Source organism: Microcaecilia unicolor, chromosome 2 (assembly GCF_901765095.1).
Source record: "Microcaecilia unicolor chromosome 2, aMicUni1.1, whole genome shotgun sequence".
Taxonomy (NCBI): domain Eukaryota; kingdom Metazoa; phylum Chordata; class Amphibia; order Gymnophiona; family Siphonopidae; genus Microcaecilia; species Microcaecilia unicolor.
Genome location: NC_044032.1, coordinates 614,680,331 through 614,924,123, shown reverse-complemented (window position 1 = coordinate 614,924,123; position 243,793 = coordinate 614,680,331). Strand labels below are relative to the sequence as shown.

The 243,793-nt window shown below is 44.2% G+C and overlaps 1 protein-coding gene across 3 annotated transcripts; it reads right to left on the bottom strand.

The window, feature by feature from the left end:
- Nucleotides 1-293: 293 nt before the first annotated feature.
- GATB (glutamyl-tRNA amidotransferase subunit B) lies at nt 294-225,276 on the bottom strand. Of its 3 annotated transcripts, none has more exons than XM_030191645.1 (14): nt 225,233-225,276; nt 219,814-219,968; nt 187,971-188,121; nt 160,361-160,474; nt 147,946-148,144; nt 138,647-138,769; nt 125,861-125,974; nt 120,385-120,469; nt 107,513-107,557; nt 96,686-96,875; nt 38,914-39,047; nt 35,511-35,589; nt 19,597-19,731; nt 294-1,883 (listed from the first exon to the last, which is right to left on the bottom strand). In XM_030191645.1, the coding sequence occupies exons 2-14, from the start codon at nt 219,954-219,956 to the stop codon at nt 1,758-1,760; spliced, it is 1,638 nt and encodes a 545-aa protein (XP_030047505.1). In that variant the 5' UTR covers nt 219,957-219,968; nt 225,233-225,276; the 3' UTR covers nt 294-1,757. The 3 variants fall into 3 exon arrangements, with proteins under 3 accessions (XP_030047505.1, XP_030047504.1, XP_030047503.1); XM_030191644.1 differs by lacking the exon at nt 225,233-225,276 and adding an exon at nt 224,642-224,681; XM_030191643.1 differs by lacking the exon at nt 225,233-225,276 and adding an exon at nt 224,427-224,478.
- Nucleotides 225,277-243,793: the final 18,517 nt, after the last annotated feature.

Sequence of the window (243,793 nt, the reverse complement as noted above, 5' to 3'; positions counted from 1 at the left end):
AACGAAGCCAGCGGGAGGGGGGAGAAAAGGAGGGACCTGGCGCCACCAGGTTTGCACTTGCTCAAGAAGAGCCCTCAACCCCAGGCACTCAACAAAACCTAAAAATTAGACTTGGAGGCCTAGCCAGAGCTGCTGCTGTGTGTGACCACCACCTGCTGAGTTGGAGAACATACTGAGGAGTTTCCGGCAGCACATGACCACATATAGGGAGGCAAAGTTTGCTCTCTATCTCCACCTGCTGGTAGATGGACACAACCCACCAGTCTATGGATTGATCAGCATGATGATATGGAAACACGTGTTAGTGCTGGATCTTCCAAAATAGCAAATAAAAGGTTGAATGAAGGCGATGAACTCTAAAAATCAAATTTTTGACATTTTGAGAGGTTATCAACTCCTGAAGGGTACACGTCCCCCTTCAAGCTTTCCTCATAAGCCCAGGCCTTAATGAGAAATTAGCCCACACTAATGTGCGACTCGAAGCAGGTGTAAAATTACATCGAGAGGGTGGATATTCAAAGCAATTTAATCAGGCAAGAGAGGCTGGCCATTCTGTGGGTAGTCTAGCACTGGAGTCAGCACTCGACCATCTAAGGGCTTCTTTTATCACGCCGTGCGGCAATGCCGACGGAGCCCATTCAAAGTGAACGGGCTTTGTCGGCATTACCACACCGAATGCCGCTAGAGTGGCTTGATAAAAGAGTCCCTAAGTTAACTGGACCTTTTAAAACTTAGTCCTACCTTTATCTGGTTTCATTTAGGCGGTTAAATGCCCAATATCACACTTAACTAGATAACAGGTAGCTGACTTATTTAATGTCAGTGCCCAGTCATATTGAATATCTGGGCATGTTGCGGTGGCAGCCAAACAAAAATGCTGAATATTTAGCATAGGGTAATTTTTTTGAAGTATATGTGTCTTGCTGTTACAGAATATGGAATACAAGTATACTTTCAAATTTCATTCAAACCACGCCCTGAACACGCCCTCTTTAAGTCTCCACTAAAGGAGCCCAACGCTTTACTGCATACTTACACTCACAGGTTCTAGTTCATTATTACATATATACACTGGACCTCAGCGGCGACTGGTTTCACATGGGAAACTTAACCTCGTGGCTCGTTCTGCTCTTCACTGGTCCTTGTTATTCACCCATTAAACCACATCGTATTTATATAATGTGTTTATACTTGAATTTGAACTTATCTGAACGCAGCTTTCTTCTATCAGGACCTTAGCCAACATGGACCATGTTTAACCAGAGGTGTGTCAGGGCCTACCTAAGAGTGAGAACACTATGATTAACTGTAAGGACCAGGTTCTGACACAGCTCTGGTGGAGAGCACAAAATAGTTGCCCTGTATATTTACCCGGAAAGCTCAAGCCATGCTGACTAAATTCATAATAATGTAACATCTTACAACGTCAATTCAAATTTGAAGGCTGACAAGAGAAAAGCTTGGACGGGCAGAGATGACTTCATCTCAATCATCTGCTTAATACGCCATGACCTCACTCTGCTCAGTAATTCTTTATTTACCCCCTGCCCCGGAGCACAGATGGAATTTATAAAGCTTTATGAATTTACCCAGAAGACCACAATTAAACCAGCTTCATTTTCCCATTGTGGGCCAGCTTTAAGTTTGTTCAGTGAAAACACCAGAAGTGAAAAGAGAAAGCGAGATGCAGTCTCAGGTTTCACGGCTCTTATGCTCCATCTCTCAATCCACAATGTCGACCAGGTTTCTTGGCGGTGTCAGAAAAGCTTCTCTTCTAATATTGTCTTGATCATCACCGGATCTGCACGCCCCTTTGTTTCCATTTTGACCAGTCCGATAAGTTTATTTAGGATTTTTTTGTTTCCTTTCTTTATTCCTTCAACCTAAAAAGTCAAGATAAAAAAAAACAAAACAACAGCATACCTTATGAGACCACAAAAAACTTCTAGAATCAACGGATTGATGATGACCAAGTATATTTAAGAAGAATTTCAGCTTGATTGAAAAATTCCTCTTGCTCCCTCCTATCATACCATACAGTCGAGTCTTATATTCTGCATATTTTACAAGAGTCTACGCAGAATACAAAAGAGTAAGCCTCAACAACAGAGGGAAATTACAAAGTAAAATTATTCACCATTAAAAACATACAAAGCTTCAATTAGAAAAAAGATATGCTTTAAGGAATTTCTGAAATGTTAGATAAGAAGGCAGATCCCTCAGTTGCCTAGGGAAGCTATTCCTACTACTACTTATCATTTCTATAGCGCTACTAGATGTACACAAAAGAGACAGTCCCTGCTCAACAAAGCTTACAATCTAATTAGGACAGACAAACAGGACAAACAAGAGATAAGGGAATTACTAAGGTGGGAATGATAAAACATGGGTATTGAACAAATAAGTAAGGGTTAGGATTAAAAACAGCATCAAAATGGTGGTCTTTTAGCCTAGATTTGAAGATGGCTAGAGATGCAGCTTGATGTACTGGCTCAGGAAGTCTATTCCAGGCCATATGGTACAGCAAGATAAAAGAAACGGAGTCTGAAGTTAGTGGTGGAGGAGAAGGGTGCAGATAAGAGAGATTTACCCAGTGAACGGAGTTCCCAGGGAGGAGTGTAGGGAGAGATAACAGCGGAGAGGTACTGAAGAGCTGCAGAGTGAATGCACTTTAAGTCAATAAGAGGAGTTTGAACTGTATGCGGGAACACATAGGGAGCCAATGAAGTGACTTGATGAGAGGGCTAATACCCTGTTTCCCCGAAAGTAAGACATCCCCCAAAAATAAGACCTAGTAGAGGTTTTCCTGAATTGGTAGATATAAGGCCTCCCCTGAAAGTAAGACCTAGCAAATTTTTGTTTGAAAGCAGGGCCGCGGAGAGCGGTCAAGGCCGCCCCCCCCCCCACCCAAGGTCGCCGGGCCCCCCCTCCACCCACCCTCTGTCGCTCCTGGAACTAACCTTAAATGCCTCCTTTCACCTTTGCAGCAAGCAGCAGCAGGTCAGACCTCTCCTTCCTTTCGTGCCCCGCCCTCGCGGACGTTACGTCAGGCGAGGGCGGGACACAGAAGGAGTGGCCTGCCCTACTGCTGCTTGCTGCAAAGGTGAAAGGCGGCGTTTAAGGTTAGTTCCGGGAGCGATGGAGGGCGGGCGGGCCAACCCCGATCCAACCCCGATGTTTACCCGAAAAATAAGACAGCACCTGAAAATAAAACTTAGCGCATTTTGGGGGGCAAAAATTAATATAAGACAGTGTCTTATTTTCGGGGAAACACGGTATGAGCATAGTGACACTGGCGGAATGTAAGTCGTGCAGTAGAGGTTTGAACAGATTGAAGAGGAGAGAGATGGCTAAGTGGGAGACCTGTGAGAAGTAAGTTGCAATAGTCTAAGCGAGAAGTGATATGAGTGTGGATAAGGGTTCTGGTAGTATGCTCAGAAGCCTGACACCATAAAAAGAAATGGACAACTCAACCTGCTTCTTATATTTAACTCCTTTCAAAGAGGGGGAAGTTTAGTTTCATCTTGTGACTTGTTCATGTAAATAACAAATTACTGGGAAACCTGAAAATCTTAATGAGCCCATTGGAATTAGACCCATAGAATGACTTGAAAACAAAACAACCCAGTTTAAAAATTACTCATGATTGACTGGAAGCCAGTGCAATGAGGCCAATAATGGTGAAGCTCAAATATAAGTCTGGTAGCTGTATTTTACAAAAGCTGCAGCTTAGAAGACACAGTATAATATAAAGAATTGAAGTAATCAAGCTGTGGAAGACGTATGGATTGTGTAGAATTTTAAAGCTTTCTTTACTCAAAGATGATCTAATAGCTCTAAGTTGGCGTAACTTAAAGAAACTTTTTTGTAAGATAACTAATTTGTGGCTCAAGGGACAAGTCAAAATCTAGTATAACGCCCAAAACTTTTGATTTATAAAGTGTGCTCCAACTGATAAGCTGTTCAGGGGGGGTTCTAGATTTTACTCCAGTGCTTTTTTTGTCTAGCTAAAAAGATGCCAGGACTCGCATGCAAAATCATCCTTACAGGGTGGGGTGACCACTGATGAACCTGCTCCTAAAACAGCCACACCCTGCAACCTGCCTTACAGCATTGAGCACAACAATGCTCAATTAGAACATGCCTCTTGGGAAAAGAGAACAATCCAGAGTGCTACAAATCTCTACACAGAACCTACATGCTCATAAAAGCCTCACCTTGGTCACATACGCAAAGTAAGGATAGAGCCCGGGGCGGCCCTACCATTAGGCCATCTGAAGTGGGGGCCTCAGGCAGTACTCATCTGAGGCGGCATTACCTCCTGGCCTTACTTCCCCAACCCCTTTCCACCAATTTACCTTTTCTTTCTCGTTTTTCCAAAGGCAGCAGCAGCAGATGCCCAGAGGCTGCCCTGCCGCCAGTACCAGACCCTTCTGTCTACTGCGGCCCACCTCTGAGGAAACAGGAAATTATGTCAGAGAGGCAGGTTGTAGTAGAGAGAAGGAGCGAAGACCGGCAGCAGGGCTGCCTCTGGGAATCACTGTCACCGCCTTTGGAAAAACAAGAAAGAAAAGGTAAATTGGTGGAAGGGGGCTAGGGAAGCAAGGGGGAAGATGGCAGACCGTGGCGGGGGTGACAGCGGCTCATTCCTCGCCTCAGGTGCCAGATTGTCGTGGGCCGCCCCTGGATAAAACCTTACCAAATACAGAATAAATGCCCACATGGTAGAAATAGAAATGTGCATACAAATCTGAACTGGGAATCCCAAGAATCTGGACTCTGCCTGCAGTATAACAAAGGAGACAGAGAAACAAATACATTTCCTCCTGTACTGTGAAAACTACTAAGAGATCAGATTCCCAAAGTTGCTGTATTTATTTTATTTTTATTACATTTGTACCCCGCGCTTTTTCCCACTCATGGCAGGCTCAATGCGGCAGGCAATGGAGGGTTCAAATCACTAAACCAGAAGTAAATTCTTTTTAGTAACTACTGCTTGGACAGCTCAGCCTCTATAACCCATGTCTCCCACCTTTTGCAGGGGCTAAGATGATATGTGCATGCATCTTCACATTCTCCCATGGACCTGTGGGGATAGATTGAAACAGTGGGGTTGATATTCAGAGCAATTAACCAGCCAGAAATGGCTCCTGGATGGTTAAATCACTTGTGCGGAGCTATCCACCGATATTCAGCAGCACTTAATATCACCAGACTGCTAAACTCAAACCTGGATATTTTGTGAGTGGTCTGGGGGGGGGGGGGGGGGGGGGGGGGGGGGAGGGGCGGAGTCGACACTTATGCGGTTAAATGCCAAGATTCAGCACTTAACCGCCTTAGTTAAGTGGCCATACCGAACCACAGAAAAGTCAGTCCTATCTTTATGCAGTGTCACTTAGGGGCCCTTTTACTATGCTGCGGTAAAAGGGGCCCTGCACTAGCGGTGGCTGTTTTTGCTGGGCACTGAGTCCCTTTTTACCACAGCAGGTAAAAAGGCCAAAAAAATAAATGGCCATGTGGTAAGACTGCACTTATCGCGTGGCCATGTGGAGGGAGCACTCATTGAGGTGGCGGTAAGGGCTCAACTGCTGTGGTAAAAAATAAGGACCTATTTTCGCTAGCACTGGAAATGGCGCACGCTGGGGGTGGAACTACAGCCAATGCCCGGGAGGGGGTGGGGCGGCGGTAGTTACAGCTCATCGCTGCTTAGTAAAAAAAAGCCCCTTAGGCGATTAAGTACTTAACCGCATAAGAGATAGTGGGCCATACATAACAGGATATTTGGTGCTGGTGCCCGGATATCACCTGGCATTGAAATTCTGGGAATAATGCCGGTAATGGCTAAAAAAATGTTCTTGCTGCTTGCTGAATATCTACCTCAGTGCTTCTCCCATAAGGGATACTTCGCGTTTGGAGTGTGCGAAGCCTGGGCTCTTTCATTAACGCTTGGGGACTATGGAAAAGGGGCTGGTCAGTATCACTTAGTGCTCCCTGGAAGTCTTACAGTCTAAAATACAAGGAGTCCTACCGAAACTGGGCATGAGAGAGAAAATGTACTTCAGAATATTTGTAAATGGCTTTTTTTCTTCTCTATAAAATCCTTTTTAAAAAGCTTTTCAAGTACAAAGCCATGCAGAGTTTCAGCTGAATGCTTTTTTATTTAAACACTACCTTGTCTTTTAATGTACATAAAAGAAAGCAGTATAGAAATGTTCTTCTTTATTGGAGGAGTGGCCTAATGGTTAGGGTGGTGGACTTTGGTCCTGTGGAACTGAGTTTGATTCCCACTTCAGGCACAGGCAGCTCCTTGTGACTCTGGGCAAGTCACTTAACCCTCCATTGCCCCATGTAAGCCGCATTGAGCCTGCCATGAGTGGGAAAGCGCGGGGTACAAATGTAATAATAAAAAAAAATAAAATTATCAAGCTTATATCCCACACTATCCACTAAATCTAAGCGGGTTACAAAGGAAAACATACGTAAGTCATAAAACGCAGAAAATAAAATATCACATATAAATTACAAACTTATTGCATTCCCTGAACAAAGTTCAACCCAAAGGAGTTTCCATCAAAAACACATTAACAGTAGAACATAAGAAAAGTTATGCTGGGTCAGACCAAGGTCCATCAAGCCCAGCATTGTGTTTCCAACAGTGCCCAGTCAGGGTCACAAGTATGACGCACATCCCTAAAAGTAGATCTATTTTTCATAGCTCATTTCCAAAGATGAACTAAGGCTCTCCCAAATCTACCTAATTAATAATTTTATATGGACTTTTCCTCCAGGAACTCGTCCAAACTTCTTTTCAATCCCACTATATTGGTTGCCTCGACCATATCTTCTACCAACAGAGACCGCACCTTAATTAGCATGATAAGATATGAATAAAAATACAATCAAACTATATCATCCTTTTCCTTCTACCAAACACTCTTCCCTCAGCCCTTTCTTCCACAACCTCTGTATACCCTCCCTCAGTTCCAAGTCTCACAGCCCCAGCTGTTTTCCAGCATGTTTCCCCCTCCCTGCTCTTACGGTCCTAGCCTTCCCCTGTGTAAGATCTGCATCATCTTATTTATTTTATTTATTTATAGCATTTATACCCCGCTCTTTCCCACTCGGTAGCAGGTTCAGTGCGGCTTACAATGTATGGGTACCAAGAATCACAGAGATAACACAATGTATGGGTACAAAGTATCTTCAAGTGTGATCTACAGTTCCCCTTTCTCACTCCTACTGTAACCCCAATCAAGGATGAATCTTTACTGCTGTAATCAGCCTTCTTTCCAGTGTCTTTTTAATAAGCATGCTGGCAGCTGTGTTCTGTGAACCATATGTTGCTGAGTACACAGGGATTGCAGACTGGAACTGCACAATGCCTACTTGCACTGCAGGCAATCTTGTAGGACACTGATCTGCAGTATGGGTTTCATGGGGTACAGCACTGGAGGTGCAGCTGTCAGTGTGTGGCAATGGGCTTTTCTTCTGCTGTGCTTGAGAGGAAAGGATTTCCATTCATTACTGTCTATTAAGCTGTCTGAGTTTCTGGAAGGTTGTAGTATTACAGAGTATTTAGACTTGGTGATATTTTAAGGAACTGATAAAAGAATTTCTGGCATGAAGAATTTTGTCAGCTATAGAACACATACTTGCTCAAACATGGGCAGTCTGACAAGACCCAAAGCTGAGTCTTCTTTCAATTAGTGCTCTTACACTATGGTCCTTATTTTACAAGCATCTCTGTAGATCACCATAGTCAGATTTCAAAGGGGCATAGTTCGAGCATGGATATGGCATGTTTGGGGGGGGGGGGGGGAGGAGGGAGTTGAAAATCTAGAGGTATGTTCCTCATTTTATTACATGTGTTGGGCAAACATTTTGGATGTTGGCCTTTACATCTGGCCTGAGGCATGCACAAGTGCCAGCTTGAAGGGGCAAGTGTAAAAGCTAACACTTATCCGGACAACAGCATATATCTTCCCTAGCCTTATTACTCTGACAGCAACCTCCCCCCTCCGGAATAAGAAGTCCCCTTGTGACAGCAAACAATCCTCACCCCCTGTTCTCATCCTATTCTCTTACCAGGGTTCCCTGGTGATCTTTTTTTACATTTTTTTTTTAAATTATCCTTCCTGTCTCATCAGCTCGTAACCCTGGGGTCATCTTCGACTCCTCCCTCTCCTTCTCTGCACATATTCAACAGACTGCTAAAACCTGTCATTTCTTTCTCTATAATATCAGCAAAATTCGCCCTTTCCTTTCTGAGCACACTACCAGAACCCTCATCCACGCTCCCACGCTCTTATCACCTCTCGCTTAGACTATTGCAACTTGCTTCTCACAGGTCTCCCACTTAGCCATCTCTCTCCTCTTCAATCTGTTCAAAATTCTGCTGCACGACTAATATTCCGCCAGTGTCGTTATGCTCATATTAGCCCTCTCCTCAAGTCACTTCACTGGCTTCCTATCCGTTTCCGCATACAGTTCAAACTCCTCTTATTGACCTTTAAGTGCATTCACTCTGCAGCTCCTCAGTACCTCTCCACTCTCATCTCTCCCTACATTCCTCCCCGGGAACTCCGTTCACTGGGTAAATCTCTCTTACCTGTACCCTTCTCCTCCAGACTCTGTTCCTTTTATCTTGCTGCACCATATGCCTGGAATAGACTTCCTGAGCTGGTACGTCAAGCTCCATCTCTGACCGTCTTCAAATCTAAGCTAAAAGCCCACCTTTTTGATGCTACTTTTAACTCCTAACCCTTGTTCACCTGTTCAGAACCCTTATTTTATCATCCTCACTTTAACATTCCCTTATCTCTTGCACCGGGAGCCAAGGGAAACTCCAAGACTTTCCCTCTGCTTGCCCATCACCCACAGTCTGGGAGGTACTCTGAGAAGAATGGGCTGGAACGATCTGGAGAGCAACTGTAGGTGCGTCTACCTCCTAAGTCACCATCTTGGATCAAGATCATCGCTCCCTGGTGATCTAGTGAGAGCAGGAGCGATCCCAGGTCACTCCTGCTCCGTTCAGACCCAGGTTCAAAATAGCATCCAAGACCCCTAAAAGAAGTCTCTTGCTGCTACCACTAGGGGTCAGTCTGCCAAATAAGGGCATTTTTGCTCTTATTTGGCAACTTAACCCCTAGTAGAAGCGGCATAAGACTACTGCCATGGTGTCATTTTGAATCCGGGCCTGAACAGAGCGGGAGCAATTGGGGATCACAATACCAACAGGGAATCCTAGTAACACTGTAAATGACTGGCAATTTACAGTCCAGTCATTACCGCACAGTCCATCCAGTCTGTCCAAGAAGGTGGCCAGAGCTAGACCTGTCACTCTGTGCGGGCCACAGCCACCCATGCTAAACTACTGGTTGGCAAGTCTCCACTAAGCCTACCACATTTAGGCAACCAAATATGACAGAGTCTTGGTTATATCAATAAACAGTAAATACCCCTTCACAATACATGTAAGTGTTGGCAATATTAAAATCATCGTAGAACAGAAAGAATATATATAGGAGGACGAAGCCTCAACAGACTCCAAACAACTTGCATTGATATACTAGTAATGGAGTTCTCGCTGTCATCATGGCTAAATCCCCCCCCCCCCAATTTCCTTTTAATGCACACTCTCTCAGTGCAATACAAAATGGGAAGACACACATTAGAGAGGGGAGTGACCAGCAGAAGAAAAGAGGTTTTAATGCCCCTGTATAAGTCATTGGTGAGGCCCCACTTGGAGTATTGTGTTCAGTTCTGGAGGCCGTATCTTGCTAAGGATGTAAAAAGAATTGAAGTGGTGCAAAGAAAAGCTACGAGAATGGTACGGGATTTGCATTACAAGACGTATGAGGAGAGTCTTGCTGACCTGAACATGTATACCCTGGAGAAAAGGAGAAACAGGGGTGTTATGATACAGACGTTCAAATATCTGAAAGGTATTAATCCGCAAACGAACCTTTTCCGTAGATAGGAAGGCAGTAGAACTAGAAGGCACAATACGAGATTGAAGGGGGGCAGACTCAAGAAAAATGTCAGGAAGTATTTTTTCACGGAGAGAGTGGTGGATGCTTGAAATGCTCTCCCGCGGGAGGTGGTGGAGAGGAAAACGGTAATGGAATTCAAACATGTGTGGGATAAACATAAAGGAATCCTGTTCCAAGGGAATGGATCCTCAGAAGCTTAGCTGAGATTAGGTGGCAGAGCCGGTGGTGGGAGGTGGGGCTGGTGGTTGGGAGGCGAGGATATTGCTGGGCAGACTTATACGGTCTGTCCTAGAGCCGGTGGGGAGGCAGGGATAGTGCTGGGCAGACTTATACGATCTGTGCCCTGAAAATGACAGATTCAAATCAAGGTAAGGTATACACAAAAAGTAGCACATATGAGTTTATCTTGTTGGGCAGACTGGATGGACCGTGCAGGTCTTTTTCTGCCGTCATCTACTATGTATGTTAACTTAAGTGCCAAACACCATCTGCAGCTGGCCCATGGCCGACAATGGTCAAAGTTTCAAAATACTGCTTCAGGGTCCGTGGAACACATGCTGAGAAAAGAAAAACCAGGAATCAGAGCACTTTTAAGTTATCATCTAAAACTTTAATGTACATTTTTTTTATATTTTACCCACACACCTGAACTCCAGACACGTTGCTGTTCTCTTCAAGGCTTCCCACAATCAAAAAATGGCACACACACATAAATAAAGTGACATCAGACGCTGAGACTATAGCTCAGCCTATCACATTACCCACTTTCCTCTGTCCAAGTCCAATAAGATTTCACTCTCAATAAAAGTGACACCATTCAATTTTAGAATTTAAGCCATTCGGTTCCATTCGGAGCTATAGTCTCAGCATCTGACATCACTTTATTTATATGTATGGGAGCCATTTTTTCGATTGTGGGAAGCCTTGAAGAGAACAGCCACGTGTCTGGAGTTCAGGTGTGTGGGTAAAATATAAAAAAAATGTACATTAAAGTTTTAGTTGATAACTTAAAAGTGCTCTCCTGTTTTTTCTTTTCTCAGCATGAGTTCCACAGGCCCTGAAGCAGCATTTTGAAACTTTGACCATTGTCGGCCATGGGCCAGCTGCAGATGGTGTTTTGGCACTTTTAAGTTAAGTGTGTGTCTTCCCATTTTGTATTGCATTGAGAGAGTGTGCATTAAAAGGAAGGAGTTTTTTTTTAGCCGATGATGACAATGAGAACTCTATTACAGCTATAGCAGTGCAAGTTGTTTGGAGTCTGTTGAGGCTTTTTCCTCCTATATATATTCTTTTTGTTCTATAGTGATTTTAATATTACCTACGTTTCTATGTACTGTGAAGGTATTTATTGTTGTTATAATTTACTTCCCCTTTGAAAATCCCAAATTAAGTTCTGTAGTAGAGTCTTGGTTACATCAACCCCAATTATTGCTGACAGTATTCAACTTGCCAGTCAAGATGTCTTCCCCTCTTCCCTGAGCTGCCCAGCACCCTCATTCCTAGCACGTGACAATAACGTGATCTACAACACTGGAGTTGCCGAAGCTTCACTTGGCTTTTGCCATTTGTGGGACACAGTCCATAGAGGTCTGTCCAGCATAGGCCTTAGTTCCCTCAATGCTGGAGTTGTCAAATCTTCACTAGTCACTAATGGGATCGAAGGGTAGGGATGGGGTGCTGGAGTTTTCATGTTGGACAGTGGGTTGGAGGGGAGACCCATGCTGCTGCCATGGGAGGGGAGGAAACGGCGAGAAGAAGAAGTAAGGAACTCTTTTCCCCATGAACAGCTTTTTAAAATCATTGCTCCCTCTAGACATGCCAGTAAATGCACATGCAGTCCTGTATGTCTTTACAAGTATTTTACAAAAGGTCTCAGCATTTAGCAGAGTAAAATACGGGGGGGGGGGGGGGGGGGGGGGGAAGGTTTGAGACCTGAATGTCTCAATTCCCTCTCCATATTCTATCTAAAGTGGGCCTTCAATGTGTTCCTGAGCTTAGACTTTTTCCCCAGTTTTATCACAGATGGAAAGTGGAATATATAATCAAATTATTAAAGCAGCAGTAAATAGATTTGTCCTCAACTGCCTCACTGCACTGCTGGTTCAAGACATGTACATCTTTTTCCTGCTCATCATCAATAGAAAATTGTGTATCTGTGGCTGCTCACGAAGCAGAAAAGCTAGAATTGCTGCCCCAAATTGAAACCGAAATGGAAAAAAGGGTTTTTTTTTTCAAAAGGGAGGCCGATCCTTGAAACTGGCCAGATTGAATCTTTTGATACAAGCAAACCAATGTCATTGCAAGATTATAATAGTGCCATTATCCAGCCAGACCTCGCAAAATGATCACACCTGTCCTGGAGGAGTTCCGGTTAGTTATCTATCTAGATAAATAAGAAAAAAGCTGCTAGGTATAAATGGTATTTAAAATTAAACTCTAGGCACCTTGTGACAACTGTGCTGCATATTGTATGGCTCTGAATGTGATTTCATGTTAATGAAGAAAGCCAAGTTACCTACTGCTATTAGTTGACCCCAGAACTCTACATTGTTCAGTGGTTATTACCTCTGTATTTTTGGAGCTAGTGTCATGGTGAGAACATTTTCTCCCTTCCTCAGTATCTAGATAATTCCCTAGTCAGCCATATCATTGTAAAATGTTCTTCATAAGCTTCTCCCCGAGAAGGCTCAGGAGGGGACTGGATGTTAACAGAGAGCAAAGAGCTAAAAAGCAGCTACAAAAAAAAAAAAAAAAGAAATTTCTTTTGTTAATGCTGAAGGATGCAGAGTATGAATATACTTGTGATGTACATTTAAGGTTCAATTTGAGAGCCTGCTATAAAATAAAATAAAAATTGTAAAAAATATATATTTTTTAAATTAAGTTGAAAACTTTCCTTTTATCTACTGAATCTCTCTTCTACAGGCCAAACAGCAGCTGCCTGGGTATAAATTTGGCAAATCTGGCATACCGGCAGACATGGTGATTTTGGAAACAGGCCCATCCCAACAACCAGACAGGACCAGAGAGTTGCCTAGGGAAGCATTTCTGAGGGGGAGGGGGAAGAGGTGAAAGTGCCAAAGAGCAGTTTCAGTCAAAGCAAAAAGTACAGACAACCACACAAATTCAAAAGAAATAACAGGCTATCTGCCCGATATTTGAAACCATTTAACTGGCCAGGATAGGCTCCCGGCTGGTTAAATGACAGATCGCTGGTTATCTACCATTGAATATTGCTGGTTAGCGCTGTTAGGGTTCTGGGTGTCCGTCTCAATAGTGAACCCTTGGGCTGTCGTTGGCTCCGAACCCAGGAGGTAGGAGAACTCCAAGGATGGCAGGCAGAGTCACCTCCAGACCGGATCAGATACTAGACATCTGGCAGAAGAACCACAGAAATGAAGGCTGGAAATCAGGAGACTGGAACTTTGGAACAGAGGTGCGGAATTGAACTCAGGAACCGAGGTGCGAACTGGAACTCGGGAACAGGGCTGCGGACTGGAACTCACGAACAGCGCTGTAGACTGGAACTCAGGAACAGCGCTGTAGACTGGAACTCAGGAACAGAGCAGAGAACTGGAACTCAGGAACAGAGCAGTGAACTGGAACTCAGGAACGTAACTGGAGCCAAGCAACTCACAGCAGAAGAGCAAACTTCATGAGTGTCCCATGGTTCCTTATAAAGGCCCTCGCTGACGATATCACGGTCTATGGTGCCTGGGAATGAGGATTGGACCACACTGAAAGTGCCAGCAGGGCACCAGGAAGAGGCTAGACTGCTGAAACACCAGAGTGAGGCTTGAATAGTCCCTGGAATGAGGCTAGAATGTTGGGGCATCAGAACACAGGGGAACTGGCAGAAGACATCAGTGTAGGGAGGAGGAAGTCCGGACGCAGGGGCACAGCCACGACCATGACAAGTGCTTAGCAAATAGCCAGTTATACTGTGTGATATAATTGGCTATACGCTAATATTCAGCGCATCGGTGGCTGTTTGGTGACTAAATTAGGCTACTGGAATAGCAGGTATATTCTTGGCCGGTTTAAATTTAACCAGCTAGTGCTGAATATCAGCTTAGCTGGTTATATTTAAACTAGCCAAAAACAAACTGGATTTTCAATGCCCGTCACTGGAAATAGCCCGGCATTGAATATCTGGGTTTAGCGCCGACCGCGGGGGAACCCGTCTAACTCCCAGGGTCTGAATATCAGGCCCTACATATGTTTACTAGCAGGGAGTGTGAACAGTTTTTAAACTGCCTATTTACCCAGACTATTCTGAGAGATGCAATATTAGCGTGATCATAATTACTGGGGGACCCAAGGGACTTGAAAGTTAACTGCAGCCTCGCAGAGGCCCTGTTAGGAAATAGTACATTATTTTTGGTTAGGTAGTTTCTTTCTGTTAATGCTGTTTATCCTTTCATGTGGAAGACATTTATCATTTCAGAACAAAATTAAAAGCGGTTAATAGTGTTTAGAAACCACTGGCTCAGTAGCAATGCTGCATGTGACCACGTGGAGGGTCCCTGGATTTAACTTCCAGGTAAGGTCTTTCTTTCTCTAGGTTGGCTGGAGATACTGAGGAGGCAGCGTTCACAGCCCTTGGGGTTGGAGGGAGTACCATCAGTGCACGAACACAGTTAAAGAAGGAAAGGGGGAAATGGGACTTGATATACCGCCTTTCTGAGGTTTTTGCAACTACATTCAAAGCGGTTTACATATATTCAGGTACTTATTTTGTACCAGGGGCAATGGAGGGTTAACTGACTTGCCCAGAGTCACAAGGAGCTGCAGTGGGAATCGAACTCAGTTCCCCAGGATCAAAGTCCACTGCACTAACCACTAGGCTACTCCTCCTCCAGAGCAATTCTATAATTGGGTGCCAGTGATTATTTATTTATTAGGATTTTTTTTTACTGCCTTTTTGAAGGAATTCACTCAAGGTGGTGTACAGTAAGGATATATCAAACATGAGCAACAGACAATTACAGCAGTAAAAATATTCAAATAACAATCCATGCATGGCAAACACTAATTATGACAATCTGTTCTCGATATGGTCTTGCTATACTGGGTGCACTGTTTGAAACCACTGGAAATTTTCTGGGACGTGTCAAGGAACATAGAACCATTTGAGTTTGCTGCAGCTATCATGGAGAAAAATGAAAAAAAAAAAGTGATATCCCAGCTGGAACACTTAGGCCTAAGGGAGCCGACAAGTTGCATAAAAATAAAAGTGTTTAAAAAATGCTAAGGAATATAAGAAAGGGCATGAAGAAGGGAATACTGGTCCTCTGCAGCATTTATAAAGGACAAACAAGAGCAAAACTGCAAGCAAATCATGCACAAGCTGTGTGTATTATGTGTGTGTGGCACCCTCTTTGCGAATGTATACGCTGAAAAAGGGAGCACTTATGCACATCAGTGCCTAAGCGTTGTTCCACAAGGGCGAACGTAGGTGCTTTGGCTCACAAATGCAAGATGGGCGTAGATAAGGGTGGAACATGGGCAGGGCTCCAAATCACATGTAGAACATAGATTTTTTTATTTATTTATGGTTCATTTATATCCCACATTTTCCCACACATGCAGGCACAATGTGGCTTACAGAAAATTAGGAGGAATTACAAATTATGAAGATACAGATAAAGCGAAAAAAAGGTTAAACAAGGGGAGCATTGACTAACAGTGGAAAACTAAGCAGGATGGGGAACGTAAAGGAGAATATTAATCAGCAGGGGAACAAGGAGAGTAGGTTGCAACAAAGAGGTAAGTCTTCAGTAATTTCTTGAAGAGGGTGTGGTCCATTTGCATTTTGAGGTGCCTTGGCGGAGCATTCCGGATTTTTGGGCAGCAATAGCGGAAAGAAGAGGAAAAAATCAACTTGTATTTGATGCCCTTGCAGTTAGGAAAGTGGAGCTGAAGATATGACCGTGCAGCAGGCACAGAATTCCTGAGTGGAAGATCAATCAAGTTGAGCATGTAGTCCGGGGCAAGCCCATAGATAATTTTATGGGTTAAAGCACAGATTTTAAAGGCGATACGTTCCTGTACAGGTAGCCAATGAAGGTTGTAGCGCAGAGGCTGAGCATGTGCGAATCGATTCTTACCCAAAATCAGTCTCGCGGCTGTGTTCTGGACTGTCTGGAACTTTTTTAGGAGAGAGACTTTGCAGCCCGCATAAATCCCACTGCAGTAATCAAGATGGGACAGGACTAGGGTACGAAACAGCTCTCTGGGAAGGAAATGTCTTATGCGCCGGAGCCTCCACATAGCATTAAACATTCTTTTGCAGACTAGTTGCACGTGATTGTCTAGCTGTAGGTGCACATCCAGATTCACTCCTAAAAGACGCAAACTGTTGGAAATTGGTAGAACATAGCCTTGAACTGGAAGAGTAGTTTCAGTGAGTGGGCTATGGGGGGACGAGAGTATGATACATTGGGTTTTGTCCTTGTTGAGTTTAAACCGAAACACCTGAGCCCAGTGTTCAATTGTGGAGAAGCTAGCTTCAAAGAGATCAGCTATTTCGGATACGGTGGTATGAAAGGGGATGTAGATAGTTATGTCGTCGGCGTAGATGAACGGATTGAGGCCTAGGTTTGCTAGAGCTGTGGCTAACGGTACCAGCATGATGTTAAATAATGTTGGAGAAAGGGGCGAACCCTGGGGTACCCCTCAAGAGGCAGTCCATGGAGCAGAGATGGTTGAATTCACATTGACCCGATAGGATCTGGAGGTTAAGAAGCCCTTGAACCAGCGTAGAACCGACCCACCTACGCCGAAAGAGTCTAGAAGATGAAGTAGTATGTCATGGTCCACAATATCGAAGGCGCTTGACATGTCAAGCAAAAGTACTTTCCGACCAATGGATAGCTCTTGTTTGAAGTTTGATAAGCAGGTGACTAGTAATGCCTCAGTGCTATAATGGGTACGGAAACCTGACTGCGAATGGTGAAGGATGTTAAAGGTAGATAACACTGCAAGAGGTGAACACCTTTGCCACATTTGGGTGCCCGCGCTTAGATCACGTCTATGGCTTGTGTAACTGCAGTCGCCTAAATGTAAGGTACACCAATACTGGGTTACTTAAGTTAGTATTCTATAATGGACTCTGGGTGCCCAGATCTTATTATAGAAAAGGCTCTCACAGCAGAGAATCAGGGCGCCCACGATAAGGCACTCGGTTGTAGAACTGCTACTTTACTGGTTGGATCTGAAGTCCGGGACTACAGTTTTGTGTCCTGGTGTGCTAATGCTGTTGGCTATGGAACTACTGGCAGCTTCTTCCATCTTCCCTTGCTTGTGCACAGTCGTCCTTCTAACACCTGCCCCTGAAGCAATTCCCTCCAGAGCAGGACAGCAGTGTTTCTCACCTCTGACTAACTTCTCTGTCACATTTAATCTGAAATTTGAACCATGTAGTGTCCACCAGTACTGTTTCTCTCAAACGTTGGATGGAAGTCCAGAGGAGGCAGCAGCTGCAAGTAAAATGCCCCGCTCTTCTTCTGTCAACAGGAAGGGGGCAACATCATGCTGAGGTGGAAGGGGAATTGTACCAATGAGAAGGAAAGGGACAGAAATGATGCGTGCTGGGATAGAGCTACGCTGGGATGATGGCTTAGTTAAGAGATGGGAGGCAGATAATTGTTCTAGGGCAGTAGGAGATGATTATTGTGCTGGGATCCAGGGGCTCACATACTTAAGATTTGCTCGTAGTCTCTGGGTTTAGCCCTATTAGAACCTACAGTTGTCGAATTCTGGAGAAGTACTGGTGCATAACTTGCTACTGAGGACTGGAACTGCAGTGACTGCATTAAATGAATCAGGAAGAGGTGTAAAACAGAAAAAGGCTATGGAGCTTTGGTCCTTGAGTGCCACGTCAGTTGGGTTTTCAAGATATCCACAATGAATATGCTGTGGCCTCAGGGACATGGCCCAAAGAGGTTTGATCAAAGGGGAATGTCCCTCTGGAGCCCTGGAGTTATACCATGGAGTAGTAACAAGATTTGTTCATTGTCTCTGATTTAACTTTGGGAAATGGGCAAATGCAAGATTAAATCAAAAGTCATATTGAATATGCAAACAATGCATTTCCATGCACTGCCTCCACTATATCCAAATGTATCTTATGCATATTCAAGGTAGATATCCTGAAAATACTACTGGTTTGTGGCACTCAAGGACTGGAGTTGCCCAATTCCTAAAAAGAGGAAAAACTGCAGAACAGTTGTGAATATAGGCTTATGGCACCAGATTCTCAGCCCCGGTTCTGATGCAGCTGGAAGCTCAAAGGAAGCGGAGAAAACTGAGGGGCAAGAACAAAAAATCCTAAATTTTTCTGAGAAAAATATTTTTGATGGGTTCCTCCTTAAATGGTACCTCACTGGAAAATTGAAAATGTTCAATTAAAAAAAGAAAAAGAAAAAGAATGCACTGCCACTTGAGTTCAGTCCTTCCCCTAAAACCTTCAGCCCAACTCATATTTCTCTCAGAAAGACATCGGCACTTGATGACTCAACATAAATACAAATGACATATTATGACCTTCAAACATAATTTGAAAAAGTTAGGTGAAAAAGAAAAAGATCCTTAGTCTGGCTTTTTACGAGCTGTACAAATTCATGAGTTATTTTTCTGCAACGCTACCTAAGGTTACATTCATATTGACTCAAATAGGTGAAGGCAATATGAATTTTCACAATGTGCTTTTAATAATTAACCTTTTCTTTCACTCTGAGTTCCATCTCTAAAAAAGGTAACCCAAAATGTATCGATATATAATCAGGCTGCCTCCACCAAGGAATCATTTCTGTGTTCAAGATTAATACAAGTCATGACCTTTACTAAACTTCACCAAACACACATGTAACACAGAATCCACTGTCCCTCCTACTGGAGTAGTACAAATCCTTAATTGCTACTTTGAAAAGTACAATGATCATGGGATCAAGAGAGAAGCCTGCAAGGTTTCCCTGGTATGGGATGCAACCTTTGAAAACTGATGGTTAGATATTCCAAAGCCCTTATCTGGGTAGCAGCCTCGGCCCCCCTGAAAAATATTACAGGATAGCACTGGTTAGTTAACAAGATAGAGGACTGGATATTGCTGCTGTCAGGATAGTGCCAGTGATCACCGTAGAAACCAGATATTCAGAGCCGACCACTGACTGGACATCAGGATTTAATCCAGCTGCAGCGGCCGGCTTTTAAAAACATGCTCACCGTCCCAGCTGAATACCGACATGTGAATTTCATGGATTAGCTAGAGTCCAAACAAAAAAAACAGCACCACGGGCCTTTAAAAATGGAACACAGTTCTTTAATGAATGAGCCTTGACAAAAAGACCCGACACGGGCCGTGTTTCGGTGACTAGCACCTGCGTCAGGGGTCACAGTGATGACGTGGAAAACTTGGGGAATAACTCAAATATATTCCTCTACAATATATTATTCCTTACCCCACGTCTCATGTAGTAAAAGCTACAAAGCACCAAGGCACTTTCACTTTCTGTATCAAAATGGATTAGCTAGAGACCATCACATAAATAAAATCCATGATCCCATTGCACCAGCTTGCTCTGGGGGTTTGCATGCCATTTACCTGTTCTTGATGCTCTTCTATCACATTCTGACAGATTTGTTCCAGATGTTTTCTGTCCTGAATCAATCCAAGATTCTTTTCCTCTAATATTTGGGTTGGTGTCTTCCCTTCACCTTTCCAAAGTTCCTGGAAGACCTGGATTCCAAAACAAAACAAAGCGCTATTAAAGATCACAATTTACTTAGAAGTGGAAGGAGTGGCCTAGCAGTTAGAGCTAGTGGAATGAGAACCAGAGGAATCAGGATTCAAATCCCGATGCTCCTTGTGAGTTTGGGAAAATCGCTTATCCTTCCATTGCCCCAGGTACAAATTTAGACTGTAGGTACTGTAGAGACAGGGGAATACTGCATCTGTATGTAAATTGCCTTAAACTATGACTGAAACATACGAGCTAGGGTAATTCTTTAATCCCGATGTACATGCACAACTACAAAAGTTTTTGGACCGCTTTTGCAATGCTTGGGTCTTGTGCTTATGTGCTGAGATGGAAGCATCGTATTCTCCTTGGCTATCAACTGTCCTAGAATGGGGCATTTGGATCTTGTAACAAATCAATCTGATCAAGCTTTAACAGAAGATAGATTTATACTGTTTCCATATAATCCATTCCTAACTAAGCAAGTTTTTCCAAAAAATCCTCCAGTATTCAAATACTGTTTTGGAAGAATATCTATTCACCTAGGATGGTTACTGAAGTAGCAGTGAATACTGGGCAGGAAAATCTCCTGGCTATTCAGTCTTTTATGATGAGAATTGACCCTTAAACGGCAAAGATGCAGTATTGGAAAACGTCCTATCCATGAACTACGATTGTAATTCTAAAACAGAAGAAATGAAAAGCTAGCATTTTTAACCTTTTCTCTAGTTACATGTTTCCACTGCAAGAGGACAATTTCTGGCCTTTAAAATTCACTGCTGGGTTGACTTAGTCGCCCCTGAAAGATCTGCATTCAATTCCCGAATTAGGTCCTGCATCTTAGGCCAGCCAGGGATCTTGTGGAGGCAACACTCAAAGTAAGGAATGGTGTTCTCAGACCTAAAACCCATGGTCTGGTGGGTGTTTTAAGTTAGAATATTTTTAGGTGATTGGAATAAATTGGTTCAATTATTATTTCTGAGTTTAAGGGCTCTTCTTGGTGTGGGGACCCTGAAGGAGAAATAGCAAAATGTGCCACTCTGGGATGAGGCAATGTGTACAAGCCCTAAAAGCAAAGTATCATCATTGTTACCACTGGTTTAATATAGAGACTATTGTCAGGTTTAACATAGAGAGAGTTTACAAAGCGTTATATAGTTTCAAACAAAAGGGGATTTTATGATCAACTAGTGGAACCAAGCTCATTTCGTCAACAATGAAACGGGCCCTAGGAAGGCTCACGTGTGTTTTTTTTTCTCTCTCCCCCTGCCCTCCCCTCCATGTCCACCAATTCTTCCCTCCCCTCCCATGCCCTCCATGTCCAGCGATACTCCTCTTCCCTGCCCTCCCGTGTCCCGCGATTCTCTCCTCTCCTCTCATCCTATCCATGTCCATCAATTCTCCTCTGCCCTGCCCTCCCCTCGATGTCCCGCGATTCTCTCCTCCCCTCCATGTCCAGCGATTTGTACCTGAACCTTCTCATGCTGGCTGGCTTCTGTTCCGCTTGTTAACATCCTGACATCAGCTTGCCTCCAGCGTTCCCTTCCCTCTCACTGTTCCGCCCTCCTCTGACGTCATTACGTTGTTACGCGAGGGCGGGACAGTGAGAGGGAAGGAAACGCTGGAGACTGGCTGACATCAGGAGATGTTACGAACCCAGACAGCCAGCCACAGAATGTTGGAGGTACAAATTATTATATAGGATCTGGAGAGTTTCTCACATGGTAAAGTTCTGAGGTTCCTACCCACTGCTCCCCCTAAACTGAGCAGGAGTCCTCCAACTATGGTCCTGTCAGTGCGGGGTGCTCTTCAACATCACATTTTCAATAGTGAGGTATAGGCAAGCTCTGCAGAGACCCTGTCTGCCCCTAGTGATAGAGAACACAATATTGAAGCAAACAACCCCCTCCCCCCCCCGCAATGGCAGCAATGCAGTTGGATGACTCCTGCTAAGTTTAGAGAGGACTGTGCTCCTTTCCCCTAAATACTATAAAATACTCCTTGGTGTTTTTTGTTTTCTCATAAGGATGACATTATTGTATGCTGAATGGGGCTCTCAGCCATCTCCATATCTAGATACTCTGGTCTGTGGCGCCTGACCAAGTCTTCCTACTATTGCTGCAAAGGTTGGCCTAAGTCAGTCAGGAAAGGATATGTAAAAAGAGCAGAGGGGAAGGGAAGGCCTGTAGATGTCAATAAACGCTCATGGCATTGCAGGTCAAAATAGGCCAATAGCAACTGAACTGGAAGCCCAACGATGCAGGGTAACACTGCCAGGCAAAAACCTAACAAACAAAAACAAAACCCTCCCTGCTGCAAGCACTCTACCATCACCCAGAACCTCTGGTCACGCACTCTGAAATCTGTAATACTGCCTTATTGCCAAGAGTCAGAGTCCAGTTCCTCTTGCTCTGGCTGCCCTTTTCTGATAATGCATAAACTAGGGGGGTGGGGGGGTGGGGGTTGGAATTGTATTTAATATAAAAAGGTACCTATTTTATTACAGCAACATAGTTGTAGTCATGTGACTAAAATATGCACCTAGAACTATCTCCCGTCATGCACAAATTTATACTTGCTCCACAGATGTATATGTGTGCATGTACTCTATGCAAGTAAACGCGTGTTTTATAAAATATGAATGTACATTGCAACTCTGCCCATGTTCGGTCCAAATTATCACCCTGGGAATGCAATGCAACTCTGCATGTGGAAAATACTTTATAAAACTACCCCCATGTAGTCCATATTGAGGGGCATTTTCGATATGACGTCTAAATCTGACTTTGGACATTTTGCGGAAAACATCCAAAAATCAAGTAGTGAAAAATGACCATTTTCAAACCAGAAAAATGTTTATCTTTTTTCTTTGAAAATGACTATTTCCTAGATGTTGTTGTGCTTAGTACATCTATCTTTTTGGACCATCCCCCCCCCCCCCCCAAAAAAAAAGGTACAAGTGAAAAATGCACAAAATCAAGCCATTGGGACGTAGGAGGAGCCAGCTTTCCTAGTGAACTGGCCACATAGGCATCCCAGTAGAGCAGTGGGGTACCCTAGAGGGTACTGCAGTGGACTTCATGTAAAAGGTCCTAGGTACACATCTCACCATTACACTGTATGGTAAGCCCTTCAAAACCCACCAAAAACATACTCTACCCAACTATACACCACTACAATAGCCCTTATGGAAGTATGTGTCACCTATATGTGGGTACAGTAGGTTTTGTGTGTGTATGTGGGGGGGGGGGGGGGGGGGGGTTGTGGGACTGACACTTTCCACCACAAGTATAATAGAGTGGATTATGAGCATGGGTCCCCTTTTCTACAATGCACTGTATCGACCACTAGGGTATTCCAGGAACCTACCTGCTGCTCTAATAGGACTGTCCATTAACATCTGAAGCTGTCACAGAGGCTGGTATCTTTGCAGGGTGGGGGTGGGGGGTGGTCAGTGACCACTGAAGAAGTAAGGGGGTGTCATTCCTTTATTCCTGCAGTGGTCATCTGGTCACTTAGGGCACTTTTGTGACTTATTTGTTAAATATCCAGTGTACCTGAATGTAACTCACCTTGAGCTACTACTGAAAAAGGTGTGAGCAAAATCTAAAATCAAACTGGTCTAGACCAAAACGCCCAACTTATAGCCCTGGATGTTTTCATTTTGTTCCATTATGGCAGAAAAACATCCAAATGTTAGGAACATCCAGATGCATGCCCTGACATGCCCCCTTGTGATTTGAACAGACTTCTGATGGACTTCATAGAAATACGTCTAAAAATTGGTTTTGAAAATACCAATTTGGACGATTTTGTGAGAAAAATGTCCAAATGCAGATTTATGCCACTTTTAGGATATTTTCTGCATTGAAAATTAGCCCCGTTGTCTTCGATACCACACAGACTAGTAACAGAAGTGTGATGTAGTTAATAATCGTAGGAAAATGTGTATCATGTTCAGTGGGATGGGAGTACAAAAGTATTACCACTCTGACAAGCTGGATGTGGGACTCTAGTTGTTGGTCAGAACCGATTACCCTGTAGCCATCAGCCCTGATATTAAAAAGCAGTCTACTATCCTTCTGAGGTGAATGTCACTTTGATGTGTTTTATGGTGCATGTCTAGGTTTTAGCATTCAAGTATGACCTGCAAGGCTAATGCATTGATTGTAATGAATACATTCTAGATTTATGGGGACAAATTGCAAACCTGGATGCTTAGAGGGGACTCATACACCAACAGTTTACACTAAATAACCCAAATCAAAAAAAAAATATATATATAATTTCTCTATAAGACTCAAACCAGCCAGGGCCTCATTTTGGCACATGGCACTGTTTGCTGGGTGGAAGATGGGGAAGACTAGCCATTTTCTTTGAAAGAGGAGACAAATACCCTGCTTTCTAAGAGGAAAAGAATGTCTCTTCTCTGCTATATTAAGGATGGGATATTGTTAACAACAAGGAAGTGGAGGAGTGGCCTAGTGGTTAGGGTGGTGGACTTTGGTCCTGGGGAACTGAGGAACTGAGTTCGACTCCCGGCACAGGCAGCTCCTTGTGACTCTGGGCAAGTCACTTAACCCATTGAGCCTGCCATGAGTGGGAAAGCGCGGGGTACAAATGTAACAAAAATAAAATAGATACTATTGGAGATTCTACATGAAATGTTGCTACTATTGGAGATTCTACATGGAATGTTGCTATTCCACTAGCAACATTCCATGTAGAAGGCTGCGCAGGCTTCTGTTTCTGTGAGTCTGACGTCCTGCACGTACATGCAGGACGTCAGACTCACAGAAGCAAAAGCCTGCGCGGCCACATTGGTGATCTGCAAGGGCCGACTTCTACATGGAATGTTGCTAGTGGAATAGCAACATTCCATGTAGAATCTCCAATACTAGTAACAGTGGAGGAGTGGCCTAGTGGTTAGGGTGGTGGACTGAGAAACTGAGTTCGATTCCCGGCACAGGCAGCTCCTTGTGACCCTGGGCAAGTCTCTTAACCCTCCATTGCCTGCCGCATTGTGCCTGCCATGAGTGGGAAAAAGTGTGGGGTACAAATGTAACAAAAATAAATAAAAAAATTCCAGGCGTAGGGTGCAATAAAGTGAAAAGAAGGAAGTCAAGTTGGGGGAGGCCTACTAGTATTACTTCTCATTTCTATAGCGCTACTAGATGTACGCAGCACTGTACACTGAATATATAAGTTTAAAGTCCCTGCTCGACAGAGCTTACAATCTAATCAGGACAGACAAACAGGACAAATAAGGGGTAAGGGAATTACTTAAGGTGGGAATGATAAAACAGACACTAAACAAGTGACTAGGAGTTAGGAGTTATAAGCAGCCTCAAAAATGTGGGCTTTTTTGTCTAGATTTGAAGATGGCCAGAGCTGGAGCTTGACATACTGATTTAGGAAGTCTATTCCAGGCGTATGGTGCAACAACATAAAAGGAACAGAGTCTTGGAGTTCGCAGTGGAGAAGGGTACAGAGAAGAGAGATTTACCCAATGAACGGAGTTCCCGGGGAGGAGAAGGGCACAGATAACAGCTGTGTTCGAATTTTAGGAATCCCTGGTCAAACTATATTTTTCAGTGAATTTTTAAGCGAACAGAAGATAACACAATCTCTACATGGTATAAAGTTAAATACTGATCCTCTCAGGGGTTGAAACTGAAGAAATCAAATGCAATATTAGATTTTTAGATATCACATTTGCTTTTCATATCAAATTTTTGTAGGACCATGATTACATCAAAGAAACACATTTACCTTTGCAATCTTAATGAAGGTCCAAAATAATGACCACATCATCCCCTACTCACTATGGAGGCAATTCTACAAGTGGGCATTTTCATTTAGGCACCCCAAGTTTGCATGGTGGGTGCCTAGGTTCTGTTATATCGGTGCACCTAACATTTAGATGCTTACAGTTTCACCACCCCTAGAGCTGCTATAGGTGGGAGCCCTGCCTATGCTCCTCCCCTGTGCAAGCCCCCTTACAATACGCACTATGGTCCCGCTGCTCAGAAGCAAACACAGGCTCTAGAGGCCATTAGCATAATACACAGATGCCCCTAATGCTGGAAATACTGTGCTTGCCCCACACTACTGCATATAGCCTGCAAATGCGATTTAAATGAGATCATTTCCTATTCCTTGTAATGTTCAGAGCACAGTGCCCTGAAGAAGGGTGCCTATACCGCAGAAAACCTAACGCCAATTCGGAGCTGGCATTAGGGTTTCTGAAGAGAGGATGCAAATTCCTTATTTGACCATCGTACCGGGAAGGAGTGGTGATGGTGGCGGCTGTAGCAGTGGTGGGGAGGTGGTATCAAGGGAAAGAAGTGCCAACCTGAGAGGTAACATCCCATCTCCTGAAAGTGAAACTCAGAAGCTCGGCAGCCTTCTGCCTGTTAATTGGTTGCAGCTAATGTGAGTGACGTGAACCAGAAAGAAGCTGCTCAGGCCTCTCCTTGCCACACCGATATGGCACACTTCAGAAACTTCTGTTCCCCCCCCCCCCCCCCCCCCCCGCTGGACTGGGCATGAGCACAAGAGCTCTGCTTACATGCAGCTCTCGTGCACACGCCCCTGCCGCTTTGCTTCCTCATGCTCAAAGCTAAAAGCATGCATATCATTTGCATACTATTAGCGTTGAGCATGAGGAACTTATTTTTGGGTGCTGTTGTGGTGGTAAACTCCAGCACTGTTCTGTACAGTGCCAGAGTTTTGAGCATCGGGGCATAAGCTGGGAAAATGTGGGATACAAGTGAACCAAATAAATAAATGTAAGTTACACAGGTATTTACTCACCTTGAGCTACTACTGAAAAAGGTGTGCGCAAAAAATCCAAATAAATAAAAGTACCTGGCAAGATCCCCAAACATTACATTTTATGCAGTGGATTTTCCCCAAATCCATCTTAATAATGGCTTATGGCCTTTTCTATTAGGAAGCCATCCAAATCTTTTTTAAACCCCGCTAACTGCTTTTACCATATTCTCTGGCAACAAATTCCAGAGTTTAATTACACGTTGAGTGAAGAAGTACTTTCTCCGATTCGTTTTAAATTTACTACATTGTAGCTTCATCGCATGCCCCCTAGTCCTAGTATTTTTGGAAAGCGTGAACAGACGCTTCACATCTATGCGTTCAACTCCACTCAATCTGCAGCCCCCCATTACCTCTCTACCCTCCTCTCCCCATATGTTCCAACCCGTAACCTCCGCTCTCAGGACAAATCACTCCTATCTGTACCCTTCTCCACCACCGCTAACTCCAGACTCCGCCCCTTCTGCCTCGCCTCACCTTATGCCTGGAACAGACTTCCTGAGCCCATACGACGTGCGCCCTCCCTGTCCATTTTCAAGTCCTTACTCAAGGCCCATCTCTTCTCTCTTGCTTTTGGCGCATAACCACCTTCCCCATTCCTGATACATACACTGACTACATAGCTTATTACCTTTAGATTGTAAGCTCTCTTGAGCAGGGACTGTCCTTCCCCTTGTCTAAACTTGTACAGCGCTGCGTAACCCTGGCAGCGCTATAGAAATGCTAAGTAGTAGTAGTAGTAGTAAATTTAAAACGAATCGGAGAAAATTTTTCTTCACTCAACGAGTAATTAAACTCTGGAATTCGTTGCCAGAGAATGTCGTAAAGGCGGTTAGCTTAGCGGAGTTTAAAAAAGGTTTGGCTGGCTTCCTAAAGGAAAAGTCCATAGACCGTTATTAAATGGACTTGGGGAAAATCCACTATTTCTCGGATAAGCAGTATAAAATGTTTTGTACATTTTTGGGATGTTGTCGGGTATTTGTGACCTGGATTGGCCACTGTTGGAAACAGGATGCTGGGCTCGATGGACCTTTGGTCTTTTCCAGTATGGCAATATTTATGTACTTATTCTCTTCATCATGCATACTTTTTCCGGGGGCGGGGTGGGGGAATTTTTATAAGTATCATACATGTGCGAAAATGCCTTTATAAAATTACCTCAAACATTTTGTCCTTATTAGTGTTAAAAAAAAAAAAAAAAAAAACCCAGTAATGAATCAACTGGAAGGGTGTCAAAACTTTTGTACCTGCCATATTAAACTTTGGTATTATTTTCAATCTGTTAAATCAGCAAAAAAAAAAAAAAAAAACAGTAAACATGCATTAAAATTTGTAGAAAGTTGTTGTATTTAACTTTATAATTAGGGAATTCATTGAAAAATACAATCTGACCAGGTGTGCTCAAACTTTTACACAACTAGAAATGTGACTTAGCAGATGAAATTTCTAAGGAGGGGTGCAGGGAGAGATAAGACACAAGAGCTGCAGAATGAAAGCATGTTTAAGTGAGTAAGAGAATTCTGAACTTATATGTGAATGGAAAAGGAAGCCAATGAAGTGGCTTGAGAAAAGGGGGCTACGTGAATGTAGTGACACTGGTGCAACTGAACAGGTCGAAGTAAAGAGAGATGGAAGATAGTGAGAAACAGGCTGCAGTCATGGATGAGGTGGATAAGTGTTTTGGTGGAGAATTCAGAAAGAATGACTTTATGTGATGTTATAGAGAAAGAAATGACAAGTTTTAGCAGTCTATTAGCTACAGGTAGAGAAAGAGAGTAAGGAGTTAAAGATAACTCCCAAGAATACAGGCTGAGGGAACTGGTAGGATGACAGCATTATCCACAGAAATGGAGAAAGTTGGAGGTGGGTTTAGGGAAAAAGATACGAAGCTCAAATTTCTAGCATGTTAAATTTCAGACATCTAGGCTGCAGTGTCAGACAAGCAGGCTGAGATTCTGGACTAGACTCCTAGTGAAATTTCTGCAACTGAGGAAATGGACTGTTGCCATCAAAAGCTTATACCTCATTAAATTTGTTGGTGTATACGGTGCCACCATTCTCCCCATCAGTTCTGGGTTATATACTGAATGATGCACAACAGAGGATAGCGATAGGTGAAGTTTATTCCTAAGAAAGCTGGTTATCAGTGGAGTACCTCAGGATTAGGCCTGAGTCCTGTTTATTTTTATACACAGTCAGCAAAAAAGCACAAGGAGCCTTCAAGAATAGGGGGACGTCAAAACAGTACTTTATTTAAACAGACTCGACACGGTCTGCGTCAGGGGTCTAAACAGAAAACGTTCTTGGTTTAAGTACCCCCAAACACACATAAAAAATTGAAACAACTGTTTAAATTATTCATTTTTCATGTATGTTTTTGGATACTTAAACCAAATGTTTTCTGTTTAGACCCCCGACGCAGGCAGTTTTGCCAAAACACAGACCGTGTCGGGTCTGTTTAAATAAAGTACTGTTTTGAAGCCCCCCCCTCCCCAATTTTTGAAGGCTCCTTGTGCTTTTTTGCTAACTTGTTTCTGTGGTTGTGCTTCGGATCTATTTTATAACTATTATTTAAGTCTATTAAAATGTTTTTATTGTGTATTGTGTTGACCTTGTAGTGTAGCATACTGCTGTAATTGTCCATTGCTTATGTTTGACCTATTCTTGCTGTACACTGCCTTGAGTGAATTCCTTCAAAAAGGCGGTAAATACATCCTAATAAATAAAATAAATATTGCAAATAAAAGTGTGGCACCTAACATTTAATGAAAAAAAAAGTTATCATGTACGGTGGATGTAGAAACACAATTAGCAGTATATAATGGGGCGTGGGGGGAGGGGGGAGTTGAGTTACTGATGTACCATACAGGAGGGAGATGACATCAATAATCTCAAAGTAATAGAACAATGTAATAAGGCAGTGGTGAGAGGTGGAAGAAAGCTAGGTCATGCAGGGAGAGATATTAGCAATTGAAAAAGTAAGGTGATAATGGCTCTGTACAGGTCACTGATAAGATCTCAATTGGAAAAATTGGACTATTTATGGAAGTCACATTTCCAAAGGATGTAGAAAATGGTAAAATTGTAAAAGTTCAGAATCATCAGCCCTATGAAGCAAGATATATGTACACCCTAGAAAAGAGAGCAGAGAGAAAAAGAATATGACAAACTTTCAATCACCTCAAAGGTATAAATAACGCACAATAAACTTATCCAGCGGAAGGAAGGAAGGTAGTACTAGAAGAAGGCCATGATGTGAGATTCAAAAGGAATAGACTCAGAGGTAATGCAAGGGAAATATTTCTTCACAGGAAAGGTGATGGATGAATGGAATAGCCTTTTACATAGAGGTTGTGGAGGCCAAATCATTAACCAAAATCAAAACAAATTAGGGAATAAGCACAGGGAATCTGAAGTGGCAAAGATATACCGGAAAAGACAGAATAGGTAAGCTCTGTTCTGTTGTATCAGTTAAGACTAGCTGGACCTTGAAGTCCTTATCTGCCATCACATATTTCTGTAAACATATGGCTAAATGCACAACGTATGAGCAGACTTGATGGAAAGGAAGAAGGAATGAGAAGCAGGGATTTCATTCAGAAGTTGGGATTCACTGTACGACAAAATCCAGAACATCTGGCAAGAAGATGGGATCAAAGACAATGAAATGCAGGTTAAACACCTTTGTGTCATTTCATTGTCTTTGGTTCCATCTTCTTGCCAGATGTTCTGGTACAATCCTAAACAAAGGCACAGAGGAGATAACGTACATGTTCTGCACAGAGTGGCGGGTACTACAATTCTAGCCACTTTGCTGGGCAGACTGGCTGGACTATGCTGGTCTTTTTCTGCCATCTGTTACTCCGTAAATGTCTTCTACAATCTACTATCTGTATTTCATAAAGTAGTTTGAATGCTACTTGAGACACCCTGTTCTTAGACCCACATCACTTAAAATAAGCTTCAAAGTTGGTTCCAAGATGGCGCTCTGACCGGACGCACCTGAGTTTGCTGCTGAGGTCCTCTGTAGTTTTTTTTTGCTGTTTTCGCTGTTTCTGTGTCCTCCTCAATGGGGAAACGGAGGGGGAAAGTTAGGGAGCATTCCTCGGCTCCTGGGATGCCCTCGGCGCTGCGGCAGACGACTCTGCAATTTCCAAAGCAGCAACCGGGACCTCGGGGAACTTCGACCCCCTCTGCCGCTCTCGACGCATCGGCGTCGATTGAGAGCGCTAACGGGGCTTCCCTGAGCCCTGTAGAGCGCATTGCTCCGCCTCAACCCGGAAGGGAATTGCCGATAGCCCAAGCAGGGAGGGAGAATGAAGGCGTTCAACCTAACCTGCTCGAGGGAAGGACTGCGGCGATAGAAAATGGTCTCCAACCGAAAGAAACACTTTTTCAATCAGCTTCACAGGTACTTCCTTTGGAAATTGTTTCTAAATTATCTGAAGTTGGTGCTCAAATTCAATCCCCTCCTGGAATTTTTGGCGTGACTAGACCAGCAATTGTGACATTAGAGTCACTATGGGATATGGTACATAATATTCAAATCTCCATGCAACCTACATTAAAAGAAAACACTGACAATATAAGAACCATTTCTGAAGCTGCGTTACTCCAAGCACAGGTATCTGCGCAGCAGGCCTTGAAATTGGAAAATTTGAATACTAAATTACAAGAAATGGGAACTTTAGAGACTGCTTTGGTTAAGGACAATGTTTTTCTCCATAAACGAACAGAATATCTGGAGAATCAGATTCGGAGACTTAATCTTAGGTTAATCCTGATTTCACCTGTTGAAATGATTAAGAAATATATGGAGGCATATTTTCAAAGCACTTAGCCTTCCAAAGTTCCATAGAAACCTATGGAACTTTGGAAGGCTAAGTGCTTTGAAAATATGCCTCATGGTGGACATTCTTGGAATGGACAAGGATTCATTGCCCCCCATAACACGGGCCTATTACATCTGGAACCCACAGGGGGGCGATGGAAACCTCCCAATGGGGGGGGATGGAATGAACTTAACTTCATTCCTCGAGAGTTCACTGGAGATTATTACCCAGAGGACTACTATGCTTGTTACTTTTGTCTTGGAACTCGACCGCAATGCAATACTAAGACTTTCCTTAAGACACTTAGAAAACCTGTTTATGGGTTCAAAGGTTCGCGTTTTTCCTGACCTCTCAAGGCCCACTCAAGCTAGGCGCAAGGCCTTTTTGGAACAGCGTCCTAGAGCGTTGGCATTGGGAATAAACTTTGTACTACGATTTCCTTGTATATGTAACTTAACGCTTGAAGGCAAACAGTTTCAATTTGCTGACCCTAAACAGTTAAAAGAATTTCTTGATGCTAGAGTAGATATGAATGTGGTGTGCCCTCCATAAAATGCAGGCTGGGATCAGTAACCCTGAGGTAGCAACTGGTGGGGATTAATTGTTTTTTGTTACTTACACTTATATTTCTTGATTCTTGGAACCAATGTTTCTTTATTTGTGGACGAACAGGCTTTAAATGTAATTCCTTGTTTTATTTTTTTCCTGTTGTTAATGCCTATTCATAATTTGTAGTGAAATAATGATTTATACCAATAAATAAAATAATAAAAAAATAAGCTTCAAAGTTAATATCCATATGAGTTGCACTCTGTTGTATATAGTACCTCGTGTACATGGTACAATATGGATGTTGACAGCCATATGTTCTGTCACTCTCTGCCGGTTTTGGATTTACTGAACTGAATATCTGCTGTTATGTTTTTTTTTTTCTACCAAACCTATAATGTGTTTACCAGGGCACTGAAGCTATTACTTATGTCCATGTCAATTTCTGCATGATTTTGCTCCCCAGTTCTGACACTCTGCCGCCTCAGTGCACCTATAAGCATATCATCAATCAGAGACTCAACAACTAAAAAATGTTCTCGTTACTGAAGGACCAAAACCAACTGAATGGTATTCATATGTCCCCTACCCTGACGGTAAGACTCATCTGAAAAAATGTATTTTTATATTTCTCTCGCAAAGGAAACAGATGTATCTGGATGGATTTCTCAGTTCTGGTTTATAATTGTTTCAATAGGCACTATTTGATCTTGTTATGGGTAGTTTATACAGCCAGATACTATCTGTTGTCATTCTTTCTCATGTTCTTTTTTTTTTTTTTTTTACTGCAGCCATCACAGCTCCCTCAGCAGTGTGCTGGCTGGTGACAGCAACTAAATGCAAAATCTTTTAAAAGCATCATTCTGATAAAAAAAAAAAAATTGATAACTGAAAAATTAAAAGCTCACAAATTTATATTTTATTTCCGTGATTAGAGCAAACACGTGCCACAGACTGGCTATCCTCATTTTATGTTCTCATTTGATTGGTCTCTGCACCTTAACTAATAGCAATTTCTCCATGCTTATTCTCTCCCTGTCCTGTTTCTGCCTAGAACCTGGTACAAAGGGTTATGGAATACTAGTAAAAATGCCCCGTTTCTGATGCAAATGAAACGGGGGCTCGCAAGGTTTTCTTCTGTGTGCATGTGGGAGTGTGTGTGTCCCTGCCCTCTCTCCCTTTCCCTGTGCTGTCTGTCCCCTCCCCCCCTCAGAGTCAAGTCCTTCAGTGTTAAGTTTCCTGCTGTGCTGTGTTTGTGTTACAGAGATAGTGAGGGCTTCTGCCCTCTCTCACCTTCCCCCTCTGAGTCCTTCACTGTACAGAGAGAGCGATTTGATTCCGTGCCTTGCTGTGTTTTCCTTCACTGTTACAGAGAGAGCGAGGGCGGGGCAGACACTCATGGGGAAACCGGATATCTCTCCCCCTTCACACTTCCGGCTGGAGGCTTCATTTAGAACGTTGATGGTGCCTTTTATATATAGAGATAAGGAATGAGGACTAGAGAAGCAGTGCTCTTCTGTGTTAACCAAGAACAGAAGTGCTTTCTTTCAATAGGTATTTTATAAGTAAATAAGTATTGCCATACTGGGACAGACTAAAGGCTCATCAAGACCAGCATCCTGTTTCCAGCAGTGGCCAATCCAGGTTACAAGTACCTGGGCAAGATCCCAAAACAGTACAATACATTTTATGCTGCTTATCCTAGAAATAAGCAGTGGATGTTCCCCCAAGTCCAATTTAATAATGGCTTATGGAAGCTAGCCAAATCTTTTTTAAACCCCGTTAAGTTAACTCCTTTTACCACATTCTCTGGCAATGAATTCCAGAATTTAATTACATGTTGAGTAAAGAAATATTTTCTCTGATTCATTTTAAATTTACTACTTTGTAGTTTCATTGCGTGCCCCCTAGTCCTAGCATTTTTGGAAAGAGAAAACAAGCGAGTCACATCTACCCGTTCCACTCCACTCATTATTTTATAGACCTCTATCATTTCTCCCCTCAGCTGTCTTTTCTCCAAGCTGAAGAGCCCTAGCCAATTTAGCCTTTCCTCATAGCGAAGTCATCCCATCCCCTTTATCATTTTCATCGCCCTTCTCTGTACTGTTTCTAATTCCACTATTATCTTGAGAATTGCACACAATATTCGAGATGCGGTCGCACCATGGAGCGATACAAAGGCATTATAATATCCTCATTTTTGTTTTTCATTCCTTTCCTAATAATACCTAACATTCTATTTGCTTTCTTAGCCACCACCGAACAATGAGCAGAGGGTTTCAAAGTATCATCAACAATGACGCCTAGATCCCTTTCCTGGTCTGTGATTCCTAATGTGGAACCATACATTACTAGTTACACACATGGGTCATACAAATGTACTAGGTGCAGAATGGATGGATCCTTGCAGAGTCTTCTAGAAAGATGTAAAAAAAAAGTTTTCAGTGCTCATGAGCAGAATTTTCTGCACTGCCACAGACTCAGTTCTACATAGTAGTTTTGACTGGAAGAAGAATAACTGATGGGGAGGGAGGGTTTGTGCAACTGTATCATGAATTGCCCTGGCAAGGGGAGTACTCGTACCCTATAGGGATGGAGTACCTAGAGAGGTTAAGGCCAGGCAAACCCAGCTGACCAGTGGGTGCCTCAATATATGGCAGGACCTAGGAGGTAGTGTTGTGGAGCCAGGAATTGGTTGGTGACCAAGAACTAGTGGTATATAAAACCAGGCATTGGTTAGGAACATGGAAACAGCAGTGTAGAGGGCCTCCCCTGTCAAGTTTTTGACACCAGTTTCAATGAGATGGATTGCTTACTGGTAAGGAACACAAGAAGCTTGTTCTTCTGGGCCTGTACCACTCTTGTGTGAAACCCTTGCATACATGCCACTGTGAGTCATCATGGCCTTGTTCCAGACACAGCATAGGGTAGGATGAGAAATGAAGGACATCTATTTGCACCATGGACAAAACCTGAATAATGGCTCTCTCAGATATAAGGAGAACAGGTGAAACAAAACTAAAGAAACTTTTTCTCTAAAAACAGACAGGCCGATTCAAATTGATCTAGCTGTCAGCTGACTGGTTAAATCACTTGGTTGGGGCTAGCTGCTAATTTTTCTTCACTCAACGTGTAATTAAACTCTGGAATTCATTGCCAGAGAATGCAAAAGCAGTTAGCTTAGCGGGGTTTAAAAAAGGTTTATATGGCTTCCTAAAGAAAAAGTCCATAGACCATTATTAAAATGGACTTGGGGAAAATCCACTTCTTATTTCAAGAACAAGTAGCATAAAATGCACTCCTTTGGGATCTTGCCAGGTATTTGTGACTTGGATTAGGATGCTGGGTTTGATGGACTTTGGTCTGTCCCAGTATGGCAGTACTTATGTACTGTGATTTTTATCTGCAAGGTTAGTAGTGTTGGTACATTACTGTGTTGTAAATATGTGGAGATATACATGGAAACACATGTTTGCAGACCACCAATCACTCAACTTGATCCTGGAACCAAGTTTTAGCGAATAGATGGAATATGCACAGCAGGTCATAAAGACAGTTCTCACCTGTTTAGCTGCAGGAGAAGAAATGATTGCTCTCTCCAGAAGGTCGAGAAGTTCAGCAAGGGCAGAAGGACTGATTGGACTGTAGGAAAAGAGATATTGTTTTCAAATGCATAAGGAAAAAAAATGTAATAATTCTGAGACAGAGTAGCTAATTTCAGTTTTGTTCAAAAGTAAAAGAAAACGTTTACTAAAATGATGACAGGTCAATTGCAGTCTGTCAATTTCACACCACACTATAATTTGTTGTCACTAGTGGTAAAGCTCATGAATAAGGTTTTCTGTTCTTATCACCATGTAAAATATTGCTTCCTTATTTCTCATTTCCCTGTCTTTATTACAAACATCAGACACAACCAGAATGGGACTGCCATCAGGGCACACTGACCTGTTTGAGAGTCAAATGCAGTCTGAGTCTCTGAATGATTTGAGATAGAGAGACCTCAGTGTCATTTTAGTTTGCCTCATGGGGAGACACCACATAATAGCATGGAAGTTACTTGGGCTGCAGAAAACATCAAACTCAAAATAGAGCTGATATCTGCTGACTGATTGGCCTTCGAAGTGAAGCCAATGCCATCTTGTACACTTGCTTCAGGAAGATATGCTTTGGCCCAAACTGTACAGCAGAACTCCTATGAGATCAGATGGGTCTAAAAAAACTGACTATAAACCCTGGTGACATGAGCTTCAGTGGCAGTGACATAGCTACAGGTGGGCACAGGCCCACCCATTCTTGGCTCACCCAGCGGCAGCACCCCACATCAACATCTCTCCTCCTCTGCGGCGTCCTGGCATCTGCCCGCCCGTCGCTAAACCCCAACCCTCCCTGGTGTACCGTACAGGTGTCCCCGGCACCTACAGTGATTCATTATTGCTGCCTGCACCGACCATGTAGGTTTCCGTTGGCCGGGTCCAGCCCTCGCTTTCATCATTTCCTGTCTGGTGGGACCCGACCGATAGAAGTCTGCGGAGCCGGCACAGGCAGCAATAACTGAATCACTGCAGTTGCCGGGGATTCCTGTAAGATGCGCCAGGGACACTTGTAAGGTACACCAGGGAGGGATGGGGTTCAGCGACCGGGGGGGGGGGGGGGGCTATGAAGTACTGTGCCGTGGAAGGGCCCATCTAAGATAGCTCTGGGCCGATCTAAAATACTAAGTCTGGCTATGCCACTATTTAGTGGTGATCCATACTGATCCTTGGTACTTTTCTGAGACATGTCCTTAATCAGCTCATTACTGAGATATGGAAGTACATTTTATTTAAGAAATTCATGGGGGTTGATATTCAATGCAATTTAACCGGGCAGGAGAGGCTCCTGCCTGGTTCAACTGCTTGTGCAGGCTATCTGCTGACATGCAGAAGCACTTAGCTGGACAGTGCCACTGAATATCAGCACTAACTGCCAAACTCATAGTGGGTGATTCTGAGGCATATTTTCAAAGCACTTAGCCTTCCAAAGTTCCATAGAAACCTATGGAACTTTGGAAGGCTAAGTGCTTTGAAAATATGCCTCTCTGTGGGCGGTTCAGGGGCAGAGTCAGCACTTATATACAGTGTGCTGCGGCGGCAAAGAAAGCAAATAGAATGTTAGGTATTAGGAAAGAAATGGAAAATAAAAACGAGGATGTTATAATGCCTTTGTATCACTCTATGGGGCGACCGCACCTCAAATATTGTGTGCAATTCTGGTCACCGTATCTCAGAAAAGATATAGTGAAATTAGAAAAAGCATAGAGAAGGGCGACAAAAATGATAAAGGGAATGGGACGACTTCCCTATGAGGGAAGGCTAAAGTGGCTAGGGTTCTTCAGCTTGGAGAAAAGACAGCTGAAGGGAGATATGATAGAGGTCTATAAAATAATGAGTGGAATGGAACAAGTAGATGTGAATCGCTTGTTTATTCTTTCCAAAAATACTAGGACTAGGGGGCACGCAATGAAACTGTAAAGTAGTAAATTTAAAACCAATCGGAAAAAATATTTCTTCACTCAACGTGTAATTAAACTCTGGAATTCGTTGCCAGAGAATGTAGTAAAAGCAGTTAGCTTAGCGGGTTTTTTTTTTTTAAAGGTATGGATAGCTTCCTAAAAGAAAAGTTCTTAAGCCATTATTAAAATGGACCTGGGGAAAATCCACTGCTTATTTCTAGGATAAGCAGCATAAAATGTACTGTACTGTTTTGGGATCTTGCCAGGTATTTACAACCTGGATTGGCCACTGTTGGAAACAGGATGCTGGACTTGATGGACCTTTGGTCTGTCCCAGTATGGCAATAATTATGTACTTACACTATGACTGGTCATACTGTTGTCCAGCTACAAAACTGAAATACATATGGGCCCTTTTACTAAAGTGTGGGATTCCAGCACATGAAAGCTGCAAATATAATGTGGCACCAAATGGAGGCATAACCTGCATTTTTATATACAGGTCCCGTATTAAATTGCCCATTACTGTGTGTTACCTGGATACAGTTAACACAAGAGCACTTAGAACCCCCTATTTAGGAGGTAAAAAGTACCCGAAGACTTTAATCCAATACAGACAGTTTGAAAATTTGGACCATAAAGCTGACTTCATCAACTGGCAAGCAGGGCATGGCCAAGACTACAGGTATGAGGTTCTCATGTTTCAGCCAGTTGTTAACCTTCTGCCAACTCCTGCCCTCAGATGCCAGATGTGTCATCGCAACAGATTCAAGAATATTTCAACATGTGACTCTCTATATTACAGTGCGGCTGTTACATCAATGTCATATTTAATTAACAGATAAATTACAATGATGAATCTCTAAAAATACATTTACATTGGCCTCTCTTTTTATAGATTCCTATTCTGAAGCACGGGACATTTTCCCTGATTTTATACTACTTTTACACCGACTTTGTTAGTGCTTGAGCACCCCCCCCCCTCAATATTGAGAAAATTCATTGTATGTGTCCAGGGAAGGGTTATTTCCACTGGGCTTAGCACCCCCAATAATTTTTAAAAGTTGGCTACTATGGACTGAACTAGCCCTGGTGCATAGCCCCTGGCTGAAGGTCATCTTTGCAAACACAGGGCTAGGTTAGTTGGAGGGGTATACACAACAGATACAAAACAAAAACAAAAAAATCCCCAAGGAGTTGCAAAATGAGGGCTCATAGCACCGGATTCAGGATCTGGTATCGATTGAGCTAGAAACTCAAAGAAAATGAGAAAATTACTGTCTGCTTTTCCCTACCCCCCCCCCCCCCCCCCACACCATCAAAAAAAGATAACTGCCCTTGAGAAGCAAGTTGGTTAGTGGCATCTGATTCCCATTTCTCATGCTTGTTATCTAACAAACTCTATTGAACCTGTCCTGAATACTTGCCATGCAATCTTTTTCATTATTGGAAAATAACAATGTACGGTGTACCTCTGATGAACTGTGAGGTTCTCTTGTTTTAAATGACCCAGCAGATCATTTATAACCCAACCAATCACTTTTCTGGGGTCCGCCTGGGTCACCTTCACCACATTCTGAAAAAAGTCCTTCAATCCATCCTCATTCTGATTGAGGAAAAAAAAAGAGAGAGAGAGAGAGAGAGAGAGGAAAAGAAAAATAGAGTCACTGGCAGCGTACTAAGATGAAATGCTTTAGTTACATTAGGATTTGTCCATTTATCAAAAGTCCTGGTGCGGCTGCTGCAAACACCCTTAAGTGAATTCCACATCCACCAATTCTGAAAGCCTTGGAAGGCTTCCAGGGACTCATGTGAGATACTGAAAAGAACAACTCTTTACCATGGACACTATAAGAAGATAACATCAAATGTAACAACCTCTGGTTTACTAGTACTTTTACAAGCATCCCGGAACCCCCTTAAAAAAAAAAAAAATCAATCTTTGCATCACTAATGGGAGCTATTATACTGCAATAACACTACTTCAGAGCAGCACAAGTGGCAGAGACTTCTGGAAAGAAGATTTTAGCCAGTCCTGGATTTCTGACAACCCTATCCTGATGCAGTATGGGTGTCTTTTACTAAGGCGCGCTCACGTTTTTTAGCGTGCGCTAAAATTGTGGGTGCGCTAAACGTTATGAGATGCCATTGCATTCCTAGGGGCATCTCTAACGTTTAGCGCGCCCACAATTTTAGCGTGCGCTAAAAACGTGCGTGCGCCTTAGCAAAAGACACCCAATGAGACTTGCAGCGCTGATTTTAATAAACACAATCAGGGACTACAAATGTACTAATATATTGATATTCATAAGGACTATAGCACTAGAATTTTGAATTCAAAAATCTGCCGACTCTAAAAGGGCAATTCTACAACCTAAGGCGCCCTGATTACGACTATGTTGCGCCATAATTCCTGTATTCTATATATGGTGCCCAAAATTGGGCACCGATCCAACATGTGTGTGCAACTAAATTGGCTAATGAACCAATTAATGTCAGTAATTGGGTACTAATTGGGACCAATTTGAATTTGTGTGCACATCTTGCTACACGGTTATTCTATAAAAATGTGCACCCAAGTTCCATAGCGTGCAACCCAAAATGAGGCATGGCCATAGGAGGTGCATGGGCGTGTCAGGGGCATTCCTGAAATGTGCTTTCAGTGTTATAGAAAACTGGGGATATGTGTCCAAATTGGGTGCTGGGAATTATACCTGGTTTCAACAGGTGTAAGTCCTGGCACCCAAATTTGGTCGCTGAAATCGGCATGCGATGCTATTCTATAACAATCACTCATCTTTGAGCATCCATTACAGAATAGCATCGAGAGGCAATTTTTGAGCGCGAATTACTGAATCTAGCCCTGAGCCCACCTTGCTCACTGTATCACAGTGTGAACATACCCGCACAAGAGCTAGCAGGGAGCTGAAGTGCTATTCTGCAAATACCCACTTCAAAATGCATATTTGCAAGAAGGTCATTATACAGGGCGGGACTTCCACTTACACAGATAACTTCCAGAATACTGCAAGTTATGCGCGTCCCTGATGCATTCAGGTGCCTGCACTTACGTCAGCTCAAGGGTTGGTGCAACTGCGAACACCTAAATGTTAGGTGCGCCGATACCAGGCTATGATGGTATTCTATAACAAAACCAAGGTGCCTAGGTTCTGTTATAAAACAGGCACCTACCACGCAATCTTGGGGTGCCAAAATGGAGGCACCCGTTATAGAATTGCCTCCTTAGGGCCTCAGTGTAAGAAATCTTAAATCGCAAAGTGCCTTACGAGGAGGAAGGAGAATGAAGTTTTCCTCAGGTCACTTCACTGGCTTCCGATCAGGCACCGCATACAGTTCAAGCTTCTCCTTCTAACCTACAAATGCACTCGATCTGCAGCCCCTCCTTACCTCTCTACCCTCATCTCCCCCTACGTTCCCACCCGTAACCTCCGCTCACAGGACAAATCCCTCCTCTCAGCTCCCTTCTCCACCACCGCCAACTTCAGGCTCCGCCCTTTCTGCCTCGCCTCACCCTATGCTTGGAATAAACTTCCTGAGCCCATTCGCCAAGCCCCCTCCCTGCCCATCTTCAAATCTTTGCTCAAAGCCCACCTCTTCAACGTCGCATTCGGCACCTAACCTTTATACCTTTCAGGAAATCTAGACTGCCCCAATTTGACTGCCCCTACTTGACTGACTGTACATTTGTCCTTTAGATTGTAAGCTCCTTCAGCAGGGACTGTCCTTCTCTGTTAAACTGTACAGCGCTGCGTAACCCTAGTAGCGCTTTAGAAATGTTAAGTAGTAGTAGTGAAGTTAAGTGCCCAACACCAGTTTCAAAACCAAGAGTGGCCAAAAAGTCCCTCCTGGAACTGGGTAATTTGGCAGCTGTGCAAGAACTGAAATTAAATTCCTTTCATTAGTTTCTACATTTCCATCCCTTATTTAAAAGGTATAAAGCTGTTACACTGGATTACAGCCTTTTCGTGTAATCTAGGCTTGGTTTTCCACTGAACATCAAAGAGTTTGCAAAGCTGTTAAAGGAAATCTTAGCACTAAAAGGCAGGGAAATGCTAATTAAAGATCTATGCATTGGCAGGGCAATTCTACAGTTACTGCACCTTGCGTGAATAAGTGCTGAGACAAGTATTTATTCATTTATTTATTTAAAAACGTTTGCTACACCCCACCCATCTGCAAATTTAAGCGGCTTATAAAGCCACATACATAATAAAATAAGACAAACTTACAAAAATAAATAAAAGCATATTATAAACTAAGGGGCCCTTTTACAAAGGAGTGCTGAAAAATGTCTTGCGGTAGTGTAGGCGCGGGTTTTGTGCGCGCACCAATCAATTTTTCAGCACGCCTGTAAAAAAGGCCGTTTTAAAACTTTTTGCTGAAAATGGATGTGCGGCAAAAATCAAAATTGCCATGCGTCCATTTTGGGTCTGCGACCTTACCGCCAGACATTGACCCTGTGGTAAAGTCTCACTCGATAACTGGGTGGTAATGACCTAAGTGCAACAAACGCCACTTGATTTGTGTCCAAAAATAAAAATGATTTTTCAGACGCACTGTTGGAATGTATTGTATTTTACATGCATTGACTGTCACCTATTATTTCTCTGTGATTACTCTGTGATCTCTGATGTGAATTACTTAGAGAGGTCACACACCTATGCAACTTCCTGTGGGGGTTAGACACAGCACATGGAGCTCTAATGGTCTCTCCTAACCTGAGAGGATGTATGGTGTGAGCATCCATTACCATCTAAGCACATGGAAGGAGCTGATAATACAAATGTATAGTATTATGTATATATAAGCCTGTCTGATTATAATCTAACTACAAACTGTGAGTAAACAGATGTTTTGTTACTTCAACTTTAAAGTGACTCAGCAGTGAATTATTCTGGGGTGTATGTGAGAGAGATGAAGAAAGAAATTAACATTTCTAAAGCTGAAGCTGTGTGTACTAAAATCTGCTAATTATTTACTACAAATAATCCAACAAAAGGGTTATGGGCCCAGGGTCCAGGAATTGAAAAAGAAGAGAAATATTACCAGGCAGTAAAAAAGCCACATTTTTCTCTTAAGTTTTAAAAGAAAGATTCAGTCTGTCTCTCTCTCCCCCCACACAGAAGGCAAGGCTAAGAAAATGGCTGAGGGAGGAAATTCACCATTTTTCTACTCTCTCAAGGTGCCTAAATTAACTGAATTTAATTATCAGCAATGGGAATTAAGATTCATATGTCTCCTTCGAGCAAAGAAACTAAATATATGCTTAGACCAAAACAGAACAGCTGAAAATATGGCTGAATGGGACAATGCAAACTATTATGTGAAGTGCATGTTTTTGGAAGCTCTCTCAGAGAAACAAGCCATATTAGTGGAGGGAAAAGATACACCAAAGGACATTTTATATAAACTGAGAACTATGTATGCAACTACATATGCAAAGCAGCAACCAATTTGGTTAGCAGAATTGAATGAAACCAAATTAAGGGATAAAAGTAAATGTAATGATCACATTATGCATCTTATGTCCTCATTTCAAAAGTTAGAACTTTCTGGAATTCCCATGTGTGATGCATTGAAAAGAGCATTTCTTTTTACCTCACTATCAAAGAAGTTTGATGTTTTTAGGTCTGTAAATGAAGCCATTGAAGGGCAATCTTTTGAACAGGCAACATCAAAACTAAGGCAGGAATGCATAATAAATGATTCTGAGGAGATGTGTTCTCAAAGCAAGTCAGAGAGAAATGAAACAAATTTCTTGGCAAAGAACAGAGGAAGGCGGAGCTATGTGAAAACTCCACCCAAGGGCAAGCTGATTTGCTATTCATGTGGAAAGGAGGGACATGTATCTAAATGGTGTAAGGAAACACAAAACACTCCCTCTAGCTCACCTAAGCCAATGGAACTAAAGAATTTTCCAACCAGGAAATGTATGAAAGACAATGATAAACATAAGGGCTTTCTAATAGCAGAAAAATCTTTGACTATGGTAAATAATAATTCAAATGAAAGTACTTGGATTTTGGATTCGGGGAGCACATGCCATTTAACCAATTGTAAGGATTTCTTTCAGGAAATGAGTCCAGAAGAAGGTGTTCTTAATACTGCAAACGCAGGGACTACTAAGATCCAAGCAAAAGGCATTGGATTCTTAAAATGCAAAGTGTCTAATGAAGTTAAAGAAATTCCTGTAAGTGATGTCTTGTATATTCCCCAAGCAGTTTGCAATATGCTTAGTGTATCTACATTAGATAAGAAGGGATTTGCGATTCATTTTGAAAACAGTAAGTGCACAATCTCTAAAAATGATGAAGTGTATGCTGAAGCTTTTATGCATAATGATGTTTATAAACTGAGCATTTCAGGTGAAGCCTCACATATGGCGCAAGTAAGGAAGAATGATGGTAAATGTAGTCCGGAAATCTGGCACCGCCGCCTGGGACATCGTGATTTTAAGGTGATCCAGGATCTTTACAGTAAGCAACTAGCCACCGGCATTCAGATAAGTGCAGATGCTGGTAAAATGGAGAAATGCATAGACTGTGTTACTCAAAAAGGTGTGAGACCCTCATTTCCTGCATACACAGGAAATAGGAGTAATAAAGTGCTGGACTTAATACACAGTGACTTATGTGGACCGTTTAATATCCCATCATTGGGAAATAACAGATTTGTGCTAATATTCTTGGATGATTTCTCTAGATACTGTGTGGCCTATTTGCTGAAAGAAAAAAGTCAAGTCACAGACATGCTGAAGAAATACGTAGCCATGGTGAGCAATAAATTTGAAAGAAAACCAAAGGTTCTTCAGACCGACAATGGTGGTGAGTTCACTTCACAAAGCATGCGCACATTTCTACAACAAGAAGGCATTCAGCATATCACAACAGTAGCTTATACACCAGAGCAAAATTCTGTTGCAGAGAGAAAATTTAGGTCACTTGTGGAAATGACCAGATGTATGCTGTCAGATAGCAATCTCCCTAAAAGACTATGGGGGGAAGCCATTCTCACAGCAGTGTACCTACAAAACAGAATGCCAACTAAAGGCGCTGAGCGCACACCACATGAGACATGGCATGGTAGGAAGCCTAACCTGTCACACATAAGAACATTTGGAAGTACAGCATATGCTCATGTACCAAAGCAAAGAAGGCATAAGCTGGATTCCACAACAGAAAGGGGCATTTTAGTTGGCTATGCTCCAGGACACAAAGGATATAGAATTTTGAATCTGAAAACTGGCATTGTTGGCATAAGACATGTTACATATTTTGATGAAAACAAAAGGGTTGATAAAGGCTGGATTATCCCAGATGAGCCTTATCATCCAGAATATGAAGCTAGAAGCATAATAGACATGCCAGTGTATATAAATGCCATACCAAGGCAGATGTCTGAAAGCAACTCATCTGTATCTAACGAGGAACAGGCAGAGGACGCAGACACAGAAAGGATCATCGCAGGAGACAGTACAGTTGGAGAAGGGGAATCAATTGGAGAAGGACTCTCAGATTTAGAGGATGCGGAAAGGTCAGACCAACCTGTTGTCAGACGCTCATCCAGGGAAAACAAAGGTGTTCCACCCCCAAGACTGTCTTACCTAACAAAGTCAGCAGAAGCTCAAGAGCCCTTAACATGGGATGAGATTGAGAAAATGCCAGCAGAAGAAGCTGCTGAATGGCGTAAAGCTGCACAAGAAGAAATTGATGCATTGGATAAAAATAATACTTGGATTCTTACAAAATTACCTCCTGGCAAGAAAGCTATAGGATGCAAATGGGTATTCAAGTTAAAAAGGAATGCACAAGGAAAAGTGGAAAGGTATAAAGCCAGATTAGTGGCAAAGGGATATCTTCAAAAATATGGAGAAGATTTGATGAAGTGTTTGCACCTGTAGTGAAACACACGACAATTAGAACACTTCTGAGCATTGCAGTCTCAAAAGGCATGCAAGTCAACCACATTGATGTGAAAACAGCATTTCTTCATGGAGATATAACTGAAGACTTGTACATGGAACAGCCAACAGGTTTCATAAATACAAAACAAAGACAGCTATTGTGTAAATTAAACAAAGGTCTTTATGGATTAAAGCAAAGTGCAAAATGTTGGAATGACAAATTGCATGAAATATTGACAAATTTAGGATTTAAGCAAGGTGAAGCAGATAAATGTTTGTACACTAGGTGCAGAAATGGACAATATGCATACATTTTAGCTTTTGTTGATGATCTGCTCATTGCAAGCAAAAGTGAGCAAGAGTACAAGGACATTGTAAAATATTTAAACCTCAATGTTGAGATAAAAGAACTTGGTAATGTGTCATACTATCTTGGTATAGAAATTGAGAAACAAAATGATGGTTCTTATCTTCTAAGCCAGAAGCAGAAAATAAATGAGCTTATTGAAAGTTTAGGTATGCAAGATGCCCAAGTTGTAAGCACTCCCATGATCACTGATTTTCTGAAGGATGAAACAGTAAGAGAACCTTTACCAGATAACATCCAATATAGATCAGCCATAGGTAAGCTTTTATATCTAACTACCACATACAGGGCTGATATAGCAAATGCAGTAGGAATTTTGAGCAGAAGGGTCAGCTCACCTACCAAATCAGATTGGACTGCAGTTAAAAGGATGGTAAGGTATTTAAAGGGTACCATTGATTGTAAATTAAAGATTTCAGCCAATAGTAATCCAAAACTAATATGTTACTGTGATTCAGATTGGGCAGGGGATCATTCTGATTATAAATCCACAAGTGGATATGTGTTTATGTATGGAAATGTACAAATTTCATGGGCCAGTCATAAACAAAGTATTGTGAGTCTGTCTTCTACAGAAGCTGAATATGTGGCCGTATCGGAAGCGTGCAGAGAACTGATGTGGATTGAAAAACTTTTGCTGGATTTTGGAATAGCTGAAAAGAGACCAATCCAGATAATGGAAGATAATCAGAGCTGCATCAGGCTGTCACAGAATGACAAGGTTCAGTCACGCACCAAGCACATCGCAACGAAATACCACAATGTTCGAGAGTTGGTGAAAGAAGGGGTCATCAGTCTACAATATTGTCACACCAGTGAGATGACAGCTGACATCATGACCAAACCGTTACCCAGAGAACATTTTGTGAATCTGCGTATAAAGCTTGGACTTTGTATGAATAAATAATTGCATGACAGTTATGCATGAGAAGGGGTTTGTTGGAATGTATTGTATTTTACATGCATTGACTGTCACCTATTATTTCTCTGTGATTACTCTGTGACCTCTGATGTGAATTACTTAGAGAGGTCACACACCTATGCAACTTCCTGTGGGGGTTAGACACAGCACATGGAGCTCTAATGGTCTCTCCTAACCTGAGAGGATGTATGGTGTGAGCATCCATTACCATCTAAGCACATGGAAGGAGCTGATAATACAAATGTATAGTATTATGTATATATAAGCCTGTCTGATTATAATCTAACTACAAACTGTGAGTAAACAGATGTTTTGTTACTTCAACTTTAAAGTGACTCAGCAGTGAATTATTCTGGGGTGTATGTGAGAGAGATGAAGAAAGAAATTAACATTTCTAAAGCTGAAGCTGTGTGTACTAAAATCTGCTAATTATTTACTACAAATAATCCAACACGCACGCCAAAAGTGAAATTACTGCAAGAGCCATGCGGTAACTCCATTTTGCCGTGCATTGGGCGCATGTAGCGCCCATACATGGCTTAGTAAAAGAGCCCCTAAAATACATAAATACAGAACTAAAAAAAAATCAAGAAACTATTTGAAGTAACAAAGCTTTTAACTGTTTCTAAAAGGATGGTGGACATTGATGGAGGGGTGAGGCAGAAATGTTCGATGGAGGGATGAAGGGGAGACGCTGGATGGAAAGGAATGAGAGAGAGATGGAAGATCCTGCAAAGGGGAGAGAGAGGGGGGAGATGCTGAATAGAAGGGGGAAGAGAACACGATGGAAAGGAATGAGAAAGAAGGGAGATGCTGCGGGGAGGGGGAGACGCTGGATAGAAGGGGGAAGGGGATGGAAAGAAACAGGATGGGCAGTGGGGAGAGGAGAATTGCTGGACATGGATGGATGAAGGAGGCAGGGGAGAGAGGAAATTTGCTGGATATGGATGGATGGAGGAGACGGCAGGGGAGAATGGAGAGTTGCTGGACATGGATGAATGGAGGGGAGGGCAGGGGAGAGAAATCGCTGGACATGGAGAGGAGGGCAGGGGAAAGAGGAGAACTGCTGGACGTGGATGGATGGATGGATGGAGGAGGCAGGGGAGAGAGAATTTGCTGGATATGGATGGATGGCGGGGAGGGCAGGGGAGAATGGACAGTTGCTGGACATGGATGGATGGATGGAGGGGAGGGCAGGGGAGAGAATAGAAATCACTGGACATGAAGAGGAGGGCAGGGGAGAGAGGAGAATTGCTGGACATGGATGGATGGAGGGGGCAGAGGAGAATGGAGAGTTGCTAGACATGGATGGATGGAGGGGAGAGAGGAGAGTTGCTGGACATGGATGGATGGAGGGGAGGGAAGACAGGAAGGAGATGCACATGGATGAAGGGGAGGGAAGAGAGGAGAAATGCTGGACACAGATGGAGTGGAGGGCAGGGAAGAGAGAAGAAATGTTGGATAAGGATGGAGGGAAGGAAAGACAAAGGAAGGAGATGCATATGGATGGAGAGGGAGATGAGAAATGCTGGACATGGATGGAGGGGAGGGAAGACAGGAAGTAGATGCACATGGATGGAGGGGAGGGGAGTGAGGAGAAATGCTGACTATGGATGGAGGGGAAACTGCTGAATTTAAGGGCTGGATCGGAACACTTTGAGGGCAGATGCTGAAACTGGAGGAAGGATAGGGACAGGGCTACAGATGGTAGACAGGATGCATAAGGACACAGGAGGATGGTGGACAAGGTGAGTGAAAAAATATCAAACGGAAAGAAGACACTGCATAAAACAGAAGACACTGGGACCAAAGTGAATAGAAAAACTAAATGCTCAGACAACAAAAGTAGAAAAAAGTATTTTATTCAGAATTTATTAATTGGAATATGTCAGCTTTTGGAAATGTGCATATGTGATATTTTGCATGTAAGTTTCAGTTTTTCTGGTATTGCTGCATGCTGAGTCTGACTTCTTGAGGTAACTTTCCAGTTCAGTATTTTGCTTTCATATTTTTTTTTTATTTCTAGTTCCTTGTGTCATATCTGTTGTGTCATGTGTTTTCCATGTGTGATCAAGGTGCAGCATACTGCTAGTGTGTAGTATTTGCAGCCCTTTTTGTTTTGTTTTTTTTCACGAGGTAGTATATTGGTGTTTTAGAGCCTGGTGTAATTACAGTGCTGCCTTTCCACGCTTAAGGTTGTAGCTCGTCCTGTCCTTGGAATTAGTGCTGTCATGGTTTGGTAAGGTTATGAGTGTGTTTTTGCACAAGTTTGTGTATAACGTTTTGCAGTGGAGAGATTGTGTGTTGGCCTTACTGAGGTGGCATCAAAACATCAGAAAGGGTGTAGAGCTTAAATCATGACACACTACCTCTTGAAGGATCTACATATAGAGCTTATGCATTTCTAAGGTCTACACTGCAATGGTATGGAAAAGGGGGTGGGGAAATACTACTGGAGAGGAAGAGGGAGTGCTGGGCAAGGAGGAAGGAAGGAAGGGAGAAAGAGCTGGCTTGATATCTCATACATATTTTTTATTATTTATTTATTTTTGTTACATTTGTACCCCACGCTTTCCCACTCATGGCAGGCTCAATGTGGCTTACATGGGGCAATGGAGGGTTAAGTGACTTGCCCAGAGTCACAAGGAGCTGCCTGTGCCTGAAGTGGGAATCGAACTCAGTTCCTCAGCTCCCCAGGACCAAAGTCCACCACCCTAACCACTAGGCCACTCCTTCACTCCAATACAAATGAATATGCTAATATGCCCTACCCCATCCTTTGCCCCCCCCCCCAATGAAACAGTCAAACTACGCCCATGCAGCTGATACACGAGTCAAATTGATAATGTGCATTAAATCTGACATAAAATAACTAATGAGGAATTTTATGATAATGCAGAGAAGGGTGGTTAGAAGGGGGTGGGGAAGGGGTAGGGAGTGCTCACTGAAGTTAATGTTGGTTATCATAATGCATGCTAACTGTAAAACTGGCACATAATACAAAACAGATAATTATACCATAAAAGGTGTAAGTAACTCCATCTGCAATATTTTAACACTCATTAGTGGTTTGTCTTGTGTGTTGTCACAGTTGATTTACACAGATGTCAATGACTTGTGTTAAATGCAAAATCTTACTGTGCCATGGTAAATAGGCGCTCCTCAGATAACAGCTACTGATTAGGGAGAGGCTAAAGGTGTGGGTAATTGTAGTTTGGTGAATGAATTTTCCTAATTAGGACGTTGCCTAGGCAGCCTGAGCAGCTTTGTATGTGCACACTGCACAGACCAAGGGATACTGAGGGATATTGTCACTCAACTCCCTAAAATACTGTAAACCACAGGCTATGCCTCTTTCCACAGTCTTTATCCAAGACATTACTACAGAACTCTGAGCTTAGCTTGGGACTGAACCACTGTAACCAGAGAAAGTGAACTACTACTTATGACAAAACCCATTCTGATCTTCTATAAAGCTGAACTGAAGCTCTGAAAAAAAAAAAAAAAATATATATATATATATATATTTTTTTTTTTGCAGAAGTCCCCATAAAGGACTGTTTACTACAAGCTTGGGTATTCTCTTTTTAACCATTCAATGTCCTGTGAACTCATCATCCCACGACTTAGTATAAAAAATAAATGGTTGAACTTCAAAGAGAGAAAAAAAAAAATCAACCTTCCTGATTTAAACTCTGCAGTTCGTACTGCTTTAAAACACTAATCATGGCTTTTAAAGTTGTTCCTAGATACTCAGCACTGGGCTATACCAGGACACTATGGCCCTTCAGCTCCTTTGTAACACTTGAAAGTTTGACTATCTCACTTCCCCTTTACCTCTGTCTACTTTGGCTTCCCTTTCACTATCGAGTTCCTGTTAAGTTCTTTGTCTTACCTATAAATCCTATCATGTAGGTGTCTCATTCTATCTTTCCTATCTGGCTCTCCCTTTTACCCCTACGAGGTCATTCAGAGCCCTAGAGTCTTATTGTCTTGCTCTGCCTGGACCTAGTTTAGCTCGCCATGAATCTTATGTATTTGTTGCTTTTTTTTTTTTTTTTGTAAGTTGGTTAGGGCTCTTCAGCATGGAAAAGAGATGGATGAGGGAAGGAAGATATGATTGAGGTCTACAAAATTCTGAAAGGTGTAGAATGAGTAGAAGTAAATCAATTTCTTACTCATTCCAAAAGTACAAAGACTAGGAGACACCCAAGGAAGGTACATGGAAATACTTTAAAACAAATAGGAGGAAATATTTTGTCACTCAACGAATAGTTAAGCTCTGGAACTCTTTGCTGGAGGATGTGGTAACAGCAGTTCAGTGTATCTGGGTTTACAAAAGGTTTGGAAAAGTTCCTGGAGGAAAAGTCCATAGTCTGCTATTGAGACAGTCATGGGGAAGAAACTGCTTGCCCTAGGATTGATAACATGGAATATTGCTACTAATTGGGTTTCTGCCAATTACTTGTGACATGGATAGGCAACTGTCGGAAAGAGGATATTGGGCTAGATGGACCATTGGTCTGAAGGGCTGGGTTTCAGTGGCAACTCTACTGGTTGGGAAGTGGGGCACACATTTTATGGTCTAATCCTTGAAAATGGCAAGGACAGATCAGAATCAAATATGCGTATTTTATACCACATTCATATCGTATGCTACGAGTGCTGGTGCTGTGTTATCTCATGGAGGAGGGGAAGACATCATAAAGTAGAACTTAGCAAGTAAAATGTTAATACTACTATCCTTGGTTCAACAATGAGTTGATAATGAATGTGACTGTTGGGCAGACTGGATGGACCACGCAGGTCTTTATCTGCCATCATTTACTATGTTACTATATCATGTTAAGAAATCTGCTGCCAAAAGAGGAAAAGTTGGAGACATCAGCGATAGATCCCTTGGGATTACTCATAAGAATATATTACCAGCGCATACTATTATTTTTGTCATGGTACATGACAGTTTCTCCCATTAGTGTTAATATTTCATGATGACTACAGCAGAACATGATGGAGAAAGAGAACTGGAGGACGTTGCTCGGCTCCATTAATTTGGGAGTGACAGGCTGTATAAAGAACACACAAGTCAGATGAACTCTCTTCCTCTTTCACCTATCTGCTTCTATCTGTTACTACGCTTTCCCGGTCAAGAAGTGTTACACAGGACAGAATGGGACCTCCATAACTTTAGACTGAACCAGTAGAAGGGATTTAGTTGGCATCTATATATCTATACACAAACACACATCTATATCTATCTATATCACAGCAGGAGGGAGCTACCAGCTGTCAGGCATTACATTCAGGAGTGTTTGGCTGGAGTGAAGGGTATGCATAGCTGTGACAGAGTGGCTGAACACTGAGCTGGAGCAGCCACAGAGTAAAGGGGCTCTGCCAGCCTCAGAATAAATGTGACTACTGAACTGGGGGGGGGGGGGGGGGGGGTCAAGTGAGCATGATTGCTGGAGCCAGGGAAAGGAAGGGAGGTGGCGTGGAGAGAATGAGAGCGAGTACTGGGGATGGTGTCCAGAGCGAGACAGGAATGAGCCCTGGCCGCTCCTGCCTTGGTGACACAGTGCAAGACTATGATTAGGGTGCAGATGGCATCAAAAATGATGGCATCTGCAGTCTAATCATAGTCTTTCACTACCGCTAGGGGGTAAGTGGTGTCATTTTTGAAAATGGAGCTACCAGGGCAGGAGCATCTGGGGATCACTTCTACTATCACTGGACACCAGAGATGTCCCAGTAGGTGCCAGGTAGGTGAAAAGATCACGAATGGACCCAGATGGATCTGAAAAGTTTGCTTAAATGGATCAGGGTACACGGGACAAGAAGGGGATTTGAGATTTTGCTAGAAGCAATCAGGGATGGGTTCTATTTTTGTTTAAACATTCAGACACTGGGTAAGCTATGATGGAAGTGGGGGTGGCTCCCAGGAAATTGGTACTGGTGATGGGAGTGTGTTTGCATTTTTTTAGGCAAGCAGCTTCAGAAAATAACAGCTCAAATTGGAGTCAATATGACGCATAGTTGATGTGGCCAGGAATACACAATTTTCCTGACCTGTTGCAATTCAAAACAAATGATTGTGAGATTGACACTAACCTGTGAATCCCACAGTAATTTTTCTGTAATAAACATAGCATGCAAATGCATTATTTTTATTTTATTTTTGTTACATTTGTACCCCGCACTTTCCCACTCATGGCAGGCTCAATGCGGCTTACATGGGGCAATGGAGGGTTAAGTGACTTGTCCAGAGTCACAAGGAGCTGCCTGTGCCTGAAGTGGGAATCGAACTCAGTTCCTCAGGACCAAAGCCCACCACCCTAACCACTAGGCCACTCCTCCACTGTTGCTAGTATTTGAGATTCTACATGGAATGTTGCTATTCCACTAGCAACATTCCATGTAGAAGTCGGCCCTTGCAGATCACCAATGTGGCCACGCAGGCCTCTGCTTCTGTGAGTCTGACGTCCTGCACATACGTGCAGGACGTCAGACTCACAGAAACAGAAGCCTGCGCAGCCTTTCACATGGAATGTTGCTAGTGGAATAGCAACATTCCATGTAGAATCTCCAATAGTAGCAACATTCCATGTAGAATCTCCAATAGTATCTATTTTATTTTTGTTACATTTGTACCCTGTGCTTTCCCACTCATGGCAGGCTCAATGCGGCTTACATGGGGCAATGGAGGGTTAAGTGACTTGCCCAGAGTCACAAGGAGCTAGGTGCCTGTGCCTGTACAACATAAAGCCTTGTAAATCACTTTGGTGCTTAAACTGCAAAAGGCAGTAGACATATTTCTACGTCTTAGTATATGTATTTCTAAGTTTGTGCATGAAGCAATGGAGGGTGAAGTGACTTGCTCAAGATCACAAAGAACATAGTATTAATTGGAAATCTGGGGATCATTTTCAGAAACATTCGTATGTCTTCTCTGTGCCTGTCTCTTCCACCACTAATGCCAGGTTCCATTCTTTCCACATTGCTGCACTGTACGCTTGGAATACAAGTCAGCATAAATGCCCACGTTTTAAAGGCTGTTTTTAAATCTTAGAGGTCTGATTACTAGCATGTGGTGTTACTGCACAGCTGGGACACTTATTCAGATCCATTTTAGACCGCTTATAGAAGTAGGAATTGAGACGTGCAGGTCAGTGTGTCTCAAGTTTCACCAGTATTTTAGAACAGAATCTGCTGATGTACTGCCTGTTCTAAAATACAGGAAAAATGGATGTTTATGCACTGGGTGGGTACAACATAAACATCTGATTTAGAAAAATTAATGTATATAATATTGACAGGTTCAAAGCCAGCACATAACCGATTACATTGTACAATGGCAACATAATCGGTTATGTGTAGATTGTAAAATGAGGACCCACTATGTGTTAACTCATGTAATAAATAACTGCTTGTCATGGCAGAGGTGGGAAGGAATGGGAGAATGGGCAAGTCATGTGCTTGGACAGCACCTGCAATTAGCACATGGTAACTTACCGTGTGCTATTATCACAGTATATGGTGTGAATGAACCAATACCTCCTGAAAAGGAGGTGTACAGTGCATCCACACTATCAGCATTGTATTTAGCATGGCCAGAAACTTTCACTTGACCTCCCCAACTCCTGAAATCCCATCTCCTAAACTCTCCTCAGCTCTAATTGGGAGCAAAAGTGATCCTCAGTTACTCCTGCCCCACTGGATGCCTGGGCACAAAGTGATGCCCCCAACCCTGAGCTGTAATCTCAAGATACTACCTAGAGAATGACACAGGGACAAAGTTTGTCCCTGTCCCCGTGGGTTGTCTCCATCCCCACCCTGTTCCCGCAGGTTCTGTCTCCGTCCCCATCCCGTCCCTGCAGGTTCTGTCCCCATCTGCAGAAGCCTCGAACACTTATGATATTATATTTAAATCTTTTTATTAATGAATAAAAAGGAATATGCTGTGAAATTGTTGTTTATAAATCACAAATAGAAAACAATAATAAAAACAAGCAACTTGTCTTCTTAGAAGATGTGCTGGTAGCAGGAATGTACAGGATCCCTCATGCAAATTTTGCTAGTTGTGGCCAGCATGTTAGCTTGTTTCTTAAAAAATCAAAATATCGTCATCTGCATCACTCAAACATAAATAACAGTCCAGTTCATTAACAGGCTTCAAAGTAGAAAAAGACACATGGACAAAGTTTGTCTCTGTCCCCATCCCCGCGGGACCTGTCCCTGTCCACATCCCATCCCCGCAGGTTCTGTCCTTGACCCATCCCCGAAGGCTCTGTCACCGTGTCATTCTCTAGTACTACCACTAGTGGTCAAGCTGCCAAACAAGGACATCCAGCACCAGACTAGAAGTTAGCCACCTATCCCCCCCTTCAGTCCATCCAGAACTCTGCCGCACGTCTTATCTTCCGCCTTGACCGATATACTCATATCACCCCTCTCCTCAAGTCACTTCACTGGCTTCCGATCAGATACCACATACAGTTCAAGCTTCTCCTACTAACCTACAAATGCACTTGATCTGCAGCCCCTCCTTACCTCTCTACCCTCATCTCCCCTTACATCCCTACCTGTAACCTCCGCTCTCAAGACAAATCCCTCCTTTCAGTACCCTTCTCCACCACCGCCAACTCTAGGCTCCGCCCTTTCTGCCTCGCCTCACCCCATGCTTGGAACAAACTCCCTGAGCCCATACGCCAGGCCCCCTCCCTACCCATCTTCAAATCATTGCTCAAAGCCCACCTCTTCAATGTCGCTTTCGGCACCTAATCACAACACCTCTACTCAGGAAATCTAGACTACCCCAACTTGACATTTCGTCCTTTAGATTGTAAGCTCTTCTGAGCAGGGACCGTCCTTAGTTTTTAATTTGTACAGCGCTGTGTAACCCTAGTAGCGCTCTAGAAATGTTTAGTAGTAGTAGTAGGAGTGAACCACAGGAACAAAAGAGAAAACACCTCCGCAGCATGAAAATCAGCCAACGCAGTCGAAGGAGACACCATAGCAGAAATAAGTCTCTATATGTGAATAAGTCTCTATATGTGAACAGAGTTCTTTTGTTTTCCTCTGTACAACATAAAGCCTTGTAAATCACTTTGGTGCTTAAACTGCAAAAGGCAGTAGATAACAAATAACAATAAAACTTATATATAATAAACACAGACTTCTGTGGAAGAAGGTGAGATTTGAACCCTAGTTTGCAGCCTGCTGCTCTAAGAACAAAAACTGGGTACTGAGGAAATACAAGCTCTGAGGATATCTATGAAAAGCCCAGACAAAGAGGCTCATAATTAGTTTTTATACCTCAGCAGCTCTATCTGGATGGATGATCCAATATATAATGTTCTTATCTCTTCTTTTGAGTCAGCCTTGTGATAAAACTTGTCAGTGTCGGAAGTCTAGCCCAGTGAAGCTTCTCAGGGTCACAATTTCAATCCGCAGCGCAAAGTGGACATGAAAATCTAAGACTTCTTTTGACAGAGCTGATAAATCAGGGATAGGGAAGGTTGTGAGTTTTTGTGCATGTGAATGTGCACATATGTTTAAAGAGTAGATTAGTAATCACTACACACAGTTCACCAGACTTTCTGGTCTTGGAAGTACTGTAAATAGAAATTCTAGTTTTTCAAGGATTTAGTAATATGGATGGATCGTACAGGTCTTCATCTGCTGTCATTTACTATGTTACTATATTACTATGTTAATGTTGTCATCTGTTTGGCTCTACCAGGCATACGAAGTGCTTTACAGACATGCATAATAATCTGTATTTCTTGAAGTAGCAGCTTGCAGCTAACTATTTGTTGTCCCTTCCCCCCCCCCCCCCAAAAAAAAAACAAAGCTAAGGTGTGGTTGTTCACATACAGTAGCAACAAAACATGAAGATGCTGGCAGATGAGACCAAAATAGCCCATCTAGTGGCTGATCTCATAGACCTACCAACCAGAAACACGTTAGAACATCACGAACATACCTAAATCTTCACTACCCTAGCTGCAAGGGACTCAAGTACAAATCAGTTTACGGATCCAGCTTCTCCTATATAAGCACGCAACTATGGAACGCATTACCGAAAGCCATAAAGACAATGCAGGATCACCTCAATTTCCGGAAATCACTAAAGACCGATCTGTTCGAAAAGGCATACACTACTGATCCAACTTAAGTAACTGAACTCAGCAACACAACGAAGCCATAACCTGCAATGAACAATTATATATCACTCTTCTTCTCTTGATTCTCTAATGTTCTGTAACAACATCACTCTGTATTTGTTTCATCACCGGAGGTGGCTAATACCTCACGGTACTATGTAAGCCACATTGAGCCTGCAAAGAGGTGGGAAAATGTGGGGTACAAATGCAACAAATCCTATATAATAATTCTCACCTCCAACGTTCTATCTTGCTGCCTGTGTCCGTGGCTTTCTTCGCAGTTGGTCTGCTAGGCTCCATAGATCAGGCTGATGTCACGTAGAACGCCAGAGCCGGAGGAGGAGGGGTGAAAAGGGCAGGGCATAGGGGCGGAGGCGGAGCTTGAAAGAAACAGAAGCGTTGAGGGGCGGAGTAGCCGACAGCGTCCCGACCAATGGCAGGGAAAGAAAGGTCAGAGTCCTCCTTGTGCGTCAGCGGAGGGGGCACAGTCATGGAGAGCGTGCTGCTGTGCTGAGCCGGTGCGCGGGTGCGCTTGCGCGATCCTGCTGGGGACCTCAGGAGTCGGAACGGCACACCTCAAGAGTCGGAAAGCAGGTGACGGCTGCGGCTGCCCCTCCGGACCCCATGGGAGGGTGTGTGCGCAGCCGCAACGACTCCTCGGGAGGGAGCTTGAAACTCGGAGGGAGGAACCCTGAAAGTCAGGGGGAGGGAGGGGGGCCCCTGCCACACACTCTCATTCTCACACACACACACTCTCTCTCACACAGACACACTCGCACCCAGTCTGACTCTCTCTGTCACACACACACACTCGCACATTCACTCTCTCTCTCACACAGTCACTCTCTCAAACATACACACTCCAAGGAAAACCTTGCTAGCGCCCGTTTCATTTGTGTCAGAAACGGGTCTTTTTTTTTTTTTTTTAAAACTAGTAAATAAATAAATAAATAACTGTTGCTCTGCACTGGCTATTCCTATGTCTTGTTACAAGTGCAAAAAGTAATTTCCTTGTTGTTTGGAGCTGAAGCGCTCAATGCTCAGTTTCCAGCTTCTTGCCATTTAGGGATTCTCCATGTTTATTTCACACCTTTTAGAATTTCATCACAGTTTTTGTCTTGTCTCCTCCACTGGGAAGGCAGTCCTGTCATTCATCACCGTTTCTGTGAAATAACATTTCTTGACATTGCTCCTGTGCCTACCTCTCTGCAGCTTTATATCATATTCCAAGGTTCAAAGTTCAATTAATTTGACATACCACAAATTATTAAGAAAAATCTAAGCGGTTTACAATCTATAAAATATATTGGGGAAGGGAAAACATAACACAAAAAAACACAAAGATAATGGGGAAAGGAAAGTTTACAAATTAAAGCAATGGGTCGCAAGTAGCTGGAGTAGGCTGGTAAAAATATCTTTGCACAATTGTTATTAGCGGCTCTTCAGAGTGGCATGAGCATAGAGCGGAATTCCAGGAGTGTCATTTTCGAACTATACACCGCGCGTATTTTTCTCAGAGACAAGCTTATCGTGCGGGGGGTCTCGGATACACAATGTTGTAGAAAGTGTGGGAGGTTAGAGGTGACATTTTTTCATGGTATTTGGCATTGCAGAAAGATCTCACTGTTTTGGTCGGCGATTGGAAGGTACCTGGATAGGGTGCTAGGGCGAAAGATTATATTAACTTTTGAAAGAGCCATATTTACTGCACCGAGATTGTGGCTAGGAGCTACAAGGGGGGAAAAATTGTTCCTTGGGAAAGCTTGTATACTAGGGAAGAAATGCATCCTCCTTTATTGGACTTGGGACTGTCCACACTCCTTCTGGCACTGGAGGAATAGGCTTCATGAGTTGCTGACTTGGGAGTCCAGAGGGGCGGGTCTGTTGCCGGGAAGGCAGCGGAGGTTCCTTGAAGTGTGGGAGGCTTATATAAGTACTATTTCACCGTGGGCGAGGGGTCAAATTTTGAATAGGCTTTCATGGGATAAATGAGACATATGTAGGAAGTATTCAGCAGTGCTTAGGGAATGGGGGAGGGGGTAGACTAGGGTGGGGAAGGAGGGATAATAAGGGAGTTGGGGTGGGTAGGTTGGGGAGGGTAAAAGGGGAGAAAATTTGAATGCAATATACATTAAATGTGTTCAATGGACATGTTATGCCAGTAAATTCTTTCTAAGGTACAACTTTATGGAAATGTATGGCAGGTTGGTACTAATAAAGGGGGGGGGGGGGGGGGGGAAATTGTTGAAAGTTATATACAGTAACTTAAATCGGATTATAGAGAGGATAAGAGTAGGGGGATAAAAATGTTAAAAGACTGATGACGGCTTGGTTCATTCTGGAATTGCTGTTTGCCTATATTGTTGGATATGAATTATTGTGAATTGTCATCAATAAAAAATGTTGAAACATAAAGCAATGGGTAATAAGGAAAAGGAAAATAAAACCAGGAAGCTTGGGACTGTCTCAGCCAAACATCAATGATTAGAGGCCTTCTGGTGGGAAAGCTAGTGAGAAGTAGTACTTTTTCAGCTTGGCTTTGATGCAGGAATTACCACTATTGTTAGCAGAATCTGTGGTACTTCAGGAGTCAAACACCACACACCAGAATGAGAGAGAAATCTTCTTTATTTGCCAGCAAACAAAGTAGGACATCAGCGCTAGCTCTCTCCTTCTCTTCAGCTCTCTGTGTCTTGTGTCTCCTGTCTTGGTTCCTTCTCTTCTAACGTAAGCTGCTTCTGTTCTCCTTTATATAGGGTCCTAAACCCCTCTAGCCCCCCTTTCTCACCAGATGGTAAGGAATAGATTGATTACCCTGTCTTGAACTAATTATCTCTACACATTTACTCAAAAATATCAGTTACATAGGTTTGATATTTCCTAAACTGACCTATGACCTCTCAAACTAGACGATGTGGCACCTATCTCCTGCATTTTATTATTATTAAATTCTCAGATTCCCAGTTAACTTAAAATACTAACCGGACTCTGGCATTCATTAAGGGGCCAATCTTGCTTAATGGCACACAGACATGGTTTATTATTACTTTCAGGAGACCAGTCCTACACTTAGCTATAATCCATCAAGGAGAAGACTTGACTTTTCCTGACCTCTTTCACCTAGCTAGGACTGTGGATAATTCAAACCAGATGATGACCTCTTAAACTGCAGACAAATCTCACTTGAAAAGTCAAGACAAAGATATAGACACTGAATTGATATTTTACATAGAGAAATAGAACAGCATTCAGCCTAATCTTTTAAAACAGCTTGCTTGCTGATCCCCTCGAGATTGTCCACTATGCCTTACTTAGAATGGCATCCAGATGTGGTAAATAATACCTATGAACCAGCCTTAACAATCCATCACTCAAAAAGGGACAAAGAAAGTTTCATTTCTCACTGACCTTTCTAACCTCTAGTCTAGCAAAAGCTAGACATTTGAGTAATTAAACCCAGATGGCATTCTATCACTTGCAGGACTGAACCAAACTTAAACAGAATTAACAAATTAATATGATTTCTCTGCCCAGGCTGCCTCAGTTTTAAAATTATTAAGAGAGACTTCCAATCGCTAATTCCATAGCGTCCTTTCCCTTTAAAAAGGTTTGTTTCTTTGCATCAATATCTTATGAAGTACATAAGTCTTTTATCATATTTCCCCTGTCTTTTTTTTCCTCTGGGATATATATATGATGGAGTGAAGTTCTCAACGTGGACTACCATAAAGATGTGTTATTTTACTGTTAATATCAGTTATTAGTAACTAGGTCTCATTGCATAAAATGGGATCTGTGCTAAAACAGCACAAATTAATGGTAAAATAATATGTCATAATGGTAGCCCATGCTGATAACTATGCCCTTAGATTCACAAGTCTCACCTCATCATAATCACCTCAACAGATAATCACCTGGGTAAACTTTTTTAGTTTATCCTTTGGCAAATAGGGAGGGCTGGGAGAATGTTTATAAAATATCACCTAAGATTTTAACATGTTTTAAATTCTTTTTTCACTTTTTATTGTATCCATTTTTAGTTAACACCAGCTGCACTGTTTAACAATCTGATTATTCAGTATCCCTATCCCTACAGGACATGATGCTGAATATATGGACAGAAGAACAACGTTCCAAGAGGATCAGACGAAAATGAAGTCCAAGCTTCTAAAAATACTTTATTCTCCAACAGTACAAAATCTTGACCCACCAGAGACGTGAACAAACCTGATCCTACATGGCCGTGTTTCGGCGTTAAAGCCTTCTTCAGGGGTCACAAAACTATCAAAGCTAACATGACAAACTTATGATGATCAGATCCAGAGTGTGTCAAAAAACGTTATGTGAGATTTTGCTACACTGGCGACGCAGCTATACAAATTCCAGCGTTATGTGTCTGCCTGGGTTGTATAGGTGGTAACCTGCACATCAGATGTGAAAGCTTGTTAATTGTAGTTTACCACCTACACAACCTGATAAAAAGCATGGCATCAGGGTTTGTGTAGTTGCATCTCCTGTGAGTCTAGCATCTCTCCCCTTCTCTTACTTACTCTCTCCCCCCTTCCCCCCCCAACTCCTCTATGTCCAGCACTCCCCCAAAGGTCCACCATCTTCCTCCTTTCTCCCTGGTTCCTTTGACCATAATCTGGCACCCCTCCTGTCCCCCTCCCCTGTAGGTTCAGCATCTCCCCCTCCTTCCAGCTCCCCTCTATGGGTGCAGCACATATTCCTCCCCCCCATCCTAAGTCCAGGACCTTTCCCTCTTCTTCCCTCAACCCCCATGGGTCTAGTACCACTTCCTTTTCTTCCCTCAACCTCCCCTCCGAGTCCAACACTACTCCATCTCCTTCCTTCAACCCCCCCCCCCCCCCCCATCCAGCACCACTTTCTCTTCTCCCTCCCCTCTCCGGTAAATCAAACCCACTTTGTTTACCAACACCTGCAGCGTTAACACCCTGCCTAGGCTGGCACTGGATCCTTCTCTCTTTATTCAATAGAGTTAATGTAGAGTATCTTCATCTGGTTCTGTTCCAAGGTCATAGTATCCAAGGTCATCCACACATTAACTCAGTAGGTCCATACAATACTTTCCTGTGATTTATTTTGAGAGCCATGGTACCCTTCAGCTGAGTTGTACATAGCACAGCACTCCAGTTGTTGGGATCAAGGTGCTGTTCTTAGTAATTCCCTTTTCAAGTACCATGTCCTAGCCTTGTTCCTCCAGCATATGGACACCAATCCCTATAGCAGATTCAATACTAAGTTTCTTTCCTTGCAAAGTGCAGACTTCTCAGAACTATCTGTGGCTCAGGGGGGCAAAGCTCCAATCACTCACCCAGCAGGTTGCCAACAGAATCTCCCCCCCTCCCTTATATTTGTATATTCTGATGGTTAAATTTTGCCATCTAGAAGCTGGCTACTTCCCAAAGTTAGCTGGTTAAACCTTTTGAAAACTGATCCTTTGGAGAATATTATATTTTTTAAAATTTAAATTATTAGTATAGATATGTGAGTGCTTCCAATATATTCTTAAACAACCTTACAGTGTGAAAAGTGTAATTATTTTGAATAAATAAATTAAAGATGCAGACACTGCAGAAAAAGATATCCGGTGATCTTTCTTTCTAGTAAGACTTTATGGAAACACACTTTCTTTTCACTATGCTGTTATAAAATATGTGACACAGAATTTACAGCTTCAAGGATTTGAAGGCCTACAATTTCTATTCTTACTTGCCAGAAAGTATCCAAATGTTAAACTGGATTTATCATTCAAATGGCAACAGAAAAAGGAAGCATGAATAACTTTAAGAGCTAACTGGCAGAGTGGTTTTGACTTTTGCTAAATATACCTCTGCATACAAACAGCTTGAAAATGTATTTTACAGTGCAATTTGGTGAGTTATAGAGTCATACATTAAACAGAAAAAGAAAAAATAAAGTGCTTTAAATAACATAAATGCAATGTTTGTGAAACAGCTAAAATTCAGAAAGCACTTTCTTCCCCCTATAATTTGATTAAATTTAGAAGGAAAATAATCTTGCAGAAAAAAAAATGATTAAAGATATTTTTAAAAGGTTTGAAAAGCTACAGATGAATATTGCTGCTACATATAGGTAAAAGCTATCCTAGTGATGATACCTCCTCGGATGTGATGCCCAGGGCAGCTGCCTTATTTGCCACCTCCCGGTCCCCACACTTGCCAGAGGTTCAAATGGATGTTTCATGAATGAGAACAACTGTGCTCTATCCGACCACAGATTTTCTTTGCTAGAGTCTTTTCTAAAATTTGGATATGAGGGCATGAAGCAATATTAAGCATCCTCGACTGCATTGTGGTATGCTGCTATGGTGCTCAGATGAACTTTCATGGAAGAAGTGCCAAGATCAGAAGACAGATGAAAAATTCCTGCAGCAGAGACCTCAGGGCACCGCTGAAAGAGAGAATCTTTTCCATCTGAAACCTTTGGACTTTCTTATGGAAACTTTTTATATGTGATTAAATATTGTAACAAGGGGGCGCTCATGCACCCACTTGAATTTGGAAATCTGCCACTATTGGGTTCATTTTCGAAAGAGAAAGACGCCCATCTTTCGACGTAAATCGGAAGATGGGCATCCTTCTCACAGGGTCGTCCAAATCGGTATAATCGAAAGCCAATTATGGATGTCCCCAACTGCTTTCCGTCGCAGGGATGGCCAAAGTTCAAGGGGGCGTATCGGAGGCGGGACTTGGGTGTGCCTAACACTAGGATGTCCTCGCTCCATAATGGGAAAAAAAAAAAGGACGTCCCTGACGAGCATTCGGACGACTTTACCTGGTCGTGTTTTTCTCACGACCAAGGCACAAAAAGGTGCCCGAAATGAGCAGATGACCAAAAGAGGGAATCAGGGATGACCTCTCGTTGCTCCCCCAGTGGTCTCTAACCTCCCACCCTCAAAAAATATTTTTTGCCAGCCTCAGATGTCATACTCAGGCCCATCACAGCAGTATTCAGGTCCCTGGAGTATTTCTAGTGGGTGCAGTGTACTTCAGGCAGGCGGACCCAGGCCCATACCCCCACCCCCCACCTGTTACGTTTGTGGAACAGCGAGCCCTCCACAACCCACCAGAAACCCACTGTACCCACATCTAGGTGCCCCCTTCACCCGTAAGGGCTATGGTAGTGGTGTACAGTTGTGGGTAGTGGGTTTGGGGGAGCTTAGCACACAAGGTAAGGGATATATGTTCCTGGGAGCAATTTCTGAAGTCTACTGCAGTGCCCCCTAGGGTTCCCGGTTGTTGTCCTGATATGTCAGGGGGACCAGTGCACTACAAATGCTGGCTCCTCCCATGACCAAATGGCTTGCATTTGGTCATTTCTGAGATGGACATCCTTGGTTTCCATTATCGCCGAAAATCAGAAACGACCAAGTCTAGGGACGACCATCTCTAAGGACAACCAAAATTTCAAGATTTGGACGTCCCTGACCGTATTATTGAAACTAAAGATGGACATACATCTTGTTTCGATAATACGGTTTTCCTTGCCCCTGCATCAGGACATTTTGTGAGGACTTCCTCATCAAAACTTGGACGCCCCTTTCGATTATGCCCCTCCACGCCACCCACTGGTTGTGGAAATGCAAACTACCCCAGCTCCTGAGAACACCCTCCCTTGGCTTAGGACTTTTCAATTATAAAGGACAGGGAGTTAAGATGCTCCAAAAGGCTTCCTCCCCCTCCTCCTCCAATATTCAAAAGCATGTAACTGGCCAGGATCGGCACCTGGTCGGTTAAATGCCTCATAACCGGCTATCCAGCGATATTCAGCCCCACTTCAGAGACTATATTTGATCGTGTAAAAACGTGGGATATCTTTTGGTCAGGTTGAACAAAACCGGCTAAGTCTGAATATTGACTTAGCCGGTTATGTTCAAACCAGCCAAAAATAAACCGGATATTCAATGAAGGTCACTGGAATTGGCATTGAATATCTGGGTTTAGCGCCGACTAACTCCCGTGGTCTGAATATTGGCCCCTTTAACTTTAATTGCTTCCAAATTTAAAACAACAAAATATGCTTTAATATAGTTTTCCCTAAATAAAGGATACAAGCTTAATCCACATACTTGCAATTCCCCAATTTTTCCAACTACTCTAATGGTTCACAGGGATAACCTCCTCTTCAACTTTTCTTGCAGCTTCTCTCTCTCTTTTACCAAACTCTTTTCAGAGGGTGTTGCTCTACCCAGTTCTACTCACTAATCCAAGCTAGGATTTACTCTTCATAACATAAGCACCAAAGCAGCAGTGGCGTAGCAAGGGCGGGGGCGGTCCACCCCGGGTGCACGCCGCTGGAGGGGGGTGTCGGCTCCGCTGGTTCCCTGCTCCCTCTGCCCCGGAACAGGTTACTTCCTGTTCCGGGGCAGAGGGAGCAGGGAACCAGCAGAACCAACACCCCCCCCAGCGGCGTGCACACGGCAGGCAAGAATGCACTCGGGGGGGGGGGGGGGGGGGGCTTGGGTGATGCACCGAGGGGGGGGGGGTGCGAAGCGGCGAACTGCCCCGGGTGGCAGCAGCCCTCACTACGCCACTGCAAAGTAGTCAGCATATAGCTTTTCCCTCTCCTACTGTGTTCTACTCCCATCTGGGATCCCTTCTGGGCTTCCTTTAGACATTCCCTATATTACCCACCGTGGCTAGAGTCATCTAAATCTTACCAAACCATTTTACAACCCAGGGGAAATCCTAGTCATTACCCCGCTTCTGAGTTTGTCTTCTTGCACAGAACACAAGCCTTTTCCTGGTCAGCACTGGCAGTAAACCACCTTCTCTACTTTCTCTGGGTAGCAGCACTTAGAGCACAAAGATTCCCTTAATTCATTCTCTTTTAGCCCCTGAAGAATTCCTACTCTGTTTTTGGGTGCTAAGCCTGGAAGCCCTGCCCCCCCCCTCCTGTGAAGTCCTTAGTTACTTACAGTGGAAGCAGTTGTCTCTTGTACTGGCCATTACTGCCCCCATCTGCAAGCTAAGAAACACATAGCTTCAATAGCTAAGCCTTACAGCTAGCACCTCTGCTCTCTCCCTATTAGCTTTCCATATAGGGCTTTTCCCCTTTCCTCCAGCCTAAGAAGGGAGCGCCTCAGTGCTCTTCCTGATAGTTTTATCCTATGGGGTTTCTCTCCTTTCTTGTCTAGCTCTCTGCCAGAACAACAACTGTTTTAACTTCCTCCAAACAACAGCCTCCAAAAGTGAACATAATATTCTGAGGCCCCACTTGGAGTACTGTGTTCAGTTTTGGAGGTCGTATCTGGCTAAAGATGTAAAAAGACTGGAAGCAGTGCAAAGAAAAGCTACGAAAATTGTATGGGATTTGCGCTGCAAACCGTACGAGGAGAGACTTGCCGACCTGAACACGTATATCTTGGAGGAAAGGAGAAACAGGGGTGACATGATACAGACGTTCAAATATTTGAAAGGTATTAATCCACATACGAACCTTTTCTGGAGACGGGAAGGTGGTTGAACTAGAGGACATGAATTGAGGTTGCAGGGGGGGCAGACTCAGGAGTAATGTCAGAAAGTATTTTTTCACGGAAAAGGGTGGTGGATACGTGGAATGCCCTCCCGCGGGAGGTGGTGGAGATGAAAGCGGTAAAGGAATTCAAACATGCGTGGGATAAACACAAAGGAATCCTGTTTAGAAGGAATGGATCTATGGAATCTTAGCGGACATTGTGTGGCGACGCCGGTATTTGGAGAATAAAACCGGTGCAGGGCGGACTTCTACGGTCTGTGCCCTGAGAAAGGCAGGGACAAATCAAACTCGGATATACATATAAAGTATTACATACCATGTAAAATGAGTTTATCTTGTTGGGCAGACTGGATGGACCGTTCAGGTCTTTATCTGCCGTCATTTACTATGTTACTCTGGCAGGCTGCACTGCTGCTGATTACTCCCAGCTGTGCCAGGTGCTGATTGACACATCTGTCTAAGAGCTCCTTTTTCTAAGCTGTGATAGAAAGTTGGCCTGAGCATGCACGTAGACTTGGGCAAGCAAGGCAGGCAGTGCAGCATCAAAAATCACTGCAGGAAGGACTCTGCTGGTGGGGCTTCAGAATCCCTGCCAGCCGGGGTATGTGGGGTTGCAGAGGGGGTTGAGAGCTGCAGGAAGACGGGACAAAATGTGCCCCCCCCCCCCCACTTTGGGCTCAGGCCCTCCCAAAATCGAGGTCTGGCTACACCTCTGGTTTTGACTATTGGAAAGTACAACATTGCATACAATTAAACTCCCCTTTATATTAGCCAAACTAACCAAAGTGATGCACAGCTGTACTGAATTTTCTTTTAATGAAACACAGATGTTCTTTATATTGGAAAAAAAAAAGACCATCAGGAATTATTTACTGCAGCTCACCTATTGCTGCTAAAGCACTCCAACCATGCTTTATTATAAAGCTTACACTGGCCCACAATATAAACTTAGTGTCCCATCAACTGGTGTTTACAGTGTTCACATAATACATGCCCACAATACAAAAGTTCATTCATGGAGCTGTGGGAGATCAAGTGGTTACAAAATAGCCATAGTCCAACCAGGTGCCCCATTTCTACATCTGCTTCAGGGCCTTTACATGCTCACTGCCACCAATGCAATCAGCTGCTAATTCAAAGAAATATGTATAAACTAGTACAAAAGGCCCGTTTCTGACACAAATGAAACGGGCGCTAGCAAGGTTTTCCTCGGAGTGTGTATGTTTGAGTGTATGTGAGAGTGACTGTGTGAGAGAGAGAGAGAGTGAATGTGTGAGTGTGTGTGAGAGAGTGTGAGTCTGGGTGCGAATGTGTCTGTGAGAGAGAGAGTGTGTGTGTGTGTGAGAATGAGAGTGTGAGCAAGTGCGTATGTGAGAGACAGTGTGAGAGAGAGAGAGTGTGTTTCACACAGATACAGTGTGTGTGACAGTGGCGTAGCCAGACAACCAATTTTGGGTGGGCCTGAGCACAAAGTGGGTGGGCACAAAATTTTCTCTCTCCCCTAGCACTTCCCCAACTCAAAATATAAATACTTTAGCTGATGAGGATCCCCAATGTCTGTCAGCTGGGGTCCTCCACTAGAGATGGCCAGAACTCCACTCCGCCAAGCCCAGCAGGCAGCAACAATTCCTCGAGCCACTGATGCCAGCACCCCATACATGCTTAGTTGTCAGTGGCTCCAGGATGCTGCCCCCATCTGCCAAGCTCGGTGGAAGGCAGCTCTGGCCAGCTTCGGAAGAGATCCCCAGCTGGTAGAGCTTGGGGATCCCCACTAGCTACAGCAAGGGTCAGGGCTGCTGTTAACCATGCTGGTGACCAGGGCAGAAAATAAAGAAGCCCCTCCCCAATTCCCTCTCCTCTCTAATCTCTTCATCTGCCGTTACAGTCACACTGACAGACCCTCACAAATTACAGAACAAGGGATCACAAATTAGAAATAAAAATATGTAGACAAAATTGAACTGGGAACCTCAGCATGCACTGCAACACTGGAGAAAAAAAAAAAGCGCATTTCCTTTTCTACTTAATACAATAAAAAGACATCCACTATGCACATTTCCCAAAGCTAACATATTCCATTTAAAACATCTCTCTATATAAAAGGCAACACCAACGTTCTATGAAGCCTCCAGCCGGAAGTGTGAAGGGGGCGAGATATCCGGTTTCCCTATGAGTGTCTGCCCCGCCCTCTCTGTAACACAGTCAGTGAAGGAAAACAGCAGAGCACGAAATCAAATCGCTGGCTCTGTAACAGTGAAGGACTCAGAGGGGGGAGGGGAGAGAGGCCAGAGGGCAGGGACACACACACTCCCACATGCACACAGAAGAAAACATTGCTAGCCCCCGTTTCATTTGCATCAGAAACGGGGCTTTTTTACTAGTTCAAAATAAAGTGATTTTTCTACCTTTATTGTCTGGACATTTTATTTTTCCATCATGTTGGTTCCAATTTCTCTTTCCCGCTTTCCTGTCTTCTGCTAATTCTTCAAGTGGCTGTCCATTTGTCTTTTTTTCTCCTGTCATTTCATTTCCTCACTGCAACCTGCCTCTAAAATATTGATCTTTCCTTTCTTTCTTTCTTTTCTGCTTCTGTATACTCAAATTTCATCCTCTTTCTAAATCTTTTCCTTCAGATATCTATCACATTTCCATTTCCTTTCACCCACTAGCTCTCCCATTCCCCATCTCTCTCCTTCCCAGCCTATCATTCCTTTCCATCTTCAATCTATGCACCATTACCATATTTCTACCTCTGTAATCACTGTTCTCTCATTTATTTCCTTGCCATCTCCACTCCCTGGGCCTCTCCCCCATGCTTTCCACCATTCCCAGTGTCTCCCTCCCCCCACCATTCCAGCCCAGCATCTGTTCCCTCTTTCTCATAGCCTGATATCTCCCTATCCCTTTTACCACCAGCATTTTCCTGTCCCATCTCTCTCCCCTCTCCTCCTCCATTGTTCAGCATTTTGCCCTTTCTCTTCCCTACCATCCATTGTCCATCTTCTCTCCCTGGATCCATCTTCCCTCTTTCTCCCCTCCCCAGCTTGTGCATCTCTCCTTTCCTCTCCTCCACCTTCATGTCCAACTTTTCTCCCTCTCCCTGCCTTGAGCCCCTGGTCTAACATCTCACAACCCCCCCCCCCCCCCCGCCACACAGCATCTCTTCATATTTCCTTCCCCTCAGCTCAATGCTATGTTCAACATTTCCCCTCTCTTCTCTCCCTCCTTTTCTTCCACTTCCATGTCCAACACTTTTTTTTTCTCTCTGGTCCTTTACCACTCCTATGTAGCCTTTCCCTCCCTCTCCCCATCCCATCCCACCCCTATCCAACAATTCACCCTCTCTTTCCCCTTGCAGCATCTCTCCATCCCTCCCCCCACATTGAACAATTATTCCTCAATCCCATCTAGCACTACCCTGTCTCACTTCCTACCTTCATCCCAAGTGCTCCTGTCTCTCCTTCTCTCCTTGATCCCTCAAGAAAACCTGCCAGCATGCTGTAGGTTTATTTCTCTCCCTCCCTCCTCCCACCCGCTGACATGCTGCACATTTTTCCCCTTCCCCCCCCCCCAGCCAACCACTGCAGTTTTTGCTCTCTCCCACCTCCCAGCCACCCGTGACCCGCCAGCGCGCTGCAGGCCTTCTTTCCCCTCACTCCCCTTCCACCGCTATCCATCGGCGATCTAACTCTGCAGCAGTGCAGCGGAGCTGAGCCGCTACGTGCCTCCTTCCTTCCGGCTGGCTTCACATTCTCCGACCCGTCCGAACTCTCTGAAGAGGAGGCGGGGCCAGCGCCGTGGCGGAAGAAGCATATTTTGTAGCAGCGTGCAGCTAACACACAGCTGCCCGACGACGCGGATGACAGGAGGGAGCAGGGAGGAAACAAAACCTGCGTGCCGGCGGGTGGCTGGGAGGAGGGAAAGCGGAAGTGACAGTAAGCAGCAGCAAGGGAAACGTCGCGGTTTGGGCTTGAGGTGCACCGTTGCTGGGTGGGCCTGAGCGCAAAGTGGGTGGGCCCAGGCCCATCCAGGCCCACCCGTGGCTACGCCCCTGGTGTGTGTGACACAGACTCTCTGTGAGACTGAGTGTATGAGACCAAGAGAGTGTGTGACTGACTGTGTGACACATAGAGAGTGAATGTGATACAGTGTGAGACATAGTGTGTGAGAGACAGTGTGTGAGAATGAGAGAAAGACATTGACTGTGAGAGAGAGTGTGTGTGAGAGAGAGTGTGTGTGTGACAGAGATACCCCCCCTCTCTGGTGTCAGGCCCCCCCTCTCTCTGTTGTCAGGCCCCCCCTCTCTCTCTGGTGTCTGAGCGTTAATGTGCAGGACGCTGAGCTCTGGCTGTGCTTCAAGGAACTGACCAATCCTATTTAATAGAATGCACCTCCAACATTCTGAAGCCGAGAAACCTCATGTGGTTGGTCACTTCTGCTTGTGACGAACCCGGAAGTACGTGATGTCAATTCAGGAGATGGATACAGAGAGCAGGAATGCCTCAGCCATGCAGTCAGCTTCAGAATGTTGGAGGTGCGTTTTATTATATAGGATTTGACCCCTTAGAAAAGTCCAAATAGCAGGTGGAAGCTGTTGGCCTCTCCACCTCTCACTTTCCCCCCTCAAAAAATATACCGAATGGGCTTTCTCCTAACATTAGCATCAGCTCTGTAAACAACAACAACAACAAACTATTAACAGCACATAAAAATCTTTGCTAAAAGCAATTTTTTATCTTTAGACAATCATGGCAGTTAAAGAAGATTGTATTTTCTGTCTTATAGCAACCTCATTCTAATATCTGAGCTAATGCTGGCAACCTGTTCTAATCTTAAAAGCAGCAGATTTGGAATTATGTTCCAAATCTGCTGCTTTTAAGATTAGAACAGGTTGAAGCAATGCAGAATTATGTTCGGCATTGCTTCAAGGACATCACAGCAACCAGCGGGAGCAGTGAGAAAATCTACAGGACTCACACTGGAGGAGGGGAGATATGACAATAGCAGTAGTAACACTGTGATTGCCAGCTGACATGGACAGCTTGGTCCACACAACTTGCCAAGTTGTTCCTTCTACTGTGTCAGTGCAGAGTGAATCTGTGTTATCTTCATCTGCTATCTTCTGTCTCTGTTCCAAATATGACTGAATTCTATCACCATTTTGGTTAGTATCACATCTGCATGTACGTAATTCTATCCCATTATTTTTACCTCACAGCTTATTTCTAACTTCATGCCATTACCCTGTGACTGTGTGTGGCTTCTTCTAAGGAAAACACACTTTCAAAAAAAAATTACTTATTTAAATATATTACAAAGAAGCTCTTTGAAAAGACATAATAGCAATGCACTTACATAATCAATTAACATGAGAAGTAATATCTAAGGAAACTACAAAAATTAACAATGAAGTTACATTGTAACTAGCTCACATAGGAGAAGATCAAAATCAGGGCCGTGCCTAGGGTCTCTGGTGCCCCCTGCAGACTATCAGTTGGCGCCCCCCCCCCCCAGCATAAAATACCATAAGTAAATAAATATAAACTTTTAACGTTGAGCACCTGATTATCAAAGTGGACATATTCCAAACACTATAATGAAAATAAAATGATCTTTTTTCTACCTTTGTTGTCTGGTGACTTTGAGCCTGCAAATAGGTGGGAAAATGTGGGATACAAATGTAACAAAGAAATTAAATAAATAAATAAATAATAGACCCCCTTGTTTAACAGTAAAGTACCTGTAAAAGCCTGTTTAAAAAGGCTGAAAAAAAAAGATCAAAAGACTGCTTAAATGAGAGAATCAATTATATATAAATCAATTCCAAAAATGCTAAAACCTGCAAAAAATGATCTTTTTTAAAACATAAAAATTGAGAAATGAATGTTGGAATCGATGTAGCACTACATGTTCTGTAAGTGCTTCCTTTCAGTGCTTCTCTTTATGCTTTTATTCAGTCAGCAGTGAAAAGCATTTTTTAAAATGCTTATCATCGCTGCATGCATGGAAACAAATACATAGAAAATACAAATCTCTCTATATAAAAGGCACCACCAACGTTCTATGAAGCCTCCAGCCGGAAGTGTGAAGGGGGAGAGATATCCGGTTTCCCCATGAGTGTCTGCTCCGCCCTCGCTCTCTCTGTAACACAAACAGTGAAGGAAAACACAGCAAAGCACAAAATCAAATCGCTCTCTCTGTAACAGTGAAGGACTCAGAGGGGAAAGGGGAGAGAGGGCAGAGGGCAGGGACAGAGATATCCGGTTTCCCCATGAGTGTCTGCCCCGCCCTCGCTCTCTCTGTAACACAAACAGTGAAGGAAAACACAGCAAAGCAGGAAATCAAATCGCTCTCTCTGTAACAGTGAAGGACTCAGAGGGGGGAGGGGAGAGAGGGCAGGGACACACACACTCCCACATGCACACAGAAGAAAACCTTGCTAGCCCCCGTTTCATTTGCATCAGAAACGGGGCTTTTTTACTAGTATGCAATAAGACAAACCAAAAGGACCTACTACAAAACCAAACTAGGACCGGATTACAAAGATATGAAGAAACTCTTTCAACTCATAAACAAGTTACTAGACACCACCCCTATCACCACAACCAACACAGATATCCCACCCGCAGACAAACTTGTCAATTACTTTAACGACAAGATAATAAAATTGCGCAGCACTCTCCCTCATCACAACACAGACATCGAAAACTTCAACGATCTGGACCTAACCCCTGATGGATACCCAGCCGACCGCATTTAGACAACATTCGATACCCTCAACACCGAGTCAGTTACACAAGCGACTCGTAGGTTCGTCAACACCCACTGCAAACTGGATACCTGTCCCAGTCATCTACTTAAATCTGCACCTGATCACCTGTGGTGTAATGGTTTCAGAAATGGTCTCAGCGGAGAAACTTGATCTGTACATGAGTGCTATGCCTCCTCCTCTTTTTTCTTTTCTGGCCCAGTGTGAGATTTTATAGCCAGGGGGGCATAGATCGAGCATGATGGGGTCTTTTGGGTCACGGACCCAGGTTTCTGTGATGAATAAAAGGTCAAGATTGTCTGACTTAATCCAGTCTGTAAGAATTTCAGTTTTATTAACTGCTGATCTTGCATTGATGTATCCCACGCAGATGGTTAGGTATGGCTCATCAATCAGGGTTGATGGGTGGATATTGGTGAGTTGTCTTGTTATAGATGTTTTAGGTGAGATTGTTTCTGTTTTAAGCGATGGTTGTCTGCGTGGAGATTGGTTTCTTTGGTTGTTGTCGGTACCTGAGGATGTGGTTAGCTTGGTTGTTCTTTTGTGGTGATGGAGAACTGGTATAACATTGAATTCCGATGGGGGGGGGGGGGGGGGGGGGCGGTGAATGTTGCGTGGATGATCGTGAATGAGTGGATGATAAGTATTTTTAGGAAGAACATGTTGGTGAGATGTACTGGTTGTTTGGAGGATGTGTGAGTTAGAGGGAGACTGGAGGGCAGTAGATTAAGTGGTGGAGTTATATAATTGGGAAACAGAACTAGAAACCGTGTCAAGATGTAGTACAGTATGTAGCATCAAATATACACATTTGTCAGAATTAGGATTTAGAGCTAGGGACCGTGTCAAGATATAAACATTGAGCAGCAAATATAAAGTAAATGAACATTCAGCAGTGCAGTATAGTATCAAAATATACACATTATAGCATATACAGTATATAGAAACATTTAGCAGTGCAATACAGCATCAGAATATACATATACAAATATACTGCAATATAGTGCAATATAGCATCAAGATATGCCTTAGTGTCTTAAGCAGTGTGGGCACACTTAGGGGACCATGGCGGGTACTCAGATACACTGAATGACTACATACAATTCTAGGACTGGGGTGGAGGCACAATTATAGGCAGCGAGGTCCAACGAGGTCTACTGTTAAGTAGGAGCTTAACAGTTCTAAAGTAAGTGCAGGCTTACAGTGAGAGTGGGAGCTCAGCAGTTCTAATGGGAATACAGGCTCACAGTGAGAGTGAGAGTTCAGCAGTTCTGATAGAAGTAGAGCCTCAGAAGCAAGCTGCCTATTGTGGGAGGTGCTTTCTGGTAATCACCAACCGTCTGCCTGGTTTGAAATTATGTTGTGAAAGATGATGGCTGAGGAAAGCCTTCCCCAAGAGCAGGCTACAATAAAGGTTGGAGCTCAGCAGCTCTAATAAGAGTGTAGACTGCTATAAAAGTAGGAGCTTAACAGTTCTAAAGTAAGTACAGGCTTACAGTGAGAGTGGGAGCTCAGCAGTTCTGATAGAAGCAGAGCCTCAGAAGCAAGCTGCCTTATCCTCTTCTCTCAACATAATAAGTATAAACCCACAACAATAAATACCCCCGGACACACCCCCCCCTCACCTCAGACAGCTTGAAAATACTCGGCGTCACACTCGACCGCAACCTTACTCTCGAGAGACAAGTAAACTCTGTAATAAAGAAAATGTTCTATTCAATGTGGAAACTCAAACGAGTAAAACATTTCTTCCCAAGGGAAACTTTTTGAAACATAATACAATCAATGGTCCTAAGTCATGCAGACTATTGCAACGGTATCTACGCGGCATGCAGAGAACAACTCACGAAAAAACTCCAGACCGCCCAAAACACAGCAGCCAGACTAATACATAGTAAAACCCAATTCGAAAGTGCCAAACCCCTCTGAGAAAAGCTGCACTGGCTCCCAATCAAAGAACGGATCATCTTCAAAATCTGCACTTTGGTCCACAAAATTATATATGGCGTAGTTCCAGGATACATAATAGATTTTATAGATCTACCATTAAGAAACAGTATCGGATCATCACAATCCTACCTAAACCTACATTACCCAAACTGCAAAGGATTTAAATACAAAACAACTTACGCATCCGGCTTCTCCTACATAAGCACACAACTATGGAATGGACTCCCTAAAGCTGTGAAAACAATCCATGACCACCTGAACTTCAGAAAATCACTAAAAACCAACCTCTTCAAAAATAATTATCATCATAACAATTGAGAATTCAGATCATGCTACAGCTGGTCTTTGTTCCCCAGATTCTATATATGGTACTCAAAGATGCGTGTACACTTCAATTGCTTAACGAGCCAATTAACGCCAGTACTTGTGCGCAACCCAAAAGGGGGCATGGCCATGGGAGGGGCAAGGGTGAGTCAGAGGCGTTCTCCCAAGACATGTGCAGTGTTATTGAATCCTACTACTACTACTTATCATTTCTATAGTGCTACTAGACATACGCAGTGCTGTACACTTGAACATGAAGAGACAGTCTCTGCTCTTCAAAAAGGCCTACCCCAATGATCCAACATACAGTGGTGGAAATAAGTATTTGATCCCTTGCTGATTTTGTAAGTTTGCCCACTGACAAAGACATGAGCAGCCCATAATTGAAGGGTAGGTTATTGGTAACAGTGAGAGATAGCACATCACAAATTAAATCCGGAAAATCACATTGTGGAAAGTATATGAATTTATTTGCATTCTGCAGAGGGAAATAAGTATTTAATCCCTCTGGCAAACAAGACCTAATACTTGGTGGCAAAACCCTTGTTGGCAAGCACAGCGGTCAGACGTCTTCTGTAGTTGATGATGAGGTTTGCACACGTCAGGAGGAATTTTGGTCCACTCCTCTTTGCAGATCATCTCTAAATCATTAAGAGTTCTGGGCTGTCGCTTGGCAACTCGCAGCTTCAGCTCCCTCCATAAGTTTTCAATGGGATTAAGGTCTGGTGACTGGCTAGGCCACTCCATGACCCTAATGTGCTTCTTCCTGAGCCACTCCTTTGTTGCCTTGGCTGTATGTTTTGGGTCATTGTCGTGCTGGAAGACCCAGCCACGACCCATTTTTAAGGCCCTGGCAGAGGGAAGGAGGTTGTCACTCAGAATTGTACGGTACATGGCCCCATCCATTCTCCCATTGATGCGGTGAAGTAGTCCTGTGCCCTTAGCAGAGAAACACCCCCAAAACATAACATTTCCACCTCCATGCTTGACAGTGGGGACGGTGTTCTTTGGGTCATAGGCAGCATTTCTCTTCCTCCAAACACGGCGAGTTGAGTTCATGCCAAAGAGCTCAATTTTTGTCTCATCTGACCACAGCACCTTCTCCCAATCACTCTCGGCATCATCCAGGTGTTCACTGGCAAACTTCAGACGGGCCGTCACATGTGCCTTCCGGAGCAGGGGGACCTTGCGGGCACTGCAGGATTGCAATCCGTTATGTCGTAATGTGTTACCAATGGTTTTCGTGGTGACAGTGGTCCCAGCTGCCTTGAGATCATTGACAAGTTCCCCCCTTGTAGTTGTAGGCTGATTTCTAACCTTCCTCATGATCAAGGATACCCCACGAGGTGAGATTTTGCGTGGAGCCCCAGATCTTTGTCGATTGACAGTCATTTTGTACTTCTTCCATTTTCTTACTATGGCACCAACAGTTGTCTCCTTCTCGCCCAGCGTCTTACTGATGGTTTTGTAGCCCATTCCAGCCTTGTGCAGGTGTATGATCTTGTCCCTGACATCCTTAGACAGCTCCTTGCTCTTGGCCATTTTGTAGAGGTTAGAGTCTGACTGATTCACTGAGTCTGTGGACAGGTGTCTTTCATACAGGTGACCATTGCCGACAGCTGTCTGTCATGCAGGTAACGAGTTGATTTGGAGCATCTACCTGGTCTGTAGGGGCCAGATCTCTTACTGGTTGGTGGGGGATCAAATACTTATTTCCCTCTGCAGAATGCAAATAAATTCATATACTTTCCACAATGTGATTTTCCGGATTTAATTTGTGATGTGCTATCTCTCACTGTTACCAATAACCTACCCTTCAATTATGGGCTGCTCATGTCTTTGTCAGTGGGCAAACTTACAAAATCAGCAAGGGATCAAATACTTATTTCCACCACTGTAACCCCTTCACCCAGCAACACAGCATGACCAATGATCGTACCGGACAATATACAATCTTCATTACCTTCGACCCTCTACAACTACCTCATTCAATCACTATATAACCATGTATTTGTTATCAACCGACCTGGCGAACGCCTTAACGGTACTATATAAGCCACATTAAGCCTGCAAATAGGTGGGAAAATGTGGGGTACAAATGTAACAAATAATAATAATAGATTAGCCCTCAATTTTCAGTGTTGGGGCATGTCCAGCACCAGAACTAAATATTGGGGGCTAAATTTGATGGAGATGACTGCCAAAGCCTATGCGAGTCCTGGTCAATATTGTAAGACAGTTATGTGGGCCCTGGTGGAATATCGGCCGGGATCTGCATGACTATTTTTTTAAACTTGAAAGCCTCCTCAATCCCCTTCCTCCTACCCCCAAGCCCATGAGAATCAAAGCCCCTCCCCACCTCCCTTCCAACCTGAGGTCTAGGTTGCCCCCCTGGGCCTACCTATATCCATGGAGGTCCTAGTGGGGACATTGGGGGCAGAAGCGAAGCTGTCCCGCTCCTGCCCTTGTGGCTGCCCTTGGAAAATGGCTGCTGTAACCTCTCAAAGGAGCACTACACAAGTAGGCTTTGAGTTGTTCTCAATTCACCCGCTTAGCTATGCAGGTCCTGTCACTGAATATTGCTGGCTGCTCTCCAACGCCACCCCCTGTCCCACCCCTGATTTGCCCACTTTTTTTGTATCACCACTTGCTGTTAAGTGATTTAATCAGGCAGGGGAGGCTCCAGCCTGCTTAAATCGCTTTAATTATCAGCCGGCTTGTTCTTTTCTGGATAGTACCACAGCAAAAGGCTAATTTCACTCACTATCGGGCTCATTTTCGAAAGAGAAGGACGTCCATCTTTTGACATAAAACGGAAGATGGACGTCCTTCTCAGACACGTCCAAATCGGTATAATCGAAACTCGATTTTAGATGTCTCCAACTGCAGTCCGTTGCAAGGACGTCCAAATTTCAAGGGTGTGTGTCAGAGGGGTAGCGAAGGCGGGACTTGGCGGGCCTAACACTTGGAGGTCTTTGACACATAATCGAAAAAAACAAGGACGTCCCTGACGAACACTTGGCCGTTTTCACCTGGATGTGTTTTTATTACGAATAAGGTACAAAAAGGTGCCCGAAATGACCAGATGACCACCAGAGGGAATCGGGGATGACCTCCCGTTACTCCCCCAGTGGTCACTAACCCCCTCCCACCCTCAAAAAACATCTTTAAAAATATTTCGTGCCAGCCTCTATGCCAGCCTCAGATGTCATACTCAGGTCCATGACAGCGCATGAAGGTCCCTGGAGCAGTTTTAGTGGGTACTGCAGTGCACTTCAGACACGCGGACCCAGGCCCATACCCCCCCTACCTGTTACATTTGTGGAAGAAACAACGAGCTCTCCAAAACCCACCAGAAACCCACTGTACCCATATATAGGTGCCCCCCTTCACCCGTAAGGGTTATGGTAATGGTGTACAGTTGTGGGTAGTGGATTTTGGGGGGGCTCAGCACACAAGGTAAGGGAGCTATGTTCCTGGGAGCAATTTATGAAGTCCACTGCAGTGCCCCCTAGGGTTCCCGGTTGGTGTCCTGGCATGTCAGGGGGATCAGTGCACTACAAATGCTGGCTCCTCCCACGTCCAAATGGCTTGCATTTGGATGTTTTTTGACATGGACGTCTTTAGTTTCGAAAATCGCCGAAAGTCAGAAACGTCCAGATCCAAGGTCGTCCAAATCTAGGTACGTCCAAATTTAAGGATTTGGACGTCTCTGATGACATTTTCGAAACAAAAGATGGACGTCCATCTTTTTTTCAAAAATATGGGTTTCCCTGCCCCTGGATTTCGACGTTTTGCAAAGACGTCCAAATCGCAACTTGGACGTTTCTTTTGAAAATGCCCCTCTATACGGACTACCACAGTATGTCTTCCATCAGGAAAGAAGGAAGGGTAAAGGGGATGGGATTTGATATATTGCCTTTCTGTGGTTGGAACAAAGTGATTTACATATTATATACATCACGTACTTATTTTGTACCTGGGGCAATGGAGTGTTAAGTGACTTGCCCAGAGTCACAAGGAGTTGCAGTAGGAGTCAAACCCGATTCCACTAGTTTTCAGGCCACTACAGTAACTATTAGGCTACTCCTCCACAGACTTTATTGGGCCTACAGGCCAGACTCTGGGATCTACCCACTGTTGCTTTCCTGGAATCCTTGGTAATCAATCAATAGAAATAAAACAAAATAAAACATGGCAAAGAAAATAAGATGATACCTTTTTTATTGGACATAACTTAATACATTTCTTGATTAGCTTTCGAAGGTTGCCCTTCTTCGTCAGATCGGAAATAAGCAAATGTTGGTAGATGACAGTATATATAAGTGAAACATCAAAGCATTTCAGTGACAGTCTAACAGGATGGAGGTGGATAGGTGAGAGACAGGAAGAGTCGGGTGGATGAGGGACAGGGAGATATGCATGGAGAAAGGAGGGTGACAAAGCAGTACAATTTTATGCCCATTTCTGGCGCAAATGAAACGGGCGCTAGCTAGCAAGGTTTTCCTCCCGAACACCCCCCCCCCCGCTCACCCCTTCAGCGTTGTGAAGGCACTGACCGCCATTGTTGCGGACCTCGTCAACGCACGCCAACGCCACCTTCAATGTGCTGAGTCATTGGTTGTGAAGCTACTGACGCCATAGCTCCGCCCTCGACGTCATCACGTTTGACGTGAGGGCGGGGCCCCAACACAGTGATTTCGGTGGCTTCACCACCACAAACCCTTCGAACCGGAAGGAAGTGCCCGGAGGAACTGACAGTGACGTCAGTGTCCTCAGAACGTTGAAGGTGAGTTTTATTATATAGGATAATGGGCTAGAAAACCCAGATCTTTGTTAAGTTCTGTCTGGTGGGTGTCAAAATATTTAATCATTCTGGAATCCTTGATAAGCAGGAATGATACATACTGCTTAAAATGAAAAGGATTTAAGCCTGTTGTTGCATGATGGCTTTCTAACTGGAAAACAAAACTGAACAGTGCTGTTGCAAACAAAATAATAGATAAGACCATGAGAAACGAAAAAGGTATGTATGTGTCACTATCTTCAACTCTGCTATTACTGTTATAGCTTAGCAGTTACTACATAGACCTCTTAGACTGCCAGTGAAGGATAAGACTACTACTACAATTCCACAAAAGCACTCCACCACTCTCAAAGAGGATAAAGAAATTAAATTAACGCTTCTCTCACCGGGATATTAGCAGAAATAAAATGCAGAGCAGAACAATCAAAATTCCATTAGTGCCTCCTAACACAGCTTGTTTAGAAGCAATACATTTATTAAAGAATGAAAAATAAGGACTACTTAGAGGAAGAAGAAAGCAAAATATCAGAAAAGTAAACAGCCCATCAGTCTCCAGAGGAAAAAAAAATTGAGGCTGGAACAGTTTCTAATAAGTAAATATCGATGCCTCTTCAAGTGCTCATTAAAATATATTAACTCAAGAGGGACAAATGAACTTGGTGCTCAGTTTAGCTGAAGTCAGTATATTTATTAGGGTTACAATTTTTAAATGCTTTCACTGGAGTCAATCTGGTGGCTCAGTGAGAGTACTGTACGCTGCTATGCAGAGGAACCTGAGTTTGATACCTGGTTCTCTAGGTCAGCCAGGGCTGGGGATGCTGTGCTCACAACCCCCTGAAAGGAAGAGGGTCATGGATATTGTGCAATGGTGACACCTAGTGGCCAGATTCAGGATCCATGACTCCAGGGCTCTGGAAGGTCCCATAATGCAGTGGTTCTCAAACCTGTTCTGGGGGCATCACCAGTCAGTTGGGTTTTCAGGATATCCCTAATAAATATGCATGAAACAGAATTGCATATAGAGATATCCTGAAAACCTGATTGGCTGGTAGTCACCCAGATCAGGTTTGAGAACCTGCTGCCCATCTCGTCTTCCGCCAGGGTCGCTTTACTCATACTACCCTCTCCTCAAGTCGCTTCACTGGCTCCCTATCCGTTTTTGCATCCTGTTCAAACTTCTTCTACTAACCTATAAATGTACTCACTCTGCTGCTCCCCAGTATCTCTCCACACTCGTCCTTCCCTACACCCCTTCCCGTGCACTCCGCTCCATGGATAAATCCTTCTTATCTGTTCCCTTCTCCACTACTGCCAACTCCAGACTTTGCGCCTTCTGTCTCGCTGCACCCTACGCCTGGAATAAACTTCCTGAGCCCCTACGTCTTTGCCCCATCCTTGGCCACCTTTAAATCTAGACTGAAAGCCCACCTCTTTAACATTGCTTTTGACTCGTAACCACTTGTAACCACTTGCCTCCACCTACCCTCCTCTCCTCCTTCCTGTACACATTAATTGATTTGATTACTTTATTTTTTGTCTATTAGATTGTAAGCTCTTTGAGCAGGGACTGTCTTTCTTCTATGTTTGTGCAGCGCTGCGTATGCCTTGTAGCGCTATAGAAATGCTAAATAGTAGTAGTAGTAGAACCAATGCCATACTGTATGGCCCCTATTGAAACAAAGACAAAACTATAGTTAGGAGAGGATACAAAATAACAGAAAAAAATCCTAGAAAAGTTGTAAAGGAATATTCTTGGCACTAGATCCCAGCGCTGGTTCTTATGTGAGTTGGAAGAAGGCAACTCCTAGGCCAAAAAAATATATAAACAACACTTTCCACTGAAAGTACGTTCTTTACAAGAAGAAGTTGTAGTGAATGACTGGTTTTCTGTTCAAGGTTCCTGCGGGTTGAATACCTCAGGAAACAAAGGAGAAACAGAGAGGAGGTAGTGAGGCTGAGAGCATTTGTAATGACAAGAAATACAACAATTAAATGCTGTTTGAGGAGTCAAGAGGAAGATGTAACTGTAAAGAAAGAAATCAAGACCCCAATTCCCCATTCCCTTGAGCTGAAGTACTAGCATGGAGACCTGGAGGTGGAGGTGGAATTGGCAGCTTGAATTACTGTAATTCTTGTATCAAGGACCGAAACCTTCCCATATAAAAAAAAAGATTACAATACAACACATTTCCATAAAATTGCTCTTTGGAACCAGGAAATATGATTAAGTTACTTCCCTTCTGATGGAAGAACACTAACTCATTACCACGCTCTCATTACCTCTCGCCTGGACTACTGCAACTGACTCCTCACCGGCCTCCCACTTAGCCATCTATCCCCCCTTCAATCTGTTCAGAACGCTGCTGCACGACTCATATTCCGCCAGAAGCGATATACTCATATCACCCCTCTCCTCAGGTCACTTCACTGGCTTCCGATCAGATACCGCATTCAATTCAAGCTTCTCCTTCTTACCTACAAATGCACTCAGTCTGCTGCCCCTCACTATCTTTCTACCCTCATCTCCCCTTACGTTCCCGCCCGTAACCTCCGTTCACAGGATAAATCCCTCCTCTCAGTACCCTTCTCCACCACCGCCAACTCCAGGCTCCGCTCATTCTGCCTCGCCTCACCCTATGCTTGGAACAACCTTCCTGAGCCCTTACGCCAAGCCCTCTCCCTGCCCGTCTTCAAGTCTTTGCTTAAAGCCCACCTCTTCAATGCTGCGTTCGGCACCTAACCCTTACCGTTCAGTGAATCCAGACTGCCCCAATTTGACTGCCCCTATCGAACCGACCGTTCACTTGTCTATTAGATTGTAAGCTCTTTGAGCAGGGACTGTCTCTCTTTGTTAAATTGTACAGCGCTGCGTAACTCTAGTAGCGCTCTAGAAATGTTAAGTAGTAGTAGTAGTAACTCTCAATCTCTTTTCGGATTCCCTTTAAAAACCTTTCCATTGTTCAATGTAATTATACCCTATACACCCACTTTTACATTACATTTTACCTTTACATTCGCCTAGATTGCATGAGATGTTCCTGTTTTATTCTGCTAGCTGCTTCCCTCTGGATTGGTTTGCCTATAGACATATGCATGGAGACTTCTTCTTAAGAAGTTCAAATTGACATTGAAAATCTACTATTTTGGTAAGCCTATCCTGCAGACTATGAATTGCTACTTCTTATTGCTGACTGGCAGCTTGGCTCTGTTTGCGGCGGCAATGTCATGTTTTATATTTGTGTGCAATAAGAGAGATGGACTCAGTAGAAGGCAGACGCCTACAGCAGACATGGAGTAAATTTTGGGATACGCTGCAACCCGCCGCGAGAAGTCACATTATTAACGCCTAGTGTAACATGTTCATGGACACATTTAAATTAATGGTATATCAGGAAGGACACTTTGGGGGGCTGGGGGGGGGGGGGGGTGGGAGGGGGACAAGGGTGGGGGAAACTGTACGTTTAGAGGAAGACAGGAGTTTGTTTGGTATGGGTGTGAAATTTGCATTGCTAATGCATGTCTCTGTGTTGATTCCTTGTTAATAAAGAGTTAATAGAGAATTTTTGGGGAGGGGGTGGGGGGATTGGGGTTTAAAAGGAAAATTTACTGATCACTGCAGGAAGGCTGGATGACTTGTCTTGTACTGTGTTTTACATTCTTGAAGATTGATGCTAGTTTGTATTGACTTCTTTGTAATAAAAAAAGATTTAAACATATTTGTAATACTACAATATACTCTTAGGGCCCTGTTTACTAAGCTGCACTGTAGGCACGTAAACGTTTTAGCATGCGCTGATAGACACACCCATTATATTCCTATGGGTGTCTCTAGTATTAGCATGCGCTAAAAAGCTTGCTTGCCTACAGCGCAGCTTAGTAAACAGGACCCTTAGTGAGGAGTGACGTGTATCATCCGATATGTGTAATAAAATAAAACTTCACTGAAATCTAGAGCTACAGAGACACCACAGTCTTAATGTGCAATCTTCTTATTTGCATTGGCTTATATTCAGTCGGAAGGAAAAAGCCTCGGAACCTTTCAGCAATATGTTTGTTGCCTATGCTAATATTTTATCGTCGGCTAAAAAAAACCTTCTGAACCGGGATTATTTTATATTCCACTCAGCAACATTTCTCATCTATAATGGATTGAAAGAAATTTTTGTAATCAACTTAACTTTTGGTGTTCAAACTTTTTAACTTGGTCCTCCCGATGATGGCCAGCATTTCGTGGTAACAAATAGCATGGTCTCAGGAATAAATATCAGAGTACAGCAACACTTTTGTGTTCACAGGAATGGAATTACTACTACTATTTAGCATTTCTATAGCGCTACAAGGCATATGCAGCGCTGCACAAACATAGAAGAAAGACAGTCCCTGCTCAAAGAGCTTACAATCTAATAGACAAAAAATAAATAAAGTAAGCAAATCAAATCAATTAATGTGAACAGGAAGGAAGAGAGGAGGGTAGGTGGAGGCGAGTGGTTACAAGTGGTTACGAGTCAAAAGCAATGTTAAAGAGGTGGGCTTTCAGTCTAGATTTAAAGGTGGCCAAGGATGGGGCAAGACGTAGGGGCTCAGGAAGTTTATTCCAGGCATAGGGTGCAGCGAGACAGAAGGCGCGAAGTCTGGAGTTGGCAGTAGTGGAGAAGGGAACAGATAAGAAGGATTTATCCATGGAGCGGAGTGCACGGGAAGGGGTGTAGGGAAGGACGAGTGTGGAGAGATACTGGGGAGCAGCAGAGTGAGTACATTTATAGGTTAGTAGAAGAAGTTTGAACAGGATGCGAAAACGGATAGGGAGCCAGTGAAGGGTCTTGAGGAGAGGGGTAGTATGAGTAAAGCGACCCTGGCGGAAGATGAGACGGGCAGCAGAGTTTTGAACCGACTGGAGAGGGGAGAGGTGACTAAGTGGGAGGCCAGCAAAAAGCAGATTGCAGTAGTCTAAACGAGAGGTGACAAGGGTGTGGATGAGGGTTTTGGTAGAGTGCTCGGAAAGAAAGGGGCGGATTTTATGGATGTTGTAAAGAAAGAAACGACAGGTCTTGGCAATCTGCTGGATATGAGCAGAGAAGGAGAGAGAAGAGTCAAAGATGACCCCAAGGTTTCGAGCTGAGGAGACAGGGAGAATGAGAGAGCCATCAACAGAAATAGAAAACGGGGGGAGCGGGGAGGTGGGTTTGGGGGGGAAAATGAGAAGCTCGGTTTTGGTCATATTTAATTTCAGGTGGCGTTGAGACATCCAGACAGCAATGTCAGACAAGCACGCTGAAACTTTGGTTTGGATGCAAGGTGAGATATCAGGGGTAGAAAGGTAGATTTGGGAGTCATCAGCATAGAGATGGTAGGAAAAGCCATGGGATGAGATTAATGAACCAAGGGAAGAAGTGTAGATAGAAAAGAGGAGGGGACCAAGAACAGAACCCTGAGGTACGCCGACAGGCAGAGGGATAGAAGTAGAAGAGGATCCACCAGAGTGAACACTAAAGGTGCGGAGGGAGAGGTAGGAAGAGAACCAGGAAAGGACAGAGCCCTGGAATCCAAGTGAGGACAGGGTATCGAGAAGTATGCTGTGATCGACAGTGTCAAAAGCAGCGGAAAGATCAAGAAGAATGAGGATGGAATATTGACCTCTGGATTTAGCCAGTAATAGGTCATTGGAGACTTTAGTAAGCGCAGTTTCGGTTGAGTGGAGAGGGCGAAAACCAGATTGTAGTGGGTCAAGAATAGCATGTGAGGAGAGAAAATCAAGGCAGCGGCGGTGAACAGCACGCTCAAGTAATTTGGAGAGAAAAGGAAGGAGGGAGATGGGTCGGTAATTAGAGGGACAAGTAGGGTCGAGTGAAGGTTTCTTAAGGAGAGGTGTGACCACAGCATGTTTAAAGGCAGCAGGGACAGTCACAGTGGAAAGTGAGAGGTTGAGAATGTGACAGATAAAAGGAATAAGAGCAGGAGAGATGGCATTAAGAAGGTGGGTGGGAATGGGATCAGAGGAACAGGTGGTACATTTTGAGGAAGAAAGGAGAAGTGTAGTTTCCTCAATAGTAACTTCAGGAAAGGAGGAAAGGGAATGAGGGGAAGGAGAGAGAGAGGGGAACGGACTAGTGGAGGGAGAGGTGGTGAGGTAGAGAAAGCAAGGTTTATCTTTTCAACCTTGTTGTGAAAGAATTCAGCAAGGGTCTGAGGAGATAATGAAGGGGGAGTTGGGGGAGGGGGCACCTTGAGGAGAGAGTTCAATGTGGTGAAGAGAAGTCGAGGATTAGAGCCAAGACAGTTGGTCAGTTGGATATAATAATCCTGTTTGGCACGTGAAAGAGCAGATTGGAAGGAGGTCAGCATGAACTTAAAAGTGTAAGAAATCAGCAAGGGCCCGAGATTTCCGCCAGAGGCGTTCGGCGGAGCGGGTACAGGAATGTAGGTAGCGGATATTAGAAGTCAGCCAAGGTTGGGGTTTTGTACGCCTTACAGGGCGGGTCATCAAAGGTGCAAGAGTGTCTAAGGCAGAGGATACAGTATTATTGTAAGAAGAAACAGCCTCGTTGACAGATGTGGATGGTGCCACAGTAGAGAGGAGGTTTGAAACATGGGAGGATAGAGATGAAGGGTCAATATCGTGAAGATTCCTAGATAAATTAGATAAGATAGGACGGGACTGGGAGGGAGGAGATTTAAGTGTAAAAGTTATAAGATGGTGATCAGAGGAGGGAAGATCAGAGGCAAGGAAACTAGAGGGTGAACAGTTGGAGGAGAAGATGAGATCAAGACAGTGACCATTTTGATGAGTGGGGGAGGTGGAGCATAGTTGGAGATTAAAGGAGGACGTTAAAGCGAGTAACTTGGAAATATAAGAGTTGGAAGGATCCACACAAGAAAGCACAAATGTGTTGCTGTGGTCCAATAGGTATCCCTGAGGCAGCTGTATTTGCTACTGCTTAATGGGACATCCCAGCTGTGCTGTCAACTAGATGTAAGGAAATCCTGGATTCTCTACTGGGAGAACTGTTCCAGCAATGGTAATGGAACTCACGCAGGAGGGGGCCATACTGGAGCTCAAAACCCCTAAAGTTGCTGGATCAGTGACCACTAGGAAGCAAAGGATAGTGGTAGGTGATGACTACATCCTAAGGGATATAAAGTCATCCATCCGCTGACCAGACATAAGTTCCAAGAGGTGTGCTGTCTGCCTGGTACCAAGATTCAAGATGTTATGGATAGTTTGCTGAGAGTCTCCGCACGAATCAAGAAATGACTTTCTGACTCGGGAAGAATGGGTGAAGCAGAGAGATGTTCAGGTGCTGTTTTTGTTGATCCTCCCTGTTAAGGGTAAAGGCCAGAATGGAGAGCCCTGTATCCTGGAGATGAATATATTGCTGCCTGGATGGTGTCACCGAGAGAATTCTGCTTCCTGGACATAGGTTGATTTTCCAAGGGCTGATGAGAAGAGATGGTGTCTACCTGGATAAGAGATGAAGGGACTTCTGCAGCAGATTGGCTAACCTCCAGATGAGGGATTTAAACTAGGATCATTGGAGATGGCTGAAACAAGCTACCAGGTAAGAAAAAGTCCTCAGCTAAATAAAACATTATGAGGGTAATTCTATAAGAGGGCATCTAGGATAAGAGGTTAAGCAGGCGCCTTACTTCAAGCCTATTGCGTAAAGAAAAGTAGGCAGCTAGCCCAAGTGGCAGAAAATGCACTTACATTTAAGGCACAATCACTTAAGCCAGTCCTATAACTAGTCTAAATGCCCATCACTAGATATTAGACAGACCATGTGTAAATTACAAAATACTAATTTGAAAAGAGGGAATTGTTCATCTGGGTGCAATAGACTGACCCTCTTCACAGGCAGAAGTGAACAGAGATTTCATGGGTGCAACAGACTGACCCTCTTCACAGACAGAAGTGGACAGAGATTTCATTCAGCTAGCGTTGGTCAATGTGTTTTTGTTTTTTAAATAGTGGCCATTGCCAGCTGAGTTCACAGACGGGCCGATGATCAGACGCAAACGTGGACACTAAAGGCTGTTAGCGTCATACTAGCACCTGTGTTTGCTACCACCCCATGATCAGAACCCCCGAGTACGTGAAACAATGTGCTCGCGGGCTCTGAATGGAACTAGCATGCAAATGCATGCAAAACAGGGCTCTTAGCACAAGTAGCATGCAAATACTACAGACTTGAAAGCAATCAACGAAACAACTATCTTTCGAAAATCTCTGAAAACATTCTTCTTCAATAAGGCCTACAATGAGAGCCTACTACCTCACTAAGTCACCTCACCAACCCACTCAATTATGAACGCCCACCTTCTATAACTACCCCAATCACTCTCTTCCTTCGTCTCTCTTCCCTTCCTTGATCGCTACACATTACTAACTGTATCTGATATCCTGAAATAACAATGTTAACAAATCTATGTAAGCCACATTGAGCCTCCAAATAGGTGGGGGAATGTGGGATACAAATGCAAATAAATAATGCTAAATGTATTCCTCCCCAATGATCAGTGAGCAGTGCGCCAAAAATTGGTGTGCTGGCCGCAGCAAAACCTAGGCCTGCTTGGAGCTGGCGTTAGGGTTTGCAGACCATTAGGAAAGAATGGTGAGCCCTGTCCAGCATGCATTTGCGTGCTAGCAGGCCCTCCCATTCCCCTCAATGCAGCAGCCCTCCCCTCCCCCCCCCCCCCCAGCGACAGATTCACCCCCCCCTACCATGGAGCCCTGGTGGCCCAATGGGCCATAAGTCAATCCCCCCCCCCCACCAACCTGGTGGTCTAGCAGCCCTTCTCCACCCCCCTACCTTCGTTGGAAGAGGGAGGTAGCCTTCCTCCTCTTCCATCGGCGCAGCCTCGAAAATGGTGGTGCCCAGCCCAGTGCATCCTGGGATATGCTGGGCAGGGCTTCACACCATATAAGGGCAATGGACCTTGTAAGCAGGAGTTATCCACGTAGGAGCTGTTCCCTGGATATACTGCCTTTCTGTGGTTTTTGCAACTACATTGAAAGCGGTATACATAGTACATACAAGTACTTATTTGTACCTGGGGCAATGGAGGGTTAAGTGACTTGTCTAGAGTCACAAGGAGCTGCAGTGGGAATTGAACCCAGTTCCCCAGGCTCAAATTCCACTGTACTAACCACTAGGCTACACCTCTACTCCAAGGGGAAGTACTATGGATAGGTGATTTCAATATGCTGAATGTTGCTGGGGTCCCTATCTAGAAATAGGGAGATCATGGATTCTCTACAGGGAGAACTGTTCCAGCAACTGGTAATGGAATCCACATGCATTTGGGGGTAGTGGAAGGAGGCAGGCAGACTGAACCTGGTGCTTACATATAGAAAGAGTATTTTTGACGTTATAGTGGTGACCATCTGGCATCCAGTAATCATCAGATGAAGTAACATAACATAGTAGATGATGGCAGAAAAAGAACTGCACGGTCCATCCAGTCTGCCCAACAAGACAAACTCATATGTGCTACTTTTTGTGTATACCTAGTGATTCAATATTAGGCTATGCATTCAAAAGTGAGGGTCTTAGACTTCAAGAAAACGTGTTTTGTCAAGATGGGGGAACACCTCAAAGAAATGTTAGCTGAATGGGAACTTCTGTAAAAAGTAGAAAATCAGTGAACACTTAACTGGCCAAGTGCTGACTCCACCTCCGGAACGTCCCCAAACTAGCCAGTTTTTAGTTATGTGCTAACAGGGCATTTTCAGCAGCACTAACCGCAGGGCCGTGCCTAGGGTCTCTGGCGCCCCCCTGCAGACTATCAGTTGGCGGCGGCGGCAGCAGCGGCGCCCCTCCCCCCCCCCCCCCCCCCGTGAAAATGATCGCTCACCACTTGCCACACTGACAGGAATTGTCAGCAATATTCTTAGAAACAAATTGCTATACATTGCAAAATAAGATAGCAGATGTAAATTCTCAAAGTGGACATATTCCAAACACTAAAATGAAAATAAAATGATTTTTTTCTACCTTTGTTGTCTGGTGACTTTCTTTTTCTGATCATGCTGGCCCAGTATCTGATTCTGCTGCTATCTGTCCTCTTAACTCCATTTCCAGGGCTTCCTTTCCATTTATTTCTTTCCTTTCCTCCTTTCTTCTTCATTTCTGGTCCTCAGCTTCTGCCTATTTTCTTCATCCATGTGCAGTTTTTCTCCTCTCTTCCTTTTCCCTCATTTCATCTCCTTCATCTTTCTTCCCTCCCCTCTATGTCCAGCAATTTCTCCTCTCTCCCTGAGCCCTGCTCTCCCATCCATGCTCCTCTGTCCCCTGCCCCCTCCATTAATCCCTATCCAGCAATTCCCCTCTCTCCCTGAGCCCTGCCCTCCCATCCATGCTCCTGTCCCCTCCATTCATCCCTATTCAGCAATTCCCCTCTCTCCCTGAGCCCTGCCCTCCCATCCATGCTCCTCTGTCCCCTCCATTCATCCCTAATTCCCTATCCAGCAATTCCCCTCTCTCCCTGAGCCCTGCCCCTCCCATCCATGCTCCTCTGTCACCCTCCATTAATCCCTATCCAGCAATTTCCCTCTCTCCCTTCTATGACCCCCCCTCGCATCCATGCTCCTCTCTCCCCTGTCCTCCCGCTCCCATGTCCCAGTTTGCCTGGCCCGCCCTCTTCTCCCCTCCCCCTTCGCATCCATGCTCGTCTCTCCCCTGCCCTCCTGCTCCCATGTCCCAGTTGGCCTGGCCCGCCCTCTTCTCCCCCCCCTTCGCATCCATGCTCCTCTCTCCCCTGCCCTCCCATTGTTCAACTGCCCGCCCTCTTCGCTCCCCCCAACATCCCTTTTCTTTTTTTTCTTTTTAAATTTACCTCCGTGGCGGTCCAGCAGCGCAGCGTCAGTGAAGGAGGCGGCGCTCCCGACGTCTCTAGCCTTCACTTCGCTGTGTTCCGCCTTCTTCTGACGTCAAGGAAATGACGTCAGAAGAAGGTGGAACACAGCGATGGGAAGGCTAGAGACGTCGGGAGCGCCGCCTCCTTTACTGACGCTGCGCTGCTGGACCGCCACAGAGGTAAATTTAAAAAGAAAAAAAAGAAAAGGGATGTTGGGGGGAGAGAAGAGGGTGGGCAGTTGAACAATGGGAGCGGGAGGGTGAACGAGGTGAGCATGGTGCGGTGGCGCCCCCCTGCCATGCTTACCCCACTTACCGTGTTGGCACGGCCCTGACTAACCGGTTAAGTGCCACTGAAAATGAGTGGTTAGCCCCAAACAGGCAATTTAACTGGCCAGGAGCCGTTTCTCAACTGCCCACCCCCTAAACACCAGGTCCAAGAATGAGCCAGTAGCTGACATGTAAACGTGCTTCAGAGCAAGTGTAAATGCCAAAGGGGAAATATTCATGTAGTCTCATATTTTCTTGTACACCCAAATCATACCAAGAACACACTCCCTTTAAACCTATGTGTCCCATGGCTTAAGATGTGTAAACAATGGCATTGCAAAATCAGCATTTACACATGGGCAAATGCCACTATTTAAATATGATGCCACAGAACCCTGCTAAAATGATCTTCTCAATAGCAACATAGTAAGTAATAGCTGATAAAAAGACAAATTGGTCCATGCCGCCTGCCCATTCATCCAGTTTGGGTAGTGAAGTACATAAATTTCCAGATGCAACCCAACACCAGCTCACTTCCAGGTGGTCATTCATCTAGCATGGCCTTCCATATCTGTCCCAAGTGTGCCCATAATCTGTTAAAAATGTTGGTCTTCACCACCCACACGGGTAGGCCGTTCAGCTTTGATTTTTAGAAGATCAATTCTTAATCCAACACACAGAATCCCTTCTACATCTTATTAGTAAGTCCTGCAATAATCTCCATAGCCACCAAAGGATCTGGCCTCCCTAGGCTCATTGAAATAACATATCTGCTGGTCACCAACAGGTTGGTTGAGTAATTCAGTGGGGTATTACTAATCCAAAACCATATAATAAGGCCTTTTATTCCTTAGGGGGGTCAATATTCAGAAGGGTTTAACCGGGTGGGAGAGGTTCCTGCCTAGTTAAACCCCGCTGAGCTGGCCATCTGTTGATATTCAGCAGCACTTATCCAGGCAGTGCCACTGAATATTGACTCCAAGCAGCCAAAGTGTAATCAGCCAGTTGAGAGGCAGTTCAGGGGAGGAGTAGGGGCAGTCCTGGAAGTTATGCAGGCCAAGGGTGATATTCAGTGCCATTGCCCGCATACCTAACCGGACAAGTAGGGCTGCATAAATATTTATTTAAAAGATTTCTAGTCTGCACATCTACCATTCTGAGTGGAGGAGTGGCCTAGTGGTTAGGGTGGTGGACTTTGGTCCTGGGGAACTGAGGAAGTGAGTTCGATTCCCGGCACAGGCAGCTCCTTGTGACTCTGGGCAAGTCACTTAACCCTCCATTGCTCCATGTAAGCCACTTTGAGCCTGCCATGAGTGGGAAAGTGCGGGGTACAAATGTAACAAAAATAAATAAATACACTTATAACCATAATTCCACATGCCATAAAATCACAAACATAAAACATAACTAAAAATAGGTAGAAATCTTAAATGCTCATTGAAATAGAAGTTTTCTATGCTTTTTTAAAGTCATTCAAGCTTGTTAAAGCTCAAATCTCTTTAGGTAGAGAGTTCCATAGTCTTGGTCCTGCAATATATAAAAAACTGAGTTTTTGTGTTTCTCAAGATAAACTTTCTAAAAGGTGGAACACCAAGCACACTGGACAAAGCCAATCTCAAAGACCGAGATGGTTGATATAGATGTAAAACTAGCTGCAATCACAGGAGAGATTTTGTTAGATATCATTTTAAATACTAATAGCAATATTTTATATTCCACCCTGTATTCATATCGGAAGCTAGTGCAAATAAGTAAGTACAGGGGTAATGTGTCAGAGTCTAACTTTACCAGCAACGGTTAATGTTTATAAAAATTCTCACTGCCACCAGCTGAATATTGACCCCTAGATTTTATAAACTGTAAATTTAGGGGTTTATTTTTCAGCAAATTATCGGCTCTTTGTTGGTGTAAAATATTGGTTGCACCAAAGGTACTATTGCTGGGACTTTTTCTGAAGAAATCAGGTATGTACATTTGTGTCACTTAGGAATTGTCAGAGCGAAAAAGCACAAGAACTGAGTGGAAGATACAAGTGAAGTCAGATGAGCAGTGGTGTGCTGGTAAATTTTTAACAACAGGCTCTCTCCCTGGTCCACCTCGGCGCCCCCCCTTCCACCACTGCACCCCTCCCCCCCAAAAAAAAAAAATTTGCAGAGCTGGCTATACCCGGGGGAGGGGGGGGGGGGGGGCGGCTAACACATTACTCTCTCCAGGAAAAAAAAATTAAATGATCCCAGGTTCCAATCTAATTCATGTTTAATATGGGGTAAAATGCCATAAATAAGTAAATAAACATAAACTTTTAACGTTCAGCACCTGATTCTCAAAGTGGACATATTCCAAACACTATAATGAAAATAAAATTATTTTTTTTCTACCTTTGTTGTCTGGTGAATTTGTTTCTCTGATCATGCAGGTCCAGTATCTTATTCTGCTGCTCTCTATCTGTTCCCTTGACTCCGTTTCCAGGGTTTCCTTTCCATTTATTTCTTTTCTTTCCTCCTTTCTTCTTCATTTCTGGTCCTCCGCATACTTGACTGTACAGTGGATCCAGCTTCTGCCTATTTTCTCCATCCATGTGCAGTTTCTCTCCTCACTTCCTTTTCCCTCATCTAATCTCCTTCCTCTATCTTCCCTCCATGTCCAGCATTTCTTCTCTCTCCCTTCCCTCCCCTCCATCCATGTCCAGAATTTCTCTTGCTCTCCCCGCCATCCATGTCCTGAAACTCTCCTCTCTACCCTGCCCCTCTCTATCCATCCATACCCAGCAATTCTCTTCTCTCCCCTGCCCCCTCTGCCCATCCATGCCCAGCAATTCTCTCCTCTGCCCATCCATGCCCAGCAATTCTCTCCCCTGCTTCCCTCTGCCATCCATGCCCAGCAATTCTCTCCCCTGCCCCCCTCTGCCAATCCAAGCACAGCAATTCTCTCCTCTGCCCATCCATGCCCAGCAATTCTCTCCCCTGCCCCCCTCTGCCCATCCATGCCCAGCTCTCTCCCCTGCCCCCCTCTGCCCATCCATGCCCAGCAGTTCTCTCCCCTGCCTCCCTCTGCCCATCCATGCCCAGCAATTCTCTCCCCTGCCATCCATGCCCAGCAATTCTCTCCTCTGCCCATCCATGCCCAGCAGTTCTCTCCCCTGCCCCCTCTGCCCATCCATGCCCAGCAATTCTCTCCTCTGCCCATCCATGCCCAGCAGTTCTCTCCCCTGCCCCCCTCTGCCCATCCATGCCCAGCAATTCTCTCCCCTGCCTCTTTCTGCCCATCCATGCCCAGCAATTATCTCCCCTGCCCCCTCTGCCCAGCAATTCTCTCCCCTGCCCATCCATGCCCAGCAATTCTCTCCCCTGCCTCCCTCTGCCCATCCATGCCCAGCAGTTCTCTCCCCTGCCTCCCTCTGCCCATCCATGCCCAGCAATTCTCTCCCCTGCCCCCTTCTGCCCATCCATGCCCAGCAATTCTCTCCTCTGCCCATCCATGCCCAGCAGTTCTCTATCCTGCCTCCCTCTGCCCATTCATGCCCAGCAATTCTCTCCCCTGCCCCCCTCTGCCCATCCATGCCCAGCAGTTCTCTCCCCTGCCCCCCTCTGCCCATCCATGCCCAGCAATTCTCTCACCCTGCTCCCCTCTGCCCATCCATGCCCAGCAATTCTCTCCCCTGCCCCCCTCTGCTCATCCATGCCCAGCAATTCTCTCCCCTGCCTCCCTCTGCCCATCCATGCCCAGCAATTCTCTCCTCTGCCCATCCATGCCCAGCAATTCTCTCCCCTGCCTCCCTCTGCCCATCCATGCCCAGCAATTCTCTCCCCTGCCTCCCTCTGCCCATCCATGCCCAGCAGTTCTCTCCCCTGTCCATCCACTCTCCTCTGCCCATCCATGCCCAGCAGTTCTCTCCCCTGCCCCCCTCTGCTCATCCATGCCCAGCAATTCTCTCCCCTGCCTCCCTCTGCCCATCCATGCCCAGCAGTTCTCTCCCCTGCCTCCTTCTGCCCATCCATGCCCAGCAATTCTCTCCCCTGCCCCCCTCTGCCCACCCATGCCCAGCAATTCTCTCCTCTGCCCATCCATGCCCAGCAGTTCTCTCCCCTGCCCCCCTCTGCCCATCCATGCCCAGCAGTTCTCCTCCCTCCCCTGCCCTCCCGCTCCCATCCATGTGTAGCGATGTCCTTCGCCCCCCCATCCTCCCCTGCCGCTCCCATCCGTTAGTTTCAAATACCTGCCTCGAAGCGCCGCCTTATTTAAAGCCCTGCTGCCCGTCTCCAGCTGCCTTCCCTGATTGCTTCTCAGGAGTTGGATTCTTCGCGCCCTTAGTCCGACTCCCGCCATGGGAAAAGGAAATGACGTCAGAAGGCGGGACTAAGGGCGCGAACCAACTCCTGAGAAGCAATCAAGGAAGGCAGCTGGAGACGGGCAGCAGGGCTTTAAATAAGGCGGCGCTTCGAGGCAGGTAATTGAAACGGACGGATGGGAGCGGCAGGGGAGGATGGGGGGGCGAAGGACATCGCTACACATGGATGGAAGCGGGAGGGGAGGTAAGCATGGCGCCCTCCTGCCATGCTTACCTCGTGCAGTGGAGCCGGCTCGCCCCCTACAACAACCGGCTCGCAAGAGCTGTCAAAATTTAACAAGCGGCTCTTGTGAGCCGGCTCCAGCACACCACTGGTTGAGGGTATAAGAGGTGCTTTTCTGGGGAATGGTACTTTTCTGGTGTTTATCAGTTAAAACATATAGGGCCCTGTTTACTAAGGCACGCTAGTGTTTTTAGCACGTGCTAATGCTTGAAACACCCATATATTTGTATGGGTGTCTCTAGCGTTAGACTGCTAAAAACGCTAGGGCACCTATAGCTCAGCTTAGTAAACAGAGCCCAGAATTACTAGGCTTGCTTTCCCGAAGCAGGCTGTGAAAACTGTAAGGCTGTTTATTGCTATTCTGCATGCTGTTTTAGATTTTTCAGTCTGTATTTTATATTTATCTTTTCATTACTTTTTATTCTTTTTTTTTTTAGGGCTGCATGTTGATTAAAATTTGTAATTGCAATTAATTGCACAATTAAAGATATGTTATTTTTTCCCCACTGCAGCTTTTTGTGACTCTGAGCAAGTCACTTAACCCTCCATTGCCCAGAGTGACAACTGACTTGCTTAGAATCACAAGGAGCTGCAATAGGACAAATAAATAAATAAATATATAAATAACATACTTTTGCACAATTATTGTAATTCAAATTTTAATCAAAATGTAGCCCTAAAAATTAGGAAGCCCTACTTGTAAGACATGATAAGTGATACAAAAAAACTCTAAGTAACTGCGTTGTGCTGCATTCAGTTGTTTTCCCTTGCCCTAAATATTTTTGTCTACCTCATGACGTACCAGAAGAGTGAAGCTGTGTTCAGGCAGAATTCTGTACTGTTCCACCAGCCGCTTCCTGGTGACTCTGGGGAGCTCTGGTAGCCTCTCCTGGATTAAATCAATGTTCACCACTTGCTGAGGATTCATATTGGCTGGTAAGGACTTAGCATCAAAGAGAATCAAAGGTGGAAGATTTGGCTCTGGCATGAACCTGCCAAGAATGAAAATACTTCACATTACGTATACGTTTTTCTTATAATGCTTTTGTTTTGTTTTTTTTAATTTTTTTATCTTCTCCCCTTAAATCTGACACAATATGATAATCTTTGCTTTCAAGTTGGAAAAAGGCTTTAAAACAAGCCTGGTGCCACTGCAGCAAATTTATGCTTTCAGCCATTGTACATGTCCAGACACTGACAGGTTCAATTTATTTCGGTTGAACAGTTTATTGCTGAGCTGCACCCACTTGTACTGTGCTTCTGTCCTTTCAATGATCCCCCCACGTTCTGCACGGCCGTTACTTTCTGCCTCTGATTATCTGACCATTGTCCTCTAAATGCCAAGCGGAGTCTATGTTAATGACAGAAAACTGTCAGTAAAAGTGTCATTTATAAATTTGGCTCTGTTTACAACCCTGCTGTGCAAAGAGACAGATGTTCTGGTAGCCAAGTTTGGAGAATCTTGTGTATTAGAGAAAACCGTTCAATAAGAAACTTTACACAGATGCCCAATGTATGAAAATTTAAACAAGATGCAAATGTGAAAGTGTATAGAGTTAAGGCCTAATTGCCTATTTAATAAGCACATTACTCTTTCCCACAAAGGCTTAGGTCTGACAGCAACCTCAAACTAGCCAGCGTGAGAGGTGTTGCAAAGTGATGTCCTTAGCCTAGCGGAGACGGTAAAAAAACTCACTATGCCCTTCCACTGACCTCCCCTGAGAACAGCAATATGGGCTTTTCAAAACACAGTGAGCCCATACTATTGTTCTCAGGAGAAATCAATGTACACACATGAAAGCACACATCCAGGAGGGGTTAATTTTATGCACAGATCGACCACCGCAAATGTGTGCTTTCATTTTCTTTGGACATGTGCATATAAGAGGCAGTGCTTACTGCTGAACCTTGGAATGCATTCATCTGGAAGACTTTCCCCCATTACTATCCTATCCAAGTGGATTGGAGGAGTAGCCTAGTGTTTAGAGCACCAGTCTTAACATCAAATCCCACTGCTGCCCCTTGTGATCTTGGGCAAGTCTCTTAACCTTCCATTGCCTCAAGTACAAAATTAGACTGTGAACCCTCCAGGGACAGAGAAATGCCCAGTGTACCTGAATGTAATTCACCTTGAGCTACTAATGCAGATTACTGCAATGGAATTTATGCGGGATGCAAAACTCCAAACCACCCAAAACACAGCAGCCAGACTGGTATTTGGTAAAACACGATTCTAAAGTGCAAATCTCCTCTGAGAAAAGCTGCATTGGCTCCCAATCAAAGAACGGATCATCTTCAAAATCTGCACTTTGGTCCACAAAATTATCTACCTCATAGACCTACCAACCAGAAACAGAATTGGATCATCACGATCATACCTAAATCTACATTACCCGAATTGCAAAGGTCTTAAATACAAAACCACTTACGCATCCTGCTTCTTCTACATAAGCGCACAACTATGGAATGGACTCCCAAAATCTGCGAAAACAATCCACAACCATCTAAACTTCAGGCAATCACTAAAAACCAACCTCTTCAAAAAAGCTTACCCCACTGGCCCACCGTAACTCCCCACACCCAGCAACACCACATAACCAAAGATCGTGCTGGACAACATACAGTCGTCATTCCCTCCGACCATCATGGTGCCTGATACACACCGATCTCATTCGACCACAATATAACCTGTAATTGTTATCAACCGAAATGGCGAACGCCTTCTCGGTACTATGTAAGCCACATTGAGCCTGCAAATAGGTGGGAAAATGTGGGGTACAAACGTAATAAATAAATAAATAATGAAAACGGTGTGAGCTAAATCCAAATAAATAAGTTAGCTCACATAAAATTTGTATGTCATTAACTATCTGCATGGTGCAGTTTTAATTTGTAGTAGAAGCTCTTCTATTTGACTTTCTGCATTGGCCTCAGCATCGGTAGCTCACATTCACTACAACTTCAAAACTGAAATATGCAAGGTCAGATATACTTACATGGTTACATAAAGATCAATGATTTTCTCTCTTGGTTTGTCCCTCAGTGGTCTCTAACATGTTACCTCCCTTTTCAGAGCAGGCAGCAGAATGCCTTTTTGGGTTTTTTTTTTGGGGGGGGGGGGGGGAGACAAGAAAACCAGCTCCCCCGTCCCCCACCCTAAGCCCTCTAATTGCTGATGTTGTATGGGCCCCAGAGAGCATTCTCAGGTGGCCCAAGGCAAGCACACAGTGCCGCAGCAGCCATTTTATGTATCTCCCCGGGCTTGATGTGCTACCTTTTCAGCATGACCACTAGACATATAGCACTACATAATTCAAACTCATAACCCCAATTCTGCAGCTAAAAGAATGAGCCAGGAAACCAGCTACCATCCATTTTTTATTTGATGTATTCTAACCAGTCCTACTGTCTTGGCCATTTTCATTTTTGTCAGTTCCATATGAACCCTCCCTTTTGTAAATGGAGTGCTGTCTATTGGTCAACCATATATACATCTCCTATCAGAGATCCTTCTTCAATCCCTTCCTTGGTAAATGCCAATCAAAAACAGTTGTTCACCTTGTCAGCATTTTCTCATTACAGCGTTTTGTTTCACCTCTCATTCTCATGGGTGGCCCTAGGAGAGTAGTGCCCCCCCCTCATTTTGGAGTTATGCCCCCATCAGGAGAACTGGAGACACTGTCAACATTCACACTGCCTAGTGTCCACCCAAGTTAACCTCAACTCTCACCAAAAATAAAAATAAGTCCTGGCTATGTGTAATTAAACGCTGGAATTCGTTGCCAGAGAATGTGGTAAAGGCGGTTAGCTTAGCGGAGTTTAAACTGAGTTAGTTTTTTTTTAATCTAACCTTTACTTTTGAATGAACCCTCTCCATACCTGTCTTAATAGCGAACTACACCATCCGGTGATCACTGGATGCCAGATGATCATCCATTATAACATAGCATAAAGTCCAGTATGGCCCAATCCCTCATGCATTCCATTACCAACTACCGGAACAGTTTTCCTTGTAGAGAATCCAGGATCTCCCTATGTCTAACCCCCCCCCCCCCCCCCCAAAGGGATACCCTAATCAACATCTATGCCATCACCATATATATCTTTGCCAATTATCTGCGGAGCTTCGGCAGGTTTCTGTTTTCTGTAAATATTGAACAGAAGTAACTGTTGAGCAATTCCATTTTTCCTTCATGTCTATCTATAGCTGGGAGAAATCTATTTTTCAAAACTGATGACCCGATGATCAGTTCCCTGTACTGTTCCAAAACAGCGCTGGAACAGTGCGGGGAATTAACTTTCCCATGATCAATGCTAATAATATGCAAATTTAGGAGCGTTATTAGCATTGATCATTGTGAGAAAGAACGAGAGGATTGTGCCTGGGCATGCGCTAAGACACAGTCCTCCAACACTTGTTTGATAGGTCCTGTCTGTCAAAAATAAAAAGCCCAGATTCGTCAAACCTCAAGCCCCCAAACACAGGGGGGCTGGAGGTCCAGTGGACTTCCAGACCCCTCACCCTCAGCATGTAATCCCCCCACCCAAACACAAGGCTTGGCAGTCCACCAGACCCCCCCTCCGAACACAAAGCACCCCCCAAAAAGCCCTGGTGGTCTAGCGGTGGAGTCCAGCCTCCCTCTTTCCCCTCCTCCTTGAACCCAACCACCTCCCCTAACCTACTACTACTACTACTTAACATTTCTAAAGCGCTACTAGGGTTACGCAGTGCTGCACAATTTAACATGGAAGGACAGTCCCTGCTTGAAGAGCTTACAATCTAAAGAGACAAATGTACAGTTAATCAGATAGGTCAGACAGATTGGGGCAACCTATATGTTCGAAAGGTTAGGTAACCTCAGAATAGAGGAGGAGGAAGGGATCAGCGATCCCCTTATATGGAAGTTAAACCCCCACTTATTGCATACCAGGATGCAAAGGGCAGGGCGCCACCATTTTGAGGTGGCACTCAGAGGGAGGGAACACTATTCCCTTCCTCCTCTAATCTGAGGTATGAGGGGAGGGGGACCCTACCACTAGACCACCAGGGTATTTTAGGCTTTTTTGGGGGGCACTTTGTGTTTGGCAGGGGAGGGGGGTTACAAGCTGGGGGTGAGGGGTCCAGGGATTCACTGGACCCCCCAGGACTGAGAGTGGCAGCCCAGGCTGCCTGGCATGGACGGGAGTGGGGAGAGGAGGAAGAGAGTCTTAATCCTAATGCTAGCTCCAAGCTGGTGTAGGGTTAAGGCAATATTCTGCCCATACGACCAGAGCACAGTGCCAGACCCCTCTGATCATCCCGCGCAGGCAAACTTGGGCGCTAGTCTGGTGCTAATGGCCTCTAGTGCCCGCGTTTGCTTTTGATCATCGAGCTATGAGAGCTGGAGACAGAGGGCGCAAGCTTTAAGTCTCCAATTTGACTGAATTGAATAATATGAGATCGGGGTTCGGGCTTTCCTGGTTGGAGTCGGTGGTTGCTCCTGTTGGCCGCGGTGAACTTCCAGCTGGCTGAAGGCTCCGCTTTGGTTTCCCTGCCCAGCGCCTCCTGCCCCACGGAGCTGACTGAGAGCGAAGTCGCCGCAGAAGTGGGAACAGACGCAACTTGGGGGCTTGACCTTCTTAGCGCTCGCCCACCTCGTCCGGAATCTGGCTGCTATTGCAGTGGGCGTGTTTTGCCTGCACTCTCCGCTCCTGTGGAGTCTTTTCTGCACCAAGGACTGAATCTGAGCGTGCCTGGGCTCCTGTTTAGCCTGTGCTGCAGCAAGTATACTGTGGCATCCTCGTGGCTGTGTTGCTACCGCATCTGGACTGTTCCTGCTCCTCTCCCCTGCTCCCAAAATGGCCTTGCTTGCATCCTTTCTTGCTTATCTTTTTCTCTCCTTGTTTTCTTTCTCTTTTTCCCTCTCTCCTTCAGAAAGTACTCCTGTCCCCATTCCCATCCCCCGCACCTCCTGCAGACTGCCAAACCGTCCTCTCAGACCACATACCAAAGAACGCCAACTACTTCGCATCTGCCAATCGCAGTCCTCACCGCCAGCCTCTTGCCCTGTCTTGGTGGGCTACGTAAATGCCAGATCCGTAATCAAAAAAGCCTCAAATTTTAACGATTAGATCATGCAAGAAAGCCTTGACTTGGTCTTTATCACGGAAACCTGGGTCCGCCTCCAAACAGACCCTGTCTTGCTTGACTTATGTCCCTCAGGTTACAAGCTTGTCCACTGGCTGCGTCCAGGTAGGAGAGGTGGAGGTATTGCTCTCGTCTATCATTCCACCTTCGTCGTAGAGCCCATTGCTGACTCCATTAAGCCACAACTTGAAATCGCCTCAGTGAGAATATCTAATAAAACCTTATTTGGTCATCTAACTTGTGTCCTATTTTACGGACCTCCCGGCAACTGGTGTGATGTGCAACCTATCTTTACTGATTTCATCTCTACAACGTGTTTGTCCTGCCCCAATGTACTAATCCTGGGAGACATTAATCTGCACCTTGAAGATTCCTCCTCTGCACACATGCGAGACTGTTTGGCCTGTTTGGCCTTCCTCTGCTCTTGGGACTTCACCTACTGGAATACTCAGGCTACCCACTCCAGAGGTCACACTTTAGACCTCTTCTCTTTTAAGTCGGCTACCCACTACAATCTGTGCATAGCCAAAGCTTTGTGGACAGCTGTCCCTTGGTCTGATCACTTCAAGCTCATCTACTCAATTCTGTGGCAGCTAAAAGGGCCACTTAGCCTGCATTCCCCAACATCGTATACAACGAGAGGGTATGTTGACCCTGCGGCATTCTGGCAGTCTATATATGAGTCGGACTGGCCCGGCCGATCCTGGCAGCTTTTTGCACAACTGGGATAACCATTGTAGAACCACCCTAGATGCCATTGCGCCGCTCAAGGAGTGTTGCATAAAGAGGAAAGTAGCTGCCCCGTGGTTCAATGATCACCTCAGAACGCTCAAAGCAAACACTAGAAGGCTTGAAAGAGCCTGGCGAAAGTACCAGGACACTCAGCATTTATCTATGTGGAGGCAGTCTCACAGAATGTACAAGCACGCACTCAGGCAGGCGAAAAAGAATTACTTCAAGAAAAAAATTTGCCCGGATTTCAAAGAAGCCAAGAAACTCTTCTTCTTTGTAAACAAGCTAATGGATACTGCGGTACTTACCTCTACGGGAGGTGGTACCCTGCCTGCTGCCGATTTAGCAAAATTTTTCCAGGACAAACTCAAGAAGCTGCAGAGTGCCCTTGTGCAAAACAATTCCAACATTGGTGACTTTATTGCAGGCTTGGACCGGGGGCCTGATGAGCAACCAGCGGACCGTTTACTCTCCAGCTTTTCCACCCTCTCAGTTGATACTGTCAAGAGGGAGCTTCGCCGATTTGTTCGGAAGTACTGCAGGCTGGATGTATGCCCCAACTATCTGCTTCAAAGTGCCCCTGCCTGTTTCCTTGAAGACCTGACCCTGTACCTAAACCATATGCTCGGTGAAGGCAAGTTCCCAGCAAGCCACGGTAACATCTTGCTGACCCCGGTGCCTAAAGACACTAAGAAACTCAGTAGTGATTTGTCCAACTACCGGCCAATTGCCTCCATTCCCCTTTTCGTAAAACTTATGGAGAGCCGGGTGAATAAGCAACTCAATGCTCACCTGGACAAATTTAATGTTCTGCATGCCTCACAATAGGGATTTCGACCGCTCCACAGTACTGAGACCGTGCTTGTCACTCTCCTATCTAACTTCAAGCAAGAGATAGTTGAGGGGAAGAGCATTTTACTCTTGCAGTTCGACATGCCCAGCGCCTTTGATATGGTTCACCATGATATACTTCTGCGGCTCCTCGATTACTTCGGTGCAAGCAGAAATGTATTAGCCTGGCTTAGAGGTTTTCTAACATCCAGATCCTACCAAGTACAAGCCAACTCCACTCGGTCATCTCACTGGAAAGCTGACTGCGGAGTGCCGCAAGGCTCCCCGCTATCACCTACCCTGTTCAATGTGATGTTGATCCCCCCTGGCAATGGCTCTCTCCAAATTGGGGCTAAACCCATTTATCTACGCAGATGACATCACTATCTACATCCCGTTTGAGAAGAACCTGAATGAAATTACCAGTCGGATTCATCACGGCTTTAACACCATGCTTGACTGGGCCAATTCTTTTCGATTCAAGCTCAATGCCGAGAAAACGCACTGCTTGGTCCTCTCCTCTCCTTATTGCAAACTCTGGCCTCCTGCGCTAATTACTCCTGAGCTCACCCTACCTATCTCGTTATCCCTAAAAATCCTGGGTGTCTTGGTTGATCGAACCCTGACGTTGGAGCAGCATGTGAACTCTACAGTCCAGCAAATGTTCTACTCTCTCTGGAGGCTTAAGCGTATCAAGCCTTACTTCCCTCGAGGTGTTTTCCGCAATCTGGTCCAGTCTCTGGTGATTAGCCGTCTTGACTACTGCAATGGTATCTACGGAGGTTGTGCAGGTATGCTCCTAAAAAAATTGCAAACGGCCCAGAATACAGATGCCCGGCTCGTCTATGGGAAATCCAGATTTGAAAGCTTGAGACCATTGCGTGAGCGGCTGCACTGGCTTCCTGTGAAGGACCGCATCGTGTTCAAGACCTGTGCATTGGTGCACAAAATTATCTATGGAGATGCCCCTTCCTACATGGTCCCTCTTGTTAACCTACCGCCCTGAAACTCCCGAAGATCGGCCCGCTCGTACCTCACTCTCCATTACCCTGCTTCCCGTAGCCTCAAATATAAGGCCATCTATGGCTCCTCTTTTCCTTATCTCAGAACTCAACTGTGGAACGGGCTTGCCTCGGGAGATCAAAATCACTTCAGATCACCTGACCTTTAAGAAACGTCTCAAGACCTTCCTTTTTGGCAGCGCGTTTACCACGAGTCCTGCAGGAGATGCAGCCTTTTAGCCCACAGCTCACTCTGTGATACCCAATCACCCACCCTCTCTTCCATTCCCTCATCAGACTTCTCTTTCCCCCTCCTGTGACCCTGTCCACTGTACTTTGTGCTATTGTGTTATGGTTTGTTTATTAACTATTGTACGCCACATTGAGCCTGCCCATGGGCGGGAATATTGTGGGATATAAATGTTGTAAATAAATAATTATCAGTATTTAATTGAACAAAGAGCAGTTATATAACAACAAGAAAAATTAGAGAGACAGATACTTAACTGAAGGGAATAGGCTATGGATTAGGCAGAGTATATAGGAAAAGCCACCCTGGGGTTCGTGGAGTGTTTTTTTTTTTTTTTAAGAGTCCAGGGCCTGTAAACCACATCTGTACTGGAAGCAATCCCGAATCCCTTATTTATTAAAAATCAGTAGAGAAAACAGAGAAGCCAGAGACTTTATAGAGTTCAGTATCTAAAATAGTTTTATCAACAGATTAAAGGACAGGAGAGCAAAGACAAAATTAGAGCCCTGATTGCTTGTTGAAAAAGCAAGGTAGAAGTAGCAGAATATCTTAAAGCAAAACTAAAAGTTAGATGCAGAAATATATGAAACAAGTCAGATAATGCTTAGCTTTTGCGGAAGCTGATTTCACTCTGAAATGAAGCAAAAAAATTGTTCACTAATCTCAAAAGTGTAAATGGAAAGACCTCAGAGTCACCAGAGCATGTATGACAGATGTTAAACTGTAACCAACTCATTATCTAACAATGATCATCAGTCTCCATGAAACAGTGAAAGTGTCCAACATAAAATTGTGAATCTCAACAGTCATTGTTTCATTGAGACCAATTATGGTTGTTGGAGAAGGAGCTGGTTACAGCTAAACAGTTGACATACATACTCCGGTGGCTCTGAGATCTTCACATTTATACTTTTCAGACTAGTGAGCACCTTGTTTCAATTCATTTCAGAGTGTTTTTTCTCTTATAGTTATTATTTCACTCTGTGGAGGTCCATATTCTTCTATGGAAACTATTATCTGAACAGAGACATACAACATGTATGTGAAAACAGTGCCAAGGTAGACTTCTCCTGTGTTCCTTGATAACACTTCTGGTCATGTATGTAAGATGACGAATCCTAATCTGGATTTAAGATGGGGTTTGGAACATTAACAGCACTGACATTCCTTATAAATAAGGTTTTACTGGAATTTGATAAAGGCTCAGAGGTGTTATTAGTATTTCTGGATTTAAGTTCAAGTTTTCACACATTTCCCTGCCTCCCTGTCTTTTTTTTTTCTGAGATCCTCTGTATTTTTGTAGCACTTACCTACCTCTGTCAAAATTAAAAAGCATAAACACATTAACTTAAGCCTCCTTTGAAAACCATATTGGCTCTTTTCCCTCTCATTTTTAATTTAACATTTGCTGTTTAAGGTCACTGGTCTAAGTCAGAATGGTTGTTACAACCTGCCAGTGACTCTGTAAGGTACTGCCTTATCTTAAGGTTGATACAGGGCTCTGATTTCATACCTTTTGTGTTACACTGCACTGTCTGGTGGTAAGTGAAGTTCAGGAAACAACCTACTTTCTGTGTTTGTAAAATGTGGTACAGCATTGCCACCTCCGTCTTGGTTTCCATAAAAATTTGTCTGATAAGGGAAACAGGATGGGATTTGATCAAAGTGATTTACATATTATCTACAGGTACTTATTTTGTACCTGGGGCAATGAAGGGTTAAGTGACTTGCTCAGAGTCACAAGGAGCTGTAGTGGGAATCAAACCCAGTTCCTCTGGTTCTCAGGCCACTGCACTAACCATTAGGCTACTCCTCCGCTTATCCCTATGGGTAAAACATTATAAGCTTATCCTTGGGAATAAGCAGCATGGAATCCTGCTACATTTTGGTACACTGCCAGGTACACTGGCTTCCGATCAGGTACCGCATACAGTTCAAGCTTCTCCTACTGACTGACCTACAAATGCACTCGATCTGCAGCCCCTCATTACCTCTCTTCCCTCATCTCCCCTTACGTTCCTACACGAAACCTCCACTCACAGGACAAATCCCTACTCTCATCATCCTTCTCCACCACTGCCAACTCCAGGCTCCGCCCTTTCTGCCTCGCCTCATCCTATGCTTGGAATAAACTCCCTGAGCCCATACGCCAAGCCCCCTCCCTGCCCATCTTCAAATCCTTGCTCAAAGCCCACCTCTTCAATGTCGCCTTCAGCACCTAACCTTTATACCTCTACTCAGGAAATCTAGACTGCCCAGCTTGACATTTCGTCCTTTAGATTGTAAGCTCCTTTGAGCAGGGACTGTCCTTCTTTGTTAAACTGTACAGCGCTGCGTAACCCTAGTAGCGCTTTAGAAATGCTAAGTAGTAGTAGTAGTACCTGTGACCAGAATTGGCCACTGTTAAAAACAGGATGCTCGGCTTGATGGAACGTTGGTCTGATCTAGTATGGCAATACTTAATGTACTCTCTAGAAGCAAGTGCAAAAATCTCTATTTCTGTTTCTGCAGATGGGATGCGTCAAACACCACCTAGCAGATTAAAAGTTTCCACCAGCGAATGTGTATGTGTACCCAAGTGATACTGACATGCAGTGAAGCATTTTAACTTATGATCATATGATATTACATCAATCACCTTATTCAATTTCATCTTATCTATTTATAAGTATGCAAAGATTTACATACCTGTAATCCTGCTTTCCTTCTTTATCTCTCATCGGGGTGGTACACCTAAACATATAAACATATTTTATCACACACCTCCCTCATTTTCACCATTTCCTCAATTCTGCTACTGCAGTTATCAGGTGGTACATTGCTCCTACTTCTGAGACTGATGGCCCCACACTTTTAGAGTGAAAGAAATGGCACCGTTTTCAAGGCAAACAATACACATTTTGATGTGAATATGTTTTATGACTGAGGGGTCCTTTTATAAAGGCGCGCTAGCATTTTTAGCATGTACTCAATGCTAGAGACGCCCATATGTTCCTATGGACAACTGTAGCGTTTAGCACACGCTAAAAATGCTAGCGCGTCTTTGTAAAAGACCCCCTGAAAATAAACTACCTGGTCCATCTGACAAACCACTTTAAACCTTGTGGCAAGATGGACTACAAAGAAAACCTAGCACACATACAATCAATTGGCTCCAGTCACTTTTAAGTATGGAAAGCTGCACTCCTACAAAATCTATAGCTATGTTTTTCTAAATTGGTTTCTTTAATGGATACAAGATTAAGACCAAGATGCCATTAAAAAAGCAATTTTATTTCAGTGTTTTCTACCTACAGAATACATTTTTCTTCCTTGAGTTTTGCTGAGTACCTTCACGTTGTGACCCCATTGTATAAATCTATACTGAATGTCAACAAGGTAATAGTACAACTGAAGTAAGGAGTGACCTGGATTGGCCACTGTTGGAAGCAGGATACTGGGCTAGATGGACCATTGGTCTGACCTAGTATGGTTATTCTTGTGTTCTTATGAATACCTACTGGCTGCATATCATCCAAGATAGACAAGTGCCTGCCTGTTGCTTTGCACATTAGGGTTAGATACAGTTATGCCTTTCATATTCCGTTAATTCCTGTCAATAGTTCTAAGCGTATTAGAAACAAGAAGATTAATACAAGATAAAAAAAAACATACTAACAGCAAACCTACTGCTGTCTTAGTAGAAGATATTTTCAGAACAGGACAGTTTTTATAGCTTTTTAAAAAATAGCATAGATAGATAGATAAGAATCTTATCTCACTAGGTAGAATAGACTAAGCACCAGCAGCTCGATAAGAAAATAAAGAGGAAAACACTTTCACAGGTGAAATAACTCGAGGATTTGGAAAGTATAAAATCATAGACTTGCGTGTTAGGTGATATCGGTTGACTGCTGGCCTACAGATAAGTTGAAGCATATACTTCGGCACTGTGCCATAAAGGATTTAAATATCAGACAGTAAGGAGAACTCTGGCTTTTAAGGGGAGCCACTGCAGTAAAAAAAAAAAAAAAAAAAGGGGGGGGGGGGGGGGGGGGGGGTGGGGGGGGACTATCCTATAATATTTTTTAAGAGACAAGATTAAATAAACTGCTACATTCTATATGAACTGCAGTCCTTTCCACAGATATTTAGAAATGCCCAGATAAATGATATTACAATAATCTAGTTTGCTCAGGATCAGGGACTGAACCACTAATCTAAACTTATGTTTCTGAATATATTTACAGATGGCGGGTGCAATAATACAGACACTGCAGATGAAAATACCCCCCCCCCCACCGATGCAGATAAAGGCCATGGTGAACGTGTTCATTGACCCACTGCAGCAGGAGATAAACAGAAGAAGTTAATGAAAAAGGTAAAAAGGACTAACTACAATTAAGAGGACTCCTACAGATAAAGAGGAGATAATATACAGCTACCTTTATGCAACAAATCCTATATTTAAATCAAGAGGACATACCAAGAAAATCCACGAAAACTGGAGGAGAGAGCAATATTGGCACAGAAAAAGCTGCAAAAAGCCACCAATGCGCAAAAGATAAACAGATGAGCATAAGAACACCTGGAAAATTGCCTTAAAGGAATATAATGTTCAAATTAATGCACGAAAAAAGAAGCAGGTGTTCTCCGAGGACAGCAGGCCAAATATTCTCACAGCTAGGCGGCGTCATCTAATGGAACTCAGTGCAGACGTTGACAAGCGAGACTGAGAACTTTCAAGTAGCATCCCACCGCGCATGCGCTGGTGCATTCTCGCCTAACGTGCAAGTAAGACGTATGAAGAGAGACTTGCTGACCTGAACATGTATACTCTGGAGGAAAGGAGGAACAAGGGTGATATGATACAGACGTTCAAATATTTGAAAGGTATTAATCCGCAAACGAATCTTTTCCGGAGATGGGAAGGCGGTAGAACGAGAGGACATGAAATGAGATTGAAGGGGGGCAGACTCAGGAAAGATGTCAGGAAGTATTTCTTCACAGAGAGGGTGGTGAACGCTTGGAATGCCCTCCCGCGGGAGGTGGTGGAGATGAAAACGGTAACGGAATTCAAACATGCGTGGGATAGGCATAAAGGAATCCTGTGCAGAAGGAATGGATCCACAGAAGCTTAGCTGAAATTGGGTGGCGGGGGAAAGAGGGGTTGGTGGTTGAGAGGCTAGGATAGGGGAGGGCAGACTTATACGGGGTCTGTGCCAGAGCCGGTGATGGGAGGCGGGACTGGTGGTTGGGAGGCGGGAAATACTGCTGGACAGACTTATACGGTCTGTGCCCTGAAAAAGACAGGTACGAATCAAGGTAAGGTATACACGTATGAGTTTATCGTGGGCAGACTAGATGGACCGTGCAGGTCTTTTTCTGCCGTCATCTACTATGTCCCTCATTCCTATGAGATAGCTAAAGAATACAAATCCAAGGGGAAGTGTGTGTGTGTGTGTGGGGGGGGGGGGGGGGGGGGGGGGAGATATGTGAGATTACTTGACTTGCTGTCCTCGGAGAACATCTGCTACAGGTGAGTAACTTTGCTTTCTCTGAGGACAAGCAGGCCTTCGCATTCTCAAAGCTGGGAATCCCCTACCTATCTGGCTCACCAAAAATAACAATGCTAGGAGAATAGGGACTTGAAATGTCAAGGCCTGAAAGTCAATTAACCTGAAAATATTACATACTAGCTGTGAAGGTGCAACCTGGAACTAAACAAACCTGGACCTAGAGGGATGGAGTTGGATACTAGACACAAAACAAATGCTTCAGGACTGCCTACCCGAACCGGCTATCATATCGGGTATCCTGCTCAAGGCAGTAATGAGATGTGAATGTGTGGACAGATGACCACGGTGAAGCTTTGCTAATCTCCCCTATGGAGGCTGATTTCAAGCCGACATAGCTATGGCTCTGACATTATGAGCCTTGACATGACCCTCTAGAGTCAGCCCAGCCTGAGCACAAGTAAAGGAGATTCAATCTTCTAGCAAATTAGAAACTGTGCATTTGCCGATGGCTACCCCCATCTGGTTTGGGTCTTGCCTCATCCTTGCCCATCTTTAAATCTAGATTGAAAGCCCACCTCTTTAATATTGCTTTTGACTTGTAACCACTCGCCTCCACCTACCCTCCTCTCTTTCCTCTACACATTAATTGATTTGCTTGCTTTATTTTTTGTCTATTAGATTGTAAGCTCTTTGAGCAGGGACTGTCTTTCTTCTATGTTTGTACAGCGCTGCGTACGCTTTGTAGCACTATAGAAATGCTAAATAGTAGTAGTAGTAAATAGTCTGCTCCAGATAGAAGACTAAGGCTTGCTTGCAATCTAAGGTATGCAGTACACTATCGTCAGGTTAGACATGTGGTTTTGGAAAAATTGTTGGCAGGATGACTCACTAGTTAAGATGGAACTCTGATACTACCTTAGGAAGGAACCTAAAGTGTGTGTGGAGAACTACTCTATTGTGATGAAACTTAGTGTAAGGTAAATTAGCTACTAGGACCTAGAAGCTCACCAACTGTGAGTCGAAGTGACTGCTGTCAAAAACACAACTTTCCAGGTCAAATACTTCAGATGACAGGAATCAAGTGGTTCAAAAGAAGTTTTCATCAGCTGGGTGAGGACAACGTTGAGATCCCATGACACAGTTGGAGGTCTGACAGGGGGCTTTGTTAGTAACAAACCTCTCATGAAGTGAACAACTAGAGGCTGGACAGAGATGAGCTTATGTTCTATATACAGTGATATAAGAACTCATAGCACTGAGATGAACCCTTACAGAGTTGGTCCCAAAAAACAACAAGGCAGATGATCTGCAGGCTCCAATGTGGAAACAGAAAGAGTAGATCAGTGGTAAATATACATAAAAACTTGTATTGTAGATCCAAGATGGCTGCGCCCTGCTAGGACGCCCTAGACCTCACTCCTACGATGCCTAAACGTCGAGGGAAAATTGCGGGCAGAGCTTCCCCGCATTCATCTCCGTTACCTGGTCCTTTGGATCGATTCATGAGGCCACGGGAACTTATACAAGAAGGCGGAATGCCTCCGATTGGGAACGCCGGCGAACGGGAGATATTGGCTTCCCCCGGACTGGAAACAACTTTAAGCCCCGCTGCACGCACTCCTCCTCCTCAACCGCTTGGCGCCAGTTCCTTCCTCTTTGACCCGACGGGGTCTCCCCTCGGAAGGAGTAGGGGACCCGGAAGAACCTCGGGGAGAAGCGTCTTCACCATCGGGGGAAGGAATGGAGGGAAGTTTGCCCATATTAACACCACTTATTGAGGAGAGAGAAACTGAGGGTCGAAGTGCAGCAGATATACAGTCTTCAGTAAGGTTTGAACTTCCTAAAGAGTTAGTGGCCAAGCCAAAGAATGTGACTTTAGACACTCTGTGGGATTTAATGTCCAACCTGGGACAATGTTTTCTTAAGCAAACTGAAGAGTTTTTACCAAGAGTAAAGACTATTGAAAGTGACCTGAAAAAAAAAGAGGAAGAGTTTAAAGTTTTAAATGAAAAAATGGAAAAAATTGACCAAAGGGTTATGAAGATGGAAACGTTACAAATTTTGATGGTAAAAGATGTAACTAATCTCAGGCGGAAAACAGAGGCTTTTGACAATTATACTAAAAATCATAACCTGAGATTCGTTAACTTTCCTAGGATTCCAAATGTTCTTCCTCTTGATATGTTGAAACGTTATTTCCGTGAAAATTTGAATGTTCAGGAAAAGGACTTTCCACCCTTTTCCCAAGTTTATTATGTCCCAGAAAGGAACTTGAATCAAGAGACTGAAAAACCTATTGATGTTTCTCTTTTGCTTGAGACTTCTGACTCTGAATTGGTCACAGCCGCTACTTTGGTAGCGACTGTCGCCCTACTACCTGATAAGAATTGGATCTTCCGCCTTTTTTTCCGTAATAAAGAGAATCCTTTTTTGGGTCTCAAAATATTGTTATTTCCTGATGTCTCCAAGGAGACACGTCGACGGAGGAAACAATTCTTACTCCTTAAGCCAGAAATTCTGCACTTGGGGGGTGTCTTCTTTTTAAGGTACCCCTGCAAGTGCATAGTAAGGCCAGGGGGGAAGAAATATGTATTTACTGAACCTGAACATTTGTCAGCATTAGTAGCCTCAGTTAAAATGGAGAAGCTTTAAAGAATAATGTATAATTTCTTAGCAGAGAAGGATTTACCCAGTAACTTTTTTCCTATATTATAATTCTCCCCTTAGATTACCTGAAATCTTGGATCTCCCATTATGGACTTGAGTGTCTTATAAATTTGAAAGTGTATAGATTTATATGCTTGTTTTTGAGAGTATTTTCCTTTTATAACAGTTCCTAGTTATATGACACTTTCCTAAGCAAGATGTTTCTTGTAAATATTGTTTAAATGAATAAATAAAAAATAAAAAAAAAACTTGTATTGTAGAGTTGCAAGTGAATACAATGACCGACACAGGCAGTGTTTCACCCAAAGAGGTTGTGTCAGGGGCTATATTGTGATCTTCACTGTCAAAAAACTAAATGGTTTGTACTATTCTCCACCATAAAAGACTCACCTAATAGTCAAATGAATACAGCACCAGTGTAAATAAAAAGCCATCACAATCTTAGCTCCAAAGGCAAAAGCATTCTCCAGAGCATGGCAGCGTGCACATATACACCACAGTATTGGCCAGAGAGGTGTCGAAAGTATTCAAGCAGTTTTATTGTAGGACAGGTGAGGGGAACTAAGGCCTTATCCTCACACCAGATGACAAGTCCTTCACCCAATATAGGAGAAAGGCATCCGACACTAGTCTGCTGTGTGAACTGAGCCTGGAACAGAACTGGGCCTGTTGTTGAGATGAGTGGCAAAAAAGATCCACCGAGGGGGTGCCCCACTCTCGGAAGACCTTGGTGGCTACGCCCATGTTGAAAGACTACTTGTATGGTTACAAAACGCTGCTCAGCCTCTCTGCCAGGCAGTTGTCCTTTCCTGGTAGGTATGTGGCTCGGAGGACCATTCTGCGAAAGAGGACCCACTGCCACATTCCCACTGCTTCCTGACACAAGGGGTAGGATCCGGTACTCCCCCCCCCCCCCCACTTGTTTACATAAAACATAGCAACCTGGTGGTCTGTTTGAACGAGTAGGATTTGATTCTGTAGCTGACCTCTAAAAGCCTTTAGAGCATTCCAAATGGCCCTCAGCTCGAGGAGGTTGATATGGAGATTGGTTTCCTGAGCAGAGCAGGTTCCCTGGGTGTGAAGCATATTTACATGAACTTCTCATCCCTGGTTGGATGCATCCATTGTGAGCACCTTCTGAGGATGCTGAATTCGGAATGGTAGTCATAAGTACGTAAGTACTGCCATACTGGGACAGACTGAAGGTCCATCAAGCCCAGCATCCTGTTTCCAACAGTAGCCAATCAAGATTACAAACACCTGGCAAGATCCCAGAACAATACAATACATTTTATGCTGCTTATCCTAGAAATAAGCAGTGGATTTTCCCCTAGTCAATTTAATAATGGTCTATGGACTTTCTTTTATGAAGCTAGCCAAACCATTTTTAATCCCTGCTAAGATAACTGCTTTTACTACATTCTCTGGCAACGAATTCCAGAGTTTAATTACACATTGAGTGAAGAAATATTTTCTCCAGTTCGTTTTAATTTTACTACTTTGTAGCTTCATTGCGTGCCCCCTAGTCCTAGTATTTTTGGAAAGAGTAAACAAGTGATTCACATCTACCCATTCCACTCCACTCATTATTTTATAGACCTCTATCATATCTCCCCCTCAGCCGTCTTTTCTCCAAGCTGAAGAGCCCTAGCCACTTCAGTCTTTCCTCATAGGGAAGTCATCCTATCCCTTTTATCATTTTTGTCGCCCTTGTCTGTACCTTTTCCAAATCATTATATCTTTTTTGAGATGCAGTGACCAGAATTGCACACAATATTAAAGGTTAAACATTACATGATGGGGCAAGGCTGGTGAAAGTCTGACCTGGATGAGACATAGAATTTTGAAAATTTATGGATGACCTTGGGTAAGCTCCGGCATCCTACTTCCTTATTATATAGGTTTTTGAGGGGGAAGACTTACCAGTGTCAATGGGAGGCTGATCATGGAGGAGAGTTGAGCAGAGTGAATGGAAATGGGTATTTTGGGAGGTGTATAAAGATTCTATTTGTGTTCTGATTAAGAAAAACACGTATAAGGTGGTTTTCATCTTATATGCCTGTCAAATTGAAAGCTATGTTTCCACATATAACCCTTGATGTACATTGGTGATGTCTAGAAGCTAAAGGTACCTTTTATCATATTTTGTGGGAATGCGGGAAGATTCAGCCATACTGGGTCTCAGTGGTACAGTGTTTGGTGAATGGTTGGGGCAAGAGGTTTCTTTTGCATCCTAAATCCTGTTTGTTGGGCCTCGGCAACAAGAATGGATTGAGGTGCCAAGTCTGGTTGAAGCACTTGGCAGTGGCTAAGTGTGAGATAGCGGCTCACTGGAAGCAGACCCATGGACCCACTTTGAATCACTGGATGGTGTGCGTGTCACAGCTGAGAAATCATCTCCATAACCGTTATGACCCGGAAAAAGAGAAATGGACTCATCCCACCACTATTTTGGAATTAGCTAAGTATGGGGGTTAGGGGAGTGGTTGTGAAAGGGGGGCACTGAAGAACCAAAGTGTGTCCCTCGAGATTCTGGAGTTTGACTGGACATTGGATGAGGGGGTTGTCAGGGAGTTGGGATGCGGGTTGGTGGGGAGGGGGTTACCTATACCGTACATATTAAATCTTATGAACTCCAGAAGGAAGCTCCCTTTGGCACAATGCAACTACTATGGTAAGCATTAACAAGTAAATCTGAGTGACTGAAATCACACACCATATACCCTGGCTTAGGAACAAGTTTCATTATTGTTAAGGTATGCGCAAAACAAACCAATTTGGAAACAATGCTCCCCCTAGAGTGACCTGCATGGAAGGATCATGGTTGAAATAAGCATGAGGTAGTTGGGTTTTTTTCTTTTACAACATCTTCACTAACCTTGATTGGCTATGAAGCTTATTTCAAAATTTATTAACAAGATACAGCATGGGGCTTGTGTATTTGGCCTAAATATTGGTGCTATGAGAAGAAAAGTTGAAGGCCAGCAAGTGAACATGGAGGAGACCATAAGAATAGCAAAGTATGAACATGTCCAGGATAGATATGGCCAGCAGTAGTAAAAAAAAGGATTGAGAAGTCAGGTAAAAGACTAGGGGAGTGGGGGCATACTCAGTGTTGGTTTGCATATGGGAATTTACATGCACACCTACTTAAAATGGACTAATCTCAAATGGAAAGATAGGATGGGCCATTTTGGTTTTTATCAAATGTCATTTCCTATGTGGTTAGGTTTAACATTTATTTCATTCACACAGAGGGGCATTTTCAAAAGGATGTCCAAATCAGAACTAGGACATCCTACTCATAATGTCCCCCCAAAAATCCTCCATCTCATAGCTATTTTTGAACAGGAAATATGATGGGGTTTCTTGTTTGAAAAATATGTGAAAACGTCCAAAATAAAATCATTTTTACAAAGTGCGACATCCAAATTATATATGCCAAAGATTCAGGGACAAGGACATCTTTCTGGCAGCATTTTTACAGAAATGGCCACACAGACATCCTTATGTATCAGAGGGGCAACCTAGTGGTCAGTGCCGTGGAGTGTAAACCATGGCTACAATGTTCATACCCCACTACAACTCTTACTTTAAATGCTGAGCCCTCTAGACACAGAAAAATACCTACTGTACATCACCTCAATAGCTTTCAGGCTTGCAGGTGTCAAATATTTAGGTACAGCTGTCTGTTTTTGGAGGGCTCATAATTTAAAGTGGGAATTGAACCTGGGTCTCTGGTTTATAGTCCACTGCAGTGACCAGTAGGCTACTTCTCAGACCTGCTTCCTGCTTTATTCAAAAGTCTATAATACTGTCATAGTGCCCGGTATTCCTTTCTGGTTTCACTTTCATGGGATAGGGAGAGGGCCACTGAGGCATTAAGGAAGAGTCCCCCCCCCCCTCCCCCAGAACCATCTCAAGCTATTCTTGATCCACTTCAATCTGGCTTTTGCCCTCTACATTCAGCAGATACAGCCCTTGTTAAAGTCTCCAATGACTTGTTCCTGGCCAGATCCAAAGGTCTCTATTCTACCCTCATCCTTCTACATCTATCTGCTGCTTTTGATACTGTTGATCACCACCTACTCCTTGATACACTGTCCTCACTTGGATTTCAAGGCTCTGTTCTTGGTTTTCTTCTTATCTCTCCCATCACACTTTTAGTGTATACTCTGTTGGAACCTCCTTCACTTATATCCCACTGTCAGTTGGTGCACCTCAGACCTCTGTCCTGGGACCTCTTCTTTTCTCCATCTATACTTCTTCCCTTGGTGCTCTGATCTCCTCCCAAGGTTTTCAATATCAACTTTATGCTGATGACTCCCAGATCTACCTCTCCACAGCAAAAAGTTCAGCAGGAATCCAGGCCCAAATCTCAGCCTGCCTGTCTGACATTGCTGCCTGGATGTCTCACCACCATCTGAAACTAAACATGGCCAAGACTGAGCTTCTTATCTTTCCCCCTAAACCCACCTCTCCTCTTCCCCCATTCTCTACTTCTGTGGATAACACTCTCGTCCTCCCTATCTCAACAGCTAGTAACCTTGGGATAATCTTTGAATCCTCTCTCACTGCACATATCCAACAGACAGCTCAAACCTGTGGTTTCTTTCTCTATAACATCACCACAATTCATCCCTTCCTTTCTGAACACACTACCAAAATCCTTATCCACACTCTATCATCTCTCACTTAAACTACTGCAACTTGCTTCTCTCACAGGTCTCCCACTAAGCCATCTCTCTCCCCTTCAATGTGTTCAAACTTCTGCTGCATGACTTATATTCCTCCAGTGTTGCTATGCTCATATTAGCCCTCTCCTCAAGTCACTTCACTGGTTCCCTATCCATTTCCGCATACAATTCAAACTCCTGTTACTGACTTACAAGTGCCTTCACTCTGCAGCTCCTCAGTACTCTCCACTCTTATATCTCCCTACACTCTTCCCCAGAAATTCCATTCATCAGGTAAATTTCTCTTATCTGTACCCTTCTCCTCCACTGCCAACTCCAGACTCCGTTCCTTTTATCTGGCTGCACCATACGCCTGGAATACAGTACCTGAGTCAGTACGTCAAGCTCCAGCTCTGGCTGTCTTCACATCTAGGCTAAAAGCCCATCTTTTTGAAGCTGCTTTTAACTCCTAATTTCTATTCATTTGTTCAGTACTTGTACAAGCAAAGCTACTGTAGCACTATGTGCAGTCATCCATGTGACTATATGGACCTACATGACATATATGGTCCTTCATAATATATGGTCCTTCATACATGGAACAATCCAGCATTAAGAACCTGATTATAATGTGCAAATTCAGACATTTCCTCTAAGACATTGTGAAGACATCCAGTTTAACAGAAGAAGAACAACTCTTGTTTACTGGACAGAAGCTGCTGATAAGGTCACGATGTTCCAGGACAATCAAGCTCTTATCAACACTGACACAGGTTATCAGACTGGACTTCAATACAGCAAGCTGTTATCAGAATTGACATCAATGCAGGACACCTGGAGCTACTTGTTTATGTTTTTCAAGGATAGAACATACGTCAGTTAACAGAGATAAAGCTCCCAATCTCTCTATATAAAACACACCTCCAACATTCTAATGAAGCCTCAAGTTTCCCAACATTCTAAATGTGTCATGGTGTAGATCGCTTCTTCTCCAAGAGTGTCTGCCCCGCCCTCGCGTCACAACGTGACCCCTTGGGATCTCCTGCTTCTTTTCCAAAACACCTTGACAGAGGGGGGGGCCCTGCCGCACACTCTCATTCTTTCTCACACACACGCTCTCACACAGATAGCTTCAAACTATATCATACACACCCACACTCGCACATTCACTCCGTCTCTCTCTCTCTCACACAGTCACTCTCACACACACTCTGACAAACATACACACTCCGCTGAAAACCTTGCTAGCGCCCGTTTCATTGGTCTCAGAAACGGGCCTTTTTTACTAGTTTCTCCATAAAAGGCAGCTCTTGCCACGGTTAGCTGCCTCCTGCCAATATCATATCCGAGGGGCATGACTCTGCGTTGGACTAGACTGACATCTGAAGGACTACATCAGGTTGTATGTGTGCCATGCATCCACGCATAGTGCTCCTGGGGTTAGAGAGACTCTGTATAGGGTCTAGTTAGGGATTTAAATACCTTTACTCCAAGCTATCTTTATAATAGGATTGTCTTTATTCCTGTTTATTCTATGTCATTTGCTGCTACTGTAAATAAATAAGATCCTATTTTTGTAATATTTGGTGTGGAGTTAATTTCTTATTATTTTGGCACAGTGGGCTTGGATCTAAGGATAAGGGGTGATACATTCACTTCTGACACTTCTCAACCAGTGCTAATCTGGTTGGGACCCAATTCTGTTATAACTTACACTAAGTATCAGGTACCCCAAAACAGAGTGTATCTGTTTTGCGCCTAAATACCCATGTCTGTTTTATCATTCCCAACTTAAGTAATTCCTTTTTCCCTTATTTGTCCTGTATGTCTTGATTAGATTTTAAGCTCTGTTGAGCAGGGACTGTCTCATATGTTTAGTGTACAGCGCTGTTCACGTTTAGTAGAACTATAGAAATAATAAGTAAAGTAGTAGTACTCTCTCCAGTGGTCAGCTGCTCAATCAGAGCACCTTTTTGTACCCTGGAAATGACTGAAACAGGTCTAAATAAAAACATCCCTTTTAGACTTGGATGTTTCTTCCTATTCGATTATTGCTGTTGGATGTCTTAATTTTGGGCTCTCCTTAGTCCTACCCAAAGCAGGCCCAGAACATGCCCCCTTGCTATTTGGACAAACTGCAGTATAGGATGTCCAAATTCTGTTGTTCCAAAATTGCAATTTGGATGTTTTGGATAGATGGATTTTTTTGTTGTTGTTGTTGCCATTTGAGACGCCCATGTGCTTTGAAAATGAGTCCCACCGTATCTCAAATGTTAAGAACCAAGCCTCTAGCTAACATTAATCCACTGTCACACGTGATCCCATTTTCTCCTTCCCAGGTGCCAACATGAACAGTGTTCTACCAAGGTAGGGAATATTATAACAGTAGTGGAGTGCTTCAAGCATGCGGATATATTTGGTGTTCACAAGCCCTGCCACAAATGAAAAAAAAAATTTGATCTATGAGGTCAAATGCGACAAGCTGGGGTAAGTAACCCATGCTAGCCAATTGCCCCTCTTGAACCTGCTTGCTTAAATTATTTCCACACTAGGAAACCTGTGCCCAACAGGAATTAATTTATGGGTGCCTGACAAAAAAATAAATAACATGACAGTTCTCTTTGATATAAAGAGCAATTGCATGACAATATAATGAAGTCTTTGCCTCTTGCTTGTTGTACACTGCAACCACAAAGATAATCATGCAATATAATCTTACCCAAGTTTGAAATCAAAGGCTCTTGTTTCATTCAGGACTATTCCTCCATTTTCAAGGATTTCAGTCTGTCTTTTAATTTCATAATCTAGCAGAAACAAAACAGACATTAAATCTCGGTTAAACTGGAGCTCTGCCTTTTAGAGCAAGGTTTTGTTTTTCTGTTGGAGAATCAATGCTTTTCTCTGTTGGACAGAAATTGTAAGGCACATGTTTGCTAACTCTGAATGAAATCAGTAGATAATCTCTATTAGGAACCAGTGAAACTAGCTAATACGCCAAGTAACTGTTTTACACTTGAAATAGATGAAATTCATAAGGCCCCAAACGTAGGTGTTTCCTGGACCTGTTTTTGAGAAACTCAAGCCAGTCAAAGTTTCAGGATATTACTGTGAATATCCTGAAAACCCTGCTGACTGGGAGGCTCCCTCCCAGGACAGGTTTGGGTGGTACCATACTAAGCAAGATTGAGCCAAAGAAAGCCTGTGCTTCCACTAAGAAGTGAATCACAACAGAGGACTGGCCTAGCGCCCAGCGGTTAGAGATGAGCTGAAAACCAGGAAAACTAAGGTTCAATTTCTGTTTTTCCCACTGATGTTCCTTATAGCTTTGGGCAAGTCAATTTATTCCCCACTGCCCAGATACTAATTTACAATGTAAGACCTATTTAGGGCAGGGGCACTCCTGCATTTCTAAAGCTATGCTCATTTTGAGCATAGTTTTAGAAAGGCAAGTTATTTTAAAGATAATTTAGAGGGTCTGAAAAAGCCCAAATACAGTCATCTCTGTTCTTCCCTGTGATTTTTTTCTTTTATACATGGTGCCAAATGTTAGGCGCTACTTTCACGCCAAATGTTCAGTGTGGAAAAGCATTCTAATGGATGCAGGGCACCAAAAAGGGACAAACAGCAGAACAGCATAAAAACACACTTTCGCACCCATTTATAGAATAGTGTCTAAGTGTTTTCACGTGGATCTGCAAAGGGGCGTGGCTATGGGAGGTTACAGGCAGGTTGGGTTGTTCTCTTACAATGCGCACACTGTTGTAGAATACTGCTGATCCGCATTCAACTTGCGTGCCAGGATTTACATCTGGTTTCAGTTGGTGTAACTTCTTGCACCCAAAGTTGAGTGCGGATGCCGGTGCTATGCGCTATTTTATAAAGGGTGCTAATCCTAGAACACCCACTACAGAATACCGTTCAGCACCAAATTTTGAGTGCCATTTACTGAATCCAGCCTTAAGTCCCTTATCCTCCATCTTTTTGACACTGCTGACATTTTGGGGCTAAATTTCGAAACACAGAAACCCGTCCAAAAAATGGCATTAACAGGTAGATCTAGTTATTTCTTGCAGAAAAGCTTCTGAAATGCATAATCAAACACAAATGTCCAAGTCCGCTAGTCACCGAAAAGAAAAAGTTCCCAGAGGGGGCGTTTCATGGGCATGACATGAGCGGTGTTACCTGATGAACATTTTTTGCCAATAACAGATTGTGAAGGACCTGCGCTCTGGTTGTTCAGGAACGCCTCCCTCCCCCACAGATGTCCAGGGATTTTTCCAGGAAGATTAATTTTCAAAATAATCAAAAAGTATGCTGTCAGGAGAAAAAAACCTATAATACATAGATGGTTCACTCCAAAAAACGAAGAATTACTTAGCTTCATCCAGCGAAAGAACCTAAAGCGCTTTCACAGAGCCAATCCTCGTTGTAATATATCTTCCTATCTATGTAGAGATGTGTCAATCAAAAATGGCTTCTCCCATTTTCACATCCAAAAGATTTCTTTCATATTCGAAGATTTTCTTCACCAAACATGGCTCTAATAGCACTCTCTCTCGACAGTCAAAGAATTCCTTTCTGTTTCGCTACTTCATCAGGAGAAGATATGCACAAACACTCATCTTCCTTATTGCAAGCCATAAGGAAAGCCATAATCAAAGAAAATGCTTTTTAGTCTCATGCATTACACCAATGGTCTCTAATGTTTCTCATACCTCATATTAACACTATTTGCTTTTGTCTCACCTAGAATGTAAACCGCACTGAACCCTGGAAAGGGGATATTAGCAGGATACAAGAATTGAAATGAATGGAATCAAGATGTGGTAACAGTACCTTTTTAAAAGTCTTGTAAAACTCTCCTTAGGCCATCTGGTCCAGGAGCTTTCCCAAGCTTTAATTGTATTGTTGATTCTATAATTTCTTTTTCAGTTACTGATTTTTGTAAATGTAGAATTGTTCAGTACCGGTATTTTATCATTCCCACTTTAGTAATTCCCTTATCTCTTATTTGTCCTGTTTGTCTGTCCTAATTGGATTGCAAGCTCTGTCAAGTAGGGACTGTCTCTTCATGTTCAAGTGTACAGCGCTGCGTACACCTTGTAGCGCTATAGAAATGATAAGCAGTAGTAGAAATATAGAATTTGATCTTCTGTCCATTTGGGGTATGGAGACTTGACAAGAACATTTTAGTTCTTGATGCATTTTCAGATTTATATAATTCTGAATAAAAGTCATGAAATGCCTGTACAATATCATGGGTTTTAGTGTGGGAAAAATTGTTTGTTTAATTAGGGGGCAAACACTTTAAAAAGCAAGCAGCTTTAAATACAGTATTCAAACCCTTACTTGCCACTGGCTCATAGAAAAATCAATACTTTCCCTGTTAATCCTAGAAAGTGCCACAAATAATTAACACAAAAGTAATGTGAAACAGTGAAAAACAAGCATTCCATAAAAATGATGTTCCAGTATTTGATTATTATATAATCCAATATGATATCATGTTGGATGGCTGTTGGATTGTGATACTACAACATCTAAAGTTAGAACAGAATTTTTATAAAAACTGAGGATGAGTTAAGGATTTGAACATTGTGGGGTTCTTTTACTAAGTTGTATTAAGCAGCAAGCATGGGTAGAAGTAAGCATGGACCCCAGCAGTGCACTACAAAAACCTGTGTTACCTGCCTTATGTGAGTAGGAGCAGGAACCAGGAATGACAGGGGCAGGTCAGAGGAGTGGCAGGCTGTGACAGCACAGTCGGTACCTTGTGCTAGATATCACAACTGCCAATAGTGTGGCTGCACTTAGGGCCAGATGCACTAAACCTTAACGACCCTCTAACAACCCTTTAACGAAGGAAATTCCTAACCGTTGCATGCATTAAAGGCCTTTTTCCAACGAAGCAAGCAGCTAACGAAAACGGAATACAAAAGAGTAACTACCATTGTAATGTGGGCGATTCGGGATGCACTAACAATACCGATGATCACACCGAATCATTTACCGCGACATATTAAACGTATGGTCAGAGCAGTCGTATAGGCCTGAGTTGTCATCTCCCCGCTGCCCCCTGCACCATAAAAATCAAAGCTGGCATGTTTAAACAGAAAAGTGGGATAAAAAAAATAAAAACACCACAAATACTGGCTCCCCGCTTTCCCCTGCATAAAATATAAAAGCTTTACAAACATCAAAAAGGATCGGGAGGGGGCAAAGGCGCTCATCAGAAGCGTCCTGTATGGATGGCCTTGCCCCCCCCCCCCCGAGATCGCCGCTGTTCCCCGCTTCCGCCCTTTACTAAATTAAAAACTGAAAATAAAAATCTAAACTTTTGCAGCGCCGGGCCCCCTTCCCTTCCTGTCTCAATCTTCTTCTTTTCCCAACACTGCTCCGCCTCCCGCCATCCTCCGCCCCTTGCCTCGCCCGCCCTGAGTTCGTCGCCGCCGTTCCCCCCTCCAACGGACCCCCCCCCCTCTGCTTTACCTGCCGTGCAGCGCCTCTCACCTGTGTGTGAAGGCGTTGCACGGGATGAAACAACGGATCGTCGATCGCTTCTGCCTCCACCGACGTCTATCTCCTTCTTCCTGTGCCCGGCCTCCTCTGACGTAAGTTTCTAAGGAAGCGGGGAACAGCGGCGATCTCGGGGGGGGGGGGGGCAAGGCCGTCCATACAGGATGCTTCTGATGAGCGCCTTTGCCCCCTCCCGATCCTTTTTGATGTTTGTAAAGCTTTTATATTTTATGCAGGGGAAAGCGGGGAGCCAGTATTTGTGGTGTTTTTATTTTTTATCCCACTTTTCTGTTTAAACATGCCAGCTTTGATTTTTATGGTGCAGGGGGCAGCGGGGAGATGACAACTCAGGCCTATACGACTGCTCTGACCATACGTTTAATATGTCGCGGTAGATGATTCGGTGTGATCATCGGTATTGTTAGTGCATCCCGAATCGCCCACATTACAATGGTAGTTACTCTTTGTATTCCGTTTTCGTTAGCTGCTTGCTTCGTTGGAAAAAGGCCGAATTTTCAGTTTTTAATTTAGTAAAGGGTGGAAGCAGGGAACAGCGGCGATCTCGGGGGGGGGGGGGGGGGGGGGCAAGGCCGTCCATACAGGACGCTTCTGACGAGCGCCTTTGCCCCCTCCCGATCCTTTTTTGAGGTATGTTTAGTTTTGTAGTGATGCAGGGGGGGAGCGGGGAGCCACGACTTCGTGGTTTTTTTTTCTTGTTGTTCTGACGTTTGTGGCATGCGCAGAGCAGCCAGCATAACACTTGGCTGCTCTGCGCATGATTTAGGGGCCGATTACCAACGGGGATTACGAATCTTTGATACATTGTACTTTTCAATACCTCACCGAACATGTGCGACTTGTTTTTTTGGTGCATGCTTCATTTTTTTCAAATTCGTTAGGGAGTTTAACGTTTTTGAATTTTTTACGTTTGGTTGATGCATCTAGCCCTTAGTGACATCTGAAGAGGAAGCAAAATGACTGCTAGGTGTCATGGTGGTCATTGTTGATCCTAGCATAGTTCCAGGCAGAGGTCAGCAGAGGGACTCCGCCACCAGAAGAGTACTACACAACTGCCATGGAGACCTCCCAGGTAGATCCTGAGAGGGGGTTTGGAGGGTTGTGGGAGGGTCAAGCTGAGGAAGGGTGAATTCTCAGAGGGTGGGATATAGGAGGGGGTTGTGACTGTTGGATCAGAGGAGGGGAGTTGCTTGGAGAGGGGATTGGAAGAGGTGATATTGGGTGATCAGAAGGAGGAATGATGTTGGGGGGCGGAGGATCAACTGCTGTGGGGGTAATGTCAGAAAGGGAATCAGATGGGCTACAGGGAGGGAGGAGGGGAGAATGGACCTGCGGCAAGTGCAAAAAAAAACTCACCACACTTTAGTACATGACCAGCCGCTTGCTTTTAAAGCGTTTTCCCCTTTTTTAGGGTCCATCATTGAAAGAAAATATACATTTTCATGTAAATGATATGCTTTATGGTTAGTGCAATGGAAGCACTTTCTTTGGTTTTGGCTTTAATTTATGGTTTCCCTTTTATATTTGAAAAAATATTTTTTGTTATTTTGTACATGAGGGAAGGGCATCAGAATTTAGAAAGAATCTAGAGTGAAGGAATGGCAGTAAAATGAGGTACCTGTTGAGAAAGTATTTTAAAGAAGTGAAAAATAAATCTTTACCTATGGCTTTTGCCAGGAATCGAGCACTGTTGATGTTCTTTACTTCGGCTCGCACTCCGTAAGGCTCACCAGGGCGATGGACAGATATGTTGGCATCAACCCTCAGCTGTCCCTCTGTAAGCAAAAAAGGTGTCATCAGTGAGGGCTTCCTCTTTCTTTTTACAATCTTCATAAAAGTCTTATGTGCTAACAAAATTCTGAATCAAACTTTTTTTTAAAATATTTAAGATCTAAGTTGCAATAGTGATGTTCCACTTCCAAGACCAATTTCCATCTACCAGGAGAATGCAAATTAGCTTTGACAAAAACAGGTGAGGTACAATACTAACCATGTTTATCTATGTGCTCCATAATTTTATTCTTTATAATAAACCGCTTAGCATGGTTCCCTGAATGAGCGGTATATCAAATATTGATTAAACCTGGAAACTTGGATAATAGTTTCTACTATTTTGCCTGACACTGACGTCAGGCTTTCCAGTCTGTAATTTCCCAGATCTCCCCTGGAACCCTTTTTAAACATCAGCAATACATTGGCTACCCTCCAATCTTCAGGTACTATGGACAATTTTAACAACCAATTACAGATCAGTAACAGCAGATCAGCAATTTCATTTTTGAGTTCTTTCTGGTTTCTCTCAGCTTTTCAGCAAGCATGCTGTGCTTTCAGAAGTTCGGAAGGAAAAAGTTTTGTGTGAGAGGATCCACAAACCCCCTACCAACACCCCTCCCTTTTTTCCCTACAGACAACTATATGAGAACGTGCCCTGCAGAGCTGGTTTCTCTCAGCAAGCATGCTGTGCTTTCAGCAATTTGAAAGGAAAAAAAAAGTTTTGTGTGAGAGAATCCACAAACCCCTACCATCATCCACTCCCTGCGGAACGACTCTGCCGCCCCGATGAGCAACATATGCCCCATGCACTGGCGGAGCGAGCTTAGCCCCCATGTGGCCAATGCGGCATCTTCCTGCTCTGGAAGTCAGAGGAGCGCTGAGGCGGACCGAGGCAGCAGTGCAGCATACCTGCTCAGTGGAGAGTCACCACTGTCAGTGGAGTCAGGAGAGGATAGTGGAGGGGAAGACAGACAAGAGAGGGGAAGCTAGCTAACAGGGAAAAAAGAGAGTGACAGGAGGGAATGCAGGATGGCAGGTGGGAGAGAGATTAGAGGTGATGGTGGTGGCGGAGGGCGAGACAGAGAAGATGCTATAACAGTCCAGCTTGTTCTAGTTTCCTAGTAATAAGTATATTGGTGCTCTAAAGCCCAGTGTAATGTTTCTTTTATAGCACTGTCTTTTCATAGGTGTTAGGGCTGTTATGGTGTGATAAGTTTCCTATATAGGTTTCTGAGTGTCTTTTTGCACGCTTATGTTATTTTGCAAAGTGTCTGGACTATTCTGAAAGTAGGCTATGGGGCAAGGGCCACCAACAGCCTTTGTCACCCAAAATTAAAAAAACTCAAGACTAATGGTCTCCGAATCCTGTAGGGTCACCACATGAACAACAACCTGTCTGCTTTAAACAAAGTGTCTAGCAGTAGAAGCAGCATGTGCTTTGCTGAGGTGATAATCACAGTTTGAAGATGCTTTATATGGTATGTTGTAAGGGGTATAGGTCCAATGTTGGGGAATATTATATTATGACACAAAAATGGAGGTGCTGGGTTTATATTGCGATTCTCTCTAAATCCTAGAGAGAATCCAGACTTCACTTCCACAAAGAAGAATCTGTTGGACGATGGGGGGGGGGGGGGGTATCAGTTATAATTGTGTTTTACCTGGTAGATAACACTGGCTGGGGAGGGAGGGGAGGAGGATTTCTTTATGTATAGAAGGTCATGGTGTCTTATATTGCTAATTTAAAAGTGGAGGGAAAGAGGGGTATGATGTGCAGAAATGTCATTTTGGCTTGCCTCCCCCCCCCCCCTCCAATTTTTCTGTCTAAGAGATACCGCTGCTGTTCACACACATATAAATCACTCTCAGACCCCTCTTCCAATTAAAATGCTTATGTATTCCCAAGAGTTTGTATTAAACTTCACTGCTAAACATGTTCAGGAAAGCATTTCATCTTAGGCAATTTTCTGAGTCAAGTGGATGTGGTATATCTGAGGGAAGAGAAAACTGCATTCTGATTGAGCCATTTGAGTGAAAAGGAAATGAACTCTGTCCCTTTCTTCTCCAACAACAGTAAAACCTCTTTGGTGCGTCTACCCAATAACTAAAAAGTAGATGCTAAAGAAAAGAATTATGAGCCACCTACAGCACCATCATTCCTTCGGAACAAAATGGGAAAATAAATTTCTGCAGCAAGGCTTTCTAGCTGCTAATGTCCTCTACAGAAATCAATTGGTGCAGGGACTCTCTCGCTCTGCTCTGTGCCATACTCCGAATATTTATTTGACATCTTATGGAGTCAATCACAAGAGCAGCTGAAGATCACATATAAAAGGACCAAAATGCTAGCATTAAGCTACACAATGTATTATACCAATAAATTCATACGGGAACTATTTCATTCAATTAAAACAAAAACAAATAAGACATTCCTATACAGTAAAGAAAAAACACCACATGCAAGGACTAGCAGAAAATGTTTTTTTGGGGGGAGGGGGAGGAATGTAGATTAAAGATGTCTTCACAACACTTTTTGCTATTTGACAATGTAGATCTCTGTTAATTTCTTTAAATTTGCATCTCACCTCTCTTTGAAATTTATGTGCGTCTTACTTTACCCAGATGTTTGTAGTTGTGCAGCTTTTACCTGTACCTCATACAAAGCACAACTTTCAAAGAGAGTAGGTCAAATTTAAGTTTAACCAATTTGGATAGATTCAAATCAGTCAGATGATGTTAACAGGAATGATGTACACTTTATTTTGAAACTAGTAAAACATGCCCGTTTCTGGAGGAAATGAAACGGGCGCTAGCAAGGTTTTCCTCCTGAACCCCCCCCTCCCTACCCACCCCTTCGGCGTTTTGAACCCACTCACCGCCATTGCTCCGCACCTCGTCAACGCACGCCACCTTCATCCACTGATGCCATTGCTCCGCCCTCGCTCTTTGACGCCATTGCTCCGCTCTCGACGTCATCACGATTGACGCGAGGGCGGGGCCCAGACACAGTGATTTCGGTGGCTTCACCACCACGAACCCTTTGAACCCTAAGGAAGTGCCCGCAGGAACTGACAGTGACGTCAGTGTCCTCAGAACGTTGAGGGTGAGTTTTATTATATAGGATCAGGTTGTAAAAATGTTTCAAAGATGAAAATATACTTTTGTAACTGAAACAATGTGCAAAAATGGCTAAACTGCACAAACACTAATAAGTTATCGTTTACTAAAACAATAAATGTGTGTGTGAATTTAAAATGATAACTGTTTCTCAATTTAGCAGAAACAACAAGCAACTTGGAACTACATCTGAATTCTCAGACAATTTCAGGAATAGTTATCATATAAATATTAGTTCTGTTACAGATCTACTTTCTTCCTTTTCTTTCTAATCTGTTTTAAGAACTGATTCTTTTCTGATATTTTATTTTCAGATGATTATGACAGATGGCTACGGAAACCCTTAAAACTTCCAGGTAAGCATAATGGTATGTGCTCTGTCTTTATAACTCTGGCCCTGATGCACAAAGCTTACCGTGGTAGCAATGTTGGCTTTCGACCGGATGTAGCCGGAGCACCATCAGTTTGACAATCTATGATGCACAGTATTAGAGCATTTAAAGCCCTCACAAAGAAGAGGAGACATGAGTTGTATATTGCGTCAGGCTGAACAGAAGTGGATATTTTTCTTTACTTCGACGGAACCCGATGGACTTAACGTCAAGGTAGAGTGGTCAGCATTTTTTTGAGAGAGGCTGTCTTTATAAAGTAAAGAGATTGTTATGGGACCATGGGGTTTTCCTTGTGATTCAGGATGAGCAGCAGTGGAGTAGTGACATCGGAGGCCAGCACCACTTTGGACTGGTTGTTTTGAATTGGAAAAGGAGGAGCTTGATCTATTTATAGAAGGATGGAGGCGCCTCTGTGTCCAGTTACATGGTTGTTTTTCGAGTACAGCAGAGAAACAGGATTGGCATTTGAGATGGAGCATTTAACCTCTGATGCAGTGGAAGCGAAACGGGGACTCCTTGTTGGGTTAAGGCCGGTGATTTCTTGGACAGCGTAAACACAATAACGACTGGATTGAAGCTAAGTGGTTTATGGCTGGAATCACCGGGAGTCTATAAATGCAGGATTGATTGGATATTGAACTATTATAAACTGCATGAATTGTACTGATTGAGATTCTGTGCTCTAAGGAATATATGTACAGGTCTGTCACTGTGAAAGAAATTTGTAGGAAAAATGGTTTATAAGATATGCCTGGAAACACTGAGTAATTGTGGAGTTTTTTTTTAGCCAGATGATGGTGCGCCCGGCCCACACTTTATAGTCTGATTTTGGGCTGGCTGGGTGGTGTTACTGAGGCTTTTTTTCTCCACCACTAAGTGTATGGTAGTGTTAAGCCAGTGGTGATAGCTGTGATGTTTATGGTCAATATACGCAGAAGGTGTGAAGCTGGGTTTTGAGTTTCGAGATTTTTTTCAAAGCTTGAGTGAAGTATTTGTCATAAGACGAGTTAAAATTTAATGCCAAGAAGTGTAGAGTGATGCACTTGGGGTGCAGAAACCCGAAAGAGAGATACCGAATAGGAGGAGAAAGATTAGTAAGCTCGACTCAGGAGAGAGACCTTGGGGTGTTGGTGTCTGAGGATCTAAAGGTGAAGAAACAATGCGCCAAGGCAACGGCAGTGGCCAGAAGGATGCTAGGCTGCATAGAGAGGGGCATAACCAGCAGAAAAAGGGACGTGTTGATGCCCCTCTACAAGTCGTTGGTGAGGCCCCACTTGGAGTAGTGTTCAGTTTTGGAGGTTGTATCTTGCTAAAGATGTAAAGACTGGAAGCGATGCAAAGAAAAGCTACAAAAATGGTATGGGATTTGCGTTGCAAACCATACGAGGAGAGACTTGCTGACCTGAACATGTCTATGTTAGAGGAAAGGAGAAACAGGGGTGACATGATACAGACGTTCAAATATTTGAAAGGTATTAATCCGCAAGTGAACCTTTTTCGGAGACGGGACAGCGGTAGAACTAGAGGACATGAATTGAGGTTGAAGGGGGGCAGACTCAGGACTAATGTCAGAAAGTATTTTTTCACAGAGAGGGTGGTGGATATGTGGAATGCCCTCTCGTGGGAGGTGGTGGAGATGAAAACGGTAATGGAATTCAAACAAGCGTGGGATAAACACAAAGGAATCCTGCTTAGAAAGAATGGTTCCACGGAATCTTAGCGGAGATTGGGTGGTGACGCTGGTAATTGGGGAAACAAATGGGAGCTAGGCAGACTTCTACGGTCTATGCCCTGATTGTGATTGAATTGATAGGGATGGGCTGGAGTGTAAATTTTAAGGGGGCTTCAACGTTAGCTTCAGAACTTAGTACAAGAACAGTGCTAGGTAGACTTCTATGGTCTGTGCCCTGAGAAAGGCAAGGACAAATCAAACTCGGGTATACATATAAAGTATCACATAACATGTAAATGAGTTTATCTTGTTAGGCAGACTGGATGGACCATACACGTCTTTATCTGCCATCATTTACTATGTTGGGGCTGTAACCGCCACTCCATGCTCCCAATCTTCATTGTCTCCATCATTTTCCTCTGAAACTGAGAACCGTAACTCTGCTATTATATAACAGAACTTCTTATATCATTTTTTTTTTATTTGCTGTATTTTTCAATGAACCATAGGGCAATCCATTTTCATTATTTGAAGCTTGTTGTTTCTTTTGAAAACTGCTTCCTTAAACTGGTCATTAACCTCCTCCCCTCTCCCTGAGCTTTCCAGCATTGATTTTAATGTTATGCTGAAAATGTACCATTGTAAGAATAAGTTACCTTTCTATTGTATTCTGTCATTCCGTGGAAAATGTTGTTATAAAGACTGATTTGTACTCCACCTTGAACTTGAAGGTTAAGCGGACTATAAATGCCCACATTAAATTAAATTTAAAAAATGAAATACCAGTTTCCTGAGTGTTGTTAAGTCTGGTTAATCACTTATAGACACTGCTTTCTCATAGAGCTCCTCCATTAAAGAGAGCAAAACCAATTAATGTTAAAGTGCACAGATAAGGCACCAATCACTCTTATTTGTCTGCCTTCATCTGTTTATAATGAGTGTTACTTTTTCTAACCCAAGTTAGAGAAGGGCACAAAATCAATGTGTCTGATTTCTTTTAAATTATATGGATAATAATGGGCTGTTTAACTCACTAACCCCCCCCCCCCCTTTTTTTTTACAAAGCCACGCTAGCGGCTGTCTCAAGGCAATGCCAACACAGGCCATCCACTTTGAATGGGCTTTGTTGGCATTACTACACCGGCAGCCACTAGCACAGCTTTGTAAAAGGGTGTGTGTGTGTAAATTAAACAGCTAAAGTTGAATATATAATCAATATAATTTTATCAATATTCTATCAATTAAATCAAAGTGAAAATAATAATAATAATAATCTTACAAAGGAGGAAAAACAACTTCAACAATCCAGTCAATGGTATCTGTCATATGTCACCAAAATCTTTGAGACTCAATTTTTATCATTGATCTTCAAAAAAAACTCCTTCATATTTTAAATGATACATGTGCAGAGAAAATCTTAAAATGTCAAAAATGCAAAATACAAAATATTATCAGCTTAACCAAAAAACAAGAACTTAAGCTTTAAGGATAAAGTCTTGATGGGGATCTCCATTTCATTAAATCAAGCTTAATCAGGGGAAGAGAGGGGTCCTTTTACTAAGGTGCACTAGCAGATTTAGCAAATGCTAAGATGTCCATTATATTCCTATGGGCATCTTTGTGTTTAGCACACACTAATCATTAGTGCACGTTAAATCCTCTAGCGAGCTTTAGTAAAAGGGGCCTAAGTGCAATGCTTCAAATTCAACAAACAAGCAGACTCAAATCTGTAAAATAAACAAAAAAAAAAATCAAATCAGTGCTTAATAATGTTATCAATAACCATAAAAACATTAATAACTTACTATTCAAGTCTTGATGCTCGTATCAAAAAAATGGCACCATATGGCATCAAGACACCCAGGCTCTACCTGCAACAGAACTCCACTTATTTCACTAAGGATACCGATGACGTTAACATGCATAAGGAAGTTCGATTGGAGGCTCTATCGGGTGTAAAAAAAAGTTCAAAAAATTCAAAAAAGGTTTGTCCATTCAATTTGAGAATTAACCCTTTCGGTTCCATGGTTTATAAAACATGAACCCATTGCTGCTCACATTGTTTTAAAATTTTATTGTGATCATGACCACGCGGATTTAGAGAGATATGATCTAAAGCAAAACACTTAAAAGTATCAAATGTGTGATCTTTAGCTATACAGTGCGATACCAGTGGAGCATCAACTTTCTTTCTCTTGACACAGGAACCATGTTCTATAATTCTCTGATGAAGGCTTCGGGTGGTCTTCCCTAAGTACCATTTGTTACATAAACACTGTAGTATATATACAATGTAATTTGATTGACAAGTAGTGATCTGTTTCAATTTAAAAGTTTTCCCATGCAATGGGTTCGTAAACTGGGAGAGCTCTAGTGTCAACGAGCATGTGGTGCAATGATCACAACGCAAATGTCCCAATCCATTGAAATTCCCATTCCTAATTTCAGGTAATCTTTTAAATTCTTAGCCCTAGAAAAAGCTATCCTCAAATGATAGTCTGAAAAATACAGGTGTGAGTGCATGACTACCCAATTTCTTCTGATAATTTTTTGTCACCATATCCCCTCCCGTCAAAAATGTTAAAACTAAGGTATTCATTTTATCTGAAGTGTCATCATTCTGGGTTTCATTCATCAATAAAAGATCCCGATTATTGTATTTGGCATGTCTGTAAGTTGATTTCACTACATTCACAGGATAGCCTCTCTGACATAAATGTCCTGCAAACTGTTTGGCATGATGTTTAAAATCTGGCACAGATTCTTCTGAAACGCAAAAATTGTGAAAAAGGCAAGCTATTTTTAAGTTTAACAGGATGGCAACTGTGATATTCCAAAGACATATTTCTATCAGTCGTTTTCTTAAATATTTTAGTATCAAATGTCTTTTCAGAAAGGATCACTTCAATACCCAGAAAATAACACTTGATTTAGATGACAAGCTAGTAAATTTTAAGTTCATATAACAAATGTTCAATCAAGCAGTAAATTGAAGCAATTTCTCATCATTTACAGTCCTTATCATGAAAATGTCATCAATAAATCGCTTCCAAACAGTGATTTTACTATGGAAAGGTGAGCTCGCTATCCATTTCTCTTCAAATTTTGCCACAAACAAGTTCACTATGGATGGCGCATATGCTGCACCCAATGCAAAACCCTGTTTCTGTAGGTATAGCTTATCTTGAAACATAAAATAATTCTCATTGAGCACTAATTGCATTACCCATGTCAAAAATTCCGTAGAGATTCTGAAAGTTCTGACTCTTGCTTCTAGTGAAGTGACTTGAGGAGAGGGCTAATATGAGCATAACGACACTGGCGGAATATTAGTCGTGCAGCAGAATTTTGAATAGATTGAAGAGGAGAGAGATGGCTAAGCGGGAGACCTGTGAGAAGCAAGTTGCAATAGTCTAAGCGAGAGATGATAAGAGTGTGGATGAGGGTTCTGGTAGTGGGCTCAGAAAGGAAAGGGCGAATTTTGGTGATATTATAGAAAAAGAAACGACAGGTTTTAGAAGTCTGCTGAATATGTGCAGAGAAGGAGAGGGAGGAGTCGAAGATGACCCCAAGGTTATGAGCTGATGAGACAGGAAGGATGAGAGTGTTATCCACAGACATAGAGAATGGGGGAAGAGGAGAGGTTGGTGTAGGGGGAAAGATAAGAAGTTCAGTCTTGGTCATGTTTAGTTTCAGATGGCGCTAAGACATCCAGGCAGCAATGTCAAACAGGCAGGCTGATACTTTGGCCTGGATTTCGGCTGAGATTTCTGGTGTGGAGAGGTAGATTTGGGAGTCACCAGCGTAAAGATGATACTGAAAACCATGGGATGAGATCAGAGTACCAAGGGAAGAAGTATAGATGGAGAAAAGAAGAAGTCCCAGGACAGATCCCTGAGGTACACCAACTGACAGTGGGATAGAAGTAGAGGAGGATCCACTAGAGTATACACTAAAAGTACGTTGGGAGAGATAAGAGATAAGAAGACTACTGCAAGACACTAGGTGAAAACCCTGGGAGCTTATACGAAGCCAAAAGGCAACACATGGTACCGGAAGTGATGTATCAACAGCCAAAATTGAAGATACTTCCTGTGACCTGGACGTATCAGGATGTGAGTGTAAGCATCCTTTAAGTTCAGAAAGCATAGCCAATTATTTTCCTGCATCATGGGAAGAAGGGTGCCCAGGGAAACCATCCTGAACTCTTTGCTGAGGTTCTGTGAACAGTTATATGTCCTGATCTTCCCAGGTACTACTTAGATAGTAAACAAATGTTTAGATAGTTTTATAATTGATCTATATTTCAGTTACCTGTTATTGTTTTCTGATTACACATTTTCTGTTCACTGTTCAAGTTGTGACAATAAACCTGTTTAGTTTGTTGACTCTGCTGTCTGGACTGATAAAAAGTCCTGGTGGTTTGTGTGTTGGATCTGTGAGTGCTTTCTGAGGACTGTGGGACCACTGGGAGTGTGGCCTCCAGTAACCTAGAAATCACTGGGGATAATTTGAGAGGAGACTCACTCAGAGCCAGTAGAGACCCAGTCGGTGGGAGGAGAGTGCTAGTATAGAGCACAAGCGACAGGTGCAGGCAGACCTGGGGATAGAACCTCTAAGTGGCCACGGAGTAACCCTAGGTGGGTGGCTAGGCGTTTCGTGACAGCCACCTTTCTTGCAAAAAATTCCATCTCTTCCCAATTGGCAGGTCATCTAGGATGTTTACCTTTACTGGGGCTATGCTCTGCTGGAGCCAGTCAAAAGCTTGCCCCCAGCTTTAACTGGGGAACTGGATAGGCCTTGGGTGCATGCTGTTGACAAGAATGAGCATACTAGGACTGAGCCTACTGAGGCTGGTGAGAAGGAGTGTATCTATGTCTCAGAGAGTAGTATGGACCCCACATTGAGTTGCCCAAAAACCTCCTAGATGAAGAGGAAGGTGCACAAGATGTCCAGCGGGAGAGTGGAGGAGTACCCTAGTGGTTAGTACAGTGGCCTTTGATCCTGGTGAACTGGGGTTGATTCCCATTATGTCTCCTTAAGACTCTGAGCAAGCCACTTAACCCTCCATTGCCTCAGGTACAAAAATAAGTACCTGTATATAATATGTAAACTGCTTTGACTGTAACCAGAAAAAGGCGGTACATCAAGTCCTGTCCTCTAGAGTATCAATGGTGTCATTGTGTCTCTCAATGAGGTCAGTCACCTCCTCCACCATGCTTCTAAAAAGATTATCTCCCCGGCACGTGGCATCCACCAACCTCTCTGCTGGACTGCTATGTCCAAGTCAGAGACATGCAGCCATGAGAGTCTGCACATCATTATACTCTGAGCAGAGATCCTGGACGCCACATCGAAGGTGTCTTAGTTGCCTCTGGCCAAGAACCTTCTACACACCTTCAGCTGCTTGACCAACTGATGAAGAGATTTGGCCTGCTCCTGTGGAGAGAATCCACCAAATCAAACATGCTGTGCACCAAGTTCTGCAAGTATAGGCTTGTGGAGAGTGGTAAGATTGAATACGAGAGATGAGCATAGAGGCCTGATATATCTTCTGCTTAAAAGAATCCATGGTTCTAGTTTCTCTGCCAGGGGGCGCTAAAGCATAGCCCCTAGAATTCCTGGCTTTTTTCAGCATGGATTTCACCATCAAGGAATGATGAGGCAACTGAGGCTTGCCAAACTCTGGGGAACGCTGGATCCGATACATGGTGTCTATCTTCTTGGGCAAGACAGGGACCAACAGAAGGGACTTCCAGTTCTTCACTTAAACATCTTTCAGGATCCAGTGAAAAGGGACAATCACAGCCTCTCTAGGAGAAGATTCATAGTCCAGGACCTCGAACATCTCAGTCCTGGGCTTGTCTTCCGTCTCCAAATGAATGGGAATAGCAGCCATCATTTCCCTAACAAAACCTGGGAAAGAAAAGCACTCAGGTAGACAATTCCTCCTTTCCTGTGGAGAGGAGGGGTCATATGAGATACCAAAGGACTTCTTTGTCCGAGAAGTACCATGAATCCTCATCACACTCCTATGAGTGCTTCTCGTTGGTGTCAGCGAAGAACTTCTCATAAGAGGGCCGAGATCGCGCCTGCCTCGATACAGAGAAACTATGTCCTCGAGAGGGGCGTCGAGGTTAAGGCTCCACTCTCGACTCCAGTGAAGCTTCCTGCACTGACATTGAGGGGGTGCTCTCAGGGGAGGCTGTCAGCTCCAGTGGAAGGGATATGTTCAGGCCCCAAACACTGAAGACACCAAAAATGAGTGTCTTTGCCAAAGATGGTCTTATTGCACCAGCTACAGTGCTTAAAGCTAATGGGAACCTTCAAGAAAACAGCCATGGCCAAATCAAACAGCTCGATGGTGACTAAAAATGGGCAAGAACAAAAAAAAAAGAAAAAGAACTGAGGGACAAATGCTGGACCAGAGCTCAGGCCTAAGAGGGCATACTGAGTGCGCCAAAAATAAAGGAAACTTAAAAGTGGGGAAAATCAAACTAAAACAGTATAAAAAGGGAAAGAAACTTTTCCTAAAAAAAGAAAATGAAAAAAAAAAAACCCAGGGTAAAACCCCCCGAAGGGAAGGCACAAAATAAAAAAAAAAATAAAGCTCATGCACCAGATGCTGTGAGGAGCGCGGGACAATTGTGTTCTCTCCTCACTGCGAATGAGGAGAGACCAATGGTCCCGCGCTCTCACAGTGGGCGGGAAGGCACTCGTGCATGCGTGGTGGGGATGCTGCTCATGTTCTTAAAGCTATACTTGTTAAAGCTCTGCACTGGGTGATGTGGATGACGTCACCCACATGTGAGAATATGACCTGCTTGTCCTTGGAGAAAAATACACATCCATTAAAATGGACTTCAAAATAAGCAATACCTATCCTTTGAGTTGATGGTTTTGGACCTACACTTATAAGAAAACAAACCTTGGTAACGAAGGAAGATAATGGATCATAGAAGATGAAGTACAGCATGCTTTATTGATCACAGAAGATGAAGTATCGAGTTACAGTAGGATTTAAACCTGTGTCCCTTGGTTTACAGTCCACTGCACTAACCACTAGGCTACTCCTTTGACCTACCTTAAATAAAAGTGTGCTGTACTTTTATTCTTCTGTGATTCATTATCTTCATTCATTTATTCATTCAATTACATTATTACTTGCCATCTGATGTCATTTTATTTTCAAGTATTAAAATTTATACTCCATCCAATCTAGAAAGTCTAAACGGATCAGAAAATAATATCCATAAAATCATATTCAAATAAAACCTATACTGTCAAACACAATTAGCCCGTCTAGAATCAAATCAGAGAGTTAGAAGCTTCAACATATGAATTTGGCAAGATATAAACAGAAATAAAACACAAGTCACTTCTTTATTAAAAAAGTTGAAAGAGACTTCAGTATGTGGCAGATGAGACAGCACCTTCGTGACTGTACATATAGTACCTACAGCTTATGTGAAAAGTGCTGTAGCCTCCCATACCTGACATGTTGGCTTGACTTGTTCCAAGGACCTGAAGAATCAATTGAAGCTCTTGCACCGCTGCAGCTGCCTCTTCCCCACAGCACATATCGGGCTCCATGACAAGTTCCATAAGACCAATGCCTATCAAGTGAGAAATATGTTAGTCCCTACAGCATTTCTACATCTTTCTGACTTATTGAGGCAAAAGAAACTATTTGTACCTTACAGAATGAAAATATTAATGAATGTCTGCCAAATTTCAATTTCCTTAAAAAGCAGGTACAACTTACTGACAGTCATCACCCAGTGGCTGTTGTCTCTGGCCCTAAGGGGCTTAGAAGACAAAAAGCCTTGTTATAGCATACAAGACAGAAATGAATCCATTGGTTCTATAAAAAAACAAAATGACAGGTATATAGCCCTGGCCTGACAATTAAATAGACTCCTATGATACCAAGTGCAGTGCAGAAGAAACTGGAGTGCTTCTGCAAACAGTGGACTTCTACTGAAAACTATGCCTAACCTCTTCCCCCAATCTGGGTCTTGTTCACAGGCTTCCTTCCCAGATGATCTTAGTAACAGCAAATCTCTGAGGCACATAGAGCAAACGTTGGCCACAATAATTTCAGTAACTTGTAAGGGTTTTCCATTGCTGGATTTGCACCAGGTTGCCTCCACAAACACTTACTTCTTCCAGGGTCTCTCCCCATTTTGCTCTCGGCATACATACTCTTATCTAAAGAAGCAGATTTTCTCTGGGGTGAAGGGATTTCCCCTTCAAGGCCTTGGCATAGAGTCCCTCAAAACAAAGAGCTTGAGACAGATATAGGATGCTCCAACTCTCTCTACTGAATGTAAGTGCTAAACAATTCATTTCTTTTCTATTCCGGTTTTCCTATCCCGCTAATTTCACTCAAAGAATCAAAGCGGGTTACAACATGTAATCATTTCACAATATCCTTCACACTTCCAAATATTTCTTGAATAAAGTTTTTAAAGACTTCCCAAACTGATAGTAGTCTGAAATACCCCTGAGTTTAATAGGAATTGAGCTTCACAATTCGACTGCGGAATAGCTAAAGGAATTATAAAAATAAAAAAATAAACATTTATATTGAATTTTGTTCACTGAAGGAAGAGCTAGATTTAAAGAATGACTATATGGATGGCTGCAGGGGGGGGCAGGGAAGAGGGAGGTGGGGAGGGGGTCCTGAGACCAGATGGGTGGCTGCAGGGGGGCAGGGGAGACAGGAGGGACGCTGCAGGGGGGGGCAGGGGAGGGAGGTAGGTCGCTGGACATGGGTGGCTGCAGGGGGGGCAGGGGAGAGAGGAGGGACGCTGCACATGCGTTGCTGCATGGGGAGAGGAGGGTTGATGGACATGGGTGGCTGCAGGGGGGGCAGACGAGAGGAGGGTCGCTGGACATAGGAGGCTGCAGGGGGAGCAGGGGAGCGAGGAGGGATGCTGCACATGCGTGGCTGCAGGGGGAGAGGAGGTTCGCTGAACATGGGTGGGGGCAGGGGGAGAGGAGGGTCGCTGCACATGGGTGGCTGCAGGGGGGCAGGGGAGAGGGAGGGGGGTCACTCACTCACTCTCTGTCTCTGACACACTCTCTCTGACACACTCTCTATCACACTCTCTCTGTCACACACACAGTCTCTATCTCTTTGTCTCTCTCACACAGTCTCACAGACACACACAGACACTCTGTCTCTCACACACACAAACACACACACTCTCTGTCTCTCTTTCTCTCTCTCTCATTCTCTCTCTGACACATACACTCCATCTCTCAAACACACTCTTTCTGAAATGTACACTCCGAGGAAAACCTTGCTAGCGCCTGTTTTATTTCTGACAGAAACGGGCCTTTTTTACTAGTCACAATATAAATTTTTTTGCCCTCTCAGTCCAGGTGACCAGCTATAAAATGACCTTCCACTTGGATAATTTATTTATTTGAAGTTATGTCCACTATTTTGCCACCCGTTACTTAGACATAGAATTTATACAGATAGAGCTGTGGTGGTCAACCTGTGACCTGTGGGATGATTGCAGCCCACGATCAAATTTTATGAGGCTCCCCCGAGACAATGGGAAGTATATATAGAATATATCATTAACTGGAGGGGTGGTTGGGCTACCCAGCACTGCGTCCCTCCTGGACTGATGCCTCTGCTGCTGGTTTCCCTGTTTGACTATGCTTCAAGCCTCACTCTGATGCTCCAGTATTCTAGCCTCATTCTGGTGCTTCTGTTGCCTCTTTTGGTGTGTTACAAGCCTCATTCTGGGGCACCAGAGATCATGACATCATTAGTGAGGGCCCTTATAAGGAAGCATGGGACCCTTATGCTTTGCCTTTGCAACACAGGTCTCCTAGTGGTGTCTAGAGTGTGTGTTGCACTCCAGCCCTGCCTCAGTTATTCCTGACTTGTCTCCAGTCTTGCCTCAGCCTGTTCCTGCCTGTCTCCAGCCCTCCCTTTGTTTGTTCCTGGACTCCAACCTTGCCTCAGCTTATTCTTGCCTTGTGTCCAGTTCCGCTCCTGCCCTGCTTCTTGTCTTCCAGTTCCAGCCCTGACTCCGAGCTTCAATCTCGCCTTCTAGCTCCACTCCTGCCTTCCAATTCGAGCCCTTCCTTCCAGCTCCAGCCCAGCCTTCAAGCTCCAGCCCTACCTTCCAGCTCCAGTCCTGTCTTCCAGTTCCAGCCCTGCCTTCAAGTTCCAGCGTTGTTTTCAGTTTGTGTTAGTCTAGACTCTGATTGCCTACTGTGCCTTGCCTGGGTGCCTTGTCTGCCACCAGTCAGGGCCCGGCTAACCTTTGGGTTGACTGGGTAGCACCAACTCGCTTGCAGCTCAAGGGGCTCACCTTTCCTGAACGGTGACAATTTATTTATCATAGAAGATCTGTGGAGCTTTGTGCATTACTGGTTCCAACATTATGTAATGATGCAGCCTGCTAGAGGTAGTACTGACATTCATGTGACCCTCTGTGTATAAAGGTTGTCCTCCCTGAGACAGAGGTAGAATTTTTCCGTTTTCCATATAATTTTTTCTCCACCTTATTCCTGCCATATTTAAAACACACAAATTTTAACTGTTCAATGACAGAATTTATGCATGCCAAATAGGGGTGGGAGAGAGTGGAATCTGTTATAAAAGCACTTTGCAGTTGACACCTGCTGTTTGTTCCTTGTATTGAACATCACCCGCTGTGCTGCTGTGCTGCTGCGGCTAGGAAAGCGAATAGAATGTTGGGTGTTATTAAGAAGGGTATGGAGTCCAGGTGTGCGGATGTTATAATGCCGTTGTATCGCTCCATGGTGCGACCGCACCTGGAGTATTGTGTTCAGTACTGGTCTCCGTATCTCAAAAAAGATATAGTAGAATTGGAAAAAGTACAGCGAAGGGCGACGAAAATGATAGTGGGGATGGGACGACTTTCCTATGAAGAGAGGCTGAGAAGGCTAGGGCTTTTCAGCTTGGAGAAGAGACGGCTGAGGGGAGATATGATAGAAGTGTATAAAATAATGAGTGGAATGGATCGGGTGGATGTGAAGCGACTGTTCACGCTATCCAAAAATACTAGGACTAGAGGGCATGAGTTGAAGCTACAGTGTGGTAAATTTAAAACGAATCGGAGAAAATTTTTCTTCACCCAACGTGTAATTAGACTCTGGAATTCATTGCCGGAGAACGTGGTACGGGCGGTTAGCTTGACGGAGTTTAAAAAGGGGTTAGATAGATTCCTAAAGGACAAGTCCATAGACCGCTATTAAATGGACTGGAAAAATTCCTCATTTTTAGGTATAACTTGTCTGGAATGTTTTTACGTTTGGGGAGCGTGCCAGGTGCCCTTGACCTGGATTGGCCACTGTCGGTGACAGGATGCTGGGCTAGATGGACCTTTGGTCTTTCCCAGTATGGCACTACTTATGTACTTATGTACTTATGCACTATTTTTTTTTTTTTTTAGCTATTCTTTCATATGCCCCTGCCTCTTGGAAAAAGGTAGTCCCAGCCTTTTGATAAGTTTAGCATTTAGTTGCTCAGACTTGTTGCTGGACCTACCAGAACCCTAGCTGGTCTGGTGTGGGTCTCCCTTGAGTGATTGGATGTTGATATTGAGTTCCTCTAACTGATGTATTCATTGTATGCTGAATGTGGTGGCATGGAGCCTGAAGGCCCACCTCTCCTCCTTCTGAATCCCCCCGCCCTGATGGCCTGGGCAGTGGCCCACCTTATCCACTCCTTCTGATGGCCCTTCTGCTGCTGCTATACCACACCCACATATTTGGTGAATGTAATGATATTTCCATTATTCTGAGAGGCCTTCCAGTCTCATTCTCACAGATCAGAGAAAGTCACAAATTTTACATCTGGTTCTGAAATAATTTTAAACTAGCTTCTTTGCTGAACAGTTAGCTATTGGAGTTTAAATACCTTTTCAAAATAAGCACAATTATCATTTTCACTTGATTGTGCATGCAGATGGTACATTAACAGACAGGAATTCTGTTGAATAGTAGTTAAATTGTGTTAATTTGATTTTTTTTTTCAGCCCAGAATTTCATTGGTGATGTACATACAGCTGAGTAGCATGTGCAAGCAAAGCTAAAGGTTCTGGATCATTTGGAAACAAAATGGCACTTGAAAATGTGCCCTTTTAGGTTGGGATGCGCTTCTGGTCAAATCGGTTTGTAAGGGTCTTTGCAGGATCCTCACTAGCCCTGTATGCTCCTGCATTCAGGACCATACCAAATCAGAGTAGAGAAGAAATGTATATTGTCTGGTTACAACATCCCCCTTCCAGGGACGGCTATAATGGTACTGTTCGCTTTTCTAAAGTTAACAGACCCCTACTGAGTGTGTGGTGTGATATGGTGCTGTGTGGTGTTGAACTCCTTAGTTGAACCTGTGTGTATATGTTTAAGGCTCTGCCCTTGAGCCTTCTTTATGTTCTGTGTGAAGACTCCCTTGATTTTTTTTTTTAAGTTTGTGTCCCATTTGAAGTAAATATGTAATAGTAAATAAGTAGTAGAAAATGATAAGTAGTTTTTAACCGATTCGCTAAGGGAAGGGCTGTTTCTGTAGAGTTAGTGCATCTGGCTGTCAGTTCTCTCTGGTGCAAAATACTGTTCAAACATTAACCACTGAATCTAAATCCACCTCTGCTTTTACTACTTCTTTAGTTAAGGGCATGACAACTGCCGAGCTAAAGTTGGAGAATTTGAAAAATATACTGCGTAGAAGAAATTTACATTTGATAAACTTTCCTAAGGTCCATGGGTTATCGGCTGAGGAGATGTTTAAGCGGTATATCTTAGAAGTTTTGAAAAGTACCTTCGCAATCATTACCACCAATTTCTACGATCTTCTATTTGCCTGCTTTTTAAGAAAAAAAGAAACCGGGGAGGGGCTTGGAGATAATCCACTACTTATTTCTAGGATAAGCACCATAAAATGTATTCTACTGTTTTGGGACCTTGGCCACTGTTGGAAACAGGATGCTGGGCTTGATGGACCTTCGGTCTGTCCCAGTATGGCAATACTCATGTACTTATGAGATTCTCTCCCTGATATTTATTTAATTTGTTTATTTGTTACATTTGTATCCCACATTTTCCCACCTATTTGCAGGCTCAATGTGGCTTACATAGTGCCGGAGATGCGATTGCACACTCCGGTGTAAACAAATACAAAGTGATGTAGAGATATCTCATGATATCTTGGATTTAACAGCTTTTATTGAATCTTCTAAAGAAGGGACAGCAATATCTTCTACCCTTTTGGCAACATTGACTTTGAACTATGAAGAGACTGGTTACTTAGATTGTATTTCAAGTATTGTTTGTCTACTTTTCGTACTTTGAAAGTCCAAATTTCTCCTGATCTTGCTAAAGCTACACAGAAACAAAGGTGACAGTTTATTTTGATGTGTCATAAGTACATAAGTACATAAGTAGTGCCATACTGGGAAAGACCAAAGGTCCATCTAGCCCAGCATCCTGTCACCGACAGTGGCCAATCCAGGTCAAGGGCACCTGGCACGCTCCCCAAACGTAAAAACATTCCAGACAAGTTATACCTAAAAATGTGGAATTTTTCCAAGTCCATTTAATAGCGGTCTATGGACTTGTCCTTTAGGAATCTATCTAACCCCTTTTTAAACTCCGTCAAGCTAACCGCCCGTACCACGTTCTCCGGCAACGAATTCCAGAGTCTAATTACACGTTGGGTGAAGAAAAATTTTCTCCGATTCGTTTTAAATTTACCACACTGTAGCTTCAACTCATGCCCTCTAGTCCTAGTATTTTTGGATAGCGTGAACAGTCGCTTCACATCCACCCGATCCATTCCACTCATTATTTTATACACTTCTATCATATCTCCCCTCAGCCGTCTCTTCTCCAAGCTAAAAAGCCCTAGCCTTCTCAGCCTCTCTTCATAGGAAAGTCGTCCCATCCCCACTATCATTTTCGTCGCCCTTCGCTGTACCTTTTCCAATTCTACTATATCTTTTTTGAGATACGGAGACCAGTACTGAACACAATACTCCAGGTGCGGTCGCACCATGGAGCGATACAACGGCATTATAACATCCGCACACCTGGACTCCATACCCTTCCTAATAACACCCAACATTCTATTCGCTTTCCTAGCCGCAGCAGCACACTGAGCAGAAGGTTTCAGCGTATCATCGACGACGACACCCAGATCCCTTTCTTGATCCGTAACTCCTAACGCGGAACCTTGCAAGACGTAGCTATAATTCGGGTTCCTCTTACCCACATGCATCACTTTGCACTTGTCAACATTGAACTTCATCTGCCACTTGCACGCCCAATCTCCCAGTCTCGCAAGGTCCTCCTGTAATCGTTCACATTCCTCCTGCGACTTGACGACCCTGAATAATTTTGTGTCATCGGCGAATTTAATTACCTCACTAGTTATTCCCATCTCTAGGTCATTTATAAATACATTAAAAAGCAACGGACCCAGCACAGACCCCTGCGGGACCCCACTAACTACCCTCCTCCACTGAGAATACTGGCCACGCAATCCTACTCTCTGCTTCCTATCTTTCAACCAGTTCTTAATCCATAATAATACCCTACCTCCGATTCCATGACTCTGCAATTTCTTCAGGAGTCTTTCGTGCGGCACTTTGTCAAACGCCTTCTGAAAATCCAGATATACAATATCAACCGGCTCCCCATTGTCCACATGTTTGCTTACCCCCTCAAAAAATGCATTAGATTGGTGAGGCAAGACTTCCCTTCACTAAATCCGTGCTGACTTTGTCTCATCAGTCCATGTTTTTGTATATGCTCTGCAATTTTATTCTTAATAATAGCCTCCACCATCTTGCCCGGCACCGACGTCAGACTCACCGGTCTATAATTTCCCGGATCTCCTCTGGAACCCTTCTTAAAAATCGGAGTAACATTGGCTACCCTCCAGTCTTCCGGTACTACACTCGATTTTAGGGACAGATTGCATATTTCTAACAGTAGCTCCGCAAGTTCATTTTTTAGTTCTATTAATACTCTGGGATGAATACCATCAGGTCCCGGTGATTTACTACTCTTCAGCTTGCTGAACTGACCCATTACATCCTCCAAGGTTACAGAGAATTCGTTTAGTTTCTCCGACTCCCCCGCTTCAAATATTCTTTCCGGCACCGGTGTCCCCCCCAAATCCTCCTCGGTGAAGACCGAAGCAAAGAATTCATTTAATTTCTCCGCTACGGCTTTGTCCTCCCTGATCGCCCCTTTAACACCATTTTCGTCCAGCGGCCCAACCGACTCTTTGGCCGGTTTCCTGCTTTTAATGTATCTAAAAAAATTTTTACTATGTATTTTTGCTTCCAACGCTAATTTCTTCTCAAAGTCCTTTTTTGCCCTCCTTATCTCCGCTTTGCATTTGGCTTGGCATTCCTTATGATCTATCCTGTTACTTTCAGTTGGTTCTCTTCTCCACTTTCTGAAGGATTGTTTTTTGGCTCTAATGACTTCCTTTATCTTACTGTTTAGCCACGCCGGCTGACGTTTAGTCTTTTTTCCCTTTTTTCTAATACGTGGAATATATTTGTCCTGAACCTCCAGGATGGTGTTTTTAAACAGCATCCACGCCTGACGCCCTGGGAGGGCTGTTTTTCTTGAAGTTTCCTTGCAAATGTATTGTAAAATATCAATCTCGGACATATCTTTTTTGACCCATCTCAACTGACTTTATTCTTAAGTGATAAAATTGTGGCTACTGGTCAAGCTCCATTGGCCAGGACAGAGAAACCTCAAGCGTGATTAGACTGCTCTCTTGTAAGGAACATAGAATCTTTCTTCTAAGGAATATTCTTCTTGTGATTTCTGTTTCGATTATCTCTTGCCTCCCACCCTTTTTTGTGGACTAGCATGGCTATCAAGTTTGATTGTATTTCTTTATTAATATTATTTTCTTGATATTTTGGTTTATTATCCTAATGATGGCTGATTTTCTGTACAATTGTTTTACTTTATTTTGAAAATTGAATAAAAATAAAGTAAAAAAAAAAATCATCCTAACATAGCTGTGCCTTGGAGTGGAGGAGTAGCCTAGTGGTTAGTGCAGTGGACTTTGATCCTGGGGAACTGAGTTTGATTCCCACTGCAGCTCCTTGTGACTCTGGGCAAGTCACGTAACTCTCCATTGTCCGTGGTACAAAATAAGTACCTGAATATATGTAAACCACTTTGAATGTAGTTGCAAAAACCTCAGAAAGGCGGTATATCAAGTCCCATTTCCCTTCCCTTCCTTGGCACCACAGCTGTGGATTTGGATCACCAAATGTTCAACTCTGACTCCTACTGATATTAGGCTTTACATTTTTTGTTCTGGATCTAAAGTACTTATTACTTACCAGTACTTTAGATCCAGGACAAAGATATGTGTGTGTATGTATGTATGTATATATATATATATATAAATATACCATATGTTTTTTTTATTTTGAAGCTGGAGTTGGTACATTTGACTCCACAGTATGAAGACACTGTAAACATACACATGTACTATATACGTGTACTGACAGATTTTATAACATAAGAACATAAGAGTAGCCATACTGGGTCAGACCAATGGTCCATCTAGCTCAGTATCCTGATCCCAACAGTGGCCAAACCAGGTTACAAGTACCTGACAGAAACCCAAATTGTGGCAACATTCTATGATACAAATTTGAGGGCAAGTAGTTGCTTCTCTGTGTCTGTCTCAATAGCAGACTATGGACTTTTCCTCCAGTGAGGAGAATATATGGAAGAAATGACACACATTCTTGCTCACCAGCCCTGTTCAAGTCGATAAGTGTCTGGTTCCTGTTGTCATCGTGGAGGCTCTTTCCACTGTCCTGCTCCAGCTGGATCTGCTTGATCCTCACAGTTTGGGTTTTTAGCTGATCATGCTTTTTGTCCACTTGTAGCTGGTACGTCAGAATCCCATTAACAGCAATGGGAAGTCTTTGCTGAGTTATCTGGTAACCAGCCTGAAGAGAAAATACAGTTTTACATCCAGACGGCTGAGTTACAGTAATATACTCTTTCATGGCTTCCACCTGGTACATATTAAAATCTTTCAACTAATTTAAAATGTTGCTGTTAAACTTCTGAAGGGTGCTAAAAAAAGAAAAAGAAACCATGTAACTCCCTGTCTTATGGGCCCTTTTACTAAGGCACGTAGGCGCTACGCATGTACAACGAGTGTCAAATTACAACTAACGCCCGGCTACCGTGCGCCCTGGGCGGTAATTCTAATTTCTACGTGTCCCCAAAAAGCGCGGCAGAAAATAATTTCTCATTTACTACCGCATGGCGCTAACCAGGCGGTAATCAGCAGTGAGACCTTACTGCTAAGTCAATGGGTGGCGGTAAGGTCTCAGGCCTAAAATGGACATGCACTGATTTTTATTTTGCTGCACATCCATTTTTGGCTAAAAAAAAAAAAAAAGGCTTTTTTTGCAGGTGTGCTGAAAAATGGACCTGCACGTGTCTAATACACGTGTCTACACCAGCGCAAACCATTTTTCAGCGCACCTTAGTAAAAGGGCCCCTGAAAGATTAACATTGGCTCCCAATATCTGCAAGAATTCCATTCAAGGTCCCTTACTAACACACCAGATACACTATTCAGCTATCCTACTGTTCCTATAAAGTCAAGTAACCCCTCACTTGCCTTCCAGAATGCTGTGCTCAGCCCAGCAAAACCTTTGTATACTTCTCTCTATTCATCACATTTGATTAGACTATATTCATGACTCCATTTTTAGTGTTAATTATTATTTATTTTGTGCTTGAGATACTGTCTTTCAGGACAAAAATGAAAGCAGTTTACAATCTCAATAAAACAATAGGTCATAAAGGTGAAAAAGAACTGCAATATAATGATAGGACAGATCAAAGAAGATGAAAAAAAATACTGGAAGTGATGCCTCCAGTTGGCCACCCCAATCATATTATGGGATTCCAGAAAATGGTAAGAAAAAGAGAAGGGCTTTCAGGGATTATTTATTTATTTAAAAATTGATAATCCGCCTACAACTAGGCGGAGTACAAGAAAAAAAAAAAAACATACATAATCCTAAAATCACAAACAAAAGCCACTGATCATGCCCAGTCCACCACAGAGGTCTGAACCCCAAATAGCCAGGAATGGCGTTCCAGATCTGTGGACCAGCAATCGAAAAAGAAGCTGCTCGCGTCACAGCACACCTTGTCGTGCTTAATTTATCATTTGCAAGTAACATAGATGCTTCTGAGTTCAAAGCCCTCTGCGGGCGATATACAATGATGGTCTGCTTAAAATACCACAGAACATTTACTACAGCACATGCCCAAAATTGGAGCTAAAGCTCTGCTCTGAGTCCTACAGGTAAAGAATTCCGGAGGGAGGGTGCAGAAAAAAAAAGAATATTGAGTGTCTAGTAGATTCAAGACGAGAACAATGGATGGAGAGAACAGAAAGTTGGTTACTAGCAGAAGAACGCAAGGTGCGAGCAGGTTGGTACAGAATAATGAGAGATGAAAGGTAGGGTGGCATCCCAGAAATGTGTCAGTGTCTTGTGTTGGATCCGAAAAGGAATCGGAAGCCAATGGTGTTGCTTGAGGGGTGACATGGTCAAAATGGGAGTGAGAAGGCGATAAGTGTTCTGAACTGACTGGAGTTTCTTTAGGAGTGAGGACAGGAGGCCAGAATAAATAATACTACAATAATACAGTTTTGAAGACACGAGGGCATAATGGAGTGTGGGATAAAACTTATCTTCGAGAATGTAGGAGGTATTCATTCCCCCATCAAGCGCTCCAAGATTTTGCGGCATCTTAAACGCATTGGAGTAGACATAGTGATGCTACAAGAAACGCACTTGTCAGATGTTGAACACACTAAATTGGCTAGGTGGTGGGTTGCAGACTGTGTTGCAGCTGCGGCCTTGGGGCACAAAGGTGGGGTGGCAATACTTTTTAGAAAAGGGATAACAGTCCAGGTGCACAAAACGATACAAGACCCGGAAGGGAGGTTTGTTTTCTGCATTGTTACTCTGAATCGACAAAAACTAATTTTGGGTAGCATTTATGCTCCTAATATAATAGATTTAAAATTCTATAAGAAACTGCTTAAGCAGCTCATGCAGCTAGAAACACTGCCCATGATACTAGGAGGAGATTTTAATATGGCCTGGGATCCTATATTAGATAGATCACATCCCCCAACTGATCTACGACGGATAAGCACTAGGGGCTTGCCTGATTTCTGCACAACGCTTGAGCTAATCGATGTCTGGAGGACATTGCATTCACTAGATAAGGAATATACACATCAATCTAGAGCACATGGCACCTCGGCTAGAATTGATTACTTGCTTGCTTCCTGCACACTACTAACAGACATTACAGAGGCACATATAGATCCCTGCGTTATATCGGATCATTCGGTGACACGAATGGGCTGGAGTGGGGGAAAGGAGGAAGAGAAATTAAAAAGCTGGACGTTTCCAGCATACTTGTTAAGAGACGTACGATTTGGGGAATACTTACAAGCTAAATGGACCGAGTATAAACATTTCAATGAGGGGTCGGTTGCGAGTACCACTAATTTCTGGGAAGCCGCGAAAGCAGTTTTAAGAGGTGAAATAATAAGTTATGTAACCCAATATAAACGCGCAAGAGATAGAGAAATTGTGCGGCTTGAAAAGCGACTGGGTAAATTGAATAGACAATACGGTTCAACCCCATGCACTAGGATCAGACAAGAGGTGATGGAGCTACAAACAACTTTGAACTCACTGTTACATGATAGAGAATTGAAATCTCAAGCCTATTATCGGTTCCAATTATATCAACATGGGAATAAAGGGGGCAAATACCTAGCTAGACTTATTGCATCAAAATATGCTTCTAGGACTGTAACAGCCATTAAAACCAAGAAGGGGAATTGTCTCCACTCTAACCAAGCGATTAGATTAGCGTTCCAAACATATTATCAGAGTCTCTATAAAGCATCAGAACAAGAGGGACTTTCAGGAGAGGTATACTTGGATGGGGTTCAGACCCCGAAATTACAACTTAATGATTGTAATCAATTGAATGCCAAAATTAGTGTAGACGAGGTGGCCTGGGTAATAGCTCAGAGTAAATCAGGTAAAGCCCCTGGTCCGGACGGATATAAAGCAGAATTTTATAAGTTAATGGGAGATTCGGTGGTCTCTACTTTGGTCAAGGTGTTTAATGAATGGATGGAAAGTGGCAAGATGCCTGAACATTTAAATTTGGCCCGGATAGTGGTATTTCCTAAACCCAAAAGAGATGACAAGCTAGTAACTTCTTATAGACCCATCTCTTTAATTAACCAAGAAGCCAAATTATTTGCCAAAATTCTAGCAAATAGATTGGGCAGGGTATTACCCCATCTTATCCACACAGCCCAGGTAGGATTCGTGCAAGGAAGATCAATCACCAAAAATTTGAGGGGAATTATAGCATCGCTGGAGGGATTGGGCCACTCCCATGACCAGGCTTTAATGATAAGCTTCGACGCTGAAAAAGCGTTTGATAGAGTGGAGTGGCCCTTTCTGTACTCGGTGCTAGAGAATTATGGATTTCAGGGTAACTTTGTACAAGCAATTAGAGCATTGTATTACCTACCTAGAGCACAGGTTCTGGTAAATGGTAATGTATCGGGTGAAATTCAAATTGGTAGGGGTACTAGGCAAGGGTGTCCACTGTCACCTCTCTTATTTGCGCTTCAATTAGACCCTTTAATTAGAGACATATATGGCTGCAAAGCGATTCCTGGGGTACAACTTAGAAATCAAGAATTTAAACTTGCTGCATTCGCAGACGACTTACTAGTGATAATTACAAAACCAAAAGAGACTTTACAGAATCTTTTAGAGATATTTCGGGAATACGGAGATTATTCGGGCTTTAAACTAAACATAGACAAATCTGAAGCTCTTGCGATAAACCTAGACATCCAAACTCTCTGGCCGGATGGATTTCCTCTGAAACGAGCGACAAATTATTTTACATATCTGGGGATTTTGCTGCCGTCCAGACCGAGGGAGATCCATACTTTAAATGTTACAAGACTACTGGAACAGACAGCTCAGCAGTTAGAATCATGGGGCACCTTAACGCTGTCCTTAGCGGGGAGGATCGGCCTCATCAAAATGGTGATTTTGCCGAGATGGCTTTATACATTACAGATTCTGCCCATAGTGTTACTGCAGAAGGATATAAAATGTTTGTATCGCTTGGTGTCCAGATTTTTATGGGCCAAAAAACGAGCTAGGATGCAGTTGAAATATATGTTGGGTGGATGGAGACAAGGGGGATTGGGTATACCCAATATTAAATATTATAATATGGCATGTCTCTTGCGGCAGGTGCGAGACTGGCTATTCCACTCCCAGGAACACACACCTTTAGAGATGGAAGAAGCGTTGTATAATCCATATCATGGTATAACACTAGCTCACTTACAGAAGAGAGAGATTCCACATAGACTCCGACATAATGTACTGCTTAACTCCATCAGAGCAGCGTGGAGGTTCTTAGGGACATTAATGGGTGGAGATCCATGAGTGACTGACCACATAAACATAAGAGGAAACCCTGCTATTGTGCCTGGGTTGGAGAACAAAACATTTGATAGATGGGCACAGATAGGAGTGAATCGCTTAGCAGATGTATTGGGAGAGAATGGGGAGATAATACCATTGCCGCAGCTGTTGGCTCAAGGGGAGCAGGGATGGGGTGACACGTACGCGCATTGCCAACTTAAACATTATATACAAACTTTAGATAAAGACGCATTGCACTGCAAATTGGGGAATAAAATTAAAAACTTCTTTGACGAGATTTCCGAAAATGCTCCATCCATATCTCATATACATCAGAAACTGTGAGGGCTAGCTCCGGGGAAGGAGCTGACCCAGATTAGAAAGAAATGGGAAAAGGATGTGGGCCATAATTTGGAATCTTGGGACATTATTGCGCAGATAAAAGATATACCAAGAATAATAGGGGGAGCAGCTTACAGGGAATGCGCGTACAGGATTCTCCATAGAGCTTATTTTACCCAAATCCAGTTATATAAATCTGGGGGCATTGAGACAGCTCTTTGTTTGAAATGAAATATATCTGATAACTCTTTGTATCACGCGATGTGGGGTTGCGTAGTAATACAAAGGTATTGGAGACAAATAGTTACTTACCTGACATGTGTGATGTGTACTAGAATAAACATGAATGCACTGCAATTGGTATTAGATCTGAAAGAACCACCACTAAGACTAAATGCTGACAAAACATTACTGTATCGTAAATTATGTCTGGTGGCGAAGAAATGTATTATGCAATATTGGACTGTAGCCACTCCGCCTTCTTACTGGCATTGGCGTAACCAGGTACATCAGTTGCTGGTGTGGGAGGCGAAAGAGGTGAAAGGATACTGCAAAAGGAAAGTGCGATTCCTTAAAATATGGGGATGCTACTTAGACAAAATGACACAGAAAGGTCGAAGCCTTCTTGTTAATAACTTGTAATGGTACAATGTTTCTTCATGACACTGTATGGAATTAGACATGAGTTAAATAAATAAGTGTGGGGGGGGGGATGAGGGGAGGGAAAGGAAAAAACTTGGAGACAGTTAGGGAAAGCTTTGTAATACAGCAAAGTTATGTTAATGGATGTTATTGAACTGTGAAACAGTGTATTGAAGTATTTTATCCTTTGTACTGTTTTCAATAAAAACGTTGAAATATAAAAACTTATCTTCGAAATATGGAAAGGCAGAACAGATGGTACGAAGAGAAAAGAAGCAGGATGTGGTAACAGAGGAGCCCTGGGAGCTACAAGAAAGACTTGTATTGAGAATGACACCAAGGTATTTCATGGATTCTACTAGATGCAAAAGGATAACCCGGAAGGGTAGGAGAAACAGAAGGATATGAGGGATGACCTGTGATCCAGAGAGCCATGGATTTAGAAAGGTGATTGGTGCTAACCAACTGATCAATCAAATTCAAACAGGACTGTACAGACAAAAGGTCAGCTTAATAAGGGTCAAGAGTGGAAACCAGAAGAACACTGTCTGCATAGATGTAACAGTGAATATTGGATTACTAAATGAGAGTAGCCTGCTGGCTAAGAAAAGTGATAATACTGAGTGTTGAAGGAGACCACAAGGAAGTGGGAGAGGAGCTGATTATGAAGGCGTCATAACCATACAGGTGCGTTTGGATAGAAAAGAAGTGAACCAACAATGTACAGTTCCAGAGATACCCAGAGATGAGAGCCGTGAAAGAAAAAGCAGTGACTGACATGATCAAAGGCTGCAGAAAGGTCGAGAGAAATCAACAAAACAGCATCCCCATGGTCAAAAGCAGAATAGATATCATTAAGGAGAGAAGCAACTATTGTTTCAGTAGAGTGGTCTGGATGGAAGCCCGATTGGGTGAGGTGCAGGAAATTAGATGATTCGCAGTATGTTGAAGAAGTTGTGAGAAGACTACCCAATCATCAGTTTGGCCATGAAGGGGATGTTAGAGATAGGCCTGTAATTGCAGAAGCGTCAAGGGAAGTAGCTTCATCAGAATGGAACAATCTACCCTCCTATCTACACATGGAAGCATCCTTCCCCAAATTCAAAACAGGACTGAAAACTTATTTGTTTGAGAAATCTACTCACTAATATTTTGCCCATGAGTTTGGAAAAAAGACAGGTGATGCCTGAGAGACATACAGCATATAGCCCTCCTTTCCCTCACAAGTACACTGTAGTTCCCTAATACTACATTCCTCTTTCTTATTCTTTATATTACCTGTCCCCACATATTTACTATGGGATAGATATTCAAAGCAATTTAAATAGTCAGGATAGGCTCCTGGCTGTTTCATTACTTGTATGGGGCTATCTGGAGATATTAAGTGGCACTTAACCAATTAGTGCTGCAGAATGTGTAATTAAACTCCTGAAAACGTTGCCAGAGAATGTGGTAAAGCAGTGAGCTTAGAAGGATTTAAAAAAGGTTTGGATAGCTTCCTAAAAGAAAAGTCCATAAGCCATTATATTAAGATGGACTTGGGGAAAATCCACTGCTTATTTCTAGGATAAGTAGCATAACATGTTTTGTACTCTTTTGGGATCTTGCCAGGTATTTGTGACCTGGATTGGCCACTGTTGGAAACAGGATGCTGGGCTTGATGGACCTTTGGTCTGTCCCAGAACGACGACAACACTTATATCCCTGGTAACTGGCTAGGTTAGGGGCAGGCTGAGAGCAAAGTGTGGGTGAAGCATCAACTTAACCGGCCAGGAGCGATATTCAATCCATTAACTGGCTAAGGGGCTCATTTTCAAAGCACTTAGACTTACAAAGTTCCATAGGTTCCTATGTAACTTTTGTAAATCTAAGTGCTTTGAAAATATGCCTCCACGTAACTTCATAAGGTTAGGACAGCAAACAGCTGTCCTAACTTTTTGCAGTGAGTTAACCAGGAACTGGTCTGAGTATCGGGGCATTGAATATTCGGGGTTAGATCAGTCTGCAGCTGAATATCACCCCCTATATATTTATTATTGTAAATTGCCTCAATGGATTTAGCAATTGGTTGTATATCAAGACAGAAATACACTTGGGAAACTTAGATATGATAAAAGTTTATAAAATCAGGAATGGGATGGGTCAGTGAACTCAAGAATGGTTGTTTAGTCTTTCAAATAACATTAAAACAAGAGGATACTCCTTGAAACTAATAACTAGCAGATTGAAAACAAATTGTAGAGAGCATATTTTTCAGAGCGTTTAATTAAGCTGTGGAATCTGTTGCCAGTCCATGAAATATGATTTTCCTAAGTAGACTTAGGAAATGAAGGATCTACTTTTTGGGATCTGCTCAGTACAGTACTTGTGATACGGACTGGTCTCTTAAGCAGACTGGCTGCTGGGCTCAGTGGGCCTCGGTCTGTCTAAGTATGGCTTCTCTTATGTTCTTATTGTATCTACTCGTTTTTATTTCCAACATGCATGTCTAATTTTCAATAAATCACTCTCTACAGTGGAACTAAACAAGACAAGATACTGTGATCTGCAGTAAACCTGCTACAATTCATTTATCTATTTTCCTGTTTTCACTAGGAAGATGTCTTTTTAAAGAGGATTTAAAAGAATGTGACAGTCCTTCAGTGTAAGCCCCTTTTCCCAGAAGCCACAAAGTGAAGACAACCCCACGGAGGAATCGGTTCCCATAAGCTCATTAGCCAAGCATTCGTATCTCAGTGCAAATGACTCTAAGCAAAATAACATTTTCAGAAAACACAGACATGACCTTCTATGCTCCCTGCCCAAGATACTGCTCAGTATAACACCCAGAATCTAATAGTGCAGTAAATCAAACACGCATGGTGTCAGAGGGGCTTTCAATAAATGTCAGCCTTTCTGCCTGAGTACACTGTTCAAGACAACATGCTCTCTGATAGCAGAGCTCTCTTATCTCCATCCATCTGTCCCTCTCCACTGAGACAAACAAGGCTATTAGCTTCCCACCATCTCTTATGCTTCCTATGCCCTGGATATGAGGCAACAAGGATTTCTTTGAGTAGAAAATCCTTTATTTCTGGCACAGGATACTTTCCAAAATACAGTGAAGATTATTTTAAAAAAGCTGAAGAATGTTAAGTTTGCCTTTTCTAGAGAAGGAGATCAACAGCTTCCTACAATCACATCCTGCCTCAGTAGGAGACTGGTGCCTGCATACTCAGCTAGCCATGGCTTCCCTCCTCCTCCTCCTCTGCTATAACCTTGCCATCATAAACAATAGTTCCCTTCACAAAACAACACACGTGCAACTTGCCACCAGTTCATAGGAGTCACTGTTGTAGGACTGGTATTCTCTCCACTGTCACCTCAATGAAAACCAGGGGTGGAATCTGGCAGTATGATCCTTCATTTGCAAGTACCCAGGGATTTGTTTTTTTATTCCCACACCAATTACTATGGTTCAGTCACTGTAGCAACAGACCTTAAACTGGGGCCACGCACTAGGGCTCCTTCTGGAAATCTGCACTTACAGGCCCTGAATCTACACCATAGCACAAAAACCATGGTTCCCGCCCCAAAAGTACTATGAAAGTTGCCTCCATGACCCACAGAGCTGAAGATCTCAGCCAGGAATCAAACCTAGGTCCCCTCAAATGCGGAGCACAATATTCCCACTTTCTCACCAGAACAGCCTGCCCACTAGTAGCAGCAGCCATCTTAGGAAGTCTCAAACATGACTAATGCACGCTTTTTACCTTGGTAGCTCAGCAGATTGTGTGAGGTCTTAGGTGTCATCAAAATCAGTCTGTACCAACTGGATCCAATGAGTGTGATATAATTTGTGACTCTTGCTAAGGTGATCTTACTCAAGCCTGAAGGGAAGCAGCTCAGCAAATTGATAATGACTGAACAGTAAAAGTTATAATCAACACAAGATAATAAATACCCTATATGCCAGTGGTTCTCAAACCTGGTCCTGGAGGCACTCCTGTCAGTCAGGTTTTCAAGATATCTACAATGAATATTGTAAAGAGTATGTAGGAAAGGCCCCAAAGGATCCCTGGGATAGGCCAGAATACCCCCTTTATAGGCAGGCATTCCCCAGGAAAAAACTAGAAATAAAGAACTACAACTCCCAACATGCCCCAAGGGAGACCGGGGATAAGAGAAACTATCTGCATTCCCAGGAGTCTCCAGAGGAGGGCCGCAGGGGAAGGAATAAGGCTGATTCTCCAACCTGGGGGAAGAGGTGGTGGAACAGGTGGGTGGAGAAAGAAGAGCCACCAAAGAGCTTTAATGAAAGAAAGGGTGAGCAGCTGGGAGAAGGGCGGGGCGAGGAGAATATGGATTGGGCTCCTGAGGAGAGAGAGGCGGAGAGTGAGCCTTAGCCTATGGAGTTGGCTGAACCGGAGAAGACCCTGGAAGAGCCGATGGACTTTTCAGCTCTGGCTCAGTGAAAGCCAAGGAAGTAGCGGGGCCAAGCCGGGTCAAGCGGGAGGAGGTCAGGTAGGAGTATGACTGACCAAGAGGGTGGGACCCTAGGCTTTGAGCCCGCGCAAAGCCATTACGGTGTGTTTTGAAAGCCTGGCTAAACTGGGCTGTGTTTTGAAAGCTTGGCTAAAACTGAACTGTGTTTTTGAAAGCCTGGCTAAATTGAGCTGTGTTTTGAAAGCTTGGCTAAAACTGAACTGTGTTTTTGAAAGCCTGGCTAAATTGAGCTGTGTTTTGAAAGCTTGGCTAAAACTGAACTGTGTTTTTTGGAAAGCCTGGCTCAATTGAGCTGTGTTTTGGAAAGCTTGGCTAGAACTGAACTGTGTTTTTTGGAAAGCCTGGCTCAATTGAGCTGTGTTTTGTAAAGCTTGGCTAAAAGTGAACTGTGTTTTTGGAAAACCCCACTACACTGAACAGGGTATTTTTTTTTTCTTTTTTTTTTTTTTATTATTTGCTGCTACTCTTCCCCAGGAGGGAGGGAGAGGAAGCAGCTGTGGAAGCCTGGACTGGGAAACTAACCGGATTGAGAAAGGTGAATGTTAACTGTGCTTTGTTTTGTGTTTTGGTGCCACAACTGAGGGAAGGAGGGAAGCCCCTCCTAGGCAATAAAAAGCTTCATTGTTCTGAGGGAAAAAGGAGCAGTACTGGAAGGTGTTCTTCAGGCTGGGGAGAGCTGCAACCGCTGAGAAAAGAGGATCCACTTTACAATATTTATGAGAGAGATTTGCAGGCAGTGGAGGCAATGCATGCAAATCTCTCTCATGAATATTCATTGTGGATATCCTGAAAACCTGACTGGCTGGGATGCCTCCAGGACCATGTTTGGGAATAACTGTTGTATGCAATTACTCCCTGATTCTATATAGGTCGCCTAAAATTGGGTGCAGAGCCCAGATGCACACATAATTGATCGACTGGGTGCTAACAAACAATTATTGATGTTAATTGGACTTAACTGGCACTAATTTGGATTTATATGCACATCTGCCTTTACACTATTCTATAGCGCTGGGTGCCCAAAGTGTCTCGCGTGCAACCCAAAAGGGGTCATGGCCATGAGAGGGGTATAGGCGGGTCAGGGGAGTTCCATTCAGGTGCAGTGTTATAGAATACCAGGGTTTCAGCTGGCATAAGTTTTCATGTCCAAAGCTGGTTTATCAAAGAACCACTAGGATACTTCTCCACTCCACAAAATGACAAGCTTTGTGTGAATTTGAGGTTTAAAAGCAAGGTGTGGATGAGCCCTCTATTCTGATCAGCAACCTAAGGGCCAGATTCAGTATATGGCACTCAAATTTAGGCACTGGGAAAAATCCATGCTAAGCTCTATTCTATAACGGGCACTCCCTGATGAGCGCCTTTTATGGACTAACGCTTAGAGCGCATTCCCACGCCCAGCTTTGGACGTGAGAACTTATGCCAGCTGAAACCCTGGTATTCTATAACACTGCGCCTGAATGGAACTCCCCTGACCCGCCTATACCCCTCTCATGGCCATGACCCCTTTTGGGTTGCACGCGAGACACTTTGGGCACCCAGCGTTATAGAATAGTGTATAGGCAGATGTGCATATAAATCCAAATTAGTGCCAGTTAAGTCCAATTAACATCAATAATTGTTTGTTAGCACCCAGTCGATCAATTGTGTGTGCATCTGGGCTCTCCACCCAATTTTAGGCGACCTATATAGGATCAGGGAGCAATTGCATACAACAGTTATTCCCAAACATGGTCCTGGAGGCATCCCAGCCAGTCAGGTTTTCAGGATATCCACAATGAATATTCATGAGAGAGATTTGCATGCACTACCTCCACATCTCTCTCATAAATATTCATTGTAGATATCTTGAAAACCTGACTGACAGGAGTGCCTCCAGGACCAGGTTTGAGAACCACTGGCATATAGGGTATTTATTATCTTGTGTTGATTATAACTTTTACTGTTTAGTCATTATCAGTTTACTGATTAAGGAAGGCCCTGATAGCTTCAATTCAGCTATGGTAAATGTAAGGTCCTGCCTGAACTTGCAAGCAGAGCTGCGCTCTCATTTCAGCCCAGGACATCTCTTCATCAGGCTTCACTGGACCTTCCAAGTAAGGCAATAGACAGCAAACAAAAACCAAACCAGCACCTGTCCAGTACTAGGTTACCCAAGCTTGCAGGCTCACTCACCGGAAGATCTGCGTAGAAATAGTGCTTCCTGTCAAACAAGGACTTCCTGTTTATGGTGCAGTTCAGAGCCAGGCCTGTCATTACAGCCGCTTCCACACAGCGCCGGTTCAGGACCTGAAAGAAAAGGAGGTACGATTTGCCTAAGACATGCCATCCGCAATCAGTATTTCTGCTATTCAGAAGCCCTAGTTCTTTCAGGGTAAATTAACATTTATGTGTGCCGCTAGCCAGGATTTGCCATCAGATTATCAAGAGCAACATGCAGAAGATGATGAACCTTACTTTAAAAAGCTATAATAATATAATGAGGCTACGCACATGTGTGCACACGTAAAATGCCCTCAGGATTGTGTTGTCTATTTAATATGCTGATAATTTCACATTTCAGTGTTCATGCCAGAGGGTTCTACAGGATACAGTCATTTTAACCAACATGCACCACTGACCTCCTATACCTACAAGAGTAAAAGAATGAAACACAAAACAGGAAAATTCCAGCAGCCCTATAAAAACTGAGAGGAGGATTAGAGCAGCAGTGAAGCCAGGGTTCAAATCCTGCTTCTCCTGCTCCCTGTGACCCTTGGCACGTCATGCTCTGTTGCTAAGGTACAAAGAGGATCTCATTTTCTAACATGTGTTAATGTGATTTAACCCAAACCCTACTGTTGTCAATGGGACCTTCTCACAAATTTAGGGGGTAATGGGCCTTTATAAAGCTACCCCTGGTGATACAAACATAAAACTATTCACAGTGGCAAGAAGGTGTTTTCTGGGGTACAGTGCAGGCAGAGTCACAAAGTACGCACATACTTTATACGTTATATTTATGACTATTTCCAAGCAGGAATAGATGTTCACAACTTGGGGCTGGTGTTTGGGAAGCGGGGCTAGTGCTGGGCAAGACTTCTACGGTCTGTGCCCTGAAAATGGCAGATACAAATCAAGGTAAGTAATACACAAAAAGTAGCACATATGAGTTTACCTTGTTAGGCAGACTGGATGGACCATGCAGGCCTTTTTCTGCCGTCATCTACTATGTTACTATAAGTATTGCCATACTGGGACAGACCGAAGGTCCATCAAGCCCAGTACCCTGCTTCCAAGTCACAAGTACCTGGCAAGATCCCAAAACAGTACAATATATTTTATGCTGCTTGTCCTAGAAATAAGCAGTGGATTTTCCCAAGTCCATTTTAATAATGGCCTATGGACTTGTCTTTCAGGAAGCTATCCAAACCTTTTTTAAACCCCGCTAAGCTAACTGCTTTTACCACATTCTCTGGCAACAAATTCCAGAGTTTAATTACACAATGAGTGAAGAAATTATTTTCTCAGATTCATTTTAAATTTACTACTTTGTAGCTTCATTGCATGCTCCCTAGTCCTACTATTTTTGGAAACAGTAAACAAGCGAGTCACGTCTACCCATTCCACTCCACTCAGTATTTTATAGACCTCTATCATATCTCCCCTCAGCCATCTTTTTTCCAAGCTTTAGAGCCCAAGCTGTTTCAGACTTTCCTCATAGGGAAGTCGTTCATCCCATCCTCTTTATCATTTTCGTCGCAGTTTCCTATCCCTTTTCTAATGTCACTATATCGTTTTTGAGATGCGGCAGTATTCAAGGTGCGGTTGCAAAATGGAGTAATACGGTAAAATTATGTCTTACCTGATAATTTTCTTTCCTTTAACGCAGCAGATGAATCCAGGAACTAGTGGGTTAAGTCCGCCTACCAGCAGGTGGAGATAGAGATAAACAAACTAAAGGCAGTGATGTCAGACGGCCAGCTCCTTCCTCAGTTAGGCCCTCATGATCAAAAGCAAACACCGGCGCTAGAGGCTGTTAGCGCCATACTAGCACCAGTGTTTGCTACCGCCTCATGATTAGAGCCCTTGAGCACGTGAAACGAGCTCGAGGGCTCTTTGCACAAGTAGCATGCTAATGCATGCCAAACAGCGCTCAGCGCATTCATCGCCAATGATCAGTGGCCAGCGTGCCAAAATTTGGGTTGCTGGCCGCGGCAAACCCTACGCCAGCTCCAAGCTGGCGTTAGGGTTTGCAGATCATTGGGGAGGAATGGTGAGCCCTGTCCAGCATGCAGTTGCATGCTGGCAGGCCCCCGTTCCCCCCCAAAGCAAACCTGCCAACAGGGGGCTGGAGGATCCCACCCCCCCACAGGTTCAGGGAGGGTTGGAGATCCGGTGGGTCTCCAGCCCCCCCAAACCCCCAGAAAATGGTCCCTGGTGGTCTAGTGGCCAAGCCCCCTCCCACTCTCCCACCCCCACCCCCCCCCCCCCCAGTGTTGTCTGACCAATCCCTGGTGGTCCAGCGTAAAAAAGATAACCCCCTCCCGGCCCCCCTACCTTAGTTGGAGAAGGGAGAAAGCCTGCCTCCCTCCTCTTCCTTGGGTTGACGCTGCTGCAAAATGGCAGAGCCCAGCCCCTCCCAGTGCATTCTGGGAAGCGCTGGGCAGGTCTACAGGCCACATAAGGGAGCGATTTGAGAGGGGTCCACGATCCCTGGGCTACTTGATGAAGACAATGGGCTCCCCAGCCCGCAAGGCTGGCATCTGTCATGACTACCACCCAATTAGGAGATGTCAGAGAAACACCCTTCTGCAAACTGGCTGACCAGAGCCACCACGCAAGACTGTCCCTGGCCCGGCTCGACCAAGGAAGGCGTCGTTGATAATCCAGCGACGTCGGCGACCACCTGCTCAAAAGGAAATTCTGAAGAGGCCGCATGTGAGCCCTTGCCCATGGAATGACCTCCAAGGTCGCCGTCATGGAATCGAGGAGCTGAACATAGTCCCACACTCGGGGAGCGCGACGACTCAATAAGGTCCGTACCTGAGAAAGCAATTTGATCCTTCGCCCCTCGGGTAGAAACACCTTCCCCCGCTTCGTATCAAATTGCACTCCAAGATACTCCAGACTCTGAGTAGGAACCAGATGACTCTTGTCCATATTGACCACCCAACCTAAGGATTGCAACACCGCAATCACTCGTTCGGTGACCACTCCTCTGCTGTCGTCACCTGAATCAGCCAGACATTGAGATATGGATGCACTCGAATCCCCTCCTTCCACAGAAACGTCGCCACCACCACCATGACCTTGGAAAAAGTGCGTGGGGCAGTGGCCATTCCGAAAGGAAGGGCCTGAAACTGGAAGTGCTGACCCAGCACTGCAAATCTGAGAAATCTCTGATGGGGCTGCCAAATGGGAATGTGCAAGTAAGCTTCCCTCAAATCGAGAGCCGTCAAAAACTCGCCTGGTTGAACAGCAGCAATAACTGCCCTTAATGTCTCCATGCGGAAGTGACGAACCCGCAAAAACTGGTTTACTTTTCTGAGATTGAGAATAGGCCGAAAATCCCCTCCCTTCTTTGGAACAACAAACATACTTTGAAATGTCTATATGTAAATGCTAGGAGTCTAAGAAATAAGATGGGAGAGTTGGAATATATTGCAGTTAATGAAAAATTGGATATAATAGGCATTACTGAGACCTGGTGGAAGGAGGATAACTAGTGGGACACTGTCATACCGGGGTACAAAGTATATCGTAGTGATAGGGTGGACCGGACTGGTGGAGGGGTAGCATTGTATACTAATGAGAGCCTTGACTCAGATAGATTACAAATTCAGCAGGACACAAATCACACCCTTGAATCATTGTGGGTTGAAATTCCATGTATAAAAGGAAAAAGGATGGTGATAGGAGTGTACTACCCTCCGCCTCACCAGGATGAGCAGGTAGACGCAGAAATGATAAAAGAAATCAGAGACGCAAACAAAATGGGCAATGTGAGAATAATGGGTGACTTCAATTATCCAAATATAGACTAGGTAAATGTAACATTGGGACACGCTAAAGAGGTGCAATTCCTTGATGAAATCAAGAACAGCTTTATGGAGCAGCTGGTGCAGGAGCCGACGAGAAAAGGAAAAATTCTAGACTTGGTCCTTAGTGGAGCGCATGATCTGGTGAGGGACGTTATGGTACTGGGGCCGCTTGATAACAGTGATCATAATATGATCAGTTTTGATATCAACCTTGAAGTAACTATACACAGGAAGTCAAATACGTTAGCATTTAACTTTAAAAAAGGAGACTATGATAAAATGAGAAGAACGGTGGAAAAAAAACTTAGGGGGACAACTGAGAGGGTAAAAACTGTACAACAGGCATGGACACTGTTCAAAAATACCATCGTGGAGGCCCAGGCCAAACATATTGCACAAATTAGAAAAGAAAGACGGAATTCCAAAAGACAGCCGGCCTGGTTGAAAAGTGAGGTGAAGGAAGCTATTAGGGCTAAAAGAAATGCCTTCAGAAAATGGAAGAAGGAACCGTCTGAAAATAACAAGAAGCAGCATAAGGAGTGTCAAAGCAAATGCAAGGCGCAGATAAAGAAGGCCAAGAGGGATTATGAAAAAAAGATAGTATTAGAGGCAAAAAAGCATAGTAAATTTTTTTTTCGGTATATTAAAAGCAGGAAGCCGGCAAAAGAATCGGTTGGACCGCTGGATGACCGAAGGGTAAAAGGGGCGATCAAGGAAGCCAAGAGACGGAGAAAATGTTTCTTCACCCAACGCGCAATTAAACTCTGGAATTCGTTGCCGGAGAACGTGGTGAAGGCGGTTAGCTTGGCAGAGTTTAAAAAAGGGTTAGACGGTTTCCTAAAGGACAAGTCCATAAACTGTTACTAAACGGACTTGGGAAAAATCCACAATTCCGGGAATAACATGTATAGAATGTTTGTACGTTTGGGAAGCTTGCCAGGTGCCCTTGGCCTGGATTGGCCGCTGTCATGGACAGGATGCTGGGCTCGATGGACCCTTGGTCTTTTCCCAGTGTGGCATTACTTATGTACCGACCTGTGCACTTTTCGAAAGGAGGAACAGGCACGATATCCTTAGCAGGTCTCGCAAACACTGCAGAACCGCTGTCCTCTTGGCCCGCGATACACAGCGGGACTCCAGAAAAAAGTCTGTGACAGAAGAATTCTAGCTGGTAACCTTCTTGCACCACATCGAGGACCCACTGATCCGAAGTAATTCTGGCCCAGTCTGGAAGAAACAGAGAAAGCCGACCACCGATCTGCTCTCCTCCCGAGTGGACCTGCGCCCCATCACTGGGAGGCCCGAGAAGGCGCCCCCTGAAGAGAGGTGGGGTCCAGCCGGACGCTTCTCGTTCTGAAAGGAAGAACGCTGCCCAAAACGAGGACGCCGAAAGGCTGTGTTGGACCGCCGTAGGCGATACCGGTGCGTCTCTCTGAAACGTGACCTCGAGGCTCCTTTCTAGCTCTTCCCCAAAAAGCAATTTCCCTCGGAAAGGTAATTTAATGAGTCATTGCTTAGAGGCCATATCTGCAGCCCAATGATGGAGCAACAGAAGACGCTGAGAGGAAACGGTCAAGGCCATGAGTTTGGCTGAAGCACGGACCAAATCATACAAGGAATCCGCCAAGTACACCAGCCCAATATCCATCAGCGACATCTGAGGAGTTCACGGCATATCAGACTCCGAAATCAAATCCATGACAGAATGTGACAAGCTCTAGCCGCATAAGAACTACAAACAGAAGCTTGAAGTGTCAAAGCGGCCACCTCAAAGGCACGTTTTAGAGGCCTCTAGCCATCTGTCTTGCATATCCTTAAGTGCCACACCACCTTCCACTGGAAGAGTAGTCTTCTTAGTGACCGCCGTCACCAGGGAATTCACCCTAGGTAGAGCAAACTGCTCTAAACTGTCTGCTGAAACCGGATACAGCCTGGCCAAAGCCCTGGCTACTTTCAGTCCCCCATACGGATCCGCCCACTGGGCCAAAATCAACTCTTCAATAGCTTCATGTACCGGAAAGGCCTTAGAAAGTCGTCTGGTACTAGCCATCTTGGGGGTGACCGCCTGAGAAGCCACAACCTCAGGGTCCTCTATATTCAGGGCTTCCAGCGCCTGAGAGATAAAGGAGGACAACTCCTCCTTATGGAAAATCCTCATGGCGGAAGAGTCCTACAGTTGGCAGTGAGGACACTGTCCTCCACGTCATCTACCCGTCTGCTCCGAGAGAGCCACCACGGAGGAAGCTGCAGGCGACCGTATGCAGGACCCCTCCTCAGACCGTTAAGAAAGCCTAGGCTTTTTAAGGGAGGAGAAATCCTCTGGGGGAAACCCCCAAATCTCTTGGTTACCCCCAGACCCCCTGAGAGAATCAAAGGCTGAAGCTGTCACAGCCACGTTGGGGGGGGGGGGGGGGGACAAGGCCCTTTTCAACAAAAACGCCTGGAGTAGCAAAATAAACTCTGGCGAAAACCCCCTCCCCCACAACGGAGGAGGTCGCAGCCATGGCACCTGCACCACCACCCACAGTGCCTGAGGCCCCCCCGACTCCCCTACCAGCGGAGAAGCTTTGCCCAAAACCACTACCGGAGCCGGCTCCGCGACCGATCGCAAACTGGCACGAGAATCGCCAGGCTCCCGGGGGGGGGGGGGGGGGAGCATGCTCTCGGGGGGCCACCGCTCCAAGTCCCGCAAAATCAGCACACCTCGCGCTGCAAAGGCCTGCCGCCGAACGCCGTTTCCCGCATCTGGAACAGCGTTTTACCGCCTCCGCTGTCATCGTCCGCCCCCCGAACAGGAACCCAGCCGGACTTACCCCGGACTGGGAAAGCGCGGGAACGGACAGCTGAGCCGAGGGAAAAAACTCTCCGACTCCACTTCGAGGCAGGCTCAGACAAGCAGGCAACAGAAAACAGGACTCGGACAGCAGTAACACAAACCTGCTCTCAGCAAAAACACACCTCCCTATGGTTCTGTTACTCTTTTAAACAAAATTCTATGGTTCTCTTTTTTTTTTTTAGTAAGGAGGCAGAAACAAACAGGGAAGGAAAGGAACAGCAAAAGCCTGTTCTGAGGGAATTTGAGGTGCAGCAGGGACCCAGCAACTCGTATGCTGCCAAAGGGGACACCACCAGTCCACCACCCCCGGCTCAAACTGGCGACCGGCCCAGGAGCACCCTCAGAGGTCTTGGGCCCAGGAGCTGAAGAAAAAGCCGTCCACCACCTGCTGAGATAGAGACATACTAGCTGAAGAAGGAGCTGGCCATCTGACATCACTGCCTTTAGTTTATCTCTATCTCCACCTGCTGGTAGGCGGACTTAACCCACTAGTTCCTGGATTCATCTGCTGCAAGTGACAAGGAAAAAGGTATTATAACATCCTCGTTTTTATTTTCCATTCATTTCCTAATAACACCTTACATTTTATTTGCTTTCTTTGCTGCTGCAGCACACTGAGCAGAGGGTTTCAAAGTATCGTCCACTTTACCCCTAATATTTTATAAAGGCATACAAAATAGGCTACAAAAAAGGCACCTGCTCTAATACTATAACAGAGAACCTAGGATAAGGGATTAAGCAGGCTCCTATTTTAAGCCTCTTCTATTTACAAGAATACATACCTACTTTTCCTTTGCAGAATACAAGCATAAGTGGCAGAAAACATGCTTACATTTAAGGTGTGACCACTATACCAGCCCTATAGCTGGGGAAATGCCTGCACTTAGATGTATGCCAGAATGCTCATAAATTAGAATGTTCTATAATTTACTTGCGTACTTGTGTGCACTGTCCACACTTCGCTCATCTATACACACCACCAAATCATGGTGCATACTTTTCTAGTAGTTGGTATTCGGTACAAAGCCACTTATGCATGTAAATGACTAGAATACCACCATTATTAACGTGCCTTCCTGTCACCTAAAACTAGGCGACACCTCATAGAATTTAGCACATAACTCACATTAACACATGTTAATAAATGAGGCCCTCAGACTGTAAGCCCTCTTGGGCAGCGAAATATCTACTGTCCTTGATATAAAACACCCTTTGAGCTTGGATTTCGAAAGGCAAGGAATTAAATCCAAAACCTGAATCTTTCTTTCTGTATTTTACACAATCATAATTATGATGCAGGACCTGCAGTGCTGAGAGTAGAACTAAAATGGCGCAACTAGGGAGTCACTGGCAGTTTAAAATTCATGGTTTTCTTAATTAAAAATGAGATAAATCAAAGGCAATGCAGAAAATCTCTGCTGACCAAGTATAGGGGACATGGGGGTGGGGGAAGGAGAAGACAGGAGAAGAGAAGGGAAAGGAAAATGCTGAATACCTGGAAGTGGGAGAAGGGCAGGGGAAACGCTGGGCACTGGTAGGGATAGAGAAGTAGATATACTGGACAAACTGGGCATGGGCGAAGGGAAGAGCGAAGGCATTTGTAAGATGCTGGAAAGCAAAGGCAGAGAGAGAGAGAGAGAGATGAGGGAATGGGAGGGCTGGGGAGAGATGGAAAACAATAGGTACAAGCATTAAAAAAAAAAAAAAGGTGAAAGTAGGCCTTACCTGCTAATTTTCTTTCCTCTACTCCCTCCAGACCGGTCAAGACGCTTGGGTTAGGCACGCCTACCAGCAGAGGGAGACTGAGAACACTTAACTTTAAACACATACAACTAACCTGTGCAGAACCCCAACCAGCCAGTATTTTCTCAGTCTCAGCAGAGGGTAGACGTGCAGCCTGACTGGTCTGGTAGGCCCTTGAGGGTTCTACTTTCTTTCTGGGCGGTACGGTACTTAGAACTCTCGGTGCTTCAGGGGTGTGGATCCGGTGGAGCCCCTGATTCCCCTTGGGGTGTTATACCCGGGTGGCTGGGTCCCTCCACCTCTGGTGCTCTCCTTTGTGTGGGCCGCCTTGTGCCTCGGCTTCTGGTCTTGGTCGGGAGCCTTGAGTGCCTTTTCAGTTTACAGCAACTGGTTTAAAAAAAGAAAAGGGCTCGGTGCCGGCGTCTTTTTGTCTTGGGCGGTCTGGGAGAGCACACTTGCTGGTGTTAGTTTGTTTGAGTGGGCAGTTTTTGGGCTGTGTTCTCTGTCAGTTCCTATGTCCAAGCTGCTCCGTTGCCGTTCCTGCATGCGTCGCGGTATCAAGGCATAGGGTGGCCAGTGCCGCTATTGTGGGGAGCCTAAATCTTCTTTACCCATGCCTCCGGTCTTAACCGCTGAGCCTCCCGCGGTGTCGGCTGTTGGGGGCGAGATGGGTAAAGTTCAAGTTAAAGTTGAAATGAAAAAGAGGTGCCCAAAGCTGAGTGTATTTCCATGGTTTACGTTTTTAAGTCCAAACTATTCTTTCCACACCAGCTACCTGACAAACTTTATTACGCCAAAAATGTTTTAGAGAGGAGTATAGAATCTTTTCATTTTTGCACAATGCAGACTTTAGCAATAAGAAATAATTGTCTAACCTGATCCAAATGTGCTGGTGGTACTCCTAAGAGAATAGAAGCTGGAACCAATGGAATTGCTATCTGAACTACATTTATGATGTATGTAATAACCCCATCACATTTATTTTATTTATTTTTGATTGGCTCACACCTTTTCCAGTAGTAGCTCAAGTTACATTTAGGTACACTGGGTATTTCCCTGTCCCTGGAGGGCTCACAATCTGAAGGCCCTGTTTACTAAGCTGCGTTATAGGCGCGTTAATGTTTTTAACACACATTAACCGTGTACGCGCCTACATCCCTATAGGTGCCTACATGGTTAGCGCGCGCACTTAGGGGGTCTTTTACTACAGCGCACTCATGTTTTTGGTGCACGCTAAAATTGGGCGCAAGCTAAATTTTAGAGACGCCCATAGGAATGCATTGGCGTCTCTAATGTTTAGAACGTGCCTAATTTTAGTGCGCCTTAGTAAAAGACCCACTAATTGTAGGTGCGTTAAAAAAGCTTAACATGCTTTAGTAAACAGGGCCCTAAATTTGTACCTGAGGCAATGGAGGGTTTTGGCCCCCTTTTATCAAGCCACACTAGCGGCTGCCATGCGGCAATGGGCTTTGTCAATGTGTGTTGACAAAATCCACACACACTAATATATGCACAGTTTATTTTCGCCTAGACACAACTGCTTGTTTTAAGAGCTGCATCAAGGGCAGTGCAAGCAGTGCGCCTACATAGGATGCAGTTGTGAAAGAGCACCAGCAGCTGCTAGTGCAGCTTGATAGAAGGGGACTAATTGACTTGCCCAAGATCACAAGGAAAAGCAGTAGAATTTGAACTGGCCACATCTGGATGTCAAGACCAGTGCTCTAATCACTAGGCTACTCCATTTTTTTCATTAATTTTGCAGTAGATGCCATACATTCAGCCATGGGCACATGGTTCTACCACGTGGCTTTCTGTGTCAGCCCCTTAGGAGGAAAGCCAATAATCAATGGAGTCTATAGCACTGCAGTAGGAATTGGGCACATTAGATAGGTCTTGAAGTCCTTATTTGCTGTCTTATACATTATCCCCAGGATTCTATATAGCACGACTTAAGTGGAACGTGTATTCTGGATTTGCACGTGTAATTTAATTAGTTAACAAGCCAATCAGCGCCGATAATCGTCACTAATTGACATTAATTAGAATTTATGTGCAAAACTATCTAAGCATATTCTATAACATGATGCACATAAATTCTAAGTTGCAGAGTAAAAAAGGGGGTGTGACCATGTGTGTGGAATGGGTGGGTCATGGGCATTTCTAAAATCTATGTGTACCAGGTCCACGCGTAATTTAAACACTGGCATTTATTAGGCGCAACTATTCATGACTAAATTTAGTCACATGAATGGGCACTTGGCGTATTCTATAAACTGTGCAGCAATTTAGGCTTATTCTATAAAGTACGCCGGGCCTATATATATATATAAGTGGAGGAGTGGCCTAGTGGTTAGGGTGGTGGACTTTGGTCCTGGGGAACTGAGGAACTGAGTTCAATTCCCGGCCCAGGCAGCTCCTTGTGACTCTGGGCAAGTCACTTAACCCTCCATTGCCCCATGTAAGCCGCATTGAGCCTGCCATGAGTGGGATAGCGCGGGGTACAAATGTAACAAAAAAAAAATACACACACACAGTGCACTCCATTTAAGTGCACGTCAGATAAGCGCATGCTCTGTTTAACTGCATGCCATACTTCGGACCTGGTTTTGGTGCCATCAATTTCTATAGGGACAAACTTCGGTTTAGTGCACCACTGATAAGTGTAAGATTTGCTTATATGCATGGTTTAAGACCGCTCCTCCGCAGGGGAAGACTCCGCATAAGCGCATGCACTGAATATGGAAGCCGACTGGCGCGTGACAACCAACGAGATTTCAAATTTACCGCCCCTTTAGCTGCCATAGGCAGAATAAGCAAAAGAATGTTGTTAGAGTGTACACTGGGGTCATCGTCGTCGCGGCGGAACTGTAAGACTTTAACACTGGCTGAACGAATAGAAGTTCTGAAAAAATTAGAAAACAAAGTCAAGCATCTAATGCTAAAGAATATGGTGTCAATCCCAGTCAAATTTCACGTGTCTTGAAGCAGAAAAGACCAGCTTCTGGAAGACTGGCAAAACAATACAAATCCACAATGGAAACAAAAACAGGTGGGAAAAGCTGAGGAGGTAGAAGATGCTCTTCTTTGGTGGTTTTCTCGAATCAGGAGCAGACAGTTTCCTGTCAGTGGTCCACTGCTTATGGAGAAAGCTATCCAGCTAGCTGAAAGTCTTGGACTAACTGAATTCAAAGCCACTGTTGCATGGTTGGAAAGATGGAAGGAGAGGAACAACATAAAATTCAAGAAACAGCAATGTAAGAAACAAGACGCTGATGACTTTGGTGCTGAAAATTGGGTTGTTTCAGTTCTTCCTACCATCTTGAACGAGTTTGCACCTCGTGACATTTTCAATGCTGACGAAAACGGTCTCTACTCGCGAGCGATTCCTGATGGAACAGTTGCATTCAAACACTCCAAAACTACTGGAGGTAAAACATTGAAGGACCGACTGACGATCCTCCTTTGCTACAATATGGATGGGAGTGAGAAGTTGGGATCCCTCGTCGTTGAAAAGAGCAAACAGCCCCGTTGCTTCAAGAAAGTTAAACGACTTCCTGTGTCATACAAGGCTAACGCAAATTCATGGATGACTGGGGAAATTTGGAAGCAGTAGCTAAAGAAGTTAACTAGAATGTGGGCACAAAGGTGTCAGATTTTGTTGCTTTGTGATAATTGTGCTGTACACAGGGATGATGTCAGGCTGTCTAACGTCAAGGTGGTCTTCCGGCCACCAAACACTACCTCTCTGATCCAACCTATGGATCAGGGCATAATAGCCAATTTCAAACAACATTATCGGGCTCTTGTGCTACGTCGTCTGATGAGCGTTATGGATGACCAGACTGGCAAGGATAAACATGCTGTTGAACTGGCTCGTAATCTATCACTGCTGGATTCCCTACATATGCAGAAAAAGGCCTGGAATCATGTTACATAGGCAACCATTGTGAACTGCTGCAAGTGGGCAAGCTTTAAGGATGTGGCAAGGGATGAAACAGATGCAGCTGTTGCAAACGTGTCAGATGAACAGGTTATTGACATCCAAGCCGGTGTTACTGAAGAGGAGTTTCATTGCTATGTAGCTGTTGATTATGATCTACAAACAGCTGACGACAGCACTGATGTGGAGATATGCGCCTACACGCAGGCAACAACGGCTGATGATGAAACAGAGGATGAAATGAGCAGTGAGGCACATGCTGACGAAATTCAACAACCTCCACCTGTCACTTTTGCAAGAGCGCTGGAGAGTCTCAACACCGTGTGGGCCTATCTGGAGGCCACTGGATGTCAGTGCTATGACAGTTTGTACCGTCTGGCAGACGTAGTCTATGGAACTCCAGACCCATTAGTGTACAGAGGACTATAACTGATTACTTCAAGTAAGCCTAATGTCCGTTAATGGAGACTGTATACTGTACATATAATAATAAACAGTACTGTACATATGTTTATCAGATGCCAAGCTTCTTTGGGTCACAACGGTTAAGTGCATGCTCCAGTTAACTGCATGCATTTCTTTAGTCCCAGACCCTTGCACTTAAGCGGATTGCACTGTATACATATACATACACACACATACATATCTATATCATATATAGGTCTTGTTTTCAGGGTAACCTTATTCTTAGATTACAAGCATGCAATACATCTGATGAATGTTCACTGCAGACATTTTGAAAACTAGAAAAGCTTGTGGCCTTTGCTTTAGCCAATGTGAAATCTTGCACAAAAAAGAAAGTTGGAAAGTAAACGCGTAGTGTTCCACTTACATACAGGCAGCTTTAGAATTCTGTCCCTGGCACCTGCAGGCACTTCCAGGCATTTCAAGGGCACTGCTGCTGCTTTCTTCAAGGTTGTGCAAGGTCTGGCTTTAGCAGATAACCTCTACTGCTACGCAGCCAACTTCACATTTATGAAGGTTAATTAAAAATCAGCGAGCCTGGATTTGCTCACAAATGCTAACTGCTTTCAGCTATGCTAGAAGTATTTCATACATTTATGTTGAGAAAATCCACATAAACTGAATATATGCACAGTTATTTTCTCCTAGACACAACTGCATGTTTTAAGGGCTGCATCAAGGGCAGTGCAAGCAGTGCGCCTACACAGGACGCAGTTGTGAAAGAGCACAAACCTATTCCACTGCCCTTGGTATAGCACTGTGCTCATACCTGTGACCTGCACTCTTGCTCCAACTCCTATCCTACTCCACCCAGTGTCCTCTCATTGGTGCAGGGTAGCCGTGTCCTTGCTCCTTCTGGCACTTATATAAAGGGTAAATAGTGAGCCAGAACTGCACCACTGTCCTTTATTGGCTCTCCACTTTCTGACCACAACTGGCTGCACTACACAGTTGTTGTACATCTCAAACATGGGATCTAATGGCAGTGAGGCAGGGTCCTGGCTTGTAGAGAATGACACGGGGATGGGGACACGCAGTAACAGCGGGGATGGGGACAAAACCAACAGGGACAAACTTTGTTCCCACATCATTTTCTACTTTGAAGCCTGTTATTTGTTTGAGTAATGCAGACAATGATATTGTGATTTTTTGGAAAAACAAGCAAAACATGTTGGGTTCAACTAGCAAAATTTGCATGGGGGGGGGGGGGGGATCCTGTACATCCTGCTACCAGCACATCTTCTAAGAAGACATCTTCTATTGCAGGAAGGACTGTGGAAGACAGGAGAACTAGAATGAATCCTAAGATTGTTGATGACTTCTTATTCATCCACAGATTATTTATTTATTGCATTTGTATCCCACATTTTCCCACCTATTTGCAGGCTCAATGTGGCTTACAAAGGTCTGTTATGGCATTGCCATCACATGGTCAATAATACATTTAGTGTTACAGAGAAATTAAGAAGATAAGAGGGTCTGGTCAAGCAGTTGTAGAGTAAGACATTCACAGTAAGGTGTTTCGGTGATGTGTTATGGTTAATTATGGGAGCTCGTGGTAGGCTTTATTAAAGAGATAAATTTTCAGAGCTTTGCGGAAGCTATTTAGTTCGTTTATTGTTTTTAAGTGGGTTGGTAGTGCATTCCACATATGCATACTCATGTAGGAGAAGCTGGTTGCGTGTGTTATTTTGTATTTTAATCCTTTACAGCTGGGGAAGTGTAGATTGAGAAAGGTGCAGGAAGATCGTTTAGCATTTCTGGGTGGCAGGTCCACAAGGTCTAGCATGTAGGTCGGGGCATCCCCGTAGATGATTTTATGAACAATCGTGCAGATCTTGAACATGGTGCGTTCTTTGAGTGGGAGCCAGTGTAATTTCTTTCTTAGGGGTATTGCACTTTCATATTTTATTTTACCAAATATGAGTCTGGCTGCGGTGTTCTGAGCAGTTTGAAGTTTCTTGATGGTCTGTTCTTTACATCCAGTGTAGAGTGCATTGCAATAGTCCAGGTGACTTATTACCATAGACTGTACCAGGCTACGAAAGATGGCTCTTGGGAAGAAAGGTTTTACTCTTTTGAGTTTCCACATGGAGTGAAACATTTTCTTTGTTGTATTCTTCACATGATTATCAAGTGTGAAATTTTGGTCGATGGTGACTCCCAGAATTTTCAAATTGTTTGAGACGGGGAGGTTATAGTTTGGGGTGGTTATGGCGGTGTATTTATTCGTGTTGTGTTGTGTTGTGAGGTGAGTATAAGACATTGTGTTTTTTCTGCATTTAGTTTTAGCTGAAATGCATCCGCCCAGGAGTACATGATTTGGAAGCTTTGGTTGATTTCACTGGTGATTTCGTTTAGATCCTGTTTGAACGGGATGTAGATCGTGACATCATCTGCATATATATATAGTTAAGATTTTGATTGTCTAGTAGCTTGGCTAGTGGTATCAACATTAGGTTAAAGAGGGTTGGTGAGAGGGGGGATCCTTGAGGAACTCCGCATTTTGGTAACCATGGGGCTGATCTCGCCGCGTTAGTTGTTACTTGGTATGATCTTGTTGTCAGGAATCCTTTACACCAGTTAAGAACGTTACCTCCAATTCCGAAGTACTCCAGAATAAGTAGCAGTATTCCGTAGTTGACCATGTCGAAGGCACTGGACATGTCAAATTGTAGGAGAAGTATGTTATTGCCAGTAGCAATTGTTTGTTTAAATTTATTCATTAGAGTTACTAGTACTGTTTCTGTGCTGTAATTTGCTCAAAATCCTGACTGGGATTTGTCAAGGATTGAGTGTTTATGTAGATGATTGGAGAGTTGTTTCATCACTACACCTTCCATCAAGTTGGTTATTAGCGGTATAGATGCTACTGGGCGGTAAATAATCATAACAGTTCTTCATAGGGCTTATTTCTCCCTTCCAGGGTATACAGAACGGGTTGTATTTTGTACCCCTGGACATTTTAACAGGGTGGACTAGGATTCCTTGGGGTAGTAGAAATTAGCTTTTGTTGGGGTTGGAAGGCTAGAGGATGGTGGCGAGGAAGGTTATTATAGCTGCTAGTTATCATTGTTTTCTATTTGTAGTTTATACACAACAGTTGCACAGCATATTGTTCCTTTTTATACTTTAATAAAAAGATTTAAATATAAAATCATAATTGTTCGAGGCTTCTGCAGATAAGGACAGAGCCAGTGGGGACAGGGACAGAACCTGCGGGGACGGAGAAAGGGCCTGTGGGGATGGGGCGAGGACGGAGACACAACCTGCAAGGATGGGGTGGGGCCAGAGACAGAACCCATGGGTACGGGGACAAACTTTGTCCCTCTGTAATTCTCTACTGGCTCACTCCTCTCCTTCTCTTTGAGTGAAAAGAGCAACCTGCAGCAATGGCTTGAAAGTTTGAGGCAAGCGTTTACAAAAAAATTAGATGCATGGCTGTACATCACTCCGTGTCCTTCTCTCGGATATCTTGGTCATAACTGTTCCTTTAAATCACGTGGTCATATGGAGGCCCACGCGGTTTCAAAGGAACAGTTAGGCCCATGCTGGCAAAGAAGGATGCAGTCCAAGATGCAGCTGTGCTCCTCCTCCTCTTGCTATGCCATTGGAGAGGGATGGGAGGAATCTGGTATGTCACAGAGGGGGGTGGGGGTGATGTTGGGCATATTCATTGTGGATATCCTGAAAATTTGACTGGCTGGTGTGCTCCGAGGACTTAGAGCTACTGCTCTAGGCTATGTTTGCTTAAAACATTAATAGCCAATTAACACAAGACCAGCCTGTTTTACATTTCAAGTCCCAATTTTTAAATCTCTATGGGTTCCTTTTACTAAAGGATGTTAAGCCCTAGCAGTCATTTAATACATGAAAAAAAGGTTTCTTTGCCAGTTTGTGCATGCTAATCATGCATTTTGTTTTGTGTGTGTGTGTGGGGGGGGGGGGGGGGGGGGAGATGTCATGGGCAGGGAAGCATTATCCAGCTAGTACATTGGCATTAGCATGCACTTCTGGATAACACAGAATTAACCGGGGGGGGGGGGGGGGGGGGGGGGGGGGGGGGCACTTCACATACACTTTTTTGCAAGTCCTGCATGCTAATGGAAAAATTATATTTTAAAAACCCTACAATGCATTAAATCTGGGCTTAGCGCATGGGAAACTCCCATGTTAAAATGTGTTAAGCACAGATTTTAAAACATTTTAGTAAAAGCGCCCTTATATCTGCAAAGTAGAACAGGATAAAGCTGATCCAGACAGCAGCTACTAAAATAGTCAGAGGCCTTCAATATACAACATAAGGACAATCTTAAAGGTCTAATTAAGTATACATGGGAAGAAAAGCCGGTGAGGGGAGATATGACAGAGCTATTTAAATACCTCTATAGTTTAAAACACACAGGAGGTGGGCCTCTTTCTATTGAAAGGATGCTCTGGAACAAAGGATCATATAATGAAAACTTAGGAGTAATCTAAGGAAATATTTCTTTATGGAAAGGGTGGTGGATGCATGAACAACCTCCCAGTGGAGGTGGTAGAGATGAAGACTATATCTGAATTCAAGAAAATAACAAACTACGTGACTTTTAGAAGATAAGTAAAGACCTGTCTATTTCAGAAACTTTTATTGTAGAAGATTTAATTTTTTACTTTTTTTTTTTTTTAATTTTGAGAATCTTAATTACATTTATGGCAGGATTAATCAAAATGTTTTAATTGTTCTTTTCTGGATTGTTTATTTATTTTGTATTGTAACTGTCTTGTGTTGCATTATAGAAATAATCTATATGTATTCTGTTCTTATTTATATACTGTAATCCACCTAGAACTTAGAAGGGTAAAGGAGGGCTAGAAATGATCAAATTAAATTTAAAAAGCTCAGAACAAGTACAGAGGATCTCTAAGAGAGAGGAACTGTTTTTTTCTCTAAAGTGGTTCAATGGGAGCTCAAATATTAAGTGGCTGTATCCTTTCCAGATGTTACTTCTTTTTCTACGTATGAGGGAAGAGCGGAAGTTAGCTCAATGTCTTCAACACTACTTATGGCTAGGTAAGAAACCCAGGTTGTCCGTACACATACTGAAAACTCATGGAGGAATGGGACTGCTTAACATACGTTGCATGACTGTATATAGTGGCATGTGTCACATTACTGATTGGTTTAGAGGCAAAAATGACTTTTCGGTCACACCCACATCTCATCCCAGGGCTGCACTTTAGCCACATTCTACACACTGGTACCAAATTGCCACAGGGAACGTTTAGTATGCATTTCCTACTTCAGTCATCTAGAGAAGTGTGGTGTTGGCTGTGTCGCCAATTTCATTTTTCCTTTCGTTATGTGATAATCCAGCCTTCTCACTGAGGCAGGGGAAAAGTTCTTTTACTATTTGGGCTACATGCGGCATACTTTACCTACTCCACGTCTTGAAAGAAGAGGGAAAACTGGAGTCTTTTACCATTTTACAACATGAATTTCAACTTCCCTCCTCTCAATTGTTTGCTTATTTCCAATTAAAACATGGCTCTACCTTAAATTGGACTGATTTGACAGAGGACGATCAGGAGACGCGTCAAGAGGCCTATACATTGGGAGCACAGAATCGAGTGCCACTTACCTTCCACCATCAACACATGAAAGACATCACCCTGGATTTCAACTATTTACATATGGCTGCTAAACTGTCTCAAGACTTCAAGTGCCTATCTCATCAGACCATTTAAAAGCTTGTGTATTGCAGCTATCGCAAAACTTAGAACTTGCATCACAACGAGAAACTTGGTACAAATTTGTTTTAAGATTATATATCTCCCCCTATAGGGCTTTTCGCTGTACTATAATTGCACAAAATAACTGTCTGAAATGTGGATGGGCTTCAGCAATCTTAGGACACATGTTTTGGTGCTGTCCCTTGATTCTTTCCTTTTGGAAGTCTATTTTCCAGCAGGTGGAGGTTTATTGGCACTATAAAGTGCCACTGGACCCAAAACTGCTATTTGGTGCCTTCTCCTGTAGAGCTCAAAGGACTCCAGGCTTTCAGTGTTTTTTTTTTTTTTTTTGGCAAGCCATTCTTTTAGGGCTGAAGAGCATCCTTTTGGAATGGAGAAGCGAGAGCTGCCCTTCAATACAAACTTGGCATTCCATGTTACTTGTACAAATGCGCCTGTAACTCCAAGGTATTTCATCTTTGGACACTCCACGAGAACAAAAATTTCACACTAAGTGGGAACCATTGTGGTTGACACTGCAAGTCCGAGCGCGTAGTCATTTATTTCAGTGTTTCCCCAAGTCCAGTCCTGGAGTACCCTTTGCCAGTCAGGTTTTCAGTATATCCACAATGAATATGCATGAACTTGATTTTCATAAACTGCCTCCATTGTATGCAAATAGATCTCTTGCATATTCATTGTGGATATCCTGAAAACCTGACTGGCAAGGGGTATTCCAGGACCGAACTTGGGAAGCACTGATTTATTGAATCTTTAAAGCGCTGGAAAGCCAGCTTTTTTTCTATGAATGGGAGCCTTGTATGTGTATGATTTTGGGGGTGGGGTAGAGGATGAGTTCTTCAATCAGCTGTTAATCCTTGTGTACTTTTGTATTATCGCATTGTTTTGAAACTAATAAACATTATTTAAACATAAAATAACAATCGTGTGAAATATCAGTGCGATGAGACAGTGAAGGACTGCAGAGAAAGCAAACTCCACATAACCCACCTATGGTAGCTGTGATGCTGTATATAGTCACTGGTGCAGCAACAAACATCAAGACACTGTTCATTATTTGAATAAAAATGTACTTATGTTATACAGGAATCAACACACTTCTATGAAGAAACACTGTAAAATAATAAGAAATAGTAAATAAAGGTAAAAATGAAGATAAAAATAAAACTGAAAAAAACTAAGGGGATCTTTTACTAAGGTGCACTGGCCAGTGGTTTGTTTACTTGGGCCACAAGCATGTGACTGCATCCTTATGTACATTCTTGTAATTTTCCTTAGCTCTGAACATGAGTTCTAAGCCTTATAAAAAGGAGGGCTTGTTGCAGCAGAGTTTTGAGGCTCATCTGTGGGTGGATGCACTGTGCAGAAAAGACTTGTTCCTGGTCATAAGGAGACTTCGGGCTTTCGCTGCAACGGGTCTCCCGGCTGATGAGATAAGGGGCTGAAATTCCTGACCAGTGATGATGTATGTACAGTATAATATGTATATATCTGTCTTATAGCTTTCTTTTAGTTAGATGACTTAATCATTGTATATACAAATGTAATAAATAAATATCTTATCTTAATCATTGTAGATTTTAGCACCTCTAATAAAGGTCTCATTTACCTAATACGAATCCAAAAGAATCCACAGTAATTATTGAGTAGTCTGTGTCAGCGAGACAGGCTGTAAATCCATAGCAGTACAAGCCCTTACCGTCACTCCCCCTGAAACGGCCGCATGGCAAGTACGAACTTACCGCACAACCATTTCTTTTTTTGGCCTTTTTACCCGATGAAGTAAAAGGAGCCCTGGCATGTGGCAAAAACAGCTGCCGCCACTAGCGTAGGTCCTCTTTTACCGTTGCTTAGTAAAAGGGCCCCATAAAGCATGTTTTACCTGCAGATAAGGGCTCTTAAAAATTTGTTTGGCTGAACACATGCATGTATGCACACATCATGCCAGCAAGATGGTGCATTCTCTGCACAGGCATTCCAGAGGGGGGTAGATTAGGTGGAGCAGGGTCAGAGTTGCTACCTACTGCGCATTGTGTATTACATACACACATTCACGCCTTCTTTGCAGCGGGTGTAAATTTGTGCTTGAAAGGAGAAATTAGACCTTACCTGCTAATTTGCTTTCCTTTAATCCCTCCGGACCGGCCCAGGATTGGACTGATGGGTTGTGCACGCCTACCAGCAGGTGGAGACTGAGAAAAAAACTCTGACTCTAGCGAGCCAATAGGAGCCCTGGTCATGTGACCCTAGCCTCAGTATTTTCATAACAAAGCAGAAAGAACAAACAGTCTGTGCCTCAAGGAATTCAAGCAGCCAGAGAGCACTAGTAAGTACGTGCTCTTATTATAATGGCTCACCGAGTACCCTAACCAGAGCATCGGTATGGCCAGATTATCCTGGCTCACCACGTACTCTAACCAGAGCAGCGGTATGGCCTTATCACAATGGCTCACCGAAAACCCTAACAAGAGAATCGGTATGGCCTTATCACAGTGGCTCACCGAATACCCTAACCAGAGCATCGGTATGGCCCAATCATTGTGGCTCACCACGTACTCTAACCAGAGCAGCGGTATGGCCTGCATAGAAAATGCATCATCTTTTTTTTTTTTTTTTTTTTAAACTTGCAAACAAAACAGCTCTGCAACCAACAATGGAACATAGAAACTTAGACAGAAATATAGAACACGGGAGGGGCCTGGGCCGGTCCGGAGGGATTAAAGGAAAGCAAATTAGCAGGTAAGGTCTAATTTCTCCTTCCTTAGCATCCCTCCGGACCGGCCCAGGATTGGACTGATGGGACGTAACAAAGCAGTAGTCCTACGGGAGGGACCCCAGCAGACCCGCTGAAATCACTCGCGACGCAAAAATCGCCTCCTGCCGACACTGCACATCAAGCCTGTAATGCTTAGAAAACGAATGGAGAGAGGACCAAGTTGCTGCCTTACAAATCTCCGCTGGTGGAACCAATGAACACTCGGCCCAGGACGCCGCTTGCCCTCTAGTTGAATGAGCTTTAACAGAGTTCGGGACAGCTTTACCTGCCAAAAGGTAGGCTGACCCTATCATCTCCTTGATCCACCTAGATAATGTGGGCTTAGAAGCCGCCAGCCCCTTACGGTGACCGGCCAACAGTAGAAAAAGACGGTCCGTGCGTCGAAAATCTTCCGTAACTGCGAGATACCGCTTAAGCACTCTTTTAACATCTAGAGTATGTAACTGTCGCTGTTCCTGCGTCCCTGAGGCCGATCCCAAAACAGGAAGAAACACTGACTGGGACAGATGAAAACGGGATACCACTTTAGGCAAAAAGGAGGGAACCGGATGAATAACCACACGCTCCTTGGAAAACTGCAGAAAAGGAGATCTGCATGAAAAAGCTTGCAACTCTGAGACTCTCCGAGCCGATGCAATAGCCACCAAAAACACTGTCTTAAGCGTTAGATCCTTCAAAGAACATGCTTGCAAAGGTTCAAAAGGTGGTTTCGTGAGAGTCGAAAGAACCAGATTAAGATCCCAAGATGGAAAGACTGATCTTACCGGAGGACGAAGAAGGCTGACTCCCTTTAAAAAACGAGCCACTTCGGGAAGACAGGAGAAAGATTTACCTCGAATCCGACCTCTAAAGCAGGAAAGAGCTGCCGCTTGCACCTTAAGAGAAGAAAGAGACAGCCCTTTATCCAACCCTCGCTGTAGAAAATCCAACATCTGAGGCACAGATGCTCGAAACGGAAGGATGTCAGCCTCTGCACACCAGGCCTCAAAAATTCTCCAAGTACGAATATAGTTTAGCGAAGTGGAACGTCGACGAGACCTAAGCATGGTGGAAATCACCGGTCCTGAAAAACCCCGTTTAGCTAAACGGGCTCGTTCAAGAGCCAAGCCGTAAGACAAAATCGACCCGGATCTGGATGTGGAACTGGCCCTTGAACCAGCAAAGTCCTGTGAACTGGGAGCCGAAGAGGAGGCGCCACCAATAGCCGCTGTAGATCCGCGTACCAAGGACGCCGCGGCCAATCCGGTGCTACCAAAACTACCGGTCTTCCGTGATCTTCGATCATCTGTAGGAGACGGCCTATTAGCGGCCACGGAGGGAACGCGTAAAGAAGGTCGGAGGGCCACTGTTGCAAGAGAGCGTCTACCCCTGCCGCTCTTACATCCTTTCGACGACTGAAGAAACGAGGGACTTTCGTGTTGAGATTGGATGCAAACAGATCTAGAACTGGAGTGCCCCAGCGCTCCACAATCAACCGAAACGCCTGATCGCTGAGCGACCACTCCCCGGGATCGAGAGTGTGGCGACTGAGAAAGTCGGCTTGAACGTTTTCCACTCCGGCCACATGCGATGCTGAAATGGCCGAGAGGTGAATCTCCGCCCAGGCGAGGAGACTCTCCGCCTCCCGACACAATAGACGACATTTCGTTCCCCCCTGACGGTTGACATAGGCCACTGCCGAGGCATTGTCCGACAGAACTCTGACCGCTTTGCCTATTAGTAGAGGCCTGAAGTGCTGCAGGGCCAACCGGATCGCTCTGGTCTCCAACAAATTGATTGATTGAACTGCTTCCAGTTGAGACCAAAGACCCTGGGCCCACTGCCCCAGGCAATGCGCTCCCCAGCCTCGGAGACTGGCATCTGTCGTTAACGGTATCCAGCGAGGAGATTCCAAAGGCATGCCTACTGTGAGATTCTTCATCCGCAGCCACCAAAACAGCGAGCTGCGCTCTCTGTTGCGGAGAGGCAGACGCTTCCATAGTGACTCCCTCTGAGCGGACCAACGCGATAGAAGAGACCACTGAAGAGGCCTCATATGGAGTCTGGCCCAGGGTACTACTTCTATGGTGGCTGCCATGGATCCGAGAATCTGAAGATAATCTCGAGCACACGGACGCTGCTGTTGAAGAAAGGCCCGAATCTGAGACTGCAGTTTTTGAATCCTGGCCTGCGGTAGAAACACTCGGCCTTGTGTCGTGTCGAACGTGACGCCCAAATACTCCAGAGATTGAGAAGGAACCAACCGACTCTTTGACACATTTACTACCCAACCTAGAGACTGCAAGAACTGCATCACTCGTTCTGTGACACGACAAACTCGCGTGATAAGACTTTGCTCTGATTAACCAGTCGTCTAGATATGGATGAACCAGAATCCCTTCCTTCCTGAGGGCCGCAGCCACCACGACCATAACTTTGGTGAAAGTGCGGGGAGCCGTCGCCAAACCGAAGGGCAGAGCACGAAACTGGTAATGCTGCCCTAGAATTGCAAAGCGCAAGAACTTGTGGTGAGCCGGACGAATGGGAATATGCAAATAAGCCTCTGTGAGATCCAAGGCTGTCAAATACTCTCCCTGGCGCACTGCGACTATGACTGATCGCAGGGTCTCCATCCGAAAACTTGTGACTCTGAGAGCGCGATTGACCGGCTTGAGGTCCAAGATAGGGCGAAAAGAGTCTTCCTTCTTGGGAACTACAAAATAAATGGAATACCGGCCTTGCCTGTACTCGGAAGGAGGGACTGGACAGATAGCGTGAAGATCTAACAGCCTCTGTAGAGTCTCCCGAACCGCCCTCACCTTGAGAGGAGACGACAGGGAGACTCCAGAAAGGCGTCTGCAATAGGCCTTGCGAACTCTAAGGCATAACCGTCTCGTATAACTTCCAAGACCCACTGATCTGAAGTTATGGGGGCCCACCTCTGATAGAACTGAGAAAGACGAGCTCCGACAGGCACCAGAGGAGAGGCCCTCGCCCCTTCATTGGGAAGGACGGGTCTGTGATCTAAAACCTGGAGAGGAGAAACTCGCTCCTCTGCGAGTACCCCGAAAGGACTGTGTCCTATTGTAGAACCGAGATTTATGAGGTTGAAAACCCCGACCAGTCTGAAATCTACGGAAACCTCTACCTGGACCTCTACCAGAGAAGGAACCTCGACCGGACAGGCGGGGTCTATCTTGCGGCAATCGAGGAACTTTAGCATCTCCTAAGGAATTAACCAACTTATCCAATTCTTCCCCAAACAAAAAGGACCCCTTAAATGGAAACTTGCTCAATTTGGATTTGGAGGCCGCATCCGCCGACCAACCTTTCAACCACAGCGACCGGCGAGCAGCGACTCCCAACGCCAAAGACTTAGAAGATGCTCGCAACAAATCATATAAGGCATCCGCCAGAAACGCCGCTCCCGTTTCAATCCTAGCCACCTCTAGATCAATAGCTTGAAGATCATCCGAAGTCCTGTCCAGAACTCTCTCTGCCCACCTAAAACAGGCCCTAGCCACTAAGGACCCACAAATGGCAGCCTGTACTGCCAAGGAAGAAACATCAAAACTATTCTTGAGCAGAGAATCCAGGCGTCTGTCCTGAACATCCCTAAGAGCTGTTCCGCCATCTACGGGGACTGTATTCCGCTTATTCACCGCCGACACCACGGCATCCACGACCGGCACCTTAAGCAAAGACTTATCCACTTCAGGGACCGGATAGAGACGAGACATAGATCTGGACTGCCGGAAAACCGCATCTGGGGACTCCCATTGCGCTTTAATAACATCCCAAATATCCTGGTGCATAGGAAAAGTCTTGGTAGCAGACCTAGAGCCTTTAATCAAGAAATCGACCTTACGGACTGCCGAAGCTGGCTGTAAATCTTCAAAGTTCAAAGTAGAAGACACCATAGAAATTAGCTCCTGCAAATCATCCTTATGGAAAACTCTGGCTACAGCAGGATCTTCTCCCTGAGCAAAAGAAGTAGCCTCAGGATCTGGAGAAGAAGATTCCTCCCAGATATGTTCCGCCAGATCTTCCTCTTCTTCTAAGAAGGGCATTTCCTGCTCATGAACTGACTCCAAATGCTCCCGCCAATCTCCCTCCCTAGATCTCTTAGAGGGAGGGGGAGCAGCCATACTCAAAGGCCCTAGCTCAGCTGAAGAATCCCCTTTCTGCAGCAAAAAAGCTTGATACATCTGGAGCACAAACTCAGGAGGAAACCCCCCTGCCTGAGTAGGCCCAGCCTGCATCAGTGCTCCTGCAGAAAAAACATCCAACGGAGGTACCGAAAGCCCTGCAGGCTGCGAGGGAGAAGGAGAGGGCGAATTCAAAATGGCCGCCGTTCGCGCCAAAACCGGCGTTCCGGAGTCCGGGGGCGCGCCTGACCCTTCTGCAACCACGGGATCAGAGCGCGCCGGTGAAGAGACCGAACCAGCTGACTGAACCGCTGCCGGCAAAACCGGACTCGACGCTCCCGCTAGCGCTGTACAATACTTACAAGCGCCTGAAGATGAAACCCCCCGACGCTGACAAACGGAGCAGCGCTTAAGTTTTTCCGACATCGCTGATGCGCGCGCGTACCCAATTCGCGCCGAAACTGTACTTTTTTTTTTTTTTTTTCCTAAACAGCGCTTCAATTAACAACACAAATCCCCCGAAAACAAATAGAAAAGGGAGCCAGGCCAGGCAAAGAAAAAACTGTGCTCTTTATGGTTCTCTGCTGTGGAAACGCTAATCAGCCACACCACACACACTTGACAGTAACAGAGCTGCCTGCTCGTTTAATCAAAGGGGACTGAAGAGATCTGTGGCAGAGAAACCAATTTAGCCTCTTTTTACTTCTGGCTGCCTCTCCCCAAAGGTAAAATGCCCTTGCTAATCAAAGGGCTACCCTTCCCTTTGAAATTGAATTAGATAATAAGGGAGGAGGGGAGGAACAAGGGGGGAGGGACCCGGGACACCCGAGTTTTCACCCCTGAGGCTGAAAGTCAACCAAACTGAAAAGAACACCTAACAAGCCTCAAAGAATTCCTGTGGCACAGAATAAAGGCAGACTAAAGCCAACAATAAAGAAAAAGCTGAAAGACAATATAGAGAGACTAATGGGCTCACTCCTACCTGCTGGGAGACTGAGAAATACTGGGGCTAGGGTCACATGACCAGGGCTCCTATTGGCTCGCTAGAGTCAGAGTTTTTTTCTCAGTCTCCACCTGCTGGTAGGCGTGCACAACCCATCAGTCCAATCCTGGGCCGGTCCGGAGGGATGCTAAGGAAGCCTATGTTGCTTTTATAAAATATCATTAAGATCCATACCAGCGTCCAAAAACAAAGTGAACTCCAAAACTAGTCTTCAATAGCACTTCAAAATCTTAAACTTTGCACTTATCTTCAACATTTGGAGCCATAGCTCTGCGTCAGTGTACACTCCTCTTGAATTTTCAAATACTAATAAACAAAATTTGGTGAAGAATGACTTATTTTATACCAAATTTTGGGCCTCTTTTAGAAAACCACGCAAGTGAGTTGTGCGGTAAATTAGAGGAAGCCCATTCAATTCCTAAGGGCTTCCTCTTATTTGCCATTCAGGAACTGCTAGCGCGGCTTTGTAAAAGACGCCCTTTGTTTTTTAGTATTTTAAAAATTCAAAAGACGTGTACGCTCTGACGCAGAGCTATGGCTCAAAACGTGACTGCATTGGCAGTTTGGTATTTTACAACTATCTCCAGTGGAATAAAGTTGAAGGTAAGTACAAGGTTGAGATGCTGAAGTAATGTTGAAGACTGGCCTTTACAAAATAAGCATACAAAAGATGCCTTTTCAGAACTCTGATGAACGCACATCATAAAATTACCCCTTTAGCTTGGTAAACTGGCATGTCTGAAAGCTGTCTTGCTCAGAGTGGCTGAAAGTTTGCGCAGGGCTCGCAACCTGTGACTTAACAGCCGCACTAAACAGGTGCATTCCTGAAGGTGTGTTTAGGTTGAAAGAAAAAAGTATGCTCTGTGCATCATTTTCTCCCCTTTCCTCCCACAGAAAAAGACATAAAGTTCATGGAGGCTCTGGTGTCTATGTACCTACATATGGGAGTTTTCAAAAGAAAATCCACGTACATAGTTTCTTTTGAAAATTCCCTACTAGGTCCACGGGTAAGAGACTAACCACAGACTTTGCACCAAGGTGAGCTGCTGAAAATGGCCACCCCAGTGGTTATGGGAAAAATGCTTAGTACATCTGGCCTCAAATGACCAATGGCTCATCCACCTTCAAATTTTACTTACTGGTAAGGTTCCTGGTAGTGACGCATCAAAAAAGGAAACCAAAGAATTAGGGGGTGCTGCAAACTGAACACGGGAGCTGGAGAAAAGCTTGGAGTTGGAACAGATCTGTGCATGGATTTCGAGTCCCACCACTCCTACCCACTGGTCTGCCCTGAAAGAGGTGAAAAAAAAAGCAAATACTTAAAAAAAAAAAAAATTCTACCTTTTTCATATTTTCAGCAAACATGATGCAAATTATCTAGTAGGTAATAAATACAAATTGCAAGAATACTTTCTATAATTTGATAGTGAAGTCTCTCTGGTAGCACGCATGGAGAATTTAACATCAGCATTACTCCAACATGCCAACTAACAACTTGATGCCCTCCCTCTAGGTAGAGTCTCTAAATGGATTTGTTTTGCACATATCATGATTAGCATGAACCCGATTCATAAAGTTTGGTTGCTATTAGATTGCAAGCTCTTCTATTAGATTGTAAGTTCTTTGAGCAGGGACTGTCTTTCTTCTATGTTTGTACAGCGCTGCGTACGCCTTGTAGCGCTATAGAAATGCTAAATAGTAGTAGTAGTAGTAGTTTGCTTGACAGGAATGGTTTGAAATTAAATGAGGAGAAGACTAGGACCTATTGATTGTCAAGGCATCGGACTAGTCTAGCAATGGTGCCTTATTTTTTGGAAGGTTGTGTGACCCTGTGAGATTCATTTTGATAATCTGGGAGTGATACTAAACTCTCAGTTCAGAATTGAGCAACAGGTCGAGTGGTGTAGCTGGGCTTTTATGTCTTACAAAAGGGCTGCCACACTTATATAAGAGGATATAATTCCACTTATTTAGGATCCTTCAGACTTCCTATCACCATCATACAGGCTAATAACGTGAGCCAGGCACTTTCATGATGGGTAGGTATTCCTCATTCGATCCATTTCAATTTTTAATAATTTTCTCTTATATTTTTCATATATTTCATACAAACAGTTCAAGATTGAATCAAATTGAATCAGAAAGAGCACTTAACTCAATGCTGAATATTCACTTCGTATTTCTTCTTCTTTCATTTCAAAACGCTTTACATTGAATATTCATCTCGGAGATCTATACCGACATGAATTCACGTTTCGCACCTAGTGCTGTATCAAGGTAAATCTCCTAAGATTGAAAAAAAAACGTATTAATCTTTATCATTTCAGCAATCCTCAATTATAAATTCATACAACAAAATACCTCAACCAGGTCTGGAAACAGTTCACTGCTCTCTCCATCTTGTTTCAAAAGATGGCCGCGGCGTTTTAGCTATTTAAGTAGAGATTCCTTTCAAACTAAACGTCATTACTTTACTGGCACCAATCACAAAAGCTCCACATTATAACTCCTCCCCTTGTATTAAATGACTGACATCCACTCGATTTCCCGATTTAAACCTCTAGGATACATAGAGTTTAAAGAGAAAATCCATGATTGTTCTTTATAGTTTAAGATATTTTCAATATTACCACCCTCCCACCCTACTATTACATGATCAATAATTCTCCATTTTATATCCGATATTTTATGATCACATTCTATCCAATGTTGTACAAGCGGAGCTTCTTCCTTTTTATTTTGAATACGAGATTTATGTTCATTTAAGCGTATTTTCACAGGACGTTTACTTCTACCAACATAAACCTTTTCACAAGGACATGTTATTATGTATACTACCATCGATGTTGTACAGGTAGTGGAAAAACGTGATTTTATAACTTGTTTAGTTTGCGGGTCCGTCCATACTGGACCCAACAATGTTTGATCGCACCATTGACATTTGTTACAGCTATTATGTTGTGGATATTCATTCTCATCTTCAAACATCCTTTTCTTCCTTTTAGAGAGCAATTCTCCTATATTTTTAGATCTTGAAAAAGCAAAAAGTGGTTTTTCCAAAAACATCTCATCTAATTGTAAGATCTGCCAATTGGTCTTTATAGATTGAACCACATGCTTAACTAAAGACGAAAACAGAAGGACACAAATTAAATGATCATCGTTACTCTCCTCATCTCTCCGTTCTTGGAGCAATAATTCCCTCTGTGCATAACGTGCACGCAGATAGGCTTTTTTTAAACATTTCTCCGGATATCCTCGCTCTAAAAAGCGGCGCTTTAATATTCCTGCTTGTATTTTAAATTCTGTTAATGAAGAACAAAGCCTTCTCAATCTCAGGAATTGTCCAATAGGTAAATTACTCCTTAAATGATATGGATGAAAGCTTATAAAATGAAGATAATTGTTACGATCCGTCTCTTTTCGAAAGATAGATGTCACAACCTTTCTTGATTGCTTAACAATATGAATGTCCAAAAAGTTTATACTCTTCTTATCATATATAGCAGTAAACTTTAGATCTGGATTCAATGAATTTATCCATTCTAGAAATTCCAATAACAGTTGTTCCGTATCAGTCCATATGATAAAAATATCGTCCAAAAATCTCTTCCACATGTATACTGAAGAAAATTTACAAGATGTATATACTAAATTCTCCTCAAACGCTGCCATATATAATGCTGCTACTGAGGGAGCTAAAGTAGCTCCCATTGCTACACCATATTGTTGACCATAGTAAACACCATTGTCCCAAAAATAGTTTCTTTTAATTACTAATGTCGCAAGATCCATCAGGAACTCCGTTGAAATCCGTGAGGAGGGGGGACGTTTATCCAAATTTTCCCTAATAATATCTAAAGCTGCATTTTGAGGAATGTTAGTATAAAGAGCAGAAACATCCATGGTAACAAAAAATGCATCATCAGAAATATCTTCCACTTCATTTAGATATCGTAACATATCTGACGAATCCTTAATATATGATTTAATTTCTCTAACCATAGGTTGAAGAAACATATCTACTAGTTTTGACAATGGTTCGAGAACCGAATTTATCGTAGAAACGATAGGTCTACCAGGCGGATTTCTCCAAGTCTTATGTACTTTGGGCAGAAAGTAGATATAAGGAACCGAAGGAGTTTTATTGATCAAAAAATCAGCTTCTCTTTTCGTGAGCATACCTCTCATCAATGCATTCTCTACAACATATGTAATATATTCTCCAATTTCTCTAGTTGGATCTTCCATTAAAGGAGTATAAAACTTAGCATCACTAAGCTGTCGTTTAGCTTCCGTTTCATACATATCCTTTGACAAGATAGTAACTCCTCCACCTTTATCAGCTTTTTGTATGTATATATCCGGATTTTTCCGTAATTCCTTAGGTGCTGAAAATTCATCATATGACAGATTATATACCATCCATCTCTTAGAGGGATCATTTTCAATCTTCAATAAATCCGAGAGCACCAATTTCAAAAAAGTGTGAATCACAGGGTCCATTTGTGGCGGATACCATCTAGATTTCGGTTTAACCACTGAGATATCCACATCTGAAGTATGATCAAAAAAGAATTTCTTAATTTGTAATACTCTAATAAATCTGTAGATAGCGACCCTAGTTTTAAAAGGGTCATATCTCACCGCAGGTACAAACCCCAGTCCCAAATCAAGGACAGTCTTTTGATTATCTGTAAGAGAAGTATCCGCAACATTAATAATAGAGGACTGAATATTCAATATGCCTCCCTGCTGGCTGATCCTCTGTCTGCCTGATTCCTTAGACGACCTCTCCGTGATCCTCGTCCCCGATCTAAAGGGCGTTCATTAATTCTAACCATTCGTCTCTCTCGACCATCTTCACTACTTCCTTCCGAGTCCCCTGATGTATTTTCAAAAGACTGTTCCACTCTACGTTCTTCTGGAGATGGATATTTATTCTTCCAAGAATATACCTTATTCTGATGATAATCTCTCTCATCTCTTTTATATTTTTTTATTTTAACCTGTCGAATAGAATCTCTTTAAACTCTATGTATCCTAGAGGTTTAAATCGAGAAATCGAGTGGATGTCAGTCATTTAATACAAGGGGAGGAGTTATAATGTGGAGCTTTGTGATTGGTGCCAGTAAAGTAATGATGTTTAGTTTGAAAGGAATCTCTACTTAAATAGCTAAAACGCCGCGGCCATCTTTTGAAACAAGATGGAGAGAACAGTGAACTGTTTCCAGACCTGGTTGAGGTATTTTGTTGTATGAATTTATAATTGAGGATTGCTGAAATGATAAAGATTAATACGTTTTTTTTCAATCTTAGGAGATTTACCTTGATACAGCACTAGGTGCGAAACGTGAATTCATGTCGGTATAGATCTCCGAGATGAATATTCAATGTAAAGCGTTTTGAAATGAAAGAAGAAGAAATACGAAGTGAATATTCAGCATTGAGTTAAGTGCTCTTTCTGATTCAATTTGATTCAATCTTGAACTGTTTTTATGAAATATATGAAAAAATATAAGAGAAAATTATTAAAAATTGAAATGGATCGAATGAGGAATACCTACCCATCATGAAAGTGCCTGGCTCACGTTATTAGCCTGTATGATGGTGATAGGAAGTCTGAAGGATCCTAAATAAGTGGAATTATATCCTCTTATATAAGTGTGGTTGAACTATATTGAAGTAATTGGAGAGCTGGGTTATATTTTGTGAATATTAGTAAATACCCCCTCTATTAAGTTTGGACTAATAAGGATACCTTAGAAAGTGGATTACAAAAGGGCTGGGCATATTTTGATAATGCTACTCTGCATGTATTTATACATTATTTGGTCATTTCAAAATTGGACTATGGTAATTTAGTCTACTTGGGAATTGCTCGTTATCTTTTTATATATCTTGTTGGGCAGACTGGATGGACCTTTCAGGTCTTTATCTGCCGTCATTCACTATGTTACTATGTGTAAATCTGTTTAGTGAACGCTGTAAAATACATACAAGCAATACAATCTGCAACTGAACATTACAAGTATCAAATTTGCAATAAAACTATTATGACACTGTCAACATATAACAAGCACTGAAAGGACTGGACTAAACTAATTCTAAGAAGTATGTAGCTAGACATACTGTGTTCTTATTTCTCACAACTACACATCACTTTATTTAAATATCACAATATTATCCAGTCCAATCCTCAACCTCTCCCCCACAACAGTTATGTTCCTATCATCTTCATTAAGGGATGTATACCATGCAGTCTCACAAGTAATGTGTCAATGATAATCGTTCAATACTGAAACCCTATGATCGATACCTCATTTTACCTGCCACTCTATTTCAATCCTAAACGAAGTGGTTTTGGCAGTGAACTGCAACCATGCAGTACTATTGACAAAGAAACGTTGGGGGGTGGGACAACTCCTATCGGTTCAAAATCCTACTGTGAACCGGGTGGGGCAACGTCATCCAAAAAAGGTTCCCAGGTCGCAATAGAATCTCAACCTTTCATGCTATCTAGATCTTGAACACCAAACCTGTCCATTTTCAGTTGTTCTATCATATACAACCTCCAGCACTGTATTGAAGGTGGAGAGGGTGGTATCCAGGCATATAAAGATTGAGAACATTGTAAAATGCAGGAGTTAGATTGTTAGGGGGTGTAGGATGGAGAAAGCACGTGACACTATTGGGTTTTTGGATGAATGATTATGAATGAGGTCTATCCTATTATGTTTTGGCATTCTTTTCTATTTTTTAAATTTTGGATTATAAACACTCTGGTCTGTTTGAAGAGTGGTATATCAAATACTGTAAACTATTAAAGACAAATCTCAACCTCTCGCATTTACTGCACTTCTTTAATATCTGCATTGTTATAAAACACGTTTCCTTCTGGAACTTATAGGACAGTGTTCTTCAATGCAAGGCCCAGGGGCCAACGGCAACACCCACTGTCTTTTTGCTTTTTTTTTTTCCTGCTATGCTGCCTCTCTACCCAGGCTCAAGACAGAAAGGGGAAAGTGCCACGTTTGAAGGATAAGGCATTTCTCGATAGATAAAAGAGAATGCATTTGGAAATGTTCATAACCTTGAGGATACCCAATGAAGTCTGAAGGTGAACTGATGGGGATGGATGCCATTGATACAAACTGGTCAGCGGTGCCATGTGCTCGCATGGGAAGCTATTTTGTGGCTCTCATTCAGCTCATTAGAATCCAAAGTGTCCTCAGCTTAAAAAGTAATGACCGCTCTTATAAGGTCTAATATGTACAGGAAGCATATCAAGATACAGTGGTGGAAATAAGTATTTGATCCCTTGCTGATTTTGTAAGTTTGCCCACTGACAAAGACATGAGCAGCCCATAATTGAAGGGTAGGTTATTGGTAACAGTGAGAGATAGCACATCACAAATTAAATCCGGAAAATCACATTGTGGAAAGTATATGAATTTATTTGCATTCTGCAGAGGGAAATAAGTATTTGATCCCCCACCAACCAGTAAGAGATCTGGCCCCTACAGACCAGGTAGATGCTCCAAATCAACTCGTTACCTGCATGACAGACAGCTGTCGGCAATGGTCACCTGTATGAAAGACACCTGTCCACAGACTCAGTGAATCAGTCAGACTCTAACCTCTACAAAATGGCCAAGAGCAAGGAGCTGTCTAAGGATGTCAGGGACAAGATCATACACCTGCACAAGGCTGGAATGGGCTACAAAACCATCAGTAAGACGCTGGGCGAGAAGGAGACAACTGTTGGTGCCATAGTAAGAAAATGGAAGAAGTACAAAATGACTGTCAATCGACAAAGATCTGGGGCTCCACGCAAAATCTCACCTCGTGGGGTATCCTTGATCATGAAGAAGGTTAGAAATCAGCCTACAACTACAAGGGGGGAACTTGTCAATGATCTCAAGGCAGCTGGGACCACTGTCACCACGAAAACCATTGGTAACACATTACGACATAACGGACTGCAATCCTGCAGTGCCCGCAAGGTCCCCCTGCTCCGGAAGGCACATGTGACGGCCCATCTGAAGTTTGCCAGTGAACACCTGGATGATGCCGAGAGTGATTGGGAGAAGGTGCTGTGGTCAGATGAGACAAAAATTGAGCTCTTTGGCATGAACTCAACTCGCCGTGTTTGGAGGAAGAGAAATGCTGCCTATGACCCAAAGAACACCGTCCCCACTGTCAAGCATGGAGGTGGAAATGTTATGTTTTGGGGTGTTTCTCTGCTAAGGGCACAGGACTACTTCACCGCATCAATGGGAGAATGGATGGGGCCATGTACCGTACAATTCTGAGTGACAACCTCCTTCCCTCCGCCAGGGCCTTAAAAATGGGTCGTGGCTGGGTCTTCCAGCACGACAATGACCCAAAACATACAGCCAAGGCAACAAAGGAGTGGCTCAGGAAGAAGCACATTAGGGTCATGGAGTGGCCTAGCCAGTCACCAGACCTTAATCCCATTGAAAACTTATGGAGGGAGCTGAAGCTGCGAGTTGCCAAGCGACAGCCCAGAACTCTTAATGATTTAGAGATGATCTGCAAAGAGGAGTGGACCAAAATTCCTCCTGACATGTGTGCAAACCTCATCATCAACTACAGAAGACGTCTGACCGCTGTGCTTGCCAACAAGGGTTTTGCCACCAAGTATTAGGTCTTGTTTGCCAGAGGGATTAAATACTTATTTCCCTCTGCAGAATGCAAATAAATTCATATACTTTCCACAATGTGATTTTCCGGATTTAATTTGTGATGTGCTATCTCTCACTGTTACCAATAACCTACCCTTCAATTATGGGCTGCTCATGTCTTTGTCAGTGGGCAAACTTACAAAATCAGCAAGGGATCAAATACTTATTTCCACCACTGTACGCTTGAAAGTTCTCTTGAATCAAATTGGTGGTGCCCAGTATAATTAGAATGATTCCCACATCTTTATTTGGTGTACGTAAGATTACTTCTCATGAATAATGATAACTCCTCTAGGATACAGTCTACATACTCCAATTATAGAACAGCTAGCTATATATGCCACCCAGCATACTGCACACAACATGAAATCCCACAGAATAATTACAAACTTTGTGCTCATAAACTTCAATGACTTGCAGTCCATTTTTCCAACCATCGCACATAGTTTTCAGAAAAACACTTTTAACTAGTTCAGGGGTCCTTTTACCAAGCTGCGGTAAAAAGGGCCCTGCGATAGCAGCAGTGGCTGTTTTTGCTGTTTGCCAGGGGCCCTGATGCAGATAGCTCGAGTTAAGCTTTAGTAAAAGACCCCCTTAACTTGCACATCTTCTTGGGTCCCAGTATACTGCAGGCACAGTGTTGAAGTACAAGCAAAAAAATAATAATATTCTCTATTAGGTGATGGAACTTTTATTGATCACATTTGGTTAATAAGATATTTTTAATGTTGCGGTCTCTCTCACTCACGGACTTTAAAATTTGGATTTTAGATTTGATTGGTCATGTTTTCCAAATTCAAGTTCAAAGTGAGCTAAATAGTGCAGAATATTGGGCCCTTTATCTTTAAATGGCCAGGAATGGCTTCTGGCCGGATAACCGCTAATATTAAGCACGAGATAGCCAGTTACCTCCACAGAATTTTAGAGCTTATCCATTAATTCTATAGCGGTCATCAAAAATTGTGCATGCAAATTGGGCATGTTATTCAACGAGCTAATCAGCGCCAATAATTGCTTTTTTAGCAAGCAATTATTGGCACTAATTAGAATTACTTGGAATTTATGTGCCTAAATTTTATGTGCAAGTAAAAAAAGGGGCACAGAAATGGGAGGGTCATGGGTGGAACGGGCGTTCCTAGCATTTGCGCGTTGCTATAGAATAAAGGGGGGGGGGGGGGGAAATACGCACCCAATTTATGCGTGCACATTTGCACCATGTTGGTGCAAATGGCTGCACCTAAAGTTAGGTGCGATTCCCGGGCATAAGCGCAGGGCAGTGCCTAGGGTCTCCGGCCCCCCCCCCATTGGCACCACGCCGCCCCCCCCCCCCGTTGGCACCGCGCCGCTCCCCCTGAAAACGATCGCTACACTACCCGCCCTCTTATCCCCAGATCCTTTTCCTTTTTTTTTTTGTTTAAATTTACCTCTGTCCGGCGGCAGCGTAGCGTCAGTGAGAAGGAGGCGGCGCTCCCCCGCCCTGACGTGTCTATTAGTCTTCTTCCTTTTGCTGTGTCCCGCCTTCTTCTGACATCATTTCTGACGTCAGAAGAAGGCAGAACACAGCGAAGGGAAGACTAGTAGACACGTCGGGGGGGGAGCGCTGCTTCCTTCTCACTGACGCTACGCCGCCGGACAGAGGTAAATTTAAACAAAAAAAAAAAAAAAAGGAAAAGGATCTGGGGAGAAGAGGGCGAGGTAAGCATGGTGCGGCGGGGCGCCCCCCAGAGGATGGCGCCCTCCTGCCATGCTTACCTCGCTTACCGTGTTGGCACGGCCCTGCGTAAGCGCTATTTTATAAAGTGCGCCTAACTTTAAGCATGGCATATAGAATAGCATTTTTTCGGTGCCATATATAGAATTCACCCCTTAGATCTAGCCGCTAACCGCATAAATAGCCGGCCTATCTTTAACCGCTAAGCACTTAACTGGTAAGAGCAGAATATCAGCTTAATCGGTTAAGTTGCCGTGGACAAAGCTGAAACAGGATATTCATGGCAGTTGCCAGATACAGCCTGGTACTGAATATCCACGGTCAGCCCCAGCAGTGGCAGCTAATTGCACTGCCTGCTGCCAGCTGAATATCGGAGGGGGGGAGGGGAGAACAGTGGTGATATGTTCACCACAATTCACAGATTCAAGAATCTTACAATGATTGCATCACAAATGCTTCTGCTACGGTTTCTGGAACTAGACTGAAATCACCATCTCATTTCACAAAGACACCTGAGCTGGGATGCAGACTGGTGGCCAAGAGGTGAAAAGTTCTGTAATAGTGCTGTTAAGGGAAAATGCCTGCCAGACACATTAAGAGGCTTTACAGTAGTGGATAAAGTCCATCTAGAAGCACCAACAAGATGAACCTGATTTTAATGAACCAAAATGTGTCAAGCCAAGAGAGTGGACACAGGGGCCTGCTTAGCTAAAAGAATGAAACATTACAAAGACTGAGACATGCCAATGGCAGAACACTTTCAAAATGGATACAGAAAGTGAAAGTGCCTTGGTGCTTTGTAGCTTTTACTATCTGCGATGTGGAATAATATATTGTAGAGGAATATATTCGAGTTATTCCCCAAGTTTTCCACGTCATCACTGTGACCCCTGACGCAGGTGCTAGTCACCGAAACACGGCCCGTGTCGGGTCTTTTTGTCAAGGCTCATTCATTAAAGAACTGTGTTCCATTTTTAAAGGCCCGTGGTGCTGTTTTTTTTGTTTGGACTTTAGTTTGTACTTCGTTCCCTCTCTTTTGTTATATCCATCGCACTCACAGAAGTGGCCATAAGATCACAACATCAGGTCTGTCATAGATGAGAAAGCATTTACATGGCAGGGCCAAAGGCCAGAGAAGAATGTTTCACAAGAAAGGGCCTGGGGTGTAGCAACAAACCTATCATTGAAGCAATTGTCACATATGACCCCTGTACATCATCCACAGAACAACTTGCAACAAAGAAGCAGATCTCTATCATCATGATTCTGTGATGACCAACACCAGAAGACTTCACAAGGTCTGTGAGGGAGATGAGTGATGACCTGTGATGAGTTACCCTCCATCACAGGGATCATTACTGAGCTTTTGGTGAGATTATTTCAATCAGAAAATCAGGCGTAAGGAGACACAAGGGGATGGTTACCAATGGCTATATAGAGATTATATTTCTGATGCACTGTGATTAAATTTGCAGATGACGCAAAACCATTCAAAGTTGTCAAAACGCATGCAGATTGTAAAAAATTGCAGAAGACCTTAGGAAACTGGAAGACTGGTCACCCAAATGGAGGATGAAATTTAATGTGGACAAATGCAAAGTAATGCACACTGGGAAGAGTAATCCGAATCATAGTTACCTGATGCTAGGGTCCACCTTGGGAGCCTGCATTCAAGAAAAAGATCTAGGTGTCATTGTAGACAATACGCTAAAATCTTCTGCCCAGTGTGCAGCAGCGGTCAAAAACAGCAAACAGGATGCTAGGAATTATTAAGAAAGGGAAGCAAAATAATACCAAGAATATTATAATGCCTCTGTTATCACTCTATGGTGTGACCTCACCTTGAGTACTGCATTCAGTTCTGGTTGTCGTATCTCAAAAATTATACAGCGGAAATAGAAAAGGTTAAAAAAAGAGCGACCAAAATTATAAAGGCGATAAAACTCCTCTCACACGAGGAAAGGCTGAAGAGGTTAGGGCTCTTCAGCTTGGAAAACAGACAGCTGAGGGGGGATATGATTGAGGTCTATAAAATCCTGAGTGGTGTAGAATGGGTAGAAGTGAATCGATTTTTCACTCTTTCAAAAAGTACAAAGATCAGGGAACACTCAGTGAAATTAAAACAAATAGGAAGAAATATTTTTTCACTCAAAGAACAGAAGCTCTGGAACTCGCTGGCAGAGGATGTGGTAACGCGGTTAACACATTTGCATTTACTAATTGGGTTTTTGCAAGGTACTTGTGACCTGGATTGGCCAGTTGGAAGCAGGATACTTGGCTAGATGGACCATTGGTCTGACCCAGTATGGCTATTGTTATGTTCTTTTCCCTAATTCTGATATGTAAATTACCAAGTATGAACTTAGCCGATTGGAATTTCTTAGGCATGGTAATTTCTCTAGCAGCATGACTATTCCCTCTTACAGGCAATGTCTCCAAATGGGTTAGTTTTGTGCACACCATGACAGTAATGAATCCCACTCCTATAACCAGGGTATGTGGCGTACAACTTCAATCTCTCAAATTTACTGCTAATATTCACCACAATGCTTGCATTGTGCCAAGGAGAGCTTCCCTCTGGAGTTCAGAAGATGTAGTGGGTCACATTTATGCAACTCCACCTGCAGAAGGTTATAATGTCATGGGTCACACTCGCTACTGACTATTGCTTGGGTTGGGGTCTGATTGGTACATCTATCTTGTTTTTGTTGCTTATAGCATTATTAAAGGTGGTAAGGCAATTTCATGGACCCCTGACCACAGGCGATGGTGTTGATGCTGCAGCGGATGTCAGCTGAAGTCCTGCACGTCTTAAAACAGCATGTCACTCTTTAAGACTTACTACTACTACTACTACTATTTAGCATTTCTATAGCGCTACAAGGCATACGCAGCGCTGCACAAACATAGAAGAAAGACAGTCCCTGCTCAAAGAGCTTACAATCTAATAGACTTAGCAACTGCTTCACTTTCTCTCCTGGCTCTTCAAAATACAGTATTTGCGGCATGACGATATGTCATTTCACTGCCTGATGTCCTGTTTTCTGCTTCTCTGAGCAGAAGAATGAGAATGTTGCATAAAAAGCACATAGCAGACATAAAAGTCATATACTTTGTCTCCAAGCGATTGCTGATAGTGAAACTCATCAAAATTTTTAAAAACTTTTTCATAGCTGCTCATCAAGAACTCAGGACTTCTCAATGAGCTGTGACTCACTGAAATCTGATAAAGGAATATAAGAGGAAATGAATGACAGAAGATAGCACAGATTATTATAATGATACTGTGTTGCTACACAGTGGAAATCAGACTCTGATAAAAACCCATTATTGCAATGATACATTTCACTAAAAAGAGATCTTAAAACAGCCAAGCAGGTACGAGCTGTGAAACGAATTCACACTGAGGTTTTTTTTTTTTAATGTGACTATCTCTGGGAAAAGGTGACTAAAGAAGCAGATCCAAAACGTTGAAACTGGCCGATTCTTAAGGTCATGGGTCCAAAAGCCGTCAGCAAAAGTTACATGTTTGAACTCCTGTCACTTTTTAAATTTTTTTCACACAAAAGGATGGGATTTGGACCATTGTATTATAAATTGTTTGTTCTAACTGAATTCATTAAAATCTCTTTTTTTTTTTTGTTTCTGGTGACTTTAGTCTCATTTTCTTACAGATGGACACATTATAGGCTGATATACAAAAAAAAAAAAAAACCTCAGCAATTTAGAGAAAAGGAAACATACTTTAAGCTTTTGCAACATTTGATACCAAACTATAAACACACCGCTACAAGCAGGACAAAGCAATGGAACATAAGTGCATAACCCATGGTGCTGGGACAAAACATTGCTAGGGTGATGAATATTCATGAGAGATTTGCATGCACTGCCTCCAGTGCCTGCAAATCTCTCTCATGAATATTCATTATGGATATCTTGAAAATCTGACTGGCTAGGCTGCCTCCAGGAGCAGATTTGGGAACCACTGGAATAGGGCGTAAGTTGGTATGCACGCCTAAATTTAGACATGAGCACTTAACACCATGTGAAAGGCAGATGTAAGTGCTAGTGCCTAAGGTTGGCAGTTGTGCACATAAGTGAGGTCTTGCGTTACTTGCGTGCACAGCTGCATGACACACCCCTGTCCTACCAATAGGCACGCCCTCTTTGAGGCTATGAGCTAGAGTGTTTAGGCACTATCCTGGGGATTCTATATAGCGTGCCTAGAGATCCGCACCGATCCAGGCGCATTCTGGACTCTTTTTACTAAGAGGCGGTAAGCCCAATGCGAGCTTACCGCTCGCTATACAGGAAGTATCACCGGGCTACAGCAGAAGCCCGGCAGTACTTCCCACCCCCTACCGCTAGGTGTTACTCTAGCTGAGAACTTATGTAAGCGACATATCCAATTCCACACTGCTTTAGCCGGTGGCATTATCATCGAGTATTTTAGTATTTCTGGGATGGGTCCTCCTCCCACATGCAGATAATTTGTAAAGTGTATTTCTGGCACAATCTGCAATTCCAGTTTTGTATTAGAGAATTCCTCCATCCCTCGAAACCAATCATTGATGTGACGCATTCCACAGGCCACTGTTAAATGTCTTACGTTCAGAAGCCCCAGCCCATCATATTCCACCAGGATGATTCAAGTAGACACTGAGAGGCATGCCTTTTTTCCTTGCCAAAGAAACCTCTGGGTCATTTTGTTTAGTTTCCCCTCATCCACTCTTTTCAGGTACAATGGCACAGTTTGGAAAACGTACAACCATTTGGGTATGATGCACATATTACATAGAGCTATTTGCCCTAAGAGTGTAATAGGCAGAGAATCCCACATGTTCAGTCTCTCCTCAGTCTCTTTTAGCAACCATTTAATATTTTCATTGTATAATGTTCCCAAGTTTGCTGGAAGCTTTATTCCTAAATATTTATTGGTCCCGGGGTCCAAGTTAGTTGTTGAGGGCCACTCCATCGTCCCACACTATCCGCATTAACCGGGAGAATATAGGATTTGGCATGGTTTAACTTGAAGCCTGAGATCCTCCCAAACCTCGTCACCTCTCTTAGCGTAGATTCCAAGGAGTTGATAGGGTACGTTATGATCAAAAGAAGGCCGTCCGCATAAGCAAACACCTTTAGCTGATGACCCGCCACATCAACTCCTTGTATCTCCCGTTCTCGCACAAGGGTCCTCAGCAAAGGCTCCACTGCCAGCACAAACAGCAATGGCAAGAGCGGACAACCTTGTCTGGTGCCCCTTTGGATTTGAAATTCTCTCCCTCTCCTTCCATTAATGATCACACTAGCTCTGGGGTCCCTGTATAAAACCTTCACTGCTTTTGTAAACCATCCCGACAAACCCATTGTCGACAGAACCTGAAATAAGTATTCCCAACTTACTTGGTCGAATGCCTTTTCGGCATCTAAGCTTATCACCCAAGCTGGAACCTCCCGCACCTTACACGCTGCCATTGCTAACAACAGTTTTCTCATGTTATGGACTGCTCTCCGTTTTTTTTTATAAACCCAACCTGTTCTGGACCTATGAGACCTGGCAGACACAACGCCAACCATTTTGCCAAAATTTTTGCCATTAATTTTACTTCTACATTTAGTAAGGATATTGGTCTATAAGACCCAGGCCTGTCTGGCGATTTACCTGCCTTCGGAATTAATGATAAAAGAGCTGAATTAGCATAAGCTGGAAAACTGCCTTCATTAATCACATCCTCGCAATAACTCAACAGGTGCACGAGCGCTTTAGGGGGCATCAATTTATAGTATTCCCCTGAGAATCCATCTGGGCCTGGAGCCGATTTTAATTTCAGCGCCTTGACTGCCTTCTGTAACTCCCCCATTGTCAATGGAGCATTCAAGCATTTTAGATGCTGCTGTTGCACTCTTGGCAATTTGGCTTCTTGAAGATAAGTTGCTAGCGCCTCTCCCCTGGTCACCTCTTGACCCCTATATAAGGTAGCAAAGTAATCAGTAAAGATTTGACAAATTTGTTTATGATCACTAGTCAGTTTATCATTCTTATCGCTAAGGATGGTCACTGTCCTTGACCCTCCCCAGTTTTTAATTACCCTGGCTAACAATCCCCCTGCCCTGTTCCCAAATCTATGCAGTTTATACTTATGGTATAGTGCCGATGGGAAAATTAGGTTCTTACCTTGGTAATTTTCTTTCCTTTAGTCACAGCAGATGAATCCATTACGAATGGGTTGTGTCTACCTACCAGCAGGGGGAGATAGAGAACACCGGAAACCATAGTGCCTCCTGGACGGCTTACTCCATCTGCCTCTCGGTATTTTGAAGCTTCCAAAGAAGTTAAACCGCAAAGTAGCATAACATGAACTTTTCTCACAGCGAACGAACGCCCCAGAACAGGAGCAATAACACAAAGGAGGGACGAACTCAACCTCCTGTAGTAGAACAGAAATCCTGAAGACTGTTTTCCAACTTCTCCCAATGAGGGAACATGTCTGCAGGAAAAACTGAACACAAAACAGAGTCAATCAGGGAGGGATCATGGATTCATCTGCTGTGACTAAAGGAAAGAAAATTACCAAGGTAAGAACCTAATTTTCCCTTCCTTGTCATCAGCAGCAGATGAATCCATTACGAATGGGATGTATCAAAGCAATCCCTAGATAGGGTGGGAACAAGCCACACCACACACAAGCACTTGTGCTCCAAAAAGTGCGTCCCTCCTGGCAGCCACATCCAGCCTGTAATGACGGGCAAAAGAGAGCTTAGAAACCCAAGTAGCTGCACTACATATCTCTTGAAGAGAGAGTGCTCCCGTTTCAGCCCAAGAGGAGGAAATCGCTCTTGTGGAATGAGCGCTCTTGTGGAATGAGCCTTAAAGGCGTCAGGCGGAGGCCAGCCAGATAGCAGATATGCAGAAAAAATGGCTTCCTTAAGCCAATGGGGTATAGTGGCTTTAGACGCTGGAGACCCTCTGCGTGGACCTGACAACAATATGAAAAGGTGATCAGAGGTCCTGAAAGCATTTGACATCTGCAGATACTGCAACAGAGCCCTGCGCACATCCAGAAGGTGCAACTGCCCAAAAGATTCCGGAAACTCCTCCCTAGTAAAGGAGGGCAGATAAATAGGCTGGTTTAGGTGAAACGCTGAAACCACCTTAGGCAGGAAGGAAGGCACTGTACACGTACCGTTACTCCGGACTCTGAGAATTGCAGAAATGGGTCTCGACAGGACAGCGCCTGGAGCTCAGACACCCGTCTCGCCGATGTAATGGCCACCAAAAAGACTGTCTTTAGAGTCACATCCTTCTCCGAAGCTCGCCTCAGCGGCTCGAAGGGCGAACACTGAAGAACCTTTAATACTAGCCCCAGGTTCCAAGCCGGACAAGGGGCCTGCACGGGAGGCTGGAGCCGAAGCACCCCTCTAAGAAACCGTGCAATGTCTGGATGCGCAGCCAGGGAGAGGCCCGAGACCTTCCCCCGAAAACATGCCAATGCTGCCACTTGAACACGCAGGGAATTATAGGCCAAGCCTTTTTGTAAACCATCCTGCAGAAAGTCAAGTATCGGCGAGACAGAAGCCCGCATGGGTGTGATCGCTTTAGAATCACACCAAGCCTCAAACTGGTGCCAGATCCGAGCATAGGCAATGGAAGTGGAATACTTGCGGGCCTGCAGGAGAGTGAAGATGACCTTGTTAGAATAGCCCTTGTCTCTCAATTGCGCCCTCTCAATAGCCATGCCGTAAGACCAAAGCGGCATGGAGCCTCCATGGTCACCGGGCCCTGCGTCAACAGGTTCGGTACCAGAGGCAAAGGAAGGGGAGCCTCCACCAGCATCCGCCAGAGGTCCACATACCACGGCCGCCTGGGCCAATCCGGGGCAATGAGAATCACCACTACTTGATGCAGCCGAATTCGCAGGAGTCGCCACCCTATTAAGGGCCAAGGAGGGAACACATACAGGAGGCCCAGAGACCAGGGTTGAGCCAAGGCATCCAACCCCGCCGAGCGAGGATCTCTCCATCTGCTGAAAAAGGACGGGACTTCGGCATTTGTGCTTGAGGCCATAAGATCTGCTACGGGCGTTCCCCATTTGGCACAGATCTGAAGGAACACTTCGTCTGCCAGTTCCCACTCCGCAGGGTCGATTTGATACCTGCTTAGAAAATCGGCTTGCACATTGCTCTGACCCGCTATGTGAGCTGCTGACAGAAGCTGCAGATGTAGCTCGGCCCAGTGGCATATCTGAGCGGCCTCTGCGGCCAGTGCTTGGCACTGAGTGCCGCCTTGTCAATTTATGTAGGCTACTGCTGTCGTGTTGTCCGATAGAACTCTGACAGCCAGTCCCTCCAGAGTCTTGTGAAAGGCCAGAAGAGCCTGGAATATCGCTCTCAGTTCCAAGCGATTGATGGACCACCCCGTTTCCTCGGGTGTCCACAGACCCCGGGCATAGCTTCCCTGGCAATGTGCTCCCCAGCCCTTCAGGCTGGCATCCGTTACCACCAGGCACCAATCGGGAAGCGCTAGTGGCATTCCTCGCCGCAGCATGCTGTCTGAGAGCCACCACTCCATACTGAGTCGGGCCCCAGGGAGCCACGTGAGTCTGCGTTGATAATCCTGGGACATAGGAGACCATCGTTGAAGCAGGGCAATCTGCAGAGGTCTCATGTGTACTCCCGCCCATGGCACCACTTTCAAAGTGGCCATCATCGACCCCAACAGCTGGACAAAGTCCCAAGCTCGCGGACGAGGCATCCTCAGGAGCAGGCGGACCTGATTCTGAAGCCTGCACCGCCTTTGCTCTGGTAGAAAGACAAACCCCGAGGCCGTGTCAAACCGAACCCCCAAATATTCTAGAGATTGAGAGGGGGTCAGGTGACTTTTGGGTATATTGACAACCCAGCCCAGAGACTGCAGTACAGAGACCACTCTGGCTGTTACATGAGGACTCTCTTCTGCAGAGTCTGCTCTGATGAGCCAGTCGTCTTGGTACGGGTGAACCCGAATACCCTCTCGCCTGAGAAAGGCAGCTACTACCACCATTACCTTGGAAAAGGTTCGGGGAGCTGTGGCGAGGCCAAAAGGCAAGGCCCGAAACTGGAAATGTTTTCCCAACACCGCAAACCGGAGATATCGTTGGTGCGGGGGCCATATAGGAATGTGCAAGTAAGCTTCTTTCAGGTCCAGAGACGTGAGAAACTCTCCTGGCTGTACCGCCACAATGACGGAGCGCAGGGTTTCCATGTGAAAATACCGCACTCTTAGAGACTCGTTGACTTTCTTTAAGTCGAGAATGGGCCAAAAAGACCCGCCTTTTCACGGCAGCACAAAATAAATGGAGCAACGACCGCAGCCGTGTTCGGCGGGAGGCACAGGGATCACCACTCCAAGGTGCAACAAGACATGTAAGGTCTCCTCTACCACCGCCCGTTTGACGGAAGTGCCGCATCAGGACTCCACAAACACGCCTCTCACCGGGGCACCGAATTCCAATTGGTAACCTTCTCTGATCAGGTCCAGGACCCACTGATCTGAAGTAATCTTGGTCCACTCCTCAAGAAAGAGGGAAAGGCGTCCTCCTACAGCTGTAAAGGAGAAGTGGACCGGCGTCCCATCATTGTGGAGGACGGCCCTGAACTCCTGGCCTTGAGCCTGCCGCTGTGTAGCATTTGTCCGAGCGAAAGGAGTTCCTCTGCTGAAAGCGGGCACATTGAGTAAACCCAGCAGAGCGCCCCGGGTGATACCTTCTAACTTCACGGAAGCGAGGTCTGGAGGAGGAGGGAACCACCTGACCCTTGGAAGAAGGCCGCGGCCTACCCTCAGGTAACCGCTGGGGTTTAGCATCTCCCAGGTCTTTAACAATCTTCTCCAACTCCTCTCCAAATAACAGAAGGCCCCGAAAGGGCAACTTCACAAGCCTTTGCTTAGAGGCCATGTCAGCCGAAGCTCTGACCAGATCATATAGGGCGTCAGCTAAAAATGACAAGGCTGACTCCATGCGCAGTGCAACCTCAGCGAGGGACTCCGCACCATCCACGGGCTGTTCCACTGCCGAGAAAGGCAGGCTCGAGCAGCATAAGAACTGCAAACAGACGCCCTTAAGGCTAGGCTCGAAATCTCAAAGGACCGTTTTAGCGCTGATTCCAGGCGCAGATCCTGAATGTCCTTCAGGGTGACCCCTCCCTCTACTGTGAGGGTGGTCTTTCTTGTCACCGCCGTGACTAAGGCATCCACTTTAGGCATCCCAAAATGGGCCAAGTGCTCCTCACTCAGAGGGTAAAGATGCCCCATCGCCCTGGCCACTTTCAAGGGCCCCTCGGGGACAGCCCATTGAGCAGAAATAAGCTCTTGGACGGAGTCATGCAAAGGAAAGGCTTGAGCAGGCTTCTTAGTACTCGCCATCCTCGGATTACCAGAGAAGGCCTCGCCTTTAACAGGATCATCAATAGAGAGGGCCTGTAAGACATCAGAGATAAGCGCTGGCAGCTCATCGCGGTGGAAAATCCGAACCACAGTGGGATCATCCAGATCCAATGGCAAAGCAGCACCTTCCTCTGGCTCCTCAGACCACGAAGGCCTGCCAGATCCCTCAGAATTCCCACAGCCCGACCACGGGGGGGGGGGGGGGGGGGGGGGTGCGCCACTCTCCGACGGGGAATTTACCCGTCTATCTTTAGCGTGCATCCAATGCTCAGGGGCATCCACGTCTGACATCAGCCCCGGGCCATCATCAGTCGGAGGGAGACATAAGTACATAAGTAGTGCCATACTGGGAAAGACCAAAGGTCCATCTAGCCCAGCATCCTGTCACCGACAGTGGCCAATCCAGGTCAAGGGCACCTGGCACGCTCCCCAAACGTAAAAACATTCCAGACAAGTTATACCTAAAAATGCGGAATTTTTCCAAGTCCATTTAATAGCGGTCTATGGACTTGTCCTTTAGGAATCTATCTAACCCCTTTTTAAACTCCGTCAAGCTAACCGCCCGTACCACGTTCTCCGGCAACGAATTCCAGAGTCTAATTACACGTTGGGTGAAGAAAAATTTTCTCCGATTCGTTTTAAATTTACCACACTGTAGCTTCAACTCATGCCCTCTAGTCCTAGTATTTTTGGATAGCGTGAACAGTCGCTTCACATCCACCCGATCCATTCCACTCATTATTTTATACACTTCTATCATATCTCCCCTCAGCCGTCTCTTCTCCAAGCTGAAAAGCCCTAGCCTTCTCAGCCTCTCTTCATAGGAAAGTCGTCCCATCCCCACTATCATTTTCGTCGCCCTTCGCTGTACCTTTTCCAATTCTACTATATCTTTTTTGAGATACGGAGACCAGTACTGAACACAATACTCCAGGTGCGGTCGCACCATGGAGCGATACAACGGCATTATAACATCCGCACACCTGGACTCCATACCCTTCCTAATAACACCCAACATTCTATTCGCTTTCCTAGCCGCAGCAGCACACTGAGCAGAAGGTTTCAGCGTATCATCGACGACGACACCCAGATCCCTTTCTTGATCCGTAACTCCTAACGCGGAACCTTGCAAGACGTAGCTATAATTCGGGTTCCTCTTACCCACATGCATCACTTTGCACTTGTCAACATTGAACTTCATCTGCCACTTGCACGCCCATTCTCCAGTCTCGCAAGGTCCTCCTGTAATTGTTCACATTCCTCCTGCGACTTGACGACCCTGAATAATTTTGTGTCATCGGCGAATTTAATTACCTCACTAGTTATTCCCATCTCTAGGTCATTTATAAATACATTAAAAAGCAACGGACCCAGCACAGACCCCTGCGGGACCCCACTAACTACTCTCCTCCACTGAGAATACTGGCCACGCAATCCTACTCTCTGCTTCCTATCTTTCAACCAGTTCTTAATCCATAATAATACCCTACCTCCGATTCCATGACTCTGCAATTTCTTCAGGAGTCTTTCGTGCGGCACTTTGTCAAACGCCTTCTGAAAATCCAGATATACAACATCAACCGGCTCCCCATTGTCCACATGTTTGCTTACCCCCTCAAAAAAATGCATTAGATTGGTGAGGCAAGACTTCCCTTCACTAAATCCGTGCTGACTTTGTCTCATCAGTCCATGTTTTTGTATATGCTCTGCAATTTTATTCTTAATAATAGCCTCCACCATCTTGCCCGGCACCGACGTCAGACTCACCGGTCAATAATTTCCCGGATCTCCTCTGGAACCCTTCTTAAAAATCGGAGTAACATTGGCTACCCTCCAGTCTTCCGGTACTACACTCGATTTTAGGGACAGATTGCATATTTCTAACAGTAGCTCCGCAAGTTCATTTTTTAGTTCTATTAATACTCTGGGATGAATACCATCAGGTCCCGGTGATTTACTACTCTTCAGCTTGCTGAACTGACCCATTACATCCTCCAAGGTTACAGAGAATTTGTTTAGTTTCTCCGACTCCCCCGCTTCAAATATTCTTTCTGGCACCGGTGTCCCCCCCAAATCCTCCTCGGTGAAGACCGAAGCAAAGAATTCATTTAATTTCTCCGCTACGGCTTTGTCCTCCTTGATCGCCCCTTTAACACCATTTTCGTCCAGCGGCCCAACCGACTCTTTGGCCGGTTTCCTGCTTTTAATGTATCTAAAAATTTTTTACTATGTATTTTTGCTTCCAACGCTAATTTCTTCTCAAAGTCCTTTTTTGCCCTCCTTATCTCCGCTTTGCATTTGGCTTGGCATTCCTTATGATCTATCCTGTTACTTTCAGTTGGTTCTCTTCTCCACTTTCTGAAGGATTGTTTTTTGGCTCTAATGATTTCCTTTATCTTACTGTTTAGCCACGCCGGCTGACGTTTAGTCTTTTTTCCCTTTTTTCTAATACGTGGAATATATTTGTCCTGAACCTCCAGGATGGTGTTTTTAAACAGCATCCACGCCTGATGCAAGTTTTTTACTCTGCGAGCTGCTCCTTTCAGTCTTTTTTTCACCATTTTTCTCACTTTGTCGTAATCACCTTTTCTATAGTTAAACGCTAGCGTACTTGATTTCCTAGTTTCACTTCCTTCAATGCCAATATCAAAACCGATCATATTATGATCACTGTTATCAAGCGGCCTTCGTATCGTTACCCCCTGCACTAGATCATGAGCACCACTAAGGACTAAGTCTAGTATTTTTCCTTCTCTTGTCGGCTCCTGAACTAGCTGTTCCATGAAGCTGTCCTTGATTTCATCAAGAAATCCTATGTCCCTTGCGTGTACAGATGTTACATTAACCCAGTCTATATGCGGGTAATTGAAATCCCCCATTATTATTGTGTTGCCCAGTTTGTTTGCGTCCCTGATTTCCTTTAACATTTCCGCATCCGTCTGTTCGTCCTGGCCAGGCGGACGGTAGTACACTCCTATCACTATCCTTTTCCCCTTTGCACATGGAATTTCAATCCACAGTGATTCCAAGGAGTGTTTTGTTTCCTGCAGAATTTTCAATCTATTTGATTCAAGGCTCTCGTTAATATACAATGCTACCCCTCCACCAATCCGATTCACCCTATCACTACGATATAATTTGTACCCCGGTATGACAGTGTCCCACTGGTTATCCTCCTTCCACTAGGTCTCAGAGATGCCTATTATATCTAATTTTTCATTTAGTGCAATATATTCCAACTCCCCCATCTTATTTCTTAGGCTCCTGGCATTCGCATATAGACATTTCAAACTATGTTTGTTGTTCCTAAGTACATCATGCTTAGTACTTGACAGTATTAATTGGCAATCTTTTGTCTGATTTTTATTGTTATTTAAAGATACCCGATCTACTACAATCTCTTTTGCAACCTCACTATCAGGATACTCTATCTTCCCTGTTATGGTGATATCTTTGAAAGATACCTTATCCCGAACCATGCTCTTTTGAGCGACTGTCGGCCTTCCCCCCATTTCTAGTTTAAAAGCTGCTCTATCTCCTTCTTAAACGCCGATGCCAGCAGCCTGGTCCCACTCTGGTTAAGATGGAGCCCTCCTCCCTGCACCATCGTCTCATCCACGCATTGAGACTCTGGAGCTCTGCCTGTCTCTTGGGCCCTGCGCGTGGCACAGGTAGCATTTCAGAAAATGCTAGCCTGGAGGATCTGGATTTCAGCTTTCTACCTAAGAGCCTAAATTTTGCTTCCAGAACCTCTCTCCCACATTTTCCTATGTCATTAGTACCCACATGTACCAAGACAGCCGTCTCCTCCCCAGCACTATATAAAATCCTATCTAGGTGACGCGTGAGGTCCGCCACCTTCGCACCAGGCAGGCAAGTCACCAGGCGATCCTCACGTCCACCAGCCACGTGGACCAGGCAGCAACGCAGTGTCAGACACCTGCGGCAGAGCTCTATGTAAAACTAGTAAAAAAAGACCCGTTTCGGAAACAAATGAAACAGGCGCTAGCCAGGTTTTCCTCGTAGTGTGTATGTTTGAGTGAGTGTGTGTGTGAGAGTGACTGTGTGAGAGAGAGAGAGTGACTGTGCGATTGTGTGTCAGAGAGAGATTGAGACTGGGTGCTTGTGTATCTGTGAGTGAGTGTGTGTGTTTCAGAATGGCTGTGTGCGAGTGCGTATGTTGGACACAGTGAGTGAGAGAGACAGAGTTTTCACAGAGATACTGTGTGTTTGACAGAGTGAGAGTCTGCTTTTCCCCCTTCTCCCCCCATCCTACTGTTCCCTTCCGTTGGCCCCCCTCCTTTTCCTCCCTCTTCCCCCTTTCCTGCCTTCCCCCCTCTGTCCACTCCCACCCTTTACTGAGTGAGTGTGAGCCCCTCCCCAACCTCACTGGTGTGAGGACCCCCTCCCCACCTCCTTTTCCCTCTGTTAAGCGGTTCTGTGTTCCTTCCCTGACTTCCTCCTCCTCCATGCCTGCGTTCTGTTCAGTGATGTCGCTTACCGAGGGGGGCACCGGGATCTCCCTTTAAGTCCTCTATTGGCACCGCTTTCCCCGCCCTTGACGTCATAGTGTTTTGACGCAAGGGCGGAGCTACAATTCCCTCTCGGTTTTGTTTTGTTTTTGGTTTGCCGCTACTCCGCTGTGGCACCCGAAATACTAAGGGGGGCTCCGGGATCTCCCTCCAAGTCCTCTATCGGCGGCGCTCTCTGTTCTGCCCCGTCCTCAACGTCCTCGTGTGTGGCATGGGGGAGGAGTAGGTGGGTGAGCGATGTGATTTGTACTCCGCCCTCGACGTCATCATGTTTGACGCGAGGGCGGGGCAGACTCATGGCCAAACCGGATATCTCGCCCGCCTCAAGTTCCGGCTTGAGGCTTCAATGGAACGTTGGAGGTGCCTTTTATATATAGAGATAAGTACAAACTCAGCAGAGAAAAGCTCACCTTGACCTCCCGTCTCCGAATTAGGAGCCACAGGGAACGGAGCTCCTCTGGTAGCCTCGGCCCGAGGCGCCCCTCTGCTCTCAGACTCCTCTGCAACCGCAGGGGTCGAGCCATGCGGCGCTTCCAAGATGGCGCCTGCTGCCAGCTCCATCGAGCGGGAAGAATCATCGCTTGCCATGCTCGTACTGGCTGTACCGTCTAAACAGCACGCTTTACAGAGCCCCACTGCTGATCTGCGCTTGCCACAACGGGAACAGCACTTAACTCCCTCAGCAGCCATCGCCGAAAAACGGTGTAATAAAATTTAAAATGGCGGCTTCACGCCAAAATCACCCCGATCGGAACGCCGTCCGTGGGCCCTCCCCAGAGGAGCTGAGAACCGCTCTTACTTCAAAGGACCGAGTCCACAAGCTCCGGTCACGCTGCACGGTCAGGAAAAGCCTCAGAAATGGTAGTGCTGAAAAGCGTGTTTTTTTTTTTTTAACACTGTGAGGAAAGTTGGAGGCAAACAGCTACAGAGGTACTCCGGAGGCAGAAAAGGGTGGGAAAGGGCGGATCTATATGCCTGCATCCACACAGGGGGAAGGGTAAGGCAGGGAAAGGGCGAACCTATGTGCCTTTAAAGTGGGCTCCACTTAGCCACAACACCTCTGCTACAACTGGCAAAAGCACAGGAGCCACCCCAGGCAGAATCTTCAAGGAGCTGAACAAGCTGCGTCCAAACCTGCTGGGAGATAGAGAAATACTGAGAGGCAGATGGAGCTAGCCTTCCAGGAGGCACTATGGTTTTCAGTGTTCTCTATCTCCCCCTGCTGTAGGTGGACACAACCCATTCGTAATGGATTCATCTGCTGCTGATGACAAGGAACTAGTTTCTATTTCATGCAGCAATGAGTTTAACGCAATTTGCACAGACTTCAAATTATCTAAATTAACTTTCGATGGATTCTGTGCATACCTCTTTTGGGCCCTTTTAAGTCTTGCTTCCAATAATAAAATGCCCGCTGTTCTGCACTTATTGCGTTTACTGCAGAATGTAATGATGTCGCCCCTTAGGACCACTTTTGAAGCTGACCAAAACAAAACAGGTTGTGCCTGAGCATGAGAGTTATTATTCTTTGCATAATCTTCCCACTTATTCTTTAGGTAATTTTGAAATTTAAAATCTGAAAATAAGCTGGAAATCTTCATCTTCTCTCCCCCCCCTTTGTGAATTTGTAGTTCTATATCAATCCATACCTGTGTATGGTCTAATATTTCTTCTGGGCCTATGTCCGCTGCCACCAACTGCGGAAAAACTGCATGTTCCACTAATATGTAATCTAATCTAGATTGCGTGCCATGGGCTCTAGACCTGTGTGTATATTCATGTTCCAGGGGGTGAAATGCTCTCCATGCATCTACCAAGTTAAGTACTCTGGAGAAAAGTGCCAATTCTTTGGCCCGCTGCCCTGAATAGTGTGGAGAGTTGCTGTTGGAACAGTCTAGTTTCGAATTGAAGGCTAAGTTAAAATCACCCACCACTATCAACCTCTTACTCCCGCAGTTAACACATTTACCCACCAGCGATCTGAGGAATTCTGGGTCATAAATGTTTGGGCCGTAAAGCGTTACTAGAATAATCTCTGATCCTGATAGCCAAACACGTAATATTATATACCTGCCATCTTTCCCGGTGGTCACTAATGATGCTTTATATGTGAGCCCTTTTAGAAAGAGGATTGCTATCTCTCCTTTCTTCCCTTTAGCAGACACTGAGAAAACTTCCCCCACCCACATCCTCTTCAATTTACTATGCTGCAGGTCTGACAAGTGTGTCTCCTGCAGACACGCTATATCTGTTTTTTTGCCTCTTCAGAGCTGTCAAAATCTTCGCCCTCTTGATCGGGGAGCTTACCCCCCCCCCCCCCCGACCTTCCATGTTGTTATTCTAACTGGCATAACTCCCACAAGGTACTAGCACCTTCACCCTGATTCCTATTAACCATTTACCATTCCAGTCAAACTCCTGCCCACCTTTAGTCTGCTGTAGCGAGTATGAAGAGGTTGTTGCTCTCAACCTATCCCCCTCCTTCCTTAACCTACCCTGCTCCCTCCTCCCTTTGTTTACCCAACTCTGTTCCCCTTTCCATTCCCCCCCTTTCCCTCCCCTCATTCCCCGACCCAACCCATAAGCACCCTTTCTCCATCTTCTGGACTCCCCGGGAGATGGAATGTAGAGACCACCAAAGCACATAAAACTCCTGCCCTTGCTTTACATGATATCAGCCCTTTACATAAACATCATTTTTCAACTCTAATTCTAACGTCCCTTGTACAATTTACCTTCCTCATATTGTTTCTATTACCGCCGCTTTTGCTTCTGTTACAGTTTTAAATGACTTCCATTGTCCCTGGATTGAAATTCATAAATTTGCTGGGAATTGTAAGGAAAATCTTATGCCTTTGTTTACCAGAGTTGAACAATGCGGATGGAACTGGCGCCTCTGCAGTTGCACCGCTGCTGAAAAATCTTGAAAAATTAACACTTTGTTCCCTTCATAGTTCAAAGAGTCTCGACGTAATCTGAATCCTTGTAAAATTTCCATCTTGTGACGATAATTGAATATTCTGGCTACCACCACTCGCGGCCGTGCCTTTTCTTCTGGTTTACGTCGTACTCGGTGGGCCCTTTCTATCACCATTGGGCCTATAGTATCTGATAGCGCCAGCTCTTTAGCGAGCCAATTCTCAAGCCAGCATGTTAAGTTTCGCTCTGGAACGTTTTCTGGCAATCCTACAATCCGGATATTGTTCCTTCGGGAACGATTTTCTAATTCTTCCAGTTTTTCATGATAGTCTTTCAGTCGTTGAGATAGGTTTGCTATATCTGGGCCGTAACCACGTCCGTCATCCTCCAGGGCTGATACCCTTGCTTCGAGGTCCCCCACTCTTGTCCCTACGCCGTCCAGCTGCATAGTTAGGACCTCGAGCTTTTGCTCCATCTCTGCCCACTTCGGGTCCCAGGCTTTTGCTACCGCCGTGGTAAATTGCAAAAGTTGTGCTTCAGAGAACCCTCCGGGCTGCACGATGTCTTCCTCCGCCATTTTGCTATCCGGGCCACTCATCTTTATTTTCTCTTTCTTCGCGGATCTTTGTGCCATCGCCTCTGAAGATTTCTTAAGGTATTTGTCCGTATAACGATTGACCTCTCCAATCGGGACTGAGTCCGGGCAAGCTCAAATTAATTCAAAAATCGGACAGGAATCTCGGAGCTCCAGCAGCACGCTGCTCTTCAGCTCATGCCCTCACGTGGTCTCCTCTTCTTCTTCCTTTTAAGCCAGGTCTCAATTACACAGAGCACAGAACTATAGCTACATAATGCAAGGTTCCACATTAGGAGTTACCGACCAGGAAAGGGAACGAGGCGTCATCGTTGATACGTAGAAACCCTCTGCCCAGTGTGCGACAGCAGCTAAGAAAGCAAATAGAATGTTAGGTATAATTAGGAAAGGAATGGAAAACAAAAATGAGGGCACTAAAATACCTTTGTATTGCTCTATGGTGAGACTGCACCTCAATACTGTGTGCAATTCTGGTCATCGCATCTCAAAAAAGATATAGTGGAATTAGAGAATGGTGACAAAAATGATAAAGGGATTGAGACAACTTCCCTGTGAGGAAAGACTAAAGCAGCTAGGGCTCTTCAGCTTGGAGAAAAAAAGGCTGAGGGGAGATATGATAGAGATCTATAAAATAATGAGGGAACGGGTAGACGTGAACCACTTATTTACTCTTTCCAAAAATACTAGGATAGGGGGCACGCAATGAAGCTATAATGTAGTAAATTTAAAACGAATTGTAGAAAATATTTCTTCACTCAACGTGTAATTAAACTCTGGAATTTGTTGCCAGAGAATATAGTGAAAGTAGTTAGTATAGCGGGGTTTAAAAAAGGTTTGGATAGCTTCCTAAAAGAAATGTCAATAAGCCATTATTAAAATGGACTTGGAGAAAATCCATTGCTTATTTCTAGGATAAGCAGCATAAAATGTATTGTACAGATTTGGGATCTTGCCAGGTACTTGTAACCTGGATTGGCTACTGTTGGAAACAGGATACTGGGCTTGATGGACCTTCGGTCTGTCCCAGTATGGCAACACTTATGTACTTATGAGATAAGGTTGTTAATTAAAACATGTTGGCTACAAACAGACCTTAAATCAAGGAGACCTAGACAGATCAAAGGATGAGGAGTAGCTGTAGGCCCTAAGGGTATGAAAGAGGAACACATTTCACACTTGAGGACATAACCCAAACAAACTCGTACAGGGGATTCTGGGACCCCCACGGTGCTGGTATAATTGACTGTGTCTCTTGGTTTATGACCCAAAACTAAAAATTTTAGTAAAACACAAAGGCTAGGCAACAAAATAGAAACAAAACCAGCATCATGACCTCAACAGAGTCACCCCAAGGAGTACCTAGGGAGCAAAGCACCAGTAACGTCTATGTTTACTAAGGTGCGCAATAGGCACATTAGTGTTTTTAACACTTGTAAATGGTTTACGTGTGTTAAATGCTAACATGCCCACAGAAATGTATAGGCGCGTTAGCGTTTAACGCGCCTTAACTTTAAAGGTGCATTAGAAACACTAACACACCTTAGTAAACATACCGCTAAGTTGTTTATAAAGAAAGTGGTCCCAATGTCACCTTTGGCTTCAGCTACAAATGTGTTGGAGCAGCGTAACATATGAGAAAGAGTGGGATGTCTTTTTATCAAATAAACATTTGCTTTTGAAGAATTCATCTCTCCAGTGTTTGGTTTCCATGGTCAAACATCCCACTCTCTCTCATATCCCTGGGACGTTCGAGTTCTCCGCCTCAGGCGGGTTATCCTGGAGCAGCATAACAGGCAGCTCTGAGATGGGCATGGTTTCAGTTATAGGCTTAGGAGAGCAGTGTCAAGCAGAGTGACAGGATGGGTGTGGTTCTGGTCTCAAGACAACAGCACCAAACACAGAAACAGCAGCTCCGGGATGGGTGTCGTTTCAGCAATGGGCTCAAGACAGAGTCAAGTGGAGCAACAGGCAGTTAGAACCAAAAAAGCAGAAAAGGTAAAAAAGATCTAGAAACCATACAAAAAGGAATAACAGATGCACAACAGCACTTACTTTCCTTGTGGGTGTTTCACAGGGATAGAGTATGGGCAGAGAGTGTAAGTACATACATAGATTATAGAAACATGACGGCAGATAAAAGCCATATGACCCATCTGCCCATCCTCTGTAACCCCTAATTCTTCCTGTTCCTAAGCGATCCCACATGCTTATCCCATGCCTTTTAAAATTCTGGAACAGTCCTCGACTCCACCACCTCCACCGGGAGGCCATTCCACGCCTCCACCACCCTTTCTGTGGAATAGTAAAGTTTAAAACAATTTAACTAACAAGCTCAATATCTCTTTTTCTAGCACATCAACTAGAGCACATCAAGTTTCCTCAAGATTTTATCAGATAAGTATTTTTCTACATTAGCCAAAGTCAATATCTGAATATGCATTTAACCCCCAAAATTTGTTCGAACGTCCCTCTCTATAAGAATTCTTTGTTCTTATTTTATTTTCAGGTCCTTCACCTACCAAGCAAGTAAGTATTTATTATGTCTCTCTTTCTTGATCCTTTTAGTTAGCCTTTTATAAGTCAGTCCTTTGTGTTGTTTTGTATTTTAACCGCGGATCACTTAGGTTTTCTTCCCGCTTTCTTGTATATCTTCTTTTCTTCGCCTTTCTTTTAACGTTGGGTATCGTATTTTTATTGTCATCTGAAATCAGGAACCTGGTCTGGAGTACCTGCTATTCTGAGCTTTAAAAATTAAAGAATAAAACCTAAACCCTAATTCAGCAGATCAATTAACCTTTTTATATGACTGTTAAATTATTTCCCTTACTAGCTTCCCCAATAAAAGAAATATATAATTGTTCAACCCTATTCTAAGCCCTCCCACAAATGATATTTCCCAGAATTTTCAAATGTCTCAGTCTAATATTATCTACTATAATAAAAAACTCACCCTCAACGTTCTGAGGACACTGACGTCAGTGAAGCCAAGCCCTGACTTCCTTCAAAAAGGTTAGAAGGTTCGTGGTGGTGAAGCCACCAAAATCGCTCCGGGCCCCGCCCTCAAGGGCGGAGCAATGGCAGAACAACGAAGGGGTTGGCAGGGAGGGAGGCAGGGAGGCGTGGGGGGAAATCGCTCCGGGCCCCGCCCTCGAGGGCGGAGCAATGGCAGAACGAAGGGGTTGGCAGGGAGGGAAGCAGGGAGGAGGGGTGGGAAATCGCTCCGGGCCCCGCCCTCGCGTCAAACGTCATGACGTTGGGGGCGGAGCAATGGAAGAATAACGAAGGGGTTGGCCAGGGAGGGAGGGAGGGAGGGGTGTTGGCGACGAACACCTTGCTAGCACCCGTTTCATTTGCTCTGAAACGGGCCTCTTTTACTAGTATATATATATGTAGCCAAAGCTACTGAGACTACTAAGCAACTTCAGAAAACTTAAAGTTCTCTATTCAGAACTTCTCACAGCTGCTCTAAATTTACTGAGACTTTAGATTAATATAATTATTTTTTTTCTCTCAAAGTAATTTATTTTGAAATATACAGGGTTTTTCACTCATACATCACTCACAAAACCCCTTTTTCACATAACAGAAAATAAGGTACACTTAAGCTGTCACATCTGTCATGAACACCCAGTGTGACGAATAGTTAAAGGAACAAGCCTTCCCCGCTTATCAAAGTGTCAATGCTTGTCAGAGTTATTGACTTATTGTAATGTTAAAGCTTCCACATTAGCACACAACTTCAGCCACCACTCTAAAAGCCATAAAAACAACGCGGGGCTTTTAAAACAAATTCATTAATTAATTTAAGTCCACTCTCAGCACACAAGCAGCTCACAAAATTCAATTTATCAATTTCTAAACGGATTTTTTAACACAGCGAATCGGAGACCACAACCACAGTTCCATTCAGCATCATATCCTACCTCCCAACTGCAACTTTCAGAACTTACTGACATCACTGCCTTGACCTCAAGCACTTGCCACGAGCCTAAAACACAGTAAAGCTCCCAATATACAAATGCAACATTTTTAAATTGTCATAAACATTTTCTGAACATATATATAACCAGCTTTCAAATTTATATAAATGTCAGTACCTTTCTGTGTCCAAACGCCCAAAAATCTTCTTTTTCTTTCTGGCACGAGCCCCCTGCTCAGCTCCGTCCACGAGCTGACATCCGGCTCGTGCTCCCCTCTGCACCCGGCTCCTCAGCCCCTTTAGCGCATGCAGCGCTAACATCACGGCCAGCCGCTTTATTTAAAAAAACAAAAGAATATGGTTGAAGGTTCCTATGGTTGATTTACAAGACCAACACAAGTTGTTATCCTGAAGTCCAGCAATTTTCATTTTATGAGTCCATAACGACAGGCTGCTCCCTCTCTTTTTGAATTTGTTTCTTCCATCACATCAAAAGGTCTTCTGATTATTTCACTTTACAATGGAAAAGCTAGTCTACGTTCCATATGGGAATCTGAGATGAAATGCCACCTGACGGATCAGCAGTGGGGATCGTTCTGGACCAAAATTCAGTAGACGTATAGCATCTGCAAATTATCTACAATCTCTCTTCTTTCTGCACCATAGGTCTTTTTGACTGTTCTCAAACCTTCAAATTTTGGAACAATATTTGGCGTGTGATTTCTGATATTTTACATTTGTCTGAAGCACTTTCAGTTAAGTAAGATCATATTTGGTTCGCATATTATTGAAAGTGCTCTAGACAAATATTCCTCCAAACTATATGATATGTTAATTGCTGTAGGCTTAAAAATGGTTTTAACAAATTGGAAGGATAACTCCTTTCTTAATTCTCACTTTTGGTGGAATTCTGTCTTACAGATCCACAAATTTGAGCTATCTTTAGCCTTCAAAGTTCGAAATCTATATAAATAAAAATGTAAATGTTCGTTTGTTCAAAACCTTATATCTCTGAAAGTTCTTCACCGATTGCTTTGAAATTTGGACACAACGTTCCATTTGAATACGCAAGTATTTTTATATACCTACTATTATGCGGTCATACATATTGATGAAATCGCACACGATCAGGCTGGAAGATACATAAGCAGCAATGAAGCTGTATGGTGAATTGTCAGCATGACGCGTTTCCCTTCGCTCAGCGTTCCGCCTTCTTCTGACATCAAGGAAATGACGTCAGAAGAAGGTGGGACACTGAGCGACGGGAAGGCTAGAGAGGTCGGGTCCAACGCCTCCTCCGTCACTGACGCTGCGCCTGCGCTGCCGGACAGAGGTAAAAGGAAAGGGATCTTGGGGGGGGGGGGGGGGAACAGGGCGGCCAGTTGGGACATGGGAGCAGGAGGGCAGGGGAGAAGGGAGCATAGATGGGAGGACAGGGTTCATGGAAGATGCGGGACACTGAGCGATGGGAAGGCTACAGACGTCGGGTCCAGCGCTGCCTCTTTCACTGATGCTGCACCTGCGCTGCCGGACGGAGGTAAATTTAAAAGAAAAAAAAAGAAAGGGATCTTGGGGGGGGGGGGGGAGAAGAGTGCGGGCAGTTGGAACATGGGAGCGGGAGGGCAGGGGAGAGAGCATGGATGGGAGGGCAGGATTCATGGAAGGGAGAGGAATTGCTGGATAGGGATGAATGGAGGGGGCAGGGGACAGATGGGCATGGATGGATATGGATGGATGGGAGGGTAGGGCCACAGCAACGCGTGGCCGGGTACAGCTAGTTCCTTATAAAAATAAGTCTCACCTCAAACATGCTGAAGCTCACTCTCTGGCAGGGAAACACTGAAGCCCTGCTCTTACGCTGGCAGCAACACTCACTTTCACTCATGCACCACTCACTCTCACTCATAGACCCTCCCTCAGCCACGCCCCTTCCGCACATAATTTGCAACCCCAACGTTCTAAATGAAGCTGCCACTTCCATTTTTCAGGTGGCAGAAATCGGAATTTTTCCCCATGAGTGTCTGCCCCGCCCTCGTGTCACAACATCATGACGTCGAGGGCGGGGCTATGACACTCAGCGAATCGCCAGTTCCACCGCCCTCCGACGCTCCACCCCCCCAGGCCGCACCTAATCCTCCACATCCCCCGACGCAAACGCCACCGTCCCGCCTCCAAACCCATCCACCCCCCGTCAATGCACCAGCCTACCTACATCCAAAGCACAGCGCCTGACACCTGTATCGAAGTGCTGCAGCCACAAGATCGCTTCCCTTCCAATCGCCTTCCCTCCCTATGTCCCGCCCTCGCTGACGTCACGTTACGTTATGTCACGTCAGACGTCGGCGGGACACAGGGAGGGAAGGAGATCCAAGGGAAGCGTTCTTCTGCCTGCACCGCTTTCACACAGGTGACAGGCGCTCTGCTTTCCATGTAGGAAGCCAGGCCCTTGACGGACACACACGTAGGGAAGCACATCCAACGGAACTCGATGGGGGAAGGAGGGGCCGTGCAACTCAAAGAGGGAGGCATGGAGGGACAGACGGGGTGTGCACATCGACGGGGAGAGGGGGCATGGGACTGGAGGACAGGGCACGTGACAGGACACTTGCTGCACAGGCACGGAGAGACAGGGTGTGCATATCGACGGGGGGGAAGGGGGCGTGGAACTGGAGGAGAGGGCAACGGAGAGGACACTTGCTGCACGGGCCTGGATGGAGGGGAAGACAGGGGACAGCACAGTTGCTGGATATTGGTACATGCAGGGCACAGGAGGGTTGCTCCACATGGGTGGATGGAGGGGACAGGGTTGCTGGAAATGGCTGCATGGAGGGGACAGGAGGGTTGCTCTGCATGGGTGAATGGAGGGGAATAGCCTTGCTAGCGCCCGTTTCATTTTTCAGAAATGGGCCTTTTTTACTACTATGTTGATAAAGTGTGGCTGCCTTTAACAACCTATCTTTCTTTAAACAAGAGTTCTTCATAGTACTCGAGTGTAAATTGCAGGTTTTGCTTTGAAAGCATTCATAAATTGCTTCCCCCCTACCAGGGCTGTGCCTAGGGTCTCTGGCGCCCCCCTCCCGTGTGGCATCTCCTTTCTCTCTTCTCCCACCCTGCCCCCTTTTTCAGCCCATTACCATAAAAGGTGAATGACAAGTGCTTTACAATTTAAGCGCAGTTCATTACGGAATACGCTTATTGAGTTATGCATTTAAATTCTAATTTATTGCTCTCCTGTCTTCCACAGTCCTTCCTGGAATAGAAGTTATCTTCTTAGAAGATATGCTGGTAGCAGGATGTACAGGATCCCCCATGCAAAGTTTGTTAGTTGTGGCCAGTATGTTTGCTTGTTTTTCCAAAAAATCAAAATATCTTTGTAGGCATCACTTAAACATAAATAACAGTCCAGTTCATTAATAGGCTTTAAAGTAGAAAATGACATGGGGACAAAGTTTGTCCCGTCACCATCCCCACGTCATTCTCTATTCCATACATCAAATTATTTTCTCTCTTGGCTCCAGATTTAGTGGACTGCGACTCTTAAACAGCAGTTTTCAAACCATTTCATTATTGAAGTAACTACATAATTACAGTCCCTGGTTTCCTGACTCTGCAGATATAAAAATTCACCTGGAAATAGTTTACTGCAGCATGCTGTATACACTGCTGCAGAGAGAATATTTCCATGTTAATATTTTCATGTAAAAATGCTGCATTTTTACATTAATAAAAATGTGACATGAAAAGCAAGTAAACATTTATCAAAAACATATATTTTCAATACTTCAAGAGGTTTTTGCCGATTGTGGATTTGATTTGAGATAGAAGATAAGTTTTTGAAGTTAAAAATGTAATAAAAATTAATGAAACAAAAAGAAAATGCTAAACTTTGTCCTGAATGAAGAAACAAGCACATTTCAGTCCCTCGAAGAATACATGAAAAAACCAATGGACTGCATTTGGGGCTTATAGCCCATTTAGTTATGTTTAAACAAAAAAGATCTGCATGAAACAAATTATTTATTTTTATTTTGCCTTATAAACCACTTGCCCCTGAAACATGTACAAAACAGAATAATCCATTTGTGTATCTAAAAGGTAAACTAGTACAAAACAGATGAAGATATGATTCCATGTGCCCCAATGAAAGGAGAGTTTAATTTTACTTTCAATATATTTCCATCTTTATAACACTAGGCTTCCCAACAACAGTAAAGATGAACCCATCAGGAAATAGGCTATCCTCACTGAAACTGCAATCTGTATTGCATAGAGAACAGTGTATAAAAATGAGCACACAATACAGAGTTTAAAACTACTTCTGCTACCGGCTACAATAATTTTTTAAGCAGTTTTATTGATAGGGAACTAAAAACAAATAGTTTATCCTTTTGTATCAACATACTTGTAAAACTGCCTCCTAAAGAAATCATACAACTAACTTTATTCTGCCACTCTGTATTTATGGATTACCCCATTGGAAGTGGGATTTTAAATTTGTATTTAGCTCTCGCCTTTCTCAGTAGCTCACTAGGGATCATCATCACACACGCTCCTGGGCGCCAACTTTTAAATTACAGTGCACAGAAGAGCAAGGGAATTGTGGCCATTGGAAAAATCAATCCAATAATAACTCGATGTGCGTAATTTTTAAATGCCGCGTTACAGGTTACACGAATGGAGAAAGCGTGTAAAAATAGTTTGGGGACGTGCTGCGCCTTTTCCGTGGCCCATTCCTAATATAGCTGGTAGCACCCGGGTCCAGCACAGAAACTGTCCTCTGATTTGCACTACCATATCCTGAGGACACTTCAAGCCCAAGATTTCAGTGCTTTCAGTCACAGTCCAGGAAAATCAGTGAGCAGCCAACGTCTAACATCGAAAGCCATAAACAGAGAGATCATAAAGATGGTTTTATAGGGCATCTTCCGCTAGCCTGCTTTCTCCCGACTTGTTATTTTCCCCCCATCTGGTCTATATACAGTAGTACTACTGATCATCGATCTAACCTCCTCCTTGTTGGGCCCGCTCACCACTGACGCAGCTTCCTGTTTCCGGCAAGGCGGGATGTCTCAGACTGAGAGGAAGGAGGAGGAGTCGGAGGACGGACCTTGCAGAGGGAGAGGAGGTGACTCGCAATGTGCTCCGCGCATCCGCGAGCGAGGCAGCAGCGCATGCGCATAGGCGCCGACGCGCGCCGGGTTTAAGGTTTATTATTTTTTTATTTTTAAATACAGGATGGTAGCGCGCCCTTGAAGGCAGGCGTCCCCCTCCGGCTTGATTGAGACCTCCCCTTAGTGTGGATAAAAGTATATGCAATGGTTCAGAATAAGCTTATTTTACCTACAGAGTACGCATGAGGATTTCAATTTCAAATCAGTGCTTGTACTTTACAAGCAGGTACATACACTGCACCCGTATCATCTGTGTCACCCAAATTTTCAAAGGGAAACGTCGTAGGGAGCTTCCTTTAGAAAATTCTCTTGAGAAGCCTGCAAGCTGCCTGGTGAGGGGGGGGGGGGGGGGGTAAATTGTCTTTTGTATTTGCTTACTGCATAGTGTTCAGCAAGGCAGAGTATAAAAACTGGAAGTGTACTAACCGTTCCGAGCCTGAATCTGACTGTGTTGCTTGTCTCCCAGCTCTGCGTTGTCTTCCTGGCGTTTTTCAGAACTCTTATAAGTTTACATTGCGAGGATGCGATGCTGCAACTTGTTTTGAGGTAACCATGGTCTATTTTTTTCCATATTTTATGTGTAATCTCTTCAGCCTCGAGGCTGTAAAGGGGAAAAGCTGGCGGTGTCTGCACTGGACTTAGCAATACTTCCTACTGAGTGTAAAAATACATTTACAGTGACTTTAGGACAGTTGAAATCAGTAGTTTAGAAGTGGACTAATACAGTAGGATCTTTCCAAAGGTGGTTCACTAGATAATAAACTCTTTGAGGTATAGACAGCAGAAGATGGTGGTAAACGAAGCTCATTCTAAAGCAAGAAGAGTGACTGATTAGTGGAGCATCTCAGGGATAAGTGTTAGACCTAAGTGTATTTAATATTTTTAGGGGTAGGAAAAGTTTGTCTTTTTTAGATGTAGAGAAAATGAGAAAAGATCTAATCAAATGCAAGGAGTAGTCGGTTGAGTCTCAAAGCCACCTGTGCAACAAAGAAATCCCTGGTTAGTTTCAACCTACTAGTAAAACATTAACAGTAACATTATTTGATAGCATCATTCAACCAGTAATTCTGTATAGGAATTACAATGAGTCTAGAATCTATTCAGGCTAGGACAGAATCTGAATAGACAACCTGCACATCCATTTCTGCATGCACAGAAACCCCCCCCCCCCCCCAAATGGAACCAACGCAGAGCCAGGACATTTCCCCTTAAAACTCACCATATTCCCCCCCCCCCCCCAACAAAAAAAAAATCACATTCCGGTGCTACATTTCTCTCCTTCCCTGTCCTCTGTTTTTGCCTTCTTCATCTCACTGTTCCCCTTCCCTTACTTCTTATTACCACACCCTTCTCCCTTCCCATCCCTCCTTCCTGGCACTTTCTTTGCTTCCTATTCCTCTCTTCACCATCTCTTCCCTCCTTTCGATCTCTTTTCTTATCTTCTTCTTCTCTTCACATCTCTCCCCTTCCTTCCTACCTACCTTTCTGTATCCTGTTTGTTTTATTTTTTGCATTTGTATCCCACATTTTCCCTATTTGCAGGCTCAAAGTGGCTTACATAGTACTGTGATGGCGAAAGCCAATTCTGGTGTCAGAAATACACAGTGGTAATTACGTTAAAGTTCATGAGTAACAGAGCGGGGCATAATCGAATGAGGCTGCCCATCTATAAGGGCGCTGCTGTAAACAGGCATCCCCGACCGTATTATCGAAACAAGATGGGTGGCCATCTTTTGCTTCGATAATACGGTCATAGCTGGCCAAATCTTAACATTTGGGTCGACCGCAGAGATCGCCGCCCTTAGAGATGGCCGGCATCGGTTTTCGTCGATAATGGAAACCAGAGCACACCATCTCAGACCCGGCCAAATCCAAGCCATTTGGTCTTGGGAGGAGCCAACATTTGTAGTGTATTGGTCCCCCTGACATGCCAGGACACCAACCGGGCACCCTAGGGGGCACTGCAGTGGACTTCACAAATTGCTCCCAGGTGCATAGCTCCCGTACCGTGTGTGCTGAGCCCCCCAAATCCCCCCCAAAACCCACTCCACAACTGTACCTCACTACCATAGCCCTTAGGGATGAAGGGGGGCACCTACATGTAGGTACAGTGGGGTTTTTTTTTTGGGGGGGGGGGTTTGGAGGGCTCCCATTTACCACCACAAGTGTAACAGGTGGGGGGGGGGTGGGCTTGGGTCCACCTGTCTGAAGTGCACTGCACCCACTAAAAAGTGCTCCAGGGACCTGCATACTGCTGTGATGGAGCTGGGTATGACATTTGAGGCTGGCAAAAAAATGTTTATTAATTTTTTTTGGGGGGTGGGAGGGGGTTAGTGACCACTGGGGGAGTAAGGGGAGGTGATCCCCGATTCCCTCCAGTGGTCATCTGGTCAGTTGGGGCACATTTTTGAGGTTTGGTCGTGAACAAAAAGGGACCAAGTAAAGTCGACCAAATGCTCGTCAGGGCCGGCTTTCTTTTTTCCATTATCGTCCGAAGCCGGCCATCTCTTACCCACGCCCCTGTCCCGCCTTCGGTACACTTCCGACACGGCCCCTTGACGTTTGGCCGGCTCTGCGACGGAAAGCAGTTGAAGCCAGCCAAAATCGGCTTTCGATTATACCGATTTGGCTGGCTTCAGAAGATGGCCGGCCATCTCCTTTGAAAATAAGCAGGAGAGTGTCTTAGGTAGTTGAGGATGAAGAATTAGGTGTCCTGTCCTGGTTCAAGTTTTGTTGTGTTGCAGGGTTCGAGTATTTAGGTTGGATCGTTGTGGTAAGCCTTCTTGAACAGATTGCTCTTTAATGATTTTCGAAAGGTTGTTAGGTCATGCATTGCTTTTGTGATATTTGGTAGTGCATTCCATATTTGTGTACTTACGTAAGAGAAGCTGATATTTATTTTAGTTTATGTAGTTGGTGTCCCAGTCGTTTGGAGCTGAGGGTGACCCTAGGGGAAGGAATACATGTTACTTTGTAGTGTCTATGGCTAAAAATCACAAAATCTCCTCCACCATTTTCTTCCCCAGCACACAGAACAACAAAATAGGGTCCCTGTGGACTGACTGTATATTCTAAGAATAGCCTCTGGATAGGCAAACACAAATCTCCCAAGGAAGGTTGCTAAGGTTTTGTGTAAAAATATCAATTTAGGGAACAATTGTGTAACATAAGCACTAACATTTACTTCCTTAGCGTCCCTCCAGACCGGCCCAGGATTGGACTGATGGGTTATGCCTACCAGCAGGTAGAGACTGAGAAAAAACTCTGACTCTAGAGAGCCAATAAGAGCCCTGGTCATGTGACCCTAGCCTCAGTATTTTCTCAGTCTCCCAGCAGGTAGGAAGTGAGCCCATTAGTCTCTCTTTGTGGTATAGTTTTTTCTATATTTTTCCTATATTCTTTTTTCTGTACTAAGGAAATTCTGTTAAAGGCTTGTCCTGATACTAAGCGGATTATTTGTCAGCCTCTGGGGTGTTACACTCGGGTGCCCCTAGTCCCTCCCCCTTTTCCTCCCCATCTCCCTTCTTGTTTATCCTCAAAACTAATAATATTAATATCTAAGGGAAGGGCTACGATTGCAACTGGCAAGAACATACTACTTCTACAATTTGATATGTCTAGTGCCTTTGACATGGTTGATTATGGAATACTACTACATATCCCCGAGTACTTTGGAATTGGAGGCAGCGTTCTCAACTGCTTTAAGGGGTTCCTAACCACGCGCTCATATCAAGTGATATCCAATTTGACTACATCAACCACATGGACACCTGAATGCGGAGTTCCACAGGGATCCCATCTCTCACCAACCTTATTCAACCTAATGATGATACCCTTGGCCAAACTACTATCAAATCAAAACCTCAACCCATATATATACGCAGACGACGTAACGATCGACATCCCATTTAAACAAGATCTAAAGGAAATTTCCAATGAAATCAACCAAAGTTTACATATTATGCACTCATGGGCAGATGCATTTCAGCTGAAACACAACGCAGAAAAAAACCCAATGCCTAGTACTCACCTCTCAACATAACACGAACAAATTCATCACCATGGACACATCAAAACTGAATCTTCTAATCTTGGACACCCTATAAATTCTTGGAGTCACCATTGATCGACACCTAACACTTGAGAGTCACGCGAAAAACACAACCAAAAAGATGTTCCACTCAATGTGGAAATTAAAAAAAAGTAAGACCTTACTTCCCAAGGACCGTCTTCCGTAACCTGGTACAATCAATGGTACTCAGTCATCTGGACTATTGCAATGCACTCTACGCCGGCTGCAAAGAGCAAATAATCAAGAAACTTCAGACAGCCCAGAACACTGCAGCTAGACTCATATTCGGTAAAACAAAATATGAAAGCGCCAAGCCCCTACGAGAAAAGCTACATTGGCTCCCACTCAAAGAACGCATAATGTTCAAAATATGTACCCTAGTTCACAAAATCATTCACGGTAATGCCCCAGCCTACATGTCAGACCTGATAGACTTACCACCCAGGAATGCTAAAAAATCATCTCACACATTCCTAAACCTTCACTTCCCCAACTGTAAAGGTCTAAAATACAAACTAACGCACGCGTCAACCTTTTCATACTTGAGCACACAATTCTGGAACGCGCTACCGCGCAACTTAAAAACGATCTATGAACTAATTAACTTCCGCAAACTACTGAAGACCCATCTTTTTAATAAGATATACCACAAAGATCAACACATGTGAAACCCTCCACATGTATCCAGAGTTGTCCTAACAGTGTTTACTTGCGATACCACTATCATGTTTCATCATTATCATGTTACCTAAGATCCTTTTGCAATACTAAATGTCTATTTTCTTATATATTTCTACTATTCATGATGTATTGTAAGCCACATTGAGCCTGCAAAGAGGTGGGAAAATGTGGGATACAAATGCAATAAATAAATTTTCAAGATCTTCAAGCTTTTGAGACTGCAGTTTCAAAGAGGTCTGCAAGGAAGGAAGCAGGGCAGTAGTTGCAGCAAGGGAGTCCTCTGCTGTTGATACGCACTGCTCAAGTCCACCAGTCAGTGCATCGATTCTTCTAAAAGGGACTCCACTTTAGAGATCTGCCCTGAAATAAATGCTAAACTTGGCACCAGGGCCTGCACCATTACAGAGGTAAATTGAAAACACAGATGCTGCTCCCGCCACAGCCTCCACCATGCTGCAATCACCATCCCACACCTTTTCAGTTGCACTTTTATTGCCTTTAGCCACCATGGAACTAGTGGGCTTTTCAAGAAATTTGTCCGAACATCACCAAGAGCCACTACAGACCAAATATTGCCACAAAACAGCTGAATAAAAAAGTAAGTTGAGGACAGAACAGCCTCAGGAGCCCAGAGCTATACCAGCACACTTCTGTGCAACACAAAGCATCATGTGGAGGAGTTGCCTAATGGTTAGTGCAGCAGACCTTGATCTTGGCAACCTAGCTTCAATTCCCACTGCAGCTCCTTGTGACATTGGGCAAGTCACTTAACCCTCCATTGCGCAAGGTCAAAAAACTTAGATTGTGAGCCCTCTAGGGACAGAGAAAGTACCTGCATATAATGTGTACAGTGCTGCGTACATCTAGTAGCACTATAGAAATGATTAGTAGTAACCACCCACTTTTTGATCCTAACACTTTTGTCTTACACATTTTGTCTGTCTAAACATAACAATATTACTGAAAATGCCACACTATGTTAGTGCATTAGCATACAATATATGCTATTCAATGCGAGTGAAATCTTGCCCTCTCAGATGCCTTTCCCCTTTGTTACATATTAAGATGTTTCATTTGTATTGTACTGACATGCAATTATTATATTTCTGTTAGATGAATGTTCTACTATGTTCTTTTAATGTGTATGGTACTTCACTGCATTATTGCTATTATTTAATTTGCCTGTTTTCAAGTGTACCTCAGTGTTCTATGTATTGCAACAACATTTGATCATGTTGTTATAGTCTATCCAATCCAGATAAATACAAATAAATAAAACATGGAAATTAGTTTTTAAGATTCCGGTATGCATAGGTGCCCGGTATAACAGGCTTGGGAGGCTAAGCCTCTCCAGCTGCAAATGTAGCCAGCCCCCACATATCAAAACTGGCAGCAGCAGAGGATGAGAGGTCCTTCTTTGAAGTGGTTTCTCCTTCATCCCCAGCTCTCAGTTCAGGGTTAGCATTGCTCCTGCTCCCTTGATCAGTGCAGGGGCGGCACTTCAGCGATTACAGTAATCTGTCTCAGAGCCTTGGCCTTCCCTACCACAGGTCTTATTTGTCCTGTTTGTCTGTCCTAATTAGATTGTAAGCTCTGTCGAGCAGGGACTGTCTCTTCATGTTCAAGTGTACAGCACTGCGTAGTCTAGGAACATAGTAGATGACGGCAGAAAAAGACCTGCATGGTCCATCCAGTCTGCCCAACAAGATTAAACTCATATGTGCTGCTTTTTGTGTATATCTTTACCTTGATTTGTACCAGTCCCTTTTCATGGCACAGACCATATAAGTCTGCCCAGCACTATCCCTGCCTACCAACCACCAACCCCGCCTCCCATTGCCTGTTCTGGCCCAGACCGTATAAGTCTGCCCAGCACTATCCCCACCTCCCAACTACCAGTCCCGCCTCCCTCCACCAGCTCCGGCACAGACCGTATAAGTCTGCCCAGCACTATCTCCGCCTCCCAACCACTATAGAAATGATAAGTAGTAGTAGTAGTCCCGCCTATGCAGAACATGATGTTGCATCTGAGGAGGCAGGACCCATGGTAGGGAAGGGCAAGGCTCTGAGACAGATTGCTGTAATCACTGCTGTGCCGCTACTGGCAGCGATCAAGACAAGTGCAACTTGCAAGGGATCATTGGACTGTTGGGAGGAAGGAAAAGGGAAAGATGCTGGAACAGCGATGGGGGGTGGGGGGGTGGGGTTGGAGAACGGGAGAGACGAAGGACCTGCAGGAAGGGTGGAGGGAGAGAGATGTAGGTGCTGCTTTGCTGGACCTTGGGGGAGAAGGGAATGGACAGAGAGGAAGAAGTGCTGGAGGGAGAGGGGAGTAACAGATGTGGACTAGCTAGTGGGAGGGAGGGGAAGAGAGAGAGAGACTGTGCGTATGAGTGACTGGACAGGGGAAGGGGAAAAGAGTGGGACAGACACTGGACCATGAAGGGGTGGTGGGAATCGAGAGCAAGAGATGCTGGCCCCAGGATAGGGGCTGCAGGAGAAAAAGAAAAGGGAGTGTCAGGTAGACAGAGGAGAGATGCTGGGCATGGAGGGAGAATAGGTACAAGGACACAAGGGGGCAATACTGGACAGAGAGGAGATAAGGACACACAGGGACAATGTTGGGCACACGGGAGGGTACAGAGACAATGCTGATCATGGAGGGGGGGGGCAAATAAAGACACGGGGCAATGCTGACCATGGGAGGGGGAGAGATAGGGACAAGGCAATGCTAAGCATGAGGGGGGCATATAGGGACACAGAGGCAATGCTGAGCACAGAGGGCAGATGGGGATACAGGAGCAATGCTGAGCATGGGGGGATACAGACACAGGGACAATGCTAGGCACAGAGGGAAGGGGATAAGTACATAAGTAATGCCACACTGGGAAATGATCAAGGGTCCATCGAGCCCAGCATCCTGTCCACGACAGCGGCCAATCCAGGCCAAGGTCACCTGGCAAGCTTCCGAAACGTACAAACATTCTATACATGTTATTCCTGGAATTGTGGATTTTTCCCAAGTCCATTTAGTAGTGGTTTATGGACTTGACCTTTAGGAAACCGTCTAACCCCTTTTTAAACTCTGCCAAGCTAACCGCCTTCACCGTGTTCTCCGGCAATGAATTCCAGAGTTTAATTACGCGTTGGGTGAAGAAACATTTTCTCCAATTTGTTTTAAATTTACTACACTGTAGTTTCATCGCATGCCCCCTAGTCCTAGTATTTTTGGAAAGCGTGACCAGATGCTTCACATCCACCTGTTCGACTCTACTCATTATTTTATATACCTCTATCATGTCTCCCCTCAACCGTCTCTTCTCCAAGCTGAAAAGCCCTAGCCTCCTTAGTCTTTCTTCATAGGGAAGTCGTCCCATCCCTGCTATCATTTTAGTCGCCCTTCGCTTCACCTTTTCCAATTCTGCTATATCTTTCTTGAGATGCGGCGACCAGAATTGAACACAATACTCAAGGTGCGGTCGCACCATGGAGCGATACAACGGCATTATAACATCCTCACACCTGTTTTCCATACCTTTCCTAATAATACCCAACATTCTATTCGCTTTCCTAGCCGCAGCAGCACACTGAGCAGAAGGTTTCAGTGTATTATGGATGACGACACCCAGATCCCTTTCTTGGTCCGTAACTCCTAACGTGGAACCTTGCATGACGTAGCTATAATTCGGGTTCTTTTTTCCCACATGCATCACCTTGCACTTGCTCACATTAAACATCATCTGCCATTTATCCGCCCAGTCTCCCAGCTCGTAAGGTCCTTCTGTAATTTTTCACAATCCTGTCGCGAATTAATGACTTTGAATAACTTTGTGTCATCAGCAAATTTAATTACCTCGCTAGCTACTCCCACCTCTAAATCATTTATAAATATATTAAAAAGCAGCGGTCCTAGCACAGACCCCTGAGGAACCCCACTAACTACCCCTCTCCATTGTGAATACTGCCCATTTAACCCCACTCTCTGTTTTTAATCCACAATAGGACATTTCCTCCTATCCCATGACCCTCCAATTTCCTCTGTAGCCTTTCATGAGGTACCTTGTCAAACGCCTTTTGAAAATCCAGATACACAATATCAACCGGCTCCCCTTTGTCCACATGTTTGTTTACTCCTTCAAAGAATTGAAGTAAATTGGTCAGGCAAGATTTCCCCATGCTGACTTGGTCTCAGTAATCCATGTCCTTGGATGTGCTCTGTAATTTTGTTTTTAATAATAGCCTGTACCATTTTCCCCGGCACCGACGTCAGACTCACCGGTCTATAATTTCCCGGATCTTCCCGGAACCTTTTTTAAAAATCGGTGTTACATCGGCCACCCTCCAGTCTTCCGGTACCACGCTTGATTTTAAGGATAAATTGCATATCATTTTTCAGTTCTATCAGTACTCTAGGATGAATACCATCCAGTCCAGGAGATTTGCTACTCTTCAGTTTGCTGAACTGCCCCATTACGTCCTGCAGGTTTACCGTGAAGTCAGTAAGTTTCTCCGACTCGTCCGCTTGAAATACCATTTCCGACACCGGTATCCCACCCAAATCTTCCTCGGTGAAGACCAAAGCAAAGAATTCATTCAATCTCTCTGCTACATCTTTATCTTCCTTGATCGCCCCTTTTACCCTGCTTTTAATATACCAAAAATTTTTTTTACTATGTTTTTTTTGCCTCTAATGCTATCTTTTTTTCGTAATCCCTCTTGGCCTTCTTTATCTGCGCCTTGCATTTGCTTTGACACTCCTTATGCTGCTTCTTGTTATTTTCAGACAGTTCCTTCTTCCATTTTCTGAAGGCGTTTCTTTTAGCCATAATAGCTTCCTTCACCTCACTTTTCAACCACGCCGGCTGTCTTTTGGACTTCCGTTTTTCTTTTCTAATTTGCGGAATATGTTTGGCCTGGGCCTCCATGATGGTATTTTTGAACAGCGTCCATGCCTGTTGTACAGTTTTTACCCTCTCAGTTGCCCCCCTAAGTTAGGATAGGGAGAGAGATGCAATGTTTATAACAAGGGGGGCAGATAAGGACATAGGGGCACTGCACATACTGCAGCGGGACATGTTTATCCACTCCTACCCTAGCTGAGATAATATTTAACCATCTCTCTGATCTCACGTGCAACTTTCTTCAAATCAATCACCTTACTTTCTAATTCTTCCTACTTTCTTACTCATCTATATGTTACAACTTTGCCTTACCCTCCAGTACCACTTATAATGTTCTAGTACATATTGTGTTGTCATTGCAAGTAGTATACCATGCCATATTTTGTATTGTTTGAATATTTTTACTGCTCTAATTGCTTCCTGCTCACGTTTGATCTATTCTTTCTGTACACCGCCTTGAGTGAATTCCTTCAAAAATAAATAATTGCTGATCAGGAGAGGGGAGAACAGATAGGGACACAGGAGCAATTCTGAGCACAGGGGATAGGGACACAGGAGCAATTCTAAGCATGGGGGATATGGACACAGGGACAATGCTGATAATGGGGAAGGGGGATAACGACATGGAGCAATGCTGATCATGGGAGTGAGGGATAGGAACACAGGAGCATACTGATCATGGGGAGGGATAGGGAGACAAGGGCAATGCTGATCACATGGGTTAGGAACACAGGGGGGACCTGGAGTGCCTGAAGCCTGCTGGAGGAGATCCCCTGGTAGTGGAGAGAGAAGGATCCCTCTAAAAACCTGAATAATCGACCAGTGGTTCTGATGCAGCAGTGGCGTAAATGGAGGCCACCGTTGGATGAACATTAACAGAAGACCCCAGACTTAAAATAAGTACTTCCGTGGAAATGTACTGAATGATTTAGCATGGGGTTTGAGTTTTAAGTTCCCGGTTCTGTCGTTCATCATCATTATTACTAAAAGACAAGTGTTTTGATACCAGGAGGTTTTTTGCCAGTGATGAAGCAGTCCTAGCCCTTTCTCTGCTCACATAGTGGAAAAGGTGCTTCTTGAGGCTTTTTCCTCTGAGAACAGATCTACTCTGGAGTAGTGGGCTTACATTACTTGTCTCCTTGGTTTATACTAAGAAGTTATTCTTTTAAGAGGAGACCTGTACCCTGAGACAGATATATTATTAGTTCATCTCTGATATTTTGCAATTAGTTTCTCTATAACATCAGCAAAATTCGCCCTTTCCTCTCTGAGCAAACCACCCGTACTCTCATCCACGCACTCATTACCTCTCGCCTTGACTACTGCAATCTACTCCTCACTGGCCTCCCACTTAACCATCTATTCCCCCCTTCAGTCCGTTCAGAACTCTGCTGCCCGTCTCATTTTCCACCAGGACCGTTTTGCTCATATCACCCCTCTCCTCAAGTCACTTCACTGGCTTCCGATCTGGTACCGCATACAGTTCAAGCTTCTCCTGCTGACCTACAAATGCACTCAATCTGTTGCTCCTCATTACCTCTCTACCCTCATCTCCCCTTACGTTCCTACCCGAAATCTCCGCTCAATGGACAAATCCCTCCTCTCAATACCCTTCTCCACCACCGCTAACTCCAGACTCCGCCCTTTCTGCCTTGCCTCACCCCATGCTTGGAACAGACTTCCTGAGCCCATACGTCAAGCCCCCTCCCTGCCCTTCTTCAAATCCCTACTTAAAGCCCACTTCAAAGTTGCCTTTGGCACCTAACCATTATACTTCCTTTCAGGAACTCTAGATTGCCTCAATTTAAGTGATTGCATGTTTGTCCTTTAGATTGTAAGCTTCTTTGAGCAGGGACTGTCTTTCCGTGTGCAACTGTACAGCGCTGCGTAACCCTGGTAGCGCTTTAGAAGTGTTAAGTAGTAGTAGTTTCTCTTTCTCTGTTAGTGCTGTATGCAGAGTCTGACCTTGAGGTTTCCAGTTCATTTTTTTGCCTTCATATTTTTATTACTGATCCTTGTTTCTGTGGCTGTTGTGTGTGACCAAGGAGCAGTATTCTGCTATCATGTAAGGTCTGTGTAGAGATCTTGTTGCAATCCTGTTTGTTTTGGAGTGTTTTTCAGTAGGTAATGCATTGGTGTTTTAGGGCCTGGTGTAATATTTACAGCACTGCCTTTTCACGTATAAGGTTGTTGCTGTTTCTGTCCTCGGAGTTAGTGCTGTTATGGTACAGCAAGGTTCTGAGTGTATTTTTGCACAAAATTTGTGTACAGTGTTTTGCAGTGGAGAGATTGTGTGTTGGCTTTACTGAGGTGACATCAGAACTTTAATATAATCTTAGTTTGTCATAACAGTATCTGATGGCTGAGGGCAAATAAGATCAGAACTTTAATATAATTTTAGTTTGTCATAAAAGACAGTATCTGATGGTTGAGGGCAAATAAGATGTCTAAAAAGAGTAGAAAAGCAAACTGGCTGCAGGTCTCCATGAAGGCCGAAGTATCATCTATGCACACGTTTTTCAATCTGCTTTAATTAAATTGCCTAAGAGACCTATTTCATTTATATATATATAAAAAATATAAAACTGAAATTTGCACTAATTTTCTTGCCACTTTAGTCTTTAGCACTTGAAACATATTTTATATCTACATTTCTAAAAAGGTATTACTTGCAACTACTTTGCTGACCTTTCTTTCTGCATGTTGTCAGATAATTGGACTCGGGCCTCGCCCTAGTCCCACTCCAACCATTTTAGCCTCCCCTAACAGCTGAGCCACCAGCAGCCTATGCTGGTATATAAAGAATTTTCCTAGGTTTCAGGACTAATTATGAATGCCTGATTAACTTTTCTTAATTGTGGTTGTTTTGGTTTTAATTTTTTAATTGTATTTTATGTTGTACTACTTCAAGCTCTTGGTGGAGGTGGTCTATAAAAACTGGATTATGATTATACTATTACCACGATGCAAGTTGTCTACTGTCTTGGGTAAGTCTCTATATAAAGATGGTTAGTTCACCTTAACAAATAGTTTGCACTTCGCAGGTTTTATTCTTGTTTATGCTTGGTATACTCTGTTTCATTTGAGGGTTAATGCAGTGCCTCCTGCATTCAAAATCGTCTGTGGTCTATTATCTTATTAATGTTAACCTGAGCTGGTTGTTTGTTTTGCTAGTGCATAGACTTGTTGTTTTTAATCTTGAGCAGAAATTCATCTGTACTCCTAATTAAGCATCGGTCTATTTGTTTTTAATCCGTGGACTTTACACTGTTCTGTTTTATATTGCAATCTGCTTTGTTCAATTTTTTTCTGAAAACTGTAAAACCGAGGCAATGGCTGCTGTTTCTGCCAACAGAGAGGAACGAAAACAATCCTTGTAGACTGCAACACCTTTTCTAGAACCAAGGTAAGAACACACTCCTAAAATGACGGGAGCATTCCCATAAAAGGAATCATAAGAATCCAAGTTTTCCCCAAGGGACCGATACTACCCAGAACACCACGGGGCCGCCGAGAGACTGGGCTGGGTCCGGGACAAGGTCGCCCCTGGCCCCGCCCTCACTGCCACCCCCCAGGTTGTCGCCGTCCACCCCCTGAGGGGGGCGCAGCGCCAAAGTCCCACCCGCCACCGGGCCGGGCCCCTTCCACCTGAACCCCCGGCAGCAGAAGTGCTGTGCTGTGTTCTGACTCGGGCGTGCGCGGCCCACACAGATGCGCTCCTCTGTACTCCCGCCTGCACGTGCAGGACGTCAGACGCACAGAAGCCCTGCAGAGTACAGCGAAGATCAGCTGAGAGGAGCGCGTCTGTGTGGGCCGTGCATGCCCGAGTCAGAAGACAGCACTTCTGCTGGCGGGGGTTCAGGTGGAAGGGGCCCGGTGGCGGGTGGGACTGCGGCGCCGGGCCCTCCTTGGAGGCCCAGGCCCCGGAAATTTTGTCCCCCCTGGACCCCCCCCCCTCGGTGGCCCTGCTGATCTGCTTACAGCGAGCTCCAACCCTCTATCTGCCAGGCACCCAGGTACCAGACTAACTGTGGTTCGTGCACTACAAAGACGCACACGCAACACGACATAAGAGGCGGTCACGGAAGACGGCACATTTGCAATCGGCTCGTGAGCAAACGCGCAACGCTGCCTACCTTTTGGGCTGGCTCTGTGGGTGTGACTCGATGGCCGCATTCTGTTGCACTCCCCTCCTCAAAAGGCCTAGAACAGGAACGGCGACACGGCAGCGAGAGCTCCCCACGGTAAATGCCAGGAGCCGCTTCAGATAGCGTTCCTTCATCCCAGAGCAGGCCATTATAGTCGCCGGTGCTGGGGACTCCAGGCGGTGTCATGTTCCCACCCCCATAGTGCCTTATGGGAAATGAAGTGCGGCTTGCACCGTCCTGTATACGAATTGGCGCTGGAAAAACTGGGGTGAGAAACTGCAGAGCCCAGAAAGCCATAGTGATGATCCCCGCCGGTCCCACTTCCGTTGGGGTCTGGATGACGTTTTGATAAGAAGTCAAGCAGGGGAGAATGGAGAATTGCTGGACATGGATGGGAGGGGAAGGCAGGGAAGAGAGAATTGCTGGACTTGGATAGGAGAGGAGGGCAGGGGAGAGAGGAGAATCGCTGGACATGAAGGGGAGGGGAGAGAGGAGAATCATTCTGGACATGGATGGCAGGGCAGGGGAGAATGGAGAATTGCTGGGCAGGGGATAATGGAGAATTGCTGGGCAGGGGATAATGGAGAATTGCTGGGCAGGGGAGAGAGGAGAATGGAGAATTGCTGGGCAGAGGAGAATGGAGAATTGCTGGACATGGATGGGAGGGGAAGGCAGGGAAGAGAGAATTGCTGGACTTGGATAGGAGGGGAGAAGAGGGCAGGGGAGAGAGGAGAATCGCTGGACATGGAGGGGAGGGGAGCGAGGGGAATCATTCTGGACATGGATTGGATGGGATGGCAGGGGAGAGGAGAATGGAGAATTGCTGGGCAGAGGAGACAGGAGAATGGAGAATTGCTGGGCAGGGGAGAGAGGAGCATGGAGAATTGCTGGATATGGATGGGAAGGGAAGGCAGGGAAGAGAGAATTGCTGGACTTGGATAGGAGGGGATAGGAGAGGAGGGCAGGAGAGAGAGGAGAATCGCTGGACATGAAGGGGAGGGGAGAGAGGAGAATCATTCTGGACATGGATTGGATGGGATGGCAGGGCAGGGGAGAGGAGAATGGAGAATTGCTGGGCAGAGGAGACAGGAGAATGGAGAATTGCTGGGCAGGGGAGAGAGGAGAATGGAGAATTGCTGGACGTGGATGGGAGGAGAAGGCAGGGAAGAGAGAATTGCTGGACTTGGATAGGAGGGGATGGGATAGGAGAGGAGGGCAGGGGAGAGAGGAGAATCGCTGGACATGGAAGAAGAAAGGAGGAAAGTAAAGAAATAAATGGAAAGGAAGCCCTGGAAATGGAGTTAAGAGAACTGATAGTGAGCAGCAGAATCAGACACTTGGACCAGTATGGATAGAAAACAGTCACCAGACAACAAAGGTAGAAAAAAATCATTTTATTTTCATTTTAGTGTTTGGAATTTGTCCAATTTGAGAATTTACATCTGTTGTCTTATTTTGCACTGGGTATACTGGAGCTGTAACATCTTACAGAAATTATTTATAATGAAAAAAAATCACAAGTTATTGTTTTTCTCCTATACTAGTATATTTTCAATGATGTCTGTTTATATGCGCCATGGCAGGTATAAGGGGTTTGGCTATCATAGGGTGGAGCCATATGTGGTGACCCCGCCCATAATGAGTACCGGCACCTTTTTTTTCTTCAAAAAAAGCACTGGTATGAAGTCACAACTTTCAAAAAAGAAGCCTGTGGAGACTTAAATTATAGATTTTTAGCTAGGCTGAGCAGCCTTAATCTTTATCAAATAAACCCTAAATGAAAGGTATGAAAATAAAATTAGTTCACAAGAATATGCTTCCAGCAACTACTCAACATGCATTTAAAATGATTCTGTATGCATGAGTATGTGACTGTAAAGGTGAATATCCTCCAACAGGATGATACCCCCTGAGCTATATACCTCTTTATATGACCTTCCTCTCCCTCTGGCCAGGCTTGATCCTTTGGAGTTTCCATTAGCTCTTGATTGACCCTTCTATTATCTTTCTTGTGTTCTTTCTCAAGTTTATCTAACGTTTTTTTGCCATTTCTTTGTTTTAATTGAAAAAATTTCCCACTTTTTTTCTGAGTATCTCCTTTTTTCGAATCCCTTGGTGAGGCTGTCACGCTGGATAGAATTTGACTTTCCTCATTCTAGATCTTTGCCCCAGGAACACCCTTTCTTCTACTGCCATTTTTATCCTTTGCAGTGTTGCTTAACACAATTTCTGCATCCAAGTTTGTTGTCCTGGCCTGCCTGCCTGCCTTCTGAGATATGTAGATCCTATTACATATGTTATCACCCTTGTGGTGTAGGTAAAGCCTACTCGGTGTTACTCTAGATCCCTACCTCTTGGTTGGTCCTGTATTTCTAAGTTATATAGCTGTAGGAGTCTGTACAATCACATAACTCATGAGTCAGAGACTCTAGACACTTTTCTCAGTAATCACTCATTCTCAACTGCATCTCTGGTTTCTGCTATTCTGTCGGCAGTCTTCCCCTCTGTGGTTCTCATGGCTGAAGTCTCTCCAGTCACCCTGTAAATCTCATAATCAGCAAGATTGCTCTCTCACCTCTTTTATGCTTTCATTTCTCCTCAGCAAGGCACTGGTTACCTCTACAGCATCTCTCAGGGTCACAAGCAGGCTTATTTTTGAAAGAGAAGGGCGCCCATCTTTGGACACAAATCGCAAGATAGGCGTCCTTCTCACAGGGTCACCCAAATTGGCATAATTGAAAGCCGATTTTGGGCGTCCTCAACTGTTTTCCGTCGCGGGGACGACCAAAGTTCCCAGGGGCATGTTGGAGGCGTAGCGAAGGCGGGACAGGGGCGTGCCTAACACATGGGCGTCCTCGACTGATAATGGAAAAAAAGAAGGGCATCCCTGACAAACACTTGGACGACTTTACCTGGTCCTTTTTTTTCTTACGACCAAGCCACAAACATTTGCCCTAAATGACCAGATGACCACCAGAGGGAATTGGGGATGACCTCCCCTTACTCCCCCAGTGGTCACTAACCCCCTCCCACCCTCAAAAATATTTTTAAAAATATTTTTTCCAGCCTCTATGCCAGCCTCAAATATCATACCCAGCTCCATGACAGCATGATGCAGGTCCCTGGAGCAGCTTTAGTGGGTGCAGTGCACTTCAGGCAGGCGGACCCAGGCCCCCCCCCCCCCCCCCCACCTGTTACACTTGTGGTGGTAAATGTGAGCCCTTCAAAACCCACCAGAAACCCACTGTACCCACATCTAGGTGCTCCCCTTAACCCATAAGAGCTATGATAGTGGTGTACAGTTGTGGGGAGTGGGTTATGCAGGGCTCAGCACCCAAGGTAAGGGAGCTGTGCACCTGCGAGCAATTTCTGAAGTCCACTGCACTGCCCCCTAGGGTGCCCGGTTGATGTCTTAGCATGTGAGGGGAACCAGTGCACTATGAATGCTGGCTCCTCCTACAACCAAAGGGCTTGCATTTGGTCGTTTCTGAGATGGGTGTCCTCAGTTTCCATTATCACCGAAATCGGGGACGACCATCTCTAAGGTCGACCTATATTTTGTGATTTGGGCGTCCCCGACCGTATTATTGAAACGAAAGATGGCCGCCCATCTTGTTTCGATAATACGGGTTTCCCCACCCCTTCACCGGGACATCCTGCGAGGACGTCCTCAGGAAAACTTGAGTGCCCCTTTCGATTATGCCCCTCAAGGTTTTCTCCAGCTTCTCTGCTCAAGCTGCTTCTGGTGACTCTGCTCTGTAGGCCCTTCTCAGAAGACTCTTGCCACCATCTCTTGCTGCTGGGCTCTAGTCACCTCCTCAGCCTCTGTTTATCAAACTCTGGGGACTCCCTGGCTCAGTATAGCTCCTCTGCAGTTCCTTGGTGACTGACACTCCCAGCCTTCTGTGTTGGCTTAACAGCTAGGGAGATCAGGCAGTCTCTTAGAGCATCAGTTTCTACTAGGTGGCAAGAAGCAGCAGCAATCAAAACATGCCAGTTGGAAGAAAACCATCAGCCAATACTTACCTGCAGGGATGGTAGGTAATTTTCAAATGGCCCTTTTACCTAGGTTTTTTTTGGGGAAAAAAATCATTATGGGCTTGAGTCAATACATGGCATCCAAAATTAGGCGCAGAGATGATCCGCGCTAAGCTAGTAGTAGTAAGTGCTTGTCAACTCCAATAACTTAGCGCCCAACTGACTAATTTGTTTACGTGAAGATCTGAGATCTGTACCCAAATTTGAGCAATCTATACAGAATCTGGTGATGTGTGTGTATAGATATATTGATTGGACAGATCCAGGAGCCCCTCAACCGGGAAAGAGAGGTGTCACCCAGAGGGGGCTCGAGGAGCCTTCAGACTGGAAAGAAGGGTATCCCTGAAACCAACCCAGAATAAATCACTGAGATAAGAACAGAAAAAAAAAATTCCCAGCTCTCAGATGGAAGTAACAGAAGTGCAAGCTGAAATATTTGGCCAAATTATTCAGTTAAATAAACCACTTTCAAAGTTTCCATAATGCTATATTGGCTTTGTACTAGCAGGAGAAAACAAAAGTGAGAGATCAAGAAACATTGAAGGGACCATAGAAAAAAACCCAGTCATACACAGCACTGTTGTAAGAAGAAATGTTCTTATCTGGTGCCAAGCGATAACCGCTATCCCTTGGCAGTCCAAAACAGTCCAATTCAAAGTCTCCAGATTCCCAACTGCCAACACTGGTAGAGAAATAACCAGTTCCCATAGCATTATATTATTACTACTATTTAACATTTCTAAAGCGCTACCAGGGTTGCGCAGCGCTGTACAATTTAACAAAGAAGGACAGTCCCTGCTCAAAGGAGCTTACAATCTAAAGGACGAAATGTCAAGTTGGGGTAGTCTAGATTTCCTGAGTAGAGGTGTAGTGGTTAGGTGCCGAAGGCGACATTGAAGAGGTGGGCTTTGAGCAATGATTTGAAGATGGGCAGGGAGGGGGCCTGGTGTATGGGCTCAGGGAGTTTGTTCCAAGCATGGGGTGAGGCGAGGCAGAAAGGGCGGAGCCTGGAGTTGGCAGTGGTGGAGAAGGTTACTGAAAGGAGGGATTTATCTTGAGAGCGGAGGTCACGGGTAGGAGCATAAGGGGAGATGAGGGTAGAGAGGTAGTGAGGGGCTGCAGATTGAGTGCATTTGTAGGTTAGTAG

Bases quoted from the DNA above. Each gene is read 5' to 3' on its own strand.
- GATB (XM_030191643.1), bottom strand. The intron at 188,122-219,813 runs GTACTGACATTT...CACCTCTTTCAG, and splicing joins GGGCGTTTGGACACAGAAAG to GGCAGACCAGTGGGTAGGAG. The intron at 1,884-19,596 runs GTAAATGGCATG...TTGACTTTTTAG, and splicing joins TAGAAGAGCATCAAGAACAG to GTTGAAGGAATAAAGAAAGG.